This window comes from Anomaloglossus baeobatrachus, chromosome 1 (assembly GCF_048569485.1).
Source record: "Anomaloglossus baeobatrachus isolate aAnoBae1 chromosome 1, aAnoBae1.hap1, whole genome shotgun sequence".
NCBI classification, from domain to species: Eukaryota; Metazoa; Chordata; class Amphibia; order Anura; family Aromobatidae; genus Anomaloglossus; species Anomaloglossus baeobatrachus.
This window is the reverse complement of record NC_134353.1, coordinates 168686972-168921125: the sequence shown is the minus strand read 5'-3', so window position 1 is coordinate 168921125 and position 234154 is coordinate 168686972. Positions and strand designations below refer to the sequence as shown.

Sequence of the window (234154 nt, the reverse complement as noted above, 5' to 3'; positions counted from 1 at the left end):
GTGATTACCACAACCTCTATGCTTCCATGTGGGTCATGCTGGTGTTATCACAGCTCATCCGTAACCTTCCTTCCTCCAGGAACCACAGAGCTGAAGGACTTCAGTGCCATAATGCTCATTCAGTGAAGGTGTCTGTAGATCTCGGCTACACGGCAGACATAAGACCTCAACTGCACAATAACCTAAAGATCCCAGCTAACAGCTTGTGTCGTCATTCCAGCTGAAGGCGTGCACTTATAGAATGGCCTATATTAGGAAGGAATGCGGTAAGAGCTGAGGCATCAGGTTGTCTACAGCTAGATATTATATTCATGTCACATGAGACATGGGAAAGGAATCCTCTGGGGGTATGTGAACACTGTCTTTCTAAAGGCGGGTCTGTGCCGGAAACTACCTGAAAGTGCTTAAAGGGAACCTGTCATCAGGATTTTATACCCAAACTAATTAAATGTCTTTAAAGATTCTTTAATGAGGAGTAAATTCTCACCTTTCTGGTAGAAATCCGTTTTGGCGTTTTAGAGAAATCCATAGCTGAAATTGTATGCTAATGAGTATGCTAATGAGATGTATGTGCCTCTCTCCCTATTCCCCAAACACTTCTGCCGCCTGTCTCTAGGTCATTCTTGTTTCACTGACATGTCTGTTACAGACTGGAGACAGCCATGGGCGGGGAAATAGGGAAAGAGGCGGGAGAGCTGTATTGCAGGGCACGCCCACTGCACTTACAACTCTTCACCATACAATTTCAACTAAGGATCTCTAAAATAGAAAAATGGATTTCTACCAGACAGGTAAGGATTTACTCTGCATTAAACCATCTTTAAATACATATAATTAGTTTGGGGTATAAAATCCTGATGACAGGTACTCTTTAAGAAAAATGTACATATGCACTGTAATGTAAAAACCACTTGCTGTGACATGTTCTGTCTTTTTTGACGGCTTCAAGCTTTTAAAACCACAAAGTGACTAAAAAAGTGCTGTGTCTAGTCGTCAGCGGCTTCCACTTGGAAGCATCCATTTCAGTGGCTACAGGTTACTGACATGGTCAATGGATTGAGTCTTGCAAACCAACTCTACTGCTTAGGGTACTTTCACACTTGCGGTGTTTTCCTTCCGTTACAATCCGCCCTTTTGAAAAACAGCGGAATCCGTTAACGGATTCCGCTGTTTCCCATAGACTTGTATGGTTGACAGATTGTACCAAAAGGACCTGCGTTGCTTCTGCTGGGCGACGCTCCGTTGCTTCCGCCCAGCGGGAGGAACGCAGCATGTCACAAACTTTATTTTGGCTCGCGGTGGATCAGCTGATCACCCGGCGGCCGGCTGCAGGGAGCGATCAGCTGATCACCCGGCGGCCGGCTGCAGGGAGCGATCAGCTGATCACCCGGCGGCCGGCTGCAGGAGCGATCAGCTGATCACCCGGCGGCGGCTGCAGGGAGCGATCAGCTGATCACCCGGCGGCAGGGAGCGATCAGCTGATCACCCGGCGGCAGGGAGCGATCAGCTGATCACCCGGCGGCCGGCTGGCAGGGAGCGATCAGCTGATCACCCGGCGGCCGGGGAGCGATCAGCTGATCACCCGGCGGCCGGTGAGCGATCAGCTGATCACCCGGGCGGCCGGGAGCGATCAGCTGATCACCCGGCGGCCGGGAGCGATCAGCTGATCACCCGGCGGCCGGGAGCGATCAGCTGATCACCCCGGCGGCCGGGAGCGATCAGCTGATCACCCGGCGGCCGGGAGCGATCAGCTGATCACCCGGCGGCCGGGAGCGATCAGCTGATCACCCGGCGGCCGGGAGCGATCAAGCTGATCACCGGCGGCCGGGAGCGATCAGCTGATCACCCGGCGGCCGGGAGCGATCAGCTGATCACCCGGCGGCCGGGGAGCGATCAGCTGATCACCCGGCGGCCGGAGAGCGATCAGCTGATCGGACCCGGCGGGCCGGGAGCGATCAGCTGATCGGCCGGCGGCCGGGAGCGATCAGCTGATCGGCCGGCGGCCGGGAGCGATCAGCTGATCGGGCCGGCGGCAGGGAGCGATCAGCTGATCGGCCGGCGGCAGGGAGCGATCAGCTGATCGGCCGGGCTGCAGGGAGCGATCAGCTGATCGGCCGGCGGCCGGGAGCGATCAGCTGATCCGGCCGGGAGCGATCAGCTGATCGGCCGGCGGCCGGGAGCGATCAGCTGATCGGCCGGCGGCCGGGAGCGATCAGCTGATCGGCCGGCGGCCGGGAGCGATCAGCTGATCGGCCGGCGGCCGGAGCGATCAGCTGATCGGCCGGCGGCCGGGAGCGATCAGCTGATCGCGGCGGCCGGGAGCGATCAGCTGATCGGCCGGCGGCCGGGAGCGATCAGCTGATCGGCCGGCGGCCTGGGAGCGATCAGCTGATCGGGGCCGGCGGCCGGGAGCGATCAGCTGATCGGCCGGCGGCCGGGAGCGATCAGCTGATCGGCCGGCGGCCGGGAGCGATCAGCTGATCGGCCGGCGGCCGGGAGCGATCAGCTGATCGGCCGGCGGCCGGAGCGATCAGCTGATCGGCCGGCGGCCGGGAGCGATCAGCTGATCGGCCGGCGGCCGGGAGCGATCAGCTGATCGGCCGGCGGCCGGGAGGCGATCAGCTGATCGGCCGGCGGCCGGGAGCGATCCAGCTGATCGGCCGGCGGGCCGGGAGCGATCAGCTGATCGGCCGGCGGCCGGGAGCGATCAGCTGATCGGCCGGCGGCCTGGAGGGAGCGATCAGCTGATCGGCCGGCGGCCGGGAGCGATCAGCTGATCGGCCGGCGGCCGGGAGCGATCAGCTGATCGGCCGGCGGGCCGGGGAGCGATCAGCTGATCGGCCGGCGGCACGGGCGATCAGCTGATCAGCTGATCGTCGGCGGCCGGCCGGGAGCGATCAGCTGATCGGCCGGCGGCCGGGAGCGATCAGCTGATCGGCCGGCGGCCGGGGAGCGATCAGCTGATCGGGCCGGCGGCCGGGAGCGATCAGCTGATCGGCCGGGCGGCCGGGAGCGATCAGCTGATCGGCCGGCGGCCGGGAGCGATCAGCTGATCGGCCGGCGGCCGGGAGCGATCAGCTGATCGGCCGGCGGCCGGGAGCGATCAGCTGATCGGCCGGCGGCCGGGAGCGATCAGCTGATCGGCCGGCGGCCGGGAGCGATCAGCTGATCGGCCGGCGGCCGGGAGCGATCAGCTGATCGCCGGCGCCGGAGCGATCAGCTGATCGGCCGGCGGCCGGGAGCGATCAGCTGATCGGGCCGGCGGCCGGGAGCGATCAGCTGATCGGCCGGCGGCCGGGAGCGATCAGCTGATCGGCCGGCGGCCGGGAGCGATCAGCTGATCGGCCGGCGGCCGGGAGCGATCAGCTGATCGGCCGGCCGGCCGGGAGAGATCAGCTGATCGGCCGGCGGCCGGAGCGATCAGCTGATCGGCCGGCGGCCGGCAGCGATCAGCTGATCACCCGGCGGCCGGCAGCGATCAGCTGATCACCCGGCGGCCGGCAGCGATCAGCTGATCACCCGGCGGCCGGCAGCGATCAGCTGATCACCCGGCGGCCGGCAGCGATCAGCTGATCACCCGGCGGCCGGCAGCGATCAGCTGATCACCCGGCGGGCCGGCAGCGATCAGCTGATCACCCGGCGGCCGGCAAGCGATCAGCTGATCACCCGGCGGCCGGGAGCGATCAGCTGATCACCCGGCGGCCGGGAGCGATCAGCTGATCACCCGGCGGCCGGGAGCGATCAGCTGATCACCCGCGGCCGGGAGCGATCAGCTGATCACCCGGCGGCCGGGAGCGATCAGCTGATCACCCGGCGGCAGGGAGCGATCAGCTGATCACCCGGCGGCAGGGAGCGATCAGCTGATCACCCGGCGGCAGGGAGCGATCAGCTGATCACCCGGCGGCAGGGAGCGATCAGCTGATCACCCGGCGGCAGGGAGCGATCAGCTGATCACCCGGCGGCAGGGAGCGATCAGCTGATCACCCGGCGGCAGGGAGCGATCAGCTGATCACCCGGCGGCAGGGAGCGATCAGCTGATCACCCGGCGGCAGGGAGCGATCAGCTGATCACCCGGCGGCAGGGAGCGATCAGCTGATCACCCGGCGGCAGGGAGCGATCAGCTGATCACCCGGCGGCCGGGAGCGATCAGCTGATCACCCGGCGGCCGGGAGCGATCAGCTGATCACCGCGGCGGCCGGGAGCGATCAGCTGATCACCCGGCGGCAGGGAGCGATCAGCTGATCACCCGGCGGCCGGCAGCGATCAGCTGATCACCCGGCGGCCGGCAGCGATCAGCTGATCACCCGGCGGCCGGCAGCGATCAGCTGATCACCCGGCGGCCGGCAGCGATCAGCTGATCACCCGGCGGCCGAGCAGCGATCAGCTGATCACCCGGCGGCCGGCAGCGATCAGCTGATCACCCGGCGGCCGGCAGCGATCAGCTGATCACCCGGCGGCCGGCAGCGATCAGCTGATCACCCGGCGGCCGGCAGCGATCAGCTGATCACCCGGCGGCCGGCAGCGATCAGCTGATCACCCGGCGGCCGGCAGCGATCAGCTGATCACCCGGCGGCCGGCAGCGATCAGCTGATCACCCGGCGGCCGGCAGCGATCAGCTGATCACCCGGCGGCCGGCAGCGATCAGCTGATCACCCGGCGGCCGGCAGCGATCAGCTGATCACCCGGCGGCCGGCAGCGATCAGCTGATCACCCGGCGGCCGGGCAAGCGATCAGCTGATCACCCGGCGGCCGGCAGCGATCAGCTGATCACCCGGCGGCCGGCAGCGATCAGCTGATCACCCGGCGGCCGGCAGCGATCAGCTGATCACCCGGCGGCCGGCAGCGATCAGCTGATCACCCGGCGGCCGGCAGCGATCAGCTGATCACCCGGCGGCCGGCAGCGATCAGCTGATCACCCGGCGGCCGGCAGCGATCAGCTGATCACCCGGCGGCCGGCAGCGATCAGCTGATCACCCGGCGGCCGGCAGCGATCAGCTGATCACCCGGCGGCCGGCAGCGATCAGCTGATCACCCGGCGGCCGGCAGCGATCAGCTGATCACCCGGCGGCCGGGCAGCGATCAGCTGATCACCCGGCAGCGATCAGCTGATCACCCGGCGGCCGGGAGCGATCAGCTGATCACCCGGCGGCCGGGAGCGATCAGCTGATCACCCGGCGGCCGGGAGCGATCAGCTGATCACCCGGCGGCCGGGAGCGATCAGCTGATCACCCGGCGGCCGGGAGCGATCAGCTGATCACCCGGCTGGCCGGGAGCGATCAGCTGATCACCCGGCGGCAGGGAGCGATCAGCTGATCACCCGGCGGCAGGGAGCGATCAGCTGATCACCCGGCGGCAGGGAGCGATCAGCTGATCACCCGGCGGCAGGGAGCGATCAGCTGATCACCCGGCGGCAGGGAGCGATCAGCTGATCACCCGGCGGCAGGGAGCGATCAGCTGATCACCCGGCGGCAGGGAGCGATCAGCTGATCACCCGGCGGCAGGGAGCGATCAGCTGATCACCCGGCGGCAGGGAGCGATCAGCTGATCACCCGGCGGCAGGGAGCGATCAGCTGATCACCCGGCGGCAGGGAGCGATCAGCTGATCACCCGGCGGCAGGGAGCGATCAGCTGATCACCCGGCGGCCGGGAGCGATCAGCTGATCACCCGGCGGCCGGCAGCGATCAGCTGATCACCCGGCGGCCGGCAGCGATCAGCTGATCACCCCGGCGGCCGGCAGCGATCAGCTGATCACCCGGCGGGCCGGCAGCGATCAGCTGATCACCCGGCGGCCGGCAGCCGATCAGCTGATCACCCGGCGGCCGCAGCGATCAGCTGATCACCCGGCGGCCGGCCAGCGATCAGCTGATCACCCGGCGGCCGGCAGCGATCAGCTGATCACCCGGCGGCCGGCAGCGATCAGCTGATCACCCGGCGGCCGGCAGCGATCAGCTGATCACCCGGCGGCCGGCAGCGATCAGCTGATCACCCGGCGGCCGGCAGCGATCAGCTGATCACCCGGCGGCCGGCAGCGATCAGCTGATCACCCGGCGGCCGGCAGCGATCAGCTGATCACCCGGCGGCCGGCAGCGATCAGCTGATCACCCGGCGGCCGGGAGCGATCAGCTGATCACCCGGCGGCCGGGAGCGATCAGTGATCACCCGGCGGCCGGGAGCGATCAGCTGATCACCCGGCGGCCGGGAGCGATCAGCTGATCACCCGGCGGCCGGGAGCGATCAGCTGATCACCCGGCGGCCGGGAGCGATCAGCTGATCACCCGGCGGCCGGGAGCGATCAGCTGATCACCCGGCGGCCGGGAGGCGATCAGCTGATCACCCGGCGGCCGGGAGCGATCAGCTGATCACCCGGCGGCCGGGAGCGATCAGCTGATCACCCGGCGGCCGGGAGCGATCAGCTGATCACCCGGCGGCCGGGAGCGATCAGCTGATCACCCGGCGGCCGGGAGCGATCAGCTGATCACCCGGCGGCCGGGAGCGATCAGCTGATCACCCGGCGGCCGGGAGCGATCAGCTGATCACCCGGCGGCCGGGAGCGATCAGCTGATCACCCGGCGACCGGCTACTGGGAGCTATCAGCTAATCACCCGGCGGCCGGCTACTGGAGCGATCAGCTGATCGTTCACAATAGTCTGCCGCCGGTAAATCAAAACGGATTCCGTTGTTTTGCAGCATCCGTTGTGCCACTATATGCAGCACATCCGTTGCATCCGTCACACAACACAATGCAACGGATGCCGTTCAACGCAAGTGTGAAACTAGCCTTATACATTTATATATAGTTGTGATTGATTTGGTGCAATTTTCAACTATACTAACTGGGAAAGTGGAGAGCGGAGTACGGACTCACACTTACTATAGATTAATCGGTAGGTGAGTTATGCAGCTAATCGAAGTGTCTAGAAAACAGACTAGTTTTTATTTTAAAAAACTAATATATGTTAATTGACAATTATGTTTTGTGCTCTCTAATTGTGTTGTCACCGCTGCAGCCTGTCAACACAGACAGAGGGCAGCATTGGCAAGACACCTATAGACCTGCGATGAGTAGATAAACTTTATTTCATTAATTTTATGAAAAACCCTGCTAATTTTAGCCATTTTTTTTATGTGAACTTGTCAGGCAATTTATCCTCCCTAGATCAGTATTTAAAGGGGGAAGAGAAGCGGAACTCTGCCATATACAGAATTAGGGGAAAATAGAGCAGGAGTTCAGAGGTATGAAGCTACACGTTTTAACCTTACATTTAATGCCTACGCCGGAAAGGGGCAAATACCCCAAATGTGAACAAAAGGGCTCTACTGCTATACAGAGGCCAAAAACTAAAAAGGATTATTGGCTCCAGCTGGACAGTGCACATTACTGCTCCAACACATATCTATGGCAAAATCACCGACTGGGTGCATCAAAACCTCCAGACTACAGCAAGGATGGGACATGAGCTGCTCAGTCACTCTGCACCCGGAAGCGCTATCGGTAGGGTCCTCCATGATCGGCCCATCACATAGGTGTATGGAACACAGAGCTCTACTTCTACTATGAACTGATCTGACCGCTTTACTGGAACTAGTGTAGAGTCAGAATACAGAGGAAAACAACAATTATACAGTGCGAGAGTGTTTATATACTGCAGAACTACACACAAGTCATTATACACACAAGGGGGAGTAAAAAAAAAAAAAATTTCCCCACTATGATTATAATGGAACTTCTTTTGGTTGCACTCTTATCAGTGAATAATTTTTGATTCAACCCACTGTGTCCTGTGCCCATATCAGACAAAAGGATTGTGTGTGACGGGTCCCACCGCCTGGTGACGTGTGTGTGTGTGTGTGTGTGTGTGTGTGTGTGTATATGTATGTATGTATGTATGTATGTATGTATGTATGTATGTATGTATGTATGTATGTATGTATATATATATATATATATATATATATATATATATATATATATATATATATATATATATATATATATATATATATATATATATACATACACACACACACACTTATAGGTATATGAGTGTGTGTATATATTATGTTCATAGTGTGTACACTATTAGATTATATACACATTATGTACATACTAATACAATATACACACAGTAATAGATATAACAGTGTGTATATAGTATGTTTATATTGTGTATACATATAGTTACATATGTATACACACAATATAAACAGACTATATATACAAACAATTATAGCTATATAACTGTGTATAATATTAGTATGCTCATAGTGTGTATACACAATTAGATTATATACACATTATGTACATACTAATATACACTATACACACACTATTAGATTATATACACATAATGTACAAACTAATATACACAGACTCAGTAATAGATATCAGTGTGTATTTAGTATGTTTATCTTGTGTATACACATAGTTACATATAATGTATACACACAATATAAACATACTATACACTCAATTATAGCTATATAACAGTGTGTGTATAATATTAGTATGCTCATAGTGTGTATACACAATTAGATTATATATACACACTATGAGCATACTAATATATAATATACATACACAGTAATATAAATATAATTGAGTGTGTATATAGTATGTTTATAGTTTGTGTATACACATACACAGTTATATCTAATGTATATACACATATATTATATATATATATATATATATATATATATACACACACACACACACACACACACACACACACACACACACACACACACACACACACACACACACACACACACACAGTCAGTCAGTGCGGTGTACACACATCACAGCCCTTCTCCCGCCTGCCAGCCGTGGGGCACGGGGACTGTGCTCCGCTCGCAGTGATTGTCCCCTCCGCAGGCGCACACTCACCGCGCTCCCCTGGACGGCCCCGCTCCTCGCCCTCTGCACTCCGGAGCTGTCAGCTTCCTAAGCTTCACTGATTTTTTTTTTTTTTTTTTTTTTTTAACTAGGTCATGTGACTCTGATGTCATTCGGCTACGGCAAGATGGTTGGGTCAAAAGCGTCGTTTTCAGCGCTCCCCTCCCTATGGAAAGAGTCTTATTACTATGGTAACAGTGGGCGACCTGTGTTCCGGTTCCGGGTTAGCTGGCCCGCCCGGTGTGTGTTGGATGCTCCAACCTGTTGTGTGTGACAGGACAGGTGACGTGTGCTGCTGCACGGTGTGTACGGTCCTTCCGGCGCTGCGGCTGTGCTCTGCCGGTGTGTGCGCTGTCACACTGCTCCGAGCTGCAGTGCCCGGACGATCGTGTCCCAGGATGCTGCACTCCGCCCGCTGCGGATGGGATCGATCCCAGAGAAATCCATGCATCAATATATACCAGTATGATAATATAAGGAAAACAGCAAATGGAAACATGGCCGAAACAGGCTACAGTATTAAGCGACACATCTGATACAGGGAACAAAGGGTTAACCTAAAATCCATGGCGCTCCTCTTCTCTCCCCTTCCTCTCCATCTCCTGCTTTTTCCCCACGCCTCTCCCGTCCTTCTCCTTTCCCTCCCCCGTTCCTCTCCCTCCCCTCTACTGTTCCTCTCTCTCTCCCGTTCTTCTCCGTCTCCCGTTCCTCTCTCTCTCCCGTTCCTCTCTCTCTCCCGTTCCTCTCCCTCCCTCTACTGTTCCTCTCTCTCTCCCGTTCCTCTCCCTCTCCCGTTCCTCTCCCTCTCCCGTTCCTCTCTCTCCCCGTTCCTCTCTCTCTCCCATTCCTCTTCCGTTCCTCCCCCTCCCTCTCTTCTCTCTCTGCTGAGGGCAGATCAAAGTATTGTAGTGTGCATGCTTGGGCGATTTTTGACCTTTGCCAGCACCTGCCCATGACGGTACTTTGACCTGCCCTCAGCAGGGCAGACAGAAGTGTGTGTGCGCAGGAGCACAATGGTGGCCTCTGTGTTTCTTTCCCTCTCCCGCTCCTCTCCCTCTCCCTCTCCTGTTCCTCTCCCTCTCCCATTCCTCTTCCTTTCCCGTTCCTTTCCCTCTCTTGTTCCTCTCTCCCGTTCCTCTCCTCCCGTTCCTCTCCCGTTTCTCTCGTTCCTCTCCCTCTCCCGTCCCTCTCCCTCTCCTCTCCGTCTACCGTTCCTCTCTCTTTCCCGTTCCTCTTCCTCTCCCGTCCCTCTCTCTGTCCCGTTCCTCTCCCTCTCCCGTCCATGTCCCATTTCTCTTTGTCTCCCGTTCCTCTTCCTCTCCCGTTCCTCTCTCCCGTTCCTCTCCGTCTCCCGTTCCTCTCCGTCTCCCGTCCCTCTCTCTCCCGTTTCTCTTCCTCGCCGTCTCCCGTTCCTCTCCCTCTCCCGTTCCTCTCTCTCTCCCATTCCTCTCCGTCTCCCGTTCCTCTCCCTCTCCCGTTCCTCTCTCTCTCCCATTCCTCTCTCTCTCCCATTCCTCTCCGTCTCCCGTTCCTCTCCGTCTCCCGTTCCTCTCCGTCTCCCGTTCCTCTCCGTCTCCCGTTCCTCTCCGTCTCCCGTTCCTCTCCGTCTCCCGTTCCTCTCCCTCTCCCGTTTCTCTCCCTCTCCCGTCCATGTGCCATTCCTCTTCTTCTCCCGTTCCTCTCCCTCTCCTGTTCCTCTCCGTCTCCCGTTCCTCTCCGTCTCCCGTTCCTCTCCGTCTCCCATTCCTCTCCGTCTCCCGTTCCTCTCCGTCTCCCGTTCCTCTCCGTCTCCCGTTCCTCTCCCTCTCCCGTTTCTCTCCCTCTCCCGTCCATGTGCCATTCCTCTTCTTCTCCCGTTCCTCTTCTTCTCCTGTTCCTCTCCCTCTCCCGTTCTTCTCCCTCTCCCGTTCCTCTCTCTCCCCCGTTCCTCTCTCTCCCCCGTTCCTCTCTCTCTCCCGTTCTTCTCCCTTTCCCGTTCCTCTCTCTCCCCCGTTCCTCTCTCTCTCCCGTTCCTCCCCCTCCCTCTCTTCTCTCTCTGCTGAGGGCAGCTCAAAGTATTGTAGTGTGCATGCTTGGGCGATTTTTGACCTTTGCCAGCACCTGCCCATGACAGTACTTTGATCTGCCCTCAGCAGGGCAGACAGAAGTGTGTGTGCTCGAGCACAATGGTGGCCTCTGTGTGGCTGATATAGGAAACATCATCCACACGGGGCTAGGAAGAAGGAAGACTGCCATCTTAGCAGAGAGGCAATGCCCATTGGATTCGATTGCACCCCAGGTGAGTATAATAAAGGTGTATTTTACGTTATACACAGTAGCCTGGGCTTTTATATACAGTATTCTAGATGCTATATATAAGAGCTCACTGGTGGTGGCTGCAGATTATATGGGTCATATCTGGTGACAGGTTCCCTTTAAATTACACAAGTAAAACGTCCTACTAATACAAACAGGTAACATAATAGCTACAAGCAATAATACAAATGGATGCAAAAACAGAAGAAATATGCAAAACAGGTGACTGAACCGTCAGATCATCACCCTGCAGGACAATTCACAAAGAGCGGCAGGGACTTTAATAAGTGATATTTTATGCATCACATTTTGTTCTCTGACAATTCAGACATGACAGACTTTTCCTCCACTGCCCCCTGATAGGACCCGGGTGATAATGACAGAGTAGACTCAATGAGAAGGAGGTATTTGTGACTTGCAAAGTCATAGGAAGTGGTGACATTTTTTTTGGGAAGACAGAAATGGGGCTCCAGAACTATGAATCGGCTACAGGTAGGATTACTATACAGTTGTGGCCAAAAGTTTTGAGACTGACACAAGGCTTGGTTTTCACAAAGTTTTCTATTTCAGAGATTTTAGATCTTTTCGTTATGTTTCTATGGTAACTGGAGTACAATTATAAGTAATGTGACGCAGTGAGGCTTATGGTGGTAAATGGTGGTAGATATATTTCTCCGAGCAAGTGCCTCTTGCACTGGTGAGCAGCAGGAAGGAGGCAAGCCCTGGTCTGGGCCTTCTCTGCTATTCTGGGTTTTTGGGGAAATGCCCAGGTTGCACAGCTGAAGCAGACCGGGCAGCATAAATAGACAGCATTAACTCCTCAGTGGGTGTGGGTGTTTTGGCTAGAAAAGGCTGAACATGGACTGGCACGTTCAGGACCTAATCAAAGCTGTTTGATAAGCTGGACTTATGCTTTGCATTCCCGTCTGATGAAAGACTGTGTTTTTCTTTATGCTACCAGTGTGAATAAAATACTGAGTTTTGACTGAAATCCTGTGTATGCCTCTTCACTGCATCCCTGCCATTGCTTACCAAAGCGAATCTCTCACAATTGGTGGCTTAGGCTAGTTTCACACTTGCGTTGTGTGAAATCCACTGGGTCCGTTGCTGCGTCGTTTTGACGCATCCGTTATTTTTAAGGTGCAAACTGAAGCAACGGATGCGTTATTTCACAGGAATCCGTTAGAGGTTTCCTGTGAAAAAACGGACACGTTGCATCCGTTATGCGTCCGTTAAACAGAATCCGTCAGATCCATTTGGGTTTTTTTTTCCTCTTCTTCTTTGGGACAGCCCAATGGGAGTGCCACACAATTTGGAGACGTATATAAAGTGTGTTCTGACCGGCCATCTGTAGAGGCTGCCACACAAAGAAGAAAGATGGATGTTATTACCGGGAGGATCGTACAAGCATACATTGACTTTTCGTAACAAGCAAATGTTTTTGCGTTTAACATTGCTGAAAAGGAGCGGCAACGTATGAGGCGTCGGCTTCGCCGTTTCTGGGTCCACCCCATCAATGATGTTCGTGTATCCTGTGGCGTTTTTACCACACTCTATTTAGAGTTAAAGAGCCATGCGGACAAGTTTTTCCGATACGTTAGAATGTCTGCGGCGATGTTTGACAACTTGGTGGAGCCTCTCATCCGTCGCAGCGACACCTTTTGCCGGCTGGCAATAACTGCTGCAGAGCGTCTCATGATCACTCTCAGGTAAAAATCAAAAATTGTATTGTGCTACCCATCATGTGATGTAATTGTTGTTTTTTGGGACTGTTAATTAATTGTTAAGTTTTTATTTTACAGATTTGTGGCCACTGGTGAGTCTTATTCTTCGCTGCATTACCAGTTCCGTGTAGGAATCTCAACTATTTCCGGCATCGTAACCACCACTTGCCGTGCATTATGGGATTCCTTAAATGCTGAATATATTCCGCAACCATCGTCACAACTCTGGATGTCCACAGCAGCCCAGTTTTATGAAATCTGTGACTTCCCCAATTGCTGCGGTGCGGTGGACGGAAAGCATGTTCGGATAGTGAAGCCAGCAAACACCGGATCTGAACACTTCAATTATAAGAAGTTCTTTTCAGTTGTCCTGATGGCTATTGCCGATGCAAAATATAAATTTCTGGCAGTGGACATAGGAGCCTATGGCAGAAGTAATGACTCACAGGTTTTTAAAACCTCTATCATGGGCCACAATCTATATGGAGACCAATTCAGCTTCCCACCACCAAGCCCACTCCCCAAACTTCTGGTCCACCCCTGCCTTTTATCTGCCTTGGCGACGAGGCATTCCAGTTGGACAAACACCTTCTCAAACTCTACTCAAGTCGTGGGTTGTCATACGAGCAGAAAATAATCAACTACCGATTGAGTCGTGCAAGGTGCATGGTTGAGTGCGCGTTTGGCCTCCTTACGGCTAAGTGGCGAGTTATGACCACTGCAATAAATGTAAAAGTCGACACTGTGGATGATATCATCAAAAGCCTGTGTCGTGTTACATAATTATCTATTAACCAATGGAGTGACTCCAGTCGAAGATGAACTGTCCAATAGTAATCTGCCAGACTGCAAACATTACCTTCCGCAGTGGTAGGGAAATAATTGCAATCCGTGACAAATTTGCTGCCTATTTTATCTCTGAAGGAGGGCGACTTGAGTGGCAGGACAGAATGATCTGGTTTTTTTTTTACATTTTAAATGTTTTTCAGGCATTCATAGTGGTAAAAATTGCAATAATTCCAATTGGAGATTTTATTAAAATTGTAAGAGTGTATTTTATACTTGATTATATTGTTTGTCAAGCGTTATGTCATGAAAACCACATGTTAATGTTAATAAAGACAAATGTTGAACAAATGTGTTGATTAAAAACCAGAGACAAAATATAAGTGAAATAAAACAGAATTTATTAAATTAAAATAGACATGATTTAAAATAAATTTATAAATGAAAGTATCTATGTGGGGTGGAGATATCACTGGAGTTGCTTGCAGGACTGACCCCTTCAACATGCGGTGTATTAAGTGAGGATGGGGAAGGAGAAGGTTGGGTTACGGTTGCAGCAGGTGAGGGAGTTGAAAAAGCAAGGGAAGTAGTGGGATAAAATGGTGTACTTACAGAAGATGACAGAGTGCTAGGAGATGGCTGAGGGCTGGGAGACGGGTGATGTACGGAAGGGGTATAGGTGGGTATGGCAAAAGATGTTTGGGTTTGGATTTAGACTAGAGTTGAGCGGATCGGTGATAAACCGGGTCCGGCGGATCCGGATCGGGTTGCTGCCGAAGTCCTGATCCGATCCGGAATCCCCGGCCATGTAACTGAATGGGGAGAGAGAGAGAGAGATCGTGCAGAGTGGTAATAATGGGGAGGGGGCTGATAATGGGCAGGGGGCATAATCGGGGCAGGGGGCTGAATCGGGGCAGGGGGTGCAGGAGGAGGTGCTGTGGGATGAGATGGTGCAGTGGTGGTAGGGGGTAGTGGATTCAGTAGCAAAATAGCATTCTGAAAAGCCCTCATCACATATATTTGCTGTTCAGACGGTAGGTTTTCCAGCTGAATGAAAATAATGCTGGCTAGGTATTTGTCTTACAGCTGAAAGCACCTGATCCATCTTGCTGGTCAACTCCTGTAAACTATGGTTTATCAGGTTGAAGCCAGCAATAATTTGGTCAGATAATACTTGACTAAAACTATGGATGGATGCATTCAGATGTAAGAATTCGGTGCTGCCCCTAACCTGTCCCCTTTCTCGCTGTCGCCCAGAACCTAACGTGGTTCTAGTGTCGGGAGCATCAGAGGGGTTGGATAAGGGAACACCTACACGCTGACCAGCCTCATGTAATGAGGTCTGCCAGTATGCTGAGGGGCAGGGTGGGTAAGATGGGAAAGATGGTATGGTAGATTGTGAGGGATCAGAGGTAGAGGTGGATGGGGCAGAGGGATCAGAAGTAGAGGTGGAAGCGAGGGATCAGAAGTAGAGGTGGAAGGGATGGAGAGAGCAGAAGATTATGGCTTGGGAACCAACAAAGATACCCAATATTAGGCTTGGGATCCTAGGCAAAGACACCCACCCTCAGGCTTTGGAACCTGCGATAAAGAGACCGCCCGCGGCTGGCGTTGCACGGCTATCGGCCATGGCTCCTAGGCGATGGGGCTTCCAATTCTCGAAAGACAGCATTATTACAATTCTTAATAGGATTATAAAACCAATTCTTAGTGAATTGGTTGTGGTATAACCACCATGGACCAACGCAAGGGTTTGAATTGTGCAGTTACCATTCATTGCGTATTAATAAATAACACCATGTTCAGTGGCATTTTTCTTTTCTTAAACTGAGAGACTCCAAAAAAAACCCCCATGATCCTTGTAGAGAAAAATGTGCTCTTTCTAATGATATCAGAATTAATATATTTTAGGGGTACCCTTTTTGAGAAATTTGACCTAAAAATAGGTAAAATTCGTTTTTTTAAAGTTTGAAATCATATGTGGGTGTGAATATTTCCACAAATACATATGCTTTGACCGTGATATTGCAGCAATGCAAAGTCATGTAGATGTTTGGTGTACAGGGCAAAGCACCAGTTACTATTGGTTTTTGGTCTTGAGTTATATATGGGCAAAGTTAGGCATAAAGTTTATTCGACACGTTTTACAAGCTACTTTGACACAAAATTGAGGCCGACATATTGTTTTGTCATAGCCGGTATAATTTTATCGTGTTTAGCAGCAAAAGTTGAGCTAGTATGCCAAATTTCAGCATCATAGCCAGTATATTACTCTAATGGCTATGTGCCAAAGTTTGTAAAATCCTCTTAGCTGAAGCCGCAGGCTTGGTGGGACCTCCCGTGAAAGGTCAACAGTGCCCAATGTATTTGAGATCTGGCCCTAAAAATTTACAGAACCTCTTTTCAAACATACATGTACATCCTTATAAATTTTCAGCAAAATCGGAGAAGGTCGAGTGGGGACGATTTTTAAAACTGGTCCACTTGATATGGAATGACCCAGTACTTTACTTACCTGCTTTGGATTTTGTCCTGTCATTGAGATCCTCCCATCCATCTATTACTTCGGAGGCAACCTGTTCCCAGAGCCGTCGAGTGATGACAGAACCAGCATGGCGATGGTTTTGCATGTCCCACAACGGCTGCCGGGCATGGACGAGGTTGATGAGGAGGTCCACATCTATACCCGTTTCCTCCCCATCAGATTCCTCGTCCTGCTGCCGTTGTGAAACCTGTGGCAAGTACGAAAAAAATATAAAAAACCTGATATTAGTTATAATGCATTGTATAAATTTTAGTTACTAAAAAATGTTCTATAATAAATACTCACACGCTGTCGACCCCTGCCGCGCCCTCAACGATCCCGGGAGCCCCTGGGAGGAACTCTACGACGGACAGGCAGTGCAACCTGAAAAAAGAAAAAATACATTACAGATAGACAAATGTATAGTTTTACTTTTAAATATGTCATGCATGATATGGTAATTATAGCAACTTGTGATTTTTTTGGAAATTTGTCGTGTTAGCATGTTTGATGTAATGGTTATGATGTCATTGTTGTGGATATACTTACATCCTGCGAGCCTTCGCCACTATTTTCTGCACCCCGTCCTGCTTCTGGCACCCCCGGTTCGGCATCAGCCTCCTCCTAAATACAAATTAAAAAATTGTTAGTACTAGTTGCATTCAACATATTAAAAAAAAAAATTTACTTGAAAATTTCACTTCCACTCGCTGACGCCTTTCAAGGGGGCTGTCATCAGAAGACATTCTATAGAATCTTTTCCTTTAGTTCTATTGGAGAAAAAAAGACCACATTACAAATATAAAGCTTTGGACCACTCACCTGTTCAGTTGGGCTAAAGAGATACTTACATGGGTACCTAGAAAGTTGGGCGTCTGGCTGGCTGGGTTGCTGCCGCTGGTTGGGCTGGCTTGGTTGCTGCCGCTAGTTGGGCTGGCTGGGTTGCTGCCGCTGGTTGGTGTTTGGTCTATTGGAGAAAAAAAACACCACATTAAAAAAATAAAGAGCATTGGACCTGTTCAGTTGGGCTGAAGAGATACTTACATGGGTACCTAGAAAGTTGGGCGTCTGGCTGGCTGGGTTGCTGCCGCTGGTTGGGCTGGCTGGGTTGCTGACGCTGATTGGGCTGGCTGGGTTGCTGCCGTTGGTTGGTGTTTAGTCTATTGAAGAAAAAAACCCACAAAATTTGTATGAGTTTTGCCAAATAAAAAAATTTAGTTTATTTGTGAGCCAACGCACAAAAAACAAAAAAAAACAAAACCAAAAACCCACAAATTAAAATTAGCATCATAACAAACCTTACGCCCATTATCAATCAATAGCCACATCCTAAACCCACCTTCCATTACCAAACAATAGCCCTAAACTACCCACCTCCCATTACCAAACAATAGCTCCACCCTAACCCACCTCCCATGACCAAACAATAGACCCACCTCCCATTACCAAACAATAGCCCCACCCTAACCCACCTCCCATGACCAAACAATAGACCCACCTCCCATTACCAAACAATAGCCCCACCCTAACCCACCTCCCATGACCAAACAATAGATGCACCTCCCATTACTAAACAATAGCCCCACCCTAACCCACCTCCCATTACCAAACAATAGACCCACCCTAACCCAACTCAACTCCATTAATCCTATTTCCGGTCAATTTCACCAATTTGAATGTTTTTTCCAACACAAAAATAACCAAAAAACATTGTTGAAAAAAGCAACAAAAGGCAAAACAAAATTATACAAATACATACACTAAAAAGGCGGTAAATTACTCAACAAACCAATAATTGGGTACATTTTTATTATTTTTTTTGTTTTAAATTTTTTGGGATACAGAAAGGAGCATAAGCTCTTTATTTAACATTCAAGAATAATATCAACGGTGAAAAAAAAAAAATAAAAAAAAAAGGATAGGTAAACTAAACATGGGGACTATGGGTCGCTATTTTTCTCAACTCCGCAATTGTCCTCCAGTTCTCCCAGATATTTTCTCCTGGTCTGATTTCTTCAGAGATGGTCTTCAGGGATTCACAGCATCTCTCAGTGTCCAAAGGCATTGTTTGCTGCTTTGAATTAGGGCTCTTATATAGCTTTCCAGATAAGGAACCTTGACATAGTGATTGGTCTTTAGTCTGGGCATGCTCAGTAGAAAATAGCGGAATCCAGCAGCGGATTCCGTTGTTAAGCACTTATCAACGGAATCCGCTACCATAGGGAACTATTATAAATTTTAACGGAAGCAACGGAATCCGCTGGTCGGCGTCATTTTGACCAAGCAAAGAACGTTACATTCAGCGTTGCTTCCATTCAGCGGAAGCAACGGAGCATCGGCCAACGGAAGCAACGCAGGTACTTTTGGCACAATCCGTCATGAATGTAAGTCTATGGGAAACAGCGGAATCCGTTAACGGATTCTGCTGATTCCCAAGACAGCGGATTGCACCAAAATAAAAAAACGGAAGTGTGAAAGTACCCTTAAAGAGGGCAAATGCAGTGAGGCAGGTGCTAATGTTTTGGTCTTTTTGCTGGGTGCTAATTAGGGCTAAGCAGATCCGAACTGTAAAAATCCGGTTCCGTGCGGTTTCAAAGATGCCCGGGTGCACGATCTGGATCCGGCACTGGGGAAAATAATTGAAAAATAAAGAAAAACAGAAATAAACAGCGTTTCATACTTACCGAGACTCGATGTCATGGCGGCACACTGCTTCCGGGTTGTGCATTCACTTTCTGTATTGTGCATCGTATACACACAGCTTTCTGTATTTTCCCCACACACCAGCCATCCTCTCGTCTGTGATTGGTTGCAGCCATACGCGCCCCCAGCCTGTGACAGTATCTGCCTGCTGTGCAGTCATCGCGGCTCAATCATTGTCTGCACAGCCAGCGGTCGTGCTCTATGGCTGTTGGCTTTGTTATGTAGCAGAGCTAAAGCAGTGTGGAACCTTGTGTGGATTACGGCGGACCTGCAGGGTTAATAAAGAGGTGAAGGAGGTCGTGTTTTGTACTTTATTCCAAATAAAGGATTTTTCTCTGTGTCTGTGTTTATTTACTTTCATTTACAGGTTAGTGTGATGCAGGTATCTCATAGACGCCTGTGCTATTACTAACCTAGGGTTTAGTAGCAGCTGTGTGCTGCTATTAACCCCTTATTACCGCGATTGGCACCGCTATATGCCAACGGGAAGAGCCGGTAAAGCACCGGGATTGTCACATCTAATAGATGCGGCAATACTGGGTGGCTGCGGGCTGAGAATACCATCCCCCAGCTGGCTTTATCTTGGCTGGGTTTCAAAATTAGGGGGGAACCGCATGTATTTTTTTTTTTTTAATTATTTAAATAAAAGAAAAAAAAATGGTGCATCACTGGCACAGCCACGCACACTACTGACAGGAGCGTGCATGTGTTTCTGAAACACATGCACGTTCACCATACTGACCAGCAGACACTTGCATTGCTTTCCCCGCCCACTAGTCGTCCTGCCGCCTGTGATTGGTTGCAGTCAGCTGACACACTGCCACTCAGGCTGGGGGCGCATCTAACTGCAACCAATTACACGTGCCGGTGGGCGGGCAAAACAATGAATGAATCGTCGGCTACGGAAGGGAAAAGCTGACCCGGAAGGAGTTTCCTGCCATGACACAGCCTCGGGTGAGTAGACCGCGCACACTCCTACCCCCCTGTCCCCTCCACAAACATTTTTAATCTCCAGATTCTGGTCCCCATAGGCTTATATGGGCACCGGAATCCAGAGTGGATTCAGACTTTTTTTTTAATCCGGCAGTGATCTACCGGTCCCGGATTTTGGCAGGTTCGATCAACTCTAGTGCTAATATACAGTATGACCTGGGTAAAGGGATTATCGCAAACCCAGATGAGGATATGTGAGTCAAAGTGGCATGGAGGTCAAAAGTGGAGTCAAAAGTGGCATGGAGGTGACCTGGCAGCAACAAATATTAAACCAGCAACAATAGGAGACCATCCAGCTGATAGTACAGCACATGATGGCGCTAAAGACGGCAGGAACTCAGGTGGTCCACAATGCCTGGAAAGTGGTCCGTGCCGCAATCCCCAAAACGGAACTTTCGGATGACTTTGAGATCTTCCTGGCCATATTTGAGAGAATGGCTGAGAGGGAGAGTCAACCTCGGTATCAATGGGCAGAAGTTATGTCTTTGTTTCTGGCATCGGGATCCGAGAAGGCCTATTTCGACTTACCGGCAGAGCAAGTGGCGGATTACACAATCATCAAGGCTGAGATCCTGGCATGATTTGGCGTACATGTGTTAGTTCTGGACGAGTGGGTGCATCAATTGGCGTTTAATCATTCCGAACCAACAGTCCCAGTGTTCTGACTTGGTGCACCTTAAAAAGAAGTGATTGCAGCCCGAGATACTACCTCCCAATGCCATAGTGAATTACATAGTGGCTGATAAATTCTAGAGGGCCTTACCACACCCTCTCCAGTGCTGGGTTGGACAAGCATTCCCTAATAATGTGCTCCAGATGGTAAACCTTATACAGCGGTATGAGGCTACCGAGGACCTGGGTCTGTAGGAAGGGTGTATGGAAAGTTCCCATCCCCAAACCACAGGCAGAGCCAAGGTGGGTAATTTAGGACTTCTCCTGCTGGGAATGGGACACCTTGCTGAGCCTATTAACACAAACTTTGGGTACCGGCAGTCCCTGTATGCTAAAAGGGTCTGCGCAACTGGCACGCCGAAAGCTCCCCATAATAATTATTTGTGTCACATTGAAAGAATGGGCACCCTGACTGGTCCTGCTTGACTCAGGGAGTCTCGTGACCCTGGTGAGAGCTAACAAGTTCACGAGCCGGAAAATTGGCATCTTATGTATTGATGGGGACTTTAAAGACTATTCCACTCCATTGGTAATGATAAACATACCAGCCCGGAGGCAATGCCATGAGGTAGGAGTGGCTGTAAGTCTGCTCTACAAATTGATATTAGGGAGGGACTTTCCCTTATTCTCTGCCCTATGGCCAACAATTGTGCCACCCGGGGAATATTGGTCAGCACATATATCGGTCATTGGACAGAAGTGGTACAAGAATCTTGTGGCCCTGAGTAAGAATTGCCAGCTGTAGGGATGACCTCTACCCCACTGCGGAAGACGAATAAAAATCCTCTGGATGTGATGGCCGGGGAAATAGAGTACTTGCCCCCGGGACCTGATATGTCTCTGGCAACAAATTTGGTGCTGCGGAACTTCCAGACCCTACTTTTTCCAGTGCCAGGGAAAATGTGTTAATTGTTGATGGGGAACCCCAACAACCTGGGGCAAATACAATGTTTCTTCACTTCAAGGTTAACCAAGACTTGGTGTACCAAGTTGATTAAGTATGGGGCAAAACTATAAAACAATTGGTGGTACCCCTGGCTTATTGTAGGCTGCTGATGGAACTCAGCCACCAACACGTACTTCCCTGAAACCTTGCCCCTAAGGAAACCCAGGACCGAATCCTGCAGCGGTTTTACAATTCAGCTGTCTTTCAAGACATGAAATGGTATTGTGACTCCTGTCCGGTCTGTCAGGTGACCAGCCCCAAGCCTCATTTTAGTTGTACCTTGGTACCTCTGCCGATTATAGAGGTACCGTTTAAAAGAGTAGCCATGGATTTGCTGGGACCGGTAAATAAGTTGTCTAGTGATCACGAGCATATCCTGGTAGTGTTTAGTTATGCTTTACAGTATCCTGAGGTGGTTCCCCTGCACCATAAGTCAGCTAAACTCACAGCCAAGGAACTAATGGGCATGTTCTCTCAGGTGGAGATACCTAAGGAGATCTTAACAGACCAGGGGACTCTCATCATGTCTAATGCCAAGAAGGAAGGCTCCAAATTGCCAAATGTTAAACACTTTCATACAGTTAGGTCCAGAAATATTTGGACAGTGACACAATTTTCGCGAGTTGGGCTCTGCATGCCACCACATTGGATTTGAAATGAAACCTCTACAACAGAATTCAAGTGCAGATTGTAACGTTTAATTTGAAGGTTTGAACAAAAATATCTGATAGAAATTGTAGGAATTGTACACATTTCTTTACAAACACTCCACATTTTAGGAGGTCAAAAGTAATTGGACAAATTAACCAAACCCAAACAAAATATTTTTATTTTCATTATTTTGTTGCAAATCCTTTGGAGGCAATCACTGCCTTAAGTCTGGAACCCATGGACATCACCAAACGCTGGGTTTCCTCCTTCTTAATGCTTTGCCAGGCCTTTACAGCCGCAGCCTTCAGGTCTTGCTTGTTTGTGGATCTTTCCGTCTTAAGTCTGGATTTGAGCAAGTGAAATGCATGCTCAATTGGGTTAAGATCTGGTGATTGACTTGGCCATTGCAGAATGTTCCACTTTTTTGCACTCATAAACTCCTGGGTAGCTTTGGCTGTATGCTTGGGGTCATTGTCCATCTGTACTATGAAGCGCCGTCCTATCAACTTTGCGGCATTTGGCTGAATCTGGGCTGAAAGTATATCCCGGTACACTTCAGAATTCATCCGGCTACTCTTGTCTGCTGTTATGTCATCAATAAACACAAGTGACCCAGTGCCATTGAAAGCCATGCATGCCCATGCCATCACGTTGCCTCCACCATGTTTTACAGAGGATGTGGTGTGCCTTGGATCATGTGCCGTTCCCTTTCTTCTCCAAACTTTTTTCTTCCCATCATTCTGGTACAGGTTGATCTTTGTCTCATCTGTCCATAGAATACTTTTCCAGAACTGAGCTGGCTTCATGAGGTGTTTTTCAGCAAATTTAACTCTGGCCTGTCTATTTTTGGAATTGATGAATGGTTTGCATCTAGATGTGAACCCTTTGTATTTACTTTCATGGAGTCTTCTCTTTACTGTTGACTTAGAGACAGATACACCTACTTCACTGAGAGTGTTCTGGACTTCAGTTGATGTTGTGAACGGGTTCTTCTTCACCAAAGAAAGTATGCGGCGATCATCCACCACTGTTGTCATCCGTGGAAGCCCATGCCTTTTTGAGTTCCCAAGCTCACCAGTCAATTCCTTTTTTCTCAGAATGTACCCGACTGTTGATTTTGCTACTCCAAGCATGTCTGCTATCTCTCTGATGGATTTTTTCTTTTTTTTCAGCCTCAGGATGTTCTGCTTCACCTCAATTGAGAGTTCCTTAGACCGCATGTTGTCTGGTCATAGCAACAGCTTCCAAATGCAAAACCACACACCTGTAATCAACCCCAGACCTTTTAACTACTTCAGTGATTACAGGTTAACGAGGGAGACGCCATCAGAGTTAATTGCAGCCCTTAGAGTCCCTTGTCCAATTACTTTTGGTCCCTTTAAAAAGAGGAGGCTATGCATTACAGAGCTATGATTCCTAAACCCTTTCTCCGATTTGGATGTGAAAACTCTCATATTGCAGCTGGGAGTGTGCACTTTCAGCCCATATTATATATATAATTGTATTTCTGAACATGTTTTTGTAAACAGCTAAAATAACAAAACTTGTGTCACTGTCCAAATATTTCTGGACCTAACTGTATGTCGGTTTATCATTTACAAACAGATGTTCTGGTCGAAAGGTTTAACAAAAATTTAAAGAACATGATCAAAGATCTGTATCCAAAGACAGGAAGGACTTGGATCTCTTGCTGCCCTATTTATTGTTTGCTGTGTGAGAGGTCCCCCAGGCATTCATAGGATTCTCGCCCTTCGAACTATTCTACAGCAGACATCCCTGGAGGTGGCTTGATGTGGCCAAAGAGGCAAGGGAGCAACAGCCCATCCTGCATAAGAGTGTGATTGAACATGTTGCAAAAATGCAGGAAAGGATGAAGACAGTTTTGACACTTGTCTGGGACCATATGGAAGCAGCACAAACTGGGCAGCTCAGGTTTGGACCTTTAATCCTGGGAACGGGTACTAGTACTTGTGCCCACAGTGGACAGCAAGTTCCTTACAAAGTCGCAGGGACCCTACGACATAGAGGGTCGGCAAAAATGGGAGAAAACTACCATGTCAGTTTGCTAAAGCTCTGGAATGATGGGGAAAGCCTCTGTGGTGACAACCCGCTGTCTGCTTTTCCTGCTGGAAAGGTTCAGGAAGCCAGGGAGTTTGTTAGTTGGAATATGGGTATTTTCTCCAAACTCCCTGGATGTACCTCTGTAAGCCTTATTGGGTGCCTGAGGCTCAGCGACAAGCCATCTCAGAGGTGAAATCAATGCTGTGATTTAAGCGGGCTTTACCCGCTACAATATATCTTACGATGTGTCGGCGGGGTCATGTAGTAAGTGACACACATTCGGCATCGTAAGTTATATTGTAGCGTGTGACAGCTACGTGTGATTGCGATTGAACGTTAAAACGTTCATCGCATGCACGTCGTTCAGTTGCTAAAAATTGAACGTGAGGTTGTTCAATGTTCCCGAGGTAGCACACATCGCAGTGTGTGACACCCCAGGAACGATGAACAGATCTTACCTACGTCCCGCCGGCAATGCGGAAGGAAGGAGGTGGGCGGGATGTTTACGTCCCGCTCATCTCCACCCCTCCTCTTCTATTGGCCGGCTGCCGCGTGACGTCAATGTGACGCCGAACGTCCCTCCCACTCCAGGAAGTGGATGTTCGCTGCCCACATCAAGGTCGTATGGAAGGGTAAGTACGTGTGATGGCAAATAATCGTTTGTGCAACATGTTCAACAAATTGAACGTGCCGCACATACGATGGGGGCGGTTACGATCGCATACGATATCGTATGCTTAATCGTAACGTGTAAAGCAGGCTTAAGGGCCATTGAGGAGTCCAGGAGTGAGTGGCCTAGCCCATTAGTTCTAATACCTAAGCTGGATGCAACGTTACGGTTCTGTAACAAATCCCGGAAAGTCAATGAAATTTGACGCTAACCCATGCCTTGGATGGTCGAGTTGATTGAGTGGTTAGAGCAAGCTCGGTACTTATCAACTCTGGACCCCAGAAAATAGTACTGGCAAGTGCCATTGACTTAAACCGCTAAGGAGAAAACAACTTTTGTCACGCCTGGAGGGCTTTATCAATATAAGTGTTACCTTTTGGCATACACGGCGCTCCAGCTACGTTCCAGCTGCATTTTTAATGATACCATTCATTCTGCCCCATATTGTACTGGAAAACTGGAAAAAAAAATCCAAGTAAGGTGAAATTGCAAAAAAAAGAAAGCGCAATTCCACAATCTATATGGTAAATAAACTTGGGACCTGGGGCTGTGAGAGGGCTTATTTTTGCGCCATGAGCTGGCGTTTTTATTAATACTATTGTGGGCTACATACAATGTTTGATCCCCTTCTATTGCATTGTCGCGGCAGCCAAAAAAAGCTTAATTGTGGTGGGGTTTTTTTTCTCATTACATCCTTTACCAATCAGATTAATTGATTTTATATTTCGATAGATCAGACATTTCTGAATGTGGTGATACCAAATATGTGTATTTTTTGTTCCTTTATTTTTAATGTGGCAAAAGGGAGGGGTGAATCAAACTTTTGTGGTTTGTTTTTTTTTAATACTTTTAAAACCTTGTTTTTCTTACAGTATTAAATAGTTTCTTTAGAGTACATGCCCACGATCAGGCTCCCTGGTGTTCTGGACGTAGTGTAATTTCTTTTGTGGAGACCCTAGTGTCCTGTGCGGGAAAACGCACTGTCCGTGAGCACAATCTGGATTAGTGACAGCAGATTTTTTGCTATGTTTTCCTGATAACACTTGCATCTCTGCAATAATAAATTGCCATAAAAGAAAACTCAGAAATCCGCACCACAGGTGAGTTTACACAGCATTAAAAACAATCACAGTGGGGACGGGATTTCTATAGATCTCATCCACTGTGCTTGTACTGTACTATGCAGTGAAAAAATGCTGCATCCAAAACGCTGCTAACACTGATCATGGACATGGGTACTTAGGAGTCTTGAAGTTGCAATCGTCTGTACGATACACTGCAATCGTCTGTACTATACACAGCAGTGCATTAGCACTGCGATGTATAGCAAAAATCACAATCTCTTATGAACGCCGGCTCATAGCCAGCATTCATAGGAGGATAGTGATGACAGGCACAGGGATCATCAGCTGACCCCTGGCTGTCATGACAACGCATCGGTGCATCACATGACAGAGGCGAGATTAGTGATATCCTTCCTGTCAGTATGTGTTAACTGCCACCGTCACTTATTGTTAGCAACATTTAACTGTTTAACAGCCACAGGTGGATCTCAGATCCACATGCGGCTTTCTTGGCCCAGTACAAGCACAGTGGATGAGATTTATAGAAATCCCATGCACAATGTGCCTGCTTTTAACACTGTGTACACTGACCTGCGATTTGGGTTTCCAAGCTGCAGCAAGTCAATTTATTCTTGTCGAGAAGCTAGTGCTTTGAGTGGGAGCACATAGCGAAAACACAGTCAGTCACCCTGGTCGTGTACACGGATAGCACGTTCTCCCACAGATCACACTAGCATCTTCGCAAGAGAAATTACGCTGCTACCAGAAAACCTAGAAGCCTAATCATGGGCACTTACCCTTAGAGGCACTTGACTGCTGAATAAATCAGCAGTCAAATGCCAGGAAATTGATGGCTCAGTGTGTGAGCCGGAATTAAAGGCAGGGACATGGCCGATGAAAGTGTTAAAGAGGTTGTCCACTACTCAGACAATCCCGTCTCAATCCTTATGTTTGCCCACAGTAATAATACACAGAGCTCGTTCACACAACTGATTTTCTCATTCGAGTGCTATCTGTGGTTTTCACAGATACCGTAGCATATCATACGTCCGAGTACTATAGAGCTGTGCACGTTAGATTTTTCTTCCTCGGACCACCAAGAAATTGGAGACGTCCAATTTTGATCATAGAGTTTGATCAAAATCGTCAATACAAATCTATGGCTTGGTGGAAAACATCTGACCGCACTCTGATGACAAATGAATGTTGTGGGATTTTCACAGACTGACATAATGGAGAAGGTAGAGAAACTTTTGTTTTTCTCTCCACATTCAAGAAAAACTCATCACTCTAATCAAACTGATCAGAATAATTGGACTGCTTCTCTCTATGGAGAGGAAACGGTTGTGTGAACAAGCTTCTATACTACTGCCGGTGCTGATCCAGCGCTGTCGACACTCATTCTCCCAGTCCCTGCGGCCAATCAGCAGCCGCTTCAGTCTCCCCGCCTTTAGACCAATCCCATACAGGAAGGGAGAGGAGCAGCAGCTTTGCTTCCCCGTGGTTGCATTCGATTCATCTGAAGACAGGGAGAGTGAAACGGCTGCTGGTTGACCACAGGGACCGTGTGACACGATGTAATGCAAATCCGGGAGAACGACTGCCGACAAGACTGGAACATCACCAATAAGGGTAGAATAGGTGTTACTATTGTACTGGGGCAAATGTAGGGATTGTGAAGGCGTTGTCCAAGCAGTGGATAATCCCTTTAGGCTTCAAAAGTCATGAAGGGGAAAAAAGTGACCTGACCATTAGTGATGAGCCAGTATAATCATTACTATTCGCTACTCGCATGAATAGTACGGTATTTGGGGTATTCGTTATATTGCGAGTTTTTGTGTATTTGCATCGCTATATAGGGATGTCCCGTCCTACCGTTTTGGCGCCTGATTTGCAGCCACTAAACATGCTGGGCTTCTTAATCAATCACAGTAATGCTGCAGCCATTTTGGTTGTGGGATTACTGTGATTGGCTGGCCGCACAGCGCCTGAGGTATGCAAAAGCACATTTGGACAAGACCGTTACATTTTGGAAGACGGTCCTGTGGACTGATGAAACAAAGATTGAGTTGTTTGGTCATACAAAAAGGCGTTCTGCATGGAGGCAAAAAAACACGGCATTCCAAGAAAAGCACTTGCTACCCTCAGTAAAATTTGGTGGAGGTTCCATCATGCTTCGGGGCTGTGTGGCCAGTGTCGGCACCGGGAATCTTGTTAAAGTTGAGGGTTGCATGGATTCAACTCAGTATCAGCAGATTCTTGACAATAATGTGTAAGAATCAGTGACGAAGTTGAAGTTACGCAGGGGATGGATATTTCAGCAAGACAATGATCCAAAACACCGCTCCAAATCTACTCAGGCATTCATGCAGAGGAACAATTACAATGTTCTGGAATGGCCATCCCAGTCCCCAGACCTGAATATCATTGAAAATCTGTGGGATGATTTGAAGCGTGCTGTCCATGCTCGGCGACCATTAACTGAACTGGAATTGTTTTGTAAACAGGAATGGTCAAATATACCTTCATCCAGGATCCAGGAACTCATTAAAAGCTACAGGAAGCAACTAGAGGCTGTTATTTTTGCAAAAGGAGGATCTACAAAATATTAACGTCACTTTTATGTTGAGGTGCCCATACTTTTGCACCGGTCAAATTTTGTTTAAATGCGGATTGCACATTTTCTGTTAGTACAATAAACCTCATTTCAATCCAGAAATATTACTCAGTCCATCAGTTATTAGATATATGAAACTGAAATAGCTGTTACAAAAACCCAAATTGTTATAAAGAAAAAAGGTTAACATTAATAGGGGTGCCCAAACTTTTTCATATGACTGTACATTGCTAGTGGCCTTTGCAATTACAAAGCCGGACTCTACAATTTTGTGCTGCCTGGTACAAAGTATTCACTTGTACTTTTTCAACAATATTTTTGAGGTCAAAGTTTGCTTGGCTTGGGCCGTCAACATCTGCAAATATGTCACCAAAACCCAAAATGACAAAAAATCCAGTTGTTAAGAGACAGGGACGTGGTCGTGGTGTTGTCAGTGGTGGGCGATAAGGCACTGACCTGTGTCAAGTCAAAAGAAGCTTGATGCATCCCCTATGTTCCTGGCCAAATTTCTCGGTCTGGAACGAAACATGTGTGGAAGCCAGAAGAGTAAGAGAAGATTCTGTCTTGTATGGCAGAAAAGGCCACTTCCAATTTGTCAAGCAGCAACAAATATTCCAAGACCACACAGTGTACTGTGGATACCAATCCTCAACCTGGTCCTCCTTCCTCCCCCCATCATCAGTCACAGGAGATATGACCCCAAGGTTGGCCACTCTGAGGATCTGTTTTGTACGTATCCTTTGGTTCGCTCTGGCCTCTCACAGTGCATCATTTAAGAGTGACGTGAGGAGGTGGCGTGCTTTGACGGGCAACTATTTAAGGACCTATGGCCAGAAGAAAGCCACTTTGAGGAACCTGATTTATTGTCTCCAGAGGTAGAGGTTGATGATGATAATGAGACACAGTTGCCATGAGGTCAGCCTACAATCTCAATTGGAAAGGATGATGAGATGGAAGACGAGGTGGTCAATGATGAGTCCACTGATCCAACCTGGACCGTTGACATGCATAGCCAGCATAGAAACACAAAGGAAGATGGATATTTAGCACCAACACAGGCACCAAGGGCTAGTGGTTTGCCCAGAGTAAGAACTGGGTTAACTGTTCCGAAAACCACCCCCACTGTGGCCAAGTGAGGACAAAGGGCTGTTCAGCCGCTGTATGGAAGTTTTTTTATGAAAGTCATTCAGAGAAAAACATTGTAATCTGTAGCATCTACCATACCAAGTTGAGCAGAGGCCAGGGCAGAGGCAACCTGAGCACCATCAGTCAGGGCCGCCATCAGGGCAATACTACTGTGCCTGGTGTACCGGGCCCGGTGAAGAGAGGGGGCCCGGAGAGGCCTGGGGTAATTACTTAGCTTTGTTAAGCCCCGGGCAGGCCAGGCCTCCCCTCTTCACCAGGCCCCAGTCACAGCCGCATCAGAGGAGCCCAGCGGTGTCGTTTCAGCCACTGCACACAAGGCTAAATTGCAGGCGAAGCCCTTCTAGGGCATCACATGCAAATTAGCCATGTGGCCAGAAGCGAGGCAGTGGAGCAGAGCAGGGAGGTGGCGTGTCATCACACAGCACTGTGATGAGATCATCACTCTGCTGGGAAAGGTAGGCGCTCGGTGAGCTGACCATTGCCGTGGGTGGTGGGGGGAGCCACTGCCTTGCTTTAGGTAAGGGGTTGGAACCGCAGGCCTGTGATGAGTTTGTGTGCCCGCTCCCCAGTGCTGTCTAGCCCCCCCCCACAGTGCTGTGTGCAGCCCCCACCCACAGTGCCCTGTGCAGCCTCCAGTGTTGTGCTCTCTCTAATGCTGTGTACCAGTGATGATTGCCCCCCTAGTGATGTCTGTGCTCCGCAATTGCTGTCCGTGCCACCCATTGCTGTCCGTGCCTCCCTAGTGATGGCTGTGCCTACCTAGTGATGGCTGTGTGCCCCCCTAGTGATGTCTGTGCGCCCCGCCCTAGTGATGTCTGTAATATAATTTTTTGTGGGAAATACTTCATCTGGAACAACTTCAAGTGTGCTAACACTTTTGGCCGTATGTGTTTGTATATATATATATATATATATATATATATATATATATATACATACTAGCTGTAGTACCCAGTGTTGCTTGCGATAGTAAGCGTCTCTCCGTCTCTCTCCCACTGTCCCTCTCTCCAAGCCTCTGTCTGTCTCTTTCCGTATCTCTTCCCTATGTGTGTCTCTGTTTGTCTGTCTCTGTATGTCTGTCTGTCTTTTTGCCTGTCTCTTTTCCTGTTTGTCCCTGTCTGTCCCTTTCTCTGTGTGTCTGTCTCGGTTTGTCTCTGCCTCTTTCCCTGTCTGCCGCTTTTTGTTTGTCTTTTCCTGGCTAGCTGTCTCTGTCTCTCTCTCTTTCCCTGTCTCTTTCCCTGTCTGTCTTTGTCTCTTTCCCTGTCTGTCTTTGTCTGTCTCTTTCCCTGTCTGTCTTTGTCTGTCTCTTTCCCTGTCTGTCTTTGTCTGTCTCTTTCCCTGTCTGTCTTTGTCTGTCTCTTTCCCTGTCTGTCTTTGTCTGTCTCTTTCCCTGTCTGTCTTTGTCTGTCTCTTTCCCTGTCTGTCTTTGTCTGTCTCTTTCCCTGTCTGTCTTTGTCTGTCTCTTTCCCTGTCTGTCTTTGTCTGTCTCTTTCCCTTTCTGTCTTTGTCTGTCTCTTTCCCTTTCTGTCTTTGTCTGTCTCTTTCCCTTTCTGTCTTTGTCTGTCTGCCTCTTTCTCTCTCTCTCTGTCTCTTTATCTGTCTCTCCACTGATACTATAATAAGCTTATGTGTGAGGTAATATGATAAGAATATCCTTCATTGCCTATAGCAACCAATCATAGCTCCTATTACTAACCTGTAGCTCCCAGCTCCATTGACTTTAATGGAGACAGGTTTTTCGGAGAGTAACTAAACTGCAGGGTTAAATTTTCCACTCAAAGTAATAGTCTATGACGTTCCCTGAGTCACATGAGGCGTCTTTGCAAAATTTTGTGATTGTAAATGTCCCTGACTGCCTCTGTTTGTCTCTTTTCTTGTCTGTCTGGCAGTCTGTCTCTCTGTCTCTGTTTCTTTCCCTGTCTCTTTCTCTCTGTCTCTGCTGTCTCTGTGTCTTTTTTCCTGTCGGTCTCTTTCCCTGTCTCTCTTTCCCTGTCTGCCTCTTTCCCTGTCTCTCTCCCCGTTTGTCTCTTTCCCTGTCTGTTTTTCTCTATCTGTCTCTCCATCGATATCATTTTCCTCACGCATAAGCTTATTATACTAAGAATATCCTTCGTTGCCTATAGCAACAAATCACAGCTCCTATTACTAACCTGTAGCTCCCAGCTCCATTGACTTTAATGGAAGCAGATTTTTTGGAGAGTAACTGTAAACTGCAGGGTTACATTTTCCACTCAAAATAATAGTCTATGACGTTTTCTGAGTCACATGAGGCGTCTTTGCAAAATTTTGTGATTGTAAATGTCCCTGACTGCCTCTTTCCCTGACTGCCTCTTTCTGTTTGTCTCTTTTCGTGTCTGTCTGGCAGTCTGTCTCTTTCCCGGTCTTCTCTGTCTCTGTCTGTCTCTTTCTGTCTTTTTTCCTGTCTGTTTCTGTCTCTTTCCCTGTCTGTCTCTCTCTCTAGGGTGCTTTACACGCTGCGACATCGCTAGCGATCTCGTTAGCGATCTCGTTAGCAATGTGACACACCAGATCGCAGATGCGATCTGCCGAGATCGCACATGTGACCAGCACTAGAAAATCGACCTATGTGCGATCTCAGCAGATTGCATCTGCGATCCGGTGTGTCACATCACTAACGAGATCGCTAGCGATGTCGCAGCATGTAAAGCACCCGTCTCTGTCTCTCTCCCTGTCTGTCTCTGTCTCTCTCCCTGACTGTCTGTCTCTCTCCCTGTCTTTCTCTGTCTCTCTTTCCCGTCTGGTCTCTCTCTATCCGTCTCTCCACCGATATCATATCACCTCACACATAAGCTTCTTATACTAAGAATATCCTTCGTTGTCTATAGCAACCAATCCCAGCTCTTATTAATAACCTGTAGCTTCCAGCTCCATTGACTTTAATGGAAGCAGGTTTTTTGGAGAGTAATTGTAAACTGCAGGGTTAAATTTTCCACTCTAAACAATAGTCTATGATGTTCCCTGAGTCACATGAGGCGTAGGCGCAAATTTTGTGATTGTAAATGTGACGGTGCGGATTCCTTTAGCGGACATACATTACACACACATACATACATAGCTTTATATTATACTAGCTGTAGTACCTGGGCGTTGCCCGGGATAGTAACTGTCTTTCTCCCAGTCTCTGTCTGTGTGTCGCTGTCTGTCTCTTTCCTTGTCTATCTGTGTGTATGTCTCTGTCTGTTTCTATCTCTGTCTGTATTTGTATCAGTCTGTCTCCATCTCTGTGTCTGTCTTTCTCTCTCTTTCCCTGTCTGTCTCTTTCCCTGTCTGTCTCTTTGCCCGTCTGTCTCTTTGCCCGTCTGTCTCTTTGCCCGTCTGTCTCTTTGCCCGTCTGTCTCTTTGCCCGTTTGTCTCTTTCCTGGGCCGTCTCTTTCCTGGGCTGTCTCTTTCCAAGTCTGTCTCTATCGAGGGCTGTCTCTTTCCAAGGAGGTCTCTTTCCAGGGCAGTCTCTTTGCCTGTCTGTCTCTTTTCCCAGCTGTGTCTTTCCAGGGCTCTCTCTTTCCAGGGCTGTCTCTTTCCCCATCTGTCTCTTTCCAGGTCTGTCTGTGTCTCTCTCTCTCTCTCTCTCTGTCTCTCTATCCGTCTCCCCACCGACATCATATTACCTCACACACAAGCTTCTTATACTAAGTTTATTTTGTACCTATAGCAACCACTGACAGTTGCTATTAATAGCCTGTAGCTCCCACTTCCATTCAGTTTAATGGAGGCAGGATTTTGGAGAGTAATTGTAAAGCGCGGGGTTAAATTTTCCCGTCAAAACATAGTCTATGATTCCCTCACATAGGGCGTCTGTGCAAAATTTTGTGATTGTAAATGCGCGACGGTGCGGATTCCTTTAGCGGACATACACACATACATACTGTACATACACACACATACATACTCAGCATTATATATATATATATATATATATATATATATATATATATATATATATATATATATATATATATATATATATATACATACACACACACACACACAAATAGTACAGACCAAAAGTTTGGACACCTTTTTTCATTCAAAGAGTTTTCTTTATTTTCATGACTCTAAGAATTGTAGATTCACATTGACATCAAAACTATGAATGAAAACATGTGGAATTAAATACTTAAAGTGTGAAACAACTGAAAATATGTCTTATATTCTAGGTTCTTCAAAGTAGCCACCTTTTGCTTTGATAACTGCTTTGCACACTCTTGGCATTCTCTTGATGAGCTTAAAGAGGTAGTCACCGGAAATGGTTTTCCAACAGTCTTGAAGGAGTTCCCAGAGATGCTTAGCACTTGTTGGCCCTTTTGCCTTCACTCTACAGTCCAGCTCACCCCAAACCATCTCGATTGGGTTCAGGTTTGGAAACTGTGGAGGCCAGGTCATCTGGCGAAGCATCCCATCACTCTCCTTCTTAGTCAAATAGCCCTTACACAGCCTGGAGGTGTGTTTGGGGTCATTGTCCTGTTGAATAAATGATGGTCCAACTAAACACAAACCGGATGGAATAGCATGCCGCTGCAAGATGCTGTGGTAGCCATGCTGGTTTAGTATGCCTTCAATTTTGAATAAATCCCCAACAGTGTCACCAGCAAAGCACCCCCACATAGTCACACCTCCTTCTCCATGCATCACGGTGGGAACCAGGCATGTAGAGTCCATCCGTTCACCTTTTCTACAAAGAAACAGTGGTTGGATCCAAAGATCTCAAATTTGGTCTCATCAGACCAAAGCACAGATTTCCACTGGTCTAATGTCCATTCCTTGTGTTCTTTAGCCCAAACAAGTCTCTTCTGCTTGTTGCCTGTCCGTAGCAGTGGTATCCTAGCAGCTATTTTACCATGAAGGCCTGCTGCACAAAGTCTCCTCTTAACAGTTGTTCTAGAGATGAGGTGTGTCCAAACTTTTGGTCTGTGAGATATATATATATATATATATATATATATATATATATATATACATACATATATACATACACACACACATATACATATCCACAGACACGTTTTTCCAGGCATGGCGTTAGGAGTGTGGACGGTTTGAGGGGTGGAGGTGGGGCTGGGGTGGAGCCTGGGCAGAGTCTCAAGGAGGCCCAAAAATTTTGCTAGCATGGGGCCCTGAAATTCCTAGTGACGACCCTGCCACTAGTATGCAGAACCACATAGCAGCCAAGAACCCCAGTAGGTGAGCAGGACAACCGGGTACCAAATTTTTGTCTGCGGGTCAAATCACTGCCATGTGCTACAGTTAGGTCCAGAAATATTTGGACAGTGACACAAGTTTTGTTATTTTAGCTGTTTACAAAAACATGTTCAGAAATACAATTATATATATAATATGGGCTGAAAGTGCACACTCCCAGCTGCAATATGAGAGTTTTCACATCCAAATCGGAGAAAGGGTTTAGGAATCATAGCTCTGTAATGCATAGCCTCCTCTTTATCAAGGGACCAAAAGTAATTGGACAAGGGACTCTAAGGGCTGCAATTAACTCTGAAGGCGTCTCCCTCGTTAACCTGTAATCAATGAAGTAGTTAAAAGGTCTGGGGTTGATTACAGGTGTGTGGTTTTGCATTTGGAAGCTGTTGCTGTGACCAGACAACATGCGGTCTAAGGAACTCTCAATTGAGGTGAAGCAGAACATCCTGAGGCTGAAAAAAAAAGAAAAAATCCATCAGAGAGATAGCAGACAAGCTTGGAGTAGCAAAATCAACAGTCGGGTACATTCTGAGAAAAAAGGAATTGACTGGTGAGCTTGGGAACTCAAAAAGGCCTGGGCGTCCACGGATGACAACAGTGGTGGATGATCGCCGCATACTTTCTTTGGTGAAGAAGAACCCGTTCACAACATCAACTGAAGTCCAGAACACTCTCAGTGAAGTAGGTGTATCTGTCTCTAAGTCAACAGTAAAGAGAAGACTCCATGAAAGTAAATACAAAGGGTTCACATCTAGATGCAAACCATTCATCAATTCCAAAAATAGACAGGCCAGAGTTAAATTTGCTGAAAAACACCTCATGAAGCCAGCTCAGTTCTGGAAAAGTATTCTATGGACAGATGAGACCAAGATCAACCTGTACCAGAATGATGGGAAGAAAAAAGTTTGGAGAAGAAAGGGAACGGCACATGATCCAAGGCATACCACATCCTCTGTAAAACATGGTGGAGGCAACGTGATGGCATGGGCATGCATGGCTTTCAATGGCACTGGGTCACTTGTGTTTATTGATGACATAACAGCAGACAAGAGTAGCCGGATGAATTCTGAAGTGTACCGGGATATACTTTCAGCCCAGATTCAGCCAAATGCCGCAAAGTTGATCGGACGGCGCTTCATAGTACAGATGGACAATGACCCCAAGCATACAGCCAAAGCTACCCAGGAGTTCATGAGTGCAAAAAAGTGGAACATTCTGCAATGGCCAAGTCAATCACCAGATCTTAACCCAATTGAGCATGCATTTCACTTGCTCAAATCCAGACTTAAGACGGAAAGACCCACAAACAAGCAAGACCTGAAGGCTACGGCTGTAAAGGCCTGGCAAAGCATTAAGAAGGAGGAAACCCAGCGTTTGGTGATGTCCATGGGTTCCAGACTTAAGGCAGTGATTGTCTCCAAAGGATTCGCAACAAAATATTGAAACTAAAATTTTTTTTTGGGTTTGGTTTATTTGTCCAATTACTTTTGACCTCCTAAAATGTGGAGTGTTTGTAAAGAAATGTGTACAATTCCTACAATTTCTATCAGATATTTTTGTTCAAACCTTCAAATTAAACGTTACAATCTGCACTTGAATTCTGTTGTAGAGGTTTCATTTCAAATCCAATGTGGTGGCATGCAGAGCCCAACTCGCGAAAATTGTGTCACTGTCCAAATATTTCTGGACCTAACTGTACGTCCTTCACAATCTGCTTTCCAGGAAGCAGGCATTCATACATCCTGCCCACAAGGTGCACAGACACAGCAAACATTAACTACATCCACTTTCTTGTTCCAGCGAAGTGTCCAGTTGTCCGTGCCTGAGATCTTAGAAAGGAAGCATAGATACCCAGCCACGCACCCACAGGAACAAAACCTAAACTCGCACCTTGTCAAATTGCTAGCCGTTGAGATGTTGCCGTTTAGGCTTGTGGGAACACAGTGTTTCCATGATCTCTTGCCTGTGGCTGGCCCACAATACAGTGTTCCCAGCTGCCAATACTTTGCCCGTTGTGCCATCCCTGCATTACACAAGCATGTGTTAAACAATCTCAAATGTGCTCTGACCAACGCTGTAACCGGGAGGGTCCACCTAACAACAGACATGTGGACAAATTATTGTAGACAGGGACGATACATATCTCACGGCACACTGGTTGGGCCTGGTGGATGCTGGGACAAAGTCGCAAACTGTAAGATCACACATCCTACCCACGCCAAGAATAGCGGGCCCAACTTCTACCAGCATTTCCGCCTCATGATATGCCACTTCCTGTCTCCCCTCCTCCTGATCCTCTGCTGACTTACTCTCCCCATCACTGCCAAGCTGGGAGCTGTGTAGCAGCACTTCGGTAAAGTGGCAACATGCTCTGCTGAAGCTGATCTGTGTAGGTCGCAATCCACACACTGCAGGAGAGCTGTGGCAAGGTATAAAAGAGCACTCCGATCAGTGGCTCTCACCACTGCACTTCCAAAACAGTCTGGTCGTTTGTGACACAGGGTGTAACCTGGTGGTGGCTTTAATGGCTGGCAAGTTGGTACACTTGCCATGCATGGCTCACGTGCTGAACCTAGTTGTTCAGAAATTTCTGAAAAAATACCGTGACTTGCCGTACTTGAGAAAATGTGCCGTATTAGCGCCCATTTCCGCCATTCCACTTCCGCTTTTTCTGGTCTTACAGCGCTGCAAAAGCGCTTTAATTTGCCAGTTACCAACTCATGTGTGACCTGCCCACGCGGTGGAACTCTACATATCATATGTTGGTGAGGATTACTGAGCAGCAGAGGGCGGTACCTGAATACTAGCTTCAACATGCTCGTCAGACTGAGAGTCAGCCACCACACGTAACTGTCGAGTGGGTGTGTATCGCTGATGTTTGTGAGGTTCTTGAGAACTTTGAGTACTGCACCAAGCTCGTGAGCGGTGATCAATCTATTATCAGCTTAACCATCCCGCTGCTGTGTCTGTTGAAAAAAATCACTGCATAATGTCAAAGGGGAAGCTTTGATTGCCCAGTATCTGGCTTTAGACCCATATTTCCCAGAGGGTGATGATACTACCCAGTGCAGCAAATATTCTGAGGCAACAATGGCTGATGATGAGGAGGGAAGACTTTTTTTTTTACTGTGCTACCGAGGGGACTCCCAATGCTACAAAGGGGACTCTCAACCCCCGCTTTATGTCTGTCCAGCATGGATGGGCTGGAGAGAAGGAGGAGAGGTGTGTCAGCATGAGGAGAGGATGGGTATTGATCCTCCTGGTAGGGATACAGAACCTTTGCCTGTATGTAGCTTTGCCAACATGGCACAGTTCATGTGTAATTGTCTATTGCAAGACCCTCGCGTGATTCACATTTTATTCAACAGCGTGTACTGGTTGGCCACCTTTCTGGACCCACGGTACAAGGAGAAATTTCCTTCTCTCCTTTTGGAGTCACCAAAGGGTTGCACTACGGAATCCTTCAAGAGGGTCGTTGTAGTTCAGTTGCTGAAAACATCACCGTCAGACAACGCTGGTGGCAGAGTTACTGGCTCTTTTCAACACGAAGGATTAATGGGGAGAGACACGGACACCAGGTCCAACAGAGGTGGGGGGAAAATGTGTGCAAACTGGGCCATTTTCAATAAATCAGGACATCAGCAAGGGCTATCTGTGCCTGTAAAGCTGGGTTTACACACTGCAACATCGCAAAGGACATCGCTGTAACGTCACCGGTTTGGTGACGCAATAGCGACCTCCCTAAGTCTCTGCTAAGTCGCTGGTGAGCTGTCAAACAGGCAAACCTGTCCAACAACTCAACAGCGATCCGGACCTGCAGAGCGACCAAGCTGGTTGTTGGGGACGTTGATAAGCAGCCTTTTGAAAGGGAAGTTGCTAACAAAGTCTCTGCAAAGTCTTCACACACTGAAACTTCATGCTGCACAGCGGGAAACAAAGGACCTAGGAATGGTCCTGAACGATTTGTAACGATTACAACTTCACAGCAGGGGCCAGGTCGCTGATAGGTTTCACACACTGCAACATCGCAAACAACATCGCTATTGTGTCACAAAACTGGTGACGTTACAGCGATGTCGTTTGAGATGTTGCAGTGTGTAAACCCAGCTTAACAATGCCAAGGAGGGAGAAGTTGTACAACAAGGTCAAGGGATACTTAAGTGACCATACCTGCGTCCTTTCTGACGCTTCAGTTCCCTTTAATTATTGGGTGTCCAAGCTGAACACTTGGCCCGACCTCTCCTTATACGCCTTGGAGGTGCTGACCTGCCCAGCTGCTAGTGTGATGTCAGAGCGTTTTCAGTTCTGCTGGGCAATCATCACTAATGGGCGTTCACGCTTCTCCACAGAAAATGCAGACAGACTTAGGGGTACTTTGCACACTAAGACATCGCAGGTGCGATGTCGGTGGGGTCAAATCGAAGGTGACGCACATGCGGCGTCGCTGTCGACATCGGAGTATGTGAATCCTTTTTACTACGATTAACGAGTGCAAAAGCGTCGAAATCGTATGATCGGTGTAGCGTCGGTCATTTCTATAATTTCAGAAGGACCGATGTTACGATGTTGTTCCTCGTTCCTGCGGCAGAACACATCACTGTGTGTGAAGCCGCAGGAGCGAGGAACATCGCCTTACCTGCGTCCCGGCTGCAATTAGGAAGCAAGGAGGTGGGCGGGATGTTTACATCCTGCTCATCTCCGCCCCTCTGCTTCTATTGGCCGCCTGCCGTGTGACGTCGCTGTGACGCTGCACGACCCACCCCCTTAGGAAGGAGGCGGGTGGCCGGCCAGAGCGACGTCGCAGGGCAAGTAAGTCCATGTGAAGCTGGTGTAGCGATGTTCGCTACGGCAGCTATCGCAAGATATCGCGGCTGCGACGGGGGCGAGGGCTATCGCCCTCGGCATCGCAGCATCGGCTTGCGATGTCGTAGTGTGCAAAGTGCCCCTAAGTCTGATTAAATTCAACAAGGACTGGATTTCTCCGCTGTTTGCAATCCCTCCAGGTGAGAGCAGTTCAAAGTAAATTCCCTCAAAATGTTCATTTTGACTACAGCTGTTAACGTCCACCCCTTCCCATATAAGGCTAGCGCCACACATCCGTGCCTCCGGTACGTGTTTGTCATTTTTTACACGTACCGGCGGCACGGAGACACGTACAGCAATGCTACCCTATGGTAGCAGGCACACACACGTAAAACCACACGGAACGTGTGTCCGTGTGCGTTTGTACGTGTGTGCGTTTTTCAAAGCGCTGACATGTCCGTTTTTTCGCCGGCAGCACGGGTGTCACACGGCCCGCACCCGTACTACACGGGTGTAGTGTGGATGCGGTCCCGTGTGACACGCGCCGGAGAAAACACACGTGTCAGTGAAAAGTAAAAAAAACATTAACTCACCTTCTCCTGCCCTCCTGTCTCCGCCGCTGCTGCCTCTTGCTGCCGACCACCGCTCATTAATCTCATAGAATATTCACTTCACTGCCTGGCAGCAGCAGCAGCGGGGAGACGGGAGGGCTGGAGACCGAAGATCAGCACCACGGACAGCAGCGCGGACATCAGGAAGGACCAGGTGAGTATAATAATTACCGGTTCTACGTGTGCTATCGCGGATAGCACACGTAGAACACACGTGGCCCGCACGTACCAGAGACACGTACTTACCTGCACGCAACACGCAGGGAAAATACGTGTCTCTCGGCACGTGCGTGATTTTCACGTGAGTGTGGCAGAAGACTAAAGCTGTTTCTTTCCTGCATCAACCATGACCAGGAATTTTTGTAAACACTGTGCACATTGTGCACTGGACAATCCAGGATAGTACTCCTACCAAAGTAATATTTGTCATTGGAGACCCTTGTCATGGGTTGTCCCACCACATTGTTTCCCCCCCATTATCATCCACAGCACTGCTCCCCCCCATCATCATACACAGCACTGCTCCCCCCATCATCATACACAGCACTGCTCCCCCCATCATTATACACAGCACTGCTCCCCCCATCATCATACACAGCACTGCTCCCCCCCATCATCATACACAGCACTGCTCCCCCCCATCATCATACACAGCACTGCTCCCCCATCATCATACACAGCACTGCTCCCCCATCATCATACACAGCAATGCTTCCCCCCATCATCATACACAGCACTGCTCCCCCATCATCATACACAGCACTGCTCCCCCATCATCATACACAGCAATGCTTCCCCTCATCATCATACACAGCACTGCTCCCCCATCATCATACACAGCACTGCTCCCCCATCATCATACACAGCAATGCTTCCCCCCATCATCATACACAGCACTGCTCCCCCCATCATCATACACAGCACTGCTCCCCCCCATCATCATACACAGCACTGCTCCCCCCCATCATCATACACAGCACTGCTTCCCCCCATCATCATACACAGCACTGCTCCCCCCATCATCACACACAGCACTGCTCCCCCCATCATCATACACAGCACTGCTTCCCCCCATCATCATACACAGCACTGCTTCCCCCCATCATCATACACAGCACTGCTCCCCCCCATCATCATACACAGCACTGCTCCCCCCATCATCATACACAGCACTGCTCCCCCCCATCATCATACACAGCACTGCTCCCCCCCATCATCATACACAGCACTGCTCCCCCCCATCATCATACACAGCACTGCTCCCCCCCATCATCATACACAGCACTGCTCCCCCCCATCATCATACACAGCACTGCTTCCCCCATCATCATACACAGCACTGCTCCCCCCCATCATCATACACAGCACTGCTTCCCCATCATCATACACAGCACTGCTCCCCCCATCATCACACACAGCACTGCTCCCCCCATCAACACACAGCACTGCTCCCCCCCATCATACACAGCACTGCTCCCCCCCATCATACACAGCACTGCTCCCCCCCATCATCATACACAGCACTGCTTCCCCCCATCATCATACACAGCACTGCTCCCCCCCATCATACACAGCACTGCTCCCCCCCATCATCATACACAGCACTGCTTCCCCCCATCATCATACACAGCACTGCTCCCCCCCATCATACACAGCACTGCTCCCCCCATCATCATACACAGCACTGCTCCCCCCCATCATCATACACAGCACTGCTCCCCCCCATCATCATACACAGCACTGCTTCCCCCCATCATCATACACAGCACTGCTCCCCCCATCATCATACACAGCACTGCTTCCCCCCATCATCATACACAGCACTGCTTCCCCCCATCATCATACACAGCACTGCTTCCCCCATCATCATACACAGCACTGCTCCCCCCCATCATCATACACAGCACTGCTCCCCCCCATCATCATACACAGCACTGCTCCCCCCCATCATCATACACAGCACTGCTCCCCCCCATCATCATACACAGCACTGCTCCCCCCCATCATCATACACAGTACTGCTCCCCCCCATCATCATACACAGCACTGCTTCCCCCATCATCATACACAGCACTGCTCCCCCCCATCATCATACACAGCACTGCTTCCCCATCATCATACACAGCACTGCTCCCCCCATCATCACACACAGCACTGCTCCCCCCATCAACACACAGCACTGCTCCCCCCCATCATACACAGCACTGCTCCCCCCCATCATACACAGCACTGCTCCCCCCATCATCATACACAGCACTGCTTCCCCCCATCATCATACACAGCACTGCTCCCCCCCATCATACACAGCACTGCTTCCCCCCATCATCATACACAGCACTGCTCCCCATCATCATACACAGCACTGCTCCCCCCATCATCATACACAGCACTGCTCCCCCCTATCATCATACACAGCACTGCTCCCCCCTATCATCATACACAGCACTGCTCCCCCCTATCATCATACACAGCACTGCTTCCCCCCATCATCATACACAGCACTGCTCCCCCCCATCATACACAGCACTGCTTCCCCCATCATACACAGCACTGCTTCCCCCCATCATCATACACAGCACTGCTCCCCCCCATCATCATACACAGCACTGCTCCCCCCCATCATCATACACAGCACTGCTTCCCCCCATCATCATACAGAGCACTGCTCCCCCCATCATACACAGCACTGCTTCCCCCCATCATCATACACAGCACTGCTCCCCATCATCATACACAGCACTGCTCCCCCCCATCATCATACACAGCACTGCTCCCCCCCATCATCATACACAGCACTGCTCCCCCCCATCATCATACACAGCACTGCTTCCCCCATCATCATACACAGCACTGCTCCCCCCCATCATCATACACAGCACTGCTTCCCCATCATCATACACAGCACTGCTCCCCCCATCATCACACACAGCACTGCTCCCCCCATCAACACACACAGCACTGCTCCCCCCATCATACACAGCACTGCTTCCCCCCATCATCATACACAGCACTGCTCCCCATCATCATACACAGCACTGCTCCCCCCATCATCATACACAGCACTGCTCCCCCCCATCATACACAGCACTGCTTCCCCCCATCATCATACACAGCACTGCTCCCCCCTATCATCATACACAGCACTGCTCCCCCCTATCATCATACACAGCACTGCTCCCCCCTATCATCATACACAGCACTGCTTCCCCCCATCATCATACACAGCACTGCTCCCCCCCATCATCATACACAGCACTGCTCCCCCCATCATCATACACAGCACTGCTCCCCCCATCATCATACACAGCACTGCTCCCCCCATCATCATGCACAGCACTGCTCCCCCCCATCATACACAGCACTGCTTCCCCCATCATACACAGCACTGCTTCCCCCCATCATCATACACAGCACTGCTCCCCCCCATCATCATACACAGCACTGCTCCCCCCCATCATCATACACAGCACTGCTTCCCCCCATCATCATACACAGCACTGCTCCCCCCATCATCATACACAGCACTGCTCCCCATCATCATACACAGCACTGCTCCCCCCATCATCATACACAGCACTGCTCCCCCCCATCATACACAGCACTGCTTCCCCCCCATCATCATACACAGCACTGCTCCCCCCCATCATACACAGCACTGCTCCTCCCCATCTCTATTCTTTCCCCCATCATCATACACAGCACTGCTCCCCCCCATCATACACAGCACTGCTCCCCCCCATCATCATACACAGCACTGCTCCCCCATCTCTATTCTTACCCCCATCATCATACACAGCACTGCTCCCCCATCTCTATTCTTTCCCCCATCATCATACACAGCACTGCTCCCCCATCATCATACACAGCACTGCTCCCCCCCATCATACACAGCACTGCTTCCCCCCATCATCATACACAGCACTGCTCCCCCCATCTCTATTCTTACCCCCATCATCATACACAGCACTGCTCCCCCATCTCTATTCTTTCCCCCATCATCATACACAGCACTGCTCCCCCATCATCATACACAGCACTGCTCCCCCCCATCATACACAGCACTGCTCCTCCCCATCTCTATTCTTTCCCCCATCATCATACACAGCACTGCTCCCCCATCATCATACACAGCACTGCTCCCCCCATCATACACAGCACTGCTCCCCCCATCATCATACACAGCACTGCTCCCCCCCATCATACACAGCACTGCTCCCCCCATCTCTATTCTTTCCCCCATCATCACACCACACAGCACTGCTCTCTCATAATACATAAATACACACAGCACTGCTCTCTCATAATACATAAATACACACAGCACAGCACATCCATGATCCTTGCCGCCCTCCACACAGCACCAACCGTCAAAACTACAACTTGCCCCGCCTCTTCTTCTCTACACCAATCACAGATGTTTTCTTATCTAGCAACTCCCACTTTACAGAAGTGTCATTTGTGTAATACATGAGGTCGCTGATTGGTTGAGAGGATGTTGATGGGCGGGGCTTACTATGGAGTTGTAACTGTAGCGATTGCGAGCGCTGCAGGCGCGGTACTTCCGGGCAGCCGCCGTTATAGGACTGATCGGGGCGGGACACCAGGTGAGGACAGAGGCTGCAGACCGGGGACCGGCCTCCGGCGCCCGCTGTGCAGGGGGAGAGGTCTGCAGGACGCAGCTGCGGTCACCCCGGGGGACCTCAGTGATTACAGCTGGGGAACAGCACGTCACGTGATACATATGAGCAAGAGTTATTTATAATACCCACCGCAGCTGCTGCAGAACATCTTATTGTGAAGTGTGAGGAGGGTCTATGCTTGCTTCACACAGCACATGAGGCGTGTATCATGCTGTTCTGCAGCAGCTGGGGCACAGTATTGTATAACACCGGAGGTGAGGTGGATAGTGGTGGGAGATTCCAGTAGATGATGGTCGGGGTTTTTGCCTCTTCAGTGACGTTATAGGAGCAGCCATGGACGTGCTGGGGTCAGCTGTGTGTTCATACCGGATTTATGTGTGCGCTCCTCCACGTCTCCCATACTGCGCATTCTGCAGTTTCAAGGTTGCTGCACCCTCCTTTGGGGGCCCCTGTGGCCCGCGCGGTTGCGGTGGGCTGCGTCCCGTGCGTGCGGTGGGCCGTGTCCCTTGTGGCCCACGTGGTTGCGGTGGGCCGCGTCCCGTGCGTGCGGTGGGCCGTGTCCCTTGTGGCCCACGTGGTTGCGGTGGGCCGCGTCCCGTGCGTGCGGTGGGCCGTGTCCCTTGTGGCCCATGTGGTTGCGGTGGGCCGCGTCCCCTGTGGCCCACGCGGTTGCGGTGGGCTGCGACCCGTGCGTGCGGTGGGCCGCGTCCCCTGTGGCCCACGCGGTTACGGTGGGCTGCGTCCCATGCGTGCGGTGGGCCGTGGCACACGTGGTTGCGGTGGGCAGCGTCCCGTGCGTGTGGTGGGCCGTGTCCCCTGTGGCCCGCGCGGTGTTCTTCTGATTGTCAGGGTAGCAGTGGTGACACTGAATAGTCATTACAAGTATAGGTATTTTATTTTTTTAACAGCCTTCAGCTCAATCTTGAGCCATGGAGACTTGATGGATGAGTGCTCTGTAGGAAGATCGAGCTTGTCTAGATAGGTCCACCAGGGTCTTCTCCGCCATTATCTTGATAGTATCCAGCCATTGGGTTGCCAGTCTTCCTCTTCGCCTTGTTCCTTCTATTCTTTCATTCATGATGTCCTTCTCCAGTGATTGCTCTCTTTGTGTGATGTGTCCAGAGTAGTAAATCCTGGGTTGGTGATCCTTGCTGCGATCACGTCTGGCTTGGTTAGATTTTTCTTCTTGCCATACGTGGTATTGATAACCTCCTTCTTCAGCACATTGTGAAGGTGTTGATTGTTTATTCTTGTTCCTTTATTGTCCAGGTTTCGCATTCATGTTACCTTAGAGAAGATCATCCTAGGTATGTGCCGTGTCTCCATTGCCAGTGCGTTATTTTTTCCGTATAGCAGTCCCTATGTCCTCTCGGATGATCAGATTTGCTCTGCTGCCCGTGCACATTTTAGATCACTGTGTGATGGAGATGGCGCCCCACGGCCTGTGGATTTGGTATCTCAATGTTTTCGGTTAATGCTCCTCTTATTTTTCCAGGACATTGTCTCAGCTGCACTATAAGGATAAGATGACGACCGGGGACATGAAAGGAGTTCTCCGAAAACTGGAGCAGAAGCTCAGGTCACTGAGTTATCCCAGGGATGTCGACTACACAGGGTAAGATAAGTAGTCAAAGGGAACCTGTCCCATTGTACTTGTACACCAGTCTGTGGACAGCAGGGCACGGAGGAGAAGCTGAGCAGAATGATATATAGTGTGAGAAAGGATTCAGTATCACTTGCATTGTATTCATTGACTCCCAGGTATCTATATGCATGGGAGTCCAGTAGGCGGTCCTACTACTGCTTGTGTATGCAGATATAGCTGTCAGTCACTGAATAGGACCGCCTACTGGACTAAAAAACATCAGGGATTTCAGTGAACAAAATGCAAAGTTTAGTGAAACTTGACCACGCAAATGTATATCGATGTGATCAGCTCTATAACCTCGTGTGGAGCCTTCAGAAATGAATATATTGCTACAGTAAGTACTGTATTGCAGTGACCCTCTCTATTAGGGGGCATCCTCACCACCGTATGTTACAGCACAATTATTGGTCTGACCACGAGTCTCCTGTCCTCTACCAGCGCCTCATATAGACTGTTTCTGGTCAGGAGACTGAAGATCAGACCATAATCGTGATGGTAACTCGGGCTGTCAGTTACCGTGGTAGAGACGCCCATTATACTCTGGATCCTGATTCTGGCACTAACGCTGCATTAGGACTGATATATTGGGAATAATAGCTCTATGGTTCCTAGTTCTGGGAAACAAGACGTCCCTCAGGAGGGTGAGGAAACAATTGACCTTTTTTTTTCTAATCTCATATGACATCTTTGTAATGGTGTGTGCATTATCTGGATGCTTGAGTTATAATTGGAGGGGATATTTTAATAATGTATTTTATTTCTGCCACTATAGGTTGGTGAAAGGAGACCCTGCAGCCTCCCTGCCGATCATCAGCTACACCTTCACTGCTTATTCTCCGTACATTGCCGAGACATTAGTGTCACTAGACATCGAGCTAGCTGCGAAGAGTGACCTGAGATTTATTGATGCCGTATACAAGGTAAATATTTAATTCTTCTAATCAACAGGGAAACGATCGCTTCAGGGGGCTGTTTCTCTCAGAAATCCCCTTCAGAAGCCTCAGTGTGGTGAATGTTAGTCACAGCAGAGAAGATGGACTGTTGACTGTGAGTTTGTGGGTGTTATTCTGGAGAGATCCATACCAGAAGCCCTGGCCATCACGTAATTCCCAGGCCAACCGATCATTTCATGTCACAAATGGCCGCTGATCCACGTAGGAGAAGTCATACATTTATGGTGGTGGAGTGGGAGTGAAAGCTAGCTATTTTATAGAGCAGAAAAAAAAATGTTTTCCCCGTTCAGGACTCTCTGCTCGATTCTGAACCAGTGTCTTCGCAGGTTCTCCGAGATGTCTTCCATTACAAGCCTGTTTTAACAAAGCAGCAGTTTCTCCAGTGCGGATTTCCTGAGCGGAGGATACAGACCATATGTGACATCATTGACCGCGTAGTTAAGAAACACAAAGAAATTGCAAATCACAACAAGGTACATAGGTGATGTGTCTATATTCATGTATTAAGTATTGGAAAGCTGTGTAGGAGTTGTAAAAAAAAAAAAAAAAAAACAAACCCGGTTCTTTGCATTGTTGCTTCCTATTTGCCTCGGGTAATGCCACCAAGACAAGAGAATATTTGACAGGTTCAGTAACATTGAAAATATCAAACTAAGCCTTACTCGCCTTGCCCAGGCTCAGTAATGTCTCTCCACTGCTGCTGTGGTCACTGTTCATCGAATGGAGCAGTTACGTTACTTCTACAGCGCTGCAGACAATCATCAAGTCCGCTGCACTTGCCATCTAAAGGCCCTGTCACACACAGAGATAAATCTTTGGCAGATCTGTGGTTGCAGTGAAATCATGGACATATTGTTCCATTTGTACACAGCCACAAACCTGGCACTGATTGTCCACAATTTCACTGCAACCACAGATCTGCCGCAGATTTATCTCTGTGTGTGACAGGGCCTTTAGTTGACAGAGCCCCTGAGTTTCGCGGATTGCCTGCATCACCAGCGACATAATGGGACAAAATATGTAACAATTTCCTGTTTATGGAGTGAAAATGCTTGTGAAAAACCCCTTTAACCAGTCTAAGCCCTTTTAGAGAACCAAGGATGAGAGTTAACCCTAAAGGGGGCTTTACACGCAGCGATATCACTATCGAGCGTACCCGCCCCCGTCGTTTGTGCGTCACGCGCAAATCTATTTACCCATGGCGCACAATATCGCTAGTCTCCGTTACATGTACTTAACTGCCTAGCGACATTGCTGTGGCCGGCAAACTGCCTCCTCTCTAAGAGGGCAGTTCGTGCGGCGTCACTAAGCGGCCGCCCAATAGAAGCGGAGGGGGCGGAGATGAGCGGCCGTAACATCCCGCCCACCTCCTTCATTCCTCATTGCCGGTGGCCTCAGGTAAGCTGCAGTTCGTCGTTCCCGAGGTGTCATACGTAGCGATGTGTGCTGCCTCAGGAACGATGAACAACCTGTGTCCTCAACAATAAACGATTTTTTTGAAAATGAACGACGTGTCAACGATGGACGATTTGGTGAGTATTTTCCATCGTTCACGGCCGCTTGTTGGTGTCACACGCAACGACGTCGCTAACTATGCCGGACGTGCGTCACGGATTCCGTGACCCCGGCGATTTATCGTTAATACATCGTTGCGTGTAACGGGGCCTTATCACCATGACCAAGACTGGCTACAGTTTGAATGAAATCACGGGCGACATTTTGGCTCATTCGTGAATACCCTCTTTTAAGCTGTTTGTATTAATTTTTTTTAGACCAACTGTACTGGGGAACTGGGTGCTTCCACAACTAGAAAAGCCTTTTTTGTTTTGTTTCTTATTTGTTTTCTTTTATATGTCAAAATCTGTTTTTCCTGATTTCTGCCAGCTTTGAATAAACCATTGGTAAGGTCTTCATTGTGAATTTGCATTGTTTCATTGTCCACTTTTCTGGAGTCCATTAGATGCTGATGAAATTGTTTGTGTCCTAGGAAATGTTATTTTGTTTTCAGAAGTCCATGTGTTTCCAATTTTCCCATTAACCCTGCCTTATTATGGGAATGTATTGCACAGAGCAGGACTTCCATAGTGAAATAATGGCAGTAGAAGAAGTATTTGGTTTTATTTGTCTTCCTTTTATGTTGTTTTCATAGTAAACTTGGCTCTTGGTTTTCCTATACATTCCTCACCTAATCTGTTCTGTCATACTTGGTCCTGCAAATTCCATCTACGGGGCCGGAGATTATTTATCCAGCGCTGCTCCTGGCTTCAACTCTTTTGGTTCCAAATCTGTCCTTTTATAACACTTTGTCATCCACTGTTCATTATAGATCCTGGAAAACTGTTGATTCACTTCCACCAGTGCTAAGTCTATAACGTAGATGCACGAAGTAATTTCATATATCGTGCAATAAGGAGGATATATCTTGTAGCAGGAAAAAACAGCACACCCAAGAAGGCTTGAAGACCAGACCTTCTCCTTTGAGATGTAATGATACGCCCTGATCTCTGCACCTACTATGTAGAATAGAACAGAGCTGAGTATCATCACAAATGTTTTTAGCTTTCATACCACAGCAGTCGGTGTGGGGGGAGGGGAGCAGAGCAGTGTTAGGCTATGTGCGCACGTTACGTATTTGCATGCAGTTACACTGCGATCTGCACCGCAGCATAACTGCATGCGTCCTGCGTCCCCCTGCACAGTCTATGAAAATTATGCAGGAGACAAGCGCACGTTGCGTATTAGAGCGCAGCGCTTCGGCTGCTGCCCGAAGTGTGCGTTCTAAGAAGTGACATGTCACTTATTCCGTGCGCTTTGCCTGCAGCCCCCGCTCTGTCTATGGGAGGAGCTGCAGTCAGAGCGCATGGAATCGTCTTTTTTTTTCTTTTTTTTTTTTTTTTTCCATTACGAACTCTTTCTGCAGCGATTTGAAGCGCACGTGTACTGTTCAAATCGCTGCAGAAATTTCTGCAGGCACAAACGCTGCGTGCGCACATAGCGTTGCCTCTAAAGCTCACAGTATTGTCGGCTCAGCTTTACCGTTCACAGGAGTCCAATGGGAGACCCTATTACTGTCTGACATCTAATATAGAATAACCTATAATGAAAGAATTATAATTTTTTTTTACGATTCCTCCCACAAACCTTTGTCTTTTTTTTTTTTTTTTTTTCAGCTTCTCCCACACTGTGAAATAATGCCAACACACCAGACATGTTTAATGCAGCAGATTTATTTTTAAAAACCCTTTTGCACGGCCATTAATCAGCCGACAGAATGATCATATTAAGCCATTTATTTCCATTTCTTTGTCGCTCCATTGGGAGACCCAGACAATTGGGTGTATAGCTTCTGCCTCCGGAGGCCACACAAAGTATTACACTTAAAAGTGTAAAGCCCCTCCCCTTCTGCCTATACACCCCCCCGTGCATCACGGGCTCCTCAGTTTTTATGCTTTGTGCGAAGGAGGCACACATGCATGCATAGCTCCACAATTAGTCAGCAGCAGCTGCTGACTATATCGGATGGAAGAAAAGAGGGCCCATAACAGGGCCCCCGGCATGCTCCCTTCTCACCCCACTCTGGTCGGCGGTGCTGTTAAGGTTGAGGTACCCATTGCAGGTACATAGGCAGGAGCCACATGCTGTTTTCCTTCCCCATCCCTTAAGGGCTCTGGGTGAAGTGGGATCCTAATCGGTCTCCAGGCACTGGGACCGTGCTCCCTCCGCAGCCCCTGGGGAATCTGCTGGACAGGAGCCGGGTATCGTCAGGGACAAGGCCCTGCTACTGTGAGGTACTCTGTGTCCCCTTGGGGACGGCGCATGGAGCGCTTGTGTCATACACGCTGCAGCACTGCTGGGTGTGTTAGTGCGCCGGGACTACCGCGCTGACCGCGCTTGTTTGCCGGCCGCGCTGGTAACTTTAGCCCCCGGCTTCTGCGTCCTAGTACCGCATATTCCCGCCCCCGGGCCTGCCAGTCAGGGGAAGGGCGGGACGCTGCACTGGACGTCAGCGCTGAGGGCTGGAGCATACTTTGTATCCTCCTCCCCCCTCACTTAGCACAGTGGGGCACCAGATTCCCGCAATTTCTAGGGCACGCCCACGGCCCCCTCCTCCTCACAGAACGCCGGCAGCCATTCCTGTCAGCACTTCTGACGCTGGAGAGGAGAGACAACACGGCTCTGGGAGGCCCAGGCAGGGAATCTGGTGGTCACACAACCGCTTTGGGCGGTCGGTAAGGGCCCCCCTGGGCGCTGCAGTGTGTGTGTGTGTGTGTGTTATATATATATATATATATATATATATATATATATATATATATATATATATATATATATATATATAATATATATATATATATATATATATATATATATATATATATACTATACATTTACTCTGTACGGTCGCACTGTTGGTTTTTGGCTATATACCCTCCCAGATTGTACTCAGAGGAGACAACAGCATGTCGTCCGCAAAAAGCAAGGGTGCCAAAGCACAGGCTTACTTTGCAGCCTGTACCTCATGTGCGGCTATGCTGCCGGCAGGTTCCACCTACCCTCATTGTGTGCAATGCTCGGCCCCTGTGGCACTTACTCAGCCGGAGCCTCTGCCACTGGTGGCCCAAGTGGAACCACCTGCTACCACTATCCAGGTGACAGGGACGGAGTTTGCAGTATTCGCTGACAAACTTTCTGAGAGTATGGATAAATGGTCTGCTAAGATACTAGAAGCCTTGCAGTCCAGACCGGTAACACAGGCCCCGGGCACTGTTGAATCATTGACCCCAGGCCCCCCTCGGTTGGAGCAGCAAAGTGCTCCTGGGGCGACTCATAGGTCCCAAGGTGAGGTCTCTGACGCGGACCGCAGTCCCAGACCGCCTAAGCGGGCTCGCTGGGAGATTCCCTCGACTTCATCACACTGCTCAGGGTCTCAGCAGGAGGACTCTCTAGAGGATGAAGCGGAGGTGGCAGATCAGGATTCTGATCCTGAGGCCGCTCTCAACCTGGATACACCTGAAGGGGACGCCATAGTGAATGACCTTATAGCGTCCATCAATCAGGTGTTGGATCTTTCTCCCCCAGCTCCTCCAATTGAGGAGTCGGCTTCTCAGCAGGAGAAATTCCGTTTTAGGTTTCCCAAGCGTACAATGAGTACGTTTCTGGATCACTCCGACTTCAGAGAGGCAGTCCAGGAACACCGAGCTTGTCCAGATAAGCGCTTTTCTAAGCGCCTTAAGGACACACGTTATCCCTTCTCCCCCTGACGTTGTCAAGGGCTGGGCCCAGTGTCCCAAGGTGGATCCTCCAGTCTCCAGACTGGCGGCTAGATCCATAGTTGCAGTGGAAGATGGGGCTTCACTCAAAGATGCCACTGACAGACAGATGGAGCTCTGGTTGAAATCCATCTATGAAGCTATAGGCGCGTCTTTTGCTCCGGCATTCGCAGCCGTATGGGCACTCCAAGCTATCTCAGCCTGTCACTCGCAGATTAATGCAGTCACACGTGCCTCTGCTCCGCAGGTGGTGTCCTTAACCTCTCAGGCGTCGGCGTTTGCGTCCTACGCCATTAATGCTGTCCTGGACTCTGCGAGCCGTACGGCGGTAGCATCCGCCAATTCGGTGGCAGTCCGCAGGGCCATGTGGCTACGTGAGTGGAAGGCAGACTCTGCTTCCAAAAAGTTCTTAACCGGTTTGCCATTTTCTGGCGACCGCCTGTTTGGTGAGCGATTTAATGATTTCATCCAAACAATCCAAGGGAAAGGACTCATCCTTACCCCAGTCCAAACCAAACAGACCTCAACAACGGAAGGTACAATCGAGGTTTCGGTCCTTTCGGCCCGCGGGCAGGTCTCAATTCTCCTCGTCCAACAGGCCACAGAAGGATCAGAGGAACTCCGATGCATGGCGGTCTAAGTCACGTCCTAAAAAGACCGCCGGAGGAACCGCTCCCAAAGCGGCCTCCTCATGACTTTCGGCCTCTTCACACCGCATCCTCGGTCGGTGGCAGGCTCTCCCGCTTTTGCGACGCCTGGCTGCCACAGGTACAAGACCGTTGGGTGAGAGACATTCTGTTTCACGGTTACAGGATAGAGTTCAGTTCTCGTCCTCTGACTCGATTCTTCAGAACATCTCCGCCCCCCGAGCGAGCCGATGCTCTTCGGCAGGCGGTGTGCACTCTGAAGACAGAAGGAGTGGTGATCCCTGTTCCTCTTCAGCAACAGGGTCACGGTTTTTACTCCAACTTGTTTGTGGTGCCAAAAAAGGACGGGTCTTTCCGTCCTGTTCTGGACCTAAAACTGCTCAACAAACACGTAAAAACCAGGCGGTTCCGGATGGAATCGCTCCGCTCCGTCATCGCCTCAATGTCCCAAGGAGATTTCCTAGCATCAATCGACATCAAAGATGCTTATCTCCACGTACCGATTGCACCAGAGCATCAGCGCTTCCTGCGTTTCGCCATAGGGGACGAACACCTTCAGTTCGTGGCACTGCCTTTCGGCCTGGCGACAGCCCCACGGGTCTTCACCAAGGTCATGGCAACAGTGGTAGCAGTCCTACACTCTCAGGGACACTCGGTGATCCCTTACTTAGACGATCTGCTTGTCAAGGCACCCTCTCAAGTGGCATGCCAACACAGCCTGAACGTTGCTCTGGAGACTCTCCAGAGATTCGGGTGGATCATCAATTTCCCAAAGTCAAATCTGACACCGGCCCAATCACTGACATATCTCGGCATGGAGTTTCATACTCTCTCAGCGATAGTGAAGCTTCCGCTGGACAAACAGCGTTCACTACAGACAGGGGTGCAATCTCTCCTTCAAGGCCAGTCACACCCCTTGAGGCGCCTCATGCACTTCCTAGGGAAGATGGTGGCAGCAATGGAGGCAGTTCCTTTTGCGCAGTTTCATCTGCGTCCACTTCAATGGGACATTCTCCGCAAATGGGACAGGAAGTCGACGTCACTCGACAGGAACGTCTCCCTTTCTCAGTCAGCCAAAGCCTCCCTTCGGTGGTGGCTTCTTCCCACTTCATTGTCGAAGGGGAAATCCTTCCTACCCCCATCCTGGGCGGTGGTCACGACGGACGCGAGTCTGTCAGGGTGGGGAGCGGTCTTTCTCCACCACAGGGCTCAGGGTACCTGGACCCAGCCAGAGTCCTCCCTTCAGATCAATGTACTGGAGATAAGGGCAGTGTATCTTGCCCTAAAGGCGTTCCAGCCGTGGCTGGAAGGCAAGCAGATCCGAATTCAGTCGGACAACTCCACCGCGGTGGCATACATCAACCACCAAGGCGGAACACGCAGTCGGCAAGCCTTCCAGGAAGTCCGGCGGATTCTGCTGTGGGCGGAAGCCACAGCCTCCACCATATCCGCAGTTCACATCCCGGGCGTAGAAAACTGGGAAGCAGACTTCCTCAGTCGCCAGGGCATGGACGCAGGGGAATGGTCCCTTCACCCGGACGTGTTTCAAGAGATCTGTTGCCGCTGGGGGATGCCGGACGTCGACCTAATGGCGTCCCGGCACAACAACAAGGTCCCGGCATTCATGGCACGGTCTCAAGATCACAGAGCTCTGGCGGCAGACGCCTTAGTTCAGGATTGGTCGCAGTTTCAACTGCCTTATGTGTTTCCTCCTCTGGCACTGTTGCCCAGAGTGTTACGCAAGATCAGGTCCGACTGCCGCCGCGCCATCCTCGTCGCTCCAGACTGGCCGAGGAGGTCGTGGTACCCGGATCTGTGGCATCTCACGGTGGGTCAACCGTGGGCACTACCAGACCGACCAGATTTGCTGTCTCAAGGGCCGTTTTTCCATCTGAATTCTGCGGCCCTCAACCTGACTGTGTGGCCATTGAGTCCTGGATCCTAGCGTCTTCAGGGTTATCTCAAGAGGTCATTGCCACTATGAGACAGGCCAGGAAACCAACGTCCGCCAAGATCTACCACAGGACGTGGAGGATATTCTTATCCTGGTGCTCTGATCAGGGTTTTACTCCCTGGCCATTCGCCTTGCCCACTTTTCTTTCCTTCCTTCAATCCGGATTGGAAAAGGGTTTGTCGCTCGGCTCCCTTAAGGGACAAGTCTCAGCGCTCTCTGTGTTTTTTCTGAAGCGCCTAGCCAGACTTCCACAGGTACGCACGTTCCTGCAGGGGGTTTGTCACATAGTCCCTCCTTACAAGCGTCCGTTAGAACCCTGGGATCTGAACAGGGTGCTGATGGCTCTTCAGAAACCACCTTTCTTTGTCGCTCCATTGGGAGACCCAGACAATTGGGTGTATAGCTATGCCTCCGGAGGCCACACAAAGTATTACACTAAAAGTGTAAAGCCCCTCCCCTTCTGCCTATACACCCCCCGTGCTCACGGGCTCCTCAGTTTTTATGCTTTGTGCGAAGGAGGCAGACATCCACGCATAGCTCCACAGCTTAGTCAGCAGCAGCTGCTGACTAGGTCGGATGGAAGAAAAGAGGGCCCATAACAGGGCCCCCAGCATGCTCCCTTCTCACCCCACTTTGTCAGCGGTGTTGTTAAGGTTGAGGTACCCATTGCGGGTACACAGGCAGGAGCCACATGCTGTTTTCCTTCCCCATCCCTTAATGGGCTCTGGGTGAAGTGGGATCCGGATCGGTCTCCAGGCACTGGGACCGTGCTCCCTCCGCAGCCCCTGGGAATCTGCTGGATAGGAGCCAGGTATCGTCAGGGACAAGGCCCTGCTACTGTGAGGTACTCTGTGTCCCCGTGGGGACAGCGCATGGAGCGCTGGTGCCACACACATTGCAGCACTGCTGGGTGTGTTAGTGCGCCGGGAACTATCGCGCATGGAGCGCTTGTGCCATACACTTTCCAGCTCAGCTGGGTGTGTTAGTGCGCCGGACATGGAGCGCTTGTGCCATACACTTTCCAGCTCAGCTGGGTGTGTTAGTGCGCCGGACATGGAGCGCTTGTGCCAGACACTTTCCAGCACTGCTGGGTGTGTTAGTGCGCCGGGCATGGAGCGCTTGGGCCAGACACTTTCCAGCACGGCTGGGTGTGTTAGTGCGCCGGACATGGGGCGCTTGGGCCAGACACTTTCCAGCACTGCTGGAGGTGTTAGTGCGCCGGGGGACTACCGCGCGGCCGCGCTTATTGCCGGCCGCGCTTATAACTTTAGTCCCCGGCTTCTGCGGCCTAGTGTCGTTTATTCCCGCCCACAGGCCTGCCAGTCAGGGGAAGGGCGGGACGCTGCACAGATCGTCAGCGCCGAGGGCTGGAGCATACATTTGTATCCTCCTCCCTCCTCACTCAGTACACTGGGGCACTAGATTCCCGCACTTTTCTTGGGCACGCCCACGGTCCCCTCCTCCCCACAGAACGCCGGCAGCCATTCCTGTCAGCGATTCAGATGCTGGAGAGGAGAGACAACACAGGGAGACCCAGGCAGGGAATCTGGTGATCACACAACCGCTCTCAGCGGTCGGTAAGCAGCACCTCTGGTGCTGGCCCCACTGAGTACCGAAGTGTATTTATATATATATATATATATATATATATATATATATATATATATATATATATATATATATATATAGGTTTATAGGCTATACATTTGCGCTGTACGGTCGCTCTGTTTATTTTTGGCTATATACCCTCCTGGTTGTTCTCAGAGGAGACAACATGTCATCTGCAAAAAGCAAGGGTGCCAAAGCACAGGCGTACTTTGCAACCTGTACCTCTTGTACAGCTGTACTACCGGCAGGTTCCACTGACCCTCATTGTGTGCAATGCTCGGCCCCTGTGGCACTTACTCAGCCGGAGCCTCTGCTACAGGTGGCCCAGGTGGAACCACCTGCTACCACTGTCCAGGTGACAGGGACGGAGTTTGCAGCCTTTGCTGACAAACTGTCTGAGAGTATGGATAAATGGTCTGCTAAAATACTGGAAGCATTGCAGTCCAGACCGGTGATTCAGGCCCCGGGCACTGTCCAATCCTTGACCCCTGGTCCCCCTCATTTGGAACAGCAAAGTTCCCCTGGGGTAACCCATAGGTCACAGGGTGAGGTCTCTGACACGGACCGCAGTCCCAGGCCGCCCAAGCGGGGTCGCTGGGAAATTCCCTCCACTTCATCACACTGTTCAGGGTCCCTGCAGGGGGACTCTCTGGAGGATGAAGCGGAGGTATCAGATCAGGATTCTGATCCTGAAGCCGCTCTCAACCTAGATACACCTGAAGGTGACGCAGTAGTGAATGACCTTATGGCGACCATCAATCAGGTGTTGGATATTTCTCCCCCAGCTCCCCCAATTGAGGAGTCTGCTTCTCAGGAGAAATTCCGTTTCAGGTTTCCAAAGCGTACATTAAATATGTTTCTGGATCACTCTGACTTCAGAGAGGCAATCCAGAAAAACCGAGACTGTCCAGACAAGCGTTTTTCCAAGCGCCTTAAGGACACACGTTATCCCTTCCCCCCCCGAGGTTGTTAAGGGCCGGACTCAGTGTCCTAAGGTGGATCCTCCAATCTCCAGACTGGCGGCTAGATCCATAGTTGCAGTGGAAGATGGGGCTTCACTCAAAGATGCCACTGACAGACAGATGGAACTATGGTTGAAATCCATCTATGAAGCTATAGGCGCGTCTTTTGCTCCAGCATTCGCAGCCGTATGGGCGCTCCAAGCTATCTCAGCTTGTCAGGCGCAGATTAATGCTGTAACACGTACATCTGCCCCGCAAGTGGTGTCCTTAACCAATCAGGCGTCGGCGTTTGCGTCCTACGCCATTAATGCTATCCTGGACTCGGTGAGCCGTACGGCGGTGGCATCCGCCAATTCGGTGGTACTCCGCAGGGCCATGTGGCTACGTGAATGGAAGGCAGACTCTGCTTCCAAAAAGTTCTTAACCGGTTTGCCATTGTCTGGCGACCGCTTGTTTGGTGAGCGACAGGATGAAATCATTAAACAATCCAAGGGAAAGGATTCATCCTTACCCCAGTCCAAACCAAACAGACCTCAACCACGGAAGGTACAATCGAGGTTTCGGTCCTTTCGGACCGCGGGCAGGTCTCAATTTTCCTCGTCCAAAGGGCCTCAGAAAGGTCAGAGGAACTCCGATGCATGGCGGTCTAAGTCACGTCCTAAAAAGACCGCCGGAGGAACCGCTCCCAAAGCGGCCTCCTCATGACTTTCGGCCTCCTCAAACCGCATCCTCGGTCGGTGGCAGGCTCTCCCGCTTTTGCGACACCTGGCTGCCACAAGTAAAAGACCGATGGGTGAGAGACATTCTATCTCACGGTTACAGGATAGAGTTCAGCTCTCGTCCTCCGATTCGTTTCTTCAGAACATCTCCGCCCCCGACAGAGCCGAGGCTCTTATGCAGGCGGTGGGCACCCTGAAGGCGGAAGGAGTGGTGATCCCTGTTCCTCTTCAGCAACGGGGTCACGGTTTTTACTCCAACTTGTTCGTGGTGCCAAAAAAGGACGGATCCTTCCGTCCCGTTCTGGACCTAAAACTGCTCAACAAGCATGTGAAAACCAGGCGGTTCCGGATGGAATCGCTCCGCTCCGTCATCGCCTCAATGGCCCAAGGAGATTTCCTGGCATCAATAGACATCAAAGATGCTTATCTCCACGTACCTATTGCACCAGAGCATCAGCGCTTCCTGCACTTCGCCATAGGGGACGAACACCTTCAGTTCGTGGCACTGCCTTTTGGCCTGGCGACAGCCCCACGGGTCTTCACCAAGGTCATGGCAACAGTGGTGGCAATCCTACACTCTCAGGGACACTCGGTGATCCCTTACTTAGACGATCTCCTTGTCAAGGCACCCTCTCAAGGGGCATGCCAACACAGCCTGAACATTGCTCTGGAAACTCTCCAGAGTTTCGGGTGGATCATCAATTTTCCAAAGTCAAATCTGACACCGGCCCAATCACTGACATATCTTGGCATGGAGTTTCATACTCTCTCAGCGATAGTGAAGCTTCCGCTGAACAAACAGCGTTCACTACTGACAGGGGTGCAATCTCTCCTTCACGGTCAGTCACACCCCCTGAGGCGCCTCATGCACTTCCTAGGGAAGATGGTGGCAGCAATGGAGGCAGTTCCTTTTGCGCAGTTTCATCTGCGTCCACTTCAATGGGACATTCTCCGCAAATGGGACAGGAACGTCTCCCTTTCTCGGGCAGCCAAAGCTTCCCTTCAGTGGTGGCTCCTCCCCACTTCTCTGTCGAAGGGGAAATCCTTCCTGCCCCCATCCTGGGCGGTGGTCACGACGGACGCGAGCCTGTCAGGGTGGGGAGCGGTCTTTCTCCACCACAGGGCTCAGGGGACTTGAACTCAGACAGAGTCCTCCCTTCAGATCAATGTTCTAGAGATAAGGGCAGTGTATCTTGCCCTAAAGGCGTTCCAGCCGTGGCTGGAAGGCAAGCAGATCCGAATTCAGTCGGACAACTCCACAGCGGTGGCATACATCAACCACCAAGGCGGGACACGCAGTCGGCAAGCCTTCCAGGAAGTTCGGCGGATTCTGCTGTGGGTGGAAGCCACAGCCTCCACCATATCCGCAGTTCACATCCCGGGCGTAGAAAACTGGGAAGCAGACTTTCTCAGTCGCCAGGGCATGGACGCAGGGGAATGGTCCCTTCACCCGGACGTGTTTCAGGAGATCTGTTGCCGCTGGGGAATGCCGGACGTCGACCTAATGGCGTCCCGGCACAACAACAAGGTCCCGACATTCATGGCACGGTCTCAAGATCACAGAGCTCTGGCGGCAGACGCCTTAGTTCAGGATTGGTCGCAGTTTCAACTCCCTTATGTGTTCCCTCCTCTGGCACTGTTGCCCAGAGTGTTACGCAAGATCAGGGCCGACTGCCGCCGCGCCATCCTCGTTGCTCCAGACTGGCCGAGGAGGTCGTGGTACCCGGATCTGTGGCATCTCACGGTCGGCCAACCGTGGGCACTACCAGACCGACCAGATTTGCTGTCTCAAGGGCCGTTTTTCCATCTGAATTCTGCGGCCCTCAACCTGACTGTGTGGCCATTGAGTCCTGGATCCTAGCGTCTTCAGGGTTATCTCAAGAGGTCATTGCCACTATGAGACAGGCTAGGAAACCAACGTCCGCCAAGATCTACCACAGGACGTGGAGGATATTCTTATCCTGGTGCTCTGATCAGGGTTTTACTCCCTGGCCATTTGCCTTGCCCACTTTTCTTTCCTTTCTTCAATCCGGATTGGAAAAGGGTTTGTCGCTTGGCTCCCTTAAGGGACAAGTCTCAGCGCTCTCTGTGTTTTTTCAGAAGCGCCTAGCCAGACTTCCACAGGTACGCACGTTCCTGCAGGGGGTTTGTCACATCGTCCCTCCTTACAAGCGTCCGTTAGAACCCTGGGATCTAAACAGGGTGCTGATGGTTCTTCAGAAACCACCGTTCGAGCCAATGAGGGATATCTCTCTCTCACGCCTTTCGCAGAAGGTGGTTTTTCTAGTAGCAGTCACTTCACTTCGGAGAGTGTCTGAGCTAGCAGCGCTGTCATGCAAAGCCCCCTTCCTGGTGTTTCACCAGGACAAGGTGGTTCTGCGTCCGGTTCCGGACTTTCTCTCTAAGGTGGTATCCCCCTTTCATCTCAATCAGGATATCTCCTTACCCTCTTTTTGTCCTCATCCAGTTCACCAATGTGAAAAGGATTTGCACTTGTTAGATCTGGTGAGAGCACTCAGATTCTACATTTCTCGTACGGCGCCCCTGCGCCGCTCGGATGCACTCTTTGTCCTTGTCGCTGGCCAGCGTAAAGGGTTACAGGCTTCCAAATCAACCCTGGCTCGATGGATCAAGGAACCAATTCTCGAGGCTTATCGTTCCTCGGGGCTTCCGATTCCCTCAGGGCTGAAGGCCCATTCTACCAGGGCCGTGGGAGCGTCCTGGGCTTTGCGGTACCAGGCTACGGCTCAGCAGGTGTGTCAGGCGGCTACCTGGTCGAGCCTGCACACTTTCACGAAACACTATCAGGTGCATACCTATGCTTCGGCAGATGCCAGCCTAGGTAGGCGAGTCCTTCAGGCGGCGGTTGCCCACCTGTAGGACGGAGCCGGTTGCGGCTCTATTATGAGGTATTATTTACCCACCCAGGGACTGCTTTTGGACGTCCCAATTGTCTGGGTCTCCCAATGGAGCGACAAAGAAGGGAATTTTGTTTACTTAGCGTAAATTCCTTTTCTTCTAGCTCCAATTGGGAGACCCAGCACCCGCCCCTGTTCCCTTCGGGCTGTTGTTTTTTTGTGTACACATGTTGTTCATGTTGAATGGTTTTCAGTTTTCCGAACTTCCTTCGGATTGAATTTACTTTAGACCAATTTATAAGTTTCCTCCTTACTGCTTTTGCACCAAAACTGAGGAGCCCGTGATGCACGGGGGGGTGTATAGGCAGAAGGGGAGGGGCTTTACACTTAAGTGTAATACTTTGTGTGGCCTCCGGAGGCAGAAGCTATACACCCAATTGTCTGGGTCTCCCAATTGGAGCTAGAAGAAAAGGAATTTACGGTAAGTAAACAAAATTCCCTTCTTTGTTTGCATCAACCCATTTGAGGCCCCCTTCACACACACATGCCTCCGGTACGTGTTAGGTCCGTTCCTCCACGTACCGGAGACACGGACACACGTACTCCAATGTTACTCAATGTATTGAGTTACACGTTCGTTTTTCCATACGGTGCGTGTGTCCGTGTACGTGATACACTTGTTGGTGCGTTAAAAACGGAAGCATGTCCGTTTTTCTCCGGCAACACGGGTGTCACACGGAACGCAAACGGACCACACGGAGGTGTTCCGTGTGACACGCGCTGGAGAAAACACATGTGTTTGAGGAAAAGAAAAAAAAACTTTACTCGCCTTCTCCAGCCCTGCAGTCTCTGCCGCTTCTGTCATTTGCTGCCGACCGCCGCTCATTATGCTCATTGAATATTCACTCCACTGCGGCTGGAAGCAGCAGCAGCGGGGAGTCAGCAGGACCGGAGACCGTAGATCAGCACCACGGACAGCAACGTCAGGGACAGGTGAGCAGAAAGTTCCCGTTCTCCGTGTGTTATCACGGATAACACACGTAGTGCCATAAACACGGCTAACTGAGGGCAAAACGCACCTCTGACACGTCCGTGAAAAACGTGCATGGTTTGTCACGGACTTGTGAAGGGGGGCCTAAGGCAGTGTTAGGCGGTGTTCACGTGTCCAGTAATCTTCCGTTAGAACAGATCTAGCAGCAATCCATTCACATAAAAGTTGTGCAGACATAACTTTGTCAGATATCGGTTTTGAAATAACTGATTTTAGCTGGATCCGTATTTTTTACCATGGGCGTCTATGAGAAATGGATCCGTTAACAGATTGCTATTTATCTTCTACTAGCTGTAGTACCCGGGCGTTGCCCGGTATAGTAACTGTCTCTCCCATTCTCTGTCTGTGTGTCTCTGTCTGTCTTTCTTTGTCTGTGCCTATGTCTCTGTCTGTTTCTATCTGTCTCCATCTCTGTGCCTGTCTGCCTCTCTTTTTTTCCCCCCATCTGTTTTTGTGTCTCTTTGCCCAGTCTGTCTCTTTGCCCAGTCTGTCTCTTTGCCCAGTCTGTCTCTTTGCCCAGTCTGTCTCTTTGCCCAGTCTGTCTCTTTGCCCAGTCTGTCTCTTTGCCCAGTCTGTCTCTTTGCCCAGTCTGTCTCTTTGCCCAGTCTGTCTCTTTGCCCAGTCTGTCTCTTTGCCCAGTCTGTCTCTTTGCCCAGTCTGTCTCTTTGCCCAGTCTGTCTCTTTGCCCAGTCTGTCTCTTTGCCCAGTCTGTCTCTTTGCCCAGTCTGTCTCTCTCTTCACACATAAGCTTCTTATACTAACAGTTTATTTTGTTCCTATAGCAACCACTGACAGTTGCTATTAATAGCCCGTATCTCCCAGCTCCATTCAGTTTAATGGAAGCGCACGATTTTGGAGAGTAACTGTAAAGCGCGGGGTTAAATTTTCCTGTCAAAACATAGTCTATGACGTTCCCTGGGTCACATGAGGCGTCTGTGCAGAATTTCGTGATTGTAAATGTGACGGTGTGGATTCCTTTAGCGGAAATACACACATACACTCCGCTTTATATATTAGATTTGAAACTGATCTAGTAATCAAAAAACGGATCCTTTACCAGTGATAGAAAAACAGATGGTTGGATAGCAATCAGTTAACCGATTTGTGTTCCATAGACTATAAGGTTTTAAAAAAAAACAAAAAAAAAAAAACAGGTGAAATCAGCTTGCTGCTGAATCCGTTCTAATGGATGATTACTGGACATGTGAATTTAGCCTAATTAGGGCCGATCAACTTGTTGTATTGCCAATGGGGCCTGATTATGAGCAGAAATCTGCATGTGAGAACGTGATTTTAGTGTTAAAATAATGCATGCCATAAGACGTCTCTACCTATAGGAGGAATTCCCCAGCTTCTTGTTTGTACAAGCTGTCAGGGATCCCTCAATTACGCAATTTGACAATACCTTTACGGTATGTGCGCACTAGGCGTTTTTTTTCACGCTGCGTTATGTGCGTTTTTGTCTCAAACGCACCCGCGGCTAAATAAACGCGGTAAAAACGCATGCGTTTTTACCGCAATTTGATGCGTTTTTTGCTGCGTTTTAGCCCACTGCGTTTTTAATCAGTGCACAATGCCATTAAAGATTGTTGATGAAAAAAAAAAAAAGGTCTGATGTCATTTCCTTCATCAAAATGTTCATTGTATGCAGGAGAGCAGACAGCAGCTGCAGAACTACAAGGCTCAGCATCCTCCATCCAGGACTGTATGCAGGAGTTTTTTGCCCCCCAAAAAAATGACGAGGGCTTCGCCATATTTTTGTATGCTAGCCGGGTACAGCAGGCAGGTACAGGCTGCCCCCAACCCCAGCTGCCTATTTGTACCCGGCTGGGAACCAAAAATATAGGGAAGCCCTTTTTTTTTTTTTTTTTTTTTTTTTTAATTTCATGACATAATTAAAAAAAAAAAAAAAATGACGTGGGCTTCGCCCAATTTTTGAGTCCAGCTGGGTACAACTAGGCAGCTGGGGATTGGAATACACAGTGCAGGGTGCCCATGCTTTCTGGGCACCCCCGCTGTGAATTGCAGTCCCGCAGCCACCCCAGAAAATGGCGCTTTCATAGAAGCGCCATCTTCTGGCGCTGTATCCAACTCTTCCAGCTGCCCTGATGCCGGGTGGCTCGCTGGGTAATAATGGAGTTAGGGCTAGCTGTATATTATCAGCTGGCCCTAAGCCCGAAATTCATGGTGTCACGCCAATATTAGACATGGCCACCATGAATTTCTAGTAATGATAAAAAAAAAAAACACAACACACAGAAAAATATTTTTATTAGAAATAAAACACAACACAATTAGTGACTCCATCTTTATTGAAATAAAGAACCCCCCCCCCCTCCGCAGTAATCCTGGGTCAGGGTCCCGCGCCGTCCAATCCGGATCCAATATCATCTGATCGGTTTGCTGGAAGGCAAAGCGATCAGATGATGTGTCAGGCTCTAGGGGCTGAAGCACATCACACATCAGCTGATTGTATAAAAGCCATTTATACAATCAGCAGATGCATCGGTGCAAAAAAAAAAAATAAAAAATAAAATAAATACTCACGTCTGTGCTGATTACCGGCAGCTCCTGGAGCGATCGGATGAGAGTCTGATCCTGTCCCATCGCTGCAGCAGCTGCCGGTAATCAGCTGATGAAGTCTCCTGACGGCAGGATCAGATGATAGCCGGCCGGGCGCGAAAAAGCCGGCGACACCGCGAGAATTACAATCAGCTGATGCGTCAGGTGACTGCATCAGGTGATCCACGGCCAGGTCCTGCAAGCTTCGTACGTGCCCCGGGGAGACTGCACACAGCCAGAGCGGCGGGACCGGGACAGGAGCGGGCATGGCACCATGACCCTGCAGACAGGTGAGTATATATGACTTTTTTCTTTTTTTTTTCTACTGTTCACTTTGGTTTTCGCCGCTGCCTCCACCTCCCGCCCAGACATGGCGCCGCACGGAGCTGACATGGCACCAGGCGGGTTGTGGACGCAGCGGTGACGGTACCGGGAGGATTCATGCTTCTGTGTTTACCAACAGAAGGAATCCTCTTCCTGTACACGTCACTATACTGCCCACCCCTTGCGTTTATAGCTGCGTTTTTAGTCATAGAAACGCAGCTATATGCGTTTTTCATTGCGTTGTTGAACATCTCATTGAACTCAATGGGTGAAAAACGCAGAAATAATTGACATGCTGCATTTTTGTGGTCACCACAAAAACGCAGCTACAAAAAAAGCTGTGTGCGGACAGCACTTCTGAAAACCCATAGACATTGCTGGGGAAGCAATGTCACTGCGTTTTCAGCACAAAAACGCGGTAAAAAACGCCGCTAAGAACGCCTAGTGCACACAAGGCCTTATAGTGAAAGTCTTCCCCCTCCTTCCAAAATGATGAAGTGAGTAAATTGGGGCTGTCTATTAGTGAACAACTCCTTTTTTTTTTTAAAGGACCACTCCAGTGTTTTTTTTTTTTTTTTGTTTTTTATTGCACCCCTGGAGTGTTTCTTTAAATGTAAGTCCCCTGCCCTCTGTCTTGTACTCTATTTCCACCGTCTTCATCTGTTTCCAGCTGCTCTCCAATCAGTATTTTGTGACCTGCCGGCAACTCCGATGTTTCATGGAGTGCGCCTGAGGTCACAAGTCTATGGGAGTCTCGTTTTGGCTCTCATAGAGATGTATTGGAAGCTTGTGATGTAACTTCTGATTTCCGGCCAGTAGTCGCAGTCACGATGGCGGGCATGAGCAGCGTGGTGAAAACGTGAGAGGGAAAATATGAGAAGACTGCAGGGAACTTATATTAAAAGCACCATTTCAGCCGTGATGAAAACCCCAAAACGCTGTAGTGGTGTTTTAGTGCATCTTATATTTATATATGCAGTTGTTGATTTTAATAACAATAATATATATTTTGTTAAGGTTAAAGTGCAGCCGGGTAAGAGAATAGCTTGTATGAAGGAAAAATGTGAAGTGTTTTATCCTGAAGAAACGTGCGTCCAGTCATCCATAAACCCTGAGAAAGATACTCAAGTAAGTAGTTGTTGTTGTTTTTGTCTATATTTTCATACTAATACTACATTTTTTTTTTTTTTTTTTTGAGTGGCCTTGTGTATTATAGCGCATTCTGCTACTCTACTCCTATACCATTAATAAGTGGTATGTGAACTCATACCGGCTGTACGGAGGCTAAAAGATCATACTATTAACCTCTGAATGTGGACCATGGTAGGAGAAGCCCCCCTATGTATAGACTCAGGCTAAGTGCACACTGTTCATACACTTAGCGAAGTGCTATTAAAAAACCAAAAATGGCCGCATAGTATGGACGTCATTTATCACCGTCCAAATGCATTTTTTCTTTATCGTTCCTTCCATGGGAGACCCAGACCATGGGTGTATAGCTAGCGCCTCCGGAGGACACACAAAGCACTACACTCAAATGTGTAGCTCCTCCCTCCGGGCTATATACACCCCCTGGATGACAATCTACCCAGTTCAACGCTTTGTGTTCCAGGAGGATCACACACATTTTCATTTCCTGATATTTTTTATTTTAATTTTTAAAGATTTGGAAGAAAAGCGGGTCCAGTCTGGACTCCCGGCATGTCCCTTCACGCTCCACTCTGCGGGGTGCTGTTAAGGTTGATTTTACTAAGGCTGGAGCCTTCACATGCCGAGCTCCTTCGCATCCTCTGTCGAGGCTCTGTTTGAAGTGGGAGCCATCACGGTCCTCTCTGCTTGCAGAAGACCGGTCTCCATCCGCAGCCCTGTCTGGTCCCTGCTGGAAGGAGCGTTAACCCCCACTCAGGGACATGGCCCTGCGTCTCAAAGCTAAGTATTGAGACGTTTTTTTCAGGGGTCCCGGGCACTTTTATTAGGGGGACAGTATGTGCTTTAGCGTTACTGTTAATTTCGGCCGGTTCTGGGAATTTTCCATGAGAACCGCGCCGACGGTGCCTGCTCGTCGGCCGCACTTTAAAATCTAGGCCCCGGCTTCAGTTTGGGCCTAGTTTCGTTTTCGGCTTCCTATGCATGTTTTGCATACAGCGCCGCCCACCGCCCGACCAGCAGAGGGGAGGGCACTCCTCTCTAGGGAGATGTACCCTCCCCTGTCTACCTCCCTGTGTCTCTCTGCCCTCTGTGTTTCCCGCTCCTGGGCTTATACACGCCCCCCCTCCTTCTCCCAGCGCCATTTTCTCAGCGTTTCTCACACTGGGAAGCGCTGGAAGCTGCAGCTGCACACTATCTGGAAGGCTGACACTTCACAGGGGAGCGGTGAAATCCGGAGGACACACAGAGAGCAGGGCTGGTAAGCCACAACCCCTGGTTGTGGACTTTTTATTACACTCTCAGGCTTTCTACAGGAGTGTATCTGGCTGCAGAACTTCCTCCACAGCAGCATGTCTGTCACTAGGAGCAAGACTGCAAACATGTATGCTATATGCACTGCTTGTAAGCGAATTCTGCCAGAGCCAAGCACATACCCACATTGTGATACCTGTGCTAATATGGTTGTGTCTCAGCCTGGAGCCTCCGCAGGGGTCCCTCCGGCTGCTCCAGCCCCGGTGGCTGAACCCCCGGCTTGGGTAGCATCTTTTTCACAAGCTCTTTCCAAGTCGTTTGCCGACTCCATGGGGCAGCTGTCCCGGACGCTGCTGTCTATGCATCAGCCTCCCTCTCAGGGTGTCTCTGCGGCTCCGAGCTCTGCAGAGCCCTCAGAGCAGGTCCTAGGACCCCGTCCCCCTAAACGGAGACGCACGGACCCTTCTCCTTCCTCGTCCCACGGCTCTGATTCACAAGCCGAGGTGCAGGGCGAGGAGGATTCACTTGCTGTGGGCTCAGACGCTGCCTCTATGTACCCCATTGACTTGTCTGAGGGTGATGCGGATGTTAGTGACTTGATTACGTCCATTAACTCCGTACTGAACCTCAACCCACAAGAGTCAGAGGAACAACCCTCTCTGGTAGAGGTACACCAGTTTACCTCTCCTAAGAAACCTAGGAGTATGTTTTTTTAACCACTCCAGCTTTCAGACCACTGTTAACAAGCCCAGGGCCTGTCCTGACAAACGCTTTCTGAAGCGTAGTTCAGATGACCGTTTTCCTTTTCCACCAGAGGTGGTTAAGGAATGGGCCCAGTCCCCAAAGGTGGACCCTCCGGTGTCCAGAATCTCAGCCCGCACAGTCGTTGCTGTGGCTGACGGCACTTCTCTTAAGGACCCCACTGACCGCCAGGTTGACCTTCTGGCCAAGTCTGTATTTGAGGCGGCAGGAGCCTCCTTCTCCCCGTCTTTTGCGGCAGTATGGGCTCTTAAGGCTATCTCTGCCTTGCTGGCGGAGATTCATTCCCTCTCCAGGGACTCTATTCCTGAGATGGATGCCTTAACTTCTCAAGCTTCGGCTTTTGCATCCTACGCCATGTCTGCCATCCTGGAGGCTTCTCACCGCACGGCAGTGGCCTCCGCTAACTCCCTCGCGATCCGCAGGATCTTGTGGCTTCGAGAGTGGAAAGCGGACGCTTCCTCTTAAGAAGTACCTTGCGAGTCTCCCTTTTACTGGGTCCCGGCTGTTTGGGGAACAGCTTGATGACATAATTAAGGAGGCTACTGGTGGGAAGAGTACTTCCTTGCCACAAACTAAAGCCAAGAAACCTGCCCAGGTCAGGAACCAATCGAGGTTTCGTTCCTTTCGTTCCTCTAACTGGTCATCCTCTAAGCCCTCGGCCTCGTCCACTACCGCCAAGGATCGTAAATCCAACTGGCGCGCAAAGCCGCGTCCTCAAAAGACCGGAGGAGCCGCTGCCACCAAGGCAGCCTCCTCGTGACTATCTGGCCGCGCCAGCAAAGTCCTTGGTCGGTGGCAGGCTCTCCCACTTTGGCGACGTGTGGTTGCAACACGTCTCCGATCAGTGGGTGCGGGATATCATCACCCACGGCTACAGGATACCTTTTTCTTCCAGCCCGCCAAACAGATTTTTTCTGTCCACCCCCCCCCCCCGCTCCAAAGCCGCCGCCTTCTCTCAGGCCGTGGCATCCCTGCAGGCCAACGGTGTAATTGTTCCGGTCCCCGCCCGGGAACGGTTCAGCGGTTTCTACTCAAACCTCTTTCTAGTCCCCAAAAAGGACGGTTCCTCCCGACCCATCCTGGATCTCAAGCTTCTCAACAAGCATGTTCAGGTGCGGCACTTTCGCATGGAATCTCTGAGATCGGTCATTGCCTCAATGACCCAGGGAGATTTTCTGGCATCCATCGACATCAGAGATGCCTACCTGCATGTGCCTATTGCGGTCTCACACCAGCGCTGGCTACGCTTTGCAATCGGAGAGGAACACTTCCAGTTCGTGGCTCTTCCCTTTGGCTTAGCCACGGCCCCTCGAGTGTTCACCAAGGTCATGGCAGCAGTGGTTGCGGTCCTGCACCTCCAGGGATTGGCAGTGATTCCTTACCTGGACGACCTTCTAGTCAAGGCCTCATCCAGTGTAGACTGCCAGCGGAGTGTCTCTCTCACTGTCACCACGCTAACTCAGTTCGGGTGGCTTGTCAACCTCCCCAAGTCGACTCTGACCCCGACCCGGGTACTTTTGTACCTAGGGATGGAATTCGAGACTCTGCCGGCACTTGTCAAGTTGCCCTTAGTCAAACAGCAGTCCCTTCGTCTGGCGGTGCGCTCTCTGCTGAGGCACCGCCGTCATTCCATCAGACACCTCATGCAGGTGCTGGGTCAGATGGTGGCGTCCATGGAAGCGGTTCCCTTTGCCCAGTTCCATCTGCGTCCCTTGCAGCTGGACATTCTCCGCTGTTGGGACAAGCGGATCTCTTCCTTGGACAGGCTGGTGGCTCTGTCATCACAGGCCAGGAACTCCCTTCAGTGGTGGCTTCAGCCCCTCTCCCTGTCACAGGGACGTTCCTTCCTGACTCCGTCCTGGGTGATCCTCACCACGGATGCCAGTCTCTCCGGCTGGGGAGCGGTATTTCTCCATCACCGAGCACAGGGCACTTGGACTCCGTCCGAATCAGCCATCCCGATCAATGTGCTGGAAATCAGAGCTGTGTTTCTAGCTCTCCTGGACTTTCACCACCTATTGGCGGGCAAGCACATTCGGGTTCAGTCGGACAACGCGACAGCGGTTGCCTACCTCAATCACCAGGGCGGAACTCACAGCCGTCTGGCGATGTTGGAGGTTCAACGAATCCTCCAGTGGACGGAGGACTTCAAGTCCACCATATCTGCAGTCCACATCCCAGGCGTGGAAAACTGGGAGACCGATTATCTCAGCCGTCAAACCGTGGACGGCGGCGAGTGGGCCCTGCATCCGTCAGTGTTCAGATCGATCTGCCGCAAGTGGGGCACTCCGGAAGTAGATCTAATGGCTTCCCGGCACAACAACAAGGTTCCGGTTTACGTGGCTCGCTCCCACGATCCTCAAGCCTTCGCAGCAGACGCACTGGTTCAGGATTGGTCTCAGTTCAGTCTGGCCTATGTGTTTCCCCCTCTAGCTCTCTTGCCCAGGGTTCTGCGCAAGATCCGAATGGAGGGCCGTCGAGTCATACTCATTGCTCCGGACTGGCCCAGGCGAGCCTGGTACCCAGATCTGCTCCGCCTGTCCGTAGAGGTGCCGTGGCATCTCCCGGACCGCCCAGACCTTCTCTCTCAAGGTCCGTTCTTCCGCCAGAATTCTGCGGCTCTCAGATTGATGGCGTGGCTATTGAGTCCTGGATCCTGACGGCTTCAGGCAATCCCTCTGAGGTAATCTCCACCATGACTCAGGCTCGGAAGTCTTCCTCGGCTAAGATTTACCACAGGACTTGGAGAATTTTCCTGTCCTGGTGTCGCTCTTCCGGCCATGCTCCTTGGCCGTTCGCCTTGCCGACCATCCTGTCTTTTCTACAGTCAGGTCTGCAGTTGGGTCTGTCCCTCAATTCCCTTAAGGGACAGGTGTCGGCTTTGTCGGTATTGTTCCAGCGGCGTATCGCCCGACTGGCTCAGGTGCGCACCTTCATGCAGGGCGCATCTCACATCATCCCTCCTTACCGGCGACCCTTGGATCCCTGGGACCTTAATCTGGTCCTCACGGCCTTACAGAAACCCCCTTTTGAGCCTCTCAGGGAAGTTCCTTTGTCTAGACTTTCACAGAAAGTTGTCTTTCTAGTAGCCATAACTTCTCTCAGGAGAGTTTCTGATTTGGCTGCGCTTTCTTCGGAATCCCCCTTTTTGGTGTTTCACCAAGACAAGGTGGTTCTGCGTCCGACTCCGGACTTTCTCCCTAAGGTGGTGTCTTCCTTCCACCTTAACCAGGACATTTCATTGCCCTCTCTTTGTCCGGCCCCTGTGCATCGCTTTGAGAAGGCGTTGCACACCTTGGATTTGGTGCGGGCGCTCCGAATCTATGTGTCTCGCACCGCCGTTTTTCGGCGGTGCACCTCACTTTTTGTGCTAACCACGGGTCAGCGCAAGGGCCTCTCGGCGTCTAAACCGACCCTGGCTCGTTGGGTTAGGTCGGCTATCGCCGATGCCTACCAGTGTTCTCAGGTGCCTCCCCCCGCCGGGGATTAAGGCGCACTCGACCAGAGCTGTCGGTGCCTCCTGGGCTTTCAGACACCAGGCTACGGCTCAGCAGGTGTGTCAGGCTGCCACTTGTTCCAGTCTGCACACTTTTTCTAAGCACTACCAAGTGCATGCTCATGCTTCGGCAGATGCGAGCTTGGGCAGACGCATCCTTCAGGCGGCTGTCGCCCATTTGTGAAGTTAGGTTTTGCCTACTTCTCAGTTTGGTTTATTTCCCACCCATGGACTGCTTTGGAACGTCCCATGGTCTGGGTCTCCCATGGAAGGAACGATAAAGAAAAAGAGAATTTTGTTTACTTACCGTAAATTCTTTTTCTTGTAGTTCCGACATGGGAGACCCAGCACCCCCCCTGTTGCCTGTTGGCAGTTTTTGTTCCGTGTGTTTCACGGCTGTTGTTAGTAGACAGAGTTCTGGTTTTGCCGAGTTTTACTCTATCTCTACTTATGGGTGGATGTCCTCCTTCAGCTTTTGCACTGAACTGGGTAGATTGTCATCCAGGGAGTGTATATAGCCCGGAGGGAGGAGCTACACGTTTGAGTGTAGTACTTTGTGTGTCCTCCGGAGGCGCTAGCTATACACCCATGGTCTGGGTCTCCCATGTCGGAACTACAAGAAAAAGAATTTACGGTAAGTAAACAAAATTCTCTTTGTTTGTTTTATTTGTTGATCAATTCAAGTCCTCTTTCTCAAGAGTATCATTACCTGGTGTGTCTGTCATTTCTACAAGTAGGTGATATCCCCGCATGGGATCCATTACATTCCTGCTTGCCTATCCAGTTTTGCTTCTTTCCGGAATGTATAGGTCTCCAGAAAGGACACAGTATTGTCATCCTCTCACTATAGGAATCGGTAAAGCTCCCCCTCTGTGGACCCAGTGACCACCTTACATGATGTCAGTGGACACAATGTGACATAAAACTGATCTACATTGAAAGATGAATAACGTGTTCTGCTTTCTCTGACAAGAATTAGTCTGGTGATTACGTTCTATAAGATGCCCATAACCTGCCATCTTTGGTGAGATCAGGCCGGTGTATGATGGGAATCGAGTCCCTTGATAAAAATGTATATAAGAAAAAAAAAAAATTCCCAAAAATGAATTACATTATGGATTATAAGACGCACCCCAACTTCAGAGGAAAAAAAAGTGAATAAAAAATATGGGGTCAGTCTTAAAATCCGGTGGTGTCTTACCGGAGGGGAGTGGCTTTGATGGTGGAGCAGGAGGCACACTATTGGCTGGGCCAGCAGCAGCTGGTCTGGGGCTGCCAGCAATGAAGGCTTCAAAGAAATGGTGCTCGAAGTCGGCGCGTGTACAGATTCAGCTATCTGCTCAATGACAAGCCAAGAACTCATCTGCGCATGCGCACCTCCGGGCGCCATTTTCCTTAAGTCAGCTGCAGGGAGATCAATGTGCCGGAGGCAGCATGTACGCAGATGAGATCTGGAGCCGAGAGCTCCATCTGCGCACCTGCCGACTCCTGGCGCCATTATTCAAAGTCCTCACCGCCCACAGCAATCGCCGCAGCACGAGCCCAGCCGCCGCAGCACAAGCCCTGCCGCCGCAGCACAAGCCCAGCCGCCGCAGCACAAGCCCGGCCTCTGCAGCCCCTGCACAGCTGCCGCAGCATTGCCCCTGCCTACTGCTACCCCTCTCCATCACCTCTTAGTAAGCTACATTTGGATTCTAAGACGCACCCCTCACTTTCCTCCCAACTTTTTGGGAGGAAAAGTGCATCTTACAATCCGAAAAATATGATATTTTTTCTTTTATAATCACACCTATAATGGCTTCCTTGTTTTCTAGGAGTCCCCTTTTTTTGAAAACTCTCTAATAGGCACACTTCTTCTCTTTTGTAAGAGATCTTGGTAGGGAAACATCAGAGCTTCGTATATATTAATGAATCTATATCTACTGCAGAAAAAAATCCTCGTGGAGTGTCATATCGGTACCGACCTTCTGTCTCCATTGCCTGTGTCTGATGAAGTGGTCATGTCTCAAGCAGAAGAAGAATTTTCCACATCAGATTATGAAGCTGAGGAGCCATGTGAAAATAAAGTAAGAGGCGCGATTACGTGGTTTATTTTTATGGGCGGGTACTTGGATAACGCTGGTGATGACATTCCAGCGACGCCCATAATCTCGCGCCTGCGCAATAACCTCACCAGCGCTCGCAATTTGCACAATGTTCAGTCCCGCGATAGTGCCTCTGCGCATGCGCGAGAACTCAGGAGCACTGCGTTACATGAGGGCGGCGTCCTGATGTATGTAAATGAACAATGGGGGACGGCGAACAGCGGCAGGAGGGGGAATAACGGGCGAAAAACAGCCCGCCCCAGTGGCCAGAAAACATCATTAGCATACCAAAAGGTAAGATTTTATAAAGTGTTTATTTAGGTCTGAAAGGGGGGGGGGGGCCAGTAGCAAGATGAACCTTTCTAGAATGCAGCCCAGGAGCTGCAGAAGGGGATTCTTTTAGTTTAATTGCGAAAATTCTGGTGACAGGTTCTCTTTAAATAACAGATTTTTGCCAGATCCGTTTTTTTTAACATGGGATTTCTTTTTCGCTCCTAATTGGGAGACCCAGACAATTGGGTGCATAGCTACCGCCTCCGGAGGCCGCACAAAGCACTACACTTAAAAGTGTAAGGCCCCTCCCCTTCTGGCTATACACCCCCCCCGTGGGAGCACGGGTCCTTCAGTTTTTTGCTTTGTGCGAAGGAGGTCAGACACGCACGCATAGCTCCACTGTTTAGTCAGCAGCAGCTGCTGACTATGTCGGATGGAAGAAAAGAGGACCCATACAAGGGTCCCCAGCATGCTCCCTTCTCACCCCACTTTTTGTCGGTGGTGCTTGTTAAGGTTGAGGTACCCATTGCGGGTACGGAGGCTGGAGCCCACATGCTGATTCCTTCCCCATCCCCATTAGGGCTCTGGGCGAAGTGGGATTTTACCGGTCTCCAGGCACAGAGACCGTGCTCCATCCGCAGCCCCTGGAGAAGCCGCTGGATATGGAGCTGAGTATCGTCAGGGACATGGCCCTGCTCCGTCAAGGTACTCTGTGTCCCCGTGCATACGCGCGCACACCGCAGCATGGCTGGGTGTGTTAGTGCGCCGGGGACAACAGCGCTGCTGCGCTTGTGCCATTTCCTCACTTCAGCTTAGCTGAGTGGGTAGACTCAGGGAGAACGGTCGCGCCGGCCGCTGGGACTGCGACGCGGCTGGGACTTGTGGTGCGCCGGGGACTTCCGCGCTGGCCGTGCATATATCACGGCCGCGCTTATTACTACAGTCCCCGGCTTTTGCGGCCTAGTTCATTCGTTCCCGCCTCCGCACCTGCCAGTCAGGAGGAGGGCGGGACGCTGTACAGAGCATCAGCGCTGAGGGCTGGAGTCGTTTTTACATACTCCAGCCCTCACACCAGGCACAGTAGGACGCAGTTTCCCGCTCTTTGTTTGTGGCACGCCCACGGTCCGCCCCTCTTCACAGAACGCCGGCAGCCATTCCTGCCTGCACGCTGAGCTGCAGAGGGGAGACCCAGACACGGGATTCTACGGCCTCATACCCGCTGTTCAGCGGGCGGTAAGCAGCCCTCAAGGGCTCACCCCCACTTGTGCCGTTTGTATACTGAGTATTTTGTGTTGCAAATACTTTGTACTGTACGGTCGCTGGTGATTCTCGGCTATATACCCTCCTAGATTACAAGGAGGCAACAGCATGTCGTCCGCAAAACGCAAGGGTGCCAAGGCACAGACATTATATGCTGCCTGTACCGCATGTGGGGCTGCTCTACCGGCAGGTTCCACTGACCCCCATTGTGTGCAGTGCTCGGCCCCTGTGCAACTTGCACAGCCGGGGCCTCTGCTGGACGTGACCCAGGGTGTACCACCTGTGAATGCTGTCCAGGTGACAGGAACGGAGTTTGCAGCTTTTGCTGACAGATTGTCTATGACCATGTCAAGGATTCTTGAAACATTGCAGTCTAGACCAGTAACTCAGACCACGGACACTGTGGCATCATTGCTCCCTGGTCCCCCTCAGCTGGAACACTTCCAAGCTCCGGGGGTGTCACATGCACCCCAGGGTGACGATTCTGACTCGGACGACAGTCCCAGACAACCTAAGCGGGCTCGTTATGAGGGGCCCTCAACTTCGTCTCACTGGTCAGGGTCCCAGCGGGACGGATCTATGGGTGATGAGGCGGATGTAACTGATCAAGATTCTGATCCTGGGTCCGCCCTCAATCTGGATACACCGGATGGTGACGCCATAGTGAATGATCTTATAGCGTCCATCAATAGGATGTTAGATATTTCTCCGCCAGCTCCTACTCAGGAGGAGGCAGCTTCACAGCAGGAGAAATTCCATTTCAGATATCCCAAGCGTAAATTAAGCACTTTTCTGGACCACGCTGACTTTAGAGATGCAATCCAGAAACACCACGCTTATCCTGAGAAGCGGTTTTCTAAACGGCTTAAAGATACACGCTATCCTTTTCCCCCTGACGTGGTCAAGGGTTGGACCCAGTGTCCCAAGGTGGACCCTCCAATCTCGAGGCTTGCAGCTAGATCCTTAGTTGCAGTAGAAGATGGAGCGGCACTTAAAGATGCCACTGACAGGCAGATGGAGCTCTGGCTGAAATCCATCTATGAAGCTATTGGAGCGTCGTTGGCGCCAGCTTTCGCAGCCGTATGGGCACTCCAAGCTATTTCAGCTGGGCTTATACAGGTCGACTCGGTCACACGTACATCTGCCCCGCAGGTGGCACCATTGACCTCTCAAATGTCTGCATTCGCGTCTTACGCGATTAATGCTGTCCTGGACTCTACGAGCCGTACGGCGGTGGCGTCAGCCAACTCCGTGGTTTTGCGCAGAGCCCTGTGGTTGAGAGAATGGAAAGCAGATTCTGCTTCCAAGAAGTGCTTAACCAGTTTCCCCTTTTCTCGTGACCGATTGTTTGGGGAGCGTTTGGATGAAATCATTAAACACTCCAAGGGTAAGGACTCATCCTTACCTCAACACAGACAAAACAAGCCCCAACAAAGGAGGGGTCAGTCTGGTTTTCGGTCCTTTCGAGGCTCAGGCAGGTCCCAATTCTCCTCGTCCAAGAGGACTCAAAAGGATCAGAGAGGCTCAGATTCTTGGCGGACGCAGTCACGCCCAAAAAAGACAGCAGGAAGAACCGTTACCAAGACGGCTTCCTCATGACTTTCAGCCTCCTCTCTCCGCATCCTCGGTCGGTGGCAGGCTCTCCCGCTTTGGCGGCATTTGGCTGTCACAGGTCAAAGACCGTTGGGTGAGGGACATTCTGTCTCACGGGTACAGGATAGAATTCGTCTCTCGTCCTCCAACTCGTTTCTTCAGAACTTCCCCACCGCCCGACCGAGCCGATGCTCTGCTGCGGGCGGTGACCGCTCTAAAGGCGGAAGGAGTGGTGACTTCCGTTCCTCTTCAGGAACAAGGTCACGGTTTTTACTCCAATCTGTTTGTGGTGCCAAAGAAGGACGGGTCCTTTCGGCCCGTCCTGGATCTAAAGTTGCTCAACAAACATGTAAAAACCAGGAGGTTCCGGATGGAATCTCTCCGCTCCGTCATAGCCTCAATGTCTCAAGGAGATTTCTTAGCATCAATAGACATCAAGGATGCTTATCTTCACGTGCCGATTGCGCCAGAGCATCAGCGTTTTCTACGCTTCGTTATAGAAAGCGAACACCTGCAGTTCGTAGCGTTACCTTTCGGGCTGGCAACAGCCCCTCGGGTCTTCACCAAGGTCATGGCAGCAGTAGTAGCTGTCCTGCACTCGCAGGGTCACTCCGTGATCCCGTATTTGGACGATCTACTTATAAAGGCACCCTCTCAAGAGGCATGCCAACACAGCCTGAACGTGGCACTGAAGACTCTCCAGAGTTTCGGGTGGATTATCAACTTTTCAAAGTCAAATCTAACCCCGACCCAATCACTAACATATCTTGGCATGGAGTTTCATACTCTCTCAGCGATAGTGAAGCTTACACTGGACAAGCAGTGCTCTCTGCAGACAGGGGTGCAATCTCTCCTGCAGGGCCAGTCCCACTCCTTGAGGCGCCTCATGCATTTCCTAGGGAAGATGGTGGCAGCAATGGAAGCAGTCCCTTTCGCGCAGTTTCATCTGCGCCCTCTACAATGGGACATTCTCCGCCAATGGGACGGGAAGTCGACGTCCCTCGACAGGGATGTCTACCTCTCTCAGGCAACCAAGGACTCTCTCCGTTGGTGGCTTCTTCCCACCTCATTGTCAAAAGGAAAGTCGTTCCTACCCCCATCCTGGGCGGTGGTCACGACAGATGCGAGCCTATCAGGGTGGGGAGCAGTGTTTCTTCACCACAGGGCTCAGGGTACGTGGACTCAGAGAGAGTCCACCCTTCAGATCAATGTTCTGGAAATCAGAGCAGTCTATCTTGCTCTGCGAGCCTTCCAACAGTGGCTGGAGGGCAAGCAGATCCGGATTCAGTCGGACAATTCCACAGCGGTGGCGTACATCAACCACCAAGGGGGAACACGCAGTCGACAAGCCTTTCAAGAAGTCCGGCGGATTCTGACGTGGGTGGAAAACACAGCATCCACCATATCCGCAGTTCACATCCCAGGCGTGGAAAACTGGGAAGCAGACTTTCTCAGTCGCCAGGGCATGGATGCAGGGGAATGGTCCCTTCACCCGGACGTGTTTCAGGAGATCTGTCGCCGCTGGGGGATGCCGGACGTCGACCTGATGGCGTCACGGCACAACAACAAGGTCCCGGTTTTCATGGCACGGTCTCACGATCACCGAGCTCTGGCGGCAGACGCCTTAGTTCAGGATTGGTCGCAGTTCCGACTACCTTATGTGTTCCCACCTCTGGCATTGTTGCCCAGAGTGCTCCGCAAAATCAGGTCCGACTGCCGTTGCGCCATTCTCGTCGCTCCAGACTGGCCAAGGAGGTCGTGGTACCCGGATCTGTGGCATCTCACGGTAGGACAACCGTGGGCGCTACCAGGCCGTCCAGACTTGCTGTCTCAAGGGCCGTTTTTCCATCTGAATTCTGCGGCCCTGAACCTGACTGTGTGGCCATTGAGTCCTGGATCCTAGGGACCTCAGGTTTATCTCATGATGTTGTTGCCACCATGAGACAGGCTAGGAAACCATCCTCCGCCAAGATCTACCACAGAACGTGGAAGATATTCTTATCTTGGTGCTCTGCTCAGGGAGTTTCTCCCTGGCCATTTGCATTACCTATTTTTCTTTCCTTCCTGCAGTCTGGGTTGGAAAAAGGTTTGTCGCTTAGCTCCCTTTAAAGGACAAGTCTCTGCGCTATCCGTATTCTTTCAGAAGCGCCTGGCGCGACTTCCTAAGGTACGCACGTTCCTGCAAGGGGTTTGTCATATCATTCCCCCTTACAGGCGGCCATTGGAACCCTGGGATCTGAACAAGGTTCTGATTGCTCTCCAGAAGCCACCTTTCGAGCCTATGAAGGAGATTTCCTTTTCTCGGCTTTCACAGAAAGTGGCTTTTCTGGTGGCGGTCACGTCTCTTCGGAGAGTGTCAGAGCTGGCGGCGTTATCTTGCAAATCTCCCTTCCTGGTGTTTCACCAAGACAAGGTAGTACTGCGTCCAATTCCAGAGTTTCTTCCCAAGGTGGTATCTTCCTTTCATCTCAATCAGGATATCACTTTACCATCTTTGTGTCCGCATCCAGTTCACCATTTTGAAAAGGGTTTACATCTGTTGGACCTGGTGAGATCACTCAGGATCTACATTTCTCGCACGGCGTCTCTGCGCCGTTCGGATGCACTCTTTATCCTGGTCGCTGGTCAGCATACAGGGTCGCAAGCTTCCAAATCCACCCTTGCGCGGTGGATCAAGGAACCAATTCTTCACGCCTACCGTTCTGCTGGGCTTCCGACTCCTTCTGGACTGAAGGCCCATTCTACCAGAGCCGTGGGTGCGTCCTGGGCATTACGGCATCAGGCTACGGCTCAGCAGGTGTGCCAGGCGGCTACCTGGTCGAGTCTGCACACTTTCACCAAGCATTATCAGGTGCATACCTACGCTTCGGCGGATGCCAGCCTAGGTAGACAAGTCCTGCAGGCGGCGGTGGCCCACCTGTAAGAAAGGGCTGCCTGACAGCCCGATCGCGAGGTATTATTTTACCCACCCAGGGACTGCTTTTGGACGTCCCAATTGTCTGGGTCTCCCAATTAGGAGCGAAAAAGAAGGGAATTTTGTTTACTTACCGTAAATTCCTTTTCTTCTAGCTCCAATTGGGAGACCCAGCACCCGCCCTGTTTTTCTGAGGGTATTTGTTTTTCGGGTGCACATGTTGTTCATGTTAATAACTTACGTTCTCCGATATTGTTTATCGGATTGAATTTGTTTTTGAAACAGTTATTGGCTTTCCTCCTTCTTGCTTTTGCACTAAAACTGAAGGACCCGTGCTCCCACGGGGGGGTGTATAGCCAGAAGGGGAGGGGCCTTACACTTTTAAGTGTAGTGCTTTGTGCGGCCTCCGGAGGCGGTAGCTATGCACCCAATTGTCTGGGTCTCCCAATTGGAGCTAGAAGAAAAGGAATTTACGGTAAGTAAACAAAATTCCCTTCTTTATGGAGCACGGATCTGATAACTGATTGCAATTTATCTTCCATTGGTAAAGGATCCGTTACAAATGCAAGTAAAATGGATGGCTGAATAGCAATCAGTTAATGGATCTGTTCCCCATAGACTCCCATGGAAAAAAAAAAATGGATCTGGCAGAAATCCGTTAATAATGGACAAAAAAGTTGTTTGCAGAACATTTCCCAACTTATCTCTGCAAGATCTGTTCTGATGGTGATTATAGGACGTGAGCTCAGCTCAAGAGACAAGGTTCCTTCATGAAAAACCTGAGATCTACAAGATCCTCCATACCAACAGTAAACATTTTAGTTTATCATTCCTTCTGTTTACATATTGCAGAATATTTTCTTTTCTTTGTCGCTCCATTGGGAGACCCAGACAATTGGGTGTATAGCTTCTGCCTCCGGAGGCCACACAAAGTATTACACTTTAAAAAGTACCCCTCCCCTCTGCCTATACACCCTCCCGTGGACCACGGGCTCCTCAGTTTTATGCTTTGTGTGGAAGGAGGCACACATCCACTCATGCATTCTCATGACTTAGTTGTCGGTTGGAAGATAAGAGGACCCCCACGGGGTCCCCGGCATGCTCCCTTCTCACCCCACTATGTCGGCGGTGTTAAGGTTGAGGTACCCATTGCGGGTACAACGGCTGGAGCCACATGCTGTCTCCTTCACCATCCCTTATGCGGCTCTGGGAGAAGTGGGATCCTGAGTGGTCATCCATTTACTGGGACCGTGCTCCATCCGCAGCCCCTGGTGGAACCTGCCGGACCGGAGCCTTTTCAACCCCAGGGACCGGGCCCTGCTACTTAAAGGTACTCTGTCCCCATTGGGGACTGTACAGGAAGCGCACCTTCTTCCCGGAAGCCGCGGTAGTCGTAAAGCTGGGGAGGCACGTGGACTTCCGCGCCGACCGGGCCTGCTTGTCAGGCGCGGTCTCAAATTTAGTCCCCGGCTTCACCGCGGCCTAGTCGCGAAAATCCCGCCCCTGGGCCTGCCTGTCAGGGGTAAGGACGGGATTACCGACATGATGTCGGATGTGAAGGCTGGAGCATCCTGCATGTCTTCCTCCCCCTCACTGACCACTGTGGGGACCCCAGACGGTACCCATTGCGGGTACAGAAGCTGGAGCCACAGGCCGTCTCCTTCACCATCCCTTATGCGGCTGGGAGAAGTGGGACCTGAGCGGTCATCCATCTGCTGGGACCGTGCTCCATCCGCAGCCCCTGGTGGAACCTGCCGGACCGGAGCCTCTTCAACCCCAGGGACCGGGCCCTGCTACTTAAAGGTACTCTGTCCCCATTGGGGACTGTACAGGAAGCGCACCTTCTTCCCGGAAGCCGCGGTAGTTGTAAAACTGAGGAGGCAGGTGGACTTCCGCGCCGACCGGGCCTGCTGGTCGGGCGCGGCCTCAAATTTAGTCCCCGGCTTCACCGCAGCCTAGTCGCGAAAATCCCGCCCTCGGGCCTGCCTGTCAGGGGTAAGGGCGGGATTACCGACATGACGTCGGATGTGAGGGCTGGAACATCCTGCAGGTCTTCCTCCCCCCTCACTGACCACTGTGGGGAACCCAGACTCCCGCTCTTTGCTGGCGCCGCCCTCGGCTCCACTCCTCCCCTGAGAGCTCCGGCGGCCATTTTCTGGCATTCTGCCGGTGGGTGCTTCTCAGGGGAGCTCAGGGTGAACACAGCACCCGGTACTGGTCCCCCTAGGGTGCCGGATACATATGTATATATTATATATATTTCTGTTCGGACAGACTGTATCCCCTTTTCTTTTCACATTTACCTTCAGTGGTCACTCTCCTAGGAGACAACAGGCACAGGTTTTTCTCGCGGTCTGTACCTCTTGTGGGGCTATGTTACCTGCGGGATCCACCTACCCTCACTGTGAGCAATGCTCAACTCCTGCCTCGCTTGCTCAGCCGGAGCCTCGGGCACTGGTGGGCCCCTCGGCTCATGTAGACCCCCCTGCTCCCCCTGAGCAGGCTGCAGGGACAGAGTCACAGGTGTTGGCCCTCAGTCATTTTCATATGATCAAATGGTCTTCTTAGCTCCTTGAGGCATTGCAGTCCAGACCGGACCTTTCACAGGCCCTGACCCTGTAGCTTGTCTCATCCAGGCCTCGCTTGGTTAGCGCCGCAGCGCGCTCCCAGGTTGAGCCCTAGGTCTCAGGCGGAGGACTCCTGCCCGGACCGCAGTCCAAGACCGGCTAAGCGGTCTCGCTGGGACTCTTCCCCGACTTCCTCACGCTGCTAGGGATCCCAGCTTGAGGACTCTCAGGAAGACGAGGCGGACGGGGGAGCTCAGGGCTCTGGCCCTGACTTCACCCTTAACCTTGATACTCCTAAGGGGGACGCCTTAGTAAATGATCTTATCTCGTCCATCAACCAGGTGCTGGTTCGCTCTCCTCCGCCTCCTCCTGTAGAGGAGTCGGCTTCTCAGCAGGAGAAACACCCGTTTCGGTTCCCCAAACGTACACGCAATACGTTTTTTGATCACTCTAACTTCAGGAATGCTGTCCAAAAACCAGGAGCGGTCCCCGACAAGAGCTGGGTTAAACGTCACACTGACACGCGTTACCCCTTTCCATCTGAAGTCGTTAAGAGTTGGGCTCATTCTCCTAAGATGGATCCTCCAGTCTCCAAATTGGCTACTAGGTCCGTTGTGTCTGTTGCAAATGGCTCATCACTGAAGGATGCCACTGACAGACAGAGCTCTTGGTGAAGTCCATCTATGAGGCCACGGGCACGTCTTTCGCCCCGGCCTTTGCAGCCGTGTGGGCTTTCCAAGCAATCTAGGCTTGTCTGAAGGACACATGGAATTTTGCTCCGCATGTTCCGTCTTTGACTCTCGGGCATCAGCCTTTTCGTCCTGCGCCATGAATGCCGTCCTGGACTCCACTAGCCGCACGGCTGTAGCATATGCTAACTCCGTGGCAGTTCGCAGGGCCATGTGGCTGCGCGAATGGGAACCAGACTCTGCTTCAAAAAGGTTCTTAACTGGTTTGCCTTTTTCTGGCGACCGTTTATTTGGCGAACGATTGGATGATATTATTAGGAATCCAAGGTAAAGGTCTCCTCCTTACCCCAGTCCAAACCTAAGAGACCTCAGCAAAGAAAAATCCAGTCGAGGTTTCGGTCCTTTCGTCCCTCCGCCAAGCCACATTCTTCTTCGTCCAACAGGCCGGAGAAAGGCCAGAGGAACTCATATGCGTGGCGGCCCACGTCACGACCCCAAAGGGCCGCAGGGGGCACTGCCTCCAAAACGGCCTCCTCATGACTCTCTGCCTCCCCTAGCCGCATCCCCGGTCGGTGGCAGGCTCTTCCGCTTTGGCGGCGCCTGGTGGCCACAGGTTCAAGACCGATGGGTGAGAGACACTGTCTCATGGTTACAGGATAGAGTTCAGTTCTCGTCCTGCGGCTCGTTTCTTCAGAACCTCTGGGCCCCTTCTCAGGCGGCGTGTCAACAAAGCCTTGCCGTCGCTCTGGCGACTCTCCAGGGACAAACAGATTTCTCTGCAGGCGGGGGTGCAATCACTTCTTCGGAGTCAGTCACACCCCTTAAGGCGCCTCAGGCACTTCCTGGGGAAGATGGTTGCAGCTATGGAGGCAGTGCCATTCGCGAACCAAGGCGGCACTCGCAGTCATCAAGCCTTCCAGGAAGTCCGGCGGATTCTGCAGTGGGTGGAAACCACAGGCTCCACCATCTCTGCAGTTCACATCCCGGGTGTAGAAAACTGGGAAGCAGATTTTTTTTCAGTCGTCAGGGCCGCTGAGGAACGCAGGACGTCGATCTCTCAAGGTCCCGGCCTTCATGGCACGGTCTCAGGATCACAGACCTCTGGCAGCGGACGCTTTAGTCCAGGATTGGTTGCAGTTTCGACTGCCTTATGTGTTTCCCCCTCTGGCGATGCTGCCCAGGGTACTACGCAGGATCAGGTCCGACTGCCGTCGTACCATTCTCGTCACTCCAGACTGGCCGAGACGGTCGTGGTATCCGGATCTGTGGCATCTCACGGTGGGTCAACCGTGGGCACTTCCAGACCGCCCAGACTTGCTGTCACAAGGCCCGTTTTTTCCATCTGAATTCTGTGGCCCTCAACTTGACTAGGTGGCCATTGGCCCCTGACTCCTAGAGTCTTCAGGGTTATCTCAGGATGTCATTGCCACCACGAGACAAGCCAGGAAGCCAACGTCCGCCAAGATCTATTACAGGTCTTGGCAAGTCTTTCTATCCTGGTGCGCTGATAACAGCTTTCCTCCATGGCCGTTTGCCTTACCCACATTCCTTTCATTCCTACAATTTGGAATGGACAAGGGTTTGTCCCTCTGCTCTCTCTCTAGGGCCAAGTCTCCACGCTCTGTGTTTTTTTTTTCAAAAGCGTCTAGCCAGGCTTCCGCAGGTCCGCACGTTCCTGCAGGGGGTCTGCCACATGGTCCCACCGTACAAACGGCCGTTGGAACCCTGGGATCTTAGAGTCCTGACAACTCTTCAAAAGCCGCCTTTTGAGCTGCTGCGGGATGTCTCTCTCCCGTCTTTCTCAGAAGGTGGCCTTCCTGGTGACAGTCACTTCTCTTCAGAGAGTGTCTGAGCTTGCGGCGCTGTCATGGAAGGCTCCCTTCCGGGTTTTCCACCAGGATAAGGTGGTTCTTCGTCCTGTCCCGGAATTTCTCTCTAAGGTGGTATCTCCTTTTCATCTAAATCAGGATATCTCCTTGCCTTCCTGTTGCCCTAATCCAATTCACCCGGGTGAAAAGGTTGTGCACTCTTTGGATCTAGTGAGAGCACTCCGGTTCTACGTGTCTCGCACGGCGCCCCTACGCCGTTCAGATGCGCTTTTTGTCCTTGTCGCTGGCCAGCGTATGGACTCTCAGGCCTCCAAGTCGACCTTGGCTCGGTGGATCAAGGAACCGATTCTCGAGGCCTACCGTTCTTCGGAGCTTCCGCTCCCTTCAGGGCTGAAAGGCCATTCTACCAGAGCTGTAGGTGCGTCCTGGGCATTGCGGCAACGGTTCAGCAGGTGTGTCAGGCAGCTACGTGGTCTAGTCTGCACACTTTCACAAAGCACTATGAAGTGCATACCTATGCTTCAGCACACGCCAGTCTAGGTAGGCGAGTCCTTCAGACGGCGGTTGTCCACCTGTAACAGGGGGCCGTTTTCGGCTCTTCTTATTGAGGTATTCTTTTACCCACCCAGGGACTGCTCTTGGACGTCCCAATTGTCTGGGTCTCCCAATGGAGCGACAAAGAAGGGAATTTTGTTTACTTACCGTAAATTCCTTTTCTTCTAGCTCCTATTGGGAGACCCAGCACCCACCCCTGTGCCCCTTGGGCTGGCTGTTCTTTTGGGTTATGGTCTTCAGTTCTCCGAACATCCTTCGTATTGAATTTACCCTAGACCAATTTATAAGTTTCCTCCTTCCTGCTTTTGCACCAAAACTGAGGAGCCCGTGGTCCACGGGAGGGTGTATAGGCAGACGGGAGGGGTTACACTTTTTAAAGTGTAATACTTTGTGTGGCCTCCGGAGGCAGAAGCTATACACCCAATTGTCTGGGTCTCCCAATAGGAGCTAGAAGAAAAGGAATTTACGGTAAGTAAACAAAATTCCCTTCTTTAGTTTGCATTATGTTACTTTGTAATGTCTCCTATTATCTGGACTTGCCCCTTTTTTGAATTGTAAAGTACTGCAAAATATGTTGGTGCTGTATAAATGCAAAATATTATTTCTCTATCGTTTCATTGGGGGACACATGACCATGGGTTATGCTGCTGTCACTAGGAGGCTGACACGAAGTAAACATAAAAAGTTAGCTCCTCCCTAGCAGTATACACCCCGAGCCGGAGGCGGGCTCAGATCAGTTTTTAGCTTAGTGTCGTAGGAGGCTGATGTGGGCCGTCTCGGCTCCCCTCAGCCATTTGTGGTTTTTTTTTTTTTTTTTTGCGCTTTTTTCCTTTTGTTTCGGCGCCGCTCATCGCTCGCATACCGGTCTTCTTTGTCTCTGCAGGTATTCTCTTCACTCATCCTCTGCAGCCCTGTGGGTACCACTCCCCAGGGTCGCAGGGGCTTGAGATTTCGGGCCCTCTCCCCCGTCCCTCCCCGTGGTACCACTCCCGGGGTTGCGCGTGTGGGCAGGTTGTCGTGGGCACCCCTGATTCGCCCTGCGTCCTAGCCACGCCCCCGCTGCAGCGCTATTGGTCGTCTGGCCCAGTCTCCTCCCACCGCTCTGCCTCCTGGCTTGTGGTGGGGGCTGTGGATCCTCCGTTTTTTTCGCGCCGGAATGCTGCTCCTCCTCCAGCGTCCCCTCGCCATTTTAGCCTGTGTCTGGTCCCCTGAGGCTGCAGCGCGCCGGCGTTCTCACTCTTCTGGCCAGCTCACTCCTGGACTCCCTCTTCTGGACTGGTGGGCAGCACGCAGGACCTGGGTAAGCTCTGCTCCTAAGGAGTAGCCCTCACTAGGTAGCGTTCTCGGAGTTTAGGGACGAGTTAACCCTCTCCTGTCTCCTTCCTAGCAGCCACCAGGGAGAGTATTTGTTTCACCATGCCTAATGCTAAGTCCACCCGACCCAAGCAGGCCCCCTTTGCCTTATTTTTTTGCATGCTCCTCCTGCAAGACTAAATTTTCCCAGGGCCAGGACGCCCCACTATGATCCGTCTGTTCTACAAACGCGCAGGACTCCGCGGCCGACGCTTCTGATACCGCAGACGCCACAGCGCCATATGCTACAGGGCCCTGCGTCCCGCCCCCCCCGACTGGCTAGCGTCCCAGTCCGTAGATTCCCTCTCTGAGGCTTCTCGGACCATTGCGCAAGCACTGCGCCTGCTGCCGTCGCTCGCCCGACTCCCGCAGACCTGACGCAATTGCCTCTGGAGCAGGTGAGCCCCGTCGCAGGGACCTCCTCTGCTGCTCAGAAGCGGACCCGCCAGGTCTCGTCTTCAGCCTCTTCCCAGGTTTCACCTTCATCCCCAGGTCCAGACCATCATTCCTCCAGGGAGTCTTCTGACCGCTCCGATGATGATTCCGATGCAGCACCCCTGCTGGACTCAGAGCAGGCGGCTGATATTCGGCGCATGGTGAATAGCCTGATAGAAGCAGTAAACCAGACCCTAAAGGTGCAGGTGGACCCCGTCTCCTCCCAGAGCACCCAGGTCTCGTTTAAGCGGATGAAGCGGGCCCAGAGCGCATTCAGCGGACATCCAGAATTCGCTGAGTTACTGCGCAGTCACAGGCAAGAGCCGGACAAGGTATTTACCAGCGGTAAGTCCATTGATTTGCATTATCCCTTTCCTGAGGGTCTTCGAAAGGATTGGGCAGGCTCCCCTGTGGTCGACCCCTCCCGCCTGTCTTCTCACACAGTCCTTCCACTCACTAACTGTACGTCTCTCAAGGACCCCACGGACCATACTATTGACAGGTTGGCCCGTTCCGCCTTCGAGGCAGCGGGCACATCCCTCTCACCGGCCTTTGCCTCGGTTTGGGTTGCGAAGGCTCTGATGTCCTGGGCGGACACGCTACGCTGCGGTCTCCGCGCCATTCCTGCCAATCCGGACCTGGTCCTCATCGCCTCGCAGATTTCCCTCGCGGGTGAGTACCTGCTCAATGCAGCCCTGGCGTCTGCCAATTGCGCGGCCCAGGCCGCCAGCAACAATGTGGCCATCCGTCGAGCCCTCGGGCTCCGGTCCTGGAACGCGGATGCGGCCTCTAAGAAGTCACTGACTTCCCTGCCCTTCCTAGGGGAACGTCTTTTCGGAGATAAGCTGGACCAGTTGATCTCCTATGCAACGGGAGGAAAGAGTACATCTCTCCCCCAATTGCGCCCCAAGCGCTTCCAGAATCTGTGCCCCACCGCTCATTTCCGGCCCTTTCGCAGCTTCAACTCCACTCCCCAGCCGCGAAAAAGCCGCTCTCCTCCGAGAGACAGGAGGACCCCGTCATTCAAGACCAATCCCGCCTGGCGTTCACGTCCCCGCCAGTCCACGAAATCCTCTTCCGGTTACCGCCGACGTTCCTCCAAGTGACTCGCGGTCGGCGCGCAACAGCGCCAGACTCGTGGGAGGGCGTCTCTCGTTTCCAGCATGTGTGGATCCCCCTGACCGCCGATGCCTGGGTCAGAGAGATCATCACATCAGGCTACAAAATAGAATTCGAGTCAAAGCCACCGAGACGGTTTTTCCTATCTCACCCTCCCGAGCCGAGTCTCCCGCGCGGGCTCGCGCGTTCTTTCACTCCATAGACTCCCTCCTCTGAGCCGGAGTCGTGGTACCAGTCCCTCCCGCAGAACGTTTCAAGGGGTTCTATTCCAACCTTTTCGTGGTCCCCAAGAAGGACGGCTCTGTCCGCCCCGTCCTCGACCTAAAGCTTCTAAACAGGTCGGTGAGGCCGCGGCCGTTTCGAATGGAGTCACTCCGGTCCGTGATCGCGTCCATGGAGGTCGGCGAATTCCTGGTATCGCTGGATATTCAAGACGCCTATCTTCACGTCCCTATAGCCACCTCTCACCAACAGTTCCTCCGCTTTGCGATAGCGGAAGACCACTTCCAGTTCACGGCTCTTCCTTTCGGCCTCGCATCCGCCCCCAGGGTCTTTACGAAGATCATGGCGGCTGCCATGTCCGTCCTACATTCCAGGGGTGTTATGGTCATCCCGTACTTGGACGATATGTTGATAAAAGGTTCTTCTTTCGAGGACTGTCGTCTTGGGGTTCAGGTCACGATCGACACCCTTTCACGGTTAGGGTGGCTGATCAATCGGAAGAAGTCCTCTCTGACCCCGGCCCGACGGATCACCTTTTTAGGCATGGTATTCGATACCACCCATGGGCGAGTTTTCCTCACACAGGAGAAGATGTCCTCCTTGCAACGAGGCCTCCGCGCTCTCCGGCGTCAGCGCCAAGTTTCCATCAGGTTCGGCATGCGAGTCCTCGGTCGTATGGTGGCGGCGATGGAAGTGGTATCCTTTGCACAGTTCCACCTCCGGCCCCTCCCAGCTGGCCTTGCTGAAGAAGTGGGACAGATCTCCCTTTTTTCTGGACCGCAGGTTTCATCTTTTGCCGGAGACCCGCCACTCACTCCGTTGGTGGATCAATCAACGCAACCTCGCATCAGGAAGGTCATTCCTCCCGCTCCACTGGAAGATAGTGACCACCGACGCCAGTCTCCAGGGCTGGGGGGCAGTGTTTCGGCATCACACAGCGCAAGGCCGATGGACACCGCGGGAGAGTTGTCTCCCGATCAACATTCTGGAGATAAGAGCCATCCGGCTAGCCTTGCAGCAGTTTCGGCACCTAGTACAGGGTTGCCCGGTCAGGATCCAGTCGGACAATGCGACGGCGGTGGCGTACATCAACCACCAAGGAGGCACAAGAAGTGTCGGGGCGATGCAAGAAGTCAGGAAGATTTTGCACTGGGCCGAGTGTCATCACTCCCTGATATCAGCGGTTCACATCCCAGGCGTGGACAATTGGGCGGCGGACTTCCTCAGCAGGGAAGGCCTCGCCTCCGTCGAATGGTCCCTCAACCAGGAAGTCTTCAACCAGATCTGCGACAGATGGGGAGTTCCGGATGTGGACCTAATGGCCTCCCGGTTCAACTGTCAGGTTCCGCAATTTGTAGCGCGGTGCCGCGACCGCTTGGCTTTAGGAGTCGACGCCCTCACTCTGTCGTGGAGCCAGTTCAGTCTCCCGTACATCTTCCCTCCGCTCCCTCTGATCCCGAGGGTACTCAAGAAGATCAAGGCAGAAGGAATACCAGTCATCCTGGTGGCTCCGGACTGGCCCAGGCGAGCATGGTTCGCGGAACTCACTCAGCTCCTCGCAGACGCTCCGTGGCGCCTTCCAGACCGTCCAGATCTCCTACAGCAGGGACCTCTTTTCCATCAGAACTCAAAGGTCCTAAATTTGACGGCCTGGCCATTGAATCCTGGGTTTTAGCTCAGGCTGGTTTTTCTTCAAGAGTGATACAGACAATGATTAGAGCCAGGAAGCCATCTTCATCAAGAATATACTACCGCACGTGGAAGGTCTTCTTCAGGTGGTTTGAAGAGCACAGCATTTCTTCTCCTCTCGCCTTCTCCCTTCCTTCCCTGTTGGCATTCTTGCAGTCGGGCCTCGATGCGGGTCTCTCGCTCGCCACACTAAAGGGCCAGGTATCTGCTTTGTCAATCCTGTTTCAGAAGCCACTGGCCTCTCGCCCACAGGTTAAGACCTTCATCCAGGGAGTTGCCCACCTGGCCCCGCCGTATCGTCGGCCTCTAGAACCGTGGGACCTTAATCTAGTCCTAGGGTCACTTCAGGGTCCCCCCCTTCGAGCCCTTGCGGGATTCTTCCCTTTCTCACATGTCTTGGAAGGTGGTGTTCCTCGTTTCCATCACTTCTATTCGAAGGACGTCAGAGCTGGCAGCTCTCTTGTCGTGCTCCCTTTTTGACTTTTCATCAGGACAAAGCGGTTCTCCGGCCAGATCCCGCCTTTCTCCCAAAGGTGGTCTCCCCATCTTAACGAAGAAATTGTTCTTCCGTCCTTCTGTCCTGGCCCCTCTCACAGCTTGGAGAGGTCCTTGCACACCCTGGACCTGGTGCGCGCCCTTAGAATTTATGTCTCCAGAACCGCGCCGTTCCGTAAGTCGGATGGTCTGTTTGTCCTTCCTTCTGGTCCCAAGAGGGGTGAATCTGCATCCAAAGCCACAATTGCCAGATGGATCCGTTCCGCCATATCAGAGGCCTATCGGATTCGGGACAAGTCTCCGCCGCGGGGGGTAAGGGCGCACTCTACCCGAGCAGTGCGAGCCTCTTGGGCGATTAGGCATCAGGCGTCGGCCGACCAGGTCTGCAAGGCCGCCACCTGGTCTAGCCTGCATACCTTTACTAGGTTCTACCAGGTTCACACCCAAGCATCGGTGGATGCTAGTTTTGGGAGAAAGGTCTTGCAGGCAGCAGTTGCACACCTGTAATAGGGTGACAGCATTCAATTATAGTACAAGCCCGCCGAGGGAGGTCGTGGTTTTCTTCCTATCTGCGGGCTTCTGTTTACCCACCCAGGGACTGCTTTTGGACGTCCCATGGTCCTGTGTCCCCCAATGAAACGATAGGGAAAGATTTTACGGTGAGTACACAAAAAATCCTACTTTCTCTGAGTCTTCATTGGGGGACACAGCACCCACCCTGCTTGGTTTTTTTGGTTGTTTAATTGCATTTGCCTGCTATTTTTAGCGGTCTTATGTTCATAGACCTCTTGTTCGCACGGCTGCATTATTTTAGTTATAACTTGTTTTTATGTATGGTGATTCTGGTACTCCTCCTACTGCTTGTGCACCAAACTGATCTGAGCCCGCCTCCGGCTCGGGGTGTATACTGCTAGGGAGGAGCTAACTTTTTATGTTTACTTAGTGTCAGCCTCCTAGTGACAGCAGCATAACCCATGGTCCTGTGTCCCCCAATGAAGACTCAGAGAAAGAGATTTTACGGGGAGTACACAAAACCCTACTTTAATTTGATTGTTTAAAGGGTTATTCCCATGTCCAAGTTCCTATCCCAGCAAATGCTTCCAATTAGCAATGTAGTATAGTTCTTCTGATATAGCCATGTCTCTTACCTCATGTGCAGGGCATTACAGCTTATTTATCCATGGTTATGACCACAAGCAACTAGCTCTGCTGCAATAATAATAATCCGTTAAATTCACTACAAGACGTTACTAAAATTACCAATTTGTTTTTCAAAGTTTCCTTTTTATAAAATTTAATTCAAATATAAAATTGTAAATTTCCATTTTTAGATTCAGAACTAAGTGAATTACAGTGGAACCTCGGTTTACGAGTAACTTGGTGCGTGAGTATTTTGCTATACGAGCAAAGCTTTCTGTAAATTTGTAGCTCTGTTTACGAGCAAGCTTTGCTGTACGAGCAAATACTTACCGCACACACTTCCGGTTCTGTATTTTCACCGTGCTCGAACCTGCTCTTGCAGTACGTATACACACACACACACACACACACACACACACACACACACACACACACACACACACACACACACACACACACACACACACACTTGTTATGCTCACCTTACCTTCTGTTCCATCGGCGGCCTCCTGGTTCTTGTAGTTCGCCGGTGCAGGATGTGTATCGGGTAACCATCGCGTTGATGGAGGAACTTCCGCTGTCACCGCTTCTCATAGGCAGCGCGCTGACCAATCAGAGGCAAGCGGCTCATGCATTTGAGAATTGAGAAGCGGCTGGCAGTGGAAGCTCTGGCATCGGTCGCGATGGTTACCCGATACACATCCTGTATCGGCGAACTACAAGAACCAGGAGGCCGGCGATGAAACGGAAGGTAAGGTGAGCATAATATGTGTTTGCGTGTGGGGAATGGCACAATAAGGGACCAGGATGGGATATTGCACAAGTTGTGGAACGAATTGTCTGCATTGCATTGCTTTGTTAGACGAGTAACTTGGTTTACAAGCACAGTCCCAGAACGGATTGTTCTCGTAAACCAAGGTTCCACTGTAGTTGAAAAAAAAAAATCCCCTATTGGTGGGGGGAATACCCACAGTTACTATATAGGAATTAAAATAACAACCAATCTGGGCTCTAAAGTAATGGAAATAAACTTTATTCGCTATCCACAAGGTAATACTAGACAGTGTTGTGAAGATCTAAGGTTGGGTAAAATCATTCAATTTAAAATGTGCATTCTTCCGAAAACACAACACATTTTTCGAGCTGCACCTCTATTTTAGATCATTAGTTAAACAGCAAAATCCATTAATTAACCTCATTTGGAATTCCAAACCAGCTAGAATTTAAAAACTTATTATTTTTAAAGCATAAATTAAAGGGGGCAATTGGATTACCGAATTGAAATGCACATCACCTTAACCAATCTCATAATGCAAAGTAAACTTTGGATTTTACATTCTAAAAAGATGTTTAGTAAACTTGGAAATATCATTTAATAATTATCTCATTATCCTCTTTTAATTTTAGCCTTTCTACTTGACATTCAACTACTGCTTCCCTCTAGCCCTTTGATTAAATCTACCATTGTAGCATGGAAGCTGCTGATTAATGAAGCTAAAGCTTCCACATATGTAATGTCTCTAAATATTCTTCCGATTTCCCTCCTCCATGTAGCTCTTGCTAACTTCCCTTACTAAAAAGTGGGAAAAGTTAGAGATATCTGACTTTTCTTTGTCGCTCCATTGGGAGACCCAGACAATAGCTTCTGCCTCCGGAGGCCACACAAAGTATTACACTTAAAAGTGTAAGCCCCTCCCCTCTGCCTATACACCCCCCCCGTGCATCATGGGCTCCTCAGTTTTTATGCTTTGTGCGAAGGAGGCACACATGCACGCAAGCTCCACAATTTAGTCAGCAGCAGCTGCTGACTATATCGGATGGAAGAAAAGAGGGCCCATAACAGGGCCCCCAGCATGCTCCCTTCTCACCCCACTCTGGTCGGCGGTGCTGTTAAGGTTGAGGTACCCATTGCTGGTACATAGGCAGGAGCCACATGCTGTTTTCCTTCCCCATCCCTTAGGGGCTCTGGGTGAAGTGGGATCCTAACCGGTCACCAGGCACTGGGACCGTGCTCCCTCCACAGCCCCTGGGGGAATCTGCTGGACAGGAGCCGGGTATCATCAGGGACAGGGCCCTGCTACTCTGAGGTACTCTGTGTCCCCTTGGGGACGGCGCATAGAGCGCCTGTGTTATGAACGCTGCAGCAGCTGCTGGGTGTGTTAGTGCGCCGGGACTACCGCGCTGACCGCGCTTGTTTGCCGGCCGCGCTTATAACTATAGTCCCCGGCTTTTGCGGCCTAGTACCGCATACTCCCGCCCCCGGGCCTGCCAGTCAGGGGTAAGGGCGGGACGCTGCACTGGACGTCAGCGCTGAGGGCTGGAGCATACTTTGTATCCTCCTCCCCCCTCACTGAGCACCGTGGGGCACCAGATTCCCGCACTTTCTGAGGAACGCCCACGGCCCCCTCCTCCTCTCAGAACACTGGCAGCCATTCCTGTCAGCACTTCAGACGCTGGAGAATTTCAGAGGGGAGACAACACCGAGCTCCACAGCTCTGGGAGGCCCAGGCAGGGAATCTGGTGGTCACACAACCGCTGCAGGCGGTCGGTAAGCCGCACCTGTTACTAGGTGCTGGCCCCCTGGGTGCCGAAGTGTATATTTATATACTTATTTTGTATACATTTACTCTATACGGCTGCACTATTTGCTTTTGGCTATATACCCTCACTGATTGCTCTAAGGGGAGACAACAGCATGTCGTCCGCAAAAAGCAAGGGTGCCAAGGCACAGGCTTACTTTGCAACCTGTACCTCATGTGCGGCTATGCTACCTGCAGGTTCCACCTACCCTCATTGTGTGCAATGTTCGGCCCCTGTGACACTCACTCAGCCGGAGCCTCTGCCACTGGTGGGACCCCCGGTCCAGGTGGAACCACCTGCTGCCACTGTCCAGGTGACAGGGACAGAGTTTGCAGTATTTGCTGACAAACTGTCTGAGTCTATGGATAAATGGTCTGCTAAAATACTAGAAGCTTTGCAGTCCAGACCGGTAACACTGGCCCCGGGCACAGTTGAATCATTGACCCCAGGCCCCCCTCGGTTGGAGCAGCAAAGTGCTCCTGGGGCGACTCATAGGTCCCACGGTGAGGACTCTGACACGGACCGCAGTCCCAGACCGACTAAGCGGGCTCGCTGGGAAATTCCCTCGACTTCATCACACTGCTCAGGGTCTCAGCATGAGGACTCTCTGGAGGATGAAGCGGAGGTGGCAGATCAGGGCTCTGATCCTGACACCGCTCTCAACCTTGATACACCTGAAGGGGACGCCATAGTAAACGACCTTATAGCGTCCATCAATCAGGTGTTGGATCTTTCTCCTCCAGCTCCTCCGATTGAGGAGTCAGCTTCTCAACAGGAGAAATTCCATTTTAGGTTCCCCAAACGTCCACGGAGTGGGTTTCTTGATCACTCCGACTTCAGAGATACAGTCCAGAAACACCGAGCCTTTCCAGATAAGCGCTTTACTAAGCGCCTTAATGACACTCGTTATCCCTTCCCCCCTGACGTAGTCAAGGGTTGGGCTCAGTGTCCCAAGGTGGATCCTCCAGTCTCTAGACTGGCGGCTAGATCCATAGTTGCAGTGGCAGATGGTGCATCACTCAAGGATGCCACTGACAGGCAGATAGAGCTCCTGATGAAATCCATCTATGAAGCTATTGGCGCGTCCTTTGCTCCGGCATTCGCAGCCGTATGGGCACTCCAAGCTATCTCAGCTTGTCAGTCTGAGATTAATGCAGTCACACGTGCCTCTACTCTGCAAGTAGTGTCCTTAACCTCTCAGGCGTCGGCGTTTGCGTCCTACGCAATGAATGCTGTCCTGGACTCTGCGAGCCGTACGGCGGTAGCATCCGCCAATTCGGTGGCAGTCCGCAGGGCCATGTGGCTACGTGAATGGAAGGCAGACGCTGCTTCCAAAAAGTTCTTAACCGGGTTGCCATTTTCTGGCGACCGCCTGTTTGGCGAGCGATTGGATGAAATCATTAAACAATCCAAGGGAAAGGACTCGTCCTTACCCCAGTCCAAACCAAACAGACCTCCACAAAGGAAGGTACAATCGAGGTTTCGGTCCTTTCGGCCCTCAGCCAGATCTCAATTCTCCTCGTCCAACAGGCCGCAGAAGGGTCAGAGGAACTCCGATTCATGGCGGTCTAAGTCACGTCCTAAGAAGACCGCCGGAGGAACCGCTCCTAAAGCGGCCTCCTCATGACTTTCGGCCTCCCCAAACTGCATCCTCGGTCGGTGGCAGGCTCTCCCGCTTTTGCGACGCCTGGTTGCCACATGTCCAAGACCGATGGGTGAGAGACATTCTGTCTCACGGTTACAGGATAGAGTTCAGCTCTCGTCCCCCGACTCGTTTCTTCAGAACATCTCCGCCCCCCGAGCGAGCCGATGCTCTTCTTCAGGCAGTGAGCACTCTGAAGGCAGAAGGAGTGGTGATCCCTGTTCCCCTTCAGCAATGGGGTCACGGTTTTTACTCCAACTTGTTTGTGGTGCCAAAAAAGGACGGATCTTTCCGTCCCGTTCTGGACCTAAAACTGCTCAACAGACACGTAAAAACCAGGCGGTTCCGGATGGAATCTCTCCGCTCCGTCATCGCCTCAATGTCCCAAGGAGACTTCCTAGCATCAATCGACATCAGAGATGCTTATCTCCACGTGCCGATTGCACCAGAGCATCAGCGCTTCCTGCGCTTCGCCATCGGGGACGAACACCTTCAGTTCGTGGCACTGCCTTTCGGCCTGGCGACAGCCCCACGGGTCTTCACCAAGGTCATTGCAACAGTGGTAGCAGTCCTACACTCTCAGGGACACTCGGTGATCCCTTACTTAGACGATCTGCTTGTCAAGGCCCCCTCTCGGGCGGCATGCCAACACAGCCTGAACATTGCTCTGGAGACTCTCCAGAGATTCGGGTGGATCATCAATTACCCAAAGTCAAAATTGTCACCGGCCCAATCACTGACATATCTCGGCATGGAGTTTCATACTCTCTCAGCGATAGTGAAGCTTCCACTGGACAAACAGCGTTCACTACAAACAGGGGTGCAATCTCTCCTTCGAGCCCAGTCGCACCCCTTGAGGCGCCTCATGCACTTCCTAGGGAAGATGGTGGCAGCAATGGAGGCAGTTCCTTTTGCGCAGTTTCATCTGCGTCCACTTCAATGGGACATTCTCCGCAAATGGGACAGGAAGTCGACGTCCCTCGACAGGAACGTCTCCCTCTCTCGGGCAGCCAAGGCCTCCCTTCAGTGGTGGCTTCTTCCCACTTCTCTGTCGAAGGGGAAATCATTCCTGCCCCCATCCTGGGCTGTGGTCACGACGGACGCGAGTCTGTCAGGGTGGGGAGCGGTCTTTCTCCACCACAGGGCCCAGGGTACCTGGACTCAGCCAGAGTCCTCTCTTCAGATCAATGTTCTGGAGATAAGGGCAGTGTATCTAGCCCTAAAGGCGTTCCAGCCGTGGCTGGAAGGCAGGCAGATCCGAATTCAGTCGGACAACGCCACGGCGGTGGCATATATCAATCACCAAGGCGGCACACGCAGTCGGCAAGCCTTCCAGGAAGTTCGGCGGATTCTGCTGTGGGTGGAAGCCACAGCCTCCACCATCTCCGCAGTTCACATCCCGGGCGTAGAAAACTGGGAAGCAGACTTTCTCAGTCGCCAGGGCATGGACGCAGGGGAATGGTCTCTTCACCCGGACGTGTTTCAAGAGATCTGTTGCCGCTGGGGAACGCCGGACGTCGATCTCATGGCGTCTCGGCACAACAACAAAGTCCCGGCATTCATGGCACGGTCTCAAGATCACAGAGCTCTGGCGGCGGACGCATTAGTTCAGGATTGGTCGCAGTTTCGACTACCTTATGTGTTTCCTCCTCTGGCAATGCTGCCCAGAGTGTTACGCAAGATCAGGTCCGACTGCCGCCGCGCCATCCTCGTCGCTCCAGACTGGCCGAGGAGGTCGTGGTACCCGGATCTGTGGCATCTCACGGTTGGTCAACCGTGGGCACTACCAGACCGACCAGACTTGCTGTCTCAAGGGCCATTTTTCCATCTGAATTCTGCGGCCCTCAACCTGACTGTGTGGCCATTGAGTCCTGGCTCCTAGCGGCTTCAGGGTTATCTCAAGAGGTCATTGCCACTATGAGACAGGCCAGGAAACCAACTTCAGCCAAGATCTACCACAGGACGTGGAGGATCTTCTTATCCTGGTGCTCTGATCAGGGTTTTACTCCCTGGCCATTTGCCTTGCCCACTTTTCTGTCATTCCTTCAATCAGGAATGGAAAAGGGTTTGTCTCTTGGCTCTCTTAAGGGACAAGTCTCGGCGCTCTCTGTGTTTTTTCAAAAGCGTCTAGCCAGGCTCCCGCAGGTACGCACGTTCCTGCAGGGGGTTTGCCACATAGTCCCTCCTTACAAGCGTCCGCTAGAACCCTGGGATCTGAACAGGGTGCTAACGGCTCTTCAGAAACCACCTTTCGAGCCAATGAGAGATATTTCTCTATCACGTCTCTCGCAAAAGGTGGTCTTCCTAGTGGCAGTCACGTCACTTCGGAGAGTGTCTGAGCTAGCTGCACTGTCATGCAAGGCCCCCTTCCTGGTGTTTCACCAGGACAAGGTGGTTCTGCGTCCGGTTCCGGATTTTCTCCCTAAGGTGGTATCCCCTTTTCATCTCAATCAGGATATCTCCTTACCTTCTTTTTGCCCTCATCCAGTTCACCAATGTGAAAAGGATTTGCACTTGTTAGATCTTGTGAGAGCACTCAGACTCTACATTTCCCGTACGGCGCCCCTGCGCTGCTCGGATGCGCTCTTTGTCCTTGTCGCTGGCCAGCGTAAAGGGTCGCAGGCTTCCAAGTCAACCTTGGCTCGGTGGATCAAGGAACCAATTCTTGAAGCCTACCGTTCTTCTGGGCTTCCGGTTCCGTCAGGGCTGAAAGCCCATTCTACCAGAGCCGTGGGTGCGTCCTGGGCATTGCGGCACCAGGCTACGGCTCAGCAGGTGTGTCAGGCGGCTACCTGGTCGAGTCTGCACACTTTCACGAAACACTATCAGGTGCATACCTACGCTTCGGCAGATGCCAGCCTAGGTAGGCGAGTCCTTCAGGCGGCGATTGCCCACCTGTAGGAAGGGGCCGTGTTACGGCTCTATTACTGAGGTATTCTTTTACCCACCCAGGGACTGCTTTTGGACGTCCCAATTGTCTGGGTCTCCCAATGGAGCGACAAAGAAGAAGGGAATTTTGTTTACTTACCGTAAATTCCTTTTCTTCTAGCTCCAATTGGGAGACCCAGCACCCGCCCCTGTTCCCTTCGGGCTGTTGTTCTTTTGTGTACACATGTTGTTCATGTTGAACTGTTCTGGGTTCATGGTTTTCAGTTCTCCGAACATCCTTCGGATTGAATTTACCTTAGACCAATTTATATGTTTCCTCCTTCCTGCTTTTGCACCAAAACTGAGGAGCCCGTGATGCACGGGGGGGTGTATAGGCAGAGGGGAGGGGCTTTACACTTTTAAGTGTAATACTTTGTGTGGCCTCCGGAGGCAGAAGCTATACACCCCAATTGTCTGGGTCTCCCAATTGGAGCTAGAAGAAAAGGAATTTACGGTAAGTAAACAAAATTCCCTTCATCAAAGAAAACAAACCGAACTCTTAGGGGCACTTTGCACACAACGACATCGCAAGCCGATGCTTGCGATGCCGAGCGCGATAGTCCCCGCCCCTGTCGCAGGTGCGATAGCATGTGATTGCTGCCGTAGCGAACATTATCGCTACGGCAGCTTCACATGCACTCGCCTGCCTTGCGACGTCGATCTGGCCGCCAACCTGCCTCCTTAAGGGGGTGGGTTGTGCGACGTCACACGGCAGGTGGCCAATAGAAGCGGAGGGGTGGAGATGAGCGCGACTTAAACATCCTGCCCACCTCTGTTATTCCGCATAGCTGGCGTGAGCTGCAGGACGCAGGTAGGAGATGTTCCTCGCTCCTGCGGCTTCACACACAGCGATGTGTGCTGCCGCAGGAACGAAGAACATTGTACCTGTCGCAGTCGCGTAATTATGGAATTCCCAGACACTACACCGATGATACGATTACGACGCTTTCGCGCTCATTAATCGTATCTTCTAAGATTTACACACTACGATGTCAAGTGCGACGCCGGAAGTGTGTCACTTCCGACATGACCCCTCCGACATCGCACCTGCGATGCCCTAGTGTGCAAAGTGCCCCTTAAAATTAATTTCCAAACATTGAAATTGAACTTTAATCTCTTGGAAGAAGAATTTTTTTTTTGACAACTTTTTGGAAGTAAGGAAATACTCAAATAATTTCAAATTCCTCTTATCTCTTCCTAATCACATATTGCAACTTGTACAAAAGTCGACCAACAAAAATGTATGTCAAACCAGATTTATTCAATGTTTAGCCTAGATATAACATATGTAAAACTGTCATATACTACCAAATGAGAAGAAAACTTAAGACAGTTTCTTCCTGAGAATGTCAAAAATTCCTTATACATACATACATACATACATACATACATACATACATACATACATACATATTTATACCTTAAATTCAAAATAAAGGGAGGAACCCAATTATCAAAAAAAAACATAAAGAAATTCCTATATTAAAAATGTAAATTTTTATTAGTCATTTACTAAAAAACTGTCAGTGCAGTCAAAAGAGGAATAGCCACTTAAAAGTGGTTGGGCGGGTGACTGGGAGACAAGTGCGCCAGATGTCGATATTGAGGATATAGGCAGGGGAGGGGGGGCCTATCCTAGCCCTATGAGTATCCCCTACCTACCAGCGGAGTGTAAACACCCTAACACTTGGTGCCCCCGCTCCTCGGCGGCTGTCCCTTACTGTCCCTCCAACCATAAAACCACCATCACCAAATAGTGTACGTGAAAAAACAGTGCAGGTCGAAAAAACCTAAAGTCTGGTATGCAGTTTTGTTAATACATATGGAATCAAATAGTTCCCCAATCAGGGTGAACCATAATCACAATAGTTCCTTTGAGGATGACCAAAAGGTACTCTCATTCCAGAGGACACAAGGCTTGTGTCCTCTGGAATGAGAGTACCTTTTGGTCATCCTCAAAGGAACTATTGTGATTATGGTTCACCCTGATTGGGGAACTATTTGATTCCATATGTATTAACAAAACTGCATACCAGACTTTTTTAGGTTTTTTTCGACCTGCACTGTTTTTTCACGTACACTATTTGGTGATGGTGGTTTTATGGTTGGAGGGACAGTAAGGGACAGCCGCCGAGGAGCGGGGGCACCAAGTGTTAGGGTGTTTACACTCCGCTGGTAGGTAGGGGATACTCATAGGGCTAGGATAGGCCCCCCCTCCCCTGCCTATATCCTCAATATCGACATCTGGCGCACTTGTCTCCCAGTCACCCGCCCAACCACTTTTAAGTGGCTATTCCTCTTTTGACTGCACTGACAGTTTTTTAGTAAATGACTAATAAAAATTTACATTTTTAATATAGGAATTTCTTTATGGTTTTTTTTACATACATACATACATACATACATACATACATACATACATACATACATACATACATACATACATACATACATACATACATACATACTCCACTACAATTAATGCTACTGCTAATGCTAATCTTCAGTCTTCTCAAACCAATCCAATCTTTTTTGTGTGAGGCTGTGGTTTAAAGGGAACCTGTCACCTAGAATATGCGTTCTGACCTATCAGCAGACGCATGTGTGCCCTAATTACACCTCCCTACCCATCCTTGTGTTGTAAAATTGTATAATATGAAAGTAATAAACGTTTTATTACCGTCATATTTCCTATGTAAATTATAGAGCCGCTGGCCACATGGGCGGCGCCTTTCCCTATGGACGTCTGCATACTTTCCATGGTATCACTCCCCTGTGGGTATCACAGGGGCGTGATACCATGGAGTCACATGAGCGACGTCCCCGTCGCTCATTCTATCCTGCACGCATTGTGGCAGGCTTCTTTCTCCGGGTGTTCACTCGCCGGCTTCAAACGCGCTCTGCACATGCGCAGTGCGTATCTGAAACTGACAAGGAGAACCTGGAAGAGAAGCCTGCTGCAATGGTAAGTATAAACGCGCGCAGGATAGAATGAGCGACGGGGACGTCGCTCATGTGACTCCATGGTATCACGCCCACAGGGGCTTGATACCACGGAAAGTATGCAGACGTCCATAGGGCAAGGCGCCGCCCATGTGGCCAGCGGCTCTCTAATTTACATAGGAAATATGAAGGTAATAAAACGTTTATTACTTTCATATTATACAATTTTACAACACAAGGATGGGTAGGGAGGTGCAATTAGGGAACATATGCGTCTGCTGATGGGTCAGAATGCATATTCCAGTTGACAGGTTCCCTTTAAGAGCAAAGATATCACATCCAACCTTTCTGACCTTGAGAGCCACATTGAATTTTGAAAATGTAGCGAGCCATATTCTGCTCTGAGAGAAGGTCGTGAGCCACATCCAGCTCCCGCTGCCCTCACCGTAGTGACACCCAGAATCCTAATTACCAGTATAATGAAAACCAACGCTTTTCCATAGAAATCACATGGAGACAGAATACCAAGATTCAAGAGTTCCTACCTTACCCCATTTAGATCTGCTCTTCTGTGTGAAGCTACTCACAAGTCACCATCCGGAAACCTGCCCTTCATAGCAGTTTCCTAGCTCTGGTCCTTATGCACAAAGCTGGAAGACAGCCACACATGACGTGCTATAGAACCACATGGTTGGGGAGCCCTTTTTTAGAAGTAGACCACTTTTATTTAGAATCTAGATCCATCTCATTCATTAACATTAAAATAAATGTTATCTTATTTGAAATCTAAAAAAAAAAAAAAGACGCGATAATGAAGGTAGTTAATGTGCAGTTGCATAGTATCAATGTGTATATGAATTTTTTCAAGATAATTTGATTGAAATGATTTTTCCCCTCTTATATTGTAAAGTTCCCCTAATAATAATACTGTATTTTTCGTTTTATAAGGCTAAGTTCACATTTCCACCAAAATGTATCAGTCACAATCCGCGGCTCTGGTAAACAATGGAATCCGTTTGGCGGATTCCGTTGTTTCCCATAGACTTGTATTTGTGTCGGATTGCGTCTGATGACCTTGCGTTGCATCCGCTGCGTGGCGCATCAGTCGTCTTTGGACTGACCGCCGGGCGGAAACAACGCAGAATGTAACGTTTTTTGGGCCGTCAAAATTAACACACCACGCAGGAATCCGTCGCAATCCGTCAAGCTTGTAATGGATGTCTATGGTGCTGGATTCCGTCGTAATCCGTCTTACAACGGAATCCAGCGCTGGATTCCGTCGTGCTGTACGGAGCATGCCCAGCATGTTTGGCACACCCACTGGGCTGTCCCAAATACAAACGGATCACGACGGATCCGTCAAACGGACGCACAGCGGATGTAACGGACGCGACGGGTCAGTTTTTTCACAGGATTCCTGTGAACAGACTCCTGTGAAAAACACATCCGTTCAGTCAGTTGCCATCTAAAAAAAACGACGGGTCCGTCGCTGACGGACCTGACTGATTTAAAACGGAAATGTGAACCTAGCCTAAGACGCACCGGATTATAAGAGGCACCCCAAATTTAGAGATAAAGGTACAAAAAAATGGGGTCTGTCTTATACTCCGGTTTTGTCTTACCAGAGGGGGGCAGCAGTGGTGGTGAAGCGGGGTCACAGGAGGCAGAGATTGTGGTGGCGGGTCAGCGACGGCGACTGGTCCGTGGTGGAGCAGGCCGGTGCGGTGAGTGTCCCAATCTGTCAGAGGTCCCGGTTCAAGTGATGGCGGCGCATGCGCAGATGGAGCTCTCATCCAAGGTCTCCATCAGCGCACGCACTGACTCCCAGCGCCATCATTTGAAACCGGGACCGCGGACACACTGTGACCCCCGCCGCACAGCCGCCCGCCCACACTCAGAGTGGCAGCCTGCAGGCCACCCGCACAGAGAAGCTGCTGCCCCGCAGCCACAGGCACCCGGCCCCACTCACGCAGCCACAGGTACCCGTTCGCCCACATGCACCCGGCCAACCACGCACAGAGCCGCACAGACAGCCTAACAAGTAAGCTATATTTGGATTTTAAAACTAACCCCTCATTTTCCGCCCAAATTTTTCGAAGGGAAAGTGCGTCTTCTAATCCGAAAAATAGGGTAATTTAACTTAAAGCTGCAGGGCACAGATGCTAAAATGAATTTTCTTTGGGAATTGTAAAGCGGTTGTTTCATTGCAGGTGACAAAGGACACACAGATAGATTTACTGAAGGCCCAGCTTGCTGAATGTCAAGAGAATCTTTCAAGGCTGGACTGGATGGAGGACAGACTGCAGGCGCTGGAGAGCAGTATGAAAGGGAAGATAATCATTGATGAAACGGACTGGAGTAACCTCCTCAGCCGGGTCCTGCTCCTGGAAACAGACCGCTTGTTGCAGTCAAAAAAGGTTTGTCACCAATGATATGGTCAGGAGGGAAGCACCGCTGCCACACGTCACTGCTGAACATCAATTTCATATAATACTAGGTTTAGCAAACCTTTTATATATTTAATGATGGGTAGGGGGCATGTGTTCTGCTGATTGTGCTCCTTTTTTTTTTTTTCTCTTCTTCCTCCCTACCCATTTCTCTCCTGGTAATCCTCGCGTAAAGCACAGATGTAGGGATTTTATTAGGTGTCAGCATCTAGTAGGAAGAGGACAACCTTCTGCAGCTGATGTACAAGAATTAACAGTGTATCACAAAAATAAGTACACACCTCACTTTTTTTTGTAAAAAAATGTTTATGGGACAACACTGAAAATATGACACTTTGATACAATGTAAAGTAGTCAGTGTACTGCTTGTATAACAGTGCAAATTTGGTGTGCCCTCTAAATAACTACATAACCACTGGCAACAAAAGTGAGCACACCCCTAAGTGAAAATGGCCAAATTATGCCCAATTAGCCATTTTATTTTCCTCCCCAGTGTCATGTGACTCATTTAGTGTTACAAGGTCTCAGGTGTGAATGGTTAACACCAAATATGAAAAACCTGCTATCACTCACACACTGTCACTGTCTCATACTGGTCATTGGAAGTTCAATATGGCACCTCATGGCAAAGAATTCTCTGTGGATCTGAAAACAATAACACTGGCTCTACATAAAGATGGCCTAGGCTAGAAGAAGATTGTCAACACCCTGATACTGAGCTGCAGCACGGTGGCCAAGATCATGTAGCAGTTTAACAAGACAGGTTACACTCAGAACAGGCCTCGCCATGATTGAACAAGGAAGTTTATTGCACGTGCTCCACTTCATATCCAGAGGTTTTCTTCTGAAAATAGACATATTAGTGCTGCAAGGATTGCTTCAGAGGTGTAAGGGGTGGGAGGTCTGCCATTCCATGCTCAGACCATACATCACACACTGCATCAAATTGGTCTGCATGCTTATCGTCCCAGAAGGAAGCTTCTAAAAATGATACACAAGAAAGCCCGCAAACAGTTTAGTGAACACAAGCAGACTAGGGACCTGGATTACTGGAACTATATTCTGTGGTCTGATAAGACTAATATAAACTTATTTGGTGTCAATTGTGTGTTGCGGCAACAAGGTGAGTATAAAGAAGTGTGCCTTGCCTATAGTCAAGCATGGTGGTGGGAATGCCATAGTTTGAGGCTTCATTAGTGCTGCCGGCTGTGGGATGTTACAGTTCATTGAGGGAACCATGAATTCCAATGTCTACAGTGACACACTGAATCAGGGCATGATCCTCCTGCATCTCTAACAACCACCAGCTCCGTGATGTCGTCATGGTGAAGTGGAACAGGATTCCAGAGGCTCTTGTGAAGCTTTAGTGAAATCCATGCCCAACAGAGTTAAGGCAGTGCTTGAAAATAATGGTGGCCACACAAAATATTTACACTTTAGGCACAATTTGGCCATTTTCACTTCGACGTGTACTCACTTTTGTTCCCAGTGGTTTAGACCTTAATAGCTGTGGGTTGAGTTATTTAGAGGGCACACCAAATTTACAATGATACAAGCTGTACACTGACTACTTTACATTGTATCACAAAGTGTCATATCTTCGGTTTTCTCCCATGAAAAGATATAAAATATTTACAAGAATGTAAGGGGTGTAACCACTTTTGGGATATACTGTTGAATTACCGTATGAGCAGGATGTAGCTCCTGAATTACCTTTAAAGGAATGAAGAATTTAAAGGGAAGCGGTTCATTCATCATGCCACCTGAACCACGGGCAGCATGGATCACATACTGGCTGGGTGACTATAGCCAGGGATGTGGGTTTTTATTTTGTTTGATTGTGTTCTTTTACTGAAAATGCTCTGGCAATTGAAAAACAAGATATATAGTTAGAAAGGCAGCGGGCGACTATAGAGACCTGATTAGTCTGTTATGTCCATGGCGGCAATTCCCTGCCCAGTTGCAGTGGGCTGATCAATCTCTATGTGCACACATGTGAGACACCGGTCAGTCATAATGGCCATCCAGTGATCTAATCAGACTAGTTGGGTCTCACATCTCTGAAACATGGCAGCGTTTCAGAGTAAACTATACCGGATTACTGACCATGTTCCTTTATATTTACATTGCTGCTGCATATTTGTGAGATTTTTTTTCAATAGATTTTAAAGGAGTTGTTCAAGATGTTTGGATGAGCCATCTTTAGGATAGGTTATCAGTAACAATAGATTAGAAAAATGTCCTGTACAACCCTTTTAAAAACATGTTTTGGTTTTCTGTTTTATTTATTAGTATAAAGGCCGCTTTACACACTGCGATATCGGTACCAATATCGCCATCGTGCGTAACCGCCCCCATCGGTTGTGAGACACGGGCAAATCTCTGCCCGTGTCGCACAACATCGCCCGGACCCGTCACACTACTTACCTGCCTAGCGACGTCGCTGTGACCGGCAAACCGCCTCCTTTCTAAGGGGGCGGTTCGTTCAGCGTCACAGCAACGTCACAGCAACGTCACAGTAGCGTCACTGAACAGCCGCCCAATAGAAGTGGAGGGGCGAAGATGAGCGTGACGTTACATCCAGCCCACCCCCTTCCTTCCGCATAGCGGCCGGGAGACAGGTAAGGAGAGCTTCCTCGTTCCTGCGGTGTCACACGGAGCGATGTGTGCTGCCGCAGGAACGAGGAACAACTTCGTTACTGCTGCAGTAACGATATTTGAGAATGGACCCCCATGTCACCGATGAGCGATTTTGCACGTTTTTGCGATGATGCAAAATCGCTCATAGGTGTCACACGTAACGGCATCGCTACAGCGGCCGGATGTGCGTCACAAAATCCGTGACCCCAACGAGATCGCTGTAGCGATCTCGTAGCTTGTAAAGCCCACTTAAGGCCTTGGTTCAAATCTGCAGCGTTTTGTCACTGCCTGTGCGTTTCAAAATGCATCCAAAATACTGTGTTTTGAATGCATTTTATTTGCAGTTTGGATGCTTGCTCTACCATAAACACAGTGGGAAAAGCATCCAAAACGCAAAAAAGTGACATGTTGCTTTTTTGAACGCAGCGATTTTTGTCAAATATTTGGCATGCAAAACGCTGCGTTTAAAAACGCAACATGCTTATGGAATTTGCTAAATTCTCAGACTTTGCTGGGGATGCTCAGCGCATGCATTTACGCTGCAGCTTAAAACGCTGCATAAACGCACAAAAAACGCGACACAGCCCTAGGATTATCATAGGAAGGCAACTCTTTGTCTAAAGACCGCAGCCCATGATACTCGCCTGATCATCACGAGTGCTGTCGGGGCAGCTCACAAAAGGGAGTGTAAGGTAGATGTCTCAACCCCTATATGACCTCCATTTGCACCTATTCATATAATGACCAGGGCTTCTCTTATAGCAACCTTGTTTTCCATTGGCTTAGTTGTATACCTTGTTTGGTTTGGTACTATGAGTGTGATGTTTGGATAGTCGAGCCTCAACCCAATTCATCATTTTGAGACTGAAATGTCAGACTGTCAATTGTCTGGTGTATGTGGCCCTAAAATAAAGCATGCCCAATGTGCAGGTGAAAAAAACAAAAAAACTCACACAGTCCACTGTGGAAGCACTTTCAAAGAATAACAAAACAAAAAAAAAAAACCCCACTCCACTCACACAAAACTGTATCAATAAAGTTTTGTCACTTTTTATAGTCTTTTGCTTTATCAAAAACAATACAGCTTTATTTAAAGGGAACCTGTCAGGTGCAATATGCACCCAGTACCACGAGCAGTTCTGGGTGCATATTGCTAATCCCTGTATACACTAGTATAGATAGAGATCTTTAGAAAAAGTATTTGTAAAGATCTTTTATCATATGCTAATGAGCACAGGGACAAGTCACAAGGGCGTTATTTCCTCCTCACATTCCGCCCTCTTAGTGTGGCAGCACACGCTACTCAATTCAGCGGTGACGCACGTACCTGTGTCCGCTGTCACCGCTGATCTGAAGTCCCTTTACTTTCGGTCATGTACAGTAGACCTCTCTGAAGTCAGGTGTATGCGACCCTGTGCATGACCGGAAGTGCCGGGACGCTCGTCACCGCTGGTGGTTATACATTGAATAGCATGTTAGTACACCTCAGTGGGTGGAATGAGCGCAGGAACTAAGGCTCTTGCAACTAGCCCCTGCGCTCATTAAAAGATCTTTGGAAATACTTTTCTTTGTCGCTCCATTGGGAGACCCAGACAATTGGGTGTATAGCTTCTGCCTCCGGAGGCCACACAAAGTATTACACTTTAAAAAGTGTAACCCCTCCCCTCTGCCTATACACCCTCCCGTGGACCACGGGCTCCTCAGTTTTATGCTTTGTGTGGAAGGAGGCACACATCCACTCATGCATTCTCATAACTTAGTTGTCTGGCCGAGACTGTCGTGGTATCCGGATCTGTGGCATCTCACGGTGGGTCAACCGTGGGCACTTCCAGACCGCCCAGACTTGCTGTCACAAGGCCCGTTTTTTCCATCTGAATTCTGTGGCCCTCAAATGACTAGGTGGCCATTGGTCCCTGACTCCTTGAGTCTTCAGGGTTATCTCAGGATGTCATTGCCACCACGAGGCAAGCCAGGAAGCCAACGTCCGCCAAGATCTATTACAGGTCTTGGCAAGTCTTTCTATCCTGGTGCGCTGATAACTGCTTTCCTCCATGGTCGTTTGCCTTACCCACATTCCTTTCATTCCTACAATTTGGAATGGACAAGGGTTTGTCCCTCGGCGCTCTCTCTAGGGCCAAGTATCCACGCTCTCCGTGTTTTTTCTTTCAAAAGCGTCTAGCCAGGCTTCCGCAGGTCCGCACGTTCCTGCAGGGGGTCTGCCACATGGTCCCACCTTACAAACGTCCGTTGGAACCCTGGGATTTTAGCAGAGTCCTGACGGCTCTTCAAAAGCCGCCTTTTGAGCTGCTGCGGGATGTCTCTCTCTCTCCCGTCTTTCGCAGAAGGTGGCCTTCCTGGTGACAGTCACATCTCTTCAGAGAATGTCTGAGCTTGCAGCGCTGTCATGCAAGGCTCCCTTCCTGGTTTTCCACCAGGATAAGGTGGTTCTTCGTCCTGTCCCGGAATTTCTCTCTAAGGTGGTATCTCCTTTTCATCTAAATCAGGATGTCTCCTTGCCTTCCTGTTGCCCTAATCCAATTCACCAGTGTGAAAAGGTTTTGCACTCTTTGGATCTAGTGAGAGCACTCCGGTTCTACGTGTCTCGCACGGCGCCCCTGCGCCGTTCAGATGCGCTTTTTGTCCTTGTCGCTGGCCAGCGTATGGACTCTCAGGCCTCCAAGTCGACCTTGGCTCGGTGGATCAAGGAACCGATTCTCGAGGCCTACCATTCTTCGGGCCTTCCGCTCCCTTCAGGGCTGAAAGGCCATTCTACCAGAGCTGTAGGTGCGTCCTGGGCATTGCGGCACCGGGCAACGGTTCAGCAGGTGTGTCAGGCAGCTACGTGGTCTAGTCTGCACACTTTCACGAAGCACTATCAAGTGCATACCTATGCTTCGGCAGACGCCAGTCTAGGTAGGCGAGTCCTTCAGACGGCGGTTGTCCACCTATAAGAGGGGGCCGTTTTCGGCTCTTCTTATTGAGGTATTCTTTTACCCACCCAGGGACTGCTCTTGGACGTCCCAATTGTCTGGGTCTCCCAATGGAGCGACAAAGAAGGGAATTTTTGTTTACTTACCGTAAATTCCTTTTCTTCTAGCTCCTATTGGGAGACCCAGCACCCACCCCTGTGCCCTTTGGGCTAGTTGTTCTTTTGGGTTATGGTCTTCAGTTCTCCGAACATCCTTCGGATTGAATTTACCCTTGACCAATTTATAAGTTTTCTCCTTCTTGCTTTTGCACCAAAACTGAGGAGCCCGTGGTCCACGGGAGGGTGTATAGGCAGAGGGGAGGGGTTACACTTTTTAAAGTGTAATACTTTGTGTGGCCTCCGGAGGCAGAAGCTATACACCCAATTGTCTGGGTCTCCCAATAGGAGCTAGAAGAAAAGGAATTTACGGTAAGTAAACAAAATTCCCTTCTTTCTAAAGATCTCTTTATCTATGCTAGTGTATACAGGGACAGTTAGACAGGGATTAGCAGTATGTATCCAGAACTGCTTGTGGTTTTGGGTGCATATTACACCTGACCGGTTCCTTTTAAAAGCCTGACATATTAAAAAAAGACAAACCGGAGCAATAATAACGCAAGTTGAAGCAGAAAATCTACAAATCCTACTCATTATGGGAACAGAGCCCTACAAGATGAAATCTATGAAAAAATACACGTGTAGGATTCTAGCATATTTTCTTGTTTGTTCTGAGGTGAAAAGTTGTTAAATGTTTTATATAAAATCTTAGACGTTTTCATTTAATCTTTCCAGAGAGACTTGGCATCAGAGTTCACATCAATAAGTGAGGAGCGTACATCAAGCAGATTGACAGATGAATCCCCTCCTGGTGAGTGTCCTGTAAGGTAATCCCCACAGATAAGTCCGGTCATACATGTCTTTAGTAGTGATGAGTGATCCCTACCATGCTCGGCTGCTCATAACGATCAGGTTGTAGCTCGGACGGGCTCGACTTGTGTACCAAGTATAATGGAAGTACATGGGGAATTTCAGCACTTTTTCAGAATAATGTTTTTGGTTTTTTTTTCATATCATGAGCCTTTTACATGTCTAGTAGATTGGTGTGGGCCGGTGTCTAACTCCCACCAATCGCTTTAACCCCTTCAGCCCCCAAGCCTATTTTGACCCTAAAGACCAGGCCATTTTTTGCAATTTTGACCAGTGTCACTTTATGAGGTTATAACTCTGGAACGCTTCAGCGGATCCCGGTGATTCTGAGAATGTTTTTTCGTGACATATTGGGCTTCATGTTAGTGGTAAATTTAGGCCGATATTTTTTGCGTTTCTTTGTGAAAACAACGGAAATTTCGCGAAAATTTTGTAATTTTCAAACTTTGAATTTTTATGCTCTAAAACCAACGAGACATATGACACAAAATAATTAATAAATAACATTTCCCACATGTCTAGTTAACATCAGAACAATTTTGGGAAAAAAAAAAATTTAAGGAAGTTATAGGGGTTCAAAGTTAATGAGCAATTTCTCATTTTTACAACAAAATTTACAAAGCCACTTTCTTTAGGGGCCACATCACATTTGAAGCGATTTTGAAAGGTCTACATGACACAAAATGTGACGGGGGTGTACAAGAGAGCAAAGGATGGACGAGGCCGAGGAACGATCCAACAGGTTTATTAACAGGAATACAGGAACAGCACACGATTAGTCCACATAAAACAGATTCGGGGGCCCTTCCCGACAATCCTCGGACCGGATAACAAAGCAATCGTCCTTACAGTAGTCCAAAGAGTTCCACACAATCCCACGGGCCGCCACACAGGCCTAGCTCCGTCCGTGTCCACAGCCACCCAGGCTGGGGCTCCTGCTCTCTTCAAGTTTCAGCTCACTCTGAAGTTACAAAAAGGGAAATGCATTGTCTGTGCTGCTTGACCAGCCCACCATGTTTGTTCAGGGGGTAGGGGTCACACATCCTATCATCAATGGTTTGGTCCATCACAGGGCTCCAATATGTCTGCCAGCCACAGTAGATGAAGGGATCCCCTGCTGTAAAGAACAATGACTATTCCTTCACTGGCCAATGCAATTACAGACTAGATACACAACTCTGGAAAGAAGAGGACAGGCTATTTACATAATCACATTAGATGCCAAGACTACAATTGTATGAGAGAGACACATTGAGACCAGTAGCTCCCCCAAGAAAATACATGAATTACAACTAATACAACCAGGGAAATATACATATCATGACATAGTATCACAGCATATACAGTGAGAGGGTAAATTACATCTTCACAATCCCTCCCCCTCCCAACTTGTGTACGTACTAGGGACCTCTACAGGTCACTGGTTAAGTACACACAGGCAGAGCGTTACTTACATGTGGCTTCATGCAGCCACGAATTGGCATCGTAGCTCTCCCACATCATTGCCCAGGAGAACAGCTGCAGGCAGACCACCCATCACCCCAACCACACATCGCCTGACCCCAAAACCAAAGTTCAGATCCACAGTGGCTGTGGGAATAGTCCTCCATTGTCCACCAGCCAGTTCAATAACAATCCCAGGTCCTCTATGGATTGCCTTAGGCCGAACCACTCGGGGATCAGCCAGTGTGAGGAAAGCACCCGAGTCACAAAATCCAACAAGTCTCTGTCCATCCAGCACAACCTCCTGCAAGTGCTTACCTCGATAAGCAGAAGTCGTCATAACTGCGGGTCGCACCCCGTAAACTCCTGGTGGTGCAACATGGGGGGCTGAGTCACTAGGCCAGTCCTCACATAACGGTGCCACATCTTCCTCCATGGCACTGGGCTGTAAATAATTAACAATCCGATTGGGTGCAGGATCAGTCCTCATTTGAACAGCTGGGCAGGAGACTTGCCGATGCCCTGGCTGTCCACATTGATAGCATCTGAGCTGGGTCTCCCTCCATCCAAGGCGTCCTCTTGGGTAAGGGTAGGGGAACTTGGAGGCCGGCTCCCACCTGAAGGTGCTGTAGGGGTTTGAGGATGATTCCTCCATGGCCTGGCTGGGCATGAGGCCTGCAAATGCCCGGGATGCCTACAAACATAACACCTGCGCTCTGTTACTTCCTCTCCCCGGCGTATTCCAGAAAGTGCAGTAGAAGCAACTGGAGGCACATTAACACGGGTATCAACATGTGGTGGCTTAGAGGAACGGGGAACAATGGGGACAGAATAACTGGGGGCATCCGGTGTTGTGGAGCTGTTAGGCGTCTCTCCATCCTCCAACAGAACCCTCCACTGAGGCTTGATGGTGAGAGCCTCATCAGCGAGAGCAGCAGCTTCCTCCACTGTCGCTGGTTTTCTCTCACGCACCCATTCCCGGATCTCAGCGGGGCACTGGGCAAAGAATTGTTCTTTTAGGATGACCTGCAGGAAGGTCTCCCAAGATAAGGCCTCCTCTGCCTCCAGCCAGCGATTACATATTTGTTTGAGTCTATGAGCATATATCTTAAAAGACACTTCCCCATCACAGGCTAAAGCACGGAACTGAGTCCTGTAAGTGTCTGGGGTCACAGCATAATGTTCTAGAATAGTCTGTTTAATATCCGCATACTCACAGTTCCACCGAGGGTCCATAGCTCTATAGGCTTCAGCAGCTCCCCCCTCTAGGAGCCCAACCAGATGCCGGACACGCTCCCTGTCCGGGACTTCCATTAATCGACACTGATGCTCAAAGTCCTGGAAGAAGCCCTCAATGTCGCCTGCAGCCTCATTAAACGGCTTAGTCTTTGCGGGACACCCTGGGAAGTTCCCTCATGATGGGTGCTGGGGTTACAGTCTGTCTGGAACCTCTCGCGGCTTCCACAGCGAGCTCCTTATCCAGCAGTGCCATCTCCTCCATCCTGCGCTCCTTCTCTTTAGCTCCACGCATGGCCTCCCTCTTATCTTCTATGGTGGCCTCATCTCCAAGCAGTGCCATCTCCTCCTTGTACCAAACAACCCATTGACTTTTTTGGGTATTCACCTCCGGCTGCCGTCTTTCTTCCGTTTGCTGTGAGGATCCTTCCTCCACGTCATTTTGCGAACAGACTCCTTCTAGCGCCTCAATCAGCTGCTCCTTGGAGAGTCCTTTGAAACGAACTCCTACTTCACGGGCCTTTGATTGCAGGCTCCCCAAAGTCCAGGTCTTGTACTCTGCAGTGCTGGTTCCTGATGTTGAGCCATTGTCCTCCATTCCTTCTGCTCTGATCCCAGCGCTGCCAACCAGTTTGTGACGGGGGTGTACAAGAGAGCAAAGGATGGACGAGGCCGAGGAACGATCCAACAGGTTTATTAACAGGAATACAGGAACAGCACACGATTTAGTCCACATAAAACAGATTTGGGGGCCCTTCCCGACAATCCTCGGACCGGGTAACAAAGCAATTGTCCTTACAGTAGTCCAAAGAGTTCCACACAATCCCACGGGCCGCCACACAGGCCTAGCTCCGTCCGTGTCCACAGCCACCCAGGCTGGGGCTCCTGCTCTCTTCAAGTTTCAGCTCACTCTGAAGTTACAAAAAGGGAAATGCATTGTCTGTGCTGCTTGACCAGCCCACCATGTTTGTTCAGGGGGTAGGGGTCACACATCCTATCATCAATGGTTTGGTCCATCACAGGGCTCCAATATGTCTGCCAGCCACAGTAGATGAAGGGATCCCCTGCTGTAAAGAACAATGACTATTCCTTCACTGGCCAATGCAATTACAGACTAGATACACAACTCTGGAAAGAAGAGGACAGTCTATTTACATAATCACATTAGATGCCAAGACTACAATTGTATGAGAGAGACACATTGAGACCAGTAGCTCCCCCAAGAAAATACATGAATTACAACTAATACAACCAGGGAAATATACATATCATGACATAGTATCACAGCATATACAGTGAGAGGGTAAATTACATCTTCACACAAAACACCCAAAAGTGACACCATTCCAAAAACGGCACCCCTCAGGCTACTCAAAACCACATTCAAGATGCTTATTAACCCTTCAGGTGCTTCACAGTGACTAAAGCAATGTGGAAGGAAAAAATGAACATTTTACTTTTTGCAACAAAAATGTTAATTTAGCCTAGTTAATTTGCATATTCACAAGGGTAGCAGGATTAAATGAACCCCCAAAATTTGTTGGGCAATTTCTACTGAGCATGCAGATACCTCATATGTGGCGAAAAACCACTGTTTGGGCGCACGGCCGGACTCGGAAGGGAAGGAGCGCCATTTGACTTTTTTGAACAGAAAATTAGCTGGAATCGTTAGCCGCACCATGTTGCATTTGGAGAGCCCCTGAGGTACCGAAACAGTGGAGCTCCCCCACATGTGACCCCATTTTGGAAACTAGACCCCTCATGGAATTTATCTAGATGTTTATTGAGCACTTTGAGCTTCTGGGGGCTTCACAAAAGTTAATAGAATTGAGCCGTGAAAATAAAAAAAAAAATGTTACCACAAAATTGTTACTTCAACCAGGTAGCTTTTTTTTTTTCACAAGGGTATCAGGAAAAATTGCACCATGAAATGTATTGTGCAATTTCTCCTGAGTACACAGATACCTCATATGTGGTGGAAATCAAATGTTTGGGCACGCAGCAGGGCTCGGAATGCAAGGAGCGTCATTTGACGTTTCAAACGCAAAATTGTCTGGGATAATTAGCGTATTCCATGCTGTGTTTGGAGACCCCCTGACGTGCCGAAACAGTGGAGCTCCCCCACATGTGACCCCATTTTGGAAACTAGACCCCCATGGCATTGAAAAAAAAAACAGCGGGAGATGGGGTGGGGGTGGCGGCAGATAAAGGGAGCATCTGTGATTGTGAGACGGCGGCTGGGATAGGGTGGGGGCGGATGGGAGAGGGCGCAGTGGATGCAGGAGCGGCAGAGGAGGGTGGGATGGGGGGGAAGGGGAGTGGGAGGTGAGATTGGGGGATAGTTACCCTACAGGATGGATCTAGGCAGCTGGATCACAGGAGATGAAGGAGGCAGCAGATCTGGGAGGGTGAGAGGTGGGAGAGGGAGCGCAGTGCAGATCACGGAGGAGACAGGTGAGCAGAGCACAGATCACGAGGGTGAGAGGTGAGGGAGAGCGGACAGCAGATCACGGGGGTGACAGGTGAGGGAGTACAGATCACAGGGTGACAGATGAGGGAGCGCAGATCATGGTGGTGACAGGGGAGGGAGCGCACATCACGGGGGTGATAGGGGAGGGAGCGCACATCACGGGGGTGATAGGGGAGGGAGCGCACATCACGGGGGTGATAGGGGAGGGAGCGCACATCACGGGGGTGATAGGGGAGGGAGCGCACATCACGGGGGTGATAGGGGAGGGGGCGAGTATCCGATCACGGGGGTGAGAGGTGGGGGGGAAGGGGCAGCACATCACGGAGGTGAGGGGGCGAGCAGCACATAACAAAGGAGAGGGGGCGCGCAGCATATAACGGAGAGGGGGCGCGCAGCACATAACGGAGGAGAGGGGGCGGTGCCGGGCAGCACATAACGGAGGAGGAAGCGGGCAGCCGATCTCGAGTGGAGGGGGCTGGCAGCACATCACGGAGGTGAGGGGACGAGCAGCCGATCACGAGGGAACAGGGCTGGGCAGCAGATCGGGGGGAGCGGTGGCACTGTGGCAGATGAAGGGCGGCGGCGGATCGGGAGGTGAGGGTGCGGGCAGCAGATACGAGGGGTGGAGGTGCGGGTGGCAGATCGCGGAGGGCAGCGGCGGCGGCGGATCGGGAGGCCGGTTTCATACAGTGCAATGGCAGCGCGGCAACTTCAGGGTCCCATGCTCTGGTCACATAACAGCATGGGACCGGATCTTGTTGCCCTGCCATTGCACTGTATACACTCACTGTGCTGGCGTGCTGCAGGGCCGACAAGTGAAGCTGATGGGGCGGTCACCGGCAACAGGTCAACTGTGATTGGAGAGAGCGGTCACAAGGCCGATCTCTCCAATCAGAGCTACTGGAGCTGTGGGAGGGTGATCCAGTGAGGTCACCCAGCTCCAGCCAATGGCCAGTGATATAGCTGCACTGGCCAGGGCTGGATTTCAATGTTTCAGTCATTTTAAATGGCTGGAACATTACAGTGGCTGTGATTGATTGGCTGACGAACGCCGCTCAATCACAGCCTCCGTAGGTCCGGGGAGGAGGCACCACCCCTCCTGAGGTCAGGTACAGGTCCCCTCCTCCCCGAATCTGCGGTTTTTGCTAACTTTTCGCAGTCACCGGAGGCTCCGCGATTACGCCATGACGGAAAGATCCGTCCTTGGTCGTTAAGGCCCAGGGCACCATGACGGATCTTTCCGTCCATGGTCGTGAAGGGGTTAAACCCCTGTGGAGAAGCGCCAGCCCCTACATGAGGCCAGTCGTGTCCAGCCTCAATAGAAGGCCTATGGCTCCATAAGCTGCCAGACACTCTCTACATATTCACATGACTGTTAGGCTATATGCTATTTCTGCATTACTTGGCAGGAAAAGCGTGGCTCAAAAAAAGTTTTTTTTTTTTTTTTTTTTTTTTTTTTTTTTTTTTTTTTACATGCGATTTTTTTATTTTATTTTTATTAATTTGTAAAAAAAAAACCTGAAAGAATTGCCATGCTACAGATTATTTTCTGCACCAAATCTGCAAGGAGAAAGAAATCCAATGTGTGCACTGCACTTCAGTTTTCTCATTGATATTGCTGACATTAGGACTTGTGACCAAACTGCACTAAAAAGAGCGCTATAAAAACGCAGTGTGCACATTGCCTTTAAGGTTACATGCTGACGAGCATATTTTTAGTTTATGGAGAAAACAAACAACTCTTGGATACAGGGGGAAGAGTAATATTGGCCACTGCAGACAGGAGAGGGGGTTGAGAGCTTGTCCTCACTGACACTGCACGCTCGCTGGGCCCCTGCTGCATTGGTACACACACACACACACACACACACACACACACACACACACACACACACACGCCACTTAAGGCCTCTGCCACACTTACGTGACAAAACGTAACGTTTTGTCACATACGTGTTAAAGGGGTGGTTTGTTCCCCGTGTGCCGTGTTTATGGCACATACGTGTTCTCCGTGTGTTATTACGTTAAAACACACGGAGAACGGAAAGCCCCGCCTTACCTGATTCTTCGGAGCTGTCTGTGGTGCTGAATGCCAGTGTCCGGCACTGGCCACGCCCCACTGACACTGCTTCCGGTCCCTAGTGAAGAAGATGCAATGTTCAAATTCACTGGGGGACGGATGCAGGTTACAGCCGCGGCAAATACTGCAGGGATCGTGTGTGTGTGTGTGTGTGTGTGTGTGTGTGTGGAGGTGTGTGTGTGTGGGTGTGTGTGTGTGTGTGTGTGTGTGTGTTTTTTTTTTTTGTTTTTTTTTTTTTTATAACCGGACGTGTGTTTCTCCGGCGCGTGTCACACGGAACCGCATCCACACTACATCCGTGTGGTACATGTGCGGGCTGTGTGACACCCGTGCTGCCGGAGCAACACTGACATGTCAGCATATGGAACTCACGGAGACACATAAGTACGGAACGGACACACATTCCGTTCCTAAATACTTACGTGTCTCCTAACCATTGGGATTACCTAGGTCCCCGTGTGTACGTGTCTCCGGTACGTGTATAAAACGGCAAACACGTACCGGAGGCACGAATGTGTGCCGGAGGCCTTAGGCAGTGCTTGCTCTGGGCAAGTGAGTTCTGTCAATCAATATAAGTGTAGGTGCCCGGTATGGTGATGGGGCAGTGAGGACCTGGAGCTCCAATCCACCCTTTGTGTCGCCCTCACTTCCATAAGAAATAGTTTTTGCTTTTCTGCAAAACAAAGCAAATAACTACACTAAAGCTTTGATAATTCAAGGTGTGACTGGCATAGAAGATGTGGACACTTGTCCACGATCCCACAGGTGTGATTTGGTCAGTCTGTTACATGATTTGTATTCCACAGCCAGGTGTCTACACCCGTGTTTTGGAGCCGCTCCTGGTTTTCTTACAAATGCTGATGTAACATCCTGAGCAGAGCACCGCCATGTGAGAAGACTGGCCGTAGCTTCTAGCGTCACCCATGTTCAATAATCAGATTCACCTCGTCTACTGCCGGCCTACGTTCTTCATATTTTATTTTATTTTTTTTTTTTTAACTTCACATCTGTCACATTTTAACAAAGGCTGAATAAATACCTTTAGGCCAACACTTCTTCAGATGTGCGTTGCTCATCTATGGTGTCCACGGAGGTTTTTTCTTTGCCTATGAAACCCTGGAGAGTTCAGACTGTTCCTGCTCTATAATAATGTGTCAGACTGCTCTGATTTCACCGTCCGGACCCATATTTATTAGTTGCAGCCTCGGTTTTGTCATTGTTCTTCCTCTGCATTGCTGGCCTTTGTAGTTCAGTGGGTGAATGAGACAGGGGTTTGGGCATATTCACATTGTGTCTCTTGGCCTCTAACTGTATATGCTGTGAAAAAATCTCTCAAAATGTTAATTAAAGGCAGGTATTAATACAGTGGCACTTGTCACCCATGTGCAATCTTTGTTTCTATTTGTTTGTTTGATGGTTTTTTTTCCATGCTGTATTCATTACAGATCCCAATATAGGCTATTGGTTATAGCTTGTGTTTTTGTTTGTGTTGTGTGTGTGGTTTTCTTTTTTTTTTTTTTTTTTTGAGTGGTGGTGAAAATTTCATAACTGGTCCAGTCTATGGTGCCACATACTTTATTTTTTACTGGTATGTGTAGGACTAAAAAGTAAAACCTGGAATAGTGGATTAGACTACTCATTTTCCATAGATGGCCGGGGAGCCTGCCCTTTCTTCAGCGCTCTATTGGGAGACCCAGACGATTGGGGTATAGCTACTGCCCTCTGGAGGCCACACAAAGCACTACATTAAAAGTGCAAGGCCCCTCCCCCTCTGGCTATACCCCCCCGTGGTATCACGGGTTCTCCAGTTTTAGCTTTGTGTGCGAAGGAGGTCAGACATTCCATGCATAGCTCCACAGATTTTAGTCAGCAGCAGCTGCTGACTATGTCGGATGGAAGAAAAGAGGACACATATAGTGTTCCCAGCATGCTCCCTTCTCACCCCTGGATGGTGTTGTAAGGTTGAGGTACCTATTGCTGGTACAGGGCTGGAGCCTGACATGCTGTTTTCCTTCCACATCCCCTGGTAGGGCTCTGTGGAAGTGGGATCCTGCCGGCCTCTCAGCTCTGATGCCGGGCTCCATCCACAGACCCATTAGAACCTGATGGATTCGGAGCAGGAGTACGATCAGGGACAGGGCCCTGCATCTTACAGGTACTCTGTGTCCCCGGCAGGCACAGACACACTCCGGGCTGGCTGGGTGTTATAGTGCGCCGGGGACCGCAACGTGGAGTTGGTGTCCCTACAGATTACTGGGGGATTGTTTGTGTTTGGGAACGCAGCGCCGACCCCCTCTGGACCGGGCGGCGCTGCTGTGACTTGTGGTGCGCCGGGGATCCGCCGTCCGCGCTTTTACGGCGGCGGCGGTTATAACTTTAGTCCCCGGCTTTTTGGGCCTAGGACGCCGGCAGCTCCGTTTCGTTCCCGCCCCCACCCTGTCATTCAGGGTAGGGGAGAGACGCTGTTCGCAAGCAGCGACGAGGGCTGGAGCCTGATTTACATGCTCCAGCCCTCTCACTTGGCACAGAGGGAAGCAGGCTTCCCGCTCTTGGCCAGGAACGCCCAGGGCCCGCCCCCCTTCCTCTCTCGAGACGCCGGCAGCCATTACATGCATGCCTGGCTGGAGGAAGGACGCAAGGCTCTGGGAGACCTGGACTAGGGGCTATCTGGCGACCACACACCCGCTTTTTAAGCGGGCGGTAAGCGATTTTTCTGTGCTGGTCCCTCTAGTGCCTCACTGTGTGTCAGTGTACTGGGTACATATATATAGATATTGTATTTCTTGCACTGTGAGGTGCGCTTCTGGCTGCATATCCCAGATCGCTCTGTGGAAGCAGCAACATGTCATCCTCAAAACGCAAGGCGGCCAAGGCAAAAAGGGCTGTGTATACTGCGTGTGCTGCATGTGGGGCTAATCTACCAGCAGGCTCTGATGACCCCCATTGTGTGCAATGCTCCGACCCGGTGCTGCTTCGCCAGCCGGAGTCAGGAGAGGTAGCGACCCAGGCTGAGACGCTTGTAAGTTCTGCCCCGGTGACAGGGACGGACTTTGCAGTTTTTGCAGATAATATGTCTGTATCTATGGCAAAAATCCTTGAGACCTTGCAATCTATGCATGGGGCTCAGTCTCTGGGCACGGCGAGGCCTCTGTCCTCAGGTCCCCCTTACTTGGAATGTATCCAGCCCACAGGGGGGTCCCCGGCTTCACAGGCCGAGGATTATGACTCAGATGATGGCCCCAGCCACCCTAAGCGAGCTCGCTGGGAAAGACCCTCGACGTCTTCACACTGCTCAGGGTCTCAGCGCAATCAGTCTCCCTGTGATGTGTCTGATGAGAGTGATCAGGAATCCACTCCTGGAACCCCTCTCAACCTGGATACCCCGGATGGGGATGCCATGGTAGACGACCTTATCTCAGCCATCAATAGGCTGTTGGATATTTCTCTCCCAGCCCCTTCAGCAGAAGAGGCGGCTGCGGAGCAGGAAAAGTTTCGTTTCCTTTATCCCAAGCGTAAATTGAGTGCTTTGTTAGATCACTCTGACTTCAGAGAATCAATCCAGAAGCACGACGCTCACCCAGAAAGGCGTTTCTCTAAACGATCTAAAGATACGCGTTTCCCTTTCCCCCCTGAGGTGGTCAAGCGCTGGACACAGTGTCCAAAGGTAGACCCCCCGATTTCCAAACTTGCAGCTAGATCCATAGTTGCAGTGGAGGATGGCGCTTCACTTAAAGATGCCAATGACAGACAGATGGACCTTTGGTTAAAATCTGTCTATGAAGCTATCGGCGCGTCGTTTGCTCCGGCATTCGCAGCCGTATGGGCACTCCAGGCTATTTCAGCTGGCTTAGCAAAAGTGGATGCTATCATGCATCCAGCAGTGCCGCAAGTGGCGCACCTTACCACGCAGATGTCGGCGTTTGCGTCTTACGCTATCAATGCGGTCCTAGAATCTACCAGTCGCACCTCAATGGCGTCCGCCAATTCGGTAGTTTTGCGCAGAGCCTTGTGGTTAAAGGACTGGAAAGCAGATGCTGGTTCCAAAAAATGTTTAACCAGTTTGCCTTTGTCTAGAGAGAGACTGTTTGGCGAGCCATTGGCTGACATCATTAAGCAGTCCAAGGGTAAAGACTCCTCTTTACCACAACCCAGAACACCCAAACCTCAGCAGAAAAAGTGGCAGCAGAGGTTTCAGTCCTTTCGAGGTTCGGGCAAGACACCATTTACCTCGTCCAAAGGGACTCAGAGGACGCAAAGAAACTCAGATTCGTGGCGGACTCACACACGCCCCAAGAAAGCAAATGGAGGTACCGCTTCCAAAGCGGCTACCTCATGACTTCCAGCCCCCCCCCTCCGCATCGCCGGTCGGGGGCAGGCTCTCCCGCTTTTCCGGCATTTGGATGTCACAGGTCAAAGACCGGTGCTCTGCTGCAGGCGGTGGATTCCCTAAAAGCGGAAGGAGTGGTTATCCCAGTCCCTCCTCAGGAACAAGGGCAAGGGTTTTACTCCAATCTCTTTGTGGTTCCAAAAAAGGACGGCTCGTTCCGTCCTGTTCTGGACCTAAAACGGCTCAACAAACATGTGCATACCAGGAGGTTCCGGATGGAAACCCTCCGCTCTGTCATTGCCTCAATGTCCAGAGGAGACTTCCTTGCCTCAATAGACATCAAAGATGCTTATCTCCACGTGCCAATTGCTACAGAACATCAACGTTTTCTACGTTTTGTGATAGGAGACGACCATTTTCAGTTCGTAGCTCTTCCATTTGGTCTGGCGACAGCCCCACGGGTCTTCACCAAGGTCATGGCGGCGGTGGTAGCAGTCTTGCACTCTCAGGGACACTCGGTGATTCCTTACCTAGACGACTTATTGGTCAAAGCTCCCTCTCAGGAGGCATGCCAACTCAGCCTGAATGCTACGCTGGAGACTCTACAGTCTTTCGGATGGATCATCAACTTTCCAAAGTCGATCCTATCACCGACTCAGTCACTAACGTATCTTGGCATGGAGTTTCATACTCTAGCAGCGATAGTGAAGCTTCCGCTGGACAAGCAGCGGTCACTACAGACAGGGGTGCAATCTCTCCTGCAGGGCCAGTTGCATCCCTTGCGGCGCCTCATGCATTTCCTAGGGAAGATGGTGGCAGCCATGGAAGCAGTTCCCTTTGCGCAGTTTCATCTGCGCCCACTTCAATGGGACATTCTCCGCCAATGGGACGGGAAGTCAACGTCCCTGGACAGGAAAGTCTCGCTTTCCCAGACGGCCAAAGACTCTCTACAATGGTGGCTCCTTCCCACATCATTGTCTCAGGGAAGATCCTTCCTGCCCCCATCCTGGGCAGTAGTCACGACAGATGCGAGTCTGTCAGGGTGGGGAGCAGTATTTCTCCACCACAGGGCTCAGGGGACGTGGACTCCGCAGGAGTCCACCCTTCAGATCAATGTTCTGGAGATCAGAGCAGTGTATCTTGCTCTACTGGCCTTCCAACAGTGGCTGGAAGGAAAGCAGATCCGAATCCAATCGGACAACTCCACAGCGGTGGCATACATCAACCACCAAGGAGGGACGCGCAGTCGGCAAGCCTTCCAAGAAGTCCGGCGCATTCTAATGTGGGTGGAGGACAGAGCATCCACCATATCCGCGGTTCACATCCCAGGCGTAGAAAACTGGGAAGCAGACTTCCTCAGTCGCCAGGGCATGGACGCAGGGGAATGGTCCCTTCACCCGGACGTGTTTCAGGAAATCTGTCGCCGCTGGGGAGTGCCGGACGTCGACCTAATGGCATCCCGGCACAACAACAAGGTCCCGGCATTCATGGCGAGGTCGCGCGATCAAAGAGCTCTGGCGGCAGACGCCTTGGTTCAAGATTGGTCGCAGTTTCAGCTCCCATACGTGTTTCCGCCTCTGGCGCTCTTGCCCAGAGTGCTACGCAAGATCAGATCCGAGTGCAGCCGCGTCATACTCGTCGCTCCAGACTGGCCGAGGAGGTCGTGGTATCCGGATCTGTGGCATCTCGCGATCGGTCGACCGTGGTCACTGCCAGACCGACCAGACTTACTGTCCCAAGGGCCGTTTTTCCATCAGAATTCTGCGGCCCTGAACCTGACTGTGTGGCCATTGAGTCCTGGATCCTAGCATCTGCTGGATTATCTCAGGGAGTTATTGCCACAATGAGACAAGCTAGAAAGTCGAATTCGGCTAAGATCTACCACAGAACGTGGAAGATTTTCTTGTCCTGGTGCTCTGCTCAGGGAGTGTCTCCCTGGCCATTTGCATTGCCCAAGTTTCTTTCCTTCCTGCAATCGGGGTTAGAAAAGGGCTTGTCGCTCAGCTCCCTTAAAGGGCAAGTTTCGGCACTATCCGTGTTTTTTCAGAAGCGTCTAGCACGTCTTCCTAAGGTGCGCACGTTCCTGCAGGGGGTCTGTCATATTGTGCCCCCGTACAAGCGACCGTTAGATCCATGGGATCTGAACAGGGTACTAGTTGCTCTCCAGAAGCCGCCCTTCGAGCCTCTGAAGGAAGTTTCCTTTTCTCGGCTGTCGCAGAAAGTGGCGTTTCTTGTTGCAATCACATCGCTTCGGCGAGTGTCTGAGCTGGCAGCTCTGTCATCTAAGGCTCCCTTCCTGGTGTTCCACCAGGACAAGGTTGTGCTGCGCCCCATTCCGGAGTTTCTCCCTAAGGTCGTATCCTCTTTTCATCTTAATCAGGATATTTCCTTGCCTTCTTTTTGCCCTCATCCGGTTCACCGGTATGAAAAGGCCTTACGTTTGCTAGATCTGGTGAGAGCACTCAGAATCTACATTTCCCGCACGGCGCCCATACGCCGTGCCGATGCACTTTTCGTCCTTGTCGCTGGTCCGCGCAAGGGGTTGCAGGCTTCTAAAGCCACCCTGGCTCGATGGATCAAAGAACCAATTCTAGAGGCCTACCGTTCTGCGGGGCTTCCGGTTCCTTCAGGGCTAAAAGCCCACTCCACCAGAGCCGTGGGTGCGTCCTGGGCATTACGTCACCAGGCTTCGGCTCAACAGGTGTGCCAGGCAGCTACCTGGTCCAGTCTGCACACTTTCACCAAGCATTATCAGGTGCATACCTATGCTTCGGCGGATGCCAGCTTAGGTAGAAGAGTCCTGCAGGCGGCAGTGACACCCCCATAGGGGAGGGCTGTTTTGCAGCTCTAACATGAGGTATTTATTTACCCACCCAGGGACAGCTTTTGGACGTCCCAATCGTCTGGGTCTCCCAATAGAGCGCTGAAGAAGAAGGGAATTTTGTTACTTACCGTAAATTCCTTTTCTTCTAGCTCTTATTGGGAGACCCAGCACCCGCCCTGTTGTCCTTCGGGATGTTTTTTTGTTGTTTGCGGGTACACATGTTGTTCATGTTGAACGGTTTTTCAGTTCTCCGATGTTATTCGGAGTTAATTTGTTTAAACCAGTTATTGGCTTCCTCCTTCTTGCTTTGGCACTAAAACTGGAGAACCCGTGATACCACGGGGGGGTATAGCCAGAGGGGGAGGGGCCTTGCACTTTTAATGTAGTGCTTTGTGTGGCCTCCAGAGGGCAGTAGCTATACCCCAATCGTCTGGGTCTCCCAATAAGAGCTAGAAGAAAAGGAATTTACGGTAAGTAACAAAATTCCCTTCTTTGCCCTTCATATGGATCTCTGGAGCCTTTTACTTGTGCCTGTCGGGAGCTTTCCTGAGATGCCTGTTAGATGTAGGGGAAAATGCTATATAAACCCTGCCTTATCCAAACCCTATTAAATATAACCAATGGATATATTAGGTAGAGCCATCCAATGTAATAAATATAGCCCATGATTGCTTGTTGTGCATTTACATATGTTGTAACAATCGTGATGTATACATATAAAGTTTTAGAGGACCTGTCTGCCAGTCAGAAGTGGGCACTCTTTGCTCCTGTTTTACTTCCACTGCTCCTTTTGACTCTTCATTTATTTATTTTTTTTTTCCTTCTTTAAATCCACCATACGTTTCCAGATATCTGGGCCCCTTCATTTTGTGCAAATTTTATGGTCTTTCCGATGGGGCATGGCTCAAACATTTCTCTGGAGACGTGTCCTTAGGCTGCTCTGCATGATTCACCTGTCAGCCACGCCCCCTTAGTAAATTAAAAAGAGCCACTTTGTGGCAATACGCGTGTGGCTGCACCCCATCCTCTTTGTTTATTGCTATTGATTTGTCCCCCATTTTCCACCCCCTCTTCTTACTGGGGGAGGTTCCGCTCTTCCAGCATTGCAGCCTTGTTACTTTTCTGTTAGATCATCCTTTATTGGGATTTGTGGTGAGTGTGGGACCCACGGCTTTTTTTTTTTTTTTTTTATCGTGCTACATGTATGCTATGCCTGGCACATCTACAGCATTTAAATGTGACTTTCTTTATTTGGTATGTATCATGAGTGGGCATTTTATATGTTTCTAATATTCGCAGTTATAGTACTTGGCATATACCGTATTTTTCAGACTATAAGACGCACCCTGGTTTTAGAGGAGGAAAATAGGAAAATAAAACTTTAAGCAAAAAATGTGGTCATGACTGTTATGGGGCGAGGATCTGCTGCTGACACTGTTATGGGGGTAATGTCCCCAAATTCTCTACTAAGGTACCCCATCCTGGTAATGATCCTCCTGCCTTGTATATGATCCTGCTATAAACCCCCATCCTGCTCATATTCCCTCATCCTGTTCATATACCCCCATCCTATTGATATACCCCCCATCCATCCTATTGATATTTCCCCCATCCATCCTGCTCATATACTCCCATCCTGCTCATATACTCCCATCCTGCTCATATACTCCCATCCTGCTCATATACTCCCATCCTGCTCATATACCCCCATCCATCCTGCTCATATACCCCCATCCTGTTCATATACCCCCCCATCCATCCTGTTCATATTCCCCCATCGTGCTCATATACTCCCATCCTGTTCATATACCCCCCCATCCATCCTGCTCATATACTCCCATCCTGCTATATGCCCCCATCGTGCTCCTATACCATCCTGGTATATGGCCTGTATCCTATAGCACAGAGAAAAAAAATAAACGTTTATACTCACCTTTTCCTCACTCCCTGCAGCACCGATCATCTTCCTCTCTGCGCCGCTGACCTGTGTGTGTGGAGCCGTTCCCCTGCAGCACTCGATGTCTTCCTGTCTGTGCCAATCAGCTGATCAGCACAGATCAGCTGACCGGCACAGACAGGAAGACATCGCGTGCAGCAGGGGGACGGCTCCACACACGGGGACGGGTGAGTGTACTGATTCACTGCACCCCGCGCTGATGATGCGCGGGGGGCAGTGAATACAGCCGCACATGATCACTCCAGGCTGTAATTGCCAGGGGTGATCATGCGGACCGGCTCTTTACTATGCGCGCGTCCCCGCTCATCCTCCCGTCCACCTGTCAGTGCCGGCTTCAGCGCTGAGAGATGGGCGGGAGGATGGGCGTGCATATGTAATGACCGGGCCCACGTGGTCACAGCAGGCGCTGCTGCTGCCTGCTCGTGCCCCCGATGACCCGCTCCACCGCAGCACCCTAGTTCCCGGCCGCAGCCCTATAGTCAGACCATAAGACGCACCCCCAACTTTCCCCCAACAATTGGGGGAAAAAAGTGCATCTTGTGGTCCGAAAAATACGGTACTCACCCAACTGCTGCATGGTTTTCTATGACATTCACACGCATGATATTTATATTGCTTCTCTTTTTCACCTTGTCGCATGTGATACGTCCCTCTATTTGAGTGCTTTGTATGCCTGCTTATATTATTTGCGGTGCTTATTTCTGGTTTTACTATATTTGAGGATGTCGGGTGGTCTCACTTTCATTTTTTGGATTTTAAATGTCTTTAATGTTTGTGTGTTAGTTCAGTGCATATTTGTCCAACAAAATCTCTATTTTCTTTATCGTTCCTATGGGAGACCCAGACATTGGGTGTATAGCTTCTGCCTCCGGAGGACACACAAAGTACTACACTAAAAAGTGTAGCTCCTCCCTCTGAGCATATACACCCCCTGGATAACCAGATCTAGCCAGTTCATTGCTTTGTGTTCAAGAGGCATACATCCACACATGCATTCTCATCTGATTTTTCATTTTTGGAAAGATTTTGAAGAAAAGCGGGTCCAAGTCTGGACCCCCGGCATGTCCCTTCTGACCCCAGTGTGTCGGCAGTGTTGTTAAGGTTGATTCCAAGGCTGGAGCCTTACATGCCGCGCTCCTTCACCATCCCCTAGGGCTCTGGCTTGAAGTGGGAGCCAGCACGGTTCTCCATGCTTTGCAGGAGACCGGTCTCCATCCGCAGCCCTTCAGGATCCTGCTGGACGGAGCACTCATCCCCAGGGACATGGCCCTGTGTCTCAGCAAGCTAAGTACCTGAGACGTTTATGTTCTGGGGATCCCTGTACTTTTATTATGTGGGGAGAGTGTGCTGAGTGTTTTTTGTGACATTTCCGGCGGGTTCTCTGGCTGTCGCCTGAGAACCGCGCCGATGGTGCCTGCGCACCGGCCGCACCGCTCAAATTTAGGCCCCGGCTTCGCCGGAGGCCTACTTTCGGTTTCACTGCCCTTGCGTGTCATTCATGCAGAGGGACAGTGTGGCTCTGCCCAGCGGCCGTTCTGCACAGGGGAGAGACACTCCTCACTAAGTAAATGTCTCCTCCCCTGTAAGTCTCTTTGGCCCTCCAGATCCCGCTCTCAGGGTTGGCCCCGCCCCCTCTCCTCGCTCCGGCGCCATTTTATCAGCGTTTTCTCTGCAATCAGCACTGGCTGCAGCATCCCTGCTGAGGTGCTTGGGGGTCTGGGCTTTGAGATCTGGAGGGCACACAACACCGCTCCAGCGGTCTGGTAAGCCACAACCTCTGGTTGTGGGTCTCCGTATATACTTTCTGGGGGTCACTCTGGCAAGAGACTTCAGCAGCATGTCTCACACGAGGAGCAAGGCTCCAAAGCTATATTCAGTATGCACTGCATGTAAGCTCGTGCTGCCTGAACCGAGCACATATCCACATTGTGATGCCTGCTCTACCCTGACAATGCCTCAGCCTGGAATCGCCCCCCCCCAGTGGTTTCTCCGGCTGCTCCAGCTCCTGTGGCTGAACCCCCGGCTTGGGTAGAATCCTTCTCTAGGTCAATCTCCCAGTCTTTTGCCGACTCCATGGGACAGCTGTCCTGGACTTTGCTGAACATGCATCAGCCCCCTTCACAGGGTGCCTCTGCTGCTAGGGCTCTCTCAGCGGAGCTCACAGAAGATTCATCATCTGGTCCCAGACCCCGTCCTCCTAAAAGGAGACACAGGGTCCCCTCTCCTTCCTCGTCCCGCGGCTCTGATTCAAGAGCTGACTCGCAGGACGAGGAGGATGCCTTTACTGGGGGCTCGGAGGCTACCGCCATGTGCCCCATTGATCTGTCCGAAAGTGACTCAGATGTTAGTGATTTGATTGCGTCCATTAATTCTGTACTGGACCTCAATCCGCCAGTATCAGAGGAGCAACCCTCTCTGGCAGAAAAGCACCAGTTTACCTCGCCTAAGAGGACAAGGAGTGTGTTCTTTAACCACTGCAGTTTTCAGGCCACTGTGACCAAGCCTAGGCCCTCTCCTGACAAACTCTTCCCAAAGCGTGGTTCTGATGACCGTTTTCCTTTTCCACCAAAGGTAGACCCTCCGGTGTCTAGACTCTCAGCCCGGACCGTTGTATCGGTGGCTGATGGCACCTTTCTTAAGGATTCCACTGACCGCCAGGTTGACCTTCTGGCCAAATCTGTATATGAGGCGGCAGGGGCCTCGTTCTCCCCATCTTTTGCAGCAGTGTGGGCTCTCAAAGCCATCTCTGCTTCTCTAGAGGAGATGCATTCCCTCACCAGGGATTCTATGCCCGAAATGGTTGCCTTAACTTCCCAGGCTTCAGCCTTTTCATCCTATGCCATGTCTGCCATGCTGGAGGCTTCTCACCGCACTGCGGTGGCTTCGGCTAATTCCCTCGCTATCCGCAGGATCTTGTGGCTTCGAGAGTGGAAGGCAGATGCTTCTTCAAAGTACCTTGCTGGGCTCCCTTTTGCTGGATCCAGGCTATTCGGTGAACAACTGGATGAAATTATTAAGGAAGCTACTGGCGGGAAGAGTACTTCCATGCCACAAACTAAAACCAGGAAACCTGCCCAGAATAGGAACCAGTCGAGGTTTCGTTCCTTTCGTTCCTCCAACTGGTCATCCTCTAAGCCCTCGGCCTCGTGCACTAACTCAGCCAAGGACCAAAAATCCAACTGGCGCACAAAGGCGCGTCCACAGAAGACCGCAGGAGCTGCTGCCACTAAGGCAGCCTCCTCTTGACTATCTGGCCGCGCCAGCAACGTCCTTAGTCGGTGGCAGGCTCTCCCACTTTGGCGACGCGTGGTTTCAACACGTCTCCGATCAGTGGGTGCGGGATATCATCTCCCACGGCTACAGGATAGAATTCTCTTCCAGCCCGCCAAACAGATTTTTTCTGTGAACTCCCCCCTGCTCCAAGGCCGCCGCCTTCTCTCAGGCCGTGGCATCCTTGCAGGCCAACGGAGTAATTGTACCGGTTCCTGCCCGGGAACGGTTCAGAGGTTTCTACTCAAATCTCTTCCTAGTCCCCAAAAAGGACGGTTCCTTCCGGCCCATCCTGGATCTCAAGCATCTCAACAAGCATGTTCAGGTGCGGCATTTTCGCATGGAGTCTCTGCGATCAGTCATTGCCTCAATGACCCAAGGGGATTTCCTGGCATCCATCGACATCAGAGATGCCTATCTGCATGTGCCAATTGCAGTTTCACACCAGCATTGGCTACGTTTTGCAATCGGAGAGGAACATTTCCAAGTCGTGGCTCTCCCCTTCGGGTTAGCCACGGCCCCTCAAGTATTCACCAAGGTCATGGCAGCAGTGGTTGCGGTTCTGCACCTCCAGGGGTTGGCAGTGATTCCTTACCTGGACGACCTTCTAGTCAAGGCTTCATCCAGCGCAGTCTGTCAGCGGAGTGTCTCGCTCACTCTCGCCACTCTAGCCCAATTCGGGTGGCTTGTCAATCTGCCCAAATCCACTCTGACTCCGACCCAGAGGCTCACGTACCTAGGGATGCAGTTCGAGACTCTGCCGGCACTTGTGAAGCTGCCCTTAGTCAAACAGCAGTCCCTCCATCTGGCGGTGCGCTCTCTGCTGAGGCCTCGCCGTCATTCCATCAGGCACCTAATGCAGGTGCTGGGTCAGATGGTGGCGTCAATGGAGGCTGTTCCCTTTGCCCAGTTCCTTCTGCGTCCTCTGCAGCTGGACATTCTCCGCTGTTGGGACAAGCGGACTTCCTCCTTGCACAGGCTAGTGGCTCTGTCGCCACAGACCAGGGGCTCCCTTCAGTGGTGGCTTCGGCCCCTCTCTCTGTCTCAGGGGCGCTCTTTCCTGGCCCCGTCCTGGGTGATCCTCACCACGGATGCCAGTCTTTCCGGCTGGGGAGCGGTATGTCTCCACCACCGAGCGCAGGGCACTTGGACTCCGTCCGAGTCAGCCCTCTCAATCAATGTGCTGGAAACCAGAGCTGTGCTTCTAGCTCTCCTAGCCTTTCACCACCTGTTGGCGGGCAAGCACATCCGAGTCCAGTCAGACAACGCGACAGCGGTTGCCTACATCAATCACCAAGGCGGGACACGCAGCCGCCTGGCAATGTTGGAGGTTCAACGCATCCTTCAATGGGCGGAGGACTCCCAAGTCCACCATATCCGCAGTCCACATCCCAGGGGTGGAAAACTGGGAAGCAGATTATCTCTGCCGTCAAACCGTGGACAGTGGCGAGTGGTCCCTGCATCCGGCAGTGTTTCAGTCAATCTGCCGCAAGTGGGGCACTCCGGAAGTGGATCTAATTGCATCCCGGCACAACAACAAGGTTCCGGTTTACGTGGCTCGCTCCCACGATCCTCAGGCCTTTGCAGCGGACGCTCTGGTTCAAGATTGGTCCCAGTTTCGTCTGTCCTACGTGTTTCCCCCTCTAGCTCTCTTGCCCAGAGTTCTGCGCAAGATCAGAATGGAGGGCCGTCTGGTCATCCTCATTGCTCCGGACTGGCCCAGGCGAGCTTGGTACCCAGACCTACTCCATCTGTCCGTAGAGGTGCCGTGGCATCTTCCGGACCGTCCAGACCTTCTCTCACAAGGTCCGTTTTTCCGCCAGAATTCTGCGGCTCTCAGATTGACGGCGTGGCTCTTGAGTCCTGGATCTTGACGGCTTCTGGTATTCCTCCTGAAGTCATCTCCACTATGGCTCGGAAGTCTTCCTCGGCCAAAATCTATCACAGGACCTGGAGACTTTTCCTGTCCTGGTGCCGCTCTTCCAGCCATGCTCTTTGGCCTTTTTTCCTTGCCGACCCTTCTGTCCTTTCTACAGTCCCGTCTGCAGCTAGGACTATCCCTCAATTCCCACAAGGGACAAGTCTCGGCTCTGTCAGTGTTGTTCCAGCGGCGTATCGCCCGGCTGGCTCAGGTCCGCACCTTCATGCAGGGCGCGTCTCACATCATTCCGCCTTACCGGCGGCCCTTGGATCCCTGGGACCTCAATTTGGTCCTCACGGCCTTGCAGAAACCCCCCTTTGAGCCTCTTAGGGAGGTTTCTTTGTTTCGTCTTTCACAGAAAGTGGTCTTTCTAGTGGCCATAACTTCCCTCAGGAGAGTCTCTGATTTGGCTGCGCTCTCTTCGGAGTCACCTTTTTTGGTTTTTCATCAAGACAAGGTGGTTTTCCGTCCGACTCCGGACTTTCTCCCTAAGGTGGTTTCTCCTTTCCACCTTAACCAGGACATTTCCCTGCCTTCCTTTTGTCCGGCTCCTGTTCATCGCTTTGAAAAAGCGTTGCATACTCTGGATCTGGTGCGGGCGCTCCGGATCTATGTGTCTCGCACCGCTGTTCTTAGGCGGTGCACCTCTCTTTTTGTGCTAACCACAGGTCGGCGTAAGGACCTCTCGGCTTCTAAGCCGACCTTAGCTCGTTGGATTAGGTCGGCCATTTCCGATGCCTACCAGTGTACTCAGGTGCCTCCCCCGCCGGGGATCAAGGCACACTCGACCAGAGCTGTCGGTGCCTCTTGGGCTTTCAGGCACCAGGCTACGGCTCAGCAGGTCTGTCAGGCTGACACTTGGACTAGCCTGCATACCTTTTCAAAGCACTACCAAGTGCATGCTCATGCTTCGGCAGATGCAAGCTTGGGCAGACGCATCCTTCAGGCGGCTGTCGCCCATTTGTGAAGTTAGGCTCCGCCTACTTCTTAGTTTTTCTGTTTATTCCCACCCATGGACTGTTTTGAGACGTCCCAATGTCTGGGTCTCCCATAGGAACGATAAAGAAAAAGAGAATTTTGTTTACTTACCGTAAATTCTTTTTCTTATAGTTCCGTATTGGGAGACCCAGCACCCTCCCTGTTGCCTGTTGGCAGTTTCTTGTTCCGCGTGTTATCACCAGCTGTTGTCGTGGACAGAGTCTCCGGTTGTTCCGGTTCTTGCTCTGTCTTTACTTGTGGGTGGCTATTCTCCTTCAGCTTTTGCACTAAACTGGCTAGATCTGGTTATCCAGGGGGTGTATATGCTCAGAGGGAGGAGCTACACTTTTTAGTGTAGTACTTTGTGTGTCCTCCGGAGGCAGAAGCTATACACCCAATGTCTGGGTCTCCCAATACGGAACTATAAGAAAAAGAATTTACGGTAAGTAAACAAAATTCTCTTTTTTGGTGATCCCCATTTTTGGCACTTTCTTTGCTTCTTCTTGTCCCCCACGCCCCCTTGGTAAAGACAATAAAAATCATCAGGCATCAAAAACTTCCATATCTCTAGGAGCAAATGACAGATTTCAGAAAACAGTCACAACCACTAGTGCGCATGAGATAATGGCGTCTGCTGCAGCCCCACGTGGATGAGCATACAAGACAGGGTAGAGAAGGGGTTAATGCCGCGCATCAGCCGGCTGACTTGTTGATACATTGGTCCTGAGGAAGAGGTTCGCCTCGAAACGCGTAGACCTATGAAATAAAAGAATACTCATCATCAACATTAGACGTCTTCATTCGGCTGATGCGCGGCATTAACCCCTTCTCTACCCTGTCTTGTATATTTATCTATCTTGGAATATTCATACAATATATAATATCCAAGATCCCACTTAGGCTATATGTTCACTCTGCATCTTCTTCTGAGTGCAACTTTGTTCCTGTAGTCACAGAAAACGCAGCTTGCAGCCCAAGAAACGCATGGCGTTTTTTTGCCACATTTTTGTTAATTTGTTTTTTCTTTGTCGCTCCATTGGGAGACCCAGACAATTGGGTGTATAGCTTCTGCCTCCGGAGGCCACACAAAGTATTACACTTTAAAAAGTGTAACCCCTCCCCTCTGCCTATACACCCTCCCGTGCATCATGGGCCCATCAGTTTTTTGCTTTGTGATGAAGGAGGCACACATTCACGCAAGCTCCACATTTTAGTCAGCAGCAGCTGCTGACTTTATCGGATGGAAGAAAAGAGGGCCCCTAACAGGGCTCCCGGCATGCTCCCTTCTCACCCCACTATTGTCGGCGGTGCTGTTAAGGTTGAGGTACCCATTGCGGGTACAAAGGCTGGAGCCACATGCCGTTTTCCTTCCCCATCCCTTAGAGGCTCTGGGAGAAGTGGGATCCTAACCGGTCACCATGCACTGGGACCGGGCTCCCTCCGCAGCCCCTGTGGGATTCTGACGGACAGGAGACCGGGTATCATCAGGGACAGGCCCTGCTTCTCGGAGGTACTCTGTGTCCCCTTGGGGACGGCGCATAGAGCGCCTGTGTAACAGATGCTGCAGCGGCTGCTGTGTTTTTTGTGTCGCCGGGACTACCGCACCGTTCCGGCCTGTTTGCCGGCCGCGTTACTAAATTTAGTCCCCGGCTTTTGCGGCCTAGTACCATATACTCCCGCCCCCGGGCCTGCCAGTCAGGGGTAAGGGCGGGACGCTAGACTGGACGTCAGCGGTGAGGGCTGGAGCATACTTAGGTATCCTCCTCCCCCCTCACTGAGCACTGTGGGGCGCCAGATTCCCGCACTTTGAGTCACGCCCACGGCTCCCTCCTCCTCTGAGAACGCTGGCAGCCATTGTTATAATCACTTCTGCCGGTGGAGAACTTCAGAACGAGCTCCACAGCTCTGGGAGGCCCAGGCAGGGAATCTGGTGGACACACAACCGCTTTGAGCGGTCGGTAAGCCGCACCGGTTACCAGGTGCTGACCCCACTGGGTGCCGAAGTGTGTGTATATATATATATATCTATATATTGTATACATTTGCTCTGTTCGGCCGCATTATTTGCTTTTGGCTATATACCCTCACTGATTGCTCTAAGAGGAGACAACAGCATGTCGTCCGCAAAAAGCAAGGGTGCCAAGGCACAGGCTTATTTTGCAACCTGTACCTCTTGTGCGGCTATGTTACCTGCAGGTTCCACCTACCCTCATTGTGTGCAATGCTCGGCCCCTGTGGCACTCACTCAGCCGGAGCCTCAGGCACTGGTGGGACCCTCGGCACAGGTAGAACCACCGGCTCCCACTGTCCAGGTGGCAGGGACAGAGTTTGCAGTGTTGGCTGAGAAACTTTCTGAGTCTCTTTCACAATCCATGGCTCAGTCTATGGACAGATGGTCTGCTAAGATACTAGAAGCTTTGCAGTCCAGACCGGTAACACAGGCCCCGGGCACTGTTGAATCATTGCCCCCAGGCCCCCCTCGGTCGGCGCAGCAAAGTGCTCCTGGGGTGACTCCTAGGTCCCACGGTGAGGACTCCGACACGGACCGCAGTCCCAGACCGGCTAAGCGGGCTCGCTGGGAACTTCCCTCGACTTCATCACACTGCTCAGGGTCTCAGCATGAGGACTCTCTGGAGGATGAAGCTGAGGTCGCAGATCAGGGCTCTGATCCTGACGTTGCTCTCAATCTTGAGACACCTGAAGGAGACGCAATAGTAAATGACCTTATAGCGTCCATCAACCAAGTGCTAGAACTTTCTCCTCCAACTCCACCGATAGAGGAGTCGGCTTCACAGCAGGAGAAACACCAGTTTAGGTTTCCCAAACGTACACGGAGTGCGTTTTTCGATCACTCCAACTTCAGAGATGCGGTCCAGAAGCACCGAGCATTTCCGGACAAGCGCTTTACTAAGCGCCTTAATGACACACGTTACCCCTTCCCCCCTGGCGTAGTTAAGGGTTGGGCTCAGTGTCCCAAGGTGGATCCTCCAGTCTCTAGACTGGCGGCTAGATCCATAGTAGCAGTGGCAGATGGTTCATCGCTCAAGGATGCCACTGACAGGCAAATCGAGCTCCTGATGAAATCCATCTATGAAGCCATAGGCGCGTCTTTTGCTCCGGCATTCACAGCCGTATGGGCACTCCAAGCTATCTCAGCTTGTCTGTCTGAGATTAATGCAGTCACACGTGCCTCTACTCCGCAGTTTGTGTCTTTGACTTCTCAGGCGTCGGCTTTTTCGTCCTACGCCATGAACGCCGTCCTGGACTCTGCGAGCCGTACAGCGGTAGCATCCGCCAATTCGGTGGCAGTCCACAGGGCCATGTGGCTACGCGAATGGAAGGCAGATTCTGCCTCCAAGAAGTTCTTAACCGGTTTGCCATTTTCTGGCGACCGTTTGTTTGGCGAGCAATTGGATGAAATTATTAAACAATCCAAGGGAAAGGACTCGTCCTTACCCCAGTCCAAACCAAACAGACCTCAGCAACGAAAGATACAACCGAGGTTTCGGTCCTTTCGGCCCTCAGCCAGGTCCCATTTCTCCTCGTCCAACAGGCCACAGAAGGGTCAGAGGAACTCTGATTCATGGCGGTCTAAGTCACGTCCTAAAAAGACCGCCGGAGGAACCGCCCCCAAGGCGGCCTCCTCATGACTTTCGGCCTCCCCAAACCGCATTCTCGGTCGGTGGCAGGCTCTCCCGCTTTTGCGACGCCTGGTGGCCACATGTCCAAGACCGATGGGTGAGAGACATTCTGTCTCACGGTTACAGGATAGAGCTCAGCTCTCGTCCTCCGACTCGTTTCTTCAGAACATCTCCGCCCCCCCGAGCGAGCCGATGCACTTTTTCAGGTGGTGGACACTCTGAAGGCAGAAGGAGTGGTGATCCCCGTTCCCCTTCAAGAATGTGGTCGCGGTTTTTACTCCAACTTGTTCGTGGTGCCAAAAAAGGACGGATCATTCCCTCCCGTTCTGGACCTCAAACTGCTCAACAGACACGTGAAAACCAGACGGTTCCGGATGGAATCTCTCCGCTCCGTCATCGCCTCGATGTCCCAAGGAGACTTCCTAGCATCAATCGACATCAGGGATGCTTATCTCCACGTGCCGATTGCACCAGAGCATCAACGCTTCCTGCGTTTCGCCATCGGAGACGAACACCTTCAGTTCGTGGCACTGCCTTTCGGCCTGGCGACAGCCCCACGGGTCTTCACCAAGGTCATGGCAACAGTGGTGGCGGTCCTACACTCTCAGGGACACTCGGTGATCCCTTACTTAGACGATCTTCTAGTCAAGGCACCCTCCCGGGTGGCATGCCAACACAGCCTGAACACTGCTCTGGAGACTCTACAGAGGTTCGGGTGGATCATCAATTTCCCAAAGTCAAAATTGACACCGACCCAATCGCTAACTTACCTCGGGATGGAGTTTCATACTCTCTCAGCGATAGTGAAGCTACCGCTGGACAAACAGCGTTCACTACAGACAGGGGTGCAATCTCTCCTTCGAGCCCAGTCACACCCCTTGAGGCGCCTCATGCACTTCCTAGGGAAGATGGTGGCAGCAATGGAGGCAGTTCCCTTTGCGCAGTTTCATCTGCGTCCACTTCAATGGGACATTCTCTCCGCAAATGGGACAGGAGGTTGACGTCCCTCGACAGGAACGTCTCCCTTTCTCGGGCAGCCAAAACCTCTCTTCAGTGGTGGCTTCTTCCCACTTCTTTGTCGAAGGGAAAATCCTTCCTGCCCCCATCCTGGGCTGTGGTCACGACGGACGCGAGTCTGTCAGGGTGGGGAGCGGTCTTCCTCCACCACAGGGCTCAGGGAACCTGGACTCCGACAGAGTCCTCCCTTCAGATCAATGTTCTGGAGATAAGGGCAGTGTATCTAGCCCTAAAGGCGTTCCAGCTGTGGCTGGAGGGCAGGCAGATCCGAATTCAGTCGGACAACGCCACGGCGGTTGCGTACATCAACCACCAAGGCGGCACACGCAGTCGTCAAGCCTTCCAAGAGGTTCGGCGGATTCTGCTGTGGGCGGAAGCCACAGCCTCCACCATCTCCGCAGTTCACATCCCGGGCGTAGAAAACTGGGAAGCAGACTTTCTCAGTCGCCAGGGCATGGACGCAGGGGAATGGTCTCTTCACCCGGACGTGTTTCAAGAGATCTGTTGCCGCTGGGGAACGCCGGACGTCGACCTAATGGCGTCTCGGCACAACAACAAAGTCCCGGCATTCATGGCACGGTCTCAAGATCACAGAGCTCTGGCGGCAGACGCATTAGTTCAGGATTGGTCGCAGTTTCGACTGCCTTATGTATTTCCTCCTCTGGCACTGCTGCCCAGAGTGTTACGCAAGATCAGGTCCGACTGCCGCCGCGCCATCCTCATCGCCCCAGACTGGCCGAGGAGGTCGTGGTACCCGGATCTGTGGCATGTCACGGTGGGTCAACCGTGGGCACTACCAGACCGACCAGACTTGCTGTCTCAAGGGCCATTTTTCCATCTGAATTCTGCGGCCCTCAACCTGACTGTGTGGCCATTGAGTCCTGGCTCCTAGCGTCCTCAGGGTTATCTCAAGATGTCATTGCCACTATGAGACAGGCCAGGAAACCAACGTCCGCCAAGATCTACCACAGGACGTGGAGGATCTTCTTATCCTGGTGCTCTGATCAGGGTTTTACTCCCTGGCCGTTTGCCTTGCCCACTTTTCTGTCTTTCCTTCAATCCGGAATGGACAAGGATTTGTCTCGGCTCTCAAGGGACAAGTATCGGCGCTTTCCGTGTTTTTTCAAAAGCGTCTAGCCAGGCTTCCGCAGGTCCGCACATTCCTGCAGGGGGTTTGCCACATAGTCCCACCTTACAAGCGTCCGCTAGAACCCTGGGATCTTAACAGGGTGCTAACGGCTCTTCAGAAACCACCTTTCGAGCCGATGCGGGATGTCTCTCTATCACGCCTTTCGCAGAAGGTGGTCTTCCTAGTGGCAGTCACATCACTTCGGAGAGTGTCTGAGCTAGCAGCGCTGTCATGCAAAGCCCCCTTCCTGGTGTTTCACCAGGATAAGGTGGTTCTGCGTCCGGTCCCGGAATTTCTCCCTAAGGTGGTATCCCCTTTTCATCTCAATCAGGATATCTCCTTGCCTTCATTTTGCCCTCATCCAGTTCACCAATGTGAAAAGGATTTGCACTTGCTAGATCTCGTGAGAGCACTTAGGCTCTACATTTCTCGCACGGCGCCCCTGCGCCGTTCTGATGCGCTCTTTGTCCTTGTCGCTGGCCAGCGTAAGGGGTCGCAGGCTTCCAAGTCAACCTTGGCTCGGTGGATCAAGGAACCGATTCTTGAAGCCTACCGTTCGTCTGGGCTTCCGATTCCTTCAGGGCTGAAAGCCCATTCTACCAGAGCCGTAGGTGCGTCCTGGGCATTGCGGCACCAGGCTACGGCTCAGCAGGTGTCAGGCGGCTACCTGGTCGAGTCTGCACACTTTCACGAAACACTATCAGGTGCATGCCTATGCTTCGGCAGATGCCAGCCTAGGTAGGCGAGTCCTTCAGGCGGCGGTTGCCCACCTGTAAGAGGGGGCCGTTTTACGGCTCTTTTTATCGAGGTATTCTTTTACCCACCCAGGGACTGCTTTTGGACGTCCCAATTGTCTGGGTCTCCCAATGGAGCGACAAAGAAGAAGGGAATTTTGTTTACTTACCGTAAATTCCTTTTCTTCTAGCTCCTATTGGGAGACCCAGCACCCGCCCCTGTTCCCTTCGGGCTGTTGTTCTTTTGTGTACACATGTTGTTCATGTTGAATTGTTCTTTGGTTCATGGTTTCAGTTCTCCGAACATCCTTTGGATTGAGTTTACCTTAGACCAATTTATAAGTTTCCTCCTTCCTGCTTTTGCACCAAAACTGATGGGCCCGTGATGCACGGGAGGGTGTATAGGCAGAGGGGAGGGGTTACACTTTTTAAAGTGTAATACTTTGTGTGGCCTCCGGAGGCAGAAGCTATACACCCAATTGTCTGGGTCTCCCAATAGGAGCTAGAAGAAAAGGAATTTACGGTAAGTAAACAAAATTCCCTTCTTTTTAAAGGATAACCAATATATGATAGGATAATTGATACATAGCTAGAATAGATAGAAAAAAAAAAATAGATCTATAGAAGCGATAATTTTAAAAAAACAGCTTTTCTTTCTTGTTTAGTAAAAAAAAATAAAAAAAAAAAAAAATAGAAAAGGTTGTGCCCCCCCACCTCTCCCAATTTTTCATATCAGCACAGGAACAGCAGCAGCTATGGGCTGCAACCCTCAGCTGTCTGCTCTACTTTGGCTGGTTATGAAAAATAGAGGAGATCCCAGACTTGATTTTTTTTTTTTTTTTTTTTTTTTTTTTTTTTTTTAAATGACGTGGGGTCCCCTCTTTTTCTAAAACGAGCCAAGGGACAACAGACAGCTGAGAGGTAATATTATTATGGTGGCAAGGGCCATGGTTTTGTCCCTTTCTAACCTAACGATAGCAGCCTCCCTGGAAGTGGTGCATCCATTAGATGCGCCAATTCTGGCGCTGGACCCGGCTCCTCCCGTTTCCCTGGTGTGGTGGCAATTAGGGTAATAAGGAGTTAATTGCAGCCCACAGCTGCCACTAAGCCCTAGATTAGTAATAGAAGTCTGAGATGGATTATGCACAATCTTAATAGATTGTGCTGAGGACACATGCGTATACGCTGCAGTGCAATACGCAGCATAAACTCATGAAATTATGCAACGTGCGCACATAGCCTTACAACCCCAAAAACACCCCTGCAGATCCAATGTAATTTACATGAGGTCCTACGACACTTCCAGCACTGCAACATCTGAATTCACGCCAAGCGACCATAGAACATGACCGCCCGCTGTGAGGTTCAGCCAGCGACTGAAGTGAGCCGTGCGATCAGCAGTGACGTTACTCAGGTGATTTACGGTCACAGGTGGAGGACTCCAGCTGTGACCCCAGCTAACCTGAGTGACGTCACCTCTGATCGCGGCTCAGTCTCTGCTTGAACCTCACAGCGGACAGTCATGCTCTATGGCACTCGCTGTGAGCTAGAAGCGTCGTGTGACCTCTCGTGGATTACGTCGAACCTGCAGGGGTGTTTTTTGGGCTAAAGTGGTGAAAGAGGGGGCTTTTTTTTTTTTTTTCTTCTCAAGTAGTTGATTATTTTGGAGAGTATTTCTTTTTTTACTTACAGATTATTGGAGTGGGGCTAGGGCTGAGTGGCGCAGCTATGGGGGTTCGTCTGACTGTAACCAATCAAACTCCGGTGGGCGGGGGAAGCCATGCATATTCAATGAAGGTAATGAGCGGCCTGTGAAGTGAATGAGCGACTGTGGAAGCAGTGTTACAGCTAGTGATGGGCAGTTCGGCTCTTTTTGGTGATCCGGTTCCCATGGCTCCGTTCAACAAAAAGAGCCGGATCTTTCAGATCGTTCTCTGCCCCTTATTAAATGTGTTCACCCCAGGTGAACACATATTTAAGATTATAGTAACGCCGCCAAAACCCTACCCACCCGCAGCTAAGCCCCGCCCACTTACGATTGCCCAATTATATTGTTGAGTAGGCGGAGTTTAGCCACGGGTGGGCGTGGTTTCAGTGGCAAAAAGAGCAGTTTAGAGATTTTAGTGGCTCACACTGGTGATCCAGCTCCTGTCAGTCACAGCAGGGAGCTGGATCTTTGTGTCGGATCGTTTATGACCGACACATCACTAGTGACAACTGCCCTGGTGATTCTGTAAGTATGAAGCGCTTGCTCCTACCCCTTTGCACCAGATTTTGGTCCCCATAGACTTTATATGGGAACCGGCGTCTGGCTAGATACCAGGGATCAATCTCTCGCTGACCTTGAGTCAGTGGGGGATTGATCTGCCAGTCCTCTAAAATACAGGGACAAATTGCAAAAAGAATTGACATGCTGCATCTTTACTGCTTCTTCAAAAACGCAGCCAAAAAATGATGCCCTGTGCAGACAGCGAAATCTCCCTGACTTTGCTGATGTAAGGAAATGGATGCATTTGGGTGCATCTTTTGTGACCACAAACTTCACAAAAAATGCACCAAAATCGCAGTAAAAGATGCAATGTGCGCATATAGCCTTATTCTAATTCCCCAGGCTGTACAAGGCTTTCCTATTGGCCATATTTGAACTTTTACATTTACTCTTCAGAGGCAAAATCCTAAAATCTGTGACTTTCTTATGTAATTTCTTTGAAGTTTGAAGCCGTTGCTTCATCCAACATGTAACGCTACTGCCATCTACTGGGGGTAAAGAGAAGTCTGTCGTATTACTAATATTGTGTAATTTTTCCATGTATGTTTTTTAGGGTGTTTTTTGCAGTTTTATTTTTGTAAAAAATTTAACCTGTCACCTTTTTGAACAAACAGTGTAGTAATGTTTATCTGTTCTTACTCCGGTGGTTATCTTATCTCGCTCGCTGATCAACAGCGCATTCTTCAGGTTAGAGGTTTGGATTTCATGTTGTCCGGGTCACTTGGTTTTCCTTTCTGTGTCTATAATTTAGCATTGAGAGCGTCAGGGAAATCTCTGGTTGGACCTAGAACTGTTGGACTCTGTATAAACACCGTGCGCTCATCACCAGCACTAAATCAGCGTGTTTGATGGCTGACCTGGTAAATAGACAAAGGTTATAGAAAAATGGATGTTTCTTCACAGGTTCTACCATGAAGGCCAATATTCCTGAGAGCAATAATCAGTCATCTGGATACAGTTCTCTGCAGTCTGCAGACTCCTCTCCTACAGCTATTGATGTGACCGAAGACACCAGGGTAGGCAAGACTTCAAATGGTTATGTAAGGACCGCTCCAGGGCATATAGAATGTGCAAGTGTTAGCTCTGCCATATGATGTGTAATGCTAAAGGGTAGCCTTGGTTTAAGAGTTAAAAGATAGTTGTGATCTGTAGCGCTAAAGCACGCAAACCTTAAATAAGGGAATTATGGACTTACATTACTGCTATTGAAAATAGAAAAATTGAGATACTTTGAGAGCCCAGCAGCCAGCAACAAGGTGTATCGCTTTGCTGGATGCCTATCCCGATATGCCTCTGTCCAGGCTGAAAGCCTACAAATTTATGTTCAGACAGGAACCTGCTGTTCACATTTGCCTGTTAAGTTGTGTGGTTCAGATTTTTATTTCACATTGTAGTTCATTCCTCTGGCTCTGCAGTCCTCTCACCAACTTTAGGTGGTTTTCAATTTATCAAGTTCATTTCTGCATCTTAAATTGTAGGCTTTCAGACGAAATAGAGGCATATCATGATGGGAACCCAGCAAAGAGATACGCCTTGTTACTGGTTGCTAGGCTCTCTTAAACTGGCCACATTATGCTCTAAGTATCTCAATTTTTCTATTTTCAGTAGCAATAATGCAGGTCCATAATTCCCTTATTCAATGTTTGCATGCTTTAGCACTACATAGTGCAGCTGTTTCTATTTTTAGTTAGTCGTATTTACAGTTTGCACTTGTTCACATTTGTCTGTTAGGATGTACAGGTCAGTGTTTTGTTTTTTTGTTTGTCTTTTTTTTTATATATATTTAACATTGGTTTAAGATTTGACTGAAGTGGCATGACGTGTTTAGAAACCTTTTATAAAGTGACTTGTGCTCACACAGAAAACCCAAAGTCTCCACATGAGTCCAACTTGTTAAAAAATAAGAAATCTTTTATATCCTTGCTTCTCCACGGGTATGACTAGAAATCTGGGGCAAAGGTCTGAATATGACCCATGTTTACCATTAATCAAACTTACTTGTTCCTGTGATCAAGTTTGGAATGACTGGGTCCCTAATACCACAATCTAACCACTCAAATGCCCTAGCCACTGTTCACGCAGCTTCGATCAGAGCCGGTATCGGTGACTGCAGTGTAAGGCTATGTGGCCACGGGACAATGGACTTGTGGATTTTGCCGCGGAAAACCTGCGGATTTATCTAGAAAATTCAGATAAATCCGCAGGTTTTCAAGTACAGACACTCCCCATGTTATCCTATGAGATTTGGGGAGTGTCTGTATCAATGATGCGGTATGTGCGGCTGTGGAATATGCTGCGGATGTCCTGCAGCCACACAACTGCATGTAAATTATTCCTGCGGAAATATCTGTGGAATTCCCAGCCCTCCACTATGGAGATAGAAGCCGGGACTTCGCAGGTAAGTCGCACGAATGTCTGCAAGTTTACCGCAGATATTTCGCTGGAATCCCGCAGCAATGTATAGCTGCAGGTTCTGGAGAGCTGCTGCGGGAAACCAGCAGACGTACCTGCGGATATATCCACGGGTACATTGTGCTGTGAGCACATAGCCTAAAACAATAGACACCCAGAGGTTGTAGAGCAAATTGGGAGCATGAACCAGCATCATAAACTCCTCCGACTTCTCCCATAGATACCAGTATGTTGGGTGGACACCAGGCAGGAGATGCAGACATTCAGGCCCCATTGCGTGTCCTGACACCTTTTGGCCACTGTTCAAGAACCATAACTTTTTATGTAGTCGTACAAGATCATTAACTTTATTATACAGGGTGTTTTAATACCCTTGTTGCCGTGAACGTGTTTGTAGTAACTTCAAAATATGATTTTGTTTGTAGTTTCATTAGTGCTCCGTTATACTAGGCATGCCGAATAGCAAACTGACAAACAATCTGTAGGGCTATGCCTGCCCCAATAAGCTTCCAGTCGGCACCCTGTAATTGCAAGTCACTGTCCTCTGACTAACCACCTAGACGCTGCAGTCAATAATGACTGCACTCTCTAAGCTTCTGTGCCCATAGGATCCCATGAATATTACTTCTCTGCCATTTGCAGTAAGACCACACTAAAATGGGTGAAGTAGAACAAGAAAAAAATGGGAAACTTCAGATTACCCTCAAATGGTTGCTGGTAGTCATGATGGAAGTAGATTCACAAGAGTAATAATGTGGAAAGGCCTGTCCATGTAAGAACCATTCAAAGAAATGGTTGTCCCAGCACTCTTGAATAATCAAAGTCGAAATATTTTATTCAAAAGTTAAAAACCTAAATTAATGACTGAAAAAATTAGATGAACAACATATTGCGAGACTGGAGTGTTCATGGGTTTCAGACCTGATGCTCCATGGTTCTTAGTCGTAACTAAGTGCTTTTGTTTGGAGTTTCCGGTTAAAAAGAAAAGTCACTCCCCTGTTCTCATTAATGAGCGGAGGACACTCCAGTACTGCCACATAATGGATGCGACAGTCCCGGGGCAGCTGCGGGCTGATATCGGTTGCGCGAGGGGGTGGGGGCATTAACCATGGCTCTCGCCCTCCCCAGCCTGAGAATACCGGGCCGCCGCTGTGTGTTTACCTCGGCTGGACGGAGAAATATGGCGGAGGCCATGTTTGTTTTTTTTTTTTTTTTGTTTTTTTTTATATGTACGTTTTGATTTCTATGTGTATTCTATATGTCTGTGTGTGATCTGTGCGTGTATTGTATATGTCTGTGTGTGAATGTGATGTGTGTGTTTACTCTCTGCTCCGCTTCCTCTTCCTGTCATAATGACATCAGTTCCCTGTAAAACGCAGTCAGCAATGAACATTATGTCCCGAAATAACACGGGAATAACGCAGGAAAACGCAATGAAACGCACATAATTTGCTACCTGTGTTATTCCCTGCGCTATTTCATGATTACATTACAGTCAATGGAGTGAATAACGCAATTAGCTGCAGAAAAGAAGTGACATGCTCATTCTTTTTCTTAAGAAAATCTACTGAAAGAATTTTCTTAAGAAAAAAACACTGCGCACAGCCAATTTTTTTGCCATAGGTTTTGCTGGGGAATGTCTGCAGAAAGGTTACAACCATTTTCTCAAGAAATTTCTGCAGCAAAAACGCAAAAAAAAAAGAACCGCAGGTAAAAACGCAGTGTGCGCACAGGGCCTTTAAAGTGTTTCTCCAGGCTACATTTTGTAGGCATTACTTACTAAAATGAGGCTTACTTGCCCCCTCTTGCTTATTCTAAGCTCTGCTTCATCTGTGCTTTCAAGAACTGCAACATTTTCCAGTCATTTGTGTCATGTTAAAAAGTAAAATCTAACACCTGTATGTATCCACAGGAGAACACAAAGCAAAGAATGGACAGATTAAATAAAATGTAAGTATCGTACAGATCTTCAGGAGCTGGATATTCTGTTGCTGGGTCATCCTAGCAAGATGAGATTTCTCAGTGAGGACATGCTGTGCCATTTATTCCTTCATTGTGTCTAACGCCTCAATGCGCCCGGGCCATTTACACATTCACGGCCGCCCAATTTTGCGCTTTCAGTTTGTTTTGTTTTTTTTCGCCTTTCCAGAGCCGTATCTTTTTATTTTTCAGTCAATCTGGTCATGTGAGGGCTCGTTTTCTGCAAAATAAGCTGTGCTTTTACATGAAACCACCAGTTTTCCATATAGTGTACTGGAAAAAGGCCAAAAAATTCCAAATGCGGAGAAATGTCAAAAATAAGTGTGATTGCAATATTGTTTTTGAGATCTTTTAGTCACGGTGTTCACTATAGGGTAAAACTGATGTATCGGTATGATGTCTGAGCTCGATGCGAGTTTGTAGACACCAAACATGAATAGGTTCCCTTTTATCAAAGGGGTTAAAAATAATCAGACATTTGTCCAAAAATAGTGGCATACGTTTTGCGCCATTTTCTGCGACCCATAGCGTTCTCATTTTTCGGGGTCTGTGGCTCAGTGATAGCTTATTTTTTGCGTCTCGTCCTGACATTTTTAATGGTACCATTTTTCACAGATGCTTTGTTTTGATTGTCTGTTATTGCATTTTGCGCAAAATATGCGGCGACCAAAAAAACCCACAATTTTCCCGTTTGGAATTTATTTTTGCCGCTACGCCGTTTATCGATCAGATTAATTGATTTTATATTTTTTATAGATCGTGCATTTCTGAAAGCAACGATACCAAACATTATTATTATTTATTTACCGTATTTTTCGGACCATAAGACGCACTTTTTTCCCCCCAAATGTTGGGGGAAAGTGGGGGGTGCGTCTTATGGTCTGACTATAAGGCTGCGGGGAATGAGGGTGCAGCGGGTCATTGGCAGCACGAGCAGGCTGTAACAGCCTGCCGTGACCACGTGGGCCCGCTCATTACATATGCACGCCCATCCTCCCGCCCATCATCTCTCAGCGAAACCGGCGCTGACAGGTGGGCGGGGGGGGGGGGGGGTGCGTGCATAATTAGCAGCCGTCCGTGATCACCCCTGGCAACTACAGCCTGGAGTGATCATGTGCGGCTGTATTCACTGCTCCCCGCGCATCATTATCAGCGCGGGGTGCAGTGAATCAGTGTACTCACCCGTCACCGTGTGTGCAGCCGCCCCCCCTGCAGCATCGCGTCTTCCTGTCTGTGCCGGCGGTCAGCTGATCTGGACACTAGCGGCGCGAACCGCGATGACGTCATCGCTGTGCGCGCCGCTAGTATCCACCAGAATCGATCAGCTTACCGCCGGCACAGACAGGAAGACGCGATGCTGCAGACACCGGTGACAGCTCCACACAGCGGCGCTGCAGCTGAGACAGATCGGTGCTTCAGGGAGTGAGGAAGGGTAAGTATAAATGTTTGGTTTTTTTTTTCCTGTGCCACAGGATACACGCCATTTACCAGGATGGGGGCATTTCATGAGCAGGATGGATGGGGGCATTTCATGAGCAGGATGGATGGGGGCATTTCATGAGCAGGATGGATGGGGGCATTTCATGAGCAGGATGGATGGGGGCATTTCATGAGCAGGATGGATGGGGGCATTTCATGAGCAGGATGGATGGGGGCATTTCATGAGCAGGATGGATGGGGGCATTTCATGAGCAGGATGGATGGGGGCATATCATGAGCAGGATGGATGGGGGCATATCATGAGCAGGATGGATGGGGGCATATCATGAGCAGGATGGATGGGGGCATATCATGAGCAGGATGGATGGGGGTTTATCATGAGCAGGATGGATGGGGGGGTATATTATTAGCAGGATGGGGGGTATATGAGCAGGATCATATACAAGGCAGGAGGATCCTTATCAGAATGGGGTACCTTAGTAGAGAATTTGGGGACATTACCCCCATAACAGTGTCAGCAGCAGATCCTCGCCCCATAACAGTGTGTCATGACCATATTTTTTGGTTAACCCCTTAACGACCTATGACGTACTGAATACGTCATGGATCGTGTGCCGGTAAGCCCTGCCGCCGGTCGGCGGCGGCGAGACGCGCACATATCAGCTGTTATCAACAGCTGATATGTGTGCCTGCTAGCCGCGGGTGGAATCGCTTCCACCCGCGGCCATTAACCCCTTACATTTCGCTGCCAAAGTCTTGGCAGCGATATGTATATGGGCGCCGCCATGACAGTGACTTACCCTGCCCCCGCCGGAAGTCACGTGACATGATCACGTGACTTTCGGCGGTTGCCATGGTAGCACAGGGTCATGTGATGACGCCTGTGGCTAACATGAGTCACTTCCTCTCAATGCCGGAATACAGCCGGCATTGAAAGTGAAGCAGCAAATCTGAAGTTCTCAGCTCTGTAGCTGAGATCTGCAGATAGTGCAGAGCGATCGGATTGCTGATCGCAATAGCCCCCTAGGGGGACTAGTAAAATAAAAAAAAAGTAAAAAAAAAAAGTTTTAAAAAATTAAAAAAAAATAAAAAAACCTAAAAGTTCAAATCACCCCCCCTTTCACCCCATTGAAAATTAAAGGGTTAAAAAAATACACACATATTTGGTATCGCCACGTTCACAAATGCCCGATCTATCAAAATATAAAATCAATGAATCTGATCAGTAAACGGCGTAGCGGCAAAAAAATTCCAAACGCCAAAATTACGTTTTTTGGTCGCCGCAAATTTTGCGCAAAATGCAATAACAGGCGATCAAAACGTAGCATCTGTGCAAAAATGGTACCGTTAAGAACGTCAGGTCGAGACGCAAAAAATAAGCCATCACTGAGCCTCAGATCCTGAAAAATGAGAACGCTACGGGTTTTGGAAAATGGCGCAAAACGTGCGCCACGTTTTTCGGACAAGCTTGTGAATTTTTTTTAACCCCTTAGATACAAGTAAACCTATACATGTTTGGTGTCTATAAACTCGCACCGACCTGAGGCATCATACCCACACATCAGTTTTACCATATAGTGAACACGGTGAATAAAATATCCCAAAAACTATTGTACAATCCCACTTTTTTTGCAATTTTTCCACACTTGGAATTTTTTTGCTGTTTTCCAGTACACTATATGGTAAACCTTATGGTTTCATTTAAAAGTACAACTCGTCCCGCAAAAAACAAGCCCTCATATGGCAAGATTGATGGAAAAATAAAAAAGTTACGCCTCTCGGAAGAAGGGGAGCAAAAAACAAAAACGCAAAAACGGAAAGTGCCCGGGGGCTGAAGGGGTTAAAATTTTATTTTCCTATTTTCCTCCTCTAAAACCAGGGTGCGTCTTATGGTCAGGTGCGTCTTATAGTCTGAAAAATACGGTATTTATTTTTTTTAACCCTTTAATTTGGGACAAAAGGGGGGGTGATTTGAACTTTTAGTTTTGTTTTTTTTTTAAACTTTCAAAACGTTTTTTTTTTAAACTTCTTTTTTTATTTATTTATTTTTTTTTATTTTACCAGTTCATCTAGTGGACTATAAGGATCAGCAGTCTGATTGCTCATTCATTTCTGTTGATCAGAGCAGCACCGCTCAGACTGGGAGAAATGATCATCTCCTTGTAACCTGCAGTACTCTGCTGCTTCTTACAGGACCTGAGTCATTACATTAAAGGAGTAATCACATGACCCAGTGCTACAATAACAACCATTGGATCCATGTGATCACGTCACGTGACTTCCGGTGGCGGTCTGTGAGTATGCGATTACTGCAATCGTCGTTAAAATGCCGCTGTTACATCTTGACAGCACCACTTAAGGGGTTAACAGGTACGGGTGGATAGTGATTCCACTCGTACCTGCGAGGCACACGTCAGTTGTACAAATCAGCTGAAATGTGTGTGGATCCCCACCTGCAGCCCACAGCAGCAGATGGGGATTAACACTATGACCGCCGGGACATAATACTGCCCGTGGTCGTTAAGGGGTTAAAGGGCTTCTCCACTACTCGTACAACTCCTTTCTCCATCCCTATTTGTAAAATAACACTCATACTCGCCTCCGATGCTGGCGTCGTTCCAGCAGTGTCTGCACAATCTCTCCTGGGGCTTACGTGATCACATGACCTAACAATGTCACGCAAACCCTAGGAGAGGCAATGCCAACACTGCTGGAACGACGCTGGCATCAGAGGTTAGTATGAGTGTTATTTTACAAGGGGGAAACCTAGGTATGTGAAGTGGTTGTCCGAGTGGTGGAGAAGCCCTCTAACATCTGATACCGTAGGAAAGACATTAGAGGCACTATATCAGCTGGTGTACAAGGACTAGTACAGCACAGCAGGATGATGCAGCACTTTTAAACTAGTGTCACCATGCGATATATATTCACCACGGTTTTATTTCTGACTCTTGTGTTTTAACCAATTTCCTTTCTTCCTTTTAGGTTGGAAGAGACGTCGAGACTTCTGAAGTTCTCTAATAGCTCGTAGCCTTGTGGACTTTCTCTCCTTGAAACAATTTCTAAGCTGTTTTTTGTTTGATAATATGTAAAATAAAGTGTTTTTCTATGAAGTAACACCATTCCTGCTACTTTTATAACCCTTCTTTTTTTTGTGACATTTTTATGTCTCGCTATCACGTATCAGGTCGTAGTTTGCATCCCGCTCACAGAAGTCTGCTCTGATTTTTATTATTCATGGATGTTGACAACTGGCCATCTGTCCTTCTGCAGAGGGTGTAATGAGAAAGAAGTGAGAGTCCTGAGCCTTAAATAGAACCATAGCTAGAATTGTATTGAAAAATTCTTAAATATCCTGTGCATGTTATTTTCTCACCTTGCCCATATGTTACACAGCTTTATTACTTATTCATTGAAGCATTATTTAGGAGCGATGGAACAGGCAAATACATATGTCACAATAACGGATAGTTAATGGGTACACGCTGTATGTATACGTGCGAGATATATTGATGGCAGACCCTTTATTTGCTTCATAAGCCCTTTCGCCGCCAAAGTTGCATATGTATATCGATAGATATTCATTCAATGAGAATACTGACAATAAGTCCAGAAAACTGACTGACTAAAGATCACTGCGTTAAATCTGATGTCCAGTTAGTCACATCAGCTATCATGGCAGAGCTACAGGCAGTGCACCACTGGTTGTTGGGGTGGTAGACATTGTGCAATGTAGTATTCAGACAACCACTTCCATCTTTTGCCAATATGTGGGATATACAAATGAAAAAAACTTTACAACTCCAGCGGACAAATTTGAGGATGCAGATATATATTAAAAAAATGTTTGCATTTGCAAATCTTTATTTTGAAAAACTTCCATAAACTTGGAGCCACACATGAGACCATGTAGAAGGCGCTTGTACGCCGAAACGCGTAGTCCAAGCAGGCTACCACTCCTAATCTCTTTCCTTCACCGCCCAGAAGTGTGGCTCCAATTTTATGGAAGTTTTTCAAAATAAAGATTTGCAAATGCAAAATTTTTTTTAATATATATCTGCATCCTCAAATTTGTCCGCTGGAGTTATAAAGTTTTTTTCATTTGGATTTCCCGTGGCTGGCTCCTGCTCTGGTTTTCCGTGCGGACTATCTTCTGGATTGATACTGGAATCCACACACAGGAGTGTACGGGTAAGCTGGCTTTGAAAACTATTTAGTTTTTTGTATATGTGGGATATGGCATTGGCTGCCCATTCAATCCTGGTCATTCCTGTTCCTCAATTTTTTGCTTTCTTTCATGATTTGGGCAAGCCAGAATGACTTTGCTTTTAGATCAGGGGTGGGAAACTTTTTTTTTTTTTTTCTGCCAAGGGCCATTTGGAAATTAATACCAACCTCGGGGCAGGGGGTCACACAACTATCAACTTGATGTGTGCACACAGCCTTATTGTAGTAGTGAAAATATATCTGGGGTATGGGATTGCTGTGGACAGATGTCCCCGGCCTGCACGCTGTGTGTGCTCCTCCATTCTGCTTGTATCATGTGTTTATAGCCACTACATACATCAGGATACATGCAGAATATCCCGATGGAAGGGCACACACAGTCTGTGGAGTCAGACATTGGAAATATCCAAGATGGAGGGAGGGCCAGTGGGGCACAGTGTGCTGGGGCGTTTCACCCATGGACTTTCAATCCTTGATTCCCAGTGTATGAATTGGGAATGGAGGACAGAAACTACATAGATCAGATGCCCCAGAACACTGATAGGAGACACCCCCATCCTCACCTTTTTATAGAAAATTACAATTCCCCCCCCTCCTGAACTGAACTGTCAGTGGTTACTATAGGCAACAAAGAACATTCTTAGCAGGGGCGTAACTACCGCGGTCGCAGACCGTTGTTCTGCCACATACCACACGTCGCGGGGCCCGCTATATGCCACATACCACACGTCGCGGGGCCCGCTGTAACCGGGCCCCCCTGCCTGGGGTCAGCGGTGGCGTCACTGCACTCCCATCGCCGCACGCTGCTTTGATATTGCGTAGAGCGACGCCGGCGTCGCTCTATGCACATCAGTTTTCCCCCGTGCCTGCGCGGTGACGTCACTCCTGTGCGACTGCTGTGTGTGGTGAGAGCACAGGACGCCGCCGACCGGAGCCATGGGGGAACGAGGACAGAAGTGACAATGAGCAGCAATGAAACAAGTAGAGGACAGAGGTGAGGTGGAAGGAGAAGATATGTGAGTACTGTGTGTTGTGTTTTTTTTTTTTTTGTTTTTTTTAAATCGAGTGCAAGGGGAGGCAGGCTGCAGGACACATGGAGTCCTTGGGGGGGCCTGGCTGCAGGACACATGGAGTCCTTGGGGGGGCCTGGCTGCAGGACACATGGAGTCCTTGGGGGGGCCTGGCTGCAGGACACATGGAGTCCTTGGGGGGGCCTGGCTGCAGGACACATGGAGTCCTTGGGGGGGCCTGGCTGCAGGACACATGGAGTCCTTGGGGGGGCCTGGCTGCAGGACACATGGAGTCCTTGGGGGGGCCTGGCTGCAGGACACATGGAGTCCTTGGGGGGGCCTGGCTGCAGGACACATGGAGTCCTTGGGGGGGCCTGGCTGCAGGACACATGGAGTCCTTGGGGGGGGGCCTAGCTGCAGGACACATGGAGGCCCTGTCTGGGCTGGCTGCATGATTCATGGGGGCCCTGGGAGAGCTGGCTGCATGACACATGGAGGCCCTGGGGGGGGGGGGGGGGCTGGCTGCATGACACATGACGTCCTTGGGGGGGGGGGGGGGGGGGGCCTGGCTGCATGACACATGGAGGCCTGGGGGGGGGGGGGCCTGGCTGCATGACACATGGAGGCCTGGGGGGCTTGGCTGCATGACACATGGAGGCCCTGGGGGGCTGGCTGCATGACACATGAAGGCCCGGGGGGGGGGGGGGGGGGCTGGCTGCATGACACATGGAGGCCTGGAGGGCTTGGCTGCAGGACACATGGAGGCCCTGGAAGGGCTGGCTGCATGATACATGGAGGTCTATGAGGCTGCATTATACATGGAGGTCTACGGGGCTGCATAATAAAGATGGACACCTTATACATGGACTATATGGCTGCATTATACATGGAGGAGTGTGGGGCTGCATAATACAATATGCAGATTTATGGGGCTGCTTTGTAATACATATAGGACTATGGGGGCTACATTATAATCTATGGAGGCTACTTTATACATGGAGGACTATGGGGGTGCGTTATAAAACATGGAGGACTGTGGTGCAGTATAATATATGGAAAACTATGGGGTGAATTAGAATACATGGAGGACTATGGGAAATGCATTATAATACATGGAGGACTATGGAGGTGCATTTTAATATATGAAGGATTATGTGGGACCCTTTATACTATATGAAAGGCTATGTGGGGGCCATTATAGTATTTGGAGAACTATATACGAGGGGGGACTAAGATACAAGCATGGGATGGGAATGTTTTGTGCCGAGGGGAAAAAAGGCTCTTTCCCTCAGCACCAACTTTCCCATGCTCTGCTGTACATCTCTCAGTACCCAGCTTTCCCATGCTCTGCTGTACATCTCTCAGCACCCAGCTTTCCCATGCTCTGATATGGGAAAGCTGGGTGCTGAGGGAAAGATGGATATCAGAACATGGGAAAGCTGTATGCTGAGGTTAAGAGCCAAGTGTCAGCATCATTATCTTGTACCCCGAGTGTCAGTGTCATTATCCCGTACCCTAAGGGGTACTTTGCACACTACGACATCGCAAGCCGATTGTAGCAATGCCGAGCGCGATAGTCCCCGCCCCCATCACACATGCGATCTCTTGTGATAGCTGCCGTAGCTAACATTATCGCTATGGCAGCTTCACATGCACTTACCTGCCCTGCGACGTTGCACACGGCAGCCGTCCAATAGAAGCGGAGGGGCGGAGATGAGCTGGACGTAAACATCCCGCCCACCTCCTTCATTCCTCATTACAGGCGGGCCGCAAGTTGGAGATGTTCCTCGCTCCTGCGGCTTCATACACAACGATGTGTGCTGCCGCAGGAACGAGGAACAACATCGTACCTGTCGCTGCAGCGACGTTATGGAAATGCCCGACACTTCACCGATCATACAATTTTGACACTTTTGCGCTCGTTAATCGTAGTAAAAACGATTCACATACTCCGATGTCGACAACGACGCCGGATGTGCGTCACTTTCGATTTGACCCCACCGACATCGCAGCTGCGATGTCGTAGTGTGCAAAGTACCCCTAAGTGGCAGTGTACGTGGAGGGGGGGGCCCCGGTCCAAATTTTGCACCAGGGCCCATCAAACGCTAGTTACGCCACTGATTCTTAGTATAAGCTTATGTGAGGTAATAAGATTTCTGAGGAGAGATGGATATAGAGAGAGAGAGAGAGAGAGACAGACACACAGAGAGAGACCTGGAAAGAGAGACAGACGAGGAAAAGAGACAGACAGGGAAAGAGACAGACTACATATACACACACAGCCCTACAACAAGCACATTTATTTACCCACACACCTATACATTACCTCCTCTTGCAGTTCCTGATCGGTGAAGAGCAGGAGAGGAGCCACTGGGAGCTGCACGGAGGCTGCAGTAGCTGAACAGCTTCAGGACCTACCAGTTCACCGGTCATGTGATCAGGCAAGGTCTTTCACCTTCTCAGCCTCAGTTCTGGTCTAGTCCATTTCCGGTCCTGCTCTGCACCAATCACATAGATCAGTGTAGAGCAGGAAGAAAGAGGACCGCTCTGAGTGACCCAGGCCCCCTCATTGCCCTGACAGCAACCCGGCTCCTGCCGATGTGCTGTAGTGCGGGCGGTAGGCCCGGTGGATGACCCAGCATCTTTTAAATGTTTCATGCTTATTATAATAAGGGCAATATACTTTTCGGAGCATGAGCCCCCTGGAGCCCCGGGCGGTAGCCCAGATTGCCCTCATTATAATCCGCTTCAGGTCACTGCACCGGGATGCATGCACAGCACTGGAGATGGTGAGTCTGCTGCTGCTGCTTTTTCGTGGGATGGGAGCACCTAGCGCACTAACCTATCCTACAAAGTACATCCAAGCACGCTGGCTCTGGCCAGCGTGAGGATTTAATGGTATGCACATGCAGTGTTCAATAGTGAACGCTGAGTGCCCGTCCTCACTGCACATGTGGGGGTTTAAAGAGCTGGCAGGCGACCAGGCTGCTGGACCAAGCACTGCAGTCCCATCTGGTCTAGATGGTCACTTGCAAGGAGATTTGCATGCTTCAACTTTTCTTTTTTTTTTTTTTTTTAATGAATCCCTTAGCACTGAGAGGAGCTTGGACGCTTACTTTTTGCAGAAGTACGGTAGTACACTCCTCTGTGACCGAAGTGTTCGCTAATGGGAATTGTCCTCTTTCAGCAGGATTTCGATCCATGGAGCCCCCACTGTGCTACCTACAGGATTTAAAGGGAATCTGGCACCAGGTTTTTGCTATCTCATCTGAGAGCAGCATGACGTAGTGGCAGAGACCCTGATTACAGTGATGTGTCACTTGCTTTACTGGTTGCTGCAGTTTTGACAAAATCACTTTCTTTGTCGCTCCATTGGGAGACCCAGACAATTGGGTGTATAGGCTATGCCTCCGGAGGCCGCACAAAGTATTACACTAAAAGTGTAAAGCCCCTCCCCTTCTGCCTATACACCCCCCGTGCTCCCACGGGCTCCTCAGTTTTTTGCTTTGTGCGAAGGAGGCAGACATGCACGCAAGCTCCACAGCTTAGTCAGCAGCAGCTGCTGACTATGTCGGATGGAAGAAAAGAGGGCCCTTAACAGGGCCCCCAGCATGCTCCCTTCTCACCCCACTCTTGTCGGCGGTGTTGTTAAGGTTGAGGTATCCATTGCGGGTACGGAGGCTGGAGCCCACATGCTGTTTTCCTTCCCCATCCCCCTTAGGGCTCTGGGTGAAGTGGGATCCTAATCGGTCTTCAGGCACTGAGACCGTGCTCCATCCACAGCTCCTGAGGACTCTGCTGGATAGGAGCCGAGTATCGTTCAGGGACATGGCCCTGCTACTTTGAGGTACTCTGTGTCCCCGTGGGGACCGCGCACAGCAACACTCCAGCATTGCTGGGTGTGCTAGTGCACCGGGGACCGCGGCGCTGACCGCGTTTGTGCCATTACACACTGCAGCGTCGCTGAGTGTGTTAGTGTATGGGGACTGCCGCGCTGACCGCCGCTGCCATTGTTATCACTGCGGCGCGGCTGGGACTGTTAGTGCGCCGGGGACTTCCGCGCCGACCGTGCTTATACGGCGGCCGCGCTTATAACTCGAGTCCCCGGCTTTTGCGGCCTAGTCTCTTTTTCTTCCCGCCCCCAGCCCTGCCAGTCAGGGGAAGGGCGGGACGCTGTACAGGACGGCAGCACTGAGGGCTGGAGCATGCTTTGCATACTCCACCCCCCTCACTGTGCACAGTGGGGCACCAGTTCCCGCACTTTCTGGGTCACGCCCACGGCTCCCTCCTCTCCTCAGGACGCCGGCAGCCATTCCTGTCAGCTCCTCTGACGCTGCAGAGGGGAGACAAGCTCTGGGGGACCCAGGCAGGGATTCTGGTGGCCACACAACCGCTTTAAGCGGGCGGTAAGCAGCACCTGAGGTGCTGGCCCCACTTGTGCAGAAGTGTAATTATAGATTATATGTTTATAGGCTATACTTTACACTGTATGGTGCACGGTTGATTTCTGGCTATATACCCTATTGTGTTGCTCAGGGGAGACAACAGCATGGCGCCCACAAGAGGCAGGGGTGCCAAAACACAGGCTTACTATGCTGCCTGCGCCGCATGTACGACCTCGCTACCGGCAGGTTCCACTGACCCTCATTGTGTGCACTGCTCGGCCCCTGTGGCACTTGCTCAGCCGGAGCCTCTGCTAAGGGGGGACCAGGGGGAACCACCAGCTAACACTGTCCAGGTGACAGGGACGGAGTTTGCAGTTTTACTGACAGACTTTCTGAGACTATGGCTAAGATTCTAGAAGCTTTGCAGTCCAGACCGGTATCTCAGACCATGGGCACTGTGGAATCATTGCCCCCTGGTTCCCCTCAGTTGGAACAACAATGTTCCCCCGGGGTGTCTCATAGATCCCAGGGTGAGGTCTCTGACACGGACCGCAGCCCCAGACCGCCTAAGCGAGCTCGCTGGGAAATCCCCTCGACCTCATCACATTGTTCAGGGTCTCAGAGGGAGGACTCTCTGTATGATGAAGCGGAGGTAGCTGATCAGGATTCCGATCCTGAGGCCGCTCTCAACCTTGATACTCCTGATGGTGACGCCATAGTGAATGATCTTATCGCGTCCATACATCAAATGTTGGATATTTCTCCCTCGGCTCCTCCAGTGGAGGAGTCAGCCTCTCAGCAGGAGAAATTCCGTTTCAGGTTCCCCAAGCGTACAACGAGTATGTTTCTGGATCATTCCGACTTCAGAGAGGCAGTCCAGAAACACCGAGTTTGTCCAGATAAGCGTTTTTCCAAGCGCCTTAAGGATACACGTTATCCCTTCCCCCCCTGACGTGGTCAAGGGCTGGACTCAGTGTCCCAAGGTGGATCCTCCAATCTCCAGACTGGCGGCTAGATCCATAGTTGCAGTTGAAGATGGGGCTTCGCTCAAGGATGCCACTGACAGACAGATGGAGCTCTGGTTGAAATCCATCTATGAAGCTATCGGCACGTCTTTTGCTCCAGCATTCGCAGCCGTATGGGCACTCCAAGCTATTGCAGCGCAAATTGACGCACTCACACGTACGTCTGCGCCGCAAGTGGCGTCCATAACTTCTCAAACGTCGGCATTTGCGTCCTACGCTATTAATGCTGTCCTGGACTCTGCGAGCCGTACGGCGGTTGCAGCCGACAATTCGGTGGCAATACGCAGGGCCTTGTGGCTACGGGAATGGAAGGCAGATTCGGCTTCCAAAAAAGTGCTTAACCGGTTTGCCATTTTCTGGCGACCGTTTGTTTGGTGAGAGGCTGGATGAAATCATCAAACAATCCAAGGGAAAGGAAACATCCTTACCCCAGGCCAAACCAAAATTGCCCCAACAGAGGAGGGGACAGTCGAGGTTTCGGTCCTTTCGGGGTGCGGGCAGGTCCCAATTCTCCTCGTACAAAAGGCCTCAGAAGGATCAGAGGAACTCCGATCCATGGCGGTCTAAGTCACGCCCTAAAAAGACCGCCGGAGGTGCCGCTACCAAGGCGGCTTCCTCATGACTTACGGCCTCCTCACACCGCATCCTCGGTCGGTGGCAGGCTCTCCCGCTTTTCCGACATTTGGCTGCCACAGGTAAAAGACCGTTGGGTGAGAGACATTCTGTCTCACGGTTACAGGATAGAGTTCAGCTCTCGTCCTCCGACTCGATTTTTCAGAACATCTCTGCCTCCCGAGCGAGCCGATGCTCTTCTGCAGGCGCTGGGCACTCTGAAGACAGAAGGAGTGGTGGTCCCTGTTCCTCTTCAGCAACAGGGTCACGGTTTTTACTCCAACCTGTTTGTGGTTCCAAAGAAGGACGGGTCTTTCCGTCCTGTCCTGGACCTAAAACTGCTCAACAAACACGTAAAGGCCAGGCGGTTCCGGATGGAATCCCTCCGCTCCGTCATCGCCTCAATGTCCCAAGGAGATTTCCTTGCATCGATCGATATCAAAGATGCTTATCTCCACGTACCGATTGCTCCAGAGCATCAGCGCTTCCTGCGCTTCGCCATAGGAGACGAACACCTTCAGTTCGTGGCACTGCCGTTCGGCCTGGCGACAGCCCCACGGGTTTTCACCAAGGTCATGGCTGCAGTAGTTGCGGTCCTCCACTCTCAGGGTCACTCGGTGATCCCTTACTTAGACGATCTGCTGGTCAAGGCTCCCTCTCAAGAGGCATGCCAGCACAGCCTCACCGCTACTCTGGAGACTCTCCAGAGTTTCGGGTGGATCATCAATTTTCCAAAGTCAAATCTGACACCGGCCCAATCGCTGACATATCTTGGCATGGAGTTTCATACCCTCTCAGCGATAGTGAAGCTTCCGCTGAACAAGCAGCGTTCACTACAGACGGGGGTGCAATCTCTCCTTCAAGGTCAGTCACACCCCTTGAGGCGCCTCATGCACTTCCTGGGGAAGATGGTGGCAGCAATGGAGGCAGTCCCTTTCGCGCAGTTTCACCTGCGTCCTCTTCAATGGGACATCCTACGCAAATGGGACAGGAAGCCGACGTCCCTCGACAGGAACGTCTCCCTCTCTCAGGCAACCAAAGCTTCCCTTCGGTGGTGGCTTCATCCCACTTCATTATCGAAGGGGAAATCCTTCCTACCCCCATCCTGGGCGGTGGTCACGACGGACGCGAGTCTGTCAGGGTGGGGAGCAGTTTTTCTCCACCACAGGGCTCAGGGTACGTGGACTCGGCAGGAGTCCTCACTTCAGATCAATGTTCTGGAGATCAGGGCAGTGTATCTAGCCCTAAAAGCGTTCCAGCAGTGGCTGGAAGGCAAGCAGATCCGAATTCAGTCGGACAACTCCACAGCGGTGGCTTACATCAACCACCAAGGAGGAACACGCAGTCGGCAAGCCTTCCAGGAAGTCCGGCGGATTTTGATGTGGGTGGAAGCCACGGCCTCCACCATCTCCGCAGTTCACATCCCGGGCGTGGAAAACTTGGAAGCAGATTTTCTCAGTCGCCAGGGCATGGACGCAGGGGAATGGTCCCTTCACCCGGACGTGTTTCAGGAGATCTGTTGCCGCTGGGGGATGCCGGACGTCGACCTAATGGCGTCCCGGCACAACAACAAGGTCACGGCATTCATGGCACGTTCTCACGATCACAGAGCTCTGGCGGCAGACGCCTTAGTTCAGGATTGGTCGCAGTTTCAACTCCCTTATGTGTTTCCTCCGCTGGCACTGTTGCCCAGAGTGTTACGCAAGGCTGCCGCCGCGCCATCCTCGTCGCTCCAGACTGGCCGAGGAGGTCGTGGTACCCGGATCTGTGGCATCTCACGGTCGGCCAACCGTGGGCACTACCAGACCGACCAGACTTGCTGTCTCAAGGGCCGTTTTTCCATCTGAATTCTGCGGCCCTCAACCTGACTGTGTGGCCATTGAGTCCTGGATCTTAGCGTCTTCAGGATTATCTCAAGAGGTCATTGCCACTATGAGACAGGCTAGGAAACCAACGTCCGCCAAGATCTACCACAGGACGTGGAAAATATTCCTGTCATGGTGCTCTGATCAGGGTTTTTCTCCCTGGCCATTTGCCTTGCCCACTTTTCTGTCCTTTCTTCAGTCCGGATTGGAAAAGGGTTTGTCGCTTGGCTCCCTTAAGGGACAAGTCTCTGCGCTCTCTGTGTTTTTTTCAGAAGCGCTTGGCCAGACTTCCACAGGTACGCACGTTCCTGCAGGGGGTTTGTCACATCGTCCCTCCTTACAAACGTCCGTTGGAACCCTGGGATCTGAACAGGGTGTTGATGGTTCTTCAGAAACCACCGTTCGAGCCAATGATGGATATTTCTCTTGCACGCCTTTCGCAGAAAGTGGTTTTCCTAGTAGCAGTCACTTCACTTCGGAGAGTGTCTGAGCTAGCAGCATTGTCATGCAAAGCCCCTTTCCTGGTGTTTCACCAGGACAAGGTGGTTCTGCGTCCGGTTCCAGAATTTCTACCTAAGGTGGTATCCCCTTTTCATCTCAATCAGGATATCTCCTTACCCTCTTTTTGCCCTCATCCAATTCACCAATGTGAAAAGGATTTGCACTTGTTAGATCTGGTGAGAGCACTCAGACTCTACATTTCTCGTACGGCGCCCCTGCGCCGCTCGGATGCACTCTTTGTCCTTGTCGCTGGCCAGCGTAAAGGGTCACAGGCTTCCAAATCAACCCTGGCTCGGTGGATCAAGGAACCAATTCTCGAAGCTTACCGTTCTGCTGGGCTTCCGGTTCCCTCAGGGCTGAAGGCCCATTCTACCAGAGCCGTGGGTGCGTCCTGGGCTTTGAGGCACCAGGCTACGGCTCAGCAGGTGTGTCAGGCGGCTACCTGGTCGAGCCTGCACACTTTCACGAAACACTATCAGGTGCATACCTATGCTTCGGCGGATGCCAGCCTAGGTAGGCGAGTCCTTCAGGCGGCGGTTGCCCACCTGTAGGACGGAGCCGTTACGGCTCTATTATGAGGTATTATTTACCCACCCAGGGACTGCTTTTGGACGTCCCAATTGTCTGGGTCTCCCAATGGAGCGACAAAGAAGAAGGGAATTTTGTTTACTTACCGTAAATTCCTTTTCTTCTAGCTCCAATTGGGAGACCCAGCACCCTCCCCTGTTTTTTTGTGTACACATGTTGTTCATGTTGAATGGTTTCAGTTCTCCGATATTCCTTCGGATTGAATTTACTTTAAACCAGTTTATAATTTTTTTCCTCCTTCTTGCTTTTGCACCAAAACTGAGGAGCCCGTGGGAGCACGGGGGGTGTATAGGCAGAAGGGGAGGGGCTTTACACTTTTAGTGTAATACTTTGTGCGGCCTCCGGAGGCATAGCCTATACACCCAATTGTCTGGGTCTCCCAATTGGAGCTAGAAGAAAAGGAATTTACGGTAAGTAAACAAAATTCCCTTCGTTTTATCTGCAGCAGATCTGCACATTGTACACAGCTGCTAATCAGTAGTTAAGGTTATACAGAGCTCATGAATACGGAGGACTACATAGCAGCAGGTTTACTAGTCCTCTAGTGATCTCTTGCTGATTAACCCCATTACAACCGCTGTACAGCTTAAAACGGCAGCAGGAAAGGGTACTTATTCCATATCGCCGTTTTAAAGCAGCGGCAAGAAAAAAGTGAATAGCGCCCCCCTGCACTCGAAAATCTGCGGTGTTTCAGCTACTGATTCCGGACATTTTTTCTGGTTCTCGGTCATGTGATCACTGGTATACACTGTATAAAGATGGTCACATTACAGTAAATGGTGGCACCGATAAAATTATTTCTCTCCCACCTGCCATGATCAAACATGTCAGATAAATCTCCTCCCCAGTGTAGCCAAAGTGCCTCACACCCCGTTCGCCCTTCCCTTCCCCATCCCTGATCTAAAATGGCAGTGTGCCTGCTGCATTCATCCTCTTCCAATTTTGGTCACATCTGACGTGTCAGATGCAGCAGAAAAGTCCAGCCAGGTGACTCACTGGTGTCCCCTGTTACCTCCTGCTGTGATGATCCCCTGCAATCCCTCCTCCTCCTCCTGAACAGATGGTAGCCGCATGCACAGAGTGACTGTCAGCTGGCTTCTTGCTCGCAGTGACATTGTGCTTACTGCAGCTCACACTGCCGTGCTATGGACCGGGGCAGTGTGAGTGCAGTATTCTCGGTTCACTGCACCTTCACTCCTCACATGAGGGTCTGCACTCCCAAAAAATGGATACGTTCCCTGAGCGTGCCCCCATTTTCTGGATGCAGGTCACTCTACCCTCACCTGGACCTGGGCAGTGTGGCTGTAGTATTCTCACTCAGATCACTGCATCCACACTTCTCCCATTGATTGCTTGCACTTTCAGAAAATGGGGGATACATTAATATAGCGTGCCCCCCCATATTCTGAAAGGTTCAGAGTCATCGTGGGACCTTCAAAATGGATTACGGTGGACCTAATTTTTTGTTTTCTTCAATAAATTGGTGAAAGAGGGAATTGTTTGGGAGTGTTTTTTCAAATAAATTTTTTGTTTTTTTGTCTTTTTTTTTATTACTGACAGTAATGTCAAGTATCTGACAAGATGCCGTGATGTTAATAACCGTTGGGCTTGATGACAGGTCACATTACAGCTGGTATCAACCCCATAATATTACCCGGTTTGCCAGGACAACGGGATGAGACAGGGTGAAGCGCCATGGTTGGTTCATCTAATGGATGCACCACTTCTGGGACAGCTGCGGCATGCTATTTTTAGGCTGGGAAGGGCCAAATAACGATGACTCTTCCCACCCTGAGAATACCAGACCACAGCTGTCCGTGTTACCTTGGCTGGTAATCTGGCTGTCAAGATTTGGATGGGGACGCCACGTCTGTTTGGTTTTTTTTTCTGGGGGGCTAAATATAAGGCTAAACACCCTTGAGTGCCACATGAAAGTTAGCTTCGAATATGCAGGGTGGTGGGACATTATGTGTTTGACATCCATCCATCCTAGCTTTTTAGGCTTTGTGCCCATGATCGGGGCTTGCAGAGTGTTTTCGCTGCATCCATAAAACTGCGTTATACAGTACAAGCGCATTGGAAGGACTTATAGAACTCTCCTGCCCACAATGCTTCTTTTCTCTGCAGCATAAATTGACCTGCGGTGCTGCTTCACCGAGCCTCAGCATATCAATTTATGCTGCAGAGATCTATGATCTCCACAGGGAAAATAGAGCCAAAGTCCTCAGCAGCATGAACCCGGTTTCGCCCACATCAGGACAGGAAACCCACTGATAAAAAAAGCGGTAGCTCTCCTTCGCATCAGTTTGGCTTCCTGTCCTGGTATGGACAACCGATTGCTTTCCCAGGCCCGACCCGGTGTGGAAGCCTGGTACTCACCAAAAGCCGGTGTATGCACCCCCCCCTCGGTCTCAGGCCTCTGCGGTAGTGAGGCGCGGGCCTGGAGCTGGAGCTCAGCCCTGCATCACTCCGGAGATGTGTGCACCCACGGCGGCCGCTGGAAGGCTTGTCCCTGCTGTGCAGCATGCCGGAGTGAAGACCGTGCCCAGGAGTCAAGGGGGGGTGAGTGAACCTCGTGGTCCGACATGGTTACTAAGGCCCCATTTCCATATCCCCTCTTCTTGTTAGGTGCAGCAAAAAAAGTACCTCCAAGCAGCGTCATAAGGAATGTGCAATTTGCCACTCCACTCTGTCACCTGACTACCCCAAAGTCCTCTGTGTGGACTGTATTCAGCAGACCCTGATCAAAGAAGTCCCAGGGTTTTCCTCAGAGTTACAGACCATTATCCGAGCAGAGGTGCAGGACTCCCTAAAATCCCTCAAGGGGGGAAAGAGACGCAAAAAGGCTCATAACCTAAAGCTAACCACTCCTGATGCCTCACTGGGATCTGCTCACGACTCTAGGTCAACGGCCTCATCGGGATCCTCCTCGTCCGACTCAGACTCCTCCTCTTCTACAGACGAGGGAGGTAGACCTTGTTTCCCTACTGCTGATGTGGGCCCCTTAGTGAAGACCGTGAGATCAACTGTGGAGATGGTGGACCCCAAGGGACCTGAATCAACACAGGATGTCCTGTTTGGGGGATTGGATTCCAAAAAACGTAAAGGCTTTCCTATTCCCCAGAAGGTACAAGGTCTTATTGATGATCAATGGGGAAAAGTGGATAGGAGGATGAATCTTTCCTCATCCATTAAGAGGAAATACTCAGTGGAAGGAGAAGCATCTACATCTTGGGATAGAACCCCAAAGATTGATGTCGCTATTGCCAAGGCTTAACGCTCCGCTACATTACCATTTGAAGACATGGGGTCCCTTAAGGACCAGCTGGATAGAAAAGCTGATGGTTTTCTGAGAGGAACTTGGGAATCAACAGTGGGTGGATTATGCCCTGCAGTGACAAGCGCCTGTGTAGCCTGGTCACTGACGGTATGTCTTCAACAATTAGAAGACCAGTTGAAAAATGACACACCGAGGAAAGATATCATCTCGTCATTGCCATTGATACAGGGTGCTGCAGCCTTTATGGTGGATGCCTCTGTAGATTCCTTAAGACTTTTCGCCAGATCAGCAGCACTTTCCAATTCCGCAAGGAGGGCTCTCTGGCTGAAAAATTGGAAAGGAGATGTCCAATCCAAAGGACGGCTGTGTGGCATGCCATGTGAGGGTACATATCTCTTTGGATCTGGCCTGGATGACCTCCTCACTAAGGCGTCAGACAAGAAGAAAGGGTTTCTGGTTTCCCCTGTGGCATCCTCTCGAAGCCGGCCTTTTCGGAGGCATCAATTTTTCTGTAAAAAGCCCCAGAAAACACGGGACCATTGGAAGGACCGTAGGAAGACTACCTCAGGTTTTCTCTTTGGCAAACACTCAGATAATAAGGGTAAACCAGCACAATGACGCCAGGCATCAGGTGGGGGGCGGGCTGTCCCATTTTTTTAAAGGCCTGGAAAGAATTTCATCCAACAAATGGCTCCTTCAGATAGTGGCGGAAGGGTTGAAGTTTGAGTTCAATTCAATTCACCCCCTTGGGGGTCTCTAATTATAACATCTTTACAGTCAACAGTGAAGCAGCAGGCCTTGGAAACAGAAGTGAGGACTCTTCTCTCCAAGCAGGTCATTCAAGAAGTTCCCAAGGGACAGCAGGGGGAAGGTTTTTACTCCCCTTTGTTCCTAATTCAGAAACCGGACTCCTCCTTCCGTACTATCATAAACTTAAAGAAGTTAAATTGCCATCTGGTGCAGCGAGCCTTCAAAATGGAGACCATGAAGTCGACTATCCGGTTATTATATCCAGAGTGTTTTATGTCCTAAAGGACACATATTATCACGTCCCTATTTACCCGACTCACCGGCAGTTTCTCAGATTCGCCCTGCCGATGTCAGGGAGGCTAAGACACTTCCAGTTCACAGCGCTGCCATTCGGGCATTTTATGGCCCGAGAATCTTCACCAAGGTAATTGCAGAAGTCATGGCGCGTGTCAGGGAACAGGACGTTTTAATCATCCCGTACCTCGACGACTTCCTAATTGTGGGTCATTCAGAGAAGAAATGTACGGATCAGGTGTCCAGGTTCATCTCAATCCTAGAGAGCCTGGGATAGATTGTAAATTGGGAGAAGTTCAGACTTCAACCTCTCCAGTGTCAAATCTTCTTAGGTCTCATCCTGGATTAAACCAGGCAGTTGTGCCACCTGCCCAAGGAAAAACTCACCAGGATACTGACGTTATTCTTTTCAGTAAGGAGTCACCCTTGCATCACCTTACGACAGGCTATGTCACTAGTTGGAACTCTCACCTCTTGCATTCCGGGAGTATGGTGGGCCCAACTCCATTCAAGAGTCCTACAGATGGAAGTTCTGAGGTTTCAAAGACCAGTTTGGCAGCTGTTCGGAACGGAAAATGACCGTCAGAAGACACTTTGCACTCCCTTGGCTGGTGGCAGGACACTTCTCCCCTACAGACAGGGGTCCCTTCATTTTCCCAAGTCACAGACACGATAGTCACAGATCCCTGTCGTTGGGGGTGGGGAGCCCATCTGCGAAAACAGGTGCTTCAAGGACCCTGGGACGATTAGATAATCACCAAATCCTACAACTACAGAGAACTCATGGCAGTACTAAAAGCGCTAGAAGGGTTCCTACCGTCCTTACGGGGATGCTATGTTCGGATACTTTTGGACAACAAGGTGACAGTGGCATATGTCAACCATCAGGGAGGCACCAGGTCCCAGTCCCTTCTGACTCTGTCTCTGCGAATTTTTCAGCTAGCCAAACAACATCACTCCTCCTTAACAGCTTTTCATATCAAAGGAGCAGACAACGAGGAAGCAGACTTCCCACAGTCTCAGTCAGGGGGAATAGTCCCTGAACCCAGAAATCTTTCACCAGATTAAGCTTCTGTGGGGTGTACCTGTACTGGACCTGTTCGCCACCAAAGCGAATCGGAAGGTGGACAAGTTCTGGTCACTCAACCCTAGAAACAGTCCATTTGCAATCGATGCTTTCCAGATATCCTAGTCGATGGGTCTCCTTTCTGCATTTCCTGCCCTAATACTGCTACCTTCGGTACTCCGGAAAATAAGGGATGACCGAGCCAATGTCATTCTCATTGCCCCTTCTGGTCGAAAAGAGCATGGTTTTACTGGCTTCGGAAGATGTCTCTGGTGGATCCTTGGATTCTCCCAGATGACCGACATCTCCTCTCCCAGACCAGTTCATCACCCCTACGATCCAGCCCTCCATTTGACGGCATGGCGTTTGAACTGCAACTATTAGTCAAAAAGGGGGTTTTCACCAGGATTGGTAGATACCCTTCTTAGAAGTAGGAAGGCGGTCACCATGGCCATTTATGGGAGGATCTGGAAGCGTTTTCTCCTTCAGTCAGGGGGTCGGGCTGAGTGCAGCCACCTATCTCTGCTATATTGGAATTTCTCCAAAAGGGGTTAGAATTAGGTATCTCAACCAGCACGCTCAAGGTGTAGGTCTCAGCCTTGGGGGCACTATTTAATGGTGGTCTGGCGCAGAATTAATGGGTTAGCCGGTTTATTAGATCAAAGTCTAGGTCCGTGCCGGTTCATACTCCCAGGGTTCCCCTGTGGGACCTCAATCTAGTGTTTGACACCCTTACAGAGCCGCCATTTGAACCCTTGGAGGATGTTCCTCTAAAATTGCTGTCCCTGAAGGTTTTGCTTCTTGTCGCACTTACCTCGGCCAGACGGGTGGGGGAATCTCCAGGCATTGTCCATAGTACAGCCTTACACCGAAATTATGGAGGATAGGGTGGTGTTGAGGACTGATCCCTTCTATCTCCCGAAAATAGCTAAAACCTTTCATCGCTCACAAGAAATCGTGCTCCCCTCCCTTTTTGATTCCCCCCTCATAATGAGAAAGAGGCTAGGTTGCACACCTTAGATGTCAGGAGGGTCTTGCTCACATATCTAGATAGGACCTGAGACTTTCTCCATTCTTTTGTCCTATTTGTCACATTTCAAGGGAAATCTAGGGGTTATGGGGCTACTAAAGCGACCATGGCCAGATGGATCAGGGATGCTATAACTCTGGTATATCAAAGTGTAGACTGGAGGAAAAACGGGTTTAAAAACCGCGCTTTTCATTTACATCCTTGCTCGTGGTTTCCTAGCGCGGTTTTTAAACCCGTTTTTCCTCCAGTCTACACTTTGACATCCTTTGCTCAGACACGGGGCCGCTGCTGAACCACTAAAGCACTCATCCACGTTCTCTAAGGGGTTGTGACTGGCACAACCCAGCCAGGTGAGTGTGTTTTAACCCTTTCCCTCTGCCCTGTAAATCGGGTAAGACCCTATTGCGCCTTTTCTCTCCTACTATAACTCTGGTATACTCAGCTAAAGGCAACACACCTCCTCAGGGCATTAAGGCACACTCCACTAGAGCGATATCTACATCATGGGCAGAAAGCGCAGATGCCTCTATTGACCAAACCTGCCGGGAGGCTACTTGGTCATCTCCTTGTACCTTCTTTTGCCACTATAGGCTAGACTTATTCTTGACAACTGACCTATCCTTTGGGAAACGGGTATTACAGGCGGTGGTCCCTCCCTAAGGTGGTAGTTCTCTATAAATCTCTGAGGTGGTGCTGTCATGGGCAGAAGGGAAAAATCTTAATTACTTACCGGTAATGGGATTTTCAGTAGCCCATGACAGCACCCTTAGTTCCCCCCCTATTCACTGGTTGTCGGCACCCTTCGGGGAGTGTTACAGTTAATGGTGTATTCCTTTGGTGGTGGTGGGATTAACATTTTTGTTTTGTTTTTGTTGGTCCTCTTTGGCTCTGTAAACCTATTGATGCGGAGGAGAGGTGCCGCCTTTTTATCAGTGGGTTTACTATCCTGATGTGGGCGGAACCTATCTCTCAGGTGGTGCTGTCATGGGCTACTGAAAATCCCATTACCGGTAAGTAATTAAGATTTTCAGAGTTAAAAATTGCAAATAAGCCCTTGTCGTGTACAGTAGATAGTAGTGCGCATACATTGTGCCCAGCTCGTGCTTCTTGAAACCTGCACCCTGTAAATTAAGCAGACTCTCCTCAATTCAATAATGCTAAACATGCGGATATTAACTGTGGTTTAGGCACAATGTGGGGCTCAGAAGGGAGGGTTCATTTGGATTTGAAAGTGAAGATTTTTCTGGATTTCTTATTTGAGGGGGAACCGTAGCGTTTGTCCAAAGTCTTTGTGTTACCAGTAATATGGAGGCCCCCAATATTTCTGTTAACAGATAATGGACCTGAGTGGAAACTTGTGTTTTTATTCGTTGAGCTGAATGCTATTTGGTGGCAATTTGGGCTACAGAACATTTTGGATCAGTTCCCATTTATCCTGTGATCTCTTCTGAGTGCTTACACTAGGGTTTTCCATCTCATTCTCCAAAATACGTGATTCAGATGAAACTGCTGGCAAATCCATTCACTATGAGGCAGCAGAGTAAGGCTATGTGCGCACACTGCGTCTTTTTGACGCTGCGATTTTGTGCGTTTTTGGCCGCTAAAAACGCACAAACGCACCTGCGTCGAAAAAACGCATCAAAAAACGCATGCGTTTTTGCCGCGATTTGGTGCGTTTTTGGCTGCGTTTTGCTGCGTTTTTGATCTCTGCATTTTGCTGCGTTTTTCCAATGCATTGCATGGGGGGGAAACGCAGAAAAACACAGGAAAGAACTGACATGTCCATTTTTTTTTTTTTTACTCAAAAACGCAGGTAAAAAAAACAGATGTGTGCGGACAGCAAAAATGAAAACTCATAGACTTTGCTGGGGAAGCAAAGTCCTGCAGTTTTGAGGCCAAAAACGCACCCGAAAAACGCGCAAAAACGCCGCAAAAAACGCACTGTGCGCACATAGCCTTACTCCGGATTCTGGTTGGACTCTGTTCAGAGTTATCCATCTATTCAAAGGTACACAAAACTGTAGATGTCTGCACTTTTGTGCATGCCTAAAGAGACATGTAAAAAGATGGGCGCCTCTGCACCACAGGCCAGACAGGATTTCAGTGTGACTCCCTCTGCCTCATTACAGTGAACTTTCCTTTGGTAATTTTCTCTGAATCATATTTTTTTATAGATTTACACGTAAGCCCCAGTTTAAGTGCTTAGCGTAGAGCACAAGATAAATGTAAGCTGCGCCGTACTGCGATCTTTGGGAGGCAGAATGAACAAATCAACAGAAGTTAAAGAATTGGCTTTATTTATTTTTTTACGCAGTATACCAAACGGTATAAGTGATAGGGCGGCTTTACTACTCAGGTCAGTACGATTACAGTGATAACAGATGTACATAGTTTTTTAGGTTTAGCTACTATGACGCTAAAAAAAACTTTTAACAAAATAAAGGTTTTATGCATCACCGAATTTTGAAGGATATATTTTTTTTTTATTTTTCTGCCGACAGTCATATGAAGGCTTTTTGTTTTTTACGGATTAGTTGTTTCTTTTTATTGGTACAGTTTTGGGCGACGTTGGTGCAATTTGTACCCATTTCCTTATGTGAACATGTAAAATCTGAGGCTAAAACAGGTTGTTTGTTTTGTAGAAAAAATGTAACTATTTTTTTTTTCTTCCTTTCCAGATAGTATAAAATTCTATGACACATCTGTGCTGTCATTATGCTCAATACACCCCAAAATGAATTCATTGAGAGGTAAAGTTTTTAAAATGGGGTCATTTATGGGGGTGTGGCTGTGCTAAAGTCACATGAAACCCGCAAACCATAACCCCAAAATCTGCGCAATAATAAGGCACTTCATCTGAGCTTTGAACTGGGCCTCAAAAGTCATTCCCGAATACACGTAGGGTATTGGCGCACTCAGGAGAAATTGCACAATAAACCGTGTGGTCCATTTTTTTCCTATTAGCCCTTATAAAAATTATAAACATGGGGCTAAAACAACATTTTAGTGGTAAAACTGTAATTATTTTATCTTCACCCACAGGTATAATAATATTTTCTGTGATACACGCGTAGTTTCAATATGCTCACTGCGCTAGTTAAATTGATTGAGGGGTGTAGTTTGTAAAGTGGGATCACTTAGGAGAATCTGCTCTTCTGGCATGTCAGGGGCTCTGCCAATATGGCATGGTGTCTGCAATCTATTCAAGCCAAAATGGCGCTCCTTCCTTTCTGAACCATTCTGTGTTTCGAAATAGTAGTTTTCAATCACATATGGGGTATTGGCGTACTCGGGAAAAATTGCACAACAAATTTTATGCTGCATTTCTTTCTTTTACCCTTGTAAAAATGAAAAATGTGAGTCGAAGGCAATACTTTCATGGGGAAAAGTGTATTATTTTCAGATTCTCAGCTCAATGTTATAAAATTCTTTGAAGAACCTGCAGGTTCAAGGTGCTCACCAACCATCTAGATACATTCCTTGAGTGGTGATGTTTCTAAAATGGGGTAATTTGTGGAGGAGCTCCACTGTTTAGGCACATCAAGGGCTCTACATATGGGACATAGCGTCCACTAAAGATTCCAGCAAAGTTTTGCGTTCCAAAAGTCAAATGGCGCTCTTTCCCTTCCGAGCCCTGCCATGCTCCCAGACAGTAGTTTTCCAGCACATTATAGGGTATCATCGTACTCGGGGAAAAAAAAATGGACCATACAATTTGTTATACAATTTATTTCTACCACATTATTTTTATTCCTGTGACGTACCTAAAAGGTTAATACATTTCTTGAATGTAGTTTTCAGCAGTTTGAGGGAGGCAGATTTCACAATGGTATCGTTTTGGGGGTATTTTCTGTCATCATTAGGCCTCTCAAAGTCACATCAAATGTGATGTAGTTGTCCCTATAGAATTGGTTTTGTAAACTTTGTTAGAAAAATGAGAGATTGCTGACAAACGTTTAACCCTTCTATCTACCTAACAAAAGAAATATGTTTCAAAAATAATGAGGATGTAAAGTAGATATGTGGGTAATGTTATGTATTAACTATTTTGTGGAACATAACTGTTTGGTTTAGGGCATCAAATTCAAAGTTTGAAAATTGCTAATTTTCAAAATGTTCTCAAATATTTTTCAGAAATAAACACAAAAAATGTTGACTTAAATTCACCACTACAAAGTACAGAGTGGGCCATTTATATGAATACACATACATAAAATGGGAATGGTTGGTTATATCAACTTCCTGTTTGTGGCTTATTAGTACATGGGAGGGGGGAAAACTTTTCAAGATGGGTGGTGACCATGGCGGACATTTTGAAGTCTGTCATTTTGGATCCAACTTTATTGTTTCCAGTGGGAAGAGGGTCATGTAACACATCAAAGTTATTGAGAATTTCACAAAAAAAATGGTATGCTTGGCCTTAATGTAACTTTATTCATTCACTAGTTATTTACAATTTTATGACCACTTATAAAATGTGTTCACAGTGCTGCCCATTGTGTTGATTTGTTAATGCAACCCTCTTCTCCCACTTTTGACACACTGATAGTAACACCACAGAAGAAATGCTAGCACAGGCTTCCAGTATCGGTTGTTTCAGATACTGCACATCCTGTGTCTTCACAGCATAGACAATTGCCTTCAGATGACCCCATAGATAAAAGTCTAAGGGGGTCAGATCGAGAGACCTTGGTAACCATTCAACTGGCGAACAACTGGGAAACATTGAAGCGTTCCAGAGTTATTAGCACAAAGTGACTGGTCAGAATTGAAAAATTTGGCCTGGTCAGGAAGTTGAAAGCAGGTTTGGGAGTGAAGGGGTTAATGCTAGAAGCTAATGTGGAAAAAGCATAATGTACTCTCCTGCATTTAACTAGGGAAAGATATTTGCTGGTAACACAAGTCTATTAGAAGAGAAAAAAATAAAAAGGCGGGCAGACCAGAAGCTGTTATAGACTTCCGAGTCTTGAAAAGTGAATCTATTTTTATGAGCTAAATTTTTGGGGGAGGTTTTTTTTTTTTCTTTTTTTTTTTTTTTGCATAACAACAAAGTACCGTAGGTTTCAACTGTATTTATCCTTGGAGTTCTCTTCAGTTTCATTTAATGGTGGAAGCTGACCACTTTTGTCTTGAATTCTCCTATTTTTACTTGCACAATCACTATATTAGACAGATCAGCTCTCCTGATATATCCATTTAGTAAATACACAGTAATTCATTTTCAAACCTCTTTTCCAAAAGCTGTTTTGAGAACTTCTTCTCTTATTCATCCTAGAATTATAGAAATTAATAATTGGGGGACGGGGTGACCATTTACCCCGGACAAATGGACATTATTCATTCTGTGCAGACAGCATCGGACAGTAGGGACTAAGGGGGAGTAGCAACAGATACAAAATACTGGTGATTTATTACAGACTTTATTGTAAAGTATAAGGTTACATTCACAAATGTAGAAATACCTGCATTGGTCTCTTTAATCTGCAGTAAATCCATAGATCCACGTGTATGACGCTCCCAAAATACCTTATTCAACCATATAAGGTAGAGATTATTAGAATAATTTCTGTGGCAAACTTACTATATCCAAAAAATTGCAAAATACTCGGTGTACTGATCAAAATACAAACAAATCCCACTAGATTTAGTGTCTCGACACTAAGGCGGGCTTTGTACGTTGTGACATTGCAAGCCGATGCTGCGATGTCGCACGCGATAGTCCCCGCCCCCGTCGCAGCAGCGATATCTTGTTATTCCTGGCGTAGCGAACATTATCGCTACGCCAGCTTCACATGCACGTACCTGTCCTGTGACGTCGATCTGGCCGGCGCCCTGCCTCCTTCCTAGGGGGGCGGGTCGTACAATGTCAGAGCGACATCACACGGCAGGCGGCCAATCAAAGCGGAGGGGCGGAGATGAGCAGGATGTAAACATCCTGCCACCTTCCTTCCTTATAGCCGCCGGCGGCAGGTAAGGTGATGTTCCTCGCTCCTGCGGCTTCATACACAGCGATGTGTGCTGCCGCAGGAACGAGGAACATCGTACCTGTCGCGGCAGCGTAATTTTGAAAAATTCGGAGCCTACACCGATGATACGATAACTACGCTTTTGCGCTCGTTAATCGTATCATCTAGGATTTACACACTACGATGTCGAAAGTGACGCCGGATGTGCGTCACTTTCGATTTGACCCCACCGACATCGCACGTGCGATGTTGCAACGTGCAAAGCCGCCCTAAGGCCTAGTGCCCATGCTGCGGATTTATCGCGGAATTTGCTACGGATTTCTTGAAGATCCACAATACAGTGAGTCCCCAGCCATTTCTATGGCATTTTTGAAATTTTGTGCCCATGATGCGTTTTTTTTACGCTGTGGCAATAGTGCGGATTTTACTGCGAAAAGATCTGCAGCATGTCAATTATTCCTGTGGATTTACCTGTGGATTTTGCCCATGGAAATGAATGTGAGGTCAAAAATCCACAACAAATCCACAGGTCTGTTCCCACTGGGTAGTTTTTCTGCAATTTTGGTGCATATTTTCCCACCAAATCCAATGGTGAAAATCCGCACCAAAATCAACACCACATTTCCGCATTAAAATCCACACCAAAAACGCCCAAAAAGGCAGCAAAGTTTTGGTGCAATTTTCTGGGAGATATTGCAGATTTTGCTGTAGAAAAATCTGCACGATCTTTTTTCCGTGGGCACATGGCCTAATAGTGTGTTAGAGTTGGTAATGTTACACTGACATTTGTCTTGGGCCTCAGTTAGCGGTTCAGAATATGTTTGCATGTGAAAAAACATGAATTTTCATAAACGTTTTTGTTTATTTTTATCATCTGTGCTGCATCCGGACAGACAGCAATCGGATGACACATGGATGGTATCTATGTGCTGTCTGAGCTTTTCATGTACCCAATGACTTAAATAGGTGATTTTTATTCCAAAAAGTTGTCTAGTTTTTTGGGTTTGTTTTTTTGTTTCTTTTTCATGGACACTCGTTGACAGGGACATGTGAATACTCCAAGAGACTATAATCGGTAAAAAAAAACATTGATAGAAAATATATGCAAAAACATATGCCAGAATAAGGCTTTAGGGTATGTGCAGATGATAGACGATACCAGCAAAGGTTTTAACACTAGAAGTCCCAGAGAGGGGTCATTTAACATTTCTACCATTGAAATCCTATGGAGCTCGAAATTCCTGGGACTTCTATTGTTAAAGAAGAAGACTCTCCATGAAAGCAGTGTTTTTTCTAAAGTGATTGTTGTGTCATCCTTTATGATGTTTTTGTGACATTTGCTATCACAGTTTTTTTTATGTTTTACATTTTTGCATATAAATCAGTGGTGGCTTCAAAGTGAAAGGCCTGAAGAAGGGTTAGATCACTTGTTTTAGCTGCTGTTTAGCTTTTAACCCCTTAACGACCCATGACGTACTGGGTACGTCATGGATCGTGTGCTGTTAATCCCCGCCCCCTGCCGCGGGCAGGCGGCGACGATCCGTGCACATATCAGCTGTTTTCAACAGCTGACGTGTCCCTGCTAGCCGCGGGTGGAATCGCTTCCACCCGCGGCCATTAACCCCTTACATATCGCTGCCAAAATAAGGCAGCGATATGTATATGCGCACCGCCATGACAGTCACTTACCCCGCCCCCACCGGAAGTCATGTGACATGATCACGTGACTTTCGGTGGTTGCCATGGTAGCACAGGGTCATGTGATGACGCCTGTAGCTAACATGACTCACTTCCTCTCAATGCCGGAATACAGCCGGCATTGAAAGTAAAGCACCAAATCTGCAGTTCTCAGCTCTGTAGCTGAGATCTGCAGATAGTGCAGAGCGATCAGATTGGTGATCGCTATAGCCCCCTAGGGGGACTAGTAAAATAAAAAAAAAGTAAAAAAAAAAAAGTTTTAAAAAATTAAAAAAAATAAAAAACCTAAAAGTTCAAATCACCCCCCTTTCACCCCATTGAAAATTAAAGGGTTAAAAAAATAAAAAATATACACATATTTGGTATCGCGCGTTCAGAAATGCCCGATCTATGAAAATATAAAATCAATTAATCTGATCAGTAAATGGCGTAGCGGCAAAAAAATTCCAAACGCCAAAATTAAGTGTTTTGGTCACCACAAATTTTGCGCAAAATGCAATAACAGGCGATCAAAACGTAGCATCTGCACAAAAATGGTACCGTTAAAAACGTCATGTCAAGACGCAAAAAATAAGCTATCACAGCCTCAGATCCCGAAAAATGAGAACACTACGGGTTTTGGAAAATGGCGCAAAATGTGCGCCACTTTTTTTGGACAAGCTTGTGAATTTTTTTAAACCCCTTAGAGACAAGTAAACCTATACATGTTTGGTGTCTACAAACTCGCACTGACCTGAGGCATCACATAGATACAGCAGTTTTACCATATAGTGAACACAGTAAATAAAATATCCCAAAAACTATTGTACGATCACACTTATTTTGCAATTTTTCCGCACTTGGAATTTTTTTGCCGTTTTCCAGTACACTATATGGTAAAACTTATGGTTTCATTTAAAAGTACAACTTGTCCCGCAAAAAACAAGCCCTCATATGGCAAGATTGACGGAAAAATAAAAAAGTTACGGCTCTCGGAAGAAGGGGAGCAAAAAACAAAAACGCAAAAACGGAAAGTGCCTGGGGGCTGAAGGGGTTAAATCTTGAAGCGTTTAAAAGAAGTAACAAAAAATGAATATTTCTACAGAGTTGTTTTGACAGTGCAGTCAATATGTTATTATTATTTAATTTTTTTACACCATTTCAGGGGGTTCCTGTCACTCAACAAGCGTGGTGGGTGCGTTCAGAGCTACCGATGTCTGAAGCACAGCAAATAAACACCCAACAACTACACCACAAATAAGGGGAAACATCAGGAACACAATAACAATGATGGGCCCTTTGTCTAGTGAGAGGGTAGATGGACACCTCCTGCCTTAACCTGGTTCTGTATCCTGCACTCCTAGCCAGACCCTATACAGGTTCCGCACCCGTCGCCGAGCAGTAATACCTGAAGCCCTATAACATCCCTACTGTAGCCCTAAATAAGGTGTGGGGTGGTACGGCTCACTAGGCCCACCACAGCACTAATACAACAAGAGGGTAGGAGAGACAAACAGGGCAATACAACCAAAAATGGAGAAGATCCAACTTCAAACGAATCCTCAGCAGCTCCTTCACCAAAAGGGGCGAGTACACAAATGGCTTTGTATAATCAGCAAGGCTTGCTGGGAAACCTAGCTATTTAAACACAAGGGGGTGTGGCTACAGAGCAGCTACAGCTGACCTTAACCACTTCATGACACATGACGTATTGGGTACGTCATTGATCGTGTGAAGTTAATCCCCACTGCCTGCCACAGCAAGTCGGTAGTTACACCCGCATGTCAGCTGATTTGAGCAGCTGGCGTGCGGCTATCAAGAACAAGTGGATCTGCTCTCCACTCGCGCCTGTTAACCCCTTACATGTACCTGTCAAAATGTGACAGCGAGATGAAACAGCGCGCCGCTGTGAGCATTCACTTACCCGGCCCCATCTGAAGTCACGTAACGTGATCACGTGGATCCGATGGTTGCTTGGTAGCACAGGGTCATGTGATGACTCCTGTAGCTATCATGAGTAACTTCCTCTTATACCCAGCAGACTGCTGTTTGTTATAGGAGAGCTGCTATTCTGCAGATCTCAGCTGTGTAGCTGTGATCTAGAGAAATGGAAGAGCGATCAGACTGCTGAGCCATATAGTCCCCTATGGGAACTAGTAAAATAAAAAAAGTGTAAAAAAAAAACCCCCCCAAAAAAAAAAAACCTAAAAGTTTAAATCACCCCCCCATTCGCCCCATTGAAAATTGAAGGGTTAAAAAAATATACACACATTTGGTATCGCCAAGTTCAGAAATGCCCGATCTATCAAAATATAAAATCAATTAGCCTGATTGGTACACAGCATAGCAGCAAAACAATTCCAAACCCCAAAATTTCATTTTTTGGTTGTCGCATATTATGCACAAGATGCGATGACAGGCGGTCAAAACGTAGCATCTGCGCAAAAATGGTACCATTAAAATCGTCAGCTTGATATGCAAGAAATAAGCAGTCACTTAGCTATAGATCTTGAAAAATGAGAATGCTGTGGATCGTAGAAAATGGCGCAAAAAGTGTGCCTTTTTGGACAACCTTGTGAATTTTTTAACCCCTTAGATAAAAGTAAACCTATATATGTTTGATGTCTACGAACTTGTACCAACCTGAGGCATCACACCGACATGTCAGTTTTACCATATAACTACGAAATATAACTAGACTACCCTACCCTATAACCAGGCTGTGTTCACTCCCCTTTATAGCAGGAGTCTAGCTGGCTAGACATGGAGGTTTTAACCCAGATAGCGACATTTTGCCCAGACGTGGAGGTTTTTTACCCAGAAACTGGCATTTCAGGTTAGGTTCCCGATATACAGAGATTACCTTGCCGTTGGTTATCGGGCTCACATGCATTAGCCAATACATAAGCTAAACATCTCTTTTTTTTGTAATATTCCTATAGCAGTAATGCAATGCCAGAGTTCACTTTTTCATTGTAGGCATTCTAGAGTGCAGCTGTATATATTTCATAGTTAGAATGTGTTTTTCAGCTAGCACCTGTTCACACCTATTGTATGTGCGGGTCAGTCTTTTTGTATAATTGTAGTTTTACCATGTAGTGAACACTGTAAATAAAATATCCCAAAAACAATCAGGCAGTCACTTTTTTTTTGCATTTTTTTTCACACTTGGATTTTTTTTGTCATTTTCCAGTACACTGTATGGTAAAACTAATGGTTTCATCCAAAAGTAAAACTCGTCATGCAAAAAATAAGCCTTTATATGGCAAGATTGACAGAAAAATAAAAAAGTTACGGCTCTCAGAAGAAGGAGCGAAAAAAAAAACAAACGGAAAATCGTCCGGGGTGAAGGGGTTAAGTGCAGGAGAGCTGCAGCAGACAAACTAACATTAACTACTTCAGGCCCAAAGGAAACAAAACAACATTTAAATGCAGAATCCCATATAGAGATGACCGTTCCAATCCAAAAGCTGTTATAGTCTCCAAAAACAGGGAGACATCCGTGACCGTTTCTATGCAGGAAAAAACGCCATATGCACATATCCCTATACTTACATCTATAATCAATATATTTCTAAAAAAAATAACGTGTCTATTGGCTTTCAATCTCGTGTCCTGTATGTCCAATCTGCATTTCTTCTCTAGAATTGAGAGAAGGGCACTGAAGATAGAGGGGCAGGTTACATTAGAGAGCTGTTATGGTTACATTTCTGAAGGCAGACTGGTTGAATGGATGGAAGAGCTGCCATTATATTTTTGTGGTTGTATATATACAGGCAGCTCTAACTTATTGATGGATAATTTTAGTAATTTTAGTATTATAGTTGTATTAAATATCTTTTATATATGTATATATAGCATGTTCTTCATTCACATAAACAAATAAAAAGAGCAGTAAAAACTCAGCACGAAAAGACTACAAATGTATGTAATACTGGAGTTTAAATCTGACATTTTTAAGACTGCAATATCTTTTCCTAATCTTACAATTCCTGCAAAAAGATAAGAAGGCGATGTATCTTGCATCTCTGCATGTGTTTTATAGAAAGAATGTGAAGCTGATGGAGAAATTACTTTCAAGATGCAGTACTATGTGTGAAAATGGCAGTTCAGTTAGTAGTTATTATTATTATTATTTATTATTATAGCGCCATTTATTCCATGGCGCTTTACAAGTGAAAGAGGGTTATACGTACAACAATCATTAACAGTACAAAACAGACTGGTATAGGAGGAGAGAGGACCCTGCCCGCGAGGACTCACAGTCTACAGCAGGGGTGGGCAATTAATTTTCCCATGGGGCCGCATGAGAAATTGGGATGGTTTTAGAGGGCCGGACTAATATAATTAACTCAGTTATACCCAATATACTACATCACTACACCCCCTCCATATACTACATCTGTAATAAACTACACCACTACACCCCCCTATACTACACCTGTAATATACTACACCACTAAACCCCCATATACTACACCTGTAATATACTACACCACTACACCCCCATATACTACACCTGTAATATACTACACCACTACACCCCCACCCATATACTACACCTGTAATAAACTACACCACTACACCCCCCATATACTACACCTGTAATATACTACACCCCCCATATACTACACCTGTAATATACTACATCACTACACCCCATAAACTACACCTGTAATATACTACACCCCCATATACTACACCTCTAATATACTACATCACTACACCCCTATATACACCTGTAATATACTACATCACTACACACCCATATACACCTGTAATATACTACATCACTACACACCCATATACACCTGTAATATACTACACCACTATATACAACACCCCCATATACTACACCTGTAATATACTACATCACTACACACCCATTTACTACACCACTATATGCTACACCTGTAATATACTACATCACTACACACCCATTTACTACACCACTATATACTACACCTGTAATAAAGCTACATCACTACACCCCATGTACTACACCACTATATACTACACCACTATATACACAACCCAATATACACCTGTAAAACCACACCACTACACCCCCAGTATTAGTCACCAGTCCCCTCCCTCCCCCATTGCCCCTCCTCAGCTTATTAGTCACTACTTACCTCTCCCTTCTTATCGTCCCCATTTTCAGGCACCTCCGTACGTGCCCCCCGCTGAGCTGCTCCTTCTCATGTACGGGCCCTGGCTGCGCTGATGCTGTTCTGCGAGAGGCCCCCGCCGCTGCTTCTCTCCGGGAAGTCCACCGCTGTGCCACTTCTTTTCCTGCCGGGCGGGAACTTTTGAAATGATACACGCGCGCTGTACTGACAACATCAGAGCGCGTGCGCGTGTCACAGAGAAAGTGCCGTCAGGGAACAGAGGAGAGATTCCTGCGTTCTGCTGCCTGCACTGACTGTGTGGAGCTGCAGGATCTCTCCCTGCCTGGCACGCAGCAGCACGGCTCCACTGTACCGGCTGAAGATAGGCGGGCCTGTCACAGAGAGTAGGCGGGCCGGATGTGGCCCGCGGGCCACCCCTTGCCCAGGTCTGGTCTACAGGGAATGGGTGATGGTACAATAGTTACGGAAGATATTAGGCATCTGTGACTATATAGGTTGGTGAACGAAGTAAAATGTATTAAAGGGGTTGTTCAACAAAGTACATTTTTTATTAATAGATCTTGGAATAATTATAATTTCTACAATTGGATGTTTAAAAAAAATCTTCCTGAGCTGAGATCTTATATCTGTGTAATGGCTGTGTAATGGCTCTGTCTGACCGTACAGGGACAGGGCCTGATCATACCACATCTCCTGGGCAGGGGAGGAAGAATGAGCCAATTATGATAACTGAGTATACAGACGAAACATCCGGGGCTCGCAGCTGCTGCTTTCTGAGGACACACATTTTCCTGCCTCAGGTAACACAGGAATGAGTTTCTGCCGCGTCTCCAGCCCTCTGAGCCCATAAATCACAAATTCAAAAATCTGTTATCCGTTATAACTTTTCATGACCATGGAGAAGGAACGAAATTTGGATCAATGTGAACCATTTAAGGATATGGATATTGTGCAGAACTATATACTCCATAGTATAATTCTAAAACAAAACCAGGAAGAGAGAGAGGGCGCTCCTGTGTGGGATCTTAATGTACTGAGGTATGTACAATGTGAGGTGCACACTCACCTGATAGTGTTGTACGTCAGGTACAACACTGTTAGTAGTATTGAAGGTGGATCGCAAGTTCACCGCTTCTTGTCAGCAGGGATCCCATCCTCCTGGCTCCGCAGGACTCTGCTCACACGATCAGGGTTTCCACGTGCAGTGTGCAGCCGCTGGACCGGCGTCTGTTAGCAGCCCCTCCTCCGGGTCGGACAGTCCCGTGATCACTGATGCGGTGATTCACCAGCCCCTGGTGTTGTATTCAAACGGATAGTACGATCCCGGTTCTGGCTGCAGCAGCCCCGTGAGCTCCCAATAGGGAGATGGAAATGCGGGGGATAAAAGGAAAAATGTACGGTTTTGTTGCGCTGCTCAAAAAAGGTAGTGATGAGGTTATTTGGGATGTAGATTTATTGATTATTTACATACCACTATGCGTTTCGGGGGTACAACCTCCCCCTTCCTCAGGTAGCCCGGTAGGCTACCTGAGGAAGGGGGAGGTTGTACCCCCAAAACGCGTAGTGGCATGTAAATAATCAATAAATCTACATCCCAAATAACCTCATCACTACCTTTTCTGAGCAGCGCAACAAAACCGTGCATTTTTCCTTTTTTCCCCCGTAAAACAAAACCAGATGATGTTTCATCCCAAAAAATCCAAGAAAAATCCAGCAATCCCAAACGATAAAAAAAATTCCAGAAGACGCGTTTCGGATCCAACAGATCCTTACTTTGAGATATGAGTAAGGATCTGTTGGATCCGAAACACGTCATCTGTTTCCCTTTCAATTAAGTTGTAACCATGGAATTTTAAAATGTGAAATAAAGTTTTGGAATTTTTTATTGTTTGGGATTGCTGGATTTTTCTAGGATTTTTTTTTTATTGTTTCTTCTGGTGATCAGCTCTGATCCATGCAGCCCCTTTCTCTATGCCAGGAACTGCAGATGGTGGTAGAGTGGCTGATAAGTATTTTTTTGTTTTCAGATGATGTTTATGTGCTAAGATATAGTGTAACAGTCCTGTTATAAATGATGCCTAAAATGTGGGGACAGAGTGCTAATACTTTATCATATACTCACAGCGAGGCTCACCCATCCAAGGGTGGAAAGGCTGGGAACTGTGCGAGACTAGGAGTGTGGCATCCTTGGGGCGCATTCAGCTAAGCATATTATACATCTGTCTGATGTCTGTAGGCAGAACTGATAGCACATGGACAGCACACTGACAGCACACTGACCAAGGATGTTTTTTACACATGGTCTGCATGTGAAAAATTGCAGCATTTACTACTGTAAACCGTATTCTCTCTCATACATCAATGCATGTGTAAAGAATGGATCACATAAGGGTTACCATCCTTATGTCCTGTATTTTTCACAGATCCATTACAATTATTAAGACAGAAAATTGTATTTGTCCTTTATTATTTATTAAATTGTTCTTGTAAAAAACTGCATGCCATACGCCTCTGCAAAATGGACAAATAGATGACACACGGAGGGTAAAAATGGGCCTATGAATGCAATGTGGTTATGAAAACTAGACATTGTAACATAATATGGATGCGAAAATGTAATTTTTTTGTGAATGATTTTGCATATGCTTTTGTGAACCCGACCTTGTCTTGATTTTAACGGAAGCAGCTTAAAACCTCATACATGGAGCTTCAACGTAACCATAGACTATAACAAACTATGGAGAAAAAAAGACCATAGACTATTATCTCAGACACATACTTTTCCCATATGTCTTAATAACTTCTCTTCCAGTTCTACCGTTATATGCCCAATTTGTTGCCCTATTCCTCCAGTGCTTTTACTTGTCATATGCATTTCTATGTGCTCACTGTTATAACTTTTTGTTTCATTAATTTGTTCTTTACTTGCTGAATTGAACACCTTTATAACTCCCCATTAATATATCCAATATCTACAGTCATGTCCCCCACTCCATCTCCACATCCCATGACTTTAATGCTAAACTTTACACTATTACAAATTGTTGCAGATACAGTAAAGGCTGCTTTACATGCTGCAATTAGTCGTGCGATCACATTTGCAATCGCACCCGCCCCCATCGTTTGTGCGACACGGGCAATTTCTTGCCCGTGTTGCACAATATTGTAACCTCCCATCACACGTACTTACCTTCCAAACGACCTCGCTGTGGGCAGCGAACATCCACTTCCTGAAGGGGGAGGGACGTTCGGCGTCACAACAACGTCACACAGCAGCCGGCCAATAGAAGCGGAGGGGTGGAGATGAGCGAGACGTAAACATCCCGCCCACCTCCTTAATTCCGCATTGCCGGCGGGAAGCAGGTAAGATCTGTTCATCGTTCCAAGGATGTCACACGGAGCGATGTGTGCTGCCTCGGGAGCAATGAACAACCGGACGTTCGATTTTTAGAAAATGAGCGACGTGTCAACGATGAACGAGAAGGTGAGTATTTTTGCTCGTTCGTAGCTGTCACATGCTACGATATCACTAACGATGCCGGATGTGCGTCACTTACGACGTGACCCCATCGACATCTTGTTAGATATATCGTAGCGTGTAAAGCCAGCTTTAGTCACATAAGTGAGTTCACTTCTCACATTTGTTTGTAAAATATTGGCACAGTCACAATTTTGCCATTTTCACTTAGGGATGTACTTACTTTTGTTGCCAGCTGCTTAGACATTAATGGTTGTATGTTTAGTTATTTAGAGGGTATACTAAATTTACACTGTGATACAAGATGTACACTGACTGTTTTACATTGTATCAGTGTTATATCTTCAGTGTAGTTTCATGAACAAATGTAATAAAATATTTACAAAAAATGTGAGGGGTGTAACTCACTTTTTTGATATACAATAGAATTGTTGCAGTTGTGTTTCACGCCCTCTGAATCCCCTATCAATATTAATATGCACCTGTTTGATTTATTTCAGACTTTTGTGTGTGAAGTATTTATTAGTATGACATATTAGCGCTGTGTATTTTGCGCTATGCTATTACGGAGTGATTATGGTGGACCGGCTGTGCCAGGTACCAGGGTCCTGGTGAGCCGGCACCCTCTGCACCCCCCATATCTGCGCCATGTGCATCTGTAGCGTTTGTTGTACCACATGTGCTAGAATGTGTTATAAGCGTTGTAATGGCGATTTGTTTAAGTTTACTTGACCCAGTAGTTCTATTAAAATAACAGATCCTGTCCAGCATAATGACACATTTCTCCAGAAAACAGACGTGTACAGTAGGGGTAAGCCAGGAGGATTCATTTTGTGACAAAAAAAGGCAAAAACTAATTTGTTTCCATTAACCCGGGGTTATCTTTATTCTTGTTTAAGTAGATCAGCATTAAAATATGCCCCGAAACAGTCTTGTTAAACTGCACTGGTTTTCATAGAGAAGAGGAAAAAAATAACATCCTGCCCTTTACAAGTCACAGGATTTATAAGAGGATTATTCTCTCTGACTCCCCTAGTAAAAGGGTCATTATACAAAGCAGAGAGATTTACCGACTTAGACCTGTAGATTTCTTGCCTAAAGTGAGCTCATAAATTATGAACCATGTTTTCCATTGTCACTTGGTTTATTGGTTGGTTTAGAAAATGTTTCCGCTGTCACATGTACATGTCAGGGTTATGCTTAAATCCCCAAGTTTCACATATAAAATTGAGCTCACAGACCAAATGTCCAAATGTTTGCTTAGCAGGAACAGTCGTGGTGCTGCAGTAATACCAAAGCTATCGCTATATAACTGGGTATAATCTGTTATATTTATGTGTAATGTCTTATAGATGCATTCAGGAGGATGCTATTTCACACTAATACTTTACCTTAAATATTTAAAGTCACATTTAAAGCCTATCCTTTGGATAGGTCATAATAGTGTATGTCTGACTCCTGCAGATTACCAATCCATACATGTGACCTCTGACCTCTTCCTTCTGCTGATTGGGTGGGGTCTGAGGTCAGATCCAAGACATTTTAGGCTCATCATAAGAATAGGCAATCAATTTGTTGTCCTAGATAACCCTTCACCATTACATGAGTCTTTAAATCTGAAATAAAAAAAAAATCCTTATCTATATTTTGGAACGATGGTAGATGTACAATTCTAGCTTTCTGCACTGTGTAAAGTGTGAACTTCATACTATTCACGCAGGTAAGAACCCACTTTCATAAATCTGTATAACGCAGAAAAGCTGTCACACAGTGCCTACCGGGGTTCTGTCAGGAATAAGAGAGCCCCTAGCAAGCCCCGCAATACACAGGGTGCACTGGGAACATGATACAACGTGGGGAAGGGGGGGGGCTGGTGCTAGGGAGAGGGGAGCAGGGTCACATCCTGCACTCCCTAATGTCCCTTTATGGGTTGAATCACGTGTCTAGTAGAGATGAACGTAATACAGATCATAAGCTGCACACTAACCACTATAAAAAATATAAACATGAAAATGGTAAAGCATTACTGCTATAGGGATACTATGAACAATGAAAAATACATGCAGCTTTCTGGAAAAAATGAAATACATGAAAAACGGTATTGCAAAACTGCTATGAATATTTGAAAATAGTAGAAATGTTTAGCAAATGTATTGATCAATGCAAATGAGCCCGAAAACCAACAACAAAGTAATCTCTTATTTTTCGCGAACCTAACCTTAATGCCTCTCTATGTGCTATTAAAAATCTGCAAGTATGGGCAGACAGGCTCCTGGATATAAAGAATCATGAATAGAGTCTGGTAATAGGGCGGGGTTCTGGGTTCTCAGTCAGAAGAAACTGCATACTAATCAGAAAAAAGACTTAGGCTGTGTGCACACGATGCGTTTTTTACCGCGGAAACGCTGCGTTTTGAACCGCAGCGTTTCAGTGGCAAATTGCATGCGTTCAGCTTTCCCAGCAAAGTGTATGGGAAAGCTGAAAAATCAGTGCACATGCTGCGTTTCTTTCCGCAGCGTTTTGGATGCCAAAAATCGGTGCGGAAAGAAAAGCAGCATGTCACTTCTTTTGTGCGTTGTGGCTGCGTTCTCTCCCCCATTGAAATCAATGATGTGGGGTCAGAACGCAGCCACAACGCATGGACCTGCTTTTTTGTTGCGGTCCGCGGCCTTTGTCGGCACGCCAGAACGCAGGCATTTACCTGGAAGTGAGGTCAAGAGGCTTCCTGTTGACTTCACTTCCTGGCAAAGCCCCCGGTGTCGCCAAAGTGCCCGCCCCGACCCCCGACCCCCCTCCCGAAAATCCAACATGGCCGCGCGCACAGTAGCGCACCGGCCGCCCTGCTCCTATGATTTCTGTCGCATGTGCAATAACACATGCGACAGAAAACTGTTCCCCAGGCCCTGCCCGTTCACCCCAATTCCCCCCCCGGTGTCATACATACCTGTCCGGTCGCAGCGCTGATCCCCCGCGGCCCCCTCCTCCTTCACAGTGCACGCTGGCCGGTCACATGAGCAGAGCAGCTGACAGCCAGCACTGTGTTCAGTGTGAGCTGTGCTGGCTGCTCGCACTCTGCAGCTGTGACCCGGGGAGAGTGGGTGCAGATTTTTGCACCCACTCTCCTCAAATGGAGGGTCTGCCCTCCTAGAAAATGGGGGATATGTTCCCTGAACGTGCCCCCATATTCTAGAAGGTCCAGAGGCGACGTGGGACATCCATATGGATTTCTGCGGACCCATTTTTTTTTATTAAATTGGAGAACAAGGGAATGATTTGGGGAGTGTTTTTTCTAATAAAACATTTTTTGTTGTCTTTTTTTGCTTTTGTTTACTGTCAATTAGTTATGTCGGGTATCTAATAGACGCCATGACATCACTAATTGCTGGGCTTGATGCCAGGTGACATTACACATCTGGTATCAACCCCATTTATTACCCCGTTAGCCAACGCACCAGGGCGCGGGATGAGTTGGGGCGAAGCGCCAGGATTGGCGCATCTAATGGATGCGCCACTTCTGGGGCGGCTGCGGCCTGCTATTTTTAGGCTGGGAAGAGTCCAATAACCATGGCTCTTCCCACCCTGAGAATACCAGACCCCAGCTGTCAGCTTCACCTTGGCTGGTGATCTAATTTGGGGGGACCCCACGTTATTTTTTTTTTTATTCTTTATTTATAAATAAAAAAAAAAACATGGGGAGCCCTCCAAATTGATCACCAGCCAAGATGAAGCTGCCAGCTGTGGTTTGCAGGCTACAGCTGTCTGCTTTACCCTGACTGGCTATCAAAAATAGGGGGGACCCCACGCCATTTTTTTCATTTTTTTTTTTTTTTTTTTTTTTTTTTTTTATTGGATAAATACTAAGCTAGGCACCCTTTAGTGCCACATGAAAGGTACTAAAGGTGCCAGCTTAGAATATGCAGGCGGGGGTAGGACGTTCTATATATTTGACATCCCTTCATCCATTGACGCTTTTTAGGCTGTGTGTCCACAATCAGGGTTTGCAGCGTTATGGGCGCTGAGTGTTTTCCCTGCATCCATAACGCTGCGTTGTGCAGTAGAAGCACAGTGGAAGGATTTTTGGAGATCCCATGCCCACTGTGCTTCTTTTCTCCGCAGCATAAACTGACCGGTAGCGTGGCTTCCCGAGCCTCAGCATGTCAATTTATGCTGCGGAGACGAGTGTTCTCTGCAGGTAGCATAGAGCTCCACAGCAGCCTGAACCCAAATCGTGGGCATGGGCAGCTGCAGGAAGGCTGACACTGTGTACTAGACGCCGTGTCGCTGGATCATGGCCACATAGCCTTAGGCCCCTTTCACACGTCAGTGATTCTGAGACGTTTGTGCTTTTTTTTAAACGTACCAGGATCACTGACATACGCAGACCCATTATAATGAATGGGTCTGCTCACACGTCAGTGATTTTTCACTGCACGTGTCTCCATGCGGCGTACCCGCGTGTGCGTGATTGCCGCACGGAGACATGTCCATTTTTTTCTGGCATCACTGATGTCCCACGGACCACGCAGTGGTGTGATCCGTGAAACACGTGCCAGAAAAAAACGTGCTTTTAAAATAAAAAACATTTTAACTCACCCGGCGTCCAGCGATGTCCTCTGCAGCCCGTCCTCCCTGTTCCTTCTGTGCCGGCTCATTATTGTCGCGCATATTCATGATGCACGACACAGCCAACCCGGAAGCAGCTGCTGCGGGGGTCAGCGCCGGCCGGATGCGGCACCGTGGGAGCGATCAGCACCATGGAGAGCGGGAGCGGGTGCAGGTGAGTTAATCTCTAAGTGCAATCACGGGCCACGGAGAACGGAGCCCGGATTGCACTTAGACAACCCACGTGTGCCGTGATTCACGGCACACGGAGGGACATGTGCGTGTTTTACACGCCAGTGAAAAACGTCAATGTTTTTCACTGACATGTGAAGCGGGCCTAAAAGTGAGAATATTGTTGCTACAGCAACATTTTGGGTGAAGTAGCTGTGGATTCAAAATGCTTAATATACTCCTGAATAAAATCCTTGAGGGGTGCAGATTCCAAAATGGGGTCACTTGTGGGGGTTTTCTGACGTATAGGTACCTAAGGGGCTTGGTGCGCGAAGTTTATTTCAACTTTTCCAAAATTCAAATGGTGCTCCTTCCATTCCAAGCCCTCCCATTTATCCAAACAGAATGTGGAGAAGGAAATGACATCACAGGTTTTTTTTTCCAAAGGTCTGTGTTCAACCAACTTTATTATCACTGACAAGTCTTAAAAAACGCACCTAAAAAAACGCATGAAAAACGCATGAAAAACGCATGAAAAACGCATGCGTTTTCGATGCGTTGTTTCTCAAAAAGCATTGTTTACAATTCTCCCCTCTGCCAGAGGGTGCGTTTTTTTCCGCGCGGAAAAAAAAGCAACGTGTGCACATACCCTGACTGGAGCACCTATGTGTGTGAATTAGGTGCTACCCTAAAAATACATGACTATAATACAAATAATAAGTTGCACACTAACCACTATACAAATATAAACATGAAAAATGGTTTCTGGGCTCATTTGCATTGATCAATACATTTGCTAAACATCTCTACTATTTTCAAATATTCATAGCAGTTTTGCAATACCATTTTTCATGTATTTCATTTTTTCCAGATAGCTAAATATATTTTTCATTGTTCATAGTATCCCTATAGCAGTAATGCTTTACTATTTTTCATGTTTATATTTTTATAGTGCTTAGTGTGCAGCTTATTATCTGTCTTATAGTCATGTATTTTTAGGGTAGCACCTAATTCACACACATAGGTGTTTCAGTCAGTCTTTTTCTGATTAGCACACAGTTTCTTCTGACTGAGAACCCAGAACTCTGCCCTATTACCAGACTCTATTCATGATTCTTTATAGCCAGGAGCCTGTCTGCCCATACTTGCAGATTTTTAATACCACATAGAGAGGTACTAAGGTTAGGTTACTGAAAAATTAGAGATTACCTTGTCGTTGGTTTCAGGGCTCATTTGCATTGATCAATACATTTGCTAAACATCTCTACTATTTTCAAATATTCATAGCTGTTTTTGCAATACCATGTTTCATGTATTTAATTTTTTCCAGAGAGCTAAATGTATTTTTCATTGTTCATAGTATCCCTATAGCAGTAATGCTTTACAATTTTTCATGTTTATATTTTTATAGTGCTTAGTGTGCAGCTTATTATCTGTATTATAGTAGAGATGAACGAACCCGTCGAAGTTCGGTTTGGTGGGTGCGGCTGAACCGAACCTCTGCAGGTTTGGACTTGACCCGAATCCCTATAGAAGTCACTGATTGGTAGTTTGAGTCTCACAGCCAGCCATAGGCAGAATACTTCTGGGGGAGGATTCTCGGGGGTTTTTCCATTTTTTTGGGTGGGTTGCAAACTACATCCAATCCCACTGCTGTTACCCTCAGTGCGAGCCGATCAAACACTGCAGATGGCTCGCACTGGGTTGAGCGCTGAGCATACTTGAGCACAGCAATGCTAATGCAAGTGGTGTTCGTATGTACAGCACCTGAAATCCAAACTCGAACTCTGTTTTGTTTTTTTTCTTTAAGTCGGTGTTCGGCAGAAAACCAAATACCGAACCTCAGGTTTGCTCATCTCTAGTGTCTAGGCCCTTGATTGCCTCAAACTCACCCTGGCTAGTGACAAGGCCGGTGAGAACATTAGTCTCATCACTGCAATAATCCAACACAAAAGGGAAACATTCCAATGCAGCTAACATCACAGTTTCATTTGTCATTAAACTTCAGCTTCTTCCAGAGGCTGGCTCCTTACAAAGTGCACAGCTTAAATATGAGAATCTATAACTGACATCAAATGTTAAAACACGTTACTATTTATAGTGAAGGGGAGTGGTCACAAAGAGCTGCACCTGGGATTAAGGGTCCAAAGAGCACCTAGGTAGGAGAGAATCCTGAACCCCTCCAGCTGATTATCCCTCATACATATTAACTGCTTTTCTCGTCCACCGGTGTCTGATTGGCTGCAGTCAGATCCCACCCCCAGACTGTGTCTGTAATTGGTTGGAATCACAGACCCTGTCTGCGGTTCTTTCATAGTATAAAATAAATAAATATAAATAAATAATAAATCTATCAAATTGGCGTATGATCCCTATCTATTGATACCAGCACAGATAAAGGCCATATCTACAGGATGCAGTCCCCAGCCGTGAGCTTATCTTGGCTGTGTATCAAAATAAGAGGAACCTCATGCAAAGTTTTTGTTTTTTTAAATTATTTAAATAAATAATTAACAAAAGCACCATATGGTCCTTCTCAATTTTGATACCCAGCGAAGATAAAGCCAGACAGCTGGGGGCTGGAATTCTCAGGCTGGGGAGACCCGTGCTTATTGGCTTCCCCCTCCAGCCCAAAAATAGCCTGTAGCCACCTGGAATTGCCTATTCCATTAGATGTGACAATCCAGGAACTTTGACAGGTTCTTCCCGATTGCCTTAGTGCGATGACAATTGAGGTAATAAGGGGTTAATGTCAGCTCACAGCTGCCACTAAGCCCTAGCTTAGTAATGGAGAGTGCCTATAAATCCTCCCATTACTAATCTCTAAGTGAAAAGAAATAAACACAAACACCAAAAAAATCCTTTATTTGAAATAGAATACAAAAATGCCCTCTTTCATCACTTTATTAACCTCCAAAAGACCCAAGTCCAACGTAATCCACATGAGGTCCCATGATGATTCCAGCTCTTCTACATCTGAACTAACAGTGTGAGGCCATAGAATATGTCTGCATGCTGTAACTTCAGGCAGAGAATGAGTCACAGCGATGAGCGGTGATGTCACTCAGGTGATTTGCAGTCACAGCTGGAGGTTCCCATGGCCCTCCACCTGTGATCACAGGTCACCTGATCTTAGGGGACCTCAGAAAAAGTCAGTGAAAAAAAAAATTAACGTGGGTGCACATCTGTTTTTGTTGACCAGCACAGGTAAAGTATACAACTGGGGGTTTTACCTTGGCTAGTTATAAAAAATAGATGAGATCCCACACCATGTTTTTAATAATTATGTCAATAACTCATTTAAAAAAAACAGCATGGGTTTCCTCTATTTTTGATAATCAACCAAGGTAAAGTAGACAGCTGGGAGCAGGTATTATAAGGCTGGGAAGGTCCATGGTTATTTGGCCCTTCCCAACCTAAAAATAGCAGCCCGTAGCCACCCCAGAAGTGGCGCATCCTTTGAAGATTAGGCAAAATTGTATTGCACAACAGGATTTCTGAACACAAGCACAAAATTTTATGGAATGCTTTGTACAGCGTGGATACCCTAAGGAACCCTCTCTAAGTCTTTTGAGAGAGCTAAATTGCACTACCAGGACTCTCTTTTAACCCCTAGGACATGGCAGGATGATCAACAGCTTTAATTAACAACTAAGTATCGCAAACAGTAGAAGGAGTTTAGGAGGATCATTTCAGATCATTGGAAGATTCTGAAAGTGGACTCGAGGATTTGTGATTTTGTAGGAGACCGTCCCCTCATTGCGTCCAAGAGGGCACCTAATCTTAATTACCTTGTCAGGAGCCATTTTTCTAGACCTACTCATCGCCTGGGACGGGGCTCTAGTCTGTCTGGTTCGTATCCGTGTTGTGAGTGTAATGTATGCCCTTACATGTGCCCTGTACAGGATGTGTTTACTCACCACACTGATGGGAGTCGGCATAAACTCAAGTTTTTCATCAACTGTAAAACGTTTTGTGTTATTTATGGAATTATCTGACCTTGTCATAGATTGTATATTGGTGAAACGACTCAAGAACTCAGAAAGCGCATACAAATGCACATTACCACAATCAATTTGGCTTTGAGCGATCTGGCTAAAGGCAAGAATCTAACATAGTTCATTTTCCTTTGTACCATCGGGGTAAACCTAGTGGGCTCAGGATGGTTGGAATGGACCGCCTTAAAATGAATATTAGAGGTGGGGATATTACTACACATCTGCTTCGGTTGGAATCCCGTTGGATTTGGAGTTTAAATACGGTTTCCCCTCATGGCATCAATGAGGAGTTGCTATTTACTGGCTTTTTGGGTTGAATTATTCCAGTTTTTTCATTGGTATTTACTCATCCACCTTTATTACCCCTATTGGTTGCACTACTGTGTCCTCCTCATCTTCATCCATGGATGACTCAGTTCCTGGATGCTCTTTGGTAGACGCTTGAAAAGATTTTGAACACCACAATGAAGACAACATTAGCTTGAGAAGGATTTGATTCTGTCCCTTCAATATATATATATATATATATATATATATATAATATACGATATACATATATATATATATATATTTTTTTTTTTTTCTTTCATCATTTGTTTTCTATTGGCGGCGATCATATGCATAATTTACTTATTATTTTTGTTGCTTGTTATTTTTGTGGGGCCTGTCCTCCTTTGTGTGGTTCATTTATGTCCATTCTTATTTTGCATATACTTTCTGCGTATTTATAGACTTTGCATAATTATAGATAAATATAATTCAATCTTAAGGTGTGGATGTGGTCTGTGATCCCTCTTAGGCTTAACTTTTGTAATTTTTTTGTGGCACATTAGTTTTCATATTTATTTATATATTTTGTATTGTTGTGATATTTATGGACTGCTCTGCCGCCATATGTAATAGAGCAACATTTATTTATTGTTTGTGTATAATCTGTCTAGTGTGCTTTCCCCTTTTTCTATGCTGTAATTGTTTGAAACAGATTACACTCTCTATTTCTGACCAGAAATATAATAATATTTCTGGTCAGTTTACTCTGTTTCACATAGACCTGATAATCATAAACAATCTACATAGATTACACTGTCTTCATTCTGTTGTCTACCCCTGCCTGAATACATTATATATACTGTATAAAGAGTAAGGACTTTGTAATAATCTCTTCTTTACTCATATATACTGTATTCTATAATCCTTGCGCTGCATATTGATGTCCTTTGCTATCTTCTTATAGTAATTTTTGCTTCCTGTAATTAATGTAATGCTGACTGGGATCAATACCTGTGTATTTGGTTTGTGAATACCATCTTTGCTACGCTTGCACGTGCTTACGCATGCGTTGATGTAACCGCTTTACTACATTGTTCTTTCTGCGCACCTTGGTTGGATGAATTGCAATGCTTTTTGCGCGAGCGTGAATTGGCGCTTGCACAATACCAATTTTTATGATTCTGCACTTCAGTAACCTTATGCGCTTGCACAATCTCTATTTCCGAACACCAGGGGGATGACATGATCATAACACACCGGTACTGCCATTATTTACATCTAATTTTGTATATATACAGCTTTAGCAAAAATTAAGCGACCACTGATTTTTCTCTTTATAGGTATATTTTTGATTAAAATGTAAATTGTTTTTTTATTCTATAAACTACTGACAACAAGTCTCCGGATTTCCAAGTAATAAATTATGTATTTATTTTCTGAAAATGAGAAATGGTCAAAATAACAGAATACATTGCTTTTAGATCTCAAATAATGCAAAAAAACAAGTCCATAATCATTTAGAAACAACAATAGTAATGTTTTAACCCTGGAAGAGTTCAGAAAGCAATATATTATGGAATAACCATGATTTTTAATCACAGCTTGAAGCTCATAGAGCGACACGCATTGGTTTGGGTGTTTGTATATGCCATAATGATGTGTGTATTTATATTGCTAGGTTGTTCATTGAAATTCTAAGTTGCTTTCTACATGACTGAGTTTGGACTCCTTGAGTCCTGTGGGCTACTTTCCTCTGTTGATCTCTAATTTTCAGTGTCTCCTAGTTTATTTTTACATGCTCTTCCTTGATGGATAATTTGTCTATTTGCAACTCTGGTATTTCTTTGTAGAATGTCCTTGTAATATTCCTTTATATTTTGGTTGTTTAGTGTGATTTATTTGCAGTGGCACTTTACATTGTGTATTGCATTTGCACACACTGATAACCCTGTCTATCAAATGGCTACCTGGCAACATGATTGTCTTTAGCTGTTTTTATAGGATTTTAACATTGCACAACTTAACTTTGTAATTTTGTATATTCTGTGAGTCGAGTGCTATTCTTGCCTACAGAATTACCAAATATTGACACTAAGGCCTCTTTCACACATCAGTTTTTTGCCATCAGTCGCAATCCGTCGTTTTGTGAAAAAAAACGAATCAGCGCTGGATCCGTTTTTTTCTCATTGACTTGTATTAGCGACGGATTGCGACGGATAACCTCACATTACATCCGTCGTTTGAAGGATCCGTCTTAAAATGTTTGTCCGGCCGACGGAGTCAACATCCACATGAACGTTTTTTGTCTGCGTCGAAAAAACAGACAGTGACGAATTCATCTGCGTCCGTTGTTTGTTATAATGGAAGCCTATGGGTGCAGGATCCATCGCAATCCATCAAATGACGGATTCCAGCGACGGATCCGTTTTTTTTCAACCGAGCATGCTTAGATAAGATGTAAATTAATTTCTGGTCAGAAAAAAAGTGAAAAAAGTGGTACAACAGATCCGTTTTTTTTTACAGGATATGTCGCATCAGTTTTACCACAATCTGCGATGGATCCGTTGCCTTAAGCTGGTGTCACACATAACGACGACGACAACGACGTCGCTGCTACGTCACCATTTTCTGTGACGTTGCAGCGACGTCCCGTCGCTGTCGCTGTGTGTGACATCCAGCAACGACCTGGCCCCTGCTGTGAGGTCGCCGGTCGTTGCTGAATGTCCAGCTTCATTTTTTCGTCGTCACTCTCCCGCTGTGACACACACATCGCTGTGTGTGACAGCGAGAGAGCGACGAAATGAAGCGATCAGGAGCCGGCACTGGCAGCTGCGGTAAGCTGTAACCAGCGTAAACATCGGGTAACCAAGGGAAGACCTTTCCCTGGTTACCCGATGTTTACGCTGGTTACCAGCCTCCGCTCTTGCTGCCAGCGCCGGCTCCTGCACTGTGACATGTGGCTGCAGTATGCATCGGGTAATTAACCCGATGTATACTGTAGCAAGGAGAGCAAGGAGCCAGCGCTAAGCAGTGCGCGCGGCTCCCTGCTCTCTGCACTGTGACATGTAGCTGCAGCACACATCGGGTTAATTAACCCGATGTGTGCTGCAGGAGAGCAAGGAGCCAGCGCTAAGCGCGGCTCCCTGCTCTCTGAACTGTGACATGTAGCTGCAGCACACATCGGGTTAATTAACCCGATGTGTGCTGCAGGAGAGCAAGGAGCCAGCGCTAAGCGCGGCTCCCTGCTCTCTGAACATGTAGCACAGCGACCTTATGATCGCTGCTTCTGCTGTGTTTGACAGCTAAGCAGCGATCATAACAGCGACTTACAAGGTCGCTGTTACGTCACCGAAAATGGTGACGTAACAGCGACGTCGTTGTCGCTGTCGTTTAGTGTGACACCAGCTTTAGTCACAAAACGGATTGTGACTGATGGCAAAAAACTGATGTGTGAAAGAGGCCTAATCCTATTAGTTTTAAGGCTTGTTCACATGTTGCCTTTTTGCTTTGGAAAAAGGTAGTGTTATTATAGTACCAGCAAAGTGAATGAAATTTTGGAAATATCATGCACATTCTGCCTATTTTCATCTTGTGAATCTGAACAACCGTTTTTTTTCCCCAAATCTGCGGCATTTCCGTTATTTGAAATGAATGAGAAAATTGCAAGTAAAAATTTGTCAAAAAATGCATATTTTACCTAGTGTTATTTGCCAACACTTTGGTTTTTGCTGCAGAAAAATCTAGTAAAAATACCTAATTTGCACATAGGCTAATACAATATTATTCTTTATCCAGATACATGTAACCTGAGCACCTCACCATTTTTTTTCTCTTTTTACTCTTAATTTAGATATTTCCTAAGATAAAGGTTTTGCATAATATATGAGACAAGTCACAGTCACTGCCGTTCACAGGACAGCTGATAATATCTGATTTCTGGGGGTCCCACCACGGGTTCACTAGAACAGGGGACATGTTTCCTTTTTTCTTAGACATTGTAAAGGAGTTTGAATAGAACAGCAGTTAAAGGAATATTCCCATCTCCAAGATCCTATCTCAATATGTAAAAGATGTAGTAATGATAATAATAATATCAAATATCTCCAATTAGAAATGTAGTATAGTTCTTCTGATGCAGCAATGTCTTTTATCTCATGTGCAGGGCATTGCAACTTAGGTGTCCATGTTTACGACTATGAGCAACTAACTGTCACTATATGTGTGGATGTAACTTAGGATCTCTAAGCTGCAATGTCCTGCACATTGTGAACAAAATGCTCCATAAGACCATATAATAGGTAGTGTGAGTATAGATGCTACCGAATCCCCACATACAGCACAACTCAAGGTCATTATATTAAGAAGAAAAGGCGGAGAGTTTTTAAAGTGCAAAAGGCAATACAAAAGTTTATTCAAGACACAAGGTGGACATCCATATTCAATAAAAGCATATTAAAAAGCCAGGATCGGGCCAACCATATGTACCAATAGAGAACCGTGATGTGACCTATTATATAAAAATTTACAAAGTAAAGATAAATGACAATATGAAAAGAACTCCATACTGGAGTATATCCATGTCACACAGGGCATCACAGATTCCCATGTACAATTTCAATAACACAAAGGTTATAATAGATTATCTACCATAAAGGATAGTGAGGTAAATAGGAAGGCCAGGTTACTGAGAAAACCTCAGGAAGATCGCCTAACGTACGTTTCGATATCTTTGGTATTATTTCTTCATCAGGGGAGAGGCATCTTACTTGTGTTCCCCATGGCACGGGGTTTAAATAGAAGTGATTCAACTCGAACTTACCTGGAGATCTCAGAATGGTGCTTGCGTCAGCATACTGGACAAGTCCCGCGAGACATCGCCCGTCACGTCATAATCGCGCATGCGCAGGAGCAAGGACCCTTCACCATGGCTCCAGCACAGGCGCAAGACATCTAGACCGCAGAAGCCACGCTAAGGACAAGTCCCGGAGCCGGCGTGTTCACACAGAGACACTCAGGTAGTGCAAAGTGCCATATACAGTATAAATTCCGTTGTATACAGAGATGGTAAGCCAAGTATACACTGTGGCATCATATACGGAGTTCATAATATTTCTTTGCCGGATATTCCAGTCACTTATTCCATGTTATTCCTTCTATGAACTCCAATATTAGCCCAAATTATTGTTGCCTATGAATGAAAAAAATTACAAAAAAGAAAAATGAATAAACCCAGTTTCAAAAGAGGACCAGTATGGGCAGTAAAAAATTAAAAATTAATTTTAAAAATAAGGATGCAGGTGAGAGGGAGAAGACAGCATCACAATTTCAGACAGAGACCAATCAAATTTTCCCTAAGCTGTGTGTGTACATATACACATGGGCACACATAAATGTACACATACAGTATGCAGACCCACATGCAGGATCCCTAAAATGGAGCATAGCTGATGACTTATTGAGTCCCTTATGGACCAATGTGTCCAGAGTCACAATCCATTTGGTCTCGCATTGTGCCAGGCGCTTTTTGAGATCCCCACCCCTGATCCCCCTTTCTATGACATCAATACCTATTACTTTCAATTTGGAGGGGTCACAGGAGGGGTGAGAGCTAAAGTGCCTGGGCAGCGTTTTTAGTAAAGTGGGGTCTGTCTCTGATTTGGCTGCAGCAATGTCTCTCACATGCTCCCTGACCCTTATGCGAAGCTCACGGGAGGTGAGACCCACATAGGTCAGGGGACACATGCACGTAGCAAAATACACCACGTGTGTTGTACCACACGTGATGTATTGTTTAATGTAGAAGTTCTTTTGTCCATCAGACGAATGGAAGATGTTGCTACTAAGAACATTGCTGCAAGCCAAACAGTGTCCACAAGGGAAACATCCCCATGGAGACCCAAGAGAACCAAATGGATTGACTCTTGGTGGAATATAATGACTCTGGACCAAAAGGTCCCTCAGATTTCTGGCTCTCCTAGAGGTCATCAGAGAATTCTTAGCAAGTATTTCTGCTAGTGCCAGATCGGTCTTCAACACTGGCCAGTGTTTTTTCATGATATACCGCATTGTTTCCCACTCCTGGTTGTATGTTCTGATGAACCTCACTGCAACATCATCTTATTTCCTATTTTTAAGGGTTATCTGCAAGTAGTTGCACCCTGGAATTCTTTTTGGCATGATTGTAGCCAGACCAGATGCTCCTACCGCTGTAACCCGTCTCACGGAATGATCCCTAATATCAGCCGACTGAGGCTCAAAATCTATGTTGCACGAGCAGATCCGTCTCATCCTCAAATACTGCCCGGTCGGGATGGCGTGAATAGTAGAAGGGTTTTGGGCGGATGAGGCACACAGCAGTGCATTAACGGACGTATCCTTACAGTAAACGTCCCTTTGGATCAACCCTCTGTCGTCCGCGGTGATCATTATGTCCAGAAAGTCAATCCTGCATCTGCTGTTCTTATAGGTCAGTTTGATATTAAAGTTGTTTACATTTAATTGCCCCATAAACTGATCGAGCTGCTCAATGGAGCCTTGCCACACAAAGAATATGTCGTCTATATATCGCAACCAGCACTGCACTTGGGCGCTAAGCCCGCGACCCCCATCACCAAAAACCAGCCTCTCCCAGTAACCCAGAAAAAAGCCGGCGTACGAGGGCACACAAGCTGCGCCCATGGCAGTGCCGCGTTTTTGTAAATAAAAGTTATCTTTAAAGACGAAAAAATTGTGGGACAGGGCGACCAGAGCAGCTCAACTATCAGCTCGCGCAGGTCGCCACCCCGACCGGACACTTCAAGGAAGAAACGGACCGCTCGTATTCCATCTTCATGGGATATACAAGTGTAGAGGCTCTCATTGTCGGCTGTAACCAGGATCATATCTTCTTCCACAAAGATGCCATCAATGCGCCGCAGAATGTCAGTAGTGTCACGTACATAAGACGGCAGTGTCTCCACCAAAGATTTTAAATGATATATAAATTTAAAGATGGGATCACACAAGCCCCCTAAGCCGAACACAATCTGACTTCTGGGCGGAATGCTGGCATCTTTGTGGATTTTGGGCAAGATGTAAAGTGTAGGTATCCTGGCATGTTTTTTGCATAGCCCATCAAACATTTTCTTGTTAATGAGGACCATCTCAAGAGCCCTTTTTAGAATTGCACTGAGTTCTCCGGAAAACACAACCAGGGGATTGGAGCGGAGTCTCTTATACGTTTCCTTATCTCGCAACTGTGTCAATACTTCTCGTTTGTATTTCTCATTAGATAATACAACAATATTCCCCCCTTTGTCCGCTGGTTTTATGACTATATCACGAAATCCCTGTAGTTCAACCAGAGCCGCCCTCTGTGATCGGGTCAAGTTGTGTTTACGTCTGGTTGAGATCTGTTTAAAATGATCACTCACCATTTTGGTGAATATGTCTACCGCCGGACTTAGGGACAGATGGGGGAATTTTTATGACTTGGGCATGAGTGTGCATGGAAATGCATCTGAAGGTAGGGTCTCCTGTTCCTGGAGTAGGTCCTCAAGATTCTGTATAGTCTCCCTTTCCACCTGGCTGTCAGACATGGTATTCCACTTATGAAAAAGTTTTTAAGAATTAGTTTATGGGAGAATAAATTAACACTAGAACTACTGAGGTAGTCATTTTGACTACTTTGCACCATGTATTTCTATATAGGTGTCACTAGTCCAGTAGTTCTAGTGTTAAGATCCTTCAAAGTTGAAAACAGATGAAATGAATTTGAAGGAGAAAATGTTAGACCATGCGATAGAACCTCCACCTGAGCATCAGTGAGCACCCGTGTCAACAGGTTAATTACCTGTAATCTATTTCCTTGGCATTTGTTCTTGTTGTATGATACAGGTGGGCGAACCCTCTGCTTGACATGTGCTCCAACAGTCTCGACAATATCCATGGAGCTCACCGATGCTCCGGAGGAAGACCCATCGCCAGAGTTCTGTGACACTATTGAAGAGGATCTTGATCGTTGGCTCTTATTGTTGACTCTCCATTTATAGGCTCTTCGTGTAGAGTAGTCCAGTATATCTCTGTTTAGTTATTAAAGCTTATAAGCCTTAAGGCCCATTGACATGCTACGATATCGCTAGCGAGCGTACCCGCCCCCGTCGTTTGTGCGTCACGGGCAACTAGTTGCCCATGGCACACAATATCGCTAACACCCGTCACACATACTTACCTTCCTAGCGATGTCGCTGTGGGCGGCGAACAAACTCTTTGTTATGGGGGAGGTTTGTGCGCCGTCACAGCGAAGTCACACAGAGGCCGACCAATAGAAGCGGAGGGGCGGAGACCAGCCGAATGAACGACACGCCCACCTCGTTGCCAGAGGACGCAGGTAAGCTGTTGTTCGTCGTTCCCGGGGTGTCACACGTAGCAATCTGTGCTGCCTCAGGAACAACGAACAACCTATGTTCACAATGACCAACGAGATTTTGAAAATGAACGACGTGTCAACGATCAATGATTAGGTGAGTATTTTTGATTGTTAACACTCGCTCGGAGCTCTTACACGCAACGACGTTGCTAACGATGCTGGATGTGCGTCACGAATTCTGTGACCCCGACGACATATTGTTAGCGATATCGTAGTGTGTAAATGGGCCTTTAATCTCCCACTCCCATCACTCAAGTTTTTTATCTATATCTGAGTTAAAGCGGGTCATGACAACAGGTGTACATATATCAATTAAATTCTTTTCAAGAGACTCTAATTCAGCCTCAATAGAGGTTAGAGAGGATGAATTATGGTCCCACAACAAGGCCAGAAAACCTCGGGAACAGGTCTGGGCGAGGAAGGAAGGGAAAACCTGTATGCGGTCTATGGGGGAAAAGGTCTTTCTCCAAATACTTTCCCAAAAAGGTCTTATTCCACCACAGCTTAGTTCTCTTTTTTATTAACTCTTTATATTTGGTCATTAAGGTCTCTTCTGATTGAATGCCTTCACTCCCACCACCTGGTGCACCACCGGTCTTCAATACATCATCAATCTGGGATTGCCAGGTCCTGAAGCTTATATTGGATGAATAATATATATATATAACATATAATATATATATATATGAATAATGATAAAGGAGCTATCTGTAATGAGCAGAAAACAAACAATTGTGAACAAAATCCGGAACACCATATAATAGGTAGTGTATGTATAGATTCTACCGAATCCCCACATACAGCACAAACTCAAGGTCATAATATTAAGAAGAAAAGGCGGAGAGTTTTTAAAGTGCAAAAGGCAATACAAAAGTTTATTTAAGACACAAGGTAGACATCCATATTCAATAAACGCATATTAAAAAGCCAGGATCGGGCCAACCATATGTACCAATAGAGAGCCGTGATGTGAGCTATTTTATCAAAATTTACAAAGTAAAGATAAATTTCAATATGAAAAAAACTCCATACTGGAGTATATCCATGCCGCACAGGGCATCACAGCTTCCCATGTACAATTTCAATAACAACACAAAGGTTATAATAGATTATCTACCATAAAGGATAGTGAGCTAAATAGGAAGGCCAGGTCACTGAGAAAACCTCAGGAAGATCGCCCAACGTACGTTTCGATATCTTTGGTATAATTTCTTCATCAGGTGTGAAGCATCTTACTTGTGTCCCCCATGGCACCGGGTTTAAATAGAAGTGATACAACTCAAACTTACTCGGAAGTCTCAGAATGACACTCTGTGCGAACACACCAGATCCGGGACTTGACTGTAGCGTGACTTCTGCTGTCTAGAAGTCTCGTGCCTGCACGGTTGCCATGACGATGTGTCCTTGCTCCCGCGCATGCGTGATTATGACGTGATGGCCGATGTCTCGCGGGACTTGTCCAGTATGCCGACGCGAGCTCCATTCTGAGACTTCCGGGTAAGTTTGAGTTGTATCACTTCTATTTAAACCCGGTGCCGTGGGGAACACTAGTAAGATGCCTCTCCCCTGATGAAGAAATTATACCAAAGATATCGAAACGTACGTTGGGCGATCTTCCTGAGGTTTTCTCAGTGACCTGGCCTTCCTATTTACCTCACTATCCTTTATGGTAGATATTCTATTATAACCTTTGTGTTGTTATTGAAATTGTACATGGGAATCTGTGATGCCTTTTGGGGCATGGATATACTCCAATATGGAGTTCTTTTCATATTGACATTTATCTTTACTTTGTAAATTTTGATATAATATGTCACATCACGGTTCTCTATTGGTACATATGGTTGGCCCGATCCTGGCTTTTTAATATGCTTTTATGGAATATGGATGTCTACCTTGTGTCTTAAATAAACTTTTGTATTGCCTTTTGCACTTTTAAAAACTTTTTGCCTTTTCTTCTTAATATAATGCCCTGCACATGAGGTGAGAGATATGGCTATATCAGGAGAACTATACTGCATTGCTATTTTCAGGTACAGTTAGGTCCAGAAATATTTGAACAGTGACACAAGTTTTGTTATTTTAGCTGTTTACAAACACATGTTCAGAAATACAATTATATATATAATATGGGCTGAAAGTGCACACTCCCAGCTGCAATATGAGATTTTTCACATCCAAATCGGAGAAAGGGTTTAGGAATCATAGCTCTGTAATGCATAGCCTCCTCTTTTTCAAGGGACCAAAAGTAATTGGACAATGGACTCTAAGGGTTGCAATTAACTCTGAAGGCGTCTCCCTCGTTAACCTGCAATCAATGAAGTAGTTAAAAGGTCTGGGGTTGATTACAGGTGTGTGGTTTTGCATTTGGAAGCTGTTGCTGTGACCAGACAACATGCAGTCTAAGGAACTCTCAATTGAGGTGAAGCACAACATCCTGAGGCTGAAAAAATCCATCAGAGAGATAACAGACATGCTTGGAGTAGCAAAATCAACAGTCGGGTACATTCTGAGAAAAAAGGAATTGACTGGTGAGCTTGGGAACTCAAAAAGGCCTGGGCGTCCACGGATGACAACAGTGGTGGATGATCGCCGCGTACTTTCTTTGGTGAAGAAGAACCCGTTCACAACATCAACTGAGGTCCAGAACACTCTCAGTGTAGTAGGTGTATCTGTCTCTAAGTCAACAGTAAAGAGAAGACTCCATGAAAGTAAATACAAAGGGTTCACATCTAGATGCAAACCATTCATCAATTCCAAAAATAGACAGGCCAGAGTTAAATTTGCTGAAAAACACCTCATGAAGCCAGCTCAGTTCTGGAAAAGTATTCTATGGACAGATGAGACAAAGATCAACCTGTACCAGAATGATGGGAAGAAAAAAGTTTGGAGAAGAAAGGGAACGGCACATGATCCAAGGCACACCACCTCCTCTGTAAAACATGGTGGAGGCAACGTGATGGCATGGGCATGCATGGTTTTCAATGGCATTGGGTCACTTGTGTTTATTGATGACATAACAGCAGACAAGAGTAGCCGGATGAATTCTGAAGTGTACCGGGATATACTTTCAGCCCAGATTCAGCCAAATGCCGCAAAGTTGATCGGACGGCGCTTCATAGTACAGATGGACAATGACCCCAAGCATACAGCCAAAGCTACCCAGGAGTTCATGAGTGCAAAAAAGTGGAACATTCTGCAATGGCCAAGTCAATCACCAGATCTTAACCCAATTGAGCATGCATTTCACTTGCTCAAATCCAGACTTAAGACGGAAAGACCCACAAACAAGCAAGACCTGAAGGCTGCGGCTGTAAAGGCCTGGCAAAGCATTAAGAAGGAGGAAACCCAGCGTTTGGTGATGTCCATGGGTTCCAGACTTAAGGCAGTGATTGCCTCCAAAGGATTCGCAACAAAATATTGAAAATAAAAATATTTTGTTTGGGTTTGGTTTATTTGTCCAATTACTTTTGACCTCCTAAAATGTGGAGTGTTTGTAAAGAAATGTGTACAATTCCTACAATTTCTATCAGATATTTTTGTTCAAACCTTCAAATTAAACGTTACAATCTGCACTTGAATTCTGTTGTAGAGATTTCATTTCAAATCCAATGTGGTGGCATGCAGAGCCCAACTCGCGAGAAAATTGTGTCACTGTCCAAATATTTCTGGACCTAACTGTATTTGCTAATATTATTACACCTACTTCATACTTGGATAGGACCTTGGAGGGGGAAATACTCCTTTAGCATGCACACTGCTGCCATATTCAAAGTTTATGGGACTGATGAAGACCGCAAATTTCAGCACTCATCTATTTTTCCAGCCCCAGTGACATTGAAATGAGTGTCACAGTTATTTCAGATTCATTGAAACTCCTTCTAAGGCCTCTTTAACACATCAGTGAAAAACACAGACATTTTTCACCTACGTGTGAGAGGTGCGTATATGCCTCCGTGGGCCGTGATTTTGGTACATGTGTGATTTCCGTGTGCTATCCTTGATAACACATGGAGATCTACTCACCTGTCCCCACTCTTGCTGTCTGTGATGATATCTCCTGCTCTCCTGTGTCCGGTCGCTGCTATCTCACCGCTGCAGCTACTTCCGGAAAGGCTGTGCAGTGCATAACTGCATATGCATGAGCATAATTAGCCGGGCTGGAAGCAGGAGAGAGCAGTGTCCAGAGACAGCAGCACTGGAGACGGGTGCCTTTTAAAAGCTTTTTATTTTAAATATAAGTGTTTTTCTGGTACATGTTTCACGGATCACACCATAGTATGGTCCGTGGATCATCAGTGATGCCAGAAAACATGGACTTGTCTCTGTGTAGAGCACACAGACATGCATGTATGCTGCATGGAGACATGTCAGTGAGAAATAACTGATGTGTGCGCAGACCCATTGATTTTAATGGGTCTGCGTATGTCCGTGTAAAAACAGTAACATACGGACAAGAATCACTGACATCTGAAGGAGGCCTAAAGCTGCTTTCACACTGCGTTCCTCTCCCCATTCAGTGGTCGAGTCGGAGCTTCCATCCGAACACCCCACAAAACGTGTTTTGGACATATGCGCCGACCGGACCACTGACTATAATGGTGCAGAAGGAGTCACCGTCTGTACCATTTTCTGGAGTATACGCCTATTGGAGGCAGACACCCACATGTAGTAGACTGTGTCTTGGTGTAGAGCTCCAATAAGAGTATACTCTTGAAAATGGTGCATGACAAAGTACACGGTGACTCCATCTGCACTACTATAGTCAGTGGCCCCATCGGCGCATACGTCCATAACTTGTTTTGCGGGGAGTTCGGATGGAAGCCCCGACTGGACCACTGAACGGGGAGAGGAACGCAGTGTGAAAGTGACATAACTGTGATTGTGCAGTGAGGAGAAACAGGTGGCTTAGGACCCTGATTTAAGTGATGAGACATTTATCACCATGCGGATAAGTAATAAATGTCCATCTTGTTGAAACTCCCCTAAGACATTCTCTACTTAGTAAAGCTAGAGCAGAATACAGTAGGATATCCTGGGGCTCCAAAGAGAGTTCACTTTTTCCACATGTTCCGACAGTCAGAATTTGCTTGGAAATATTCCGTTGTGTTTTGGGCATCTGTGAAAACCACTTGTATAAAAAAAACCCCTAACTGTGTATAATTGTATTAACACGCTATCAGACTAATTCTATGGAAGGCTGAGCGCATTGTCTGCTGTGTGCCATGTGCCCATTTCTTTATTTGAACATTTTTATCCCATAATCCCCGTTGCGTGCATGGCAAACATCATTACATCCCTTTTGTAAATAATGGCAAAAAAATTTCTCCTTTAAAGTGTAATAAAATGCTGAGGTCCTCACCAATACATTAAAACCCTGGATTTTGAAATAACAAATCTAAAGTTCTACTTTATATGAATAAAAAAGGCAAATCATCAAATAAATGGATATGAGTTATAACCTCCAACAGGGACCAGGTCTAATCCTTTCCTAAACACTGATCTGCTTCCCAGTAAAGCCATAAAATGCTTTATATGCTCAGATAAGTCCATGCTTCTCTTGCAGTGTTATGTTCTGCTAGGAATTACAGATGGTGTATGTATTACAGATTAGATCAATCTTTCTATATCCCAGAACCTGTTTAAGTACGTACTAAAATGTTATTCTTTTCATTTCTCATGTGAGCCTTTTAAATATTGAACTTTAGGCATAAAACTCAAGCTGTCTGCTAAAAGCCCCCAATTATAACATCAGCGCAGAATGGGAGACGTGCTTCACCATAGGAACAGGAACATCTGAAAAAGTTAAACAAATGTCCGAGTTGGCATCTACTAATTCCAGGGTGGATTGTGAATAGAGATTCCACTGTTTGTCCTTATTACACCTATAGTTGTATACATTTGGCTGGAAGTGCTGTACATGGAGAAACATAATGAACATTATTAAACAAAATTTTATCCAAACTAAAATAAATTACTTCACGTTGTTACTAGAGATGGGCGAGCATTAAAATTAGCGCTCTGAAAGGTCAACTTGAGTAACGAGTGTTATGGGAGTCACTCATTTGGCAGTTCAGATCTCTGCCCACTTACACCCAGCCATATAGAGAGCATTTGTGGGGGAGGGAGGATTTTTTTCATTTGACCCCCTCATTCCGAAAACTTTGCTCTATCCCCCAGGAGAGCTATTCAGAAACTGTGAATGGCTCCCCAGAGGTGCCTGCACATATTATGCAGTGAAGCAAACCTGTGCGTTGCGGTTGTTGTTTCAGAGACAAAACATCTGAGCAACCATGGTACTTGGCTGTGTTCCGCGACTCCCTGAGCACCCCAATGCTCGATTGAGTAACAAGCAGTGCCAAGCACTCTCACTCATCACTAGTTGTTAACAATTTGCTATGCACTTAAAACCTAAATGTTGTGATGCCCTATGGAGATATAATACTAGATCAGTGCCAGGGATACAGAAACCAAAAAAGGAACAGGGGAAGTTTGTTGTCAAATACAAAATACACTTTTTTAGTACAAAAAGGTAAGACAAGTGCACAGTGGTGGCAAGAAAATAATGTAACACACCTTGCCCAGGAAAACACAGGGAATGCCTAGGGCTGGCTCAAGATGGCAGTATAGCCTGCTAAAGAGGTGTATGTGAATGTGTAACCAACAGTAGCTGCGGGAGAGAGAGTTAGTGAACACCATGTCATGTTTGGAGACCCCTGATATGCCTAAACAGGGAAACTCCCTCACAAGTAACCTTAATTTAGAAACTAAACCCCTCAAGGATTTTATTTAGATGTTTGAGCACTTTGAACACCTAGGTGCTGCACAGAATTTTATGACACTGAGCCATGAAAATAAAAAAATCAAATGTTCCCACAAAAATGTTTAGCCCCAAAGTTTTAAATTTCATAAGGTATAACAGCAGAAAAAGTAGCATACAATTTGTTGGACAAATACACTGATACCTCACATGTTGTAAAAAAAAGTACTGTATGGCAAGACTGGAAAGGGAAGGAATACCATTTTACTTTTTGAAAGCAAAATTGCCTGGAACCTTTAGTCGATGCTATGTGATGTTTGAACCACCCCTGATATGCCTAAATAGTGGAAACCCCCCACATGTGACTAGACCCCTCAAGGAATTTATTTAGAAGTGTGGTGAGCATTTGAAACCCCAAGTGCTTCACAGAATTTTATAACATTGTATAACATTGAGTTGTGAAAATAAAAAATTACATTTTCACCACAAAAATGTTTTTAAATTTCTCCTAACTAGTACGCCAATACTCCATTTGTAGTGAAAAACTACTGCTTGGGTGCATGGCAGTGCTTGGAAGAAAAGCGCACTATTAGACTTTTGGAAGTGAAAATTGGCTGGAATTGCTAGTGGTCATCATGTCACGTTTAGAGAGTCCCTAGTGTGCCTATACAGGAGAACCCCCCACAGGTGACCCTATATTGGAATATATCTACTGTTTTCCTAGTATGTGAATTTTACAATATGATGTCATACGTAAGTGGTGTACAGGGCATCAGGTTGGCATATGTGAGTTGTGTAAAATACGTCAGGTTGGTCAGGTTGGCATATGTGAGTTGCATAGAGTACATCAGGTTGGCATATGTAAGGACCCAGATATTCCCTGCTATCCACCCCCCACACAGTATCCACAGCTGATGGACAGTCCACAGACACGGTCTTGGGGATAACAGTTGCTTTAATATAGCAGGAACAAAGCAAATCAATACGGAATATATGTTTCACAGTCTCTCGTGGGTAGGCCATGGCAAATACAGCTTGGAGTTGAATGCTGAAGTGCAATTAGGGTACTGGAGCTTTAAGTGCACGATTTGTTTCAGAATTAATACTGGTATGCTTTAGGTTCAGAGTCTCTTGAGTTTAGAGGGTAGATATGATAAGATTGTACAGACCTGGAGTCCTGAGGTTAATTTCACTGCTAGTTCAGACATGTGCAGTACTTGTAAGAAAATGAAGACAGTTGCCCAGCGTGCTATGGGGAGCGGACGGCTGGTGCGTGGACAATGGCATGAAAGCCACTAATATTGCAGTGGGGCGGGAGACCCACAAACGTCCCCAATCTGCGTGCAGTAGGGTCTGGTATATACTCAGTATGCCCTACTGTCTGAAGAGATGTATATCTGGCCAGTGAGGATTCAGGATAGAAAGCCTTCAGTATATTGGATGTAAAAATCAGTAAATGGTGAAATTCTAGGCCTCGGGCCTAGCAGGAGTCTTGTGGTGAAGAGAAACTCCACATAATGTCTTCCCTCAGAGGAGACTCAGCCAGAACCAGCTCACTCCAGTTCTTTCCAGATAGAGGCTGGAGAATAGCTTCACCTGTTGAGCCATGTGACCAAGAACTGGCCAATAGGAAAACACCCAATGCACACTTCAGATTCTTACAGTTTTCACCAGTAGATGGTGCTAGAACACAGCAAATGAAAAAAACTTTACTTATAACATATAACATAATATTACATATAAGTAAATGTACGTAAAGAAACAGACACAATCTGGACCGGGCCACTACATACTCCCCCTCTGAAGGTGAGCCATCCTCGGCGATTGTGCAAGTGGAGGACTGCTAAGAAAGGAAGGAAATATATATTTAAGGCACAGTAACAATAAGGCAATGAACAAATGCAAAACATGAATGTGGTAGTGCCAATATGAGATAGTCTCTTTCCGCAATATACTATCGTCCATATGAAAGGCTCTGGAAAGGCACTTTAGTGGTCCAGTCTATAAGTCCATGGCTGTATACAGAAAATTGTGCAAATAATAAACAAGGTGCTTGGTATTACTCAGGTGCAGAGGCTTAAACATTACTAAACTGATCATCCAGCTAAATAAATAAACACAAGATTATATAATCATGGAAAAGGATATGACATTTTAGTCAATGTAGCGGGCTGGAAGTGTTCCTTTTGTGCTTCGCTCTGAATGCCTCAACACTTGATCTTCTTCTTGAGCAGGAAAGATATTGTTTGCTGGCTCAGGTGAAGTTGGCAGAGGAGCAGCAACTGGAGCAGGAACCGAGACGGGGACATATTGATAGCATGGAAGGATAAATTGAGTGTTGTAGAGGGACTCTTCCACAGTAGGTTGTCTGGCTGGTGTTTCCATTGCAGGAATTGGTGTGTAGACCGGCAAGACTTGTGGAGGAGGTGATGACATCACCAGTAGATCCTCTTTGGTGCATAGCTTCATGCGGTTCCTGTGCACTGTCTGTGGGGCCATTCCCGGGTTTATTCACTTCATAGACATCTGACTCAGGATATGGGATAGCTGTAACTATGTATGGCTCTGTTTCCCAGAGTGAGTCGAGTTTTCCTGTACGGTGGTACTTCTTTAGCCATACCTTGTCTCCAACTTGAAGTGGGGAAGCATTAGCTCTTTGATTGTAGCTCTCTTCTTTTTGACGGTGAGCTTCACCCATGCGGTAATCAACAATCTGTTGGGCTTCGTGTATTCTTCGCTGATGCTCTGAGACCCAATCAGTTTTTGGCAGGGGATTGATCACGTCAGGGACTTGGATTCCAAGAGAACGATCTTTTGGGAGCTGACCTTGTCTTCCAAACATCAGATAATATGGCGAGTAGCCTGTAGAACAGCGGACAGTATTGTTGTAGATTTCCACTAACTCGTCAAGCAATTGAGGCCATTCAGCTTGTTTGGTAACAGATGCTGTTCGCAGCATATTGATGAAGGTCTGGTTGACTTTCTCACAGAGGCCATTCCCTTGGGGATGATAGGCGGTTGTTCTCAGCTTTTTGCACTCATGGAATTGGCAGAGTTCTTGAAATAATTGTGACTCAAAGGCAGATCCACGATCTGTGAGGACTGCTTCAGGGCAACCGTAATGTCTCACATATTCACGGTAGAAGGTGATAGCTGTAGTCCGAGCTGTAAGGTCTTTTACTGGCACAACAGCAACCCACTTAGTATAGTGATCCACCATGGTTAAGGCATACGTGTAGCCTGAACGAGTTTGTGCTAGCTTCACATGATCAAGAGTGACTAGCTCATTTGGTTTCTGAGAATGGATTGGATGAAGGGGAGCTCTGGCATCTTTCTTACCGACTTTGGTGAGGTTGCAAGCTGGACATTCACTACACCAATTTTCTATGTCTGACCGAATCCCAATCCAATAGAAGCGTTGGTGTATGGTGGCTTCAGTTTTGTGCACGCCAAAGTGCCCAGACTGGTCGTGGTAGGCATCAAGAACAATTCTGGCATCTCGCCGTGGGATTAGAATCTGATGTAGCCTTTCACCTGAAACCGGGTCTAAGGTATTGCGCAGGATCAAGCCCTTTTGAATGAAGAGTCTTTTGCGCTGTCTCCAGAGACGATTAAGCTCAACATCAGGACATCTTCTGCGTCGTCTGAAAGGTATTCTCCCAGTAGTCAGGTAATCATAGATCTCACCTAGGACACGAGACTCATTTTGAAGAGTTTTCCATCTCGATGGATCTTGGAATAGGTCAGGTTTCTGTGGAGAAACATCATCAGTTTGTGTAGCAGCAACAGCATTTTGTGTAGCAAACCTTTGATAGAAGGGAGGCATCTCAACATCTTCCCACAGATCTTCCTCAGGACGCCCTTCTCCTACGGGGGAACGGGATAACATATCAGCATTGATGTTGATCTTGCCACTGAGATACTTAATATCAAAGCAGAAATTCGCTAATCTTGAAGCCCATCTCTGTTCAAGAGCACCTAGCCGTGCAGTATTGAGATGAGCGAGAGGATTATTGTCCGTGTGAACGGTGAAGGGTGTAGCAGCGAGGTAATCTTTGAACTTCTCTGTGACTGCCCACACAAGAGCTAGCAGCTCTAACTTGAACGAACTGTAATTGCTATCATTTTTCTCTGCACCTCTCAAGCTTCGGCTGGCATATGCAATGACTCTCTCTTTGTCACCCTGGACTTGCGATAGTACCGCTCCAAGGCCTTGGTGGCTGGCATCCGTGTAGACACGGAAAGGATGATGGTAGTCAGGGTACGCCAGAATTGGAGGTGAAGTCAATAGACTTTTCAACATCTGAAAGGCAGTTTCTTGTCGCTCAGACCATTTGGAAGTCTTCTGTCGTAGTTTTCTCTAGGGCAACCTCGTAGGAGCTCTGTAAGGGGTTCTGATATTTGCGCAAAATGAGGTATGAAGCGGCGGTAGTAGCCCGCAAAACCTAGGAAACTTCTGATTTCTTTGACGGTTCTTGGGGTGTTCCAGTTGTTCACAGCTGAGATCTTTTCAGGGTCAGGCTGGATACCTTCGGCACTTACAACATGACCCAGGTAGTTGACTTTCGGCTTGAGCAGATGACACTTTGATGGTTTTAGTTTCAGGCCATGTTCAATAAGTACCTGGAATACTTCTGCAAGGTGGCATAGGTGGTCTTCATAAGTGCGAGAGTATACCACAACATCATCAAGATATAACAGAATGCTCTGGAAGTTGAGGTGACCAAGACGTCTTTCCATGAGTCACTGAAATGTAGCAGGGGCGTTGCATAACCCAAACGGCATACCGTTAAACTCAAAGAGTCCCATTGGGGTGGTGAAAGCTGTCTTCTCTCTATCCTCAGGAGCCATGGGTACTTGCGAGTAACCGCTGGTTAAATCAAGAGTGGAGAAGTATGCAGCTGAGCCAAGAGCGGTGATGGATTCTTCAATCCGTGGAAGAGGATAGGCATCTTTCTGTGTAACATTATTCAACTTTCGGTAGTCGACACAAAATCTGATGTTACCATCCTTTTTCTTCACCAGGACGATGGGTGCAGCCCATGGGCTTTGATTTTCTCGGATGACTTCAGAATCTTTCAGCTCTTTTAACAGCTTCTTTACTTGTTGATAGTTAGCAGGAGGTACTGGACGATATCTTTCTTTGATAGGAGGATGATCACCTGTGTTGATCTTGTGCTGGATCAGAGTAGTCTTGCCGAAGTCAAGGGGGTGTTTGCTGAAAGCTTGGCTGTGTCGCTTAGCAAGTTTAGTTACACCATTGATGTATTCGATAGGAGTGTTAGCATCTCCAACATTAAGTTCATTCCACCAGAAGGTAGTGGGTGTATTAGAGCCTTTGGGAGTGGCTTTTAATGACTTTTGATGAGCAAGTGTCTCTTCATCTATGATGTCTTCTGGATCAAGACTATACAGTTGAGCAACTGAATTAAACTTGTATAGCTCGATAGGAATATCACTTAGGTTGACTAGCCGTACTGGTACTCTACCGTTTGAGATGGTGACAATACTTCTGGCAGCTTTTACCAGGGGCTGTCCTTCAATCTGGATGGAGTCAAGAAGAGCTACATAGTCCTCATTGTCAATTCCTGGTCGAGCTCGACACCAGACTAGAGTCTCGCTGTTGGCTGAGAGGGTAACTGGTCGTGCGTTGGTGATTCGAACACGGCAGATCTCACCTTTACTGTTGGCAAACTTCTGTTGGGCGCAGGGCACTTTGATAGTCCGCTGAACAGCTTGCCTGTAAGGGGAAGAAGCAGAAGGGAGAGAAGCATGCAATGCAGTGAGCAATTCAGTAAACACATGGCGAATGACATTCATGCCTAACACTACTGCTGTTGTATCTCCCTCAGCCTCAGTAACAATTATACCTTGACCTGGTAACTTGCGATCACCAATTTGGATTGTGGGTTCCCAGTAGCCTAGCTGGGAAATAGGTTGACCATTACTTGCAATTAAGTCTAACTTTGCTTTACCCACTGGATTCAGGAGATCAAAGTCCCAATTCTTTTCAAAGGCTCGTCGCTCAATTGTGGTGACTTGTGAACCAGTGTCCACTAAAGCTTCTAGAGGTACACCATCGATCCATATGGTTATATACGGGCATTTGGAGATGAACCAGGAAATCCATTGTGATTGTCCCTTTGGGCCCTTGTATTCACCTCCCGAGGGATGGCCCTTGGCTTCGGGGGTGTCACGTTTAACTTATAACATTGATACTTGTAGTGTCCAAGACGCTCACAATAATTACAGTACACACAATCACTTGATGGAGGCCTTCCAGGAGGGGGCCTATCAGGACTTGACCTACTAGAATGTGGCTCTTGAGACAATGTCCGATTTACAGATGATTCACATGATGCAGGGGGTTGGCCTTTTAGCTCCATTAAGGCTTGGCATACGGATTCAAGGACTTGGACAAGTGCATCCGTGGTAGGAGGTGCATGAATGAGAGTAGGGGCTTGCACAGACTGTGTGGCCTGCATAGGGGAAACAGGTGAAAGAGGAGATACAGTAGAAGTTCCAGCAGCAAGGTCTGAGGAATGAGGCACAAGAGCATAGCTGGTACAAGGTGAGTCAGTACACACTACTCGCAGGGCTAGACCTTTAAAGTCTAAGAAAGTCATGTTTGGATTTTGTGCTGCTAGCATGTGGTGTTGACTTTGTACTAGCCTGTAGTCTACACCTTCTATGAATCTGTCGGTGATTATGTTTTCTGCAGCAGCAGGATCTATAGTGTCTATTTGCTGTAAGGCCCTGTATGCAGACTGAAGTGCTAGTGCGTAGTCCCTAAGAGTCTCACCTGGTCCCTGACGTCTGTTGTAAAATTTGAGACGAACCTCGGTGGGTGATTGGCGTTCAAATTCTTTTCTCAGGTGGGTAAGGATCTGTTCTACATTGGTTTTCTCAGTAGATGGCCAGGAACGGACTTCCTCAGCAGCTGGTCCATCAAGCTGTCCCAGGAGAAGTTGTACCTGCTGATGGGGAGAAAGTGAGAAAAGCTCAAGAGTATGCATCATCTTTTCTTTGAACCCAGCAAGTGTATGAGGATCTCCTCTGTAGCTTGGGAGACTAGAGGTTCCAATGAAGAATGGCATGCCGGTAGCCATGACAGGGGCTGGAACTGGGTTGGCGGCATTAGCCCGTTCCACTGGAGCACTAGCTGATGAGGATGATGATACAGAGTTAACAGACTCGGCCTGGCCATTATGAAGAGGTTCAGACATTTTGGTGATGATGCAAGTACTGTCTCTTTAAGAATAATGATGACACTGTAGCTTTAAGGGATGCACTGTTATGCACCAACACAGTCTCTGAGATGGAAGGCTCTTCCTCTTGAAAATAGCACTGCGGTGAGTGAGGATTTGCACTTATTTGAGTAACTTGAAAGGCAGCAGAGTAGAAGAGCTGGTGCAGGTGCTGTTAACTCCAGCATGAAACAGGAAACAGTCTTTGGCAGTATTCACTGGCAAGATAGAGGTTAATGAGCAATGCTGAGACTTGTAGTGCAGTAAGAGAAGATAGGCACAGAGGAATGATCCTGTTCGTGACGCCAAATTTAACCTTTGTAAGGGCCTATATGTTCCTTGCTATCCACCCCCACACAGTATCCACAGCTGATGGACAGTCCACAGACACGGTCTTGGGGATAACAGTTGCTTTAACCCTTTAGTGACGGAGCTAATTTTCACCTTAATGACCAGACCAAATTTTGCAATTCTGACCAGTGTCACTTCATGAGGTTATAACTCTAGAACGCTTCAACGGATCCCGGTGATTCTGAGATTGTTTTTTCGTCACATATTGGACTTCATGTTAGTACCAAATTTAGGAACACAACACATGGGAAAGAGTGAGCACAACTACACCAAACATGTACTGGAAAATCCAGAATAATGGAATCAAGCAAGAGGAGTCCCTTGTTGCATGCAAAAAGTGTGAAAAAGTTTATTAGTAACACAGAGAAATATTGTTAAGACCATTTAAAAATGGGAAAGATCAAAAGAATGATCTACCCATGAGCAAATTGGCACATCACCAACCAAAACCTCATGAATTAATATAAAGCATACAAGCTCAAAATAGCAGTACCAAAGGACAGTATACAGCAGTACATAGTCACCAATTGTAGGATTCACATAAATATGGTACAGATCAAAGAGAGCTAATACAATACCAGATAAGTAAATAGTGAGGGAGGTGGTATGGGTGCGCCTGCCCCACGCGTTACGCCACCATATGTGGCTTCATCAGGGGTAAGTTGAGGAGTGACCAGAGCCTAAATATATATATACAAAAGGACCATTAATAATTACTAACCGGTGGGTTGAATAAACCACTCACCAAGCAGGTGAGGAGGGCAGAATCCTCTGTTCCTCTGTAATCTCCCTGTAAACTGGAACCAGGCTGTCGGCGTGCGTTCCACAGTGGAATGCAGCACCATGTGATCCGGTCATGTGACCGGAGTGACGTCAAGCCCCGCCCCTCAACTCCTATGGAGTAGGGAAGCAGTTATCAGCGTCATTCAGAGTCTGGTATCACTAAGGATACCACAGATAAGACCCTGAACAGCAGATGTGCACATCTATTGGTTCCATAGTAATGTAATCCTTTTAGTGTAAAACAGGAAACTGGTCACCCCAGTGTGTGCTGAAACAAAAGAACGACTTAATATTTTCTCTGCAAGGACAATACACATTTAGATACAATATAATGCACTGGTGCAAAGCATAGTACCAAATTTAGGACAATATTTTTTGCGTTTATTTATGAAAAAAATTGAATATTGGCAAAAATGTTGAAAATTTTGCAATTTTCAACTTTTGAATTTTTATACCGTTAAACCAGAGATTTCTGTGACACAAAATAGTTAATAAATAACATTTCCCACATGTCTACTTTACATCAGCACAATTTTGGAAACAAAATTTTTTTTCGTTAGGAAGTTAGAGGGGTTCAAAGTTTATCAGCGATTTCTCATTTTTACATCAAAATTTACAAAACCATTTTTTTAGGGACCACATCACATTTGAAGTGACTTTGAGAGGCCTAGATGACAGAAAATACCCAAAAGTGACACCATTATAAAAACTGCACCCCCCAAAGTACTCAAAACCACATTCAAGAAGTTTATTAACCCTTCAGGTGCTTCACATGAACAAAAGCAATGTGGAATGAAAAAAAGCAAAAATTAAATTTTACCTAAAAATGTTGCTCTAACCCAAATTTATTCACTTTTAGAAGAAATAACACAACAAAATGGACCACAAAACTTGTTCCCCACTTTCTTATGAGTGCGCCGATATCCCACATATGGTCAGAAACCTCTGTTTGGACAAATGGGAGGGCTCGGAACAGAAGGAGCAATATTTGAATTTTGGAAAGCAAATTTGGCTGAAATAGATTGTGGGCACCATGTTGCATTTACAGGTCCGCTAAGGTACCTAAACAGAAGAAACCCCTCACAAGTGACACCATTTTGGAAGCTAGACCCCTCAAGGCTTCTATCTAGGGATATAGTGAGCATTTTAGATCCACAGGTACTTCACAGATTTTGTTAACGTTACGTTGTCATATTGAAAATTTTAATAATTTTCTCAAAAATGTTGCTTTAGCATCAATTTTCTCACTTTTTCAAGAGGTAATTCCAAACATTTGACCTCTAGGTTTGTTACCCACTTTTTTATGAGCGCGGTGATACCTCACATGTGGTCTGAAACCTTTGTTTGGACAAATGGGAGGGCTTGGAACGAAAGGAGCAATATTTGAATTTTGGAAAGGAAATTTGGCTGAAAAAGATTGCGGGCACCATGTCACATTTGGAGGACCCCTAAGGTACCTAAACAGAAGAAACCCCACACAAGTGACCCATTTTGGAAACTAGGCCCCTCAAGGAATTTATCTAGATGTTTGGTGAGTACCCTGAACCCCCAGGTGCTTCACAGAATTTTATAACGTTGAGCCATGAAAAAAAAAAAATAAAATTTTACCACAAAATTGTTATTTCAACCAGGTAGCTTTTTTTTTTTACAAGAGTAAAAGGAAAAAATTCAGCATAACATTTATTGTGCAATTTCTCCTGAGTTTGGCGATACCTTATATGTGGTGGAAATCAACTGTTTGGGCGCATGGCAGGGCTCGGAAGGGAAGGAGTGCCATTTGACTGCAAAATTTGGCTGGAATCAATAGCGGACGCCAGGTTGCATTTGGAGAGCCCCTGAGGTGCCTAAACAGTGGCTGTCCCCCACAAGTGACTCCATTCTGGAAACAAGACACCTCAAGGCTTTTATCTAGGTGTATAGTGAGCAGTTTGAATCCACGAATACTTCACAGAATTTGATAAGCTTAGGTTGCCATATTGAAAATTTTCATTTTTTTCACAAAAATGTTGCTTCAGCATCAAATTTCTCACTTTTTCAAGAGACAACAACAAACCGTGGACCCAACAGGTTGTTATCCAATGTCTTATGAGCACAGGGATACCCCACATGTGGCCAAAAACCTCTGTTTGGATAAATGGGAGGGCTTGGAATGGAAGGAGTACCATTTGAATTCTGGAAAAGTTGGATAAATTGCGCGCACCATGTCACATTTGCAGGGCCCCTTGGGTACCTATACAGCAGAAACCCCCCACAAGTGACCCCATTTTGGAAACTGGATTTTATTCAGGAGTATAGTAAGCATTTTGAATCCACAGGTACTTCACAAAAATGTTGCTGTAGCAACAAATGTCTCACTTTTAGGCTATGTGGCCATGATCCAGCGACACGGCGTCTAGTACACAGTGTCAGCCTTCCTGCAGAGATGTGAGTGTTGTCCACGGGAGAACGCAGCTGCCCATGCCCACGATTTGGGTTCAGGCCACTGTGGAGCTCTATGCTACCTGCAGAGAACACTCATCTCCGCAGCATAAATTGAAATGCTGAGGCTCGGGAAGCTGCACCACAGGTCGGTTTATGCTGCGGAGAAGAGAAGCACAGTGGGCATGGGATTTCTAAAAATCCTTCCACTGTGCTTCTACTGCACAACACAGCGCTATGGACGCAGGGAAACACTCTGCGCCCAAAACGCTGCAAATCCCGATTGTGGGCGCACAGCCTAAAATGCTACAATGGATGAATGGATAGATGTCAAACAAATATAACGTCCCACCCCCTGCATATTCTAAGCTGGCGCCCTTTAGTGCCTTTCATGTGGCACTAAAGGGTGCCTAGCCTTGTATTTAGCCCCCAAAAAATTTAATAATTAAAATAAACGACATGGGGTCCCCCCTATTTTTGATAGCCAGCTAGGGTAAAGCAGACAGCTGTAGCCTGCAAACCACAGCTGACAGCTTCACCTTGGCTGGTGATCTAATTTGGAGGGCTCCCCAGGCGTTTTTTTTAAAAAAAAAAAACGTGGGGTTTCCCCCAAATTAGATCACCAGCCAAGGTGAAGCGGACAGCTGGGGTCTGGTATTCTCAGGGTGGGAAGAGCCATGGTTATTGGACTCTTCCCAGCCTAAAAATAGCAGGCCGCAGCCGCCCCAGAAGTGGCGCATCCATTAGATGCGCCAATCCTGGCGCTTCGCTCCAGCTCATCCCGCGCCCTGGTGCGATGGCAGACGGGGTAATATATGGGGTTGATACCAGCTGTAATGTCACCTGGCATCAAGCCCTGGGGTTAGTGATGTCACGGCATCTAAACAGATACCCGACATTACTAACCCAGTCAAGTAATAGAAAACAATAAAGACAAAAAAAAAATTTATTTGAAAAAAAAACTCCCCGAAACATTCCTCTTTTACCAATTTATTGAAAATAAATAAATTTCGGTCGCTGTAATCCAGTTTGGAGGTCCCACGCCGACTCTGGATCTTCTAGAATATGGGGGGCACGTTCAGGAAACGTATCCCCCATTTTCTGGAAGAGCAAGATCTCCATGAGCAGTGTGGGTGCAGTAATCTGAGAATACTGCACTCACACTGCCCCGGTCCAACCTGCAGTAACCTCATTCTAGAATATGAGGGGCACGCTCACAGAACGTACCCCCCATTTTCTAGAACAGCAGTCTCTCCATGTGAGGAGTGTGGCTGCAGATTACCATACTCACCCTCCCCCGGTCCACAGTGCAGCAGCCTGTGCGGTAGCGACGTCAGCATCCCTGCTTGCAGGGATCCAGCTGACAGCCGCTGTCTGCGCATGCGCCGCCAGCTTTCAAAGAAGGAGGCGGCGTGATCGCGGGGCCGGAGCACCAGCAGCCAGGTAACGTAAGACCGGGGGCGGGGGGGGTGACGGGTGACGGGGGGGGGACCTGGGGACACCTTTCTGTCGCATGTGACATGTCACATGCGGCAGAAAGAGCAGGCTGAATGCGGCCGCCATCTTCCACGCTCCGGAGGGGGGAGGGGGCTCTGGAGAACCAGAGGGGGCTCCGGGGACCAGAGATCTCCGGTGTACCGGAGGAGGGGTCAGGGGGAGGACATTTCCCTCCGATCTGAAATGTTTGATCATTTCAGATCGGAGGGAAATGAATGCAGATCCGGCGGCGGCTGCAGTTTTCAGCGCGCGTCGGCGCCATCTTGGATTTTCCGGAGGGGGGGTAGGGGTGGTGGGGGGACTCTCCGGTACCGGGGGCTTTGGGGGCACTAAGGGCTCATATTTATTTCTCATCTGACATGTTTGATCACGTCAGATGAGAAATAAATCAATTTTACCGGCCATTTATTTTTTTTTAATGTTGTCGCCGGTATACGGTGTATACCGGCAATCGCATTAACGGGGTCCAAAAAAAACACCCCGATTCATAATCTTGGGGGTCTCAGCTACCTCCGGTAGCTGAAACCCCCGAGATTTTTCGTCACTGGGGGGCGCTACAAGCTTTTTCCGGCCTGACGTCTCAAGACGTCGGAACAGAATAAGTACCCTGTTTTTCCGACGTCTTGAGACGTTAGGCCGTCGCTATGGGGTTAATATAGCAGGAACAAAGCAAATCAATGCGGAATATATGTTTCACAGTCTCTCGTGGGTAGGCCAGGGCAAATACAGCTTGGAGTTGAATGCTGAAGTGCAATTAGGGTACTGGAGCTTTAAGTGCACAATTTGTTTCAGAATTAATACTGGTATGCTTTAGGTTCAGAGTCTCTTGAGTTTAGAGGGTAGATATGATAGGATTGTACAGACCTGGAGTCCTGGGGTTAATTTCACTGCTAGTTCAGACATGTGCAGTACTTGTAAGCAAATGAAGACAGTTGCCCAGCATGCTACGGGAGCGGACGGCTGGTGCGTGGACAATGGCATGAAAGCCACTAATATTGCAGTGGGGTGGGAGACCCTCAAACGTCCCCAATCTGCGTGCAGTAGGGTCTGGTATATACTCAGTATGCCCTACTGTCTGAAGAGATGTATATCTGGCCAGTGAGGATTCAGGATAGGAAGCCTTCAGCATATTGGCTGTAAAAATCAGTAACTGGTGAAATTCTAGGCCTCGGGCCTAGCAGGAGTCTTGTGGTGAAGAGATTCTCCACATAATGTCTTCCCTCAGAGGAGACTCAGCCAGAACCAGAACATTCCAGTTCTTTCCAGACAGAGGCTGGAGAATAGCTCTACCTGTTGACCTGTTGAGCCATGTGACCAAGAACTGGCCAATAGGAAAACACCCAATGCACACTTCAGATTCTTACAGTTTTCACCAGTAGAGGGTGCTAGAACACAGCAAATGAAAAAAACTTTACTTATATAACATAATATTACATATAAGTAAATGTACTTAAAGAAACAGACACAATCTGGACCGGGCCACTACAGATACAGTACAGTACAGTAAAATGATGTGCTATGTGCTTTACCAATAAACTCTATCTTGGTCTCATCTGTCTACAAGATGCTTTCCCAGAAGGATTTTGGCTTACACCAGTATTTTGGCAAACAGTAGTCTGGCTTTTTAATTGTCTTTATCAGCAGTGGGGTCCTCCTAGGTGTTGATGAATACTTCACGCTGACACTGATGCACTGTGAGACTGCAGGACAGCTTAACTTTCTTTATAACTTGACCAGGGCTGCTTATCCACCATACAGACAATCCTGCGTTGCAACTTGTCATTAATTTTTCTCTGCCGTTCACGTTCAGGGAGATGGTAAACTTCTTGATTACAAAACCTACATAAGAAAGAACTCCATTCACAATTACATATCAATATTTACTTTCTTTATTTCATAAAATAATTTAAAAAAAAATGTAAACAGAGAAGAAGAGTACAGAAAAAAAGTCCAAAAGGGTAATGACAGACAAATAAATTATCAATTCATAAACACACTTTACAAAATGAAACATTTATATGTACTGTACATAATGTCAACACAACTAATGGTACTATAGCACCCAAAAATTGAAAAATCCGCCAAAAGAATTAATCCGTATAGATTAGCAAAAAAAATCACGGTACACTTGATTAGTTTATACCCACATAAAAAAATATTCTTTTATTATTTGAATCGATTTTAATTTATAACAGAGTGGGCAGCAAAAAAATCAAAAATCTAACTAAAAATTGTAGTATGTACTTTGTAATATGCAAATTTTACCTCTAGATGTCAATAAACAAATTCATCAATCAATGCAGCTGCGTATGGTAACAAATTCAGATATTTGATTATTGTTGTCACTCAAATATATTTAAGTATCAAATTATTTATTATAACCTATCATTTATATGAAAATAGAGTGGCCTTAAAAAGACAACAAACCAACCAACCTAGATGTAATATATTTGCTTACTATCCAAATTCAGCACAAGTTGGCAGTAGAGTAGATTGTTAACATCACACAGCTGCATACGACAGCAATGTTAGAGAATCCAGAGCCACATATCCAGAGATTCAAGCTAGGCGTATATAGGTAGGGATGCCAGTAAACCTATTAATGCCAGTGCATTATACAACCGTAAAGCTGAAAAATGTCATTACCTTAGGGACCCCCCCTTGACGCGTTTCGCCGTCATAGCTTCCTCAGAAGGGGTGTGACAAAAAGATTTGAGTGGCAGGTCTTTTATATCACAAGAAGCCAATCAGCAATCTCCCCATGTGTGCGCTGCCGGACTTAGCGCTCACGCGCACAGTCATATTCACCCCGTGTCTGGCTCAGCGTCCATTGTACAGGAGGCACATCCCCCCAGTCACACACCCAGGACACATCAAAAGAGACAGGGAAGTGAAGCCTCCCAAACAACGAAGGACGCATTTCCAAGAACAGAGGGACGTGAGGCACACATGAGCGCTCAGCTGCGCACACTGAAGCCAATTGCTCTGCATGCACAGAAGCCTACTATTCAGGCAGAATCATGGTTTTGATGTATAAACCCCGGACATACAATAAAGTTTTAGTCCACTTTTACTAATATGCTGTATATATACAAATAACTTAAGTACATATATAGAATCTAAATAAATAAATAAATATTTAAGAAAAAATGAAATATCTAAATATACAAAACTATACAAAAAATCCTTGTGTATATACTGTGTATATATATATATATATATATATATATATGTGTACAGTATGCAAGAAAAAATGTTAAAAAAATACACACATCTACAAGCGTTTAAATACCCAACCATTTTACAAAACAGTGAAATATGTGAATACTTAAGTGAATATTTTTATTTTCTAAGTGTCATATATATATATATATATATATATATATATATAGATAAAAAGTGTATATTATATATATATATATGTGTATAAAAATTGCATAAATATAAATTAAAATGTTACTACAAAAACAATGCATATAAAAAAATATATGCATGTGTAAATATTGAGAAATACCAAAGAATTTTTATTAAATATGCAAATCACAGAATATTCAAAAACGTGCTAAAAACACCAATAAAAATTGTAAGAAATATGTGCAGGTGCAAAACAATATACTTGTCAAAAAGTACTAAAAACTTTTTCACTTACAATTATTGTTGTTACGAAATGTAAAATTGATGTGATAATAATGAATGAATATGATAAAAAAAATAAAACTTTTGTAAAAAACAAACAAATATGGTACGAAGAAAATAAGTGTAAAAAACTTGATTATCAAGGTGCTATATACATATCTCCTATAAAAAGGAGAATGATTTAATACAAAATAGTGTTGCAAAAATAAATATATCAAACTTACATATTGTATTCCTTTTTTTTTTTTTAAAAAATCTTTCTATAAAAATTTTTTTCCAAACTATATATATAAATAGATATTTCACATATGTTATATACATAAGATAAAAAATACAGCAAAAATACAAGACAGCAAAAAATGGAAGTCCAGGGACACAGAGTCACCATGTACACTAAGAGGAAAGAAAAAAGAGAGAATTAATAAAAAGTAAAAACTCAAATTTAATTGAAAACAGTAACAACCTACACAAAACAGCAATAAATATAATAAAATCAGGAATGGAGCAAAACTCAGAACTTCATTTAACCTATTTGGTCGTACCGTCTTCAACCGCCAGATCCACTTTGCCTCGAGTTGAGAAAGGCTCTTTTTCAAATCCCCACCTCTCAAATTGGTAATAATTTTGTCAATACCTGATACCTTAAATAGTGATGAATCACACTTATGGTGGATTTTGAAATGGCGGGGAATAGGTTTAAGGGCAGTCTCATCAACATTTTTTGATGCATTATTAATGTCCAAGACATGTTCCCGAATTTTTGTTTTTAATTTCCTTGTAGTAAGACCAACATATGTCAAATTGCATGGGCATGTGGCATAATAAATCACTGCCTCTGTTTTACATGTAATGTGTTTGGTAATCCGAAATTCTTCTTGACCATCACTTGATAGAAAATTAGTTGCTCTGCGCATGTTGGGGCAGGCGCTACACTTGCCACGAGGAAAAAAAGCCCCATTTGGCGCCCTTAGATCCAAAACTATTCTGAGTGGCAGCTCCAGAATAATAACTCTTCATTATTTTATCTCTGATGTTATCTGCCCTTCTATATGTAATAGATGGTTTTTGAGGTAGAATCTCTCTAAAGGCCGCTTTACACGCTGCGATCTCGCTAGTGAGATCACTAGCGTGCGTACCCGCCCCCATCATTTGTGCGTCACGGGCATATAGCGCGGACAACATTGCGCGGACCCGTCACACATACTTACCTGCATAGTGATGTCGCTGTGACCGGCAAACCGCCTCCTTTCTAAGGGGGCGGTTTGTTCGGCGACACAGACACGTCACTAAGTGGCCGCCCAATCAAAGCTGGCCCAATCAAAGCGGCCGCCCACCTCCTTCCTTCCTCATTGCTGGCGGGATGCAGGTAAGGAGATGTTCCTCATTCCTGCGGTGTCACATGTAGTGATGTGTGCTGCCGCAGGAACGACGAACAACATCGTTACTGCAGCAGCAACGATAATTGAGATTGGGGGGGATGTCACCGATTAGCGATTTTGAACATTTTTGCAATGATTTAAAATCGCTAATTGGTGTCACATGCAACGACATCGCTAATGCGGCCGGATGTGCGTCACAAAACCCGTGACACCAACGACATCGCTTTAGCGATGTTGTAGCGTGTAAAGTCACCTTAAGAGTTGGGTCAGTAGACAAAACAGGCCAAAATTTTGCCAAGGCATCTCATTTCTTTCCAACTATCATATTTGTAAATTAATCTCACCTATTGGTCATCCTTAGCCTTCTGGTGCGGAATCACTAAGTCACTTCTGGTTGTCTCACACGCTCTTCTAAATGCTCTTCTGATTGTCCAACGGCTATAGCCCCTCTCCCGAAAATCTTTTCAGAGGTCCCTTGCTTGATCCCTGAAGGTAGATTCCTCTGAACAATTTCTCCTCAGCCTAAAGCGGGCTTTACACGCTACAACATCGCTCAAGTGATCTCGTTGGGGTCACGGAATTTGTGACGCACATCCGGTCGCTTTAGCGATGCCGTTGCGTGTGACACCTATAAGCGATTTTGCATCGTCGCAAAAACGTGCAAAATCGCTCATCGGTGACATGGGGGTCCATTCTCAAATATCATTACTGTAGCAGTAACGAAGTTGTTCCTCGTTCCTGCAGCAGCACACATCGCTCCGTGTGACACCGCAGGAACGAGGAAGCTCTCCTAACCTGCTCCCGGCCACAATGCGAAAGGAAGGAGGTGGGCGGGATGTTCATCCCGCTCATCTCCGCCCCTCCACTTCTATTGGGCGGCGGTTCAGTGATGCTGCTGTGACGTCGCTGTGATGCTGAACGAACCGTCCCCTTAGAAAGGAGGCAGTTCGCCAGTCACAGCAACGTCGCAGGGAAGGTAAGTCCGTGTGACGGGTCTGGGCGATGTTTTGTGACACGGGCAGAGATTTGCCCGTGTCACACAACTGATGTGGGCGGCTACGCATGATGGCGATATCGGTACCGATATCGCCAGCATGCGTACCCGCCCCCATCGGTTGTATCGTAACTGGTATCGCAGTGTGTAAAGCGGTTCTAAGAAATTAGCCCTCCGGAATATTCTGAATCAGATGCCATGGATGTGATAACTGTGCAAGAAGCAAAGCATTCACTGCAGCAGTTTTCTTGAAGACCTTAGTTTGTAACAAACTATTTTCATCCTTATAGATGTTTAAATCAAGAAAATCCATACTTACCTGACTTTAATGAGTAGTCAGGTTGATATTGAATGGATTCATATTCAGATTCTCCACAAATGTATTTAGCTCATTGCCCTGCCAGATACAAAATATATCGTCAATATATCTTGTCCATAAAAGCACTTTCTCAATTTGTGCATTGGGATCAGTGAAAAAAATCCTTCTCTCCCACAGCCCCAGGAAAAGATTAGCATATAAGGGTGCAAACGCAGCCCCCATAGCTGTTCGCAGGAGCTGTAGGTAAATCTCCTTGAACAAAAAATTATGCAATAATGCAAATTCCAATGCTTCCATGAGAAAATTCACAAATCAGATTGCGATGTACCCATGGACAAGAAGTACCTTACTGCTTGCAATCCATCTTCATGCCTAATAGAGGTGTACAGGCTTTCAACATCCAAAGTTGCCATCTACATATCTTCATCCATGGTGATACCATCAAATTTCTGCAAAAGATCCGCAGAGTCAATTAAAAAGGAGGGTAATGCCACCACCAAAGGTTTCAAATGCCAATCCAAGAATTTGCACAGATGTTCGCACAAGTTTCCCCTCTCAGAAACAGTAGGCTGGCCTGGTGGAATATTTTTATCCTTATGTATCTTTTTAGTAGAAGATACAAACATGGGATCCTAGAATGTTTCACAAACAAAAAATCTCTTTGGTCATTAGTGATGATATTATTAAAAAACGCCTCATCCAATAGAGTCTGAAGGGCATTTTTATATGCACTAGTAGGATTAAATGTCAGCCTCTTTTAGCAATTCCCATCCCTCAGCTGGCAAAGCGCCTCCTTCTAATACATCTTGTTAGGCCAAATAATATTTCCCTCTTTGTCTGCTCGTTTCACGGTGATCCGTTTCATTTTCTTATTTTTTTCCAGGGCAATTCTCTGTTCTTTATTCATGTTGTTATATCGTATCTGTTTCGGAATTTTCGCAAATTCCTCAGAAATGAGTTTAACAAAAATCTCTATATTAGGGTAGAGATTCAAAGGGGGAAATTTGCTCGAATTTGGTTTGAAAGGATTCATTTTGCTTACCGTAGATTCTGTTTCCTCAATATTAGCCAGCTCGTTGAGGGTTACAATCACTTGTCCAGTTTTCACTTGTTTTGTTAAAATCTTTTTGAAAAACAATTTCCTTGCATAAAGATGAAGATCCTTTATCGCTGTAAATAAATCAAAGTACGAAGAGGGAGAAAAGGTTAAACCAAGACTCAACACCTCAATCTGTCTAGATGTGAGTACTTTATCAAATAACAAATACCAGCAGTACAGAAACAGGTGATGAGAAACCATTCCTAAATTACCTCTCAAGATTAAGATAAATATCAGCAGTGAGAAAGGGGATAATACATAACTTTTAACCCCTTAACGACTGCGAGCCGTAAAATTACGTCCTTGCGGTCATAACGTTACTGCCCGCGTTCTGCCGGCAGCATCATGCTGCGATCGGCACACATCTCAGCTGATTTTCACAGCTGAGATGTGTGCCTGCTAGGCACGAGCAGAATCGTTATCTGCTCGTGCCGTTTAACCCCTTATATGGCGCTGTCAATATGTGACAGCGCCATTATAAGCGTGATCGCGGTAAACTTTTACTTACCGCCCGATACCGGAAGTCACGTGACGCGATCACGTGACTTCCGATAGTTGTCATGGTAGCACAGGGTCATGTGATGACTCCTGTACTACACCTGACTTGCTTTCACTTCCGCTGTGCCAGCGGCACTGCAAAAGAGAAAGAGAGCGTATCTGCTGTTTACAGCCTTGTAGCTGTGATCAGCAGATACTGCAGAGCGATCGGATTGCTGATCGCAATAGCCCCCTAGGGGGACTAAAAAAATAAAAAAAAAGTTGAAAAAAAAGTTTTAAAAAATTAAAAAAAACAAAAAAACCTAAAAGTTCAAATCACCCCCCATTGAAAATTAAAGGGTTAAAAAAAATAAAAAATATACACACATTTGGTATCGCCGCGTTCAGAAACGCCCGATCTATCAAAATATAAAATCAATTAATCTGATCAGTATACGGCGTAGCGGCAAAATAATTCCAAACGCCAAAACGACGTTTTTTTGTCGCCACAACTTTTGCGCAAAATGCAATAAGAGGCGATCAAAATGTAGCATCTGCACAAAAATGGTACCGTTAAGAACGTCAGCTCGGGACGCAAAAAATAAGCCATCACTGAGCCATAGATCCCGAAAAATGAGAACGCTACGGGTCACGGAATATGGCATAAAACGTGCGCCACTTTTTTCGGACAAACTTCCGATTTTTTTTAACCCCTTATATAAAAGTAAACCTATACATGTTTGGTGTCTACAAACTCGCACTGACCTGAGGCATCACACCCACACATCAGTTTTACCATATAGTGAACACAGTGAATAAAATATCTCAAAAACCATAGTGCTATCGCACTTTTTTTGCAATTTTTCTGCATTTGGAATTTTTTTGCCGTTTTCCAGTACACTATATGGTAAAACTGATGGTTTCATTTAAAAGTACAGCTCGTTCCACAAAAAATGAGCCTTCACATGACCATATTGACTGAAAAATAAAAAAGGTACGTCTCTCAGAAAAAGAATGGCGGAAAAAAAAACGGAAAGCGAAAAATCGGCCGGTCGTGAAGGGGTTAATAGAATTATCGTTTAAAAAATTGCGTAGTGCTTCAATTTATAAAAGATTTTTTTGTGCAAACAAATGAAACAACATTCATGTCCAAAAGGACCAACATATATAGTGTTGGAGCCCCCCCAATAGTGTCCGTCAGTAATATATTGTATTCACCAGATAGACTTTATCAAATAGATTAATCACCTGTATTTTAGAATCCTGATTTTTATGATAATACATTCTTTTGTTTCCAGAAAAAGCACCTTCCCTATTGTCCCCTTTTCATTTTTGCTGTCCTGTTACATATGGACGATCGTCCCCCACAATTTCTTTGTTATTAGAAAAAGATGAAACTGAGGACATAGATATCATTCTAGACAGATTTGGCTTCCTTCATAACAGTATTAGGCCACCTATATACTTTTTTGTTTTGATAGTTGAATATATCTCTCTGAAATTTCTTTGATTTAAGTTCCTCTACTTCCTTCTCCCAGTTGGACATTGCCAAATCCATCTCCTTCTTCAACAATTCCATCCCCCCTAGAGTCAATGTTTCAGTGAACCGTTTTTGTATGTCCTCAATCTCCTTTTCCAAAATCTCTAAATTGGTTTTAGTGACACTAATCAATAACTCCATCAGATTCCTAGAGCAATTCTTGCATATCTCTTCTCACTTCAGAAAAAAGGATTCCTCATTAGCCTAGATTGTTGGTAAAATTTGAATCCTTAAATTGGAATGATTCCTTTGGTTAAATCATTTTCCAAAGATGCCTTATCCCACCAGAGGCGTAGACGTTTCCTAGTTTTATACTTAAAAGTTCTGATAGTATCTTGGTTTTGTCCATTATCCAATTCATTATTCTGTACAACTTCTCCTCTAAAAACATTATTTACTTAGGTCCTCCAAACGGAGTCCCTAGCATGCATATCCATGTTTGACATCAATTTCTGTGAAAACAACACAGTATAAATCAATAAACCAACCGACCTGTCAACTAATTTATACAAAAGGATATCTTTCAAAATAACACTACAAAACCTACCTAAGAACTCCATCGCAAATATCAAAAATTACTTTCTTTACCATCCAGACAATCCTGTGTTGCAACTTTTCATCAATTTTTCCTCTGCTGTTCACATTCAGGGAGATGATAAACTTCTTGATTATTTTGTTCACTGTGGGCAAAAGAACATGAAAGTCACTGGAAATAGACTTATAATCTTTAGAGTGTTGATATTTTTCAAGAATTCTGGTTCTCAGATCTTCTCCTCTTTCTATTCCCCATGCTTAGCCTAGCACACACAGACACACAATGCAAGGATTGAGTCAACGTCTTCACTTTTTATCTGGTTTCAGGTGTGATTTTCATTTTGCCCACTCCTGTTACAGGTGAGTTTGAAAGAGCATCACATGCTTGAAACAAAGTTATTTACTCACAATTTTGGAAAGGTGTTAAGAATTTACAGCTTTATAAGTTTCATCATATAAATGCATTATTCAGAGATCTAATTTGAAAAATTGACAATCTCGTATAAAACAAGACATCTGCCAACATAATAAAGAGGATGGTGGTCCTGCCCATCCAAATCCCTGGTTGTACTTCCTGACTTCTACAGCTCAACATTTCAAGAGATATAGAGAGGGTGGTGTACTAAACATAACAATTAGTATCCTTAACCCCTTCTCCACCAAGTCTGTTTTCATCTGTCTGACCAGACCAATTTTTACAATTCAGACCAGTGTCATTTTATGTCATTTTTAATAACTCTGGAACACTCTAACAGATCCCAGTGACTCTGAGAAAGTTTTTTTTGTGACACATTGAACTTAATGATAGTAGTAAATTAAGGATGATATTTTCTTCATTTATTTGTTGTAAATTTGCTGAGAATGTTGAGAATTTTGCAATTTTCAAACATTGAATGTTTATGCCTTTAAACTAGATAATTATGTCACACAAAATAATTAACTGATATAATTTGCCATACTTCACATCAACACAATTTTATAATCTATTTTTTGTTAGGAAGCTAAAAAAAGAGTTAAAATTATATCAGCAATTTCTCGTTTTTCCATTAAAATTTACAAAACCAATTTTTTTAGGGACCACATCACATTTAAAGTGAGCTTGAAAGGCCTATATGACAGAATATAAGTGGCACAACAGTGACACCATTTTAAAAACTTATCCCTCAAAGTGCTCAAAAACATTTGATAAGTTTATTAACCCTTTAGGTGCACAAGAATTAAAGCGATGTGTAAGAAAAAATAAAAATTTTACTTTTTTTCCCACAAAAATATTGCTTTAGCTCCAAGTTTACTACTTTCTCAAGGGTAACAGGAGAAAATACATTGTAAAATTTGTTGTGCAGTTTCTCCTGAGTACCTCTATACCCCATATGTTATGAAAAACTGCTGTTTAGATGCACAACAGGGCTCAGAAAGGAAAGAGCACGATTGGACTCTTGGAATATAAAATTGTCTGGAATAAATAGCGTAAGCCAAGTCGTGTTTGCAGTGACCCTTTTGTGCCTATACAGTGGAACCCCATTTTGGAAACTAGACCCCTCAAGGATTATGACCACAACGCCCAATTGCTAAGAAGTGATATCTTTATTGAAACAGGGTAAGTGAGGAGCGGCACAGTTACAAGTGAGAACACGGGCAACAGGGATATCAGGAACATGAAGGGTAAATAACCCACCATTGGCGATCAATATAACAAATTGACCATATGCATAGTATAAATGGACAATTTAACACATTATTATATGCAAAGATCAAATAAATAAAGCACCAAAAGTCACTCCAACCAGGAGATAAATAGTAAATAAATAAGCACCAAGAGAAAGGGGGGCGGCCTATGGGATTCCCTCAAGCAATAATGTAAGGTAATAATCTTGCCAACCACAGAATTGTTTTTATCCTTTACACCTTCACTATGCACTATAAGTAATTAGACAGCTATTTTTCTGTGGGTGGGTGCAATTACAGCGATACCAGATTTATATAATTTTTTATATTTGGCTGATATCACATACTAAGAAACACTTTTTTGTACATATAAAAGTTCTTACATTGCCATATTTTGAACTTTCATTTTTCTTTATTTCTGATGAAAGAGTCATGTAAGGTCTTCTATTTTGCAGGATGAGTTGATGTTT

The 234154-nt window shown here is 48.1% G+C and overlaps 2 protein-coding genes across 4 annotated transcripts in view; one reads left to right on the top strand and one right to left on the bottom strand.

The window, feature by feature from the left end:
* FBXO8 (F-box protein 8) overlaps positions 1-8995 on the bottom strand; it is a 57033-nt gene extending 48038 nt beyond the window's left edge. The window contains exon 1 of the mRNA XM_075334867.1: positions 8889-8995. The gene's annotated coding sequence lies outside the window, so the exon portion shown is untranslated. The remainder of the gene's footprint in view (positions 1-8888) is intronic.
* A 35874-nt stretch (positions 8996-44869) lies between these two features.
* Positions 44870-151764, top strand: CEP44 (centrosomal protein 44). 3 transcript variants are annotated; one of them, XM_075347198.1, is made up of 12 exons: positions 44870-44981; positions 46287-46324; positions 46513-46632; positions 47438-47585; positions 47945-48091; positions 66591-66701; positions 74160-74297; positions 104752-104958; positions 111389-111464; positions 143723-143835; positions 147144-147181; positions 151637-151764. In XM_075347198.1, exons 3-12 carry the CDS (start codon positions 46544-46546, stop codon positions 151680-151682), a joined length of 1113 nt encoding a protein of 370 aa, XP_075203313.1. In that variant the 5' UTR covers positions 44870-44981; positions 46287-46324; positions 46513-46543; the 3' UTR covers positions 151683-151764. The 3 variants fall into 3 exon arrangements, with proteins under 3 accessions (XP_075203313.1, XP_075203312.1, XP_075203314.1); XM_075347197.1 differs by lacking the exon at positions 46287-46324; XM_075347199.1 differs by lacking the exons at positions 46287-46324; positions 143723-143835.
* The last annotated feature ends 82390 nt before the right edge of the window (positions 151765-234154 follow it).

Bases quoted from the DNA above. Each gene is read 5' to 3' on its own strand.
- CEP44 (XM_075347197.1), top strand. From the start codon at position 46,544: ATGACGACCGGGGACATGAAAGGAGTTCTCCGAAAACTGGAGCAGAAG. The intron at 111,465-143,722 runs GTGAGTGTCCTG...GTTTCTTCACAG, and splicing joins GACAGATGAATCCCCTCCTG to GTTCTACCATGAAGGCCAAT. The intron at 143,836-147,143 runs GTAGGCAAGACT...ATGTATCCACAG, and splicing joins ATGTGACCGAAGACACCAGG to GAGAACACAAAGCAAAGAAT.